We start from the raw sequence: 288358 nt of genomic DNA on the forward strand, positions 1-288358 counted from the left end.
CAGTGTGGTGTGCGCAATTGTGCGCCTTGGCTACAGGAAAGTTCCTCAGTAACTTGGCCAAGGTCCGGACACATCGTTACCTCCACCCAAAAATGTGTACGTGAAACATTCTGAGGAATGGAAATAAATAAATACACGATGAGGCTCTAAGCGCCAGGCAAAATTCCCCCCTCCCAAAAACAATTTTTTTTCATGTTTTAAAATTTTCTGCTGGGCCTTAAAAATCATTTAAAATACTTATTTCTATATTTATTTGATTGGTATTTCAAGCCGCTCTCAAGAACATTTCATTTCTACGGCCAGCCTTATTATGGAAGGAAACTCGGCAGAGCCCGAGAGGAACCCACAGCCATCCGCAGGTTGATAACAAATCTTATCACATATACCACCGGAGAGAAAGCCAGCATCAGCTGGACTTGAACTCCCAACAATAGCACACCAGGCCACTGTGATAAATAACAATGGCTTTTTCGGATCCCATGGGAAGTCACCTGATATATATTTATTCATTTACTTATTTATTTCATTGGTGTTTTAAGCCACACTCAAGAATATTTCACTTATACGACGGGAGCCAGTATCATGGTGGACGAAAAACGGGCAGAACCCGGGAGAAACCCACTGTCATCCGCATGTTGATGGAAGACCTTCCCACGTACGGTCGAAGAAGGAGCCAGCATGAGTTGGACTTGAACTCTCAGCGATCGTATTAATGAGAGGCTCGGGGGTCGCTGCGCCGCGCTGGCGTGCTACTCCTGCCCACGGAGGCCCCTAACACCTCATATAAGATTTTACTTTATTCGTCTATAGAGCATTTAGATAATAGTTAATTTTCTCTGATCTCACGTCTGAAGATATGATGACCACTTTCATTTCCTACTTATGTGTCAAAATAATTTAGAAAATCTTTCCCAAAATGACCTCAAATAACCACCTAAGAAGATAACGGGTGTTATATCGAGCAACATTTCAAGTGAACAGAAGCCGGTTTCAAGTTTCGTAAAAACACATTATTTTTGCTTCTGTGCTTTTCATTATAAGAAATATACATGTACAAAAATATAGCATTTCTGGACATTCCTGTGTGCAGTTTAATTGCACGCCTAACTCTTCTGATTCTGTCCTAATTTCGTTCTTTATATATTTTCATAGTTCTTTGGAGGTTTGTCTTGTACGTCGTTTTCGGAATTGGCCTTGCGATTAATGAACTCGAGCGTCCATATCGGTTGATGGCTGGTATACGAATGCAAAAATTTATGTCCTGTCAGCAACTATGTCTCTGTGATTGAATGCATATACAAAATGCATCCATAACGTGTCCCACTTTTCTCTTTGATGCTGCATAACCGAGATTTCGCAGTTCAAAGTAAGTAAAATCGCACACATTGAGAAAATCGCCACCATGTTATCAGGTTTAGCGAAGAAGGTGCGGGCTATCCCTGTAACCTGAGAACGCAGCTGTTTTCGCTTGCCTCACTCGAAACCTGGTTTGCCTTTTAACCATATGTGCGTGGAGTACGATCCCATGGCCTGGTAATAATTTCTGGCTAAAAACTGATTTACTGACTTACCAACGAGGTCGGAAAAAATATCTGTGGCGGTTTATGTGTGTTTCCACATTTCTTAGTGAATAACTCAGGTTATATTATTGAAAGTCTTTTCTTTTAAATGAAAGCCGCTGAAAAATGCTCATTGTAAACGGCCTAGAGCAAAACAACCCACGCAAATGCCATAATTATCAGAACTATGCAGACAGTGTACTCAACAGTTAGGCCTAAATAGGGTGGTTTGCATACGGCATTCACCAGCTTACAAAAATCTGGAGGGTGCGCAGAGGGGCTTATCTCCAAAATGTGTCCAAGTCTTTCAGGCCGAAATTTTACGTTAAGAATTACGTTGAAGAAGCGGACTGATACTCAGGCTGGCTTACGATATGGCAAGATGGTTTGAACTGTCGTATACGTAGCAATGGCAATACGTAGTCAACGGCTAGGCCTAAATAGTTTTTGTCTGGCCGGTCAGTTCCTGTTGGCTGATTTGACGCTGTCTTTTCAAACAAATAACAACGGAAATCAAATTTTCGAAAGAGAAGAGGTGTGTCTCTTTAGGTCAGTGACACTAGTTTTCTGCCACTCGAATTTCTGGTCGTAACAGTTTGAAATGACCGCATAACCAGATGCCGTTGAGCGCCAAGATTACCACAGAGAAAACTTGGGTCGTTTGCATACGGCACTCACAAAAATCTGGAGGGTGCACAGTGGAGCTTGTCTCCTAAATGTGTCTTTCAGGCCGTAATTTTACGTTGAAGAAGCGGACTGATACTCAGGTTAGCCTTCGATATGGCGAGATGGCTTGAACTATCGTATACGTAGCAATGACAGTCTTGTGGTTTGAACCTTGCTGACTCAGATGTGTAAAGCGCTAACATCGCTGCAACCAAATCTGTACTTCGGTCACCTGTGTTCGAATCCAGCTCTGGCTGGGTGAACTGTGAATTTTCGTCAGTGGGTTTATAATTCAATCGATTAACAGCCAATCACTGTGGAAGAACGTTCCAATTAATACCATGCACTAGTAGTCTAACAGTTAGTCATTGTGGAAGAGCATTCCAAATAATACCATACAAGAGTGGTCTAACGGACAATCAGTAAGCTAGACATGATGCACTGTTGTCTAACAAGCAAACACCATGACGGAACTTTACGGAAACATTATTGAAAGGGAGTTTAACATAAAACACAATGGCGAAACTTTCCCAAACACTGATGAATGCGGTAACTTTCTCAAAACGCTAATGAATTGGAGTGTAATAAAGACTATGACAGAATATCAGCACATAAATTTACACATAAGAGGCTAGGGCATAGAGAGTAAATCGAGAGCGGCCACGATCGTGTGATAAATAATCGCATAAATGGGTCAGCCTGTGATTTGCGGCCCCTTGTCAGTTTACCTCAGTCAGGGTTTTATTCTAACTGTTCATGCAAATACTTAAACAGCAGCAAATTACCCTACCCCTCTCGCAGCATGGAAAAAAAAATTAGTACGGTGAGACTTACAATGCAGCTTCCCGTGTACAGCCTTCAATCATTATGCTTGATAACGGTATTAATACCTATACCATAACGTGGCTCAGGGAATAAATAAAAGTCGTGAATTCCAGCCTGTGTTTAATTTATCTCAGGTAAGGTCACCTAAAATTCCTTAAATAAATCGTTATTAAGGGAAAGATTTTGTGTATGCCAAGAATCGTACAGAGAGACAAACGAACCGACACAGCTAGTTAGGTGTCACCGTCTTTCAGCGACCACTTGTCAGATATATCAATATAATTAAAAAGACGTATAGCATAGAGAGTAAAACCATAGCAGCGACGACAGTGTGATAGACGTACAGCATAGAGAGTAAAACCATAGCAGCGACGACAATGTGATATCCGGCAACTGGTCACAAGTAACCGATGAAATACGACCTCTTGTCAGTTTACCTCAGTCAGGGTTTTATTCTAACTGTTTATGTAAATTCATAAATAGTAGCAATTTGCTCCTCATAGCACTCCGAATAGAATTAGGTAAAAATGTTCACTGTAATTTACACACATATAAAATTCAGATTCATATCAGTGTACAGCTATATATCTCTCTCAGAGATATTCCATACACGGTTTCCATTGCAATGATAGGGTTAGTTGGTTTCGATAAACAAAAGAATTCAGTAGACCAAATTTATATATACATCGATAAAGTATCCCAGAGAACGTTTAAAAAGTATAACGTTTTTATTTTATTATTTTTTGTTTTTGGATTTCGCAAAATTGAGATATCACAGTATGGTCAGGGTTTTATTCTAACTGTTTATGTAAATGCATAAATAGTAGCAATTTGCTCCCCATAGCACTCCGAATAGAATTAGGTAAAAATGTTCACTGTAATTTACACACATATAAAATTCAGATTCATATCAGTGTACAGCTATATATCTCTCTCAGAGATATTCCATACACGGTTTCCATTGCAATGATAGGGTTAGTTGGTTTCGATAAACAAAAGAATTCAGTAGACCAAATTTATATATACATCGATAAAGTATCCCAGAGAACGTTTAAAAAGTATAACGTTTTTATTTTATTATTTTTTGTTTTTGGATTTCGCAAAATTGAGATATCACAGTATAAAACAAACAAAAGCGCGCACACTGCGACCATCGGAAGCGTCCCTGTGTGATCGCTTTTAACCATTCAGGTGCGAGAAATATCTACAACCCGACAACGCAGCCGTTTCCGCCTCCGTAGGTGGCCTCGGACCCCCATTAATTTTCCATAAGCGACAATGTTAACGTCTAGCGTTGTAGCTCAGTCCCAAACATTCCGTGGCTAATAAGCTTTGGTGCATACCTGGCCCAGCCTGTGATAAAGAAGCCATAAAAATCTTGACATAGGTTGACCGTCAAAATCTGGACCTTTCCATGCCGGCAGCTGGGAGGCGTGCCTAGCAACGCCAAGGGCACGTCACTCGCAGCCTCATCACTACCTCACGCCTTGTGTCCTCTCACCCAGAATTTCAAACTTTCATCAATAAAGCTCATACCTCCTCAAAGTTTAGACAGTTCCCAGCATTTTGATACCAAGCATGCACCTGTGCACCAAAAATGGACGCCTGGGAGCAAAAAAAGACTTTACACCCTAAAATTCACAGAACTTCAATCGTTCTTACCGAAAAACTGAAGTTGTAATGGGGGTCTGTGTCCAGGTGATCTGAGCCCTGCTTTGCATTTTAACTGTATGAATACGTGTGACGCGACATTGTTTCCGGTTGCTCTAGCATGGCGTATCCTATAACCGCGTAAGAATTCCTGATTAAATCTTGGTTTATAGAGTTTCCAAAAAGGGAAGAAAATAATGCCTGCGGCAGTTTCGATATCTTACCACCCTTCCCAATTATAACTCAGGCACCAATTCCACAGCGCCCTTTTTGATTCAAATCAAAATTTTAAAACTCTGTGATGTTTAGTTTTTGATACCGGATGTTGAAATTTAGATACATTTGTCTTAAGATAACATTGATCAAGGCGACAAACCTTTAACTGCTAAAGCCAAAATGTAAGATTTAAGATCATATTTCAAATTTTTGACTCAAGTCAAAAAAGGTTTTGTGGAATAGGTTCCATGTTATATTATTTGATGTCTTTTCTTTTCACAAAAACGGACCTGGATCAGTGGCTGATCCACACCGATAAACACACATAGCATGCATGTTAGCCAATATGCTTAATGAACTCTTCATGCCTTGGTTTATTAATCAACCTAAAGCGGAATCGAAGGCCAGAAATATTACATTTGTTGATCACAGTGAGGCGAATCAGGAGTGCAGCAGAATTACATTCACGTGTCACCAAGGTAAACATCATAACTTACGCCGGTGTCTGATAATGTGGTTATTGTTCACGGGTTGTGGAGCGGGCTGTTTCAGTCGCGATTCGTGTCAGGAGTCGCCTGAGGTCACGCGAGACTTGTAAAGGACTGGATCGAGACATACCAAGAAGGCGCGGCCGAAGAGGAGAATCTCGTGATTCACAGCGATCTGGATGAACGTAAAAGATGCAGAAAGTTTTCTTCTACCTGATGTCCTAAGAACAAACCTTACGTCACGGTATATATTGGGGTAGACATATGACGTATCGGATTAATGGTTTTGAATTATTCCTCGAGTGAATGATCTGATCACCGATTGGATGAGTACTTCAACCGACGTCTGTCGTGCTGTCATGGAGGTAAGTTGGAGTTTCTTTTAATGAGGAATGAACATGTAAGACTACAACATGGAGAGTAGAAACTGAGCATCGATGACAGTGCACGACGATAGTTGTCAAATGGTCACAGACATTTTTTTTTTTTTTTTTTTTTGAGACAAACGCATTTGTGGAACTTTCCAGAAACTCCAACGAGTGATGGTTAAATGAAGGCTGTAACAGAACATCACAAACATAGCACATCTGCACGTAAAAGACTACAGCGTGGAGATCCAGAGCGGCCTCGACAGTGTGATACTTGACAAATGGTCACGGATACAGGTCAACCTGTGATTTTCGGCCTCTTGTCAGTTTACCTCAGTCTGGGTTTTATCCTAACTGCTCGAGTAAATACTTAGGCAGCAGCAAATTACCCCCACCACCCTCACACCATGGTTTAACTAGAACTAGGTAAAAAAAAATTAGTGCAGTAAGACTTACATGGCAGCTTCCCGTGTACAGCCTTCCATCATTATGCTTGATAACGGTATTAGTAACTATACCGAAAAGTTGTGATCCATTTATCTGTTATGTTGACCAACTCAACTTCTAAATGACACTAGAAGAAGTCAGCCTCCCGTGGGTTACCAAAGGCAGTAAGCAGGATTGTGATATTCAGTGATATTTTATAAATTTCAATCATGATCGATATTGCAGGTAACAATTTTTAATTTAATATTCTTATTTTTTACTCTCGTAAAATACAAAACCAGCTCCGGTCGGACTGGTTGCTCCTTTGCTACAGAAATGTCGATAGATCTGAGGTGCTCGGATTTTCTCCAGGATCCAACCTCTCTCACAGACACGGCATAAAACACTAAACACACCCAACTTAAATGATAAGTTTTACCGCAGTAATAGTAATAAGTTAATTTAAGCGTCTTAAACGTACTCTGCCAATTGATCCGTATATCAACAGTAAGGGATTTATTAACGGGCTATTAACAAACCTGTCTTCAAAGCAAAAACAGTTTGTAATTTAAGTAGGACGTTAATTAACCGTATTACGTTACTCGTGATAAACAGTCAACAACTAGGCGTTGATTTCACGCCTGGGTTTGTCGGCCATTATTAACCGTTAGGGCTTGACTCAACACATATGGTTACCCACGTGTGTTTATAACGGTCTGTCATAAAGAAATGTAGAGCAAGAATATAATAGGAATTGCTGCTATTTGTGGTTTTGGTACAAACCCATTGAATGACCACAAGCTTTACTGCTCAGTTAACACGTCGCTCCATGCTTGCAAACATTCAAATTCACAAAATAAACAATAAAGCACATCAAGTAAACCAGGGGAGCGACAACAGTGTGACAGCTGGCAAATAGTCACACGTTACCAATGGAATCCGGCCTCTTGCAAATCTACTTCTGTTCCTGTAAATGCTCAAATTGTAGTAACTGACATGACCTTTCCAATCCACAGAGACGGCATGAAATGTTTCCCTGTTTTATCTCCTTCAGTGATATGAATAATTTGAACGGGAGGAATGCCCATCAGGAAGAACTGTGTAATTACCGATCTTCAGAGACGCCAGAGACAGTCACTGCGTCATGGCCAATGGATATCAATTAGCACATTATTTTTCAGTATACATGTATATAGACTATTGAAGCTGGGCATCAAAATGAAATTTTCATAGCCACAGCTTTTTTTCAAAAACCTGTGCTTACATAGTTTCTATATGTTACGCTTTTCTCAGTTTTTCCACTAACAGACAGTACGTTTTTGTTAGAGCACTTCTACATCTCAGCCTTATTTATTAATTGAATGTGCCTTTGCTGTAGTAATCAAACCATATATTCTTACTTCAACATACCAGCTATATTTATTAATTAAATACTTCTCTGTTAGACAGTTAGACCTGTTGGTACTGGCTGGGGTTGTGATTTGAAAGGAGTGTTACAATTATTAAAGTGAACTTTTGTTTTGGCTTGTTGAAATAGGACAAACAGATTTTCTCACTATTTTAAACTTTCATTCAAAGTTTGCAAGGTCATCTGTCCGAAAGTGTATGCAGTCTGATATTTCAATTTGCAACCCAAAGACAAGAATTTCACTCGTTACGAGTGACCATTTTGCCAGCTACCATAGTGTTGTCGCTGCTCTGGTCTTACTCTCTATTCTGTAGGTCTTTAATTACATGTAGACACATTGTTTTTGCTTATTCAGAACGTGTCTGATTATGATGACCAAATGGAGGTCGAAAGGTTAGATTTTCATCTTCACTCAATCAGTCTTCCGCAACATGGATTGTCCCCATCGATACATCAGAAGAACAATTTCCTTTCTGCTGAAGCTTGGCTGAATGTACGCGGTGAAGATCTTTCACATATGTCTGCAACTACACATCACCTTAAAGGCATAGAACATAGGACCTCTTCACTGCAGCATGGCAAAGCCATCCCATCGACGATGTCTTCTTCGCTACAACATGGTCAAGACATCCCATCAACAACGTCTTCTCCGCCACAACATGTTAAAGACATCCCATCAACATTGTCTTCGCCGCCAAGGCATGGTAAAGACATCCCATCAACAACGTCTTCTGTGCTACAACATGGTAAAGACATTCCATCCACAACGTCGTCTCCCCTACAACATGGTAAAGACGTCCCATCAACAACGTCTTGTCCGCAACAACATGGTACACACATCCTATTAACAAGGCCTTCAGCTCTAAGGCATGGTAAAGACATTTCATTAACAACGTCTTCGACGAGACTACATCACAAAGATAGGCTACCTAGAACATCTTCACCGATACACCATGAGACCACACACCAGTTCTCCTCAATGCGGAACCAAAGCCCTGAAGGTACACTTAGGACATCTCCAGGGCAAGGGAATGTAAAAGACGCTTCCTCCATTTGCTCACCTGATGGTTACGTAGATACGGCATTTCCGATGTGCTTTTATGACAACCAAAAGAACCCTATCTTCCATAAATCTGCTCCAAGTCTAGGTAATTCCGGTGCAGATGATGGCATCATTGAAAACACCCGGTCAAAATGTAGAAGTGCATGTAGGCTCACCTCTGCCAATAAGACAGTTAGAAATAAAATAAAGACCCGATTCACTGAAAGTGCAGTAGAAACTCGATCCAGATTGCTCTATCTACGAGAAAATGGGGTCTGTGCAAGGACGCCGTCTGTTGAAACGATCACTTACATTGATAATGACTCAAACACATCTCAGCACAACCAGGGTCAGCGCTTGTTCCAGCGGATCGTACGTAGTCCACATACGCACTCATCAACGAAAGACAGACTGAACAGAGCGGTGTCAGCTGGCGTCAACCAGTGGCCAGGCGAAGGAAAACCCCCGCTCAAAGCATCAGAGAACCGGAGGCAGAAATATTTGGATGAAATCCTTCAGGATTACATGGATCGACGGTCGTCCGGGACCCGAGGAATCGGCCGCATCCTCAGTAAGCCGCGATCTGCGCCACAGCTTCGCAATAACATCAACAACAGTAATACTGCTGACAAGGACAACACCTCGAAATCAGATCATCTAATAAAGCTGTTTGAGTGGAGCAAGATGGCGCACCTGAGGACACGTATCAGTGGTGAAATAACTCCGGCCATGCTCCAATTCAGAGACAAGGTATGTTTCAGTTATATATTAATCCTCGATTTAAAGCATTGCCAATCATTTCATTAAACTATTCTCATTATCATTTCTACGCACCTGCTGAGATACCCCCCCCCCCTCCCCACCCTCCCATGTAATGAAGCCTCACCAATTCAAGGGCTGTAAGTGTCTGTTCCATTCGTGTGGTGCCTATTATTAAGTGACAACAGAGGGATTAAGAAAATATTTCTGACTCAATTTTGCCGAATTACGATGGATTGTTTGTCGGTATATTTATAAGGCTTACGTAGGGCTTAGCCCTGTTCAGTATATCTTAAGCATCGCCATAAAAGTTTACACTATTTCTTATAAAGCTGAAAGAACTTGAAGATAATGTCATTATTTTCGTCCAATTTGTCACCCCTGGGATTTGAATCGATCTTAAGGTTAAACAGAAGACGAATCGTGCTAAGAGACTGCTGCTTGTTGTCACCCGAATTTTCCTGGCCATTCAGCACTGGAGTGCTATGAAGACGATCCGGACGGCAGCCGAGTTACAGTGGTTCACACTCAACAGCAGTACCGAGGCTAAAACACTGGCATTCAACAAAGAGCTCTTCACTAAGGACAGGGTATGGTCCAAAACTCTTTCCATTCTTTCCTAGGTATTACCCCCCACACCCCCCCCACCCTTCCTCACACCCACCCGTGCTAACAGCAATAGCTGTGGAGGCATTAGCTAAACTCCAATACTCAATGCCAACTTATGTGGGTACTTTTTATTTTCTGTGAAGACGATACCTTGCACAGGTGAGTTGTCGAAGGCAGACTATGCCTAGTAACAGCATGGTACGTATGACTGGACAAGTTATTTGGGAAATGGGTCTTGCGATTATGGACTAGGAATTCCCCTTCATGATTTACGAGTGGTATACGAATGTCGGTCTTTGATCCTTAAATTCAAGAAGACGCTCGCTAAGACAACATTGTAAAACACGCACATTCTGATTTCTGCGTGGTTGTAGATAAGGTCCTCCCTCCGCCTTGAACGATGCCATTGTAGCTTTTTAGAAACTTACATTTGTTGGTTTTGTTCATCGTTGCTCCATTCGTACAGTTGAATATTTGATAAATACTGAATACTGAAGAATATATAATCCATGGAAAAGTAGTTCCGTCTGCCTACTTGATTAAGAATACAACCTGTATGGGTAATTCCGATCACCTGCATTATTTTTTTTTATTGAAGCCACAGATGATCCCGATCGGTGATCAGGCAAAGATGTCTGGTGAAGTCTGAGAACTTCAGGTGTTATTAATTATCCAACAATAACTAATGCATATTTGGCTGCACGGTTTACAGGCGCAAGCCAAAGTTCCGGAGTGGGCTATTCGTGCGATGGGGAAGTTACCTGGAGAGCGCACAGAGTCAGAATGCCGCAGATTACACGCCCTGATGAGGGGACTGAAGAGCTTCGAGAAGTTCACAGAGAGGATACAGCTGGCCATGTGCCGTTCTCTCCGATATGAAAAGTAAGTTCAAACTTAATTTGTCCAATATTGCTCTGACGATAGGGTTGGCAAAAATTTTGTTCAGTCAAAAATTGCTTCAAGCCAACTTTAAAAATCTTAAGCAATTGTTGTGGCAATTTGATGCAAAAATTACCCATAATTACCACAGCCTTAAGTGTGCAGACACTTATATTCCTTACCTTTTCGTCTGTCGATTTATCGCAAGCACGACCTATGCCTACTGAAAGTCTTCTGTCTGATAAGACGCACGATCCTTCAGTGAGGTCTCTTAGTCTGCGATCGTAGCCATCGTTGCACACTACTGAGCTGAGGGAATATTGTGTAAGGAGGCGTTAAGATGTGAACGCCTTAGTGCATTACAAAAGGCTGATTCTTTACAACATTACAGGGATGCTAGCGTTTCGGTTTCCGTCACGCATAATGCTGACCGAGGCATCGAGGACTGCATTGTCTGAAGGTAGTGAGCCTGAGGTAACATTTTCAACCCAGAATGTGGATATATCTAAGGCTTCGAAGCTGACTTCTCCTTTATACTTTCTCCCTTCAAAACTGTTCGTAACTTAAGAAGCAATAATGGAAAAGACAATCAAAGGCTATGCTCGGAAATATTTCATTTATCTCTTTGGTAACGAAATAAATCTATCCAACATGGGCCCTATAGTCGTTTCGCCATCATTAACATATGACTATAAAATAGCTGAAAAATAGATAGGACATGGATGTGACATAATTTTACATAACACCACCAATATTTATTTTATTGAGTTCAAATGAGTGAAAGAGACCCGGCAAAATGAGAATAATAAATACATTAAAGCATACCTTCTAAAATAGTTTTTCATTGTCTTGCGTCTATAACTTCAGTACTGACTGGTCAGTCCAGTAAACGGTTAGACTTAGTACCAGTGTGTCCGATATCAGCATAATGTGGATGGGTGTATGTAATTTCTGTTCTGTTCTGTATGAAGACACGAAGGTCAGGCCATCTCCCAATCTGTAACTCCTCTTCCCATTTCTTTGCCAGAATCTTCCATATTTTCAACCATCAAACAGATACCATGCAAAGCCTTGACACGGAAACGTCAACCACTCACAACACCATAACTTTAAAGAAAACTTGATACCTTTGTATTCTTTTGTAGCATCGAATCTATGAGAATTATTTTACGAAAGGGACACATCGGTCTAAACTTTTATTTCATCTACTCCGGGTCTGTTTTTATCAATGTGGACGACGTCAACGCCAAAGGTGAAACATTTGTGAAAACCGAAGTAGTTCTTTCAAGAGGAGATGCCTTTGGGGTAAACTTATTCTCTTACTTATTATTATTTTTTATTATTATTCCAGTACGTACATCGATGACGTCATTTCCGAAAATTCCGACCATTGGCGGAAAATATGCATAAAGCAGAGGGATTATGTAAAGATATAAAATATGGGTCAAATAAGTTTTTTCATTTTTGTTGTTATAACTTTCCTCACTTCCCTTAAAACCATAATCTCTGTGAATCACTTACCACTTATTTTTAACCCATTCGTACAAAACACCCCAATCTGATTGGGAGAAAATTGATTGGTACTAGTACGTACGCAGTAAATTACTTGTCATGAACTGACCGGGCCTGTATTCCCATGTTCTACAGGAGTTGGCACTGTTGCAAGAGGTTGCCCGGACGGCCACGGTGAGCGCAAGAGAGACCTGTGAGCTACTTACTGTGGATAAAGAAGTTTTCTCTAAACTCTGTCCACAAATCTTTGACAAAGAACTAGAAGAAAAAATTGAATTTATGAAGTAAGTTCAAACGCAAGAATGTGTTTGTCGATAACTTCTCTCCACATGCAGAAGTTCGTAGCTGTCCCTCTTTTACCTCTGCTGAAAGAACGCTCAAATCTGATACAGGTGGCTGATTAAGATATTCCAGACTGACCAATGCAGCTACATACCATCGTAAGCCGCCACATGTTGTTGTTGTAAAGTTACTGTGACTGAACTAAAGGGGAAGGTGCACACAGGCAAAATTTTACCAAATTCTCCAATGAAGATCGGCTTTTAAGCATAGGAACTAATTATTCGTGAGCGATCGTGGCTGGTTTCGTTTTTCATTGTTACACAGTGCACGGCTGCCGTGCTGGCTGTGTCAGAGACCTTTTGACTTTTTTAATATTATATATGGGGACGTCTGAAAGATTCTGGAAATGAAGATATACAAAGCATCATATGGTTTTTGTAATGTCTTTTCAGGAGAGTCCCACTGTTTCAGAGTAGATGGTGGCCATCGGACGCTGTACGCAATATTTGTTTTCAAGCTCATATTCAAGAGGTGTTGCACTTTACTATGTTGGACGTGTTTGTAGATGTATTCCAGGTTTAAAATGGGTTTATTTGAAGTAAACCTAAAACGTACAAGTTAGTTTTCTACACATATATGTTTCAACAAATTGATTAGGAAGTGTCCTAAAAAAACTGCATGGTTTTTACCTGATTATGGTAAGCCCTGATGGTAGTATAAGTTTGCTATTATTTAAGGGCTTAGGTTATCATTTAGAATAAGACCTGAATTGAGGTCAGTTAAAAATATGCAGGATTCAATGGTTATGTGTTACATTTGCCAATTATCACACTGTCGTCACGCCATGCTCCGGCTTTACCCTCTGTATTCTATAATCTTTCGCGTATCATGAATAAGGCAATAAATCAAGAAAAATAAATAAAAACAATTATAAGGCACGAGGAAAAAGTTTTGAAAAAAAGTAATGATCAACCATGTTATGGAATGGTTTTTCGTGTTAAAGGTTAAAAAGCTTGTTTTTACACATTTGCCACGAACTGATCTGACCCAAATCTTTTATTTTCCCAACAGTACAAAACAAATCGGATAATTGTGTCAGACAGCACAAAAGACGACTGGATGTACATATGCATGACGGTGAGTGAATGCCTCGGGTTAGTGTGTTAAGTTATTTAGCGGTGGAATTCCTGTGTGTACCAAAGGATCATTTGTCAATTTAAAAGTTGCTCAGTTTAAAATCACGAATTTTAAATTTTGCACACTTTAAATTTGTCACTTTAAAATTTGCAATGCAATTTTCATTATTCCGTAAAGAACAGATGAGCAAGGGAGTTATTTATTGGTGACATTCCCGTCTTTGCCATCGTATCATTTGTCAATTTAAGATTTGCTAACTTTAAAATTACAAATATTTAATTTAGCAAACATAAAATTTGGGTAACTTTAAAGTTTGCAATCGCTATTTTTATTATTCTGTAAAGAACAGATGAGCGAGTGAGTTATTTATCGGTGACAATCCCGTCTTTACCGTCATTTGGCAATTTAAAATATGCAAACTTTAAAATTTAAAATTTGAATCGCTATTTTTATTATCCTGTAAAGAACAGATCAGTGAGTATACCCTATTAACTCGAACAGAGTGCAAATCGAATGCTGTAGTATTATCTTATGGGAATAACTAATAATAATATCTAATACTAGTATTGCAAGCCCTCATTGATCAGTCTGGTGGTGGACACTTCCCAGAATTCACAATAATTATTATACAGCGACTCAAAACCAACTATATAGGCGCAGAGAGACAGTGTTCGATCGTCGCAGACTAGTGTCGGATGACCGACGATATGAAGGGGACATCACTTTCAGGGCAAAAATCTAAGTCCCAACTAATACGCGCCATGTTCTGTCCGTTCAGATCATGAATATATGGCTATATGCGAGTTTCACCTAAACTAAATAAACTTTACCTTTTAGCATGTCTTCGTGGTTATTGCTTTAGGGCAAATGCAAGATAATACGCCATCTTCACTTGAGGTCAGCGGAGGATGACGTTGCAGAGGAAACGAGTGATGAAGACGATGTGAAGGAACAAATGCTGAGCTTGCTATCTGCTGATGACAGAGATGAAGGCAAATACAAAGGTTGGCTATTATCGATATCTTGAAACGCATTGAACTAGGCCATGCATATTAGGATGTTCTTTGTGAAGAATGTTAAGTGTGTAGGTTGATGAAGAGACAACTGAAAAAAGACATATGGCATTAAAACATGGATTGACTCCGACTGAGATAGGAGCTTGTGTTGCCGTGTTAACACGTTGTAACAGTAAAATTCAGAGGTGGCCTTATTCATTTGGTAATTTTAACAGTGAAATTCATAAGTGAATTTTGTTTGGAATGTTAATTCACCCTATGCGTCATCTTTAGAGTATCTCTTTTCCAAAGACACGGTGGCAGTCAGTTTCTGAGTGGGGAGAATCTAAGTGCCCGAGGTAAACCATCGACTTTGGACAAGCTACTGACGAGCATTGTCACATGTTAGATAGGTAAACCTCCCTTATTCAAGAAAGACAAGTGGTCTTCAGCGAATGTTACATCTTGCACTGCTGAAGTGCTGGCTGTTACAGAGATTGATGTGTAGCTTAGCTGTTTTGGTATCACTCATGGGTATGTCATGCGAATTCACCTCCGGACCCTTGTTCTGTAAACAACCAGTGGACACAGCATACGTAGGTTATCTGGGCTCATCGAGGAGATGGTTAAATGTTGTCTATAAATGATATAGTAACACGGATATTTTTCACTTTTGCCATTAGGATGAATATGCAAAAACGACTGCAACAGATCAGAGAACAGTTTAGTCACCTACGCACAGTTCTGCCTCATCATGCTTTCATCAATGCTAACATCATCCCGCTAGTCCTTCTATACAACAGCCAGCTTTTTTTTCTTTTTTACAAGAGTCAGTACTAATAATATTTTTTTTGTATACGGACATAATTCATTAGCCTAGAATTTTTCCTGTGCACTTCCCTCATCGCTGAAAAGTGTCGAATGCTTTGCATGAATCCGTCATAATTTCCTTCGTTTTATACCATCTTAGTTCCATGGTGGTTTGTACTGAACGTTGTGTCAAAAATTTGTTACGCGATTATTGACGGCTGGTAAAAGAATGTCTGCTTCGATGCCAAGATTCATAAGACTCCAAGGCAATCAAGGAACCAAAATACACAAAACAGTAAACGAGTTGACTATTAAACGAGACTACTCATTACGTAGTGACGTTTACCTCTTAACGTTTATACAACAGAAGCAAGCCTGTTACGTTATTGTGCATTATATTTTAAGATTCGCCCTTTGACCGACTTTTAAGTCTCTCTTTCATATTTTCCTGTATTTTTCAGGCAGCAGACGTGCATCTGTCATCCGCCGGAAGTCCTTACAGAAGGATAAGGTCAGACTCCTGCAGTCTATGAGTTTGGCCTATGTAGACTCCAAACAGGTAAATAAGGACCGACTATAGACTGACTGATTAAATGAAATTTCATTATCATAATAGATATTTAAATTATTTGATTGACGTTTTACGCCATACCCAAGAACTAAAAATCCCGACGGCGGCCAGCATTCTGGTGGGATCAAACTGGGAAGACCTGGTGGAAACCCACGATCATTCGCAGGTTGCTGATGGTTTTATTGCGGCTTAAAGGCAGGAGGTTCTCAGGTACCTGGCGAAAGGCTTCCCCCGTAAACCATCGAATAGGTACATATTCGATTTTGAAGGCTGACATTTCAGGGTTTCATAAAAATGCAGCTTTGTTAGTCTACAAAAATTAATGCACTCAAAGTATGCTTGAATAATGTCTAGAAAACATTAGAAATGTATGAAAAATTACAGTAACCATATGGATAAATAAATAAAGCATTCTGTATAAAAATAGCACACATTTTAACGGAGGTTCTCATCGGCCTCTGTTCTCTCCCTCCGTCAGCGCTCGTATGGAGAGAAACCCAGTGGTAAGGAAGAAGGCTCCGTGGGTGCCGTTCAGGCTCTGACCCTCAGTTCGTTGATATCACAGACAGAGAAACATGTCGGGGAGAATGAGACGGTTTTCCTGGACATCGGCACACTCAACAAGGGAGAGGTCTTTGTAAGTATACGAGCAGTTATAAACTGGTTGGTCATCTGGAGTTTCGTGTTTTACGGAGGTAACTCAGGCATAAGTTCACGAGCAGTAAGAAACTGGCTGGTCAACTGGAGTATCGTGTTTTACTGAGGTAACTCAGTCATAGGTTCGCGAGCAGTAAGAAACTGGTTGGTCAACTGGAGAATCGTGTTTTACTGAGGTAACTCAGTCATAAGTACACGAGCAGTAAGAAACTGGTTGGTCAACTTGAGTTTCGTGTTTTACGGAGGTAACTCAGTTATAAGCACACGAGCAGTAAGAAACTTGTTGGTCAACTGGAGTATCGTGTTTTACTGAGGTAACTCAGTCATAAGTTCGCGAGCAGTAAGAAACTGGTTGGTCAACTGGAGTTTCGTGTTTTACGGAGGTAACTCAGTTATAAGCACGCGAGCAGTAAGAAACTTGTTGGTCAACTGGAGTATCGTGTTTTACTGAGGTAACTCAGTCATAAGTACACGAGCAGTAAGAAACTGGTTGGTCAACTGGAGTTTCGTGTTTTACGGAAGTAACTCAGTTATAAGTACACGAGCAGTAAGAAACGTGTTGCTTAACTAGTATTCCGTGCTTTACTAAGGTAAGTCGGTCATAAGTACATGAGTGTGTTTTCCTTGACACCCTTTGCGTGTCCCTCAACAAAGGGCGTGGGTATGTGTGTGTGGGGGGGGGGGGGTGGCTTCGCATATATGGAAACACATAGGCGGTTCAAAATTGTTGTCGGTCAACTTGAGTGCCATGTGTCGATTTCTGTGGTAACTCTATCAATTACACGTTTTCCTGTACATCGACATACTTAACACTGAAATTGGGGGAAGGGGTGGAGGGGGCGGGGCTCTAAGTATATGCACATAGGTATTGAGAAAACAGTTGTTGGGAAATTATAGAAACTGTTGTTGATCAATAAGAAACTGATTTTGGCCAAGCAAACCGTCATAAGATCGCATGAATTTACACCGAATGCTGCCTTCACAACTCTCTTGTTTACATCAGACCTGTGGGTTTGAAAGTTCTGCTCAAAGCTTCCTTCCTTGGAGTAGACCTATGAGCCTAAGGTAGACCTATGGGTTTAAGGTTGAAATATAATATTATCAGTCACTACTGCAGAGCAGTCGTTGTCGTGCAACATGTTGTATACGTGTGATAAGCGGTATACGGGTGGTAAGCGGATAACTTAATTCTCGTTAAGGGCCCTGAATTAGGGTAACAATTCCACGAAGCAGCTTTGGTATCGGTGTATTTCACTTTTAGGTGTGGTAAGCAACTTCTAATGAGATGAGATGATTTGCACACAGTTTAACCTTGGTTGAAGATCACTTGTCCTCCACCAATACGGTGTTTATGTTTATAAGTGGGAAGGTTCAACTGTAACTTGCCAGAGGTGGGTAATTTCCCCAAGTTTCCTCAACCTATAAAAGTGACGGTCATTGTATAAGTGCAAAATTCTTGAGCATGGTGTTAAAAAACAATAAAAAATAGATTAAAAATATCTTGAATTCGTTCCCAGATACACCTACATGTCCATGCACGTTTCGTACGTTGTACATACTCAGTGGAACATCTGAAGACTACTCCACGAACACAATGTTCTTCTTTTTCGCAGGACTTGGAGTCAATCCTAGACCGGAAGTTGGTACAAACAAACAGCAAGCTAATCCTAGTGAGCGGAGGAGCGTCACTGATCCGGTTCAAGCGGAGCATGTTCTTCCAGAACGCCAACGAAGAGTGTCTGCAGCACGCTCACAACGTCGCCTCCAAGCTAAGGTAAGGTTCAGATTTTTTATTGTAGAAACACCGGTTTTCAAAATGAGTTACGATCGTGGTATTTTAAAACAAGCTCTCCAAACGTAGCCGTGTAGGACTGGAAGTCAATATCTTTTGTTTTACCGAGTACGCCTTGAAAAACTTTATTTATAATCAGTTGAAATTTATATATTTCAGTTGAAGTTCTGACAGTGTTAGCACCAAAACGTTGGAAATTGAACACGGGTTGTACATTCTTATAATTTCAGACACCATGGTGTCCTTGCAAAGAAAGATAGTACAGCTGAGATAAATATGTTCAGTTGGTTGTATTGTTTGGTTTGGAAGAATATCTGTTAATGCTGAAGTTAAAATCTGATGACCTCGCGGCATATAGTGGTTATACAGTGGAAATTAATCAATGGTAATCAGAAGGGCCATGAACAACTGTGTAGGCCTACTAATTTTAAGATCGTCTTTATTTTCACAAGCGAAGTGCAGAAAAGTGTACAGACCATGTGGTGGGCTTATCGGACTAATTTCAGTGTCAAAATTTGGAAGCGTTTTTTTCCACACATAAACTGCATTTTTTTTAAAAATCTATACATGTAAATGTAATATTATATGTAAGTAAACCTTACAACAGTTAATCTGAAATTATGTAAAAAAAAAACCGTGAAAAAAATAATGACTTAGAATGCATTGTATCAAAGTAAATATCACAATTAATAAAATCCATGACAAAATATGAACCTTTAGCTGAACGTTACTCGTTAAAAATACTAAAAATTAGCACAAAGGTTTCTGTATACACTTTTCCATGGTCATTCTGATGCTGTCATCGCCGTCAACAAACTATGACGTCATTTCCTCTTTAGGTATCCCTCCGACCATGCACTGTTGAGGTCATACAAGGAGAAGGCACTATGGGACCATTACAAACACCGCGTAGTCCGTGAGACTCTCGCCTCACGTCTGGACGGGGAAAGGGAGTCACTTGACCAAGCAACCGGGGACGGGCAGACTGAGGTAGAGCGGAGAACTAAACGTCTACTTCTGGCGTTCAGCCAACGGTCCTCTTCCGTCAGCGGACCGTCCGATTCCAGAAGGACGTGTGGGTTAGCAGTGGGCATTCACAAACTGGGTGCCTTTATCCTGGGTACGACTTCGTGGGGACACGCTCAGAATTCAGATTCGGCGGTAGCAGAAGGTCGCGGTTTAGCATCAAGTCAGTCGATTCCGACAATTACAATATCTTAGTTGTGCGTGTGTGTTCTCATGAGCCGACAATGTGTTATTGCATTCCGACTAAAGCAGTAATAAACGCTACAACGTTAAAACTGGCATGGCGTATCTCCACTGAGCCAGAAGATTTTGGAATTACCTTCGAAAAACATAAATTCACTCATTTTGATCATCTTTTTATTTACGTTTACGAAATCGTTTGTACCTGATATTTCCTCTCAAGCCTCCTCTCCCTTTCCTCTCCAAATAGTAGCTTAAGTTTTTGAAAGTTTCTGCTAAGTTTGGATTTACTTTGATATGTACAGTTATTGCAGATTTAACTTAAGAGTCGTGGAAATTAAACTTGGATTGAACCTATGCGATGTATGCGACGTGTTGTGTGACGTGTTGTGTGATGTGTTGTGTGACGTGTTGTGCGACGTGTTGTGTGACGTAAACTTGACAGATTTATGACAAGTAAAAGTACACGTTACGCCAGATGAAACCGGAAAAGCTTTTTTCGGCCTAAAAAGTTTGGAATGAACATATGACGACTTTGATTGTTTTTAATTCGTGTTTCAGTATGATAGGCTGCTTGTTTTAAAATCAAGTGCATAGCACGGGACTAGCTCTGCGCCTCCTATTCGGCCTTTTTCCTCCACAAAGTTGTTTGACAGCAATCTCTGTTGACGCCTCAAAACTGCAGGCTACTTTTTCCGAACTGATGACTAGGACACTACGGAAACTGTAACTTGTAGCTATTTTACTTACCTAAAGAAAGCTGAATTTTTTTTGTGCTTTGATATGTTTGGCCACATTCTAAATAATCATATTAAGAAATTAAACCTATACGTTTCATGTACCTTGTAATCCGTGCCATACATTAAGATGAAAAATGAATATTATGTGGAATTATGTTATGTGTGTAACAATCACTTAAAATCTCCACATTATGATTCACAACCAAACTTACAGCTTGTAAATTGACCACTTGGTTGGTGAATGGCATAAAAATGGCATATGTAACAACCATGACCGGTAATAAAATGCACTCTACAGATCCGACAATCAACACATGTGATCGGCCCTCCTTCATTCTGGAGGCATACTTCTTTATATCAGCAAAATATTCCCAATGCACTTTCAGGCAGTCTCTAAAGTATGTCTCTTGCTTACACATTGGCTGTAGCGGTCAGTGTAGGTGAAGGCCACAAACCATGACAACAGGTGTTATCGGTTCAAATCCAGCCCCTGTCTGCTTGGCTACAGCTTTAAGTGGGGCGAGGAGTAGTGTTTTTTTTTTTTAGACCAGCTTACTGTTGTATTTTATACCAATAACTCTGACCTCTATCATATAAATAATCCAGCCGAATAGCGTTGATACCAAAAGCAATTAACTAAAGAATGAAACCAATAAAGAAACAACAACCGAAAAACAATTAAAGATATCACATAGACTATCTCAGATATCTTAGAAAAAGGACATATAAAAATCTTATTTAGAGCGCCAACTATAACTCAGTTTAAATGTGATTTCGTAAATCATTTTTCTTTTTTGTTCATTTTTAAAGTGATTTCGACGAAAAGTTCAGACTTCCACGTAATTATATTTGTGTATTTCACAAAATGCCCATAAACGGTTTTGACCTCTGAACCTTCTTATACACACGTGGTTCACACCTAGGCTAGAGTCTTATAATTGAACATGGCTTGTCACGTGACTGGTAAAGAAAGAGAGGTTAATTCCTATTCATAGCCTGGGGTGTCATTCTATTTCTGCTTCTGATGTATCCATGTAGACAGTGCTATACTGTTTTATGCATGGGTGTAGAAGTACCCATGCATGTCGGTTTTACATGTAGTAAAACCCTACTACTTACCTGTTATAAGTATACCGTTATGAATCTAATGCTCGTCCCGAACAGCACACAGCTTTCTTCAACACATGTTTGTTTGTTTTTTTTTGTATAGCGAAAGACTCGTACATATTCTCACGTTTTGTAAAGTCTGGAGAGACGCATCTGAACTCATATCGTACAGAGTTCACACTCGAACGTAACATCTACATCGAAATATTGATTTTAGAAGCAAAATGAAAAAGCCTCTTTCATATCAAAAGACCATTAAAAGCGACGCATTATTTTAAAGTCAGACTTCAAACAATTAGAATGTTCCTTTTTTTATAAGCTCTGTATATGTTTAATTTCATTTCATGAGTGTTTTTATTTTTATTACCACACGTAACTGATTCCCTCCACTTATTGTTGGCATATACACATATGTCATCCGCATGTAATACCATTCTCACATCCGGTTGAGAGTAATGCGCATGTCGTGACTGTATAAACCCTATGTAGGCACTATGTTATCAACATGAACACCATGGTGTAAAACGGAAAAGCTGACCCCACACTTCTGTACTAGGACTTTCAAAGGGCTGCTCTCTGATTTACAAAAGCTGTAGCAGAGCTAACAAAACGAGGATGGCTTCCCAGGCCTTGCCTACGGCTTAAAAAGAACAACGTTGTAGCGGTCTATTACAGATCTGGGGGTCACTGATCGGAAGACTGTTCTGCCCTATAGGAATTGAAACAAACATCTATATACGGTAGTTATAATGAGGTGTTGCACTCTATGTGAATCGAGTAGCCTGCCGTTATAATTCGAATGTCCGCTGCACCTGTGAAACAACCATATGGTAATGATAACAGATTTATTAGACTCGTTATTCCTAAACTATCTGAATTTCCTAGGGAAGGTAAGGTCATTTATGTGACACGAACAAAAACTGCATAAGAAGATAATAGGAGAAAAAAAGATCGAACTTTAAGCCTTTTGTTTTTTAAACCCGCAGCCTAGATCACCACAGCCAGGGTCCGTCAAAGACAAATGACAGATGCAGCAAGGGCATATGTATACGCTGGCGGACATGTCCTCGTGTGTCCCAGGGGTTATGAACTATTCTGACTGTCACGTTTGAACAGCTGGCCCCGTGACATTAGTCTGGCGTGGCCACTATTGAGTAAGACCACAGAACACGGTGTTAAACTCTACGTAAAACAATTGATTTTACTGTGCACCTGTACAGGAGGCGCTGTTCATCTGATGCCAGCCAGTAGCCTGTACACTTTACGCTCTCGGCACAAGCGAATCAGGCTCACCGGTAGACGTGTTAAGGATAATCCACGTGGCGGTGAGGGCCTTGATCATACGGTTGGTGCGACACGCTGTCACAACCGCTATGGGACGAACAGAAGTAGACGGTTGATCATACTTGTATATATCAGGTACGTAATAAAACTATTTCATACAGTTTTCGGACTGATTAGCAAAACCATTATATATCAGAGGAACACTCTCACTTCATAACTACTACATCAATGAACATACTCCAGACGTACTCGATACCGATCGATCACTTCAGTACGGCTATGTGAATGCCTTAGCATAGAACAGTAGCCTTCATCACAGCTTCGTATAACAGCTGAAGGTTACTCCAAATATAACAAGTGAAGGTAAAATTTCACAGGTGCACTAAGGTAGGTTACCTCACAGGTCCACTAGGGTAGGTTACTTCACAGGCACACTGGGGTAGGTGACATCACAGGTAAACTACGGTACGTTACTTCCCAGGTACACTAAATTAGGTTACTTCACAGGTACACTCCGGTAGGTTACTTCACGGGTACACTCGGGTAGGTTATTTCACAGGTACACTCCGGTAGGTTACTCCACAGGTACGCTGGGGTAGATTACTTCACGGGTACACTCGGGTAGGTTACTTCACAGGTACCCTCCGGTAGGTTACTTCACAGGCACACTAAGGTAGGTTACTTCACAAGTACACTAAGGTAGGTTACTTCACAGGTACACTAGGGTAGTTTACTTCACAGGTGCACTACGAGAGGTTACTTCACAGGTACATTACGGTACGTTACTTCACAATAAAGGGCTCTAACAATTTATGTCAACGCCTATATTATAGCATCTTACACATAAAATCATGGCTTCAACAGAATTAGATAAAAAAAGATATATGCAGTAATGTGAATGGCAATTTATTAAACGGTACTCTTCTAGACCCGGTTGTTCAAAACTGATTTAAGACTTAATAGCAGATTTAACTTTAAACCAAGGCTTTAATTTTTGTATTTAGCAAAGGAATAATTGCATAACAGTATATTAAATATGATATGAACTAAAACTCATGCTGTTATACTTTGACTTTGGACAACTGCGCTAGCTGCTGAGTTTGGCTAAAATTTTGAATTTAAAATAAATACCGGTATTAGCTAATGCACTTTCCAACAACTGGGCCCTGGTGTTACTCAATATGTTGTTTTGTAGCATCAAAAGTTAATAAACAATCACACAAGGCAAATGGAATAAACCCTACTCTAGCAATGTCTCTCTTTAAAATGCTCAATAACATGGCTGTATTTGACAACAGAGTTTAAGCTCGCCGCCACAAAAGCCAAGAGACCAAAATGAACACATCTGCGGCATGCAATTGCAAATATTCTGCTTTAAAGTAAGATAATCTCTGGTTAAAATCCGCTGGCTGGGTAAAATTAGCATAATGAGTTAATACACTCTGTTTCATTATTCGTATGATAGCCTAACCTACCTACATGTTTGCTACAGTGTATACTATATAATTAAAAACTTGCAAAATAGACACTAAAACCAGAACATCGACCACAGTGCGATAATTGGCAATGATCACACGTAACCGGTGAAATACGGCCTCTTGTCAAATTACCTCAGCCAGGGGTTTGTGCTAACTATGCATGTAAATGCTTAAACAGTAGCAAATTATGGTCCCCTTACTGGCATGGCATTTTGGATGAGGGGTGCTGATAACTAATTAAACACATGTATATCCACAGAGTGCAGATTGTGGGTTTTCCCCGGTTCTGCCGGCTACCTCCCACCTTAATGCTGACCGCCGTCGTATAAGTGAAATATCCCTTGAGTGCGGTGTAAAACACCAGTTAATAAATAAACAGAGTGCAATTCCAGTCTTACATGCAACTTTTAGAGTAATTCCAGCGTTCCTGCACTTTGTACCTAACACTGACTAAGCCTTGGATCCAGGGAAGCTAATATTTTGAGGAGTGAAGAGTTATAATGAGACATAACAGATTTAAAGTGAAAAAAGGTTGAATTTGACCAGTTAAGTTCGGCCATTTGCCAACTATAATAATGTAGCCATTGATTTGGTTTTCCTAGCTATGCTGTTATCTTTTAAATTATAATTCATTTGAAAACTACATGTCCATCATATTTTCACGGCATTTAAGCTTATGACACCTACGCCATCCATAATCCCAGGTTTAGAGAGACAGGTACTTATGCCGCCTGCTTTTACTGCTGTTGCAGTAAAATGTACCGTAAGGAAGAGATCTGTGTCTTAAGTATATCCCAAGAAACATATTGTAATTCTGAAGGCAACCTTGATTTGATTTTTATACACAAATTATACACGGACGTATATATATTATTTATTTATTTATTTCACTGGTGGTGTTTAGTACCTCCTCAACCACAACCAAAGAAACACAAACATTTGCCAGCAAATCAGCGGGAGCGGGATTTGAACACACGACATTAGCCATAGGGCAGTTGTCCTTAAAGACAATAATTATGCAGGAAAGCCAACGTTTCTTATGCGTAGATAACAGACTTGCTTGTCACCATCGAGCTTAATGTCATAACGTCTTTCGTGACGAATAACAAATTGTAATTAACATCAATGCATTATTTATCTAATTTTGCTTCAGCCATCAGTTAGGCTACGGGACGTCAATAGAGTTGTTTTAATATTATTGTTTGCTAAATGTGATAAAAACAGCATTCTGCATATTTCTACACCAGTCATGTCCAGCAAATAACAAGTAACATCACTGCATTTTTTACCTAATTTTGTTTAAGCCATGGTTCTATGCGGTGTTTTATTTACATGAGCAGTTAAAATAAGGCTGACAACAGAACGGATTTCACCGTCATAATACGTGTGACAATTTGGAGACTATCACACATTCGCCACTGTTCTGGTTTCACTCTCTATGCTCTGTGTCTTTCACATGTTCACAAAGGTCCACATGAAAATACCTACTGCAGTTAGTGATTTTTCTGGTAGTTGGAAAATATGTCTGTTAGTAGAAATAGTCAACATTATCAACTGATGTCCCAAATACATATCTGTCACTGTGTTATTATACCTCAACAACAATGACGGCGACTCGGTACATCAGTGTCTCTTAAAACATCCCACTTTTTGGCTTTTAATATTAACGCCACACGTATAGGGCAGGTTTTTTGTCTTTTGTGCAACTTTATTATCACTTGCAATGCTGCTATCATGGTGATCAACAGCAATTTACCAAAACCTACAGTTGTATACCATCAAGCATTTGCCGATGAGGGGTTGGGGTGTCCTTCTTTAGTGTTATGCGAATGAGACGGAATATTTTTTGATAATTATTTTCGTTTATATAATCAGATTATTGAGAGATGCTCCTCCAAAAATGGAAAAGAAAATTTAGTTATTTGAAAGTTTCGTATCAAAGACTACTTTCCCACCTCCATTGTAGGAGGGCATGATCATTCTAACCTGCTGTGGTTGAGCCGTCTTCGCCAACAACCGTGATAATCCAGTGTCTATACAAGGGTATCGTGTCGCTAGCATATTGATCGAAGCTGTCAGCACTTCCACGCATTGGGAGAAAACATATTATAACAATTAAATGTAACATTATGCGATCTACATCCATTATTATCCGTCCAAATCAAGCGTATCGTTTTAAATCTTTCTCTTTGTGAGCCGTGGTGGGTGAGCTATCCTGACATATAAATTGCGCGATGAAATGTTTCGGTGTTACCAAGAATTAACGTGGCATTTACCCTTGACAAGCCTTCCGCCGAGGACATTGGATGAACAATGATTCTGCATTTATTTTTCTGACACCACCATGGAAGTAAGTGGAGGCAGATTTGATATAATAGGAACCTAATTGGAACGCTTAATCCCCTCGTCATGGCATGATGATGGCATACTTCTTACAGCGCATGTGCCTCTCTCTACGACCAGCTTGACCTTAACAGCCTGCGCGACTCACGCAGATTTGTTTAGACTTAACCTCATAGTGTCCTGGCGCTGAAGTATTTAATCAGCCTCTAAAATTGGTGTTGGTTAGAACCATGTTGCTCATACATTAGATAAAGAGAATTCATATGTATAAAATAGAATTTAAAAAAAAATTGTTAACACAAAGTCTTTGTGTTTTCTGTCCTCGCTTCCAGCCTCATCAGACCGGCACCGCTAGCTCAGTGGATAGAGCGTCAGCTTCGGGCGCGGTAGATCCAGGATTTATCCTGGGTCGGCTACCTTCCTCTCTTGACGTCCAGTATTAAGGGGATAGTGCAATGACTGGTTGACCCGTATCAGTATAATATCTCGGGTGGTACGACATACTTGCCTTGGGTAAGTGGTTTCAGTGAGCAGCAGTAAATAAAAGAATGGTGGAAATCTGTCCTGCAAAAATGGAGGTACATTACACGTACATGCACTCTATTGACTCCTTCGTCGTCATCTGACAGAAAAATTGTTATGAAAAAAGTATGACATTAAACCCTAAGCACTCACTCACTCACCCTCTGCCTCATTGTTGTGACCTCAATGACCTCGGCAATGTTTAAGGTTCGCTTTACATCACTGCCACCACTAGCAAATTTTAAACGGAAATCTTAAACAGCGGTAAGGTCACTGGTATCTCGGCGATGGGGCTTGAAGGAATAAAAGAAAACAAAAAAATGCGTTATATTTATCTAAAGAATCCAGTATAGTCCACGATTATGATTAACTTTACACGCTTATGTTGTTCCGTGTTGTCCCGACATCTTTGAAATCTTTAGACTGTTTCCATATGAGCGAACATACCGTCTTGGTCTTTTCGTTGTTTGTTTTGAAAATTACGCACTGCATACAGAAGCATAGTATTGACTTTTTCCGGGTAGTGAATAAAATATTTCAGATATAAAAGACAGCATATTATGTATATCCCAAATAGCAGTTGCAGTTATTGACTGTGGCGTAGTACAATGGTTTGTTCTGAGTTTAAAGAATAGAGAACAAATAATATAGCCTTAGTTATTTCGAAAGAGATTTAAGGGTAGTCAAGAAGATAATATTACAGACGTGTAATGTTGAATTTCAGTACGGCGGTGAGTGTAACATTACATAAAAATTTGTGTATTTTGCATTTTAGGACAGTTTTGTGTGAGACACTATATAAGAATAATATACATTCTGGTATTCTAGAGTAAAAATATTACAGAAGTACAGTGTTGGATATCCCGGGCTATTGTGAAAAAAACGTTTCTATAATCTGTGGCGTAGTTAAGGTAATTTCCGCAAATGACCTGTATAATTTCTAGTTGTTTTGTTTGATTTTCAATTGAATGAAATTATCTGTGCTTTCTGTTTTTAGGCCACAGTGTGTGTTAAGCGATGTGTGCAAGGATAGCCCTTGCTAAGTCTGAGGCGAGAAAGGCATTTCCATCATGAACAGAATGTCGCGAGGGTGGTGGATGCGGACTGTGTTCCTCGGGCTGCCAATCCTGTGGCTTGTCGTCGTCACGTTAATGCTTGTGAATTTGACTCTAGACAACATGTCGGGGACTTCAGGTAACGCCTATCAGGGCAATGGCCATCGCCATGGTTACCGGCGACCGGAAAGAGCCGACGAGGGCGTCAACACAAGAGTGGAACATCAAATTCAAGGAAATATTCCTGATGATAGCAAAATTGTTCACAAAATGAACAGCGTGAATTACAACCTTACAAATGTGAAAAGACCGCCGAAATTCCAACTGAAAGATGGCAGAATACAAACTATAGCCAAAGATGCTTTGGAAAACAAAGCCAATATAGGCCTACCATCTATTGTCTCTAAAAGCACCCAACCTAAATGGGGAAATAATTTCAAACAAAGCGAAACGGTAGTTGATGTAAGCGATTTGACGAACATACCAGAAATTAAGCGTCTCGCTGCCATATTGAAGCCAGCGAATAACAAGAGGGCACCGGGTACGTTTCTTTTTTATTGTTTTTTCTATTATACTAGTGGTTTGTGTACCAGCAGTGGATAAGTGTTTTATATTTTTCAAATATAGAACATGGCCAAGTCGTTCATGGCGTTGGTCTCGCTGCAACCACTAGGCATTTGATTGATTGATTTATTTATTTATTTACTTATTTGATTGGTGTTTTACGCCGTACTCAAGAATATTTCATGACGGCGGCCAGCATTATGTTGAGAGGAAACCGGGCAGATACCCGGGGAACCCACGACCATCCGAAGGTTGCTGGCAGACCTTCCCCTTTACGGCCGGAGAGAAAGACAGCATGAACTGGACTTGAACTTACAGCGACCGCACTGGTGAGACTCCTGAGTCACTACGCTGCGCTAGCGCGCAAACCGACTGAGCCACGGAGGCCCCGTTGACTATTGAAGTGGAGTGAACTGCATATGGTTCTTTGCAGCTTTAAGTAACATCAATTTACTTCAGGAACTCAGTTTCCTGCTTACAAAGACGATAAAAAGTTCAAATCAAATCCACAAATGCAAAAAAAAAACGGATTTCGGATTTTCCGGATTTTCTTGTGTGCGTGAAAATAATCATGGTTACGACTTTACGCAACAATGAATAAATCAGTAACAGTAAATGATACCAAAATTCTAAATTACTCACGCTAGACTGTGTATGTTAAAAAAGATGGTTTGTGTTGCTGCTTTCTCCTATATTATTATTATTATTATTATTAAGTGAGCCAAGTTTTACAATTTACGTTCCTTGATATCCCATACATTATCGGCTGATTGCAAGTCTCTTTAGACGCCTAGATTAGTGGAAATTCCAATTGATATCTATTTTGATCTATTGCAATACTTGCATCATGTTTTTTGATAATACGGTGCCAGTTTTTTTTAACCACCATGACAGTTTGTAATGATGCAGATAGTCATTTGTAATAAGGTGGCTGGTTCTCCTAATAAGGTGGCAAATTCTTGGTAATCAGCTCTCAGTGTCTGTGTCATAAGATACGAATTAGTTTTATAATAACCTGTTTCATGCTAGGTGAATATGGTCGAGGTTTGAACATCGAGAAAGAGAGCTTATCTCCGAAAGAACGTACCGAGTATGATCACGGTTGGAAACTGAATTCTTTCAATCAAATGGCCAGTGACAGGATTTCCGTACATCGGACATTGGCGGACTACCGAGAGGACGGGTAAGTGACGTCAGTTGCGGTGATAGATTCAAACAAAAAATTGAAAGCCTTTTTACAATTAATATTTCCATAATTCTTACAAATTTGACGCCACACAAATGCTATGGTAGCGCAGTCCCTTCAGGTCATTCAAGATTCCTTTAGTCAAAGATCGGCTGACATACATAATTTGATTATCGACAAAGTATCAACTAGCACAGCAAACGATTTGGATACTCAATTCATTTCTTCGTCTAGAACATTAACTGCGTGTTTTTTTTTTCAACATTATTGAAGACTGTCAACTGCTTTTCTTTGCATGAATCCAACAAGATTTCGTATTTTATATACTCTCTTAGTTCACTGAGTTAAGTCATTTCTGTTATTTTGTACGTCTTTAATTGTATTACGATGATTGACCCAATGTATCCGTTTTGATTAACGGCTGGTACACGAACTGTTTGCTTTCGACCTTATTCTGGGCGAGACTTCTAATTTTACACTTTATATTTTCTTGCAGGTGTGCGAAAATACAGTATCCGGAACTACCCGACACTTCCGTTATCATTTGTTTCCATAACGAGGCCATGTCAGTATTACTGCGCACAGTGCACAGTGTCCTGAACAGGTCGCCTGACAAACTGCTCACAGAGATAATCCTAGTGGACGACTTCTCAGACCAAGGTACCAGTGATCAGTTGAACTGATTCATTGCTAGCTCTTTCTGGAATAAACACTAAAAATAAACTGTGGCTTAAACAAATAATATATAAGTAGTTTTTGACGCAAACTTTTGATGAACATAGTTAAAATGAAGTTACCGAAGCTATTGTCTTATTAAAATCACTGTACAGTAGTCTCCTTTATGAATATTCCTGATTTGTACTATTTCAACCTGTGACATCGGTAAATATCACCATCTCATCCTCAATATGTGGACTGGCATTAAGTCTACAAACAACTTTGTCAATCAGTTCAATTTAACTGAAAAGTTAACTGGAAATCTTGTTCGTCGGTACATGAGAGTTTATTACCTTGCCCTGGCACATATGTGAAACCGAAGAAAGTAAAAGGGACATTAGCTTAGCTTTTGTTACAAGGAAGCAATACAGTTGCTTTATGCTTGATTCTGTTTTGTAATAAAATTAAACAGATAATTGACTATGGTTTCCTACATTACAAGACCACCTGAAGGCTCCCCTTGAGGCTTATATTGCTCGGCTTCCCAAGGTTAGGCTGGTGAGGACGGAGAAGAGAGAGGGGCTGGTCCGGGCGCGGCTCTTGGGGTACTCCTTGGCCAAGGGCACCGTGTTGACTTTCCTGGACTCTCATTGCGAATGTTCCGAAGGTGAGATTCCTAATGCTATCTGATGCTAGTATTATTGGGATGACTTAATTCGGTACATAAGAGCTTTTCATTTTGTACGAGGTTGGTCTGCTAAAGCATGTTTACTAATCAATCACTCGACCAGTCCAGTATTTTCAAATAATGAATTAACTACATTTTTTAAAATTAAAACTGAGCCCAGCCGGTTATTTTATTCTCATTTGTGTAATTCACTCACTCGCTTAAAAATCATTGAACGAACGTATATAGTAATTGGCGTATCGCCCGTAAAAACAATTATCGTGCCTTAGTCTTTAGGTCAGGTAATTGGGAATTCAAACCTGGTGTCTTCAACATAGAGGTTCACTAAGGCAGCACTATAAACATGGCTACAATACAACTCCCATAATTTGATGTATAAACCGTCAAATGACTTAATTCTGCTTAAACCATGGTGCTAGGGGGGCTGTAATTTGCTACTATTTATGCATTTACATTTTAACAATTAGAATAATTGTTTTAACTGAGGTAAACTGAAAAGAGGCCGTATTTCACCGGTTCGTGTGTTCATTTGCCAACAATCATACTATCGTCGGTGCTCTGGATTTACTCTCTATGCTGTACATCTTTTATAGTATTATATACTGCTGAGCGTAACGTTAAACTTCTAGTAATAAATTGTAAAACAGTCTAGAAACGTGTTTTTTTTTTCCCTTTTAGGTTGGCTGGAGCCACTGTTAGGCCCTATCGCTGAAGATCCCCAGACCGTCGTGGCTCCCATCATAGATTCTATCCTAGATAAAAGCATGGCTTACTTGAAAAGTGGCCGCTCTGCCGCTCACATCCCGATCGGTGTGTTCGACTGGAATCTTGTGTTCCACTGGGGTTATCTTCCTGAGAAAGACAAGAAACTCCGTAAAGACCCTCTAGAACCCGTCAAGTGAGAAACCATAGTTATTTTTGGGCTGCAACGTTATGGTGTCATGAATTCTATCATAAAAATAGAAAGTGCCATGTGAGTCGATTGACCACTACAACATGAATTTTTTTCTATTAGTGATCAAATAAATTTTATTATCAATGAGTAAGTTAATGAAGCTGGAAATAATGAGTTACGCATGTTTTTCGACTGAGAGATCAAACGTTAGTTAGTGCGTCAATTTTAAATAGTTCAGAATGTATCGTCTTAAAATTAAAATTCCAGGACTCCGACAATAGCTGGCGGTCTTTTCTCTATCGACCGTGAGTATTTCACGAAGATTGGGACGTACGACGCTGGAATGGACATCTGGGGTGGAGAAAACATAGAGATGTCGTTCAGAGTAGGTTATCTCCCTTGTTGATAGAATCTGGGTAAATGTCTTCCATTTAATCATTTTCAAGAAACCAGATCTTTAATAGACAAAACTTTTTTGAGTTAAATCTCAACATGGCATTGATGGTTTTTTTTCTCGGTTATTTAAGATGTTTTTTCCCCAGGAACTGAAACATCTGGACGAAAAAAATCGCGTGTTTGAATCAGGATCAGATGCTTTTTTTAAGGTCGGTAGTTTACCCCGGACATTTCAGCTTCTTCCACCTGTAAGTGAAAAATTGTTAAGTATGTCGTCGCATAAAAACGGAATTAATAAAGATTCAAATAAATCAAAAATGCTAAATTAGCCACATTGTTTTTGCTGTTGTAGGTATGGCTATGTGGAGGACGGTTGCTCATCGCTCCTTGTTCGCGTGTCGGTCATATTTTCCGGAAGACTTCACCGTATAACTCAATTCCGGGAAAAAACGTGTTTCAAAAAAATTCAATGCGAGCAGCAGAGGTTTGGCTTGATGAGTATAAACAGTATTACTACGAGAGATTCAACTATAGACTGGTAAGTTTGTACGACACAGCAGGGGACTTCACCGTCATTTTCGTGAAAAGTGCACCGATTAATGTTAATGGTCCTAGAGGAGTGTTAAAGTGAAAGACAACACTAATGTTTATGTCCCCTGAAAGTCCATTCAAAGTATCTTAAACGGCATTAAATATTTTTTTAGATTTTTTTCAACTCAGTGAAAGTTTAGTGAAACTTCATATTGTCACAGTTTCAGCACGTTTCCATTATCGACAGCAAGGTGACCTCACGTTTACTCTAGCTCTCTAACGTCGAAGGTATTTTCCGTATAATAGTCAAGTAGTAGCCTATATATGGCGGATAAAAGTTGTACACTTCGGCCGAAGGCAAGATAGCCGCCCCTCCCGAACCATTATACTGACACGGGTCAATCAATCGTTGCACTATCTCCCTCATGCTGAACGCCAAGCGAGGAATTTACTGTATTTATTTGATTGGTGTTTTACGCCGTACTCAACTGAAGGAGTTACAGCTTCCTCTTTTAAGGTCTTAGGTGTGAATCTACCCAGGATTAACCCTTGGTCTACTGCTCCCGTAGTTGGGGGGGGGGGGGGGGGGGGAGGAAAGCAACTCGGCTTGAACACGGCATTTCAGTAATTTCACGGTATTTTATAAAAGGAAATGGAAAAACATCATTCATATATGAGAAAGACGAAGGAGCAAACTTTAAATACTTCAGGTGTAATAAATTCAGAGAGAAAAAAATGTTACCATAAGATATAATTAATTTTCAGCGTTGTCCGGTGAGATGCCGTCTTCTCATTCCCATAAACCATCGGCACCCCTTATGAATATTGCACTGACTCTGACATTTGTTATTTAGAAACTGCTGCCTAAACGCTGACATGAACGACTAAAAATGTATTTGGGGAGATGAATACGGTTTGGGCCGAGAGAGTATGCTACTGTCTGACATAATTTTTTAAATCGTCGTAGGGATCCGTAAATGATACAGGTCTGCCCCACAACACTTTGTGAAATGACCCGTTGGCTACACGCAACTAAATCGTTATTCAGTGAAATCTCATTAAAATAATAAAGTATGATACTTTTAGAAAGCTTGAGTTTCCTGCTTTCGATTGAAATGTGTTTTAGCCAGGTGCTGTCCTGTTCTTTAATATGGTGACAATGGAACAGCAACATTGTACTTGTTTCCGTGAAAGTACTTTATTATACTTTTCGTATTAACAATTCACTTAAGTCTTTATATCAACAGACGCAATCAAAGTGCAACCGAGATACATATTTGGATTATTAACTACTTATATACTAGCATGGTACATGATTTGCATACTGATTTCCTTCACTCGTCCTAATTTACCACCTTGTATACTGGTGGCTTGTGTGATGATTTCCACAGGTAGTGCCTTTGTTGGTGCCTTTACCTGATTAACCTGGAATGAAGTGTTGTCCGTCTGGTCGGCTCAGAGTGTGCTTTGTACTATTTCTCCAGGTGGACTTCGGGGATGTATCAGAAAGGTTGGCGTTGAAGAAACGTCTCAAATGTCACCCGTTTGAGTGGTATCTGAACAATATTATTCCGGAGTTGTATGTGCCACGAGACACGACGGCCGGAGGAGAGGTAGTGGTTGTAATGAATCGATATAGGTTGAAGTGTGATACATGTACATATTTAATAATATGAAAGACAATAGCTTGGAGGGCCAAACCAGATCGGCGACGAAAATTTAATAGTTGTCACAAGTAACCGGATAAATCCAACCTCAGTTTATCCCAGTTAGGGTTTTATTATAACTGTTCATATAAATACTTATTTAAAAAAAAACTTTTTATTTTCAAATGCAGGACAAAGCTCCGTGGCTTAAGCATGGAAACAAAAACGTTAATGACAATATGGTAGATCTCACTGATCTACAGAATTATTCAAGTGTTATGTTGTCATTAAGTGCATTCTGTTTTTGCAAGAATTGCATTATGGTCTAGGAAGACCTCTCAACTTTGCTGGTGCAGAAGCCGACATATTATTTGACATAGACTTTTACTTTAGTGCCTGCTGGAGAGACCACATCCTTCAGATTTCTTCAAATCTAACTGAAATGATTCAGCGAGGCAATAAGGGAATTTCCAGTGATCTGAAAGATCTGCCAGACAATTATTTTATTGCATATACCATAGAAAATGTAAAAAGAAATGTGTGAAAAAAATTTTACAAAACGGTATTAAGAATATACAAAATTCGAGGAGCTGGGTGTTTGTGAATTTAGCAGGTTCACGGAGGATACGAGGTACTGTTTGTTCCTCCTAACAAGGACAAGACAAGTCATTGGTAACTTAAAGTCAACAAAAACTGTCTAACATCTTTGGAAAGTCACATGATACATTAGAACTTTTTACCTTGAGCTTCAAAAGAGAATGGTCTCAGAACTCCCGTATTGACAAACCAGACAAAGAGCTAGTTAAATAAAATAGTGATGTTTAGGACAAGGGAATATTCCAGGTGAAATCCTCAATCTTTCCTAAATCTTTGTATTTGCAGATCATCAACATGAAAGATGGAATATGCTTGGAGATCACGAGCAGGACTGTTCACGGTCCAGTGAATACGTACACTTGTCACGGACAAGGTGGAAACCAGGTGAGGAAACCTGAAGTTATCAGGTGAAAGGAGACAGTCGGTACGTACCCTGTAGACAAGTCAGGGTTGATGTGCGCCGAAATTGATCTTAACAGAAATCGTAGTCATTGCTTATTCCTCCTGTATATAGCTTAGATGCTAGTGCCGAAAATTGGCTTAGACCAGTCCGGGTTTCGAACCAACGACCTCAGTGTCAGGCACTTAATCGTCGGCAAAAGTACTGCTACAAAATCAGGGGGTATGTGGCAGGCAGACTTTACGTCCTAGTCAGTTTTCACCACAAGGATATGTGCTATATTCAGGTAGCATAATCCCTATTAAATGACAATAATACTGTAACTGAAAAATACTTTCTCACTGACAGGTACAAATCAAATAAAGCTTTAATTATGATTAAATGGAATACCAGCGGTGTTACAGATTTACAGTGCAATGCGACTAGTTTGTTTCATCACATTATCGAGGTGCCTTAATGACTTCTAAATAAAATGAAACATATAAATAAATGTAAAGTGAAATGTAGTGGCCATCCAATTTAAAAGACTTACATCATGGAGAGTAACAACAGATTAGAGACGATACACTTCGCGAATTGTTAGTAAATGGTCACTGAAAACGTTCTTATATTTACTTATTTATTTCATTGTTGATTTACGCAGTATTCAAGAATATTTCACTTACGCGACGACGGTCAGCATCATGGGGAGAGGAAGCCAGCATTAGCTGGACTTGAACTCACAGCGACGGTAAGAGGTAATATTAACCAAATTCGAACCGAGTGCGAAGTTCAAAGGCCGTATATCAGTGAGGATTCCTCATGTAACTCCCCAAATCAATCGTCTTTACTCTAAACACCTCTGAAATGACTTGTGTCAAATTAAATCCAACAAGAAAACTTTCTTTCAGTTCTGGTTGCTGACAACCGGCCATCAAATTCGCCGAGATGACCACTGCATGAGAGGAAACGGTAACGCAGTGGACGTCGAGCCGTGCGCTAAGAACAACACCGCGCAGCACTGGCTGTATCGAGAGGTGGTTATCTCCCTTGTTACTACCACTAACAGTATCTAAAATTACACACATTTTAGATACAATTTAGACATTTTAGTTGTCCTTGCGTTTATTAGAATTGGCATGAAAATGCTTCCTTCACTAAATCGCTGTGTTGTCATTACATTTGCTAAAGGCAAATGGAGAAACAGTTTCATGGTGTTTAAGTTATTGTAAAACCAGGGATGATTTAAACTAAACATACACCATCTCGGATGAGCTGTAAAAACTGGTAATAATATATGTGTCTGTCGATATCAACACTCTGTTCAACACGTTTTGCTACTTCGTCGCCACTTCACACTCCTAAAAAGTGCTTTGATTTATTTATTTACTTATTTGATTGGTGTTTTACGCCGTACTCAAGAATATTTCACTTATACGACGGCGGCCAGCATTATGGTGGGAGGAAACCGGACAGAGCCGAGGGAAAACCCACGACCATCCGCAGGTTGCTGAAAGACCTTCCCACGTACGGAAAAATGCTTTGAACTTATTAGTTAAATGGCAATGGAACAAGAATCTGAATTAGACAGGCACTTAGAATACAGTCAGTAGATATCCTACGAGAAGGTTATGGGGGTAAAAACATTGACTAATCAACCTTGTATTTCGCCCGTGTTGCTGTTGTATATGTCTTCCCAGAACTGTATACACACTGAGGTATAAACGAAGTTCGCGTCTGACATCAAATCATGCGCTAATCAAACCAGCATGTGCATTAAACATGAATATAATAAAAAACACTTGCATCATTTTTGCATCAGAATTTAAACAGAGCAGCGACGATTTAGAGAAAGCTGGCAAATGGTCACACATAACCGATGGAAAACGTCCTTTTGTCAGTTTACCTCAGGTAGGGTTTTATTCTAACTCTTCATGTAAATGCTTAAATAATGAAAAATTACACGCCCCCGGGGCCTAACACCATGGGTAAAGCAGAATTAAGTAAAAAAAAATGCAGCGATGTTAACTTCAATTTAGTAGACGTCACTACGTCTGCACGATGTGTTGTCTTCATATTTAACATCCATTAATATTAAAATGTTAACCTTCATTTCATTATTTCATTATTTCACAGGACGATACGCTATTCCACATCCAATCAGAATCGTGCATGGACCTACAGGACCGGAAGCCCGTACTGGCGAAATGTTCGGGGAACCGTAGTCAGAAATGGATGTGGAAAAGGCGGACACAGGCAGCTAATAGCGTCAAGGAGTCGTCCTTTCAACAAGCCATTTAGACAAAGTGTTCTTTTGGTGTCGGGTGAAGTCCAAGCGAAATGCCCCAAAGACACCCCAGACAGATGGCGTTAATTCTTAGCCAATCTAAACCCGAGCCAGAACTAGATCTTATAGGTGTGTTTCTGTCTGACGTCGGTTGTTGAGCAAGGGCAATTTGTTCCAAGGATGTTGGTGAATGTCGGAGTCGTCAAAGATGTGTGTAAGACTTGCCTGGGCTAGTAAAAACGGTTCAAACGACGAAGTCACGGGCTTTAACGTCCAAGTGCTTCTTGATTTCACCCTCCATAGCGTTGACCAGAATTTGATGATAACCACGCTTTCTTTGTACTGATGGTACTGATTGCTTTTCGGGCTAATGCTCAACACTGATGACAAAAACTTTCAAAGATTTACTTGGCAGGATCCGATAAAGTGACTTGGTGTGTTATAATGATGCTTCCGTGAGGAAAGACGGCTTTAACGTTTTCATGGATTATTTCTGTACAGGAAAAGAGTACAAAAAGGAAAACGTGACCTTATACAATGAATTTCACCAGAACGATGAAATGTTTAAACGCATAACTGTATTTAAAAAATTTAGAAAAAAAGTAAAAGTGTATATAAATACAGTTTTTCAGCCGACTTTTATAGTGACTTCTGTCTTTTTGTACACTTTCCAACCTATGATGTTTATATATGCACACCATGATGATAGATGACAGGTGAAACGTTACATATCGTGCAAGCGGCCACATGAGTCTAGTGTGTCAGCACTTCTCGCATCACCTTAATGAGCGCGTGACTTCCGTTGTCACAGAAATGTGATCAAATAATGGAGGCAAGTGTCTCAATAAATAATTGGTTTTGAATGCGGACAGATGTCTGTACATATGTGTATGTTTTAGGTTTTTAATCATATAACGGACGCTCTAGCCCGAACTGATCCAGGCATTTGTGACATAAATCATTACAACTAGTCATGTCATCGTACTGTGCACATGGGTTTGCACAGTGTGTGTTTTGTTTTTTCTTTTCTTCACGAAGTTCACCGATTCCCTCCCTCAAAGTTTTAATGGTATACTATAAATCAATTCGCTTTCACGGTACTTGTCTGTCGAGGCAACCGTTGTATTCGCCTAGAGAAAATAGGACTTGCGATTCTGGCGTTCAACACATCGATTCGTCTGAACACGGCTTATGAAATAGTTCCGTTTTTGTTCCACGTGTCTAATTGGATGAATAGATGCGGCAAATCGCATCCGTACAGAGACGCAGCTTTAAGCAGTCTTAAGGGCTTCACATATATCATTGCGCATAACATTTACATAGGACCGGCCCCGACAGTACAGTTGATAGAGCGTCCATTTGGGAGACGGTAGATCCAGGGTCAATCTTGGGTCCGGTCACACCTAAAATCTTAAAAGAGGAAGTTGTAACAGATCTACATTAAAGGGATAGCGCTCCCACTGGTTGACTGGTATCAGTATAGTGGCGCGGGCGGGGCGCCTTATTTGCCTTCGGTAAGGTCTTCTCAGTGAAGCAACACACTAAAAGCAACACAGCACATTACATGCACTCTAAGGACTACTTCATTGTCATATGACTGAAAAATTGTTCAGTACGGTGTTAAACTCCAGGTACTCAAATCATTCACATAGTCCCCTACTCGTGAAACATACAGACGTTGTAATTCCAGTATTTTAAACCGTTTTAAACCGTTCAGATTAAATTATGCGTGAAATAGGACATCCACTTTCTAATTCATTCTTTCACATCAATTTAGTGACGTAATTTGATATAATGGGTTACCCATTCTATATGCGTTATAAATATTACCAGGAGTGTAAAACTGAAGTTACTGACAACAATCAATTACCCAGTGGGAGGTAACTCGTACATATACTACATGATCATCTATACACTGAGCATCGCTATATATGTATGCATGCTTAGGGATACAACGTTGTACTCAACAAGTTTTCAGTCATAGGGCGACGAGGAGTCATTAGGTGTGTGTACATATAATGTGTCTTCTTGTGGCTTCTTTCAGTGTCGGCACAGAAGTATCATGCCGAAGACCAGATATGACCGCGTAATATTTAATCTCGTTTTTTTAAACCAGTTTCTGTCGTTTCTGTCGTTGGGATAATGTTTTTAATACTGCTGTTTTAAAACATCAGGTCTTAATATATTTTATACCGGTATTGACTAAGTTCACAGTTTTTGTTGAACATATTTTTGTTGTTCTCTTTTGAGGGAAATGGTTCGCATTGCACGGATATGAGCGTTGTTCTTGTACTGTTCAGGGAGGAGAATAATTTGTATTTTAACCCTATGGATGTTGTCTTCATTCTACATAATTAAAGAATGCTTTGTATTATACATGTATTGCCGACCTCTTGGATTAAACTATCGCTGTCTCTTTCTTAATCTGGACGAAGTGGCAAACTGAGTAACAGTTTTAATTACGGTTAATACACTAGCCAATTACTAGTCTCGCGATGCGCCACTCTTAGTTGCTACATCGATATGTTTGTGTATTGCTAAATATACAGGTTGAAGTAAACTGCCCTAAAAAAATACGGTGGTTTGCTCATCAAGTTTTATCTAATCCCCGAACACTTATCAACATAGTGATATGCAGTAAGCAAGTGCAAAGTGTGGACTTAAATCACATGAGTTAATCACATAAGACTTATATCACATGAGAAATTAAATTTCTTGTAACTGTAGGGTATGGGTCATGCCCCAGTAATAGCCGCGATAGCCGTGATAGCAACTGTAGCATATGTCCCTAAGTAAATATGTACACAAGCAGTTTGATCTGTTATCGCGAGTAACACTCTAGTACTCAACTTCCCTCGAAATCCGCATTGTGCAAATGGAACGTCCAAGAAAACCTTTCCGCTGAGATTTTGGTTAATCCGATTATGTGATTTTTCCGAATAAGGGCTTAACAGCAGCGGGCTCTAATCTGCTATACATGTCTGAAAACCTAGACACTCGGTCCAATGCTACGTACACAGTTTGTCAGTAGTATAGGCCTATAGGCGCAGAAGCCTTGCCTTTTCTTGGAGGTAGCGGTTCAAACCCGGCCTTGGAGAGGCAATTTTTAGACTGACCAGCTCTCACTGTCTGTGGGGTCATGCTGACAATAGAGGGTCGACGTCGACGAATGTGCGTGTGGTCGTGTGCGCAGCCTGGCGTGTGTTGAAGACCACGTGTCTTCCACCAATAGGGTAACTTACGCCGTTCACTCGGGTTTCCTCCAGTCGTACACGTGACTATCACGTCGAATTAAGTGAACAATTTCTGAGAGAGACATTAAACAACAATGGAATAAAATAAATAAACAAGGCGAATGTGTTCAGCTCAAACGTCCATGTATTTGCAAGCGGAGTTTCAATTCAATTCTAACTCTGTCGGTCTTAAATCGCTGTGTCTATAAAAAAACAAAGAAAAATGGCCCATTTGAGGTCATTTTTAGGTGTGTACATAATGAAGCTAAATTAGCATGACACCGTCAGAGATACGCAAAAGATTTTATTACACAATTTCAACTTAAATTGATACAGAATATTTCACTTATACAACATTATGGTGGGAGGAAACCGAGCAAAGGCTGGGGGAATCATACGCAGGTTGCTGGCAGGCTTTCCGTTGGATGATTAAAGAAATCAACAAACTGAAATTAGGTGATGTCTCATATTATGAAATTATGAAATTATATTTTGACCATTTTATACAAATATTTCAAAATATAAATTTATTTTAAACATTTACGTACAGACGACTCTTACACAGAGTCTGACGTTGTTAAGCAATTTCTACAAAATCACAGAAAATGACACTAAGTTGAAAAACCTAATACTGTAACTCTTCAACTTTTCGCATGTATGCAAGGCGTATATTCCAGCATATTCTGAAAGCATTATTCTGTGGAAACTGATAAAACTATACTTTTTGTGAAGCCCTGAAAATGGCCAATTTACCAACGTAGTTTAGTCCCCAAAATCAAATTAAAATGTGCATAAAATGCATTGAAAGTTGCTCTTTCACGTGCGAAATTGTGAAGGAATTAGTGTACACATTTTCATAAAATCAGTATCTCTTCGCTATAGACAAGCACAATACATTTAGCTAATAAGACAACCTAAATGAAGCTATCATACTATATTAAGTAGAACATCTTATCTTTCTGGGCAAAAATCACACAAATTCCTTTAATTTTTGGTTGCCCTCGGCTGACCACTTACTAACAATAATGTTTCTATTAAAAGCACATTCAACGGGAGTTAGTTGACTTTTATCCAAAGGGTGGTTTGTAACATTGGTGACACGCTCTGATTATGCATTCTTATACTATGCCGTGAAGATTTAACTATTGTTGATCTTCTACCACATAATTGTCCATAATTGACTTCAAATGATAAATCAAAATTTCCTTCTATTCTTCGGTGTCTATACAAAGCGAAACGCCTATATTTATTTATTTATTTATTTATTTATTTATTTGGTGTTTTACGCCGTACTCAAGAATGTTGCACTTAAACCGGACAGAGCCTGGGGGAAGCCCAAGACCATCCACGGGTTGCTGGAAGACCTTCCCACTTACGGCCGGAGGGGAAGCCCCCTCGAAACGCCTATACAATCGGACAAAGAGATAAGTATAGAATGTTTCATTGTTTGATATTATTTAAACTGATTATTGTTTAATGCCATTCTCTCCACTGTTTAGAAAGAATGAAAGCCCATTTAGATAATCGTACTTCAAAAATCCATGATTGCGGTATTGTGCACGTATATATTTCCAAGATTAGCATTGATTTTTTTTAAAGTGCAACAATGGAACTATGCCAGAAAATTTCTGTAGGTAAATCACATTCCTTCACATTCACCGGCAACTGTTGATGATAAACTCACCAGTATGAACATGGTAGTTCAAAAACTATTGTCATATATCCACCAATGGCAATACGCATACTTAAATTTAGACATATTTTCGCCGTTAGTACTATTAAGGCGTTATCGTTAAAATTATATTTTGACACTAAGGAAATATTAAAAATTATTTAAAATTAACTGCTTCCCTTTGCATCTTATTCGTATAGTTTTTGTTGTTGTTGTTGTTGTTGTTGTTGTTATTTTAAAGATTGTATGTGCTATTGATGAAACATCAATGTAATTCATTTGTGTTATTTTTTCAACTTTAGTAATGAGTTGTTGGAATGTATATCTCTGAATCTCCTTATTAGTAAACTACGGTTAACATGCAGCTATGCAGTGTGCAGATTAGCACCCTGTAAACACCCCTATGCCCAGCAGAGTGAAGCGCTTCAAAATTCAATACCCAAGAAAAATCCGTTTCTATGAGATAAGTGCTCTAATCATACGGACGAAAATTAAAATAGACCTGTTTATTGCAGGTCTATAGAGAAAATGTGCCCAGTTACATTAATTGAGGAGTCATTTCACGAAGTTTATAATTAAATTTTCAAATCTGCCAACTCCATTGCTTTCATTACACCGGAGTTTGCACCACCAATTACACCAGCAACTGCAGCTCCCAGTAGCAAGTCTGACACTGATTTTTCCTCAGTCTGCGAACAGAGAAAGAGCAGTGAGATTCATTCCATCAGCTGTCATCTTCAGCCAAGTTACAGAATGACAAAGTCAGAATATCAGTTATCACGAAGTAAACAACAGAGGCTCATTCTGCCATGCCACGAGGGGGCTGTTCATCGCAGCATCAGCTGTCATCACTGTGTACCGCGCGTTTCTATTCTGGGAGGGTATAGTTAGCCTCAAAACAAGGCCAGATTTTAAAAAAAAATGATGTAACATCATAATTTGATGACTTGACGCGTGCTGTTTACGAACTTTTAGGCCATGTGCTTAAATGGGGATATCTGCATCTTACCTTTCTGCCACCAGCCTGTTTTTTTGTTTCCTTGCTAAAAAGAAACAAAAGGCGAGCGAAACATTAGCGAAAGTTTACTTGTTCGACCGATTACACACAAAAAAATGTAACAATTCAGTCATATGAAGACGACGAGCCATTATGTGGGTGTACATAATATTATACTCTGTCCTCTTGTGGCAGAGTTTACGCCGCTAATGTACTGCCGCCACTGAAGTATTATGCCAAAGACACCAGACATGATACTTCGCTGAGTCACATTATATGGATACTGGAATAGGGATTTTTAGAAAACTTACCCAGATTGCAGGCCGTCTAAAATTTCCCGCAGAAAATATCCGCCCACACCAAGCGCAAAGCCTGTAGTGGCAGCCCCCATTATAGCGTTGAAGTCAGCATCGTCCTTCTGTAAAAAGAATTCATATATGTATGTATGTATGTATGTATGTATGTATGTATGTATGTATGTATGTAGTGAGTGAGTGAAAGTTTTAACGTCGCTTTCAACAATATTTCAGTTTTATCGCGACAATAAAACGTCAAGTAGTCGATCTACTACGGATAATTCATTTACTAGTCAGTCAAAAAAAGACATCAGAAGTCACATAACAAACACAGACGGTAGTTTAAAATCACAGCTTTCCTGCCATACCAATGGTAGAGAGAAAATCAAAAATGGTATCACTTTCTACAGAATTGAAAAGTTCTGCAAGAGGGCTCACGTGATAAAAGGAATCTCGTGCAGGAGCAAAGTCGCCAAAGTCAAGCAATATGTGCTTGACTGCGAACCTTTGATCACAAGCAAAACAATGAGGTGCATCTTCTCCTTTCAACAAATACCCATGCGTAGCACGTGTGTGACCGATACGACACCTCCTCAAAACGCAAGAGCGGTGACGATGCCGTGAAAGGGAAGGTGCTGGACCAACAAACTGACGAATATCGTGCAGTTTGTTGGTTGTCTGGTCATCCCATTGAGCCTGAAACAAGCGCTTGATATAGGAGCAAATAAGTGAACGCAAGTCCGAATATGGAACGTCATTTCCCCTTAGCGGCTTCATCTGCAGCAGTATTCCCTGGGATACCCGTATGCCCGGGCACCCAACAAAAGACAATGATAAAATCTTCATTAAGTCGTTTGAACATCTCCCTGATAGACAGAATGTCTGGATGTACAGGAGAACTAGCCCGAATTGCCTGGAGGCAGGAAAGGTGAATATACGGTGATAAAATGGATACTTTGAACACATACTACTAAACTCCTGTTGGTATACTAGAGGGTTGGTGGAAGATTTCTTCAGGGAGCAGAGCGAGGTATCAACCTGAGGCTCAGGACATAACCACGGTGGATCTTCCTGGATGTGTATGGGGGTTTCTATGAGATAAGTGCTCTGATCATACGGATGAAAATTAAAATAGACCTGTTTATTGCAGGTCTATAGAGAAAATGTGCCCAGTTACATTAACTGAGGAGTCATTTCACGAAGTTTATAATTAAATTTTCAAATCTGCCAACTCCATTGCTTTCATTACACCGCAGTTTGCACCACCGATTACACCAGCAACTGCAGCTCCCAGTAGCAAGTCTGACACTGATTTTTCTGACACTGATAGTATCCAGCCCAAGTCCAGCTGCTTGCACGTGTCCCTGGATGCGGACACCCAGTGGAGGAACAATGGATGGCCTCTGAGCATATAAGTCTTCAAATTCCGTATGGAAGACACAATCAAAGGCTGGATTGGATGGATTGGCTCTAAGCTTGGTGATATACTGTGAGGATAGTTTAGTTCTTCGAAGCCCCAGGGGAGGCTCGTTTGCCTCAACATACACTCTCCACAGGAGAGGTGCGGAAAGCACCTAAGCACAACCGTAGGGCCTGGGATGTACAGTATTGAGTTTCTCCAACTGGGAGCGTGACGCACCTCTATAAACACTGCAGGCATAGTCTAGCTTAGAACGAATCAGTGCTCGATAGAGCTGAAGTAGGGTTTCATGATCCCCTCCCCATCGAGCACTAGAGACAACCTTCAAAATATCAAGCGCCTTTAGGCATCTGGCTCTAAGATAATTAATGTGAGATGTAAATGTAAGGTGCTTATCGAAGATCACTCCGAGGAATTTTGCCTCCGGCACAACCTTGATGGGGGACCCATCTAAAAATACCTTGGGGTCTTCATGGGGGAAGTACTTCCGACAAAAGTGTACACAGTTAGTCTTCGACTTGGAGAACTTAAATCGTTCTCCAGTGCCCAGGCATGGATTTCGTTAAGGCAAATCTGCAGCTGTCTCTCAATAGTGTGCATACCTTTGCCTCGACAAGAGATACCAAGATCGTCCACAAAAAGGGACGCATTCATACTAGGAGATAAAACTCTGGCAAGGCTATTAAACTTAATGCTAAAGAGAGTAACTGATAAAATGTTGCCTCGAGGAACCCCCTGATCTTGTTCAAAGTAGTCAGATAGGATAGCCCAAACCCGAACTTGGAAGTGTCGATGGTCTAAGAATTTACGAATAAAGTCAGGAAGCCGACCTCTAAGTCCAAATCCATGCATGTCTTTCATAATACCATATTTCCAAGTAGTGTATTATGCCTTTTCCAGATCAAAGAAGACAGATACGACATGGTCGTGATTAGCGATACGTTCTTAATAAAGGATTCTAGACGAACAAGAGAATCAACAGTACTGCGATTCTCGAAATCCACATTGAATGTCGCTTGTTAACTCGTTAGTCTCCAAAAACCAGACTAAGCGATCGTTAATCACCCTCTCCATAGTCTTGCATACACAACTGGTTAAGGAAATAGGACGATAGTTATTTGGATCGGTAGAATCCTTTCCGGGCTTTGGGATGGGGACAATAATAGCGTTTTGCCATGAGACAGGAAAATTCCCGGAAATCCAAATGGTATTAAAAATTCCAAGAAGCACCCTCAAGGAAGATTCTGGAAGGTGGCGTGAAAGCTGATAGTGGATATCACCTGGCCCTGGAGTTGAGTCATGGGCCTTGCTCAGGGATACAGATAGTTCATGTAGAGAAAATGTAGCATTGTAGGATTCTTCATTTGAGGATGTAAAATCAAGACGACTTGCCTCGGCCCGTTCCTTGTTACGCTGGAACTGAGGCAAGTAATTATCTGAAGACGAATGGTGCGCAAAAGAAGCGCCCAACCTATTGGCTATGTCAAGTTTTTCTGTCAAAAGATTATTCCCGTCTTTAAGATGATTGACAGCGACATTGGATCCCTTGCCTTTGATGCGTTGGATCATATTCCAGACTTTTGACACAGGGGTACGATGACTAATCTTAGAAACATAACGTTTCCAAGAGTCACGTTTGGACTGTTTGATAGTCCTACGGGCTTTAGCTCGAGTACGCCTAACATCGTCTAAATTACCGGGAGATGGTCTACATCGGTACACGCGCTCAGCACGTTTCCTGAAACGCCTTGCTCGTTTACAGTCCTCCGTGAACCACGGTTTCTTAATACGGGGAACCGCACAAGATTTCGGGATACATTTGGAGGCTATATCGATTAGCTGATCCGAGAATAATTGGATAGGGTCAACTGCATCAAGAAAAAGGTCGCTAGTAAGTGTTTCACCACACAGAACAGCAAAGCGGGGCCAGTCTGCTTTATCATAATTAAAGCGTGGAAGCGGGGAAGAAACCGGCTCCTCAAGGGCAAGTATGGTGGGAAAGTGGTCGCTTCCGCACAGATCATCATGGACGCTCCAGCTGAATTCCGACCTTAGCCCTGCATCAGCCAGAGCCAAATCAAGGACCGAATAAGTGCCCTTTGCAGGATGAAGGTAAGTATGTGTGCCATCATTTAAGACGCAAAGAGAGTTATTAGATATGAAATCCTCCTTCTGGTTACGTTCATAGTCACCCCAGAGAATACTGTGGGCATTTAAGTCACCCAAAAAAGACACGGTTTAGGCAATTGATCGTAAAAATTTTGCAGCTCTTGTTGGTGAAGAGTAGAAGAAGGTGGTATATAAATACATGTAGAACAGATTGTTAATACTATACCCAGTGTGATAAGGACCGCCACCGCCTGCAAGTCGGTGTTCAGTGCCAGTTTATTGTGTATTACGCATTGCCTGATCAAAAGAGAAGAACCGCCTGATGCCTTCCCATTAGTAGACGTGGCAACAGCGTGATGCGATACATAACCTCAACATTGATAACTAGGATCAGTCATTAGAGTTTCCTGCAAGCTAAAAGCTATAGGATTGAGGTCTTGAGCTAACATCTGGAGCTCTGCGAGGTTACACCTCAATCCTCTACAGTTCCACTGTAAGATCTTTGTAGTAGCCATTATTAATTTTTTTTCCTGGACTTTTTATACATCGCTGCCCTACGCTCAGCAAAATCCTCCTGTGACAACGTTATCAACTTCCTCTGCTTTTTAACCTTGTCAACTTTAGAGTCGCGTCGCAATGTGCGATAATACGCACTGTTTGATAGTCCTACGGGCTTTAGCTCGAGTACGCCTAACGTCGTCTATCAAACATACGACCCCAGGGATGTTAAGACAGGTACCAAGACCTCACCCTTGCCATTGATATAGGCAGGCAAGTCTTCGGGTACATCCATTTACGAAAGAGATTCCTCCATGTTGGATTCCCCACCAGCCCTAGACATATTAGATTGCTGAGAGCTTCCCTGAGGATCAAGACAATCTGCTATATCTCTAGTGTTTAACTGTGACATTGTAGACGGGTCAGGGCTGAGCGTCCATAAGGACGGGCTCTTACCAAGTGCACCTTTGGAGGGCGTCACGCCACTGGATTGCGTCTCCTTATTGCAGGATGGCGTAGTATTCGAATTTCTGACGATCTAGGGAGTAAGGAGGTATTCGAGATTTGACTCATGCTGACAACCCACTCCGAGCTATTTAACGTCTGAGATGCCTTGCAAAGGCTCTGGGGCCCACCTACTACTGGCGATTCGCTTAACTTCCTGACCTTATTTGTAGCATCAATGCGCTTATTTCTAATCTTTGTGCTGGAGAACATGGAGTTGGTGACAACTTGCCATTCTCCAGCTTCCTCGTTGTCAGCAGTAGAGTTAAGCAAAGTCCCCTTATTTTGTTGACTGGAAGGAACAGACTCGCCAGAAACCCCAATTTACATATCATCCCCATTTCCTTCACTATAATTACCATCATCATCTCCTCGACCTTCATTCTCATCTTTATTGTCACCTTCAATTTCATAATCATTACTATGTTTATCATCATCATCATTATCATTTCAAGCGTTATCGTCATTATGGCCATTGTCATTTTCATTGCTCAACGGGCAGTCCTTTTGAAAGTGGCCTGCCTGTTTACACTTGAGGCATATATCCTTTAAAGGACAGTCGGCCTTGAAATGTTCTGTGCTATCACAGATGTGACAGGCAGGGACCTGACCTCTGTACCACAAAGGAATGTGTGTGTGTGTGTGTGTGTGTGTGTGTGTGTGTGTGTGTGTGTGTGTGTGTGTGTGTGTGTGTGTATGTATGTATGTATGTATGTATGTATGTATGTATGTATGTATGTATGTGTGTCTGTATGTGTGTCTGTGTATGTATGTATATATGTGTGTATGTGTGTCTGTATGTATATATGTGAGTCTGTATGCATTTATCTTTTTAGTACACCACAGCAATCTAGGCTGTGTGACATTGAGCACGATATAAGAATATACCTACGCCTACCGACAAGTCCAGTCTATAATGATGCGACTGTAACGTTACAACCGACAGATAGAGACATAAACCGACAATCTTAAAACAACTAACTCGGCATTTAAATGCGCACAACAATTTTGCCGTCCGGGATAATGACCAACACACCATTCCTTCACGAGTTCGACTCAAAATCATAGTGAGTCCCTTTCCTTTTACATCGTTCAAACTGTGTCAACACGAGACGAAGCTCTCTTGAATAGGGTTACGACATCAGCATGACTTTTAACGCCATCATGTTCAACAGCATAGCACCGATGCTTAGATATGGTATCGGTGCTGAGAAATATTTGTATTTGTTTATTTGTTGCTTGGCGCTATACTCAAGTTTTTTTTTTTTACTTAAACAGTGGCGATGAATTTTATGGGTGGAACAAAGGCCCAGATGTGAACATCTGATTGTGAGGTAATAAGGTGACAATAAGGTTTCTTTGATCTATATCGTTAGTGTTACTTAAACACGAATAAATGAACATGTCAAAACTGAATTTTACTAGAATCATCCACGGTTGGCTGACAGTGCGGACAGGGTTTAATGGAATAAACCCTGCACCTTTAGTCAGGTTTGAATAAATCATTACTCCTTACAGCGGAAATGTTAAGGCTGGAGACAATTTTGCGACAAACAAAAATACCTACATTGAGTTTTGCAACATTTTTTTCCGCTTTTTCCACACTATGAAAATACTAATTTGTTAAATTTTAGCAGAGTTAATTTTGTTAACGATTTTTTAACAAACTACTATGTTACTGGCCGTATTCTAGGAATAGGCAGCAAAGCCCTTTTGTTAAACTTAAACACATTTGAAATTTTGTAAGGCCTCCTTGTATCTTCCACTATATTGGTTGTATTTTCTAAAATTTTCTTTCGGTGTTTACAGATTACCCAAGACTGCCTGTCTTCCAGTTGGTGTGAACTATTGCTCCTGTTCAGTCATAGTTCCCAAAACATCTATACGCCGTCTCTACGGGAACCACAACCGGAAATACAGATAGTACGTGTTGACCTCCCTTCATACCTGGAAACTTAATAATTTCACTCCTGTCCTTTGTTGTTGTTTTTTTTGGCAAAATCAGCATTTTTGCTTTTATATTTTGAGAGGGCTATTAAATAATTGTTGTAAACTATCCACTTCTGAAGATGAAAACTAATTTGAAAATTAAATAGTCTAAAAGTATTTAGACGGAAATTCTGTTATTCTAGAATAGTTTTTACATGTAATAACCATAGAATCCCTTCTTCATGAAATAAAGCAACACAGCAAATTGAACAAAATGAACTGCATCGTTTTTCATTGCATCAGTGAAAAACATTCGTTCATTCATATATAATTGTGAGAACCATTATTTGGTGGTGAAGAGTTTGCAGTACAAGCATTATTCTATCATTTCCTGATAAAATCTATGAGTATATAAATGAATCAATAAATTTTTTGCTATGTCACACTCTTGTTTTGCGGCCAAGCCAACTGATAGATGACAGTACCGGAAAGATTCAGGTTCATATACAGTCACCCTTTAGCTTCACAAGGACTTCTAACCCAGTGGTTTCGTCAACTTCATAGGTCTGCTATTTGGTCAAATCCTCTTAGTGCCGTTACAGCAATTCGTGAAGTTCTGGACTAACTATTCAAGTTTAATTTTGTATTTCAAGTGACAAAACTTTCTGGGATATGAGTGCTGTACATGCTCTATTGAACAACTGTAGGCAATGATATGAATGTAAGTCTTTCAGAGTATATAGGAGATACAGGGTGTGATAGCTTGTAGCAGCCTTTCTTAATGATTCATTAGAATAGAAAAGAAATCCCAGAGAAATTCTTACTCAGACTGAAGTAATCAAGGGTAGGGCTTCAAGTCTTAAATATAGGCGTGGCGCTCCTTTAGGAGCCTAAAAAAAACGTATTTAGCCTGGTGACATCTTGTTTTATGAAATCTTTGATAACATGCATTACGAGCTTGAAAGGTAATTCACAGTTTTTCTCTGATTGGTTATATGCTATTCAATTGATAGTCGTTTATTAGACAACTGGTGGAGATATATTAGTCAAATAAATAAGCTACGAAATTTAATGTTTGCATTTGTAATTACTCGTCTTTTTCACATTAATAATTGCAATAACGTGTGCTTCTGTACAACACCAGGAATATTTCATTACCCACGGCCTGGCATTATGGTTAAATGGCATCTGGTTAGTTTCAGCCCAGTGGGTTAACAGATGGAGTTGTCCTTTGCATGGATGTGTTGATGTTAAAAGAGCAAACAGACTGTTCAAAGCTACTGGTTACACAGCTGTGCGTGACAGTTTTTACACGGCTGTGTGTCACTGGTCACAGGGTAGTGTGTCACTGGTGACATAGCACTGTGTTACTGGTTATTTGGGCAACTGGTTCTGGAGCAGAATGGTACTGGTTGTCGAGCAATGCAGTACTGGTTACAGAGCAGTGAGTTTAGGGACCAGTGCATTACTGCCTATGGATGAGAATGTTTCCGGTTAATGAGCTTTGTGTGTGAACTATCTTGAATTTAGCACATTTCTTTGCGATAGCAATAAACTGTTTTGCTGAAATAACAGATTAATTTGTATAGTTGCTACAAAGCATTTTATTAAAAGTCTTCTTTTTTAACAAGTTTTATTTCAAAAATAGTCAGCAGAACTAATGGATTTTTATTTCAATATGGGAACCTAATTCAAAAGTGGCCAATGTTTAAGTCAAAGCTGACCCATTTGAAAAGCAATAAAACTTCACGGGTATTAGCCTTCTTGAAGTGCGCTTACTTACCAGGGAGTCGTGTTTTTGCTCTGAACCGCATACTAACTGTTGGTCATTTTCAAAGGTAAACCCCCTGTCTCGTGTTCCATTACTCCCGGGTCTTTGGGTTCCATTTCTCCCAAGTCTTCGGGTTCCATTACTCCCGGGTCTTCGGGGTCCCATTACTTCCAAGTCTTCTTGGGATGTGTCCTCCTCGCTGAGATAAGGGTCAACCTCGCGGGTCATACCCCGCGTGAGTCTCCGCTCCTTGGTGGTCATGGCTACAGTACAAAAATGGTTAAGTTTTGATGCTTTCTATGTCAATAATGTTCATGTTCTGTTATAGTTTACGCTTTCCATACAAATCTATACATCGAAACAGACATTCGTATACCAGTCGACAACCAATATAGACGTCCCAGGTCAATAACCGCTAGACCAATTCTCAGAACGAAATGTAACACAAACTACAAACTGCAGAACTAAGTAAGTATATATAGCATGAAATTAGACCGGAATCGTGAAAAGAGAAGTGGTCAACAGTTTCTATTGATATTTGAAGGACAAGGTATGTTCTTGGCCGCTGAGTGAAATCAGTAGTGATGTTGTGTACCATGCTAGTGTGAGTGAGTGAGTGGGTGCTTGGGGTTTAACGTAGTGCTTATTCAGTTATATGACGAAGAAGGAATCCTTAGAATGCATGTAATGTGCCTCTTTTAAATCCGTCCTTGTTGCAGGACGAATTTCCACAAGCTCTGAGACGCCTTACCGAAGGCAAGTAAGCCATCCCACCCGAGCCATTATACTGATACGGGTCAACCAGTCGTTGCGCTATCCCCTTCATGCTGAACACCAAGCGAAGAAGTTAAAACCTCCTCTTTTAAGGTCTTAGGTGTGACGTGACCCAAGACTGCTAGCGGGGCCGGTTCTTGCTTCAAGTTGTCAATAATAAAACATGTAACCCAGTTGCGCTTTGATTTGCTACTGTTCATGCATCCAACGTGACGAGATAAATCAATTATGAAACCCACCACCATCCACAGGTTGCTGCCAGACCTTCCTAAGTACGGCCGGATGAAGCCTGCATGAGCCGGACTTGAACTCACTGCGACCGCATTGGTGAGAGGCTCCTGAGTCATTACGCTGGGCTAGAGCTCTAACCGACTGAGCCACAGAGGCCCCCAAACACTCATTTTAAAACTCATAGATCGTTGCCCAGTTTCCAACGTGTTGACATGGAGGAAAAGTCAGAATGGTGAACATCTATAATATAAAAGACTACATAATACGGTGGAGGGAGGGGTGGGGGGCGTTGGGGACAGGAAGCATCGAGGGAAAAGTTTGAATGGTTAATATTTAAACACTACATATAAAAGACTACATATAAAAGACTACACAGCATAGATAATAAAACCAGGTCAGTGATGACAGAGTGGCAGTAAACACATTTTCACAAGTATATAATCGGCCAAATGGGTTAAGACCTTCTGAAAACTCCGCAATCTGTACCATCCATTTCGAGTGCTATGTAGGTCTAAACAGAAATGTTATCTCTCTCAGAAATGACTATGCTCTTCTCGTCGAAGTAATCACCGAAAATGAAGTGTTCGAACAACACGGTCATGTTACATCGATCAGTACAGTAGGTCATGTGATGAATGTCTATGGCAAAACGCATTAGATGTCAGCCGAATTCGAACTAGTTTATGCTCGCACTGTCAATATGGACACAGAGCATAAAACTAGAGCGGCAAATCACAGTGTGATGGCTTGCAAATCCGGTCACCCGTCAGTTCAGCTCAGGTCTATTTTAACTGTTTGTAAAAGCAAGTAAAATGTAGTAACTTAGAGGCTCTCTAGCAATATGCATGATGAAGAACTAGGTAAAAAATGGAAAGTGCTGTTAACTGCAATTTATTAGACGTCATTGGTCTAGAACTACTCAAAATGCTGTGTTGTCATCATTTGAATAAACTTAATGAAAATGATGTGTACAGCTTTTTCATATTCCTCACACAGTTTTATTTATACCTCGTCGGATTTGCTAGTTCACTGCAACTACCAATCCCTTGATCGATGCGGTTGAGAATTCGAATCCAGTTTTCGCAGTAATGACTACTACTTAGTATCATGACGTTTTATCACGTATATGGCAAAGGTCGCTGGTTTTCTCCAGGCATTTACGTTTTTCCACCTGTGAAACCTGACGGCTGCTTAAGTGATATATTCTTAAATGTTGGTGTTAAACACGAACGAAATAAATAGTTGTAAACTAAAATATAATATTCTTTTCATTTGATTCACATAACTAGATGTTTAACTTGCGGCACAAGGTGAACACAACTCAACAGGGCCAAACCGTGTGATATATACATCCTTGTTAAATCGTAATAACTAAAATCTGTGCTTTCAACTTTCAGAGCACGCTTTGAATCAACGGTAAATTATATTTAGCTGCAAAAATCAGTATGTTAAGGTACATGAAGGTGGTATTACTGAACTCTTGCGCTTGAAAATTCAAACTTTCAAAATCGTTCAAACTATACCAGAGGAAACCGGACTGAGCATGGGGGAAACAAACGGCCTGCAGGTTGTTGCCAGACCTTGCGTCTTCTGGAGATGAAGTCAGGATTTGAACTCACGGCGACCGGATCCGATAGTTCCGTACCGTAATGAGAGTGTAAACTTGGTGCAAACTTTAGTATTTGAGATCAGTGTGACAGTAAATCTTTCGTATTGACTTTAACTGTATATATGGAGTCAAAATTCTGAGCATCTTTTGTCCTTCACGATGCTTACATCACATTACCCGAGGAATGCTGCAAACCTCTTGGAATCCTGATAATTATTCACTTAATATCCAGTATAGTAGCCTGCTTTATTACACCGAATTATAATTTCCTTAGGTTTTAACTTGTTCCTATTGATTGACTTTTGCAAACCGTCGTCACACCACACGTGTGTGTATGTTTAAAGTGGTACTTAACCATTTTTAAGTCATACGACGACGAGGAGTCATATACACCATGTTTTCATGTGGCACGGCGAGTCCATGCCGCCAAAGTGCTGCCGCCACTGAAGTATCATGCCGCAGACACCAGGCATGGCACCCTACCGAGTCACATTTTAGTGACATCGGACTTACTGGATTTAACTGATTGGTGTTTTACGTACCATTTTTGGTACTTGTGTTTGGTAAGACACGACCCGAGTTTGACAATTCAGACGGCGCGGATAGTTCCGTACCGTAATGTAAGAATGCCTGCGCAATGAATCTTACTTTACAAACACAACAGCCACAAAATGACTACATTCTGTTTACTGAGGGTTGTAGGGAATACTTGATCAACCTTCACTAAACTTAAAATTAAAAGGAACACGAGTGCCAAAGGGAACACAAGTCAACACAAGTGCCCGAAAGAACACATGTCAACACAAGTGCCAAAAGGAACACAGGTGCCAAAAGAACACAAGTGCCAAAAGGAACACAAGTGTCAAAAGGAACACAAGTCAACACAAGTGCCCGAAAGAACACATGTCAACACAAGTGCCAAAAGGAACACAGGTGCCAAAAGAACACAAGTGCCAAAAGGAACACAAGTGTCAAAAGGAACACAAGTCAACACAAGTGCCCGAAAGAACACATGTCAACACAAGTGCCAAAAGAAACACAGGTGCCAAAAGAACACAAGTGCTAAAAGGAACACAAGTGTCAAAAGGAACACAAGTGTCAAAAGGAACACAAGTCAACACAAGTGCGGAAAGAAACACAAGTGCGGAATGAAACACAAACGCCAAAAGGCACAATTGTAATATAGATAGGTGTTTAATGCCGTATACTCAAGATTCTCTCATTTATACGAAGGAGGTCAGGTCACCTATCTTCACCAGTTATTCGTAAAAATAACTGGCTGATTTAAAGTCGCAACCGAATAGACATAGCTGGATTCGAACATTCCTGAGAGTAGCAGTCATGAATCCAGCGATTTAACCACATGAACCAGCCAAACCCCCGCAAATGTAATAAAGACGGATGTCCATTCCTTATTGGAACCCTTAACATCAGAGACAAAAACAAATTTAGATTAAATCAATGACCACGTGGCGTCAACGCTGAATAAATAAAAAAATCAATCATTCCCGATAAATCCCCCGCTGTTACCGATACAAACCGGCAGATGGATGGCTAATCGTCTGCAGTCAGACAATCTGGAACATGACAAGTATTGTAAATCAGCACTAAAGCCCGTAAAAACTATTTTACAATACACGTTTGCACAGGTATTTCTCAGGGCCTCTATACTGCACTGTCTTGGGGGCAAATTCATTTTGTTAACGTTGTGCTTAACGACAAAACATTAAACACTCCCGAGAAAAACTCTACCAACATCATCCAACATTCAGCATTGTTATCCTGTGATAGCACTGAATGTCAGAACACATACACTTAAGCATCTCGTGGATCTATGGTTCCCACGACTTCTCCATAGTTATGGTGATTTCGTTTGAACTAATGCTTTATTCCTTGCATTGTGTTTGCAAGCTATAAAATGGATAGTAGTTTGGTGGATAACTTGCAGCGGCAGGCACGACTGAAAATGGAGTTAACGGAAAGGGGGTTTACTTGTCCTAGTTTATACTCCCAATACTGAGAACCAAACTGAAAAATACAACATAAAAGATATAGCTTTATTCATTAGACACTTCCATATTACCAAAATGTCAATGGGGTTCTGTGTATCGGAGACGGTATGACATGTGTGAATGGTAATTACAGGGCTAAAGTGAAAATGAAACTAAAAATTCACCTTTATCTTTAACTAATCTGCTGGACGCCCTTGGTCATTTTATAGAATGTAATAGCTATCTTCAGTGAGACTTGTAATTTTCCACACCATATTTGTCACTCTAGACACTTTCTGTTCTCTACCAAAGTCGACGTACAACTACCTGGAGGAAACACTATACCAGCGACATCAGAATGACAAACTATTCTTTCATAACACGTCCAACCAAGCTAAAACGCAGCTTCCAGCTATAAAGTCGTATTTATTTCGTGGCACTTATTTCGATAACTTTATAATGGAATTCTGTAAATGAGAGATTATATAACAATATGTGAGCGGAATTTATGGCTCTTTGCATTGTCTTCTTTTAAATATTTGCTCAGTATTATCACAACACTACACTTGAAGTATTTTCTAGAACAGTGCTGGCCACAGCTACTTACCTTTATAATCAAAATGAATACGTCAAACCAGGTGAACGGTGCAACCGTAATGGCGTAATGGCGTGAGGTTTACAGACCTATATATAGAATCGAAGCCATGTCCATAGTGCGCATGTGCACACAATCTATTAATAAACATTGAAAAGATAAACTGGCCACAGACCCCCATTAATTTCCCATAATCGATAATGTTAACATTTAGCACTGTAGCTCAGCCCCAACCATTTCGTGGCCAATTAGCTTTGGTGCATACCTGACCCAGCCTGTGAGAAGCCATAAAAATCTTGACACTGGTTGACTGTCAAAATCTGGACCTTTCTATGCCGGCAGCTGGCAGGTATCACAGTATCACAGGCAGAGACGAACACACAAAATGTTAGCAATGAATTTTATTCCTAGAGACTTGTATAGGTGAAGTCAACAGAATAATTACGGAGCGTAGGTTGTGCAACTTGTGCTAAAGTAGTTGAACTGGTGACGAATATCATTTGCGGTATATATGTGCCTCGCTGAATGATCTACGATATAAATATTACACACAAGTTTATGTACAAGACTAATTTTCGGCAAAATCCATAATTAGATTGATGTTCCAAAGAAATATGTCAAATAAATAGTAAGAGGTAGCCAACTAATTGAAAGAAGCCGTGGATGTGTCACATGCTATCAACCTTGATGTCATTACAATATAATTTCCTCTCCTGCCACCCCTGAGGGTTTTAAAGTGAACAAATACACCTGAGTTTGAATTGTTAAACTGCTGAAATCAAAGCTGAAAGCCGGGAGGTGAACCCTTAGACCACAACGGCGTCGAAATGAAGTGAGCAATCGCGGCATGCTCTAATATTTTACATCCACGATGCCCAGACCTTTTGGTTCTAATCTAATGAAACGTTCGCCGTAATTATCCAGTAAATACATGTACCGTTGAAGTTTGCTGTTTTTAACGTGGTAAATCCCTTTGCCGATCAACTCTTTTGAACTTTGAAAAACGAAAAAGTTGTAACAGGAATTCAGAAATTCCTGTCGCAGTCGAATGTGGTTCTAGTGTTGCAAATAGCTCTTCTCAAGCAATTCGTGGTTGCATAATATTATCATGCCAAGATATGTAGCTGTGGAGAAGATGATATGTGTTCCTTATAAGACTATTACTCACCTGAGCAATACGGTACCTCGTTTGTGGGACGCGCGGCTCCCTGGTGGCCGTATATTTAGCACAGACATCAATATTGGCACGGGCTTCAACCTCAGTGTCGTTTAAAATGGGCCAGCAATGTCACCTTTCCTCTATCAGCTGATTCTTGCTGTTATCGCCCACATCCTGCATGACGGACCCTCAAGTGTTCGGTGTCGACGAAGAAAACATTTAGCTGATCCATTTCCCGTACATTTAGATTAGTGACATTTAGATCTGAGATCTGTTTCATTCGTCCAAACTTAGCTTTCAGAATTACAGATTCGCTAAAGTGATCAGTCCTACGGACACAGCTATATATTATTAATATTATATTTGTCTTCATAATTTGTTACTATCAAATTTTTGTGGAGGACCGTGGCTCAGTCGGTTAGCGCGCTAGCGCAGCGTAATGACCCAGGAGTCTCTCACCAATGCGGTCGCTGTGAGTTCAAGTCCAGCTCATGCTGGCTGCCTCTCCGGCTGTACGTGGGAAGGTCTTTCAGCAACCTGCGGATAGTCGTGGGTTTCCCCAGGGCTCTGCCCGGTTTCCTCCACCGGCTGGCCGCCGTCGTATAAGTGAAATATTCTGGAGTACGGCGTTAAACACCAATCAAATAAATAAATAAATCAAATCTTGTGGAGGTGATAATTATCAGTGTAATAACTACGCCAGCATCAACGTATTCTATAACAACCTATACTCTGGAGGAACTATCAGGCCTTTCTCACTTAACAGAGGAGTATATCCGTACATTCTCGTCACATATGTACGGAATTGTACCGTATTCCAAAAATACATAAATCTCCATACAAAGCTCGCTTTATTGCGGGTCGAAAAACTGTACCACCAAATTCGTATCTACTGTCTGAACCAAGGCACTACAAGAAGTACAGCACCTTTGGAAAAAATACTGCTGTGCAATTACAAACAATTCAGCCGCCAATTGCATGTGTACTACCAAAAATTCCAAACGTTACACTGAGGAACTAGACCCTCAAATAGGCGTAACGTACAAGGATATGTGTATTTGGGAATTCTCTAGTCTCTATCCTACTACCCCTGACACAAATTTAATTGATAGAATTACATCAGAATTTGGTCACTGCTAACTGAACTTTAACGACAACAAAATCCTTCTTCAGTTCCACGTCTTAAAAAGGTGATATGGGATGTTCCGTTGTTCATCAATTTGCAAGAATTTATCATTTATAACGCAACTGCGAAATTCGATGAAACCATATATCAACAGTGTACAGGTATTCCGATGGGTACAAACTGTGGCCCCCGTTTGGCTGGCCTGCCCGTCTGCCCGTTGGATTTAAAGGACACTACAGAATCCCCAGTTGGTAGATCTTATCTGGACGAAAAGGTCCTACATATGTCGACTTGTAGCATTTGTTAGAGGCTGTGTTATTTGACGATTCCAATTAACATCACAAGTTATCACTTCAAGAACCTGTGTTAAGGTTATTTCATCAGACGCCCTCATTCTAAGTTTGCTAAGTTTTACAATGAGTATAATTTTCTTGTAAGTAAATAGGGAATAACGTCCAGAATCTCTGACACTCTTCTTCGTGATTGTGTTTAATTCCGGTTAATCCGGGGTTATAGGGGCAGTGTATTCATCGTGTTGAATTAGATCGTAACGTTGGATATATGAACAGTTGCAATCAAAGCGCAGTTGAGATACATTTTGATTATCGCCAACTTGTATACATGATTTGGATACTGATTTCATTCATTCGCGTGGAACATTCATCGCATCTTTCTAAAACCATTGACAACAGTTCACTGCTTCTCTTTGCACGATTCCGTCCTATTTTCGCACTTTATATACTTTATTACCATTTTGGTGGTTTGTGTCATACAACGTCTTGGTAACTTTCCTTGCAATTATTACCCGGAAGGACTATTTTGGTTGACGGCTGATATACGAATGTCTGTTGCGACCCATAGACGCATATAGTGATATTTGTCTCTACCCATGAAGAAGGGCTAAAAATAATTTCTATGCAAAGGGACATTATTAGTAGAAAATTCACATACAATAATAAAAGTTTGATCGGATTTGCGTAACCCGTTTTTGTTGAAATAGTGTCATCACTCAAGCATACTGCAAGATCTTATCCATGATAATTCCCAGACATGATATATTTTTGTCTGGCATTTCACGCCGCACTTAAGATATATTCCACCTATGTAACGGCGATCAAGTTCATGGAGGAAACCGAGACAAACCACTCCACTAAGAAAATATACATTCACAATACCCAGAACCCATGGCCTGTAGGTACAATTTTGGTTTCTTTTTGATCCTATAACAAAAGCCATCAAGCAAAAATGGAGAGGTATGTTGTGACAGGAGAGACATAGATGGCGCTGTAAAGTCACGTGACTTTGACAACAAAGTCTGAGGAGTGGGTGTGCCGGCAGACAAGGTCCACACGTCAATCAAGACCCAGGATATGCATGCTTTGCACAAGAGGACCTATACCTGGAAACTAGGCGTAAAACTTCAATATATACACTTGTCATGGTGAGTGCCGGACGCAAGTTTACACCAGTTAAGTGCTCAAACGTTGCCATTTATTGAATCCAACTCCTTTCATCTCAGATCTACACGCTGTTTATTGACTAAAAAAATTCACAACACAAGATTTCGCCAGTTATAGGCGCAGTTCACCAACTCCTGGCGTAGTCATAATCCGACATCACTTTCTGGCCAGGTGCTTTTCTCGTCCATTCCCAAAGCTGTTCGGGTTTCGCTGAGCACTTGGCCATATGCACTGTGGACTTGTCGGCTAGTATTTCCAAACACGAATCTGTCTCCGGGTGAAAAATCGTATTATCCTAGAATTTATCAAAAATAACAAGACGTCATTGACCAATGATTTGATCACAAACTTAACAACTAAAGCAGTGGCTAGGAAAGCCTTTAAGACTCCAAACCAACGTCATTATCTAATGGTTTGATAACAGAATTAACAACCAAAGTAGTGGCTAAGAAAGCACTTAAGACCCCAAACCAACGTCATTGACCGATGGTTTGATCACAGAATTAAAAACTAAAATAGTGGCTAAGAAAACACTTAAGACCCCAAACAAACGTGATTTGGGTTGTCGTTTCGATATTTAATTACAGCCTTATGAGACACGTACATACCTATAGTACATGCGTGTCATTATAATCAAAAGGTAAACGACTTTGGGGCAAGGGGGATAACCCTATGTCGTTGCAGCATATTAAGAGTTTTTACTCTTTGCCTAGCTGTCTTTGTCTAGCTGTCTACCATATACAAATGAACGCCCCTGTGTGCCTTTGGCTGAAGGATCTATAGCAAAAGCGTATTTGTTCTCGGTTAAATAATCTATAGCAATGCGTGTATCAAGCAATAGAAACTGTTTTAATAAATTACCCATAAAACACTGTTTCTAAATCGAAGACATTGGCTTTCTGGTTCCTTTGAAATATGAAATGAGACAAATACATGCAAGCCCTCTTTCAGTATCTTTTTAACTACAAACCACCATAAATGCACCTCCAATGAAAGTGGATAGTTGGTTTATAATTAAAACCAACTAACGCGCTGTTAGGCTTTATTCCCGATGATAGCATGCTTTACTTGTTTATTTTACTTTATTTGTTTATTTATTTACTTATATATTTATTTATAAATTGATAAGTGTTTTACGGCATACTCGAGAACACTTCATTTATACAACGTTGGCGAGCATTATCGTGGGACGAAACCGGGGAACCTGCGATCATCCGCAGGTTGCTGGCAGACTTTCTCAGGTACGACAGCAGAGGAAGCCAGGATAAGCTGGACTTGATCTCACAGCAACCGCACTGGCTAGACGCTCCTGGGTCAGTGCGCCGCGGGCTTTATCTTCCATTTACTGCATTTACTGTTGACTGCATAATAGCCCTTCTCACCGAATCAAAAGGTGGTCACCAATGAACTCCAAGAATCGCTTACACCATTTGGCCAGTCCAAGATAGCTCTACAACGTTAGGTTTTCAAATAGTTTTTCCGCCCTAGGTGAGTCACTATATACCGTTATCGAACTAGGACACAGGATCTGGGCTGTTGAGACATGTTGGACTGACATGGTGTTGAGGCATGTTGGACTGAGACATGGTGTTGAGGCATGTTGGACTGAGACATGGTGTTGAGGCATGTTGGACTGAGACATGGTGTTGAGGCATGTTGGACTGAGACAAGAGGTGCACACGCACCCATTTTTTCAAGATTACTATAATGTGACTAAGATTTACTAGCATTTAGATCTATATTAGATCGCACTTGTTACTTCCTGGTTCGCGGGGAATGTTATTTCTATCATTTTGAAATGAAGACCGATCCTTAGCTGAATAAAACAAGAAAACATCACTTTTATCAGGCTGCAACGTCAACACTCCTCTAGAGAGGACAAAGAACGGCAGAACGGAAGTACGTTAAAGCGCGAACCTAACTGTAAAACAAATAAGCTCGTAATATACAAGACTCTCTCTACCCCTCCGACACACAATCTTACCTCTCGGTATCTCCAATGCTGGTTGCCCTTCCCACCGTGACATCGGCTCCCACTTGGTGGGTTATCCTGGACGTAATGGAGACACTGCTCGTCTCGCCTGATCTCTTCGCCGTCGCTGTACACCCAGTACTTCACAGAAAGCCAAGGAAGAAAACAATTATTCATAATCGTGTGATATAATCGTGTACATTACATATGGGTTAACCGGAAGTCCTGGTGCTCATTTGCACCACCTAGCGGATTACTTTTACAGGGTCATCATTCTTGCGCCACTTTTCACAGATCTTCCTAAATTTGTCGAATCATCAATGATGTTGTCTGGGATACAGCGCCATAAGGCGGTGAGGTTCTTAAGAAAGGTTACCAAAAATCGATCTACGAGGTTTTGTGAAGGTGGGACCAAATAATGCATCTAGAATGTGAAAACTGAACAACATGCTGGGTAGGAAACCCAGTAAACACTCACCTGTATCTCGATGTTAGTGCAGGGGCTGAGGGTAAGGCTGTACCGAGAGGTGTCAGTATGAGGGGTGGGGCCTTGTAAGCAGAGTTCTGAAGACACAGACTTTATCTGCAAAAATATTATGTGCGTTCCGTGAATGATACAATAAAATGAAAAGAAAAACAGAAAGGAAATGAAACAGAAGGGAACATAACTATAGTTAGTTCCATAAACGAATATATGTGTTTGAAGGAATGCATATATGGAGAAAAAAGACACGTCTTCTGTACACACGATATATCTGATTCTTTCTATGTACACTTACATTTCTGTGATATGTGATGTGTGAACACTTACATTTCTGTGATATGTGATGTGTGAACACTTACATTTCTGTGATATATGATGTCTCTGAACACTTACATTTCTGTGATATGTGATGTCACTGAACACTTACATTTTATGATGTCTGAACACTTACATTTCTGTGATATGTGATGTCTCTGAACACTTACATTTCTGTGATATGTGATGTCTGCACATTTACATTTCTGTGATATGTGATGTCTCAAACACTTACATTTCTGTGATATATGATGTCTCTGAACACTTACATTATTGGATTCCTGAGACCGTTATACACACATATTAGCGTATGTGATGTGATATTCTTCCAAGCTTACAATGTGGGATATGAGACCGTTTTACACTTATATTAGGCTATGTGATATCATAGAACACGTATATATGATATACGAGACCGCTGCACACCTACGTTATACAGATAGTGCATACTGAGGGATGAGAAATGAAGAATGAGCCCAATCGGCGCTTCAAGGGTCTCACCAGTTCACACAGATATCGGCGAGACAGGTGGGGATCTTGCAAACGCCCGCTGTTAAAAGACGTGATTTTACGTCAGGTACCAACGGCGCCGTCGAGTCGACAGACAGATGTGTATTCAGTCTAGGAATTACTTTAAAATAACGTCTTTTACCTACGCCGATATATCTGCGTGAACTCGCGAGGCCCCTGAAACGATGATTGGGCTCAATGTCAGCTCGAGAGAAATGATATTCAACGAATGGGGAGCACGAGTTAAACATCACTTGTGGAGAGCTGACAATTCCTGATATACCATCCCTGCATGCACTATGTGCACGAAATCGTTGGCTATTCCCTCGTGAACGTGGGATATTACTTTGTGAGCGTGACGTTGCTTTGCGTGAGATCATTATACATTAAGTTTTGCGAAATATTGTGTGACCGTGTATTGGCCGATGGAAACCAAAAATAACGCTATGAAGTATAATAAATGACATCGTTGTACATTTACACTGGCCTAACATGTGACAGTTTGCGTACACCCTGGGATATGTGACGTGTGTCTACGTACACCCTGGGATATGTGACGTGTGTCTACGTACACCCTGGGATATGTGACGTGTGTCTATGTACACCATGGGATATGTGACGTGTGTCTACGTACACCATGGGATATGTGACGTGTGTCTACGTACACCCTGGGATATGTGACGTGTGTCTACGTACACCCTGGGATATGTGACGTGTGTCTATGTACACCATGGGATATGTGACGTGTGTCTACGTACACCATGGGATATGTGACGTGTGTCTACGTACACCATGGGATATGTGACGTGTGTCTACGTACACCATGGGATATGTGACGTGTGTCTACGTACATTACCAGAAGCCTTGACGTCTACGGGCACATACAGATGGGGATAGACGTTATCCAAGTACCACTGGAAAGATCGACACTGGAGCCGCTGACGGAGACGCTGGCGATCTGACACATCCCCATAATCCCCCTGTGACGGGCAAATAACAGTTCTCCTTAAGCATTGTGTACCATGTTTATTTATTTATTTATTTCATTCGTGCATGTTTCACGCCGTACTCAAGAATATTTCACTTATACGACGGCAGCCAGCATTATGGTGGTAGGAATTAAATAAAACCGGGTAGAGCCCACGGGAAGCCCACGACCATTCGCAAGTTGCTGGAAGACCTTTCCACGTACGGTCGGAGAGGAATCCAGCAGAAGCTGAACTTGAACTCACAGCGACCTCATTGATGAGAGGTTCCTGGGTCACTGTAACGCGTTAGTTTCCCATCCCCTCGGCAATGGAAGCCCCTTACATACTATTATATATGTACTTCTTAATTTGCGATTTCTGAGAAAGAGAAAATAGATTACCTTTCTTTTATTTGTTTTTTTTTCTCAATAATTCCAATGTTTCTTTGTATTAAATCGGGTTTTACCTTCGCTGTTCTTTCCATCAGTTGTAGAATTGAGCGTGCCCATTGGCATTATAGTTTAAGCAACATTAGATAGGAACGAAAAGAGCAAACTATCAATGTAAATTCTCCATAAAACTATTAATTTCTCACCAAATCATAGTGTATTCTATCGTAGTAATACTTCTTGTAGTCATCCAGCCAAACTTCCGCCAGACGCACGGAGTTCTTTTTGATGACGTCAACACCCTCCTTCCACGTGTAAGGAGTAGACCGTCGGAAAATATGGCCCACGTGCGAGCAAGGGATGGTTAAAATTCCTCCTCCACACATCCACACCTGAAAATAGTCCGTGAGAGGTATTACTTACAGATTAATAAAGGACTGTCAAAACACTGGTATTAGGTTAAGAAGTTTGTCAGCTTATCAAAAATATTTAGGATGGAGATATTTCGGTTACAGCTGATGTAATGTGTTACGACAATTATCAATAAATATTTGCAAATTATGCGCATCAGCATACAAGTATTCTGTAAGACGTGATCCACGTGATCTCCTCAGTAACAAAACAATGTCCCCCTAATGTCACAGCATAGGAAAATGCCTACGTTTGAAGCGCTGTGAGCGATAGTATATTTACTGGATTTGAATCATTTTCAGCTTTCCAGATAGTCTGAGTAATTCTGTAGAGCTTACGTGATGTTTTTAGCCTACGCCCAAGCTGGGACAGATCCCGTGATCTCTAACTTCCGGGATTTCTTGCAGAGTGACAAATATACATTGACTGAAGATATTGTGGGTGATTGATGGACAATGATCTTGTAATATGTCAATAACATTGAATAACTGTACTATTACAGGAACTACAGTACGTAGAGTATTCATATTTATTTATTTATTTGATTGGTGCTTTACTATGTAATATTTCACAAAGACGACAGCGCCCAGCATTATGGTGGGAGGAAACCTGGCAATCTGCTGGAAACACACGACCATCCGCAGGTTGCTGACAGACTTTCCAACGTACGATCCAAGAAGGTGTCAAAATAAATCTTACTTCTGTCATATAAACTACTGGCAAACTGTTGAGCACAGCGCTAAACATCAATGATTGAATGAATGAATGAATCACTCATTCAATGAATCAACCAATAAATCAATCACGGAATAAGTCAGTCAGTTGGAGTTCATACTGAATCGACTAACCCTTAAGGACGTCTCAATGTTCTCCCCTCCCCAGATCTCCATACCCGCGTCATATGTCCCTATGTGAGTGAAAAATTCACGATTGATGGCGAATATACCCCCGGGCATGGCCGGACTCCTACAACATAAGAGAAGAAAACAGTGCTAGGTCTATAGGCCGTCATTTTGTGATTTCAGAAATCTGGAACAACACTATCGATAAGGCCACGGAATTTATGTAGGAAATGATGTCCGAAAAACATACATATCTGTGTTTCAACCCTTTTATACTACTTATATTTGATAAACGTGCATTCTCTTTATGTACATGGCTTCAACATCACTTCACATGAATGCTCATTATATCTCCGCAACAGGACATCATTGATGAAGCTATTCCTAAACAAACCTGCGTTCGTCCCACAGAATGCTAATGTCAAATTTGTCTAGCAGTGGCATTGGTGGAAAGCTAGCGTAGAGTGCGGCAAATCCGCTGCAAGGAGTATAATCCGGACTGGCAGTATGATCTATAAAGCCTTCCAATTCTGTCTTTTATTACAGTGAAAAGTGAACATATTTTTAGAGACAGTTTTCAAGGGCGTTTCTGTTAATGCTCACTTCATTTTAATCGGTCTTTTCCTTTGATACATTCTGAAACAGCAAGGAGCCAATGAACAGAGGGGCAGAATATTAACTTTTACATCTCTTATAGGAATTAACAAATCAACAAATTTGGGCAACGTTACCTAGCAGGGTCAGTCAGCTTTTTCCTGCGATATCGTTCATTGGGTGACATCGGAGTCCAACGAAAGAGGAGCTGCCAATCAAAACCGCCGACTTGGAGGGAGGTTCTCTCGTTGCCATTGGTACCCACATATTCAAATGTGTTGTCGTAGATCGAGTCGATGATTGGACAAGTAATCAAGGTACTGTTTTCAGAGATCGGAGTGAGGAGAGGTTCGAGCCAACCTTCACGAAAAAACAACACTGTCAGTTTATTTGACTGATGAAGGGTGGTGGTTTACTCTATAGCTACGGCCAAGAGTATTAATCCAAAAATCAACTACAGATTTGCCAAAATCACACCACCTCCAGTTTTGCCTTACGATCCAAATTCCAATCAGGAATTATCTGTCCATATTGCAAGGAATACCTTCGCAGTTTTGGAGGATCCTTTCAGGATCCTTGGAACGCCTTCAGTTACAGGTTCCATGGGTCACCTTTCAAAGTTCCATGGAGCGGCCTTTCAGGTTCAATGGGGCAGCCTTGTAAGTTCAAAAGAGCGCCCTTTCAGGTTCCAAGGGGCAGCATGGATAACCATTTCAGGTTCCATGAGGCACCTTTAATGGATCCTAAAAAAGACCTTTCAAGGTCTCTTGGAATACACCTCCACGTTTTTTGCACCACTTTCTTCATGTGTATGTACCATAACATGTGTAACTTACCTGGTTGACATTCACAGTGCGAGTCCATAAAGATGAGCACCTTGCCCGTGGCAACTTGGTATCCTAGCAACCGCGCCCGTATAAGCCCCTCCCTCTGACTAGACCTAACTAATGTGACCTTGGGTATACCCGACAAATAATTCTCCAGTGGCTCCTTAAGGTGATCTGTAAACATAAACATCATCGTAAACAGAAAACAAAATAACATCATTACACATACTAACGATTCTAAATGGCTTTTTATCTAAGTTGGTCAAATTTCTGGTATCCAATCTTAAACTTAAATTTTTGTTCACAGGCATACAATAATGATGTTGTTGTTACTAGGAGTTACATCATGCCTACTTATCTTTGTTGGAGGTACGTTTTTATCATCTGAATAATGTTTTAGTTTACATAAGAAAATGAAGACATACAATGTTAGCAATCATTGTTTTTTTTTTTTTTTAATTTATCTGATGTAGTGTCCGGAGTTAGCTAAAGCATCGCTCTTTCACAGATACCCGACAAACCTCCTGACTTCAAACCACAGTCGAAACAGTGAGCGCTGGATTTGAAAATACGACCTCGTAAGTCTGGGCCCAATCCCTTGGGGCCAGAACAACGCTTCAGCCGGTTGAGCAACACAATCAAATCTGATTAGTTGGCATAATGGAAATGAGATCTTAGGTTAAGTCGCATATGTATGCAAAGGCTCATAACCCACTGATGAACCAAATAATCACCCAATAAACTCATCGCGATGTGTTTAGCCACGCCTACCTTCCGTGGAGAAGTCGTCCACCAGTATGATCTCCTTCAGCAGATCGGGAGGGGAGCGGTTTATGATGCTGTACACGGTGCGTAACAATGTCGACATGGCCTCGTTGTGAAAACAGATGATGACACTAGTGTCCGGTAACTCTCGTGGGTAACTGAGATCATTACATCTGAAACAACAACAACAACATGTCTTAAAGGTTTCGGAGAAATTGTATCTGTCCAAAAGTATACGATTAGAGTTAAACGCCACATTGGCAGTACTTCGTGGGATTGGTAAAAAAAGAAACAAAAAATCAGCAAAAATTGGAAAACCGTATTTTAATAAGTTTAAACATGGTAGGCTATTATATGAATTATATATATTAAAATCATAAGATACGGTATAGGTCGGTGTTCTATAAATGCTTAATTATAGCATTTCCATCGACGCTGTCAAATAACTGAAATATATTCGAAGTATATGAACAGTCCACGAAGATAACTTTACTGCCAAACTGGAAATCACGTGTAAAATATTCGGGAGCAGCACTCCCTCTTACGAAGAAAGGCAACCATTATCCAATGACAGCCAAACTAGCTACATATTTGAAGCCGCAGTTGTGAACTTTTGCCGCCTATTACTCTCTTTTAATAAACTTTATACTTCTTTTCACTTGATATATTTGACTGGTAATTGGCCCCCTTCGGAATGACGGAATCCACCTCTGAAGAAGAATACAACACTATCAAATATAGGTGAAGAAACTTCTGAAAAGTCATAAAAGGTTTATTTATTTTATTTATTTACTTTGGGTTTCCTCCCACCATATTACTGGGCGCCGCCTTTCAAGTGACATATTCTTGAGTACGGAGTAAAACACCAATCAAATAAATAATTATTTAATTTTTGTTTGAGGCCGTACTCTAGAGTTTTTACCGTATAATACGGCAGTCCGGGGCCTCTGTGGCTCAGTCGGTTAGCGCGCTAGCGCAGCGTAATGACCCAGGAGTCTCTCGCCAATGCGGTCGCTGTGGGTTGAAGTCCAGTTCATGCTGGCTTCCTCTCCGGCCGTAAGTGGGAAGGTCTGCAGCAACCTGCGGATGGTCGTGGGTTTCTCTGCCCGGTTTCCTCCCACCATAATGCTGGTCGCCGTCGTATAAGTGAAATATTCTTGAGTACGGCGTAAAACACCAATCAAATAAATAAATAAATAAAACGGCAGTCAGGTTTATGACTTGAGGCACCCACACGTCGCTAAGTACACCACCCCTATTTGCTAGACAGGCCTACCGGACAAACTTCCTAACGTAAAGCAGCAATCGAACTAGTCAGAGCTGGACTCGATCTTGCAACCTCATTGGTCAGAGATCCGGAACCATGGGATTGTTCTCAACGTGCTTTAACGGAAATTATGTTGGAAACTTCGTCATAAACTTGCCAAAGGCCGGTGGTTTACATCAGACAATCAGGTTTCTAAACTCATATGAATTACCTCCATTGTAATTAAAATCTTCGAACACAGCGTTAAGAAACAATTAAATAAAAAAATATCTGAAACTGTGGACTCACGTTAATAGCCGCACGTCATTCAGACGCCTCTGTAAAGATATCTTATCACTCAGATACTGGTTAAAGTTATTTTTCTTCCATCCAGCTTCGTATTGGGAGAGCTCTTCTGGACTGAGGGTATTTTTATCCACTTGCACGCCTAGGCCACCCTCTCCTATAAGGAGAATCACAGTGTCATGTTTTCATGGCATTTAGAAGTTGAGAATATAACAAGATAAAGTTATCTAAATAATAACATCGTATTTATTTCAGCGACGTTTCGGTATTGGTACTAATACTTACACCAAAATTTCGCTATTAAAGAATAGGTACTAGCAGTATAATTAATTTTCCTATTAAAGAATAGGTACTAGCACTGTAATTAATTTCGCTATTAAAGAATATTGAAATTATCATCCATACAGCTTCGTCATGTCAGGATCACTGTATGATAATGAACAAATAGGATTGCGATGAAGAGCGTTGTTACAGGTCAATATTCCAGCAAAACACGCGAACAAAGTGAAATTTAAGTTATACAGTTTGCGTGTAATCCTGTGAGAACCGATATGCGGGAAAACAGGAGTGTCTAAGTCTCCATCTCAGAATATACTACACACGCTTGTTTGCGGGGTTTGTTTTTCATGGAATAAATGCATTCAGGTATTTGTAACTGTAATTTCTGATGCAGTTATCAGTAGTTAGTTTCATAGAATTTACTTTGGTAATTTGGGTATATTTTCATTTAACTCAACGTTCAATGAAATGGTTTGGATACCTGGAGCGTCGGGATCTATTGGTCGCTCCATTACGAGTCCGAGGTCGTTCCTAACGCTTTCCCTGATTGGCTGAGTCTCCTCGTACACACCCGACCTCATCTCATTGGCACCTTTGTTGTCGACGACTGGAATGTTTTTTGTAACTCGAGTCTTTTTTCTTTTTTGGTCATTTTCCAAAGCTTGATGGATTTTTTCTTTTCGAAGAGCCTCTAGCTTTCCGTTCACATCAGACAGCGTCTCTGCCCGTTCCACCATATCCACATATGGCTCATGTGTCACGCGATGCTTGCGCGCATGCCTAATGTACGAGTCTTCAATATACGAAGAATCAAAACTGGAGACGAATATAATCACAGCTACCATAATTATGCATGTCACTGGTAATCCAATCAGAATGATTTCCCACAGCCAATCGGAATGCCGCATATTGACTCTCATCGTTTCAATTGGCCAATCTGCGCTTCACGTGATGATATCCGAGTAGAATAACCTAAAAACGGGATTCACCGCTGTATAAGATGTATACATCATCTGGGGAAGGAAGCAAAATCGAAAATGAGAATAAATGGATCATTTCATTTTGTCAAGCACACAAACAGTTATATTAGGTTGTTTTTTTCTCAATGGATAGTTATATACAATTTACCATCAGTAACATTCATGAAGGTGTGCAATTTTGAGCAATACTTGTGTTGTTAGGAATAGTAGAAACATACTTATATAGGGAACAAAGAATTGCAGGAATACTTGTGTCAGCAAACGTTGAGAATTTAAGAGAGCGTGTATATATAAACAGGTTTAAGAAATAACTGGCAGCGTAATGACACAGGAGTCTGTCACCAATGCGGTCGATGTGAGTTCAGCTCATGCTGGCTTCCTCTCCGGTCGTACGTGGGAAGGCCTGCGGATGGTCGTGGGTTTCCCCCGGGCTCTGCCCAGTTTCCACCCACTATAATGCTGGCCGCCGTCGTATAATATTCTTGAGTACGGCGTAAAACACCAATCAAATAAATAAATAAATAAATAAGAAATAATGAACGTATAGAATTCCAATTTGACAAAACACATTCACCGAGGTACTGTGTACAACAGGGATGGTAAAATGAAATCTGGCTTTTGGCCACGAGTTTAAAAATACAGGTATACATGTACATGTTTGGATCTCCGGATCACACCAGCGCTGTCAGCATGAATGTACATGTAATAAGATATAGTAAACGTATAACAAGAAATAAATTGCAAGTCTTGTTCAACTGTAGATCATATCTCAACGACCTTGACACGTCTATTGGTTTAGCCATGGAGGTATATATAGATAGTTCAGCGAACACTTCATGTACTAGTGCTTTGTTTATCGTACACTGAATATTTTCTCACCAATCGGAATACTAATATTTATATGCTGCCAAACTTTCGCTATCACCTCCACTCGAATTTTTATACATTTGTTTGTTGTTTAAATACATTATAGCTGCTATTCCATTTGTTTTTTTAATTCACATTCCGTCCCCTCTGTTTTGGCAATGTTCATTTCTAAAGCATTCAGCTACTTTATTAAGCAGATTTTCTATATGTAATGGCCTTTTAATTTTTTGTCTCGAAAATGCACTTTTTTGCTAGTATAAGTGGAGTATTTATTATTGTTTTTTCCTTGAATAAGCCTAGAATTAATGTAGCATTGTCGATTTTGCACGTAAAAACCACCTTTCAAATCTCAGCCAAACCATTTTAACTATTTCACACTTTATAATAAATGTCCAATGGTTTCCATTTCTTTGTTACAATGTTCACAAACGTCATCATCTTTTCTGCCAATTTTGTACAGATAAGAATTTGTAGGATATATCCGATTCGTCGTAATTTTATGTCTCTAGTATTTTCGAGTGAGTGAGCGCTTGCTTGGGATTTAACGTCATGTTTAACAATTTTTCAGTCTTAACAATTTTTCAGTCATATGGCGACGAATGGGTCTATGTAATGCGCCTCCTCGTTGCAGGACGGATTCTACCGCTCTTCAGTGAGACGACTTACCGAAGGCAAATAAGTGGCCCTACCCAAACCATTTTACCGATATGGGTCAACCAGTCAGTGCACTTCCCCTTCATGCTGAACGCCAAGCGAGGAAGTTATAACTTTCTCTTTTAAGGTCTTAGGTATGACTCAACTCAGGATTGACCCTGGATGTACCGCTCCCGAAGCAGACGCTCTACTAACTGAGTCATTGGGGCCCTTTCTAGTACTTTCGAAGAGAGATAAGAAAACACTTTTAGTATAATTTAGCTGCAGGATTTGCTCCCATTTACTTATAATATTTGTGTATCACAGTCACCATCGTTCAAACTATCATACAAAACACGTGTACCTTCTGCTTAAACATAGAGCTGTATTACACCGGATAGGCAGGTTAAAGCACGCCGTACTCGTAACGTACTTTGTAGTTCAATTAGCCACTCCTTTGGTATACTTCTTACTAATTGTAATCTAAAAACGTACCTTTTATTCTAAATTTGTCCTTAACGTCTTTAAAATTTGCAATATCACCATTAATATTTATAATGTCCTTAACATATAACATTTTATTTTTATACTAATTCTGAAAGAAGTACGATGGTTCTTGAAAATGTGGGTTGTGCCATAAGTGATCATCTAATATGTTTCTCAGTGTTCTTCCTCTGGTTTTTCCACACAAAAAAATTCACAAGGTTTCAGAGTTTCAATCCAAAAAGGGTTTTTTACTGTCTGTGCGATATCTTTGACGTATCTACCCCCAACGCTCTTCAACTTATCCAAGTATACAGGTGTAATCGAAATTGTTTGCCAGTTGTCTCTTCAAAAACCAACCGTTTCATCCTTCTTAGTTTTAAAGACAGGATAAAAAGCATAATGTTAATCATACTTGGACCGCCATAATCTTGTGTTATAGTTGACCTCTTTATCCCATCAGGCCAGTCATTCCAAAGAAATTTATATAGTAAACTGTTAATGTCTTTTAAAACCTATACAACGGAAGGGAAGGTAATGATAAGAAAAGATGAATCATTTTGAAAAGTGGGTCGTACGTGGGAAGGTCTATCAGCAAACTGCGGATGGTCGTGGGATTCCCCAGGGTTCTGTCCGGGTTCTGTCCGGTTTCCTCCCACCATAATGCTGGCCGCCGTCGTATAAGGGAATTATTCTTGAGTGCGGCGTAAAACACCAAACAAACAACTAACTAAATAAATAAAGAAAAGTGCCAAAGATTTGATAACCGTTATTTTACTCAGGAGGGTGAGCTTTCCTAATCTCCATTTTTGTGATTCTAGTTTTAATTCCTCTATTCTTGCAACATAATTAATTCTCCATATGCTGTTGAAATCCGTAGTTGAGTATTGTATACCTAATGTTGACTTCATTCACCCAGTCTATAAAGACCCAGATACAAAGAGCCTATATCCACACTGCTTTTACTTTTTCTGTATTAATTTTTAGCCCTGGTTATTTGTAATATAATTTTAGGCAGTTCAGTGTTGTACCAAGGTGTTCTGAGACCCATGTAGAATCAGTTGAGTGTCGTCAGAATATTGACTTATTTGATGTTCAGTCTCATTTATGGTTATAGCCCTTATTTTTTCATTCTTTCTTACTTATTTGATGTTCAGTCTCATTTATGGTTATAGCCCTTATTTTTTCATTCTTTCTTACTTATTTGATGTTCAGTCTCATTTATGGTTATAGCCCTTATTTTTTCATTCTTTCTTACTTATTTGATGTTCAGTCTCATTTATGGTTATAGCCCTTATTTTTTCATTCTTTCTTACTTATTTGATGTTCAGTCTCATTTACGGTTATAGCCCTTATTTTTTCATTCTTTCTTACTTATTTGATGTTCAGTCTCATTTACGGTTATAGCCCTTATTTTTTCATTCTTTCTTACTTATTTGATGTTCAGTCTCATTTACGGTTATAGCCCTTATTCTTTCATTCTTTCTTACTTATTTGATGTTCAGTCTCATTTACGGTTATAGCCCTTATTTTTTCATTCTTTCTTACTTATTTGATGTTCAGTCTCATTTACGGTTATAGCCCTTATTTTTTCATTCTTTCTTACTTATTTGATGTTCAGTCTCATTTATGGTTATAGCCCTTATTTTTTCATTCTTTCTTACTTATTTGATGTTCAGTCTCATTTATGGTTATAGCCCTTATTTTTTCATTCTTTCTTACTTATTTGATGTTCAGTCTCATTTATGGTTATAGCCCTTATTTTTTCATTCTTTCTTACTTATTTGATGTTCAGTCTCATTTACGGTTATAGCCCTTATTTTTTCATTCTTTCTTACTTATTTGATGTTCAGTCTCATTTACGGTTATAGCCCTTATTTTTTCATTCTTTCTTACTTATTTGATGTTCAGTCTCATTTATGGTTATAGCCCTTATTCTTTCATTCTTTCTTACATATTTGATGTTCAGTCTCATTTATGGTTATAGCCCTTATTTTTTCATTCTTTCTTACTTATTTGATGTTCAGTCTCATTTACGGTTATAGCCCTTATTTTTTCATTCTTTCTTACTTATTTGATGTTCAGTCTCATTTACGGTTATAGCCCTTATTTTTTCATTCTTTCTTACTTATTTGATGTTCAGTCTCATTTATGGTTATAGCCCTTATTTTTTCATTCTTTCTTACTCATTTGATGTTCAGTCTCATTTATGGTTATAGCCCTTATTTTTTCATTCTTTCTTACTTATTTGATGTTCAGTCTCATTTATGGTTATGGCCCTTATTTTTTCATTCTTTCTTACTTATTTGATGTTCAGTCTCATTTATGGTTATGGCCCTTATTTTTTCATTCTTTCTTACTTATTTGATGTTCAGTCTCATTTACGGTTATAGCCCTTATTCTTTCATTCTTTCTTACTTATTTGATGTTCAGTCTCATTTATGGTTATGGCCCTTATTTTTTCATTCTTTCTTACTTATTTGATGTTCAGTCTCATTTACGGTTATAGCCCTTATTCTTTCATTCTTTCTTACTTATTTGATGTTCAGTCTCATTTATGGTTATAGCCCTTATTTTTTCATTCTTTCTTACTTATTTGATGTTCAGTCTCATTTACGGTTATAGCCCTTATTTTTTCATTCTTTCTTACTTATTTGATGTTCAGTCTCATTTATGGTTATAGCCCTTATTTTTTCATTCTTTCTTACTCATTTGATGTTCAGTCTCATTTATGGTTATAGCCCTTATTTTTTCATTCTTTCTTACTTATTTGATGTTCAGTCTCATTTATGGTTATGGCCCTTATTTTTTCATTCTTTCTTACTTATTTGATGTTCAGTCTCATTTATGGTTATGGCCCTTATTTTTTCATTCTTTCTTACTTATTTGATGTTCAGTCTCATTTACGGTTATAGCCCTTATTCTTTCATTCTTTCTTACTTATTTGATGTTCAGTCTCATTTATGGTTATGGCCCTTATTTTTTCATTCTTTCTTATCATACTACCGAGAACCTACTAATTCAGAATCGAGAGGATATATTTCCATTTTGTAGAATACAAGCCGAAATATTTGTTTGAAAAACCTGTATCCATCTTTAGTGTCATTACCAAACCGCACTGATTCCAGTACTTGTTTAATAAACCTCCACATTGAACCTGACCAAACACGGAATCGAACTCACCACCTCGTTGCTGGAGTTGTTGTATACTTCAGATGTACCATGCGTTTGCATGTAGTCAAGTATACAGGTAATTAGGTGTGAAATTATAACACACAGGTGCATGGTCACCATACCTTAGAGCTCAATATTGATGTTATACCTGGAAATCACCTGTCCTGTTATTGATATTTACTGGGTACATATAAACGTCTATATACAGATGTTAAATATATGGGAGACTTAGAGCAAAATAGTTGTATTTGGTGTGATTAGGGAAGTATATACAGGCCTATGCCAAGCGCACGATAATGTCTTAGAAATTAAAATACTTTGTGTTCCCCCAGCGGGCTCTGCACGGGTGGAGTTTGTTAACTTTTAGTTTGCCTTGATCACCCCCACACCCTTTCCTTCTCTGACATATATCAAAGTCTGTATTTAGTTGTCTGTAAAATCAGTCGTATTCGCTCTCAAACTTGCCTTTAGTTAGTGTCACGTAACAACACAATCTCTACACATTGATGTTGGAAGTCCATATCCTTGCAAAGAAAATCAGACACATTTGGACCCCTATCTAATTCATAATGTTAAAGTCCATAAGCTCAGTTTCGACGCCAAGAACGCATTGCCTCGGATGACGTCATAATTATTCAAAACCCAGTGGCATGCTGGGGAATGGGCGTGGAGAGTAACTTGTTTTACAATAAGTGCACCAACATGCGGTTAGAACAAACTCCACGCAGTAACCCAGCCTACACTACACTTTCAACGAGTGAGTGAGTGAGTGAGTGCTTGGGGTTTAACGTCGTACCGGTACTCAACAATTTTTCAGTCATATGACGACGAAGGAATCCTTAGGGTGCATGCACGTGTAATGTGCCTCCTTGTTGCAGGACGGATTTCCACCGCTCTTTTATTTAGTGCTGCTTCACTGAGACGACTTACCGAAGGCAAGTAAGCTGCCCCGCCCGAGCCATTATACAGATACGGGTCAACCAGTCGTTGCACTATCCCCTTCATGCTGAACGCCAAGCGAGGAAGTTACAACTTCCTCTTTTAAAGTCTTAGGTGTGACTCGATCAAGGATTGATCCTGGATCTACCCGTCCCGAAGCGGACCACTTTCAACGAATATATTCCATTCATTTTTATAACAAAATCCAGCTTTACAACCAAACTGCCGTGAGATGCTATACTACAAGACATGAAATAAAATTCATTTATTAAGGTTATATTACACTAAAACGTGTAAACAATTTCAAATATGGCAGTGTCAGAAACAAGGTTTACAGTAAGATCAACAGCAGTTTAGGAAACTGGTGTCGCCCACAGTCAACAACATGATGAACTCCGCCCAATATCCAGCATGCCACTGGTTTCTGAATAATTATGACGCCACCCGAAGCAATGGGTTCTTGCCGTCGAAACCGAGCTCATGGCCGTTAACATTATGTATTAGAAAAGTTGTTCTAACTTCATTTTCTTTGCCACAATGTAAACTTCAAATATGTCTGTATCTAGAGCTTATGTTGTTACGTGTCACTGACTAAAGGCAATTTTGGTAGTGAGTATCACTGATTTTACAGACAGCTGAATATAGGCGACTCTCTAAAAGAAACAGACTATAGCTGTTTGTGTACGCACGCACAGACAGCCGTCATGGATGTGTGAGTCCGGCAGCTGAAGTTTGACCTAGTTATAACGCCGGTCTGTAGAGGCTGTTACGAGCCGCAAAAACATGATCTTATATTTAGACGCACAAGAAAACAAACTTATTCAGTGCTAACGTGTACACGTAGAAATCGGCCTCCGCTGAGAGCTGATATACACCTGTAGATCGTTATGTATATACAAGGAGCCCGTACGACTTAAGTCTGGCGACTGTGTGCATAGTGGCACATTTCATGTCCCTATCTCCCCCTGGCAGCTTATTCACTACGCATCATGGGAAGAGTAGGCCAATATGTACATGCCGGGCATGAGGCAGTATCCCGAGAGGTAAAGGTGGTTTCGCTCAGGCCCTGTGGGTTTCCGCCACCCCAAAAACATGACTGTTCAATTGTTGTATATTCCCTATATATTTAAAGCTTGTCTATAACAGTTTTATACACCGGTACACGTAAATGCGCTTCACAGGTCTCCATCTTATAGCGGTTATTAAAGCGACTCAAGTCAGGACGTGAATGCATTCATCGATACATATGAAAATAACCTACCTCTGGTACGTTTGAAATCTCTTCAGCCAGGCTCCGAAGCTACGTGTATGAAGACTATATGCTAGCTCTTCTTGCATAGTTTTAAACTGTTCTTTGGATGCAATATTACTGCCATCAACACCGGCAAAGCGTTCCGCATTTAAGAGCGCAGTGCATTGTCAACCGGCCGGCCATTCGCTGTTGTCGGGGTCCCCTCAGCTGGCTTCACGCTTCAAATTCTGTCCACTCCCAGTTGAGGAAGTTTATAGGCTACACAGAGCTGGGTTACGTCGACCTATACAAAACTGAACGCGCAGCGGCAATCGCGTGAAGTCGCCTCGGTTTTAATTGCGTTTTCAGTCAGATGCATACCGTTGAAAGCCATTCAGGTAAATATTCGAATACAAAAAAAAAAATAGAAATTCAATTCAGATACCGTCATATAACAACCACAACGCATGAGTTAATTATTCATACAGTCTAGGGCTAAGTTTGAGAAGTAGGTACAGCATATCAACACCAACAAAACAAAGTCTTTCAACAGGTAAAAGTGTTTTTAAAAACAGTTTACCTTCATGGCATGTCGATTGCTGTGTCTTTTGCAAGTTGCAGGCATATTACTTCAGCACGATCTTCTCTAAAGAATGCCTACATGAAAACGATGTCCCAGTGCTGACAGAACGTAATATATTTTTCTGTTTTTATTGTCAATGCCACAGGCACTGGTGTAAGGAACTCTCTTATTTAAAAATTGAGACATTTGCCCTGCTCTTAATTTTGCCAGACATTATAGCAAGGCTATTTTCATGATATTCCCAAACTTTACTCAGTACTGTGATAATTCCAGACGTTGATGATAATATGCATGATAATACGACAGGGGGGGATTCATGGTGAAAGTGAAGCAGTGAACAGTTATGAACGGTTTTAGAAAAGACGCGATGAATGTTCCACGCAAATGAATGAAATCAGTATCCAAATCATGTATATAAGTCGACGATAATCAAAATGTATCTCAGCTGCGCTTTGATTGCAACTGTTCATATACCGAACGTTACGATCTAATTCAACACGATGAATAGACTGTCCCTAGCCCCGGGTTGAGCGGAATTAAACACAACCATGACGCAGAGTGCCAGAGATTCTGGACGCCCTGTTCATATTTACTTACAAGAAAATTATACTCGCTGTAAAATTTAAGAAACTTGGAGTGAAGGCGTTTAATGGAATAACCTTGGCACACTAGTTTTTGCAGTAATAACTTGTGACGTTCATTGAAATCGTCAAAACTGACAGGATCTAACAAATGCTACAAGGCGAGATATGTACGCGCCATACACAGGACCCTTCGGTATATTGCCGTTCAAGTAAGGGTGGTTCACATTGTCTAAACTGAAGCTATCCCTCTTGTCGTAAATTCTGCAAGAAAGGAAACCTTCTGTGGTTTTCTTTTAAATCCAGCGAAGGTTGGAAAATAGTTCTCACAGCCTTTTCTGTATATGGATTGTTGAAAAGCCAGTAGTGGCATTCATATAACAGGTATAGGTTAGCCAAAAGGGGGCACAAATTGAACCCACCGGAGTACCTGTACACTGTTGATATATAGGTTTCCCCGAATTTCACACACCTTATTAATGAAAAACTCAAACAACTCAATGAACAGAGAAGCATACCATGGATGGTAACCCTTATAACGTAGTGGACCTGAAGAAGGCTTTGTAGGCTTTGACGTTAATGTAGCGCTGACCAGTTTTATTGAATACCGATGCAATTAGTGATGAAATTTTATCTATTAAATATATGTTAGGAATAGCAGTATAGAGAGTAGAGAAATCCCAAAAAGAGATATCCATTGTACGGTACGTGTATCTGAGCGTCTACTTCCTCTGTGAGATGTTTGGAGTGTTTAGGAATCCACACGCCTGCTTTTTTTAAAATTGCACAACAGTACCTTTTCCAAAATGACTGCACTTCTTGTAGTAGTGCCTTCGTTAAGACACTAGATACACGTTTGGAGGTACAGCTCCTCGACCCCGCAATAAAGCGCGCTTTGCGTGGGAATGTATGGTTTTTTGGGAATTGAATAAAGTTGTGACATCGGTGTAAGGGAAATGTACGGATTATACTCATCTGTATGAGCATGGACGACAATAGTTCCTCCAGAGTATAGGTCGTTATCGAATACGTTGATGTTGCCGCAGTTGCTGTAGTGACATTAAGCTCCTCTTCAAGAACCTGACTGTAATAATTCTCGCAGATAAATATATTATTAGGAGCTTTGTCTGCATAAACAATAACGAATTTTTTTCTGAAGGCCGTCAAGTACCCTTTGCACGGCAGGATCCTTCAGAATTAGCGGCTTAACTGTCACATGAGCATTAGTATTGATAAGGTATATTGCATAGCTCAAGCCAGGTGTCAAGTGAGTGAGTGAGTGAGTGCTTGGGGTTTAACGTCGTACTCAACAATTTTTCAGTCATATGACGACGAAGGAATCATTAGGGTGCATGTACGTATAATGTGCCTCCTTGTTGCAGGACGGATTTCCACCGCTCTTTTATTTAGTGCTGCTTCACTGAGACGACTTACCGAAGGCAAGTAAGGCGCCCCGCCCGAGCCATTATACTGATACGGGTCAACCAGTCGTTGCACTATCCCCTTCATGCTGAACGCCAAGCGAGGAAGTTACAACTTCCTCTTTTAAAGTCTTAGGTGTGACTCGATCAAGGATTGATCTTGGATCTACCGGTCCCGAAGCGGACGCTCTACCAACTGTGCTATCCGGGCCGGTCCAGGTGTCAAGGACTGGAGGTTATACCTTCTCCCATTTAGATCATTTCCTGCAAAGTTTCCAAGCGCCGCAAGGGCAACTTACTCTCAGATTGAGCTTTTACATTTCTGTTTCTTGGCTCTCTATACTCCGGACCCCTCGCAAGCAGACTTCGAAGGTCATCATCGTTTACAATATTACGGTTACCAGTGATGACATATTTACATATTTAATTGCAAGTAAAGTCCGACGATTCACAGTCCCATCTGTAACAACCAGAGGTTCAAACTCTAACTGCTTAAGTGTAAAAAAATATCTTTGGAAGCGATTGGTTTAGTATATTGGTAGGAAATAAATGGGTACTCTTATGTTGAAACAATTCAGCACGGCACTTTGAACCTCTAGGGCCGAATTAAAAACCCATTCACAATGCTCAGTTTTTGGTACCGGCAGTTGAATTTTAGACATATTTGTCTTGAGATAACATTGATAAGGTGGACAAAATTTCTAAAAGCGAAAAATAAGCTTAAAGACTGTATATTAAATTCTGACTTAAGTCAGAAATGGTTTTGTGGAATTGGCCTCTGGTTCATACTACCGCTGATTCTGGTTTAAATCACACTCTTTGTTTAATAGGCCCATTTCATGTATCATCTATGGCAGGTTATTATAAATGTTAAGGCATGATATTATAAATGTTAAGGCAGGTTATTATAAATGTTAAGGCAGGATATTATAAATGTTAAGGCAGGTTACAATAAATGTTAAGGCAGGTTATTATAAATGTTAAGGCAGGTTATTATAAATGTTAAGGCATGATATTATAAGTGTTAAGCCAGGTTATTACAAATGTTCAGGCAGGTTATTATAAATATTAAGGCAGGTTATTATAAATGTTAAGGCAGGATATTATAAATGTTAAGGCAGGTTGTTATAAATGTTAAGCCAGGTTATTATAAATGTTAAGCCAGGTTATTATAAATGTTATGGCAGGTTATTATAAATGTTAAGGCAGCATATTATAAATGTTCAGGCAGGTTGTTATAAATGTTAAGCCAGGCTATTATAAATGTTAAGGCAGGTTATTATAAATGTTAACGCAGGTTATTATAAATGTTAAGGCAGGTTGTTATAAATGTTAAGGCAGGTTGTTATAAATGTTAAGGCAGGTTATTTCAAGAGCCCACAAACAAGATTAAACCAAAAACAAGGCAAAATCCATGATTTATCCGTATAAAACTTTCTTCTCTTATTCAAAACACAAATTTCATTAAACATTTTTTTTTACAAACACTGTATACAATTTACAAAAGATATACAAAACCACAGATCCATAATTTACATAAAATACAAGGAGTTGTACAAATATTATATTCACAGAAACGCAATCACTATTATAGCTTTGACAAATAATTTATCAGGTAGCTGTGAATTCTTCACCCTATTCTTGAGAGATTCCAAACGCCAACAACAACAACATGTGTTCAGATAATACTTATACAGGCATATATTACAGGTTACATGTCCTGAACCAATCGTCAGTGTGTAAGTGGTTGGTCGTGTGCAGTGTTAATGAGCCCACAAACCCATGACGTAGTACACACCAATTGCAACGTCAGAACTAGAGACTTGCTACATGAAGACAGTTTATGGGGCTGCTTTTCTGCGTGGTCTGTGTTTTATTTCACTTCAAGAATATGCACAGAAGCTCAGATAAAAACTTCTTATGCTAAAAGAACAAAGTTCCAACCTGAGTACGAACATAACTTGAATATTTTCTGTAGTCAGTCCTTGAGGTTAGTGCTGTAAGATTAAACATGTGCATAGAGAAAACAACAGAGGAGACAGACTGGAATTGATTTTGTGTAAGTCCCCATGGAACATGGCATGTACACAGTTTACAATACAAGAACCCTGGTATCTCAGAATTACAGCTACATGCAAAGAACAAAACAGAACCTTTGTTTAAGTATCCATGGAACATGGTATGTACACAGTTTACAATGCAAGAACTCTGGCATCTCAGAATTACATTTACACACAAAGAACAAAACAGAACCTTTGTTTAAGTATCCATGGAACATGGTATGTACACAGTTTACAATACAAGAACTCTGGCATCTCAGAATTACAGCTACACACAAAGAACAAAACAGAACCTTTGTTTAAGTATTCATGGAACATGATATGTACACAGTTTACAATGCAAGAACCCTGGCATCTCAGAATTACAGCTACACGCAAAGAACAAAACCTTTGTTTAAGTATCCATGGAACATGGCATGTACACAGTTTACAACACAAGAACCCTGGCATCTCAGAATTAAAGGTACACGCAAAGAACAAAACAGAACCTCAAGAATATGAAAGCTTTACAGACCATTTATAAATTACAAGCCCTTGAGCTTAATTGCTTGGATAAAGAAAATCATAACATAAACATAAAAAATACCAAAAAAGGTTGAAAAAGTAGGCATAAGCCAACAATACAAAACAAACAGAAATAGATACATGGAAAAAAACACCCAATATGTACCGATCCACTAATAAAACAAGACATTCTGGCAAGACAATTTTAATTTTACATCTCAAATATAAGAAAAATCAAGAACTGGTAAATTAAAGTCATTATTACACATTACATGTATATAATCACACATAACTCCATCAAAAATATTACAAAACATTTTGGTACTATATATATACACATGTATACATACACATTTACACATCAAAATTAAACTACATACATCTATATACAAGTAACAGATACGTTTTGGATTTCGATGAGTACCAAATTCATCATACAAATAACATATGTCTTGAGCAGTCAATGATCGGGCATACCTAAAACACCTAAACATGACCGAAAGTCAGATTATAATGCAGAAATCTTTGTACGTGGCACAGCAAAATCTTTGTCCAAGAATTGAACAACAACAATGCTGCGCACAAAATATGTTTACTGTAACCCCTGATGAACATGTACACACAATGATCAGCTGGCTTCACTTGGAAAATGAAATCAAAAATATGGTTAACACAGTTAATAATTTATGGCATGGTGTGTGGGTACATTTGTTTTTAAAGACTGAAAGTTCCGCTGTAGGTAAAACCTGTTACTTCCTGCAACATTGTGCAAAAAATATTATTTATTTATCCTTTCTTTACTACTGACCATTTAAACATGGCCTTTCTCCTCATAAATGCTCCAAAAAGGGTGACTGCAAAATTATTTCAAATGAGTCATTGAAAGATATACATTAACTTTTAAATGGTACATACTGACACGCATCTTAACAATAGTTAATCATAAGTTTGCACTCATCTCCATTTGATCCTTATCCTATGGTCACTATAATTAACCCTTTTCTTTCTATTCAGGGGTTTCGTTAATTATTTTAACACTTTTTTTTTCCTCATTTTGATTTAATTTATGGCATGGTTCCGTATGATTCCTTCCCCTATGATGGCTATCATAAGTTATTTGAAGGTGGTTTGAACCCACATCTCATGAGAGGTTAGCACATTAATGACTCGGCCACAGCCCAGATGTATAAGATGGATGATAAATGCATTTGTTTGAATGAATATATTCCCTGATTAAAGAACAGGCGCCAGTTTAACGAAGCTCACTTAGCTAAGTGTGACCTTAACTACCACGACGACATATGTTGTAGAGATATAAAGTGTACTTAGACAAGGGCAACTTTATGCTAAGTCAGTTTCATGAAACCGGCCCCAGTATATTATGACTTTAATTATATTAATTACATTATTAAAGTATAACTGTACACAGATGGCAGCACATGTAGGATCAAGCTGTTCCTTGAGAGCAGAGGGGACAATCATATAACCTATTATCACGCCAGGGCTACTCTCATAGGCCCCAAAAATATTTAACTTTGACATAAATATCCCCAGTTATAGTATCAGATAGTCTATCAAACATTCTGGGTCGATATTTACAAATATTATTATATAATATAGAGTGCACTTGCTCCAATTACTATCATCAAGTACACATACTGATATTCTTTGATGAGACATATGTGCTAGCTTCACAAACACTAAGCATGAGGGGTCCACACTGTTAACTGCCTCATTGGGGTTCATGAACCAGGGGATTTACAATGAGGTCCACTTGTCCCCCTACACACAGCATGAGGTGTCCACTCTGACAACTGCTTCACTAGGGTACATGAACCAGGGGATTTACAGTGAGGTCCACTTGTCCCCCTACACACAGCATGAGGTGTCCACTCTGATAACTGCTTCACTAGGGTACATGCACCAGGGGATTTACAATGAGGTCCACTTGTCCCCCTACACACAGCATGAGGTGTCCACTCTGATAACTGCTTCACTAGGGTACATGCACCAGGGGATTTACACTGAGGTCCACTTGTCACCGCATGGACAGCACGAGGTGTCCACCCTGATAACAGCACTACTGGGGGTAACTCTGGTTATGTCTGGCCTCTGAGAATCCATTTTACACAGGCATGAGGTGATCAGACTCACACAGGGGCCCTTTGCAATCTCCCATCAGTACCGATAGGCAATGTTCACACTGATGAACATCTGACATCACCGATAGGGATTGATCCACAATGATATTTTCACTGGGGGGTCCGTTTTCCATCTTCATATAGGGGTTACAGGATAATGGGGTCTACATTTTCACGGAGGTCAATCTGATGTGAGAACGGCAATAGTAAGTTATATTCAGATTCTTTCAAACTGATATCAGCACTGAAAGTGTCCATGGGTGTTCACGTTGTCCCATACCTGTATCAGTTACCCAGACTCGCCCTGGACTTGCGTTTCTGGGACACTACGTGTGTGTTATTCAACGCATAGTAGACGCCCTTTCGCACCATCAGCTGCTGGTGAGATCCTTGCTCTACAATTCGACCTTGATTTATCACAGCTATACGATCCGCGTTTTGGATCGTCGAAAGTCGATGAGCTATCACAATACAAGTGCGACCTTCTCGGGCTTTGTCCAAAGCCTCCTGGACAACCTGAGGAGAGAAAAAAAGAAATTATCTTAAAAACCTTTCACATTTCTATTCAAGATTTCAACCTCAATCCAAGAAACTCTCATTCCACAGCCTAAATACCGGAACTCAAGCTCCATTATACAACAGGCAAATCAGAGCTTGTAATCCTGAAGTGATTAGTGTCAATGGTTAATTAAAAGTTTCACCCATAGTTTTTCAACTATTTATTTCAATGGACTTTTATGTTATACTTCAGAACATTTTGGTGGGAGGAAACTTTTTTCCAACATTATAAAATTTTCCCATTTGATACTGTGTGAGATACATGCACAATGAAGGCACCGAGCTTCCAATGCCCTTTATCAATTTGTGTGCATGTATGACCTGGAGTCTGCAGAAGACAGACTGTTCCAAGATTTTTTTTACCTTTCTATTTTATATTTCTTTATCCAAAAAATGATTCTGGTTTCACAAACTTACTCTCTCACTTTCCGAATCTAATGCTGAAGTTGCTTCATCTAGCAGTAAAATTTTGGGGTTTCGGACAAGAGCTCGAGCAATTGCCACTCGCTGCTTCTGTCCTCCACTGAGTTGTCCCCCTTTATCACCTGCCGGTGTATCATAACCCTGTAAAAATGTCCAGAATAAACAGATGAATGAATGAATGAATGAATGGCTTGCGGTTTAACGGCATACTTAACCATTTTTCACTGGTGTGTGTGTACATATACTGTGTCTTCTTGTGGCAGGATGACTCCATGCCGTTGAAGTACTTCCACCACTAAAGAACCATGCCGAAGACATTAGACATGACCTCCCACCTAGTAACATTAAGACACCCTGTCGATCCTGTTTCCTTGCTCTAACCTCTCAGTTCTGAGCGCCGAGTGAGACAGTAGTAAGCATCAATTTACAAGTCTATGGTACAAGTCGACCCAGCTTTGATCCCGGCTGTCCCACCTTTGAGGCAGACTCTCTAAGTATTAGAGTCCATGCAGTCCAAATAAACAGATGAGCAAGATGGAACTCAAAGCATTTGTAGGTGAACCTAAACTTAACATATAACCCATCAGAATTACACACCACTGATTCATTCTTCTCCTTTAGAAGTGTTTTAGGTGTCATGGATAGATTATCTCCCCTTAGTCCGTCTATGGTATCCCATAGGTTGTGAGTCACTTGTCTTCACTTAAATTCTCCCTTCTCTAAAACGATATCCATATTGATGCCGAATTTCGAAAGTGGAGATTTGATTTCAACCGCCCCAGAGGCCAAAAAAATAAATATTCCTCAGGCTCGCTACACTGGCTCTGTAACCAAACTGGTTCGATGAGGAGTTCGTGAAAGTTTGCGAAAGGGTTAGTGGGCAGCCATGGAGGTCTTGGAAGACAGGGTTTGTTTATTTGATTGTGTTTGATGCCATACTAAAGAAAATTTAAATTACACAACAGTGGCCAGCATTAAGGAAACCCACAACCATCAGCAGGTTGCTAACCGATGGAGATGGGATGGTTTAAGCCGAGATGTCAACACAACCAGCATCTCAGTATTTATATACTACACATATGCGTAGGAAATTTCCATTTAGCTCAGTTCTGGATCTCAATGGTTAACAATCAGAGCTGGTTGCTGAGATGTCCAAGGTATAAAATCTTCAGCTATCCTGGACATGACAAAGACATCTATACTTGATTACCATAGGCAGACTCTGGATGAAGGAGTGGATGTTGGCCGCTCTGGCCGCTGCGATGATCTCGCTCATGTCCACCTGCCGAGAGTTGTCCCCGTATGCGATGTTGTCTGCAATGCTTCGGTCAAACAGCACCGGCTCCTGCGAGACGATTCCAATCTGTGAGCGCAGCCAGTTCAAGTTTAGATCCGCGGCATCATGTCCGTCAAACAACTACAACAACAACAAAGTCATCAGAAGTCTTTCTAGAAAAGACAATGCATATGCAATCCAGTTTTAAGCCATACTCAAAACATTTTTACCTGTACATGGTGGACAGCAGTCAGCAGACTGAATGAATTATTGGGGCTTACAGATAAACCGATATGCAGTTAGAAAAGATTTTTTTTTTTTTTTTTTTTTTTTTGATTGGTGTTTTACGCCGTACTCAAGAATATTTCACTTATACGACGGCGGCCAGCATTATGGTGGGTGGAAACCGGGCAGAGCCCGGGGGAAACCCACGACCATCCGCAGGTTGCTGGCAGACCTTCCCACTTACGGCCGGAGAGGAAGCCAGCATGAACTGGACTTGAACTCACAGCGACCGCATTGGTGAGAGGCTCCTGGGCCATTACGCTGCGCTAGCGCGCTAACCGACTGAGCCAAGTTAGAAAAGATGCACTGCACCAAGTACTCCTCAGCTCTATAATGACTGTTGTAAGAGTTAGTAGGCTTACAAAGGTATTGGAGGTAAAGGACAAACAACTTTGAAAAAATATGTCACGGTCAATGAGTTACCCAAACAATCTTGAATAAAATGACCAAACAAAATGGATATAGCTCTTTCTACTAAAGTCCACAGGCATGTGTGTTGTATATTTGGTAAAACTGTCTTGCTACTAGCATTTAATACAGTGAGTGTTTACAAAGAAACGGATAGACAAACAGCAGATGGACATTTCCAACTATGACAACAAAAACTACCTTTTCACAAACTCTAATGACGGTCTAAACCAAGCAGTTCAGAGCTTTAGCCTAATGCTGACCACTCCAGTTTGTACTAATAAAAAAGTTGATCTATCTAAGTGCTGCTGCTGCTGCTACAAACAAAACTGATTTTTCTCATAATTTATCAACAAGGTTTGATTTGATTGGTGTTTTACTCTGTTCTCAAGAATGTTTCACTTATACGACAGCGGCAAGCATTATGGTGGGTGGCAACCAGGAAGAGCCCGGGGGAAACACACGACCATCCACAGGTTGTTGGCAGACCATCCGCAGGTTGCTGGCAGACCTTCCCATGTACGGCCCGAGAGAATAAGCCAGCATGAGCTGGACGTGAACTGACAGCGACGGCATTGTTGAGACTCCTGGGTCATTACGCTGTGCTAGCACGCTAACCAACTGAGCCACTGAGGCCGCGTTAACAAGGAAGTAAATAACCGTTTGCATATATGTCGGGTATTTTTCATATTATGTTCAGATGTAAAATTATTTTATACATGTAGTTGCTAAAAGGCAATGTCAATCAGAAGATGCTGTGCGGGCATTTATTAATAAATCATTACACACAAGAAAATGTGTGAAATACACAAGTTGTCTCCCCTTACTTTGCCTCAGACCTTGCTTCTGGGTTGTAGGATAACTACATTAATATCACAAGCCACGTCATGAGGTAAACATGGGAACAATGTCAGAGCACCAAAAATACACAGCCCTTCGCAAGTGGAAAAGACTGGTAAAAGGGGAAAAGACTGATAAAAGGGGAAAATACAGGTAAAAAATAACCACACTTGCTAAATATCTCAAACACTTGACATTATTTTATGACATAGCACAGCTGTATATCTCACCACACTGCCTTTGATTGGATCATAAAACCTCTCCACCAGCTGAACGCTGGTGCTCTTGCCACAACCACTTGATCCCACAAGGGCAACCGTCTGTCCAGGGGTCACCTCAAGGTCAAAGCCTCGCAGCACACGGACATCCGGGCGAGTAGGGTAGCGAAAACGAACATCTGAGAAGGACAGGCGGCCAGAAAAATTCTCCTGTGGAGTAAGAGTGAAAAAGTTTTATATCTAGTAAACTAACGCAAAGTGATCCTCAAAAATATTGAATACCAGGGGCATCCACCATTATGGTGGGAAGAAACCAGGCCAAATTCCAGAGAAACCTACGAGCATACGAGGGGCACCCACCATTATGGTGGGAAGAAACCAGGCCGAATTCCAGGGAAAGCCACGAGCATCCGCAAGTTGCGGTCAGACCGTACCACGTACGGCTGGAGAAGAAGACAACAACTTCCTTACCAGTGAGTTTCCTTCATCACTGTTGATATCAATCAGAGGTTGTCTGTCAAACAGACTGAAGAGTTTCCCCGCTGCCAGCTTTGCCTTGGTGAAGTCTGGTGCCAAAGAGTTGGTTCTTCCCACGGCCATGCCCGTGAAGATGATGGCGGCAAACACCCTGATAACACAAAAACACATAATGTTTAGTGCTTAACTATTCTTACTTCACATGCTAAACCACTCTGAAGAGCCTATAATAAAAACTGATTGAATTACGGATGCTTTATAGATCAGAGGTGAACTTGGGGTATAGTGCATATTAAAATAGATGATGTGTACACCTTATCTATATCTCATTAGGTCTACATGAGACATACCCCCACACATGCATATACCTCATGTGTACATCACACAAGGGTGTGAATAGGGCGTACACCCCATGGTCACATCATCTATACCTCATGCTGCGGTGTGCACGAGGGGTACACCTCACGGTCACATCATTTATACCTCACAGGGACTGAGGTGTGCATGAGGCATACACCCCATGGTCACATCATCTATACTTCACACTGAGGTGTGCACGAGGTGTACACCCCATGGTCACAGCATGTATACCTCACACTGCGGTGTGCACGAGGCGTACACCCTATGGTCACATCATGTATACCTCACATTGAGGTGAGCATGAGGCATACACCCCATGGTCACGCCATCCATACCTCACACTGAGGTGTGCATGAGGTGTACATCCCATGTACACCTCATCTATACCTCACATTGAGGTGTACCTCTCACTTGTAAAATGGTTCACGCAGTATAGTGCCACTTAATGGATACAACTGAAGTGTGCACTCAAACACAAAGCCTATGGTAGTTTCTGTACAATTTGTCTACGTGATACCGGAAGAAGACAAGCAGTAAGATATTACACTGTTTCCCATGAAATATCAGGGCTTTTATGATAATAATGGCATCTTTCTTTACAGGAGTGATAATTTCCATCAATTTCCAAAATCTACGGATTGAAAAAGTATCTTTTCCAGCAGCTATAATTTCTTTCACTATCCAAAATTATGGTTTGAAGAAGCACTTTTTTTTTCAAGAATCATGCATCATCTTTTAAATTTACAAATTGAAAAGCCAGTTTTTTCCAGACATTTTAATTACTATCATATTCCAAATTTACAGATCGAAAATTTTCCAGGTGTTTCACAAATTCATACTTTTTTGAAAACTGCCAATTTCAAAAATCATTTTTTTCCAGGAAGAACAGCCATTCCAATTACAGATGGAAATATAGGGGTTTTTTTTTTGTTTTTTTACAGCTGTGACAGCTTCCATTATTTTCCCCAACTAGAGATAATCCACATGTATACTACTATCACATGTGACATTACCTGAAAACATTAAAGAATTGCATCTCTCCATGCTGTACCAGATAGGCTCCATAGCTGAATGCTGCTGCATAGGCAAAGTACATGACGCTCTGGGTGAACCCATATGTAAGCCCATACAGCTGAGCTCGCTTCTGCGCTTTCCTGAAATACAAAAGTTATAAAAAGTACTGAAATGATATCAAATATGTAACTTAGATCAGAAGATCAAAAAGTATATTAGATGCCAATACATATATAAAATGAACCAGATGTTCTTTTTAGAGACATAAAGTAGTCTATGTTTACAGGCTGTCACTCCATTTTACTTTATTTGGAGGGAATTTCACATCCTAAATAATTCCCATAGTTCGACTTTTCCAATATTTATCACATCTGTAAGGTGTTAAAGCCTTATTCCTTCATTCATTCATTCCTTCAACATTTGTACATCATTAGCAGATTTCAATCAGAAGTTTCAGTCTATCATTTTTATAGCGTGGTCATGATGTTTCAAAGTTCGAAATTATACCTCCGTTATCTATACACATGACAAAAGATGTATGAAATTGGATGACAAGGCACAAACTAAATCAGACGATAACACACAAGTATATTCAATGCGCACAGACCTATCCAAACACTGCAAAGGTACTCACTTATACACTTTATTGAAGATAGCTGAATACTTGTCCACAAAAGCTTTCTCCTTAGTCAGAGAAGCAACTGTTCTGATATTGTCTATGGCTTCCAGTGAAATCTGGGGAAGAAGAATCGTCTCAAACATGACCATTCACAGACTTTTATAAATACCTGCACGCAACATTCATGAATCTCTCTTCATGAAGTCACATCATTCCTGGTATGCAATTCTACATGTTCTATTTACTTATTTATTTATATGAGTTTAACGCTGTAATCAAGAATATTTCACTTATCTGACGGCAGCGAGAATTAAGGTGGAAGGAAACAGGGCTCTGCCCGGGGAAAACACTTTCCCATTTATGACAGAAGAGGAAGCCAGCATGAGCTGGACTTGAACTCACAGTGACCACATTGGTAAGCGGCTCTCAATCCTGTGTCATTGCGCTGACATGCTAACAACTTGGGCTGTACATTCTATAACCATTGCTTTATTTCATATGTGTAGTGTTGAGTTGAAACCAGATCAACTAGGGAAATCTAACTGTGTCTGGCTTCAATATTTTTTCATTTATGATTTCAACTGTAGTCTTAGTTCTCAATAATAAAGAAATAAAACAAAGAATAATAAATAATACAAAGAGACTTTTCAAATAGGATTCCCACATTTGTTTATACTGATCAATAAAGAAATCAATCAATAAAAAAAAAACAAGAAAAAATAATAAATAAATAAATGAAAAAAGAAATAAAGAAAGACTGAAATTAATATTGAAGCCTTGCAGCTTTGCAGACCTGATACCTGCTCGTTTTGACTTACTTTAGACGCCTCCAGCTGAGAATTACGATCTCCTTTGGCAAATCCCAGCAACATTTTGCCCTGTACAATCCCTGAAAAAATCATTACAGGAAAGAAGGCAACCACAACGAATGCCAACTTCCACCCAAAGTAGAAGGCTATCGTCAAGGCGACGATGATACTGGCCAGGGATTCCATCAGCGTTCCCATCTTCACGCCAGTTGCCTAAAACACACAGAATACCACTCAAATTTAAATTTTTTTATTATTATTTAAGTTGACACCAATTTTATTTTTCATTTTAAGGGCTTTGAGCTTTCTTTATGGGCGCAGCTGTAAGCTGATGGAGGCCCTGTGATGTCATTGGCTGTTGTGACAGAAGAAGTAGAATTTGGAGGTGGGGCCTACTTTTGTTTTAAGTACTAAGAGTTGTCGTGGCAACCAGGCACAAATTGCCAGCAGCCGACGGCGTTATCTGTACACTTCTATTCTCATACTATTATCATATCTGACGACCAGGCCGAGCAATAGGTTCTAGAAAGTCTTAAGATAACAGAAGAAAGTTCTTAAATTCCTTAGTAAAGAAGGATTTAGTTCCATGGAAGCCAATAAGCTTCTGGATGCCAGCGATTTAAAAACTACCAAAATATCACGGGGCTAGAGGAAACTTGTTCTCAAAGCAGTATGAGAACTGCAACCCAGTGCTACATCCATGGAGCCAGCAGGACAGTGACCAGTCATCGCCTCTGGAAAATGAGGATCCATGTGTGGTCACAGTGCTGCGGTCTCATCAAACAAGCTGCTTATTCCGCAGATTTAGGGAATGCAAGTCTCAATTGAACCGCAGCAAGCGGTAAGGCTGATTCCCTTTATCTTAATGGTCCGCACAGTGTCCGATTGCATTAATCCAGCTGGACCAACCTGTAGATTTACTTAAACTTAAGCTGAAGTTAATTGGTACACCTATGACCAAAGCGCTCTTTTCAAGGGAAGAGTGGTACTGTTGTTCCTCACAAATCACTAGGTAGCCACCCAGGGCCTAAAACATCGAGTGGGTGAGAGATTTGCAAAAAATATTATTCCCATACAGGTTGCCAGTTCCCTTTCTGTAAATTTGTCCATTAATGCTCCATTACTGGTTGTAACCAACCTCATCCAGCCGCTCTTCTCAAGCAGTTAAAAAACTAACAATTCGTCTTGAGCCAAGCTTGTATTCCTTGGCCTGGGAAAAACTCCAAAATGATCGACACGGAGGCAGAAGATATTTTGCTGTCCATTAAGTATGGGTTTGATATCGTACCACCTGATGCAGACATCATAGTGGTGGAAGCAAATAATCATTTATCTGCCTTATCTTAACAGTTCAAACTTTGATAAACTCCATGCAGCTGTAGTGAACGAAATTCAGACTTTCCCACCTAGAGCTGTAAAGGAAGCCAGCATGAGCTGGACCTGAACTCAGACTTTGGTGAGAGGCTCCTGGGTCATTACTTATTCCCCTCCCCCTCGAACTTATTAACAGTACTTAATATTTACACACCCAATCAACAATGGAATAATCCCCTCATGTTATAGCGCTCTACATAGCGCTCTATGTGCAAACCCTGAGCTCAATACATTCAGTACTTTCACCATTCCTAACACTTTGTTCAACAATATGCACAAACCCAATCAATGATGGAATATCCCCCTCTTGCTACTGTGCTCTACATGTGAATAATACCTGAGCTCAATACATGCAGTACTTTTACAGGCACCATTCCTAACATTTTGTTCAACAATATGCACAAACCCAATCAATGATGGAATATCCCCCTCTTGCTACTGTGCTCTACATGTGAATAATACCTGAGCTTAATACATGCAGTACTTTTTGAGACACCATCCCTAATATTTTATTTAACAATATGTGCACACCCAATCAATGATGGAATATCACACGCTGACTCTGATGCCAATGCTCGGGGTACGACATAAGCTACACCTGTACTTCATACAGGTGAGCTAAAAACTACTTCAGCAAAACAAGGCACCACAGATTGTCCACATGTGAACAATAAATAGTTTCCATACTTAAAAATAGATCTCCATCAATGAGTTTGGTAAAATTTACCTGTGTTCACCTGCTTTTGTTTAATGACAGTAACTTTACAATAAAACGCTGGTTATACGGTCATTTCTACTCATCATTCCGGATTATGTTAATTAGTAATTTGTATCAGATTTGTCAGCTCCTTCAGCAGAGGTAGCAGGCCTAAGACTACAGGTGGCTACATGAGCAGAACAATGTACAATGAATCATAATTATGATGAGACAAGTAGGAGGAGTCTTACCCCTTCCACCTGTGCGGAATCATTGGCTAAGACAGCTGCCAAACTCCCCACCTGGTTCCTAGGTTCATCAAAAAATGATATATCCTGCAAAGTCAAAAGAGAACATAAGCTGGATGGGAAACCATGTTTTCATTTATTTATTTATTTACTCACTTATCATGCTCATGTATATTCTGTTCCTATTTGTTTAATTATTTAATATTCAATTATTTCATAGTTTACTATTTGTGAACATTTATTTATATTTTAATACTGTATCTCCCCACAAATTTACCTCAAAAAGTGCACATATAGAGGGGTATAAAAATCGTAAATTTCACTTTTTTCAGGATCCACCTTTGAAAGGACATAGCTCAAAACACCTTGACTAACATCAATAGATCTCAGAATCTCGTGGAGGAAATTTTCAGTGATATACAGTTATCTTTCTTTTATACATTGATTAGATTTATTTTGCTTCTTTTTTAGGTACTATTATAAATATTTCGCAGTTAAAAAACATAATCATTTCATTTAAAATTCTCGTGAAGAAAAGGACAGGTGAAACTTCATACCTGTCTCAGCATTGCCCTGAACGCCATATTCCGCACCCTCATCGTTAGATTGGCACCTGATTTTCCGAAACAGGAAAACTGAAACAAGATAACAGCAGAAGTTCAGACAAATGGAACACTGACTCTAAAAAACACACATGAAAAGTTTGCATAGTGGAGGAATTTCTAATGACAAACTCACAAGTAAAAGAGAGAAATATTACAAATGGTTTCACTGACATGACTGAAAAACAGCTTATCAGTGGAAAATATAGACAATGAAGAATGATACCTGTATAGTTTTGAAGAGCCAGACCCCTGCGCCTACACCGATGATCATTCCACTCATGAAGTACACCTGGGACCTCTGCTCCTCTGGGTCAGGATTAGCTAGCACCTGGAAATCATAAGCTCTGTGATAACCTGATTGATTGATTGACTCAATAAAGATGACTTCTCTGCTCCTCTGTGTCAGGAAAAGCTAACTGGTGAAAAATCTCACACACTGTATTTTTATGAACTGATTCATTAACAAATTCCATGTTCTATCATTATACACCCTGTGCATACACGAACACTGTACCACTGACCCCAATGTGGTGACTAACAAATTCCATGTTCTATCATTATACACCCTGTGCATACACGAACACTGTACCACTGACCCCAATGTGGTGACTAACAAATTCCATGTTCTATCATTCTACACCCTGTGCATACACGAACACTGTACCACTGACCCCAATGTGGTGACTAACAAATTCCATGTTCTATCATTATACACCCTGTGCATACACGAACACTGTACCACTGACCCCAATGTGGTGGCTAACAAATTCCATGTTCTATCATTATACACCCTGTGCATACACGAACACTGTACCACTGACCCCAATGTGGTGACTAACAAATTCCATGTTCTATCATTATACACCCTGTGCATACACGAACACTGTACCACTGACCCCAATGTGGTGACTAAACAATTATCTATTTCTATTATTTCATTTCATTCACCGTTTGCCCACCTATAATGATAACAGTCAGTTTTATGGCAGAAGGAAACCAGAATGTTCATGGCAAACCACTGATCTCTCGTGAAGTCACTGATGAACTTTCCCAGATGTAAGGTACAGATATGCAAACACATCCGCCCACTGACTACATGTAGTCATTTTATTTACCTTTCACACTTACTTTTAAAAGCTCACTGAATATGAGGGCAAACATGGGATGGATTCCTCCCACGACCGTAGCGGCGATGCAGCCCACAACGATGTAGAGCCACTCGGGGGAGTTGAGTCTCATGATGCGGGCCACTTCACCCTTCTGAGCCGTCTCCTCCTACAAAGACAAACCCATATTAAGAATCTGAATGTAGGGTGCTCACCTGATCTTGCGTTTGGAGTAAGTTCATTGACGACATCACATCGGAAATTCTCAATCCTTGCCGAAAAATATGCATAAAATAGAAGGGCTATTAAGAGATACAAAACATGACACAGAAATCTTTTTTTTTCTTTTGCTGTTTTCTAGGATTTTTTTGATTTTTTTTTGTAGGGGGGTGCGGGGGAATAGCTATCTTCATTTCCCACAAAACCTTAGTTTTTGTTCCTTTTTTCCTTTTTATGTAGATCTTAAATCCTGGCGTGACCTACGGAGTATACACTCTGGTGAGTAAATGAAACCTGATTAAACAGGTTTCAAGAAGCACGAGGCTCTAAATCTACAGAAGTGAGTTTGTCTGGATGGGGTGGGGTGGGGTGGGGTGGGGGGCCTGGGGGCGAGACTAAACGGGAAAGAGCGTAATGGGAGCGCCTTTCTGGTGCTTACACTAGCAGTGGCTGGTGGGATTTCCCTTTAGCTTAGCTGAAAAATTTCAGATGTGGAGTTCAAATCCCCACGAGACCCAGAAAAAAATACGCGTCCACCACAACACAAGTTCACACACAATGTAAATTAACTGGTATTTTGATAAAAATTGTAGACTGTAAAATCTGAGGCCATTTGTGGATTCTTTCCCAACATAGGTAGCTGGACATGTTACCTATTAAATGGACCTTGTTCCACAAAGTCATCATGGGTAAAGTTGACTGTAACTACCCTTACAACATACGTACATTTTATTTAACATGTATGGACAGGGTAGTTACAATAAATTTAGTCTACCATTGCTTTGTGGAACTGGGGTCGAATCCACAAAACTAAGTCGTAGTTTAAAATGCAATTTTAGACAAGATTTTTGGACTGTTGATATTAAAATTCGACCACGTCCTCAGTGTCAGTGTCAAAAACTAACCGCTGTGATGAGATTTAAAATTTTATACTTAAGTCAGAAATGACTTTGTGAAATCGGCCTCAGACCCTTGATGTACCTCTTCTTCTTGCGGTGGCAGCCCCTCTGAGAGCCCCGACAGGTTTCGTCTGAGGCTTGTACGTGACCCACCACTCCGCAGGCTGCCAGCGCGTCGCAGCTTGGGTGTCAGCAACAGCAACTGTTCCTCATCTGTCTCTTCATCTGTCATGCTGCTGTCATCATCTGTGTCACAACAACAACGTACGGTAAGAACAGTCTTATGAGATTTGAGCCAAAGGTTGCAGCCATGCAGTGCTATAACATGATCCAGCATGAACAATGAAATTATAATTCACTAAAAAAGAAAAAAATTTTTATTCAATTAAGTACAAGCATATTTCTTACTTAGCTTTGAGATAATTAACTTTGAGATAATTAAAAATTACAAATATTCACTAATAAGCTTATGATTATTAAAATGCTCCACATGAGACAGGCGAAAATTGCATTAAATCCCATGACAGCTAAAATATTTCATCTTTGTAGAATAAACTGTTTTTCATTTTATTTTGCTTTTATCTTTTCTGCACTGATAATGCAGAATTGAGAATATTTTACAATAATGGTGCATATTTTTTAATTTCATTGTGGTTTAACACCATATTCTGGAATATTTCACTTCTACAATGACATTCAGTACCACTGTACTACAACAGTTACATCTTACATCTATATCGGATTATATAACAAATTACAGAACAAACAAGAAAGGCTACAAAGACGGAGGCATTAAATAACAAAGCAGATAACTACTGAAACCACAGCAACAAATATCCACTTGGACAGATCAATGTGCTGGAAGTTCCTATAGACTTATACACAAGCATCACAGTCAGGCAAGCAATTAGCGTGTACATGTGTGACAATACCAGTTATCATAAGTTATCATGGTTATGGGTGATATATCCTCCCAGGGATTTGAAATCCTATTTCCACATATTGAGATGACCAAAATTAAGCTGCTTGGGCTGCATGACATAATTAATCAGTTAGAAGTGTGGCGTGTGAACTGACTCTTCCTTAACCAGCTGATTTGTAACATGGAATGTCCAACAGTTAAAAGTGTGGCGTGTGAACTGACTCTTCCTTAACCAGCTGATTTGTAACATGGAATGTCCAACAGTTAGAAGTGTGGCGTGTGAACTGACTCTTCCTTAACCAGCTGATTTGTAACATGGAATGTCCAACAGTTAGAAGTGTGGCGTGTGAACTGACTCTTCCTTAACCAGCTGTTTTGTAACATGGAATGTCCAACAGTTAGAAGTGTGGCGTGTGAACTGACTCTTCCTTAACCAGCTGATTTGTAACATGGAATGTCCAACAGTTAGAAGTGTGGCGTGTGAACTGACTCTTCCTTAACCAGCTGTTTTGTAACATGGAATGTCCAACAGTTAGAAGTGTGGCGTGTGAACTGACTCTTCCTTAACCAGCTGATTTGTAACATGGAATGTCCAACAGTTAGAAGTGTGGTGTGTGAACTGACTCTTCCTTAACCAGCTGATGGAATGTCCAAATTCACCCAAGGAAGCCGCTTATCGCTAAAAAAAAGGTGTTCAAATTGACTCTTTATCCAACTCTTTATTCAAACTGACTTTTTCTCAAACTTATTTGTACAGCCTGGTGTACAAAGTGACTCCTTCATCTTATCACTATTAAAAACAGGATGTCCAAACTAACTTTTCATCCAGCAGGTAAGTCAACAGAGAACAGACCGTCCAAACTGACACTTACTCCAGCCTCTCAGTAAGACAGAGTGTCCAAACTGTCTCTTCCTCCTTCTTATCCATAAGAAAGGATGTACAAACTGACACTTCCTATCAGTAAGATATACGGCCTCTGAACTGACTGTTCCTTCAGCTCATCCTGAAGTAAACAGGATGTCCAAATTTACCTTTTCTTCAGTTTATCAGTAAGGTGTCCAAGCTAACTCTTCAATTAGCTCATCATGCAGTAAATAGGGTGTCATATCTAACACTTCCTCCAGCCTATCTATCAGATGCATGTAGGGTGTCCAACCTGACTGTTCCTTCATCTTATCACGAAAACACGGTGACCAAGTCTTTATAACCTTATCATACAAAAAGAGTGCAGAAAATGATTTCTTTCTCCACTTTATCAGTAAAACAGGGTAAGCACTGAGGGTCTAACTCAGGTCGTCCTGTCCACCCACCACTCCTTCCAGTATGTACTACATGTATATGCCTGGGTGGGAACACTTGCGGATTTCAATAATGGGGCGAGGGTGGATGCAGACTGTTAAGAAAGCAGCACACTGAACTTACCGATCATTCGGATACATCTTCTCCAGATAGGTGAGTAATAGGATCCTGCTGATCACAAGCACAAGCAGAGAGTGCAAAGCAAAGAGAGGTTAGCTCGCAGTTCATAGCTGGTTAGTCATTTAAAGTCTTAGTTTTAGTGGTTATACAGTGATAATATGCAAATTAGATGATATATGCTACAGGAGAAAGCTGAGAAGCTTTTTTATACATTTTCACGTTAGGCCACATCGTATACTCCAAATTCAGAAACAAAAACCAAGAACTTCCCAAGATGAAAACCAAGATCTATCCTTTAAGTTCACTTTTGCAATGTTTATGAAAAACACAAGTAACACGTATTATACAGGGCCACAAGGGCCCCCTACTGGACCAAAGCTCAAACGGGCCCCCTACAGGGCCAAATTTCACAAGGACCCCCAACAGGGCCAAAGTTCACAAGGGCCCCCTACAGGGCCAAAGTTCACAAGGGCCCCAACAGGGCCATAGTTCACAAGGGCCATATTTCATAAGGGTAATTACATGTAACTGACATGGCCATGAAACTTGTAGGCAGGTCGTTGCTATGAAACATGGAAAGAGGCAACCACGAGCAGTCTATCAAAATGTAATATTTATTCCTGCCATCTTTGTTCCACTATGATTTATGAATATGAGGTCCATCTCAGAATTCAAAGGTTTGAATACAATTGAGGTATTTTCATTAATTGTTTGGATAGTCTGATGACATAAACTTCAATTCTTTCCACTACTGGATAAACACGAGAAAGCCATGACATATGTAAACTTGAAACAAAAGTACCCTTCAAACTTTAAAGGGCAATATGGCATTTAAGAACTATATGCCATCTATATGCCTAACTACAGCAGCTATAGAACATAGATAAGCAGATTGGTTGGAAATTTTAGGTTAGCATTGGCGATTCAATACGCCATGATCATGGATGGGTGAGCTAATCTGCTGGACAACCACAGCCATCCTGACAATCAGAATGATCCCGACAGATAAACACGAGAAAGCCATGACATATGTAAACTATGCCATCTATATGCCTAACTACAGCAGCTATAGAACATAGATAAGCAGATTGGTTGGAAAGCTTTGCATGTTTGGCCAATAAATTCCTTGTCATTGTGACCCATAACATGTAAATCATGTAATATGACATGAAACTCATTAGAATGATGGGAAGTTTGTCGTACCTTTTGCTGGATGGGGTTTTCCACTTGCCTGTCAAAAACAAATTTTTTTTCTTTTTATTAATTATATTTAATAATCTAAACTATAATGTAGTGACTAAAGAACTGGGTGCGGCCTGGGGATTGAAGTTCTTGTTACTGTGATACTGCATAAAGCCTTTAATCTCTTCGATATGACACCATCAATTCTTTATCGTTCAGTCTCCATGTGTTTAATATATAAGATCACGTTTCAGCAACCTGGAGCAAGTACCCTAAATGACCCTAAAAATTTCGTTCACAAAAATGCAAAAATGTACTTTCTAAAATGAATAGAGCTCTCAGAATCAGGAAAAATGGGCAAGTTATGGTCATTTAGGGTGCCTTATTTCTTCTAAAAGTTTGGACACCTGGTCTGCTCATTTTAGCCAATACACATACAATTCTAACAGGAATATTGAGTTTCTTTTTTCTAACCTTGTCAGACAATCTAATGAACATACTCATATCTCTCATTGCCATTTATGATGCAGTACAATCACAGAGCTCCTGAAAAACACAGCCATCCTGACAAGCACAGCCATTCTGACAACCACAGCCATCCTGACAAGCACAGCCATTCTGACAACCACAGGCATCCTGACAACCACAGCCATCCTGAAAATCACAACCACCCTGACAACCACAGTCATCCTGACAACCACAGCCATCCCGACAGTCACAGCCATCCTGACAACCACAGCCATCCTGAAAATCACAGCCATCCTGACAATCACAGCCATCCTGACAACCACAGCCACAGTGATCCTGACAATCACAGCCATCCTGACAACCACAGCCATAGTGATCTTGACAACCACAGCCATCCTGACAATCACAATGCTCCTGACAATCACAGCCATCCTGACAACCACAGCCATCCTGACAACCACAGCCACAGTGATCCTGACAATCACAGCCATCCTGACAACCACAGCCATAGTGATCCTGACAATCACAGCCATCCTGACAACCACAGCCATCCTGACAATCACAATGCTCCTGACAATCACAGCCACAGCCATCCTGACAACCACAGCGCTCCTGACAATGACAGTGCTCCTGACAACCACAGCGCTCCTGACAACCACAGCCATCCTGACAATCACAGTGCTCCTGACAATCACAGCAACAGCCATCCTGACAACCACAGCGCTCCTGACAATGACAGCGCTCCTGACAATGACAGCGCTCCTGACAATCACAGACATCCTGACAAACACAGCCATTCTGACAACCACAGCCATCCTGACAATCACAGCCATCCTGACAACCAGTCATCCTGACAACCACAGCCATCCTGACAACCAGTCATCCTGACAATCACAGCCATCCTGACAACCAGTCATCCTGACAATCACAGCCATCCTGACAATCACAGCCATCCTGACAATCACAGCCATCCTGACAATCACAGCCATCCTGACAACCACAGAGGCCCACACAATCACAGTGACCCACACAATCACAGTGACTCACAGTGACCCACACAATCACAGTGGCCCACACAATCACAGCGACCCACACAATCACAGCGGCCCACACAATCAAAGCGGCCCACACAATCACAGCGACCCACACAATCACAGTGACTCACCGTGACCCACACAATCACAGTGACCCACACAATCACAGCGACTCACAGCGATCCACACAATCACAGAGACCCACACAACCACAGCGGCCCACACAATCACAGTGACCCACACAATCACAGTGACCCACACAATCACAGTGACCCACACAATCACAGCGACTCACAGCGACCCACACAACCACAGCGACCCACACAACCACATTAATCTATCCAGTTAACTGTCAGTCCACTTAAATTTTAAAATTTCCTGAAGCAAAGATTTGGCTCTGAACATTTGATCTTAATACCAACAATTTTCACTATTTCTTTTTCATATTTTTCTTCACAATAATTTAACTAAACAGTCTGAAATGTCTAAAGTCTTCGCTAAAAGCGACTGACAGATGGATATATCACCTGGTATAGGCTGTGATAGACGGCCTGTTTCGCCATCAGCTCTGTGTGCGTGCCCTGTTCCACAACACAACCATGCTGTACCACAACAATGTTGTCAGCGTTGATGATTGTAGACAAGCGGTGAGCAATCACCAACGTGGTTCGTCCATGTTGAGCCTGTAACATGAACAATATACACAAACAGGAACAGATCATTCAGGTTATTTACATCCCATGCAAACTTTATATATATATGTATGCATGTGTATAGATCTGAAGGGCTGCAAAATTAATCTGCAGAAAAATTCATCAAAATACAAACGATCAGTTGAAGTAGCTGACTAACTAATGAGAATCATGGAATTCATTAAATAAGCAAAATTTACTGGAGCAGACTTTCAAAAACTTGAAAAAGTCAAGTTTATCAAAATCGGAAAATATTTGGAGTAGCAAGCACATAAAAACCAAAGCATGACAGTTGTCACAAATTTCTCCGCTTTCGTGGAAGAAAGATGGACAGAGTAAATGGTTAACTGTCACAGGTCATAATTATACTCACATCTACAAGACATTCAGGACTGTTTTCATACAGCAGGCAAGCTGGTCTACACTTTAAATAACATAATATCCCCTCACCTTGCTCAATTTATATAAGGACTTCACAAACAAAACAATCTGTAGTATTAAAGTTTTACAGTGACTAAGAGCAAATGTGACTGCCAACCTTTAACTGCTCTAGTCAGCATGTGAGACAGGGTAGTGGGAGACAGCCCATTACCAACCCCTTCCCGTCCTGTCTGTGGGCTGGAAACCACTACACATATGCACAAAGCACAAAATTAAACACATTAAACTGAGTCCCCATGGACAACTTCAGAGTGGCCTAAAGTTCCCTACATAACCGCTACATGGTCACTGCTGGTTAATGGCTTAAAACCAATCAAATAAAGAATTACTGTGTTTCACCTCAATGATACTTATAATGCCAACACTGAAGTTTTTCTGACAAGAAATTGATCAAACGTCACAAAAAAAACCCTTTCAAGTGTCCCTATAAGGTGTGTGAATCACTGCGAATCAAGCCAAATGTCTCACTTGATAAATGCCTAAGTGATATGCAGTAAGTGAAGAAATTTTCCCCTATGTATGAACTAGTAGAACTGACTGCTCATATCTGCATTTCCCGCTAACCTTTTCCAGTGCATCCTGCACAATGGCTTCACTCTCCGTATCCAAGGCCGACGTAGCCTCATCTAACAAGAGGATCTTGGGATTGCGGACAAGAGCACGTGCAATGGCTATTCTCTGTTTTTGGCCTCCACTGAGTTGTGCTCCCCTTTCACCAACCTGAGTCTCATATTTCTGGTTGGGAAAAGTGTGTTAATCATCATAAGCAAGTAATTTGAAGCAAGTAAACTATTAGCAAAATAAAAATGTCAATGCTATGAACAGACAATACATAGACATCACTATGAATGTGTCTTGGAACCAACTACTATCTTAAAATATCATATTTATATGACTGACTTGTGAGTGAGTGAGCGAGTGCTTGGGGCTTAACGTCATACTCAACAATTTTTCAGTCATATGACGACGGAGGAATCCTTAGTGTGCATGTAATGCGCCTCCTTGTTGCAGGATGGAATTTCCACCTCCCTTTTATCTAGTGTTGCTTCACTGAGACGACTTACTGAAGGCAAGTAAGCCGCCCCGCCCGAGCCATTATACTGATACGGGTCAACCAGTCGCTGCACTATCCTCTTCATGCTGAACGCCAAGCGAGGAAGTTACAACTTCTTCTTTTAAAGTCTTAGGTATGACCCAGGATTGATCTGGATCTACCAATCCCGAAGCGGACGCTCTACCCACTGTGCTACTGGAGCCGGTAACTGACTTTTGAAAATTTCTGGAGGGAAAACTTTGTTCAGTCAAGTTCGGATATCTACTTGTTAACTGTGAAATATTATTAAGACATTACCTAACCGAACAGTATGTCCTTTAAATTGCACTGTTCACATGCAGACACTGATGTGATCACAGTGTAATATTAACACTCTTTTCTACTGTATAGCTGCGTTCCCAAGACATTTGCATAATGACAGTCATAATAAATATTATACCCTCTGTCTGATAATTAGCTTCATGATAATTAGCTTCATGAGAGATCTTTCTGTTCCCAGTCCTCTTTTGGATAGCTTGGGCAATTGAAAGTTGCACACTGTAAGTTGACTATACGGATTCCAGATATTTGCACCTAATTATCACAGTGAGATTTTGGTTTTTTTGTCAGACGTACGACGCCACAAGCCACCACACAGAACATACCAGAGGGAGATCCATGATGAACTGGTGAGCGTTGGCTTCCTTCGCCGCAGCCTCGACCTCCTGCTGTGTGACACCGTCCTTCCCAAAGCGGATGTTTTCTGCGATGGTCGTGGCGAACAGGACGGGCTCCTGACTGACCACTCCAATCTGCTGTCTTAACCAGCTCACGTTCAGCTCACGCAGGTCATGGCCATCCAGTAACACCTGGTGTGATCAGGTAAACACTTATTTGTGATTTGATTTGATTTACTTCAGTAACAATGAATTGGGGCCTCTCTATACGCTTAGGCTGAGATTATTTTCAGTTGTGTGAAGTTTTGAAAAAAATAGTTGCTTTGGTTAGTCAGCAAGGTTCATAGTTTTCATGTACCATGCAGTACCACTAGTGTAGTAGGTATTTTCAAGCTACTGTATTTCACATAAAGTTTAGCATTTCTCAAGTGGCACACATTGCTTGATTCTGTTTAAATCAAATACCATGCAGTGCCAATTATGAGATTTTGTGAAATTTGATTATTTCTTATCAAAAATACCCGTTGCCATCAAAAGCAGCATTTTACAGCCTATATATGCTTTAGGTGAAATAAGGTATATATTTTCAAGATGACCATCAAGTAACACAATATGTATTTTCAAGATGATGAATGCCCAGTAACACAACATGTATTTTCAAGATGATGAATGCCCAGTAACACAATATGTATTTTCAACATGATGAATGCCCAGTAACACAATATGTATTTTCAAGATGATGAATGCCCAGTAACACAATCTGCATTTTCAAGATGATGAATGCCCAGTAACACAATATGTATTTTCAACATGATGAATGCCCAGTAACACAATATGTATTTTCAAGATGATGAATGCCCAGTAACACAATATGTATTTTCAACATGATGAATGCCCAGTAACACAATCTGCATTTTCAAGATGATGAATGCCCAGTAACACAATATGTATTTTCAAGATGATGAATGCCTAGTAACACAATATGTATTTTCAAGATGATGAATGCCCAGTAACACAATATGTATTTTCAAGATGATGAATGCCCAGTAACACAATATGTATTTTCAAGATGATGAATGCCCAGTAACACAATATGTATTTTCAAGATGATGAATGCCCAGTAACACAATATGTATTTTCAAGATGATGAATGCCCAGTAACACAATATGTATTGCCCAATAAAACAATATGTATTTTCAAGATGATGAATGCCCAGTAACACAATATGTATTTTCAACATGATGAATGCCCAGTAACACAATATGTATTTTCAACATGATGAATGCCCAGTAACACAATATGTATTGCCCAATAAAACAATATGTATTTTCAAGATGATGAATGCCCAGTAACACAATTAGTATTTTCAAGCTGATGAATGCCCAGTAACACCATATGTATTTTCATGTCATGCAATAAGACAGTATGAAAGTTTATGATGAACATTGCCTATTAAACTATTCCCAATACAACGGAATTTACCTGGCCCTGGTCTGGGTCGTAAAACCGCTGCAGTAGCTGTACTGTGGTACTTTTCCCACACCCACTTGCACCCACTAGGGCCACTGTCTGCCCCACATTGATGGTCAGGTCAAGGCCACTCAAAACCTGAAAATTTGAATACGCCACCAATGAGGAAAAAACTTACAGTTTTAAACACATTCACAGCCAGGAAACATTTATAGCTGGTTTCTCATTTCTCCACACCCAAGCAGGAAACAAAAAAAAACAAAAAACCACCATTGTATATATAAATGAAAACATTTTTAAAACAACTATAAAGTAACCAGATGACTTAATATTTGCCACATGAAGTTGTGGAAAAGTGTTACTCCATTGCGGAATGGTTAACACGCGAGCAAGGCACAATTACACGGAAGCCTCTCACCAACAGAGTCGATGTCAAGTTGAGTCCAAATTGAGCTCATGCTGGCTTCCTGTGAAGTTGTACATGGAAAGGTCTGTCAGCAATCTCAAAATGGTCTTGAGTTTCACCCTGGGGCTGCACAGTTTGTATAAGTGAAATATTCTTGAGTACGGCGTAAAACATCAACCAGCATGATGAAATAAATAATAGTCAAGAGAACTTAAACTGAATACTGTGCTTGTACCTTGACATCTGGTCTGGAGGGATAAGTAAATTCGATGCCCTTAAACTCTATATTGCCCTCTGTCTTCTCCGGTCTTTTTCCTTCTGCTGAGGAACTGTCTATCAAGGATTTCTACAAAAACAGAAATCACATTACCTCTGAATAAAAGGACAAAAGTTTCATGTTAAATTTCCTCTTCAGACGATGAATTTAAAGTTTGTTCCTAAGAGGGAGGGATAAAGAACATTGGCACAGAAACAGCTGTTAACCTTCAAGCTGGAGGCCATACAGCAAACGCCCTCTAAAATCCTTAAATACCAGGTATCACAGGACATAATTTCTGTCACATTTTGTTTAAATAACATGGTATTTTTATAGATTCCACATCTGTTCTACGTTTTTACCATGTTTTGTAACAATGTCCAGGTTGAATTTGTCACAGTATGTACATATGAGGCCAGATATCACCCTCTGTCACACTGTAGCTCATATAAACTGCACGGTATAAACTTTGGGTACGGACAAATGAACAGTCTGATGCTCTTTTTGTGTGATATTTTGTAACAGGTATGCTGAAATTGTCACAAAGGCTTAGCTTTTTTTTCACTTCTAACTGAATTTGTGTCAATCAAGCATGGCCTGTGACATGATGGAGACATACGTCTATCTTTGAGATAATAAGGCTTGTTTCACACAAAATTTTCCTCTATTTTAAAGTAGCTAAAAAAACTATTTTTCATTAACACTGGTTATTAAAGTGAGCTGTTTCTCACCCCAAGTGCTCATAATAAACCTTTTTATAAAGTTAAACCTCAATCTGACTACTTTTTCAAATATCTACCGTATATGCTCTATACTATATGTACTATTTGTGTTCCATACATAACCAAATAAAGGGAGATAACAATGATGGTGAGTCGACTATGGCCAAATGTTTGACAGTTTAATACAAGGATACAATCTTTAAAATAAGATTAAATCTGACAATGAATAAACACTTAATATGAAAATCCTGAATTAAAATTAATACAAGTAAACTATACCAAACTGAATTTTGGTATACTACATACCGTATATACTATACATTTAAGTTATGTCGAAACTGTTTCAATTTCGCCTTTTTGGAGTCATTCTGACTAACTGTATTTGACCTCAAATTTCAGTCATAACTATTTTGCTTGCATGGAGATTAAACTGCATTTGCCAGTGCTGTCCAGCTCTATAGATTTATTTATTAATCTGATTGGTGTTTTACGCCATACTCAAGAATATTTCACTTATATGACGGTGGCCAGCATTATGGTGGGAGGAAGCCGGGCAGAGGCCGGAAGAAACCCACAACCATCCGCAGGTTGCTGACAGCTCTATAGATATACACAGTGACTAAATGTGTTTGCAGGCACAACAAAACTGATGAGAACCTGAAGAGATTTACACTGATCAATGTTTAAACACAAGCAGCCAGAACTCAGTGAATTATACGGAGCTGGCCGCAAAGCCTGCCTTTTTCAGTCCGTCACACCTACGCTGGTGTAACTGCAGCTAATGCTCTGCCAACAGCTATGTAACTGTAACTTACTCTGTCTATGATGTCAAAAATGGTTGCTGCTGCTGCCCTAGCTAAGGCAAAGCTCTCCAGATTGGGGAAGGCATGACCCAACGACATGGAACCCATCAACACACCAAAAAACACCTGAAGATAAAAGTATGGGAATAAAAAAAACAACATTCAACAACTGAAAATGAAATAAATATATCTCAACCCAAATAGAATCAAACTTTAGTTAGTCTTAAACCATTTCTATAATCTGAAAGTCATGTTGGAAGGTACTTTACAAAGTTTACCACTAAAGAAAGCAACACCCAATCTCAAATAATCTGATCTTAGTCTTAAACTAGTCACGCAATACTCAAATAAATACAGATTAGTACAATTCTAAGAATAAATCAAATCTGCATAATTATCTCTGATATAAGAGCAATCACATTCCAGGAAAATACGGCCTCACCTGTAGAATAATACCTGGATGAATTTCACCCTGTTGGTACAGATGGACACCAAATATAAATGCGATGGCAAAGCCCCCAAATATGATGATCCAGAAACACCCTGTGCCAAAGCCGAAAATAAAACTTTTGCGAATTGCCAGCTTTCGTGCGTTGTGAAGATTACCATAATATCTGTTAAATAGAAAATAACAGAGTTAGATGGCTCCAGTGATATAAACAACAAATTCATCAAAAGATATGAAAACTTGTAAATCATAAGTTTTCGTGCGTATTATGTGTTAAGTAGAAAATAACTAGTTAAGAGGGTGTGGTATAGACCACTCTGCCAGACCAAGCCATATCTAATTTAGCTTACTCTGTTTAGACTGCTATCCGTTGCCATACTAAACAAATTGTTTACTTTATAGGATTATGGGAAGTTTTACACATAGAGAAAAGCCTGAGTGCCAAGTGTAAAGTTTCAATATGAGACGAGTTACTGGCGCACCGCCCTATATAATGGTTCAAATATGACTTTAGATGTTGTCCAATATAAGGCCAAGTGTTTGACACTGACTTTGCCTCTGTGCTTGGTAACTTGGCTACAGCTTCATATGTTGACCAGTACATGATCGACAGATGTTGTCCAATATAAGGCCAAGTGTTTGAATAGATAAATGATCATGGCTACCTATACCAATTCAGCGGTACATATACAGCAGCCATACTGTACCACGCCAAGATGTTTGACACTGACTTTGCTTCTGAGGTCGGTAATTTGGCTACAGCTTCATATGTTGAACAATACATGACCGAGATCAACAACAACATGTAGGCCTGGTTCAGCTCTCACCGTTCACTCTCCTTCTCCTGGCCGTGGAAGGCAGCGACAGTACGTATAGAGTATAACACCTCCTCCGCCACAGAGCCTGCTGCAGCGTAGGCCTTCATCTCCTTCTGAGAGTAGAACCTCATCACCTGTATTAATATGGACCAATATATAACAAGAATTTACATACATGTACATTATTTGTGGACTTTGTAAGTTTAAATTGAGTAAGTCTGACTACATATACACATATATATATATATACATGTTTAAGTTATATCAAAGTTGTTTCAAATTGAACATTCTGCGTCATTCTGATTTCAAATTTCATCCATAACCAAGTTTATCAATTTTGTCTGATGCTAATTAAGAGTTCTAAAGATCTTAACATCTGTTTTGATGTTTTTTTTGGAAGATGGGTTGATATGTCCTGCTAATCTTTCAGCATCAAACTTAATATTTTTTTCCCTTTATTTATAATTTTAGTCTGAAAAAATGCACTCATCCTTTTTTTTTTTCGGGCCAATTAAATTTACTCAAAGATCGCTTTGACGAATCACCCACAGTTAATACCACTTGAACAAATTTAAAGGCAGCTATAAACTGACGTACCTTTCCCACAAAACCAGATGCAAAAATTAATATGGGGCAGATGCTCATAACGGCGAGGGCCAGCTTCCACCCCTGGACCAGTGCCATGACGTATCCAGCAATGAAGATTGTAATCCACTGAATGAACATGCCCATTTTGTCCCCCATGGCATCCCCGATCTTAAGCAAATCACTGTCAACAAACACATGTATCAAGTAATGCTGTGAAGCACGAATCAGTACACCTTAAATACCACCTGTTGGAATCACCACCTGTCCACATCTACATGCTCGTTCTCATTTGTACCATACAGAATAATACACCATCAGCCAATTCCACATACGACAGTCTCTGTCCTGGCTATTACCACCTGGTAGAATCTGTCCACATCTATGTGCTCGTTCTCATATGTACCATACACAATAATACACCATCAGCCAATTCCACATACACCAGTCTCTGTCCTGGCTATTACCACCTGGTGGAATCTGTCCACATCTACGTGCTCGTTCTCATATGTACCATACAGAATAATACACCATCAGCCAATTCCACATATGCCAGTCTCTGTCCTGGCTATTACCACCTGTTGGAATCACCACCTGTCCACATCTACATGCTCGTTCTCATTTGTACCATACAGAATAATACACCATCAGCCAATTCCACATATGCCAGTCTCTGTCCTGGCTATTACCACCTGGTGGAATCTGTCCACATCTACGTGCTCGTTCTCATATGTACCATACAGAATAATACACCATCAGCCAATTCCACATATGCCAGTCTCTGTCCTGGCTATTACCACCTGGTGGAATCTGTCCACATCTATGTGCTCGTTCTCATATGTACCATACACAATAATACACCATCAGCCAATTCCACATACACCAGTCTCTGTCCTGGCTATTACCACCTGGTGGAATCTGTCCACATCTACGTGCTCGTTCTCATATGTACCATACACAATAATACACCATCAGCCAATTCCACATACACCAGTCTCTGTCCTGGCTATTACCACCTGGTGGAATCTGTCCACATCTATGTGCTCGTTCTCATATGTACCATACACAATAATACACCATCAGCCAATTCCACATATGCCAGTCTCTGTCCTGGCTATTACCACCTGGTAGAATCTGTCCACATCTATGTGCTCGTTCTCATATGTACCATACACAATAATACACCATCAGCCAATTCCACATACGACAGTCTCTGTCCAGGCTATTACCACCTGGTGGAATCTGTCCACATCTATGTGCTCGTTCTCATATGTACCATACACAATAATACACCATCAGCCAATTCCACATATGCCAGTCTCTGTCCTGGCTATTACCACCTGGTAGAATCTGTCCACATCTACGTGCTCGTTCTCATATGTACCATACAGAATAATACACCATCAGCCAATTCCACATATGCCAGTCTCTGTCCTGGCTATTACCACCTGGTGGAATCTGTCCACATCTACGTGCTCGTTCTCATATGTACCATACAGAATAATACACCATCAGCCAATTCCACATACACCAGTCTCTGTCCTGGCTATTACCACCTGGTAGAATCTGTCCACATCTATGTGCTCGTTCTCATATGTACCATACACAATAATACACCATCAGCCAATTCCACATATGCCAGTCTCTGTCCTGGCTATTACCACCTGGTGGAATCTGTCCACATCTATGTGCTCGTTCTCATATGTACCATACACAATAATACACCATCAGCCAATTCCACATATGCCAGTCTCTGTCCTGGCTATTACCACCTGGTGGAATCTGTCCACATCTACGTGCTCGTTCTCATATGTACCATACAGAATAATACACCATCAGCCAATTCCACATATGCCAGTCTCTGTCCTGGCTATTACCACCTGGTGGAATCTGTCCACATCTATGTGCTCGTTCTCATATGTACCATACAGAATAATACACCATCAGCCAATTCCACATACGACAGTCTCTGTCCTGGCTATTACCACCTGGTGGAATCTGTCCACATCTACGTGCTCGTTCTCATATGTACCATACACAATAATACACCATCAGCCAATTCCACATATGCCAGTCTCTGTCCTGGCTATTACCACCTGGTAGAATCTGTCCACATCTATGTGCTCGTTCTCATATGTACCATACAGAATAATACACCATCAGCCAATTCCACATACGACAGTCTCTGTCCTGGCTATTACCACCTGGTGGAATCTGTCCACATCTACGTGCTCGTTCTCATATGTACCATACACAATAATACACCATCAGCCAATTCCACATATGCCAGTCTCTGTCCTGGCTATTACCACCTGGTAGAATCTGTCCACATCTATGTGCTCGTTCTCATATGTACCATACACAATAACACACCATCAGCCAATTCCACATATGCCAGTCTCTGTCCTGGCTATTACCACCTGGTGGAATCTGTCCACATCTATGTGCTCGTTCTCATATGTACCATACACAATAATACACCATCAGCCAATTCCACATATGCCAGTCTCTGTCCTGGCTATTACCACCTGGTGGAATCTGTCCACATCTATGTGCTCGTTCTCATATGTACCATACAGAATAATACACCATCAGCCAATTCCACATATGCCAGTCTCTGTCCTGGCTATTACCACCTGGTGGAATCTGTCCACATCTACATGCTCGTTCTCATTTGTACCATACACAATAATACACCATCAGCCAATTCCACATATGCCAGTCTCTGTCCTGGCTATTACCACCTGGTGGAATCTGTCCACATCTATGTGCTCGTTCTCATATGTACCATACACAATAATACACCATCAGCCAATTCCACATATGCCAGTCTCTGTCCTGGCTATTACCACCTGGTGGAATCTGTCCACATCTATGTGCTCGTTCTCATATGTACCATACACAATAATACACCATCAGCCAATTCCACATATGCCAGTCTCTGTCCTGGCTATTACCACCTGGTGGAATCTGTCCACATCTATGTGCTCGTTCTCATATGTACCATACACAATAATACACCATCAGCCAATTCCACATATGCCAGTCTCTGTCCTGGCTATTACCACCTGGTGGAATCTGTCCACATCTACGTGCTCGTTCTCATATGTACCATACAGAATAATACACCATCAGCCAATTCCACATATGCCAGTCTCTGTCCTGGCTATTACCACCTGGTGGAATCTGTCCACATCTATGTGCTCGTTCTCATATGTACCATACACAATAATACACCATCAGCCAATTCCACATACGACAGTCTCTGTCCTGGCTATTACCACCTGGTGGAATCTGTCCACATCTATGTGCTCGTTCTCATATGTACCATACAGAATAATACACCATCAGCCAATTCCACATACGACAGTCTCTGTCCTGGCTATTACCACCTGGTGGAATCTGTCCACATCTATGTGCTCGTTCTCATATGTACCATACAGAATAATACACCATCAGCCAATTCCACATATGCCAGTCTCTGTCCTGGCTATTACCACCTGGTAGAATCTGTCCACATCTATGTGCTCGTTCTCATATGTACCATACACAATAATACACCATCAGCCAATTCCACATACGACAGTCTCTGTCCAGGCTATTACCACCTGGTGGAATCTGTCCACATCTATGTGCTCGTTCTCATATGTACCATACACAATAATACACCATCAGCCAATTCCACATATGCCAGTCTCTGTCCTGGCTATTACCACCTGGTGGAATCTGTCCACATCTATGTGCTCGTTCTCATATGTACCATACAGAATAATACACCATCAGCCAATTCCACATATGCCAGTCTCTGTCCTGGCTATTACCACCTGGTAGAATCTGTCCACATCTATGTGCTCGTTCTCATATGTACCATACACAATAATACACCATCAGCCAATTCCACATATGCCAGTCTCTGTCCTGGCTATTACCACCTGGTAGAATCTGTCCACATCTATGTGCTCGTTCTCATATGTACCATACACAATAATACACCATCAGCCAATTCCACATATGCCAGTCTCTGTCCTGGCTATTACCACCTGGTGGAATCTGTCCACATCTACGTGCTCGTTCTCATATGTACCATACACAATAATACACCATCAGCCAATTCCACATATGCCAGTCTCTGTCCTGGCTATTACCACCTGGTGGAATCTGTCCACATCTATGTGCTCGTTCTCATATGTACCATACAGAATAATACACCATCAGCCAATTCCACATATGCCAGTCTCTGTCCTGGCTATTACCACCTGGTGGAATCTGTCCACATCTATGTGCTCGTTCTCATATGTACCATACACAATAATACACCATCAGCCAATTCCACATATGCCAGTCTCTGTCCTGGCTATTACCACCTGGTGGAATCTGTCCACATCTATGTGCTCGTTCTCATATGTACCATACACAATAATACACCATCAGCCAATTCCACATATGCCAGTCTCTGTCCTGGCTATTACCACCTGGTGGAATCTGTCCACATCTATGTGCTCGTTCTCATTTGTACCATACACAATAATACACCATCAGCCAATTCCACATACGACAGTCTCTGTCCTGGCTATTACCACCTGGTGGAATCTGTCCACATCTACGTGCTCGTTCTCATATGTACCATACACAATAATACACCATCAGCCAATTCCACATATGCCAGTCTCTGTCCTGGCTATTACCACCTGGTGGAATCTGTCCACATCTATGTGCTCGTTCTCATATGTACCATACACAATAATACACCATCAGCCAATTCCACATACGACAGTCTCTGTCCTGGCTATTACCACCTGGTGGAATCTGTCCACATCTACGTGCTCGTTCTCATATGTACCATACAGAATAATACACCATCAGCCAATTCCACATATGCCAGTCTCTGTCCTGGCTATTACCACCTGGTGGAATCTGTCCACATCTATGTGCTCGTTCTCATATGTACCATACACAATAATACACCATCAGCCAATTCCACATATGCCAGTCTCTGTCCTGGCTATTACCACCTGGTGGAATCTGTCCACATCTACGTGCTCGTTCTCATATGTACCATACAGAATAATACACCATCAGCCAATTCCACATATGCCAGTCTCTGTCCTGGCTATTACCACCTGGTGGAATCTGTCCACATCTACATGCTCGTTCTCATTTGTACCATACAGAATAATACACCATCAGCCAATTCCACATACGACAGTCTCTGTCCTGGCTATTACCACCTGGTGGAATCTGTCCACATCTATGTGCTCGTTCTCATATGTACCATACACAATAATACACCATCAGCCAATTCCACATACACCAGTCTCTGTCCTGGCTATTACCACCTGGTGGAATCTGTCCACATCTATTTGCTCGTTCTCATATGTACCATACAGAATAATACACCATCAGCCAATTCCACATATGCCAGTCTCTGTCCTGGCTATTACCACCTGGTAGAACTTCTTCAGCCTTAATTAATCTACATGTCCTTAAAATATTGAAGTTTTAAATTCTGACCGCCATATATAAGCCAAATGTCACTCTGTTGAATAGACTTCATTAATATCTTCTGTTTTGTTCATTATATGCAGCGTGATGACGTCAGGAGGGTCGCGTTCACGATGTCACAATTCATATACGATGAAGTTACTCTCTTTGTGACATCACCTTGCGCCAACATTCCCATGCAATGAGATTTTGTGCAGGTGTGTATATTATTTGCGTACATTAATGGTGGTATTTATGTGCACTCTGCACAAAATATGACAAAAGCCAGAGTCTATAACAATGCCTATTTCAGTTTATCCTAAATTTCATTGACACTCAGCCTATTCTGATAAAACTATAAAAGCAGAAAAAGAGAGAGATGTACGAGATGAAAAAAATGGGGAACAAGACACGGTTTGACCCCTGAGGCAAAATCTGCCTTTTCCACAATCGTAGGAAGGGTGAAAGTCTTATAAATTACTATTCATTCTTGACTATAAATTAGCTGAACATTATTCATTTACTTATTTATTTGATTGATGTTTAAACAGAACATCACAGGTACATAAGGATGCAGTACCCCATTACAACTTCCGTAATTCTGTGTATTTTAGGGTGTAAAAGTATTCTTTCACTGCCAGCCTGCCTTTTTTGGTGAACAGGTGCATGCTGGGTATCAAAATGATGGAAATTGTCTAAGCTTTGGGCAGGTATAAGTTTTAATGATGACAACAGGACACAAGGAGACAGGTGGTGAGGCTGTGGGTGATGTCCCCTCAGCGTTGCAAGGCCTCCCTCCCAGCTGCCGGCATGGAAAGGTCCAGATTTTGACGGTCAACCTACATGTATGTCAAGATTTTTATGGCTTCTTTCTCACAGGCTGGGCCAGGTATACACCAAAGCTTACTGACCATGGAATGTTTGGGACTGAGCTACAGCACTAAATGTTAACATTGTCGCTTGTGGAAAATTAATGGGGGTCTGTGGCCATATGGTTACTGGCTTATGCACATGATTGTCTGCACTATAACTAAGGGAGCTTACTCTGCCATCCTCGATCCCAGCTCCCCGCTGTCATGTGTGTCAAACCAGCCGATCTCCTGTCTCAGCACCGAGCGGAAAAAAGTGTGGCGTATTTTGACCATCTGGCTTTCAGCAGCCATGGTCCAGAGCGAGACGCCGAGGTACATACAGAGCCAGACGGCCATGCCAACCAGGCAGAACTGGAGCGAGTAGCTGGATACATCAGAGAACAGGTCATCCATTGAGGTCTCGTTAGGAGCCCCACTTGTCACATTCCTGTGGTAAAACGAGAACACAAGAATAATGATTATCATTATTATAAAGATTAACAATTTGTAATATAGTTAATAGCAACATCACACAATGAATACTCAAAACATAAATCAAAACATTTCTTATCCTGCTAGTTTTATTTTTTTCTTTATCTATTTGAACAGGGTTTAAATTTAATGTCGTAATCTCAAAAATGTTTCCCCTCGGAAATGGCAGTCAGTTTTTGTTCAAAATTCAAAAGAGGTGGTTTAAAATAGCTGATTACATCATTATGTCAATATCTTTTATTCCTTATTTTCTTTCATGTTTTCCCATTTATTTTCTTTTCTTTACTTATTTGCATCAATATTTGGATGATTTCCTTTTTATATGTCTTTTTTCTTAATTAAAACTCCCATCATGATCCTTCCTTAGGTGTTAAAGTCATATACAGGCAGTAATCTTTCCCATATAGCACACTGCCACCTCAGTGCCTGGAACAGCCTCAATGACAACAATATGTATGGAGAAGAATTTCCATCTGGACTAAACTCCACTTCCATTTGACACAGAAAATAACACCATTCCCATCCGGACTAAACTCCACTCCCATTTGACACAGAAAATAACACCATTCCCATCTGGACTAAACTCCACTCCCATTTGACACAGAAAATAACACCATTCCCATCTGGACTAAACTCCACTCCCATCTAACACAGAAAATAACACCATTCCCATCTGGACTAAACTCCACTCCCATTTGACACAGAAAATAACACCATTCCCATCTGGACTAAACTCCACTCCCATTTGACACAGAAAATAACACCATTCCCATCTGGACTAAACTCCACTCCCATTTGACACAGAAAATAACACCATTCCCATCTGGACTAAACTCCACTCCCATTTGACACAGAAAATAACACCATTCCCATCTGGACTAAACTCCACTCCCATTTGACACAGAAAATAACACCATTCCCATCTGGACTGAAGTCCACTCCCATTTGACACAGAAAATAGCACCATTCCCATCTGGACTAAACTCCACTCCCATCTAACACAGAAAATAACACCATTCCCATCTGGACTAAACTCCACTCCCATTTGACACAGAAAATAACCCCATTCCCATCTGGACTAAACTCCACTCCCATCTAACACAGAAAATAACACCATTCCCATCTGGACTAAACTCCACTCCCATCTAACACAGAAAATAACGCCATTCCCATCTGGACTAAACTCCACTCCCATCTGACACAGAAAATAACACCATTCCCATCTGGACTAAACTCCACTTCCATTTGACACAGAAAATAACACCATACCCATCTGGACTAAACTCCACTCCCATTTGACACAGAAAATAACACCATTAGGCCCACTTACTGAAACCTGCCTAATGTTACAATATGATCCTGAGCAAAATCAACGATCACATTGATGATTTTATTTTTTCACTAGAAAAAAAATGTAGACTGAGGCTTCCCATCCGTATGTTCCTCCATCAATGTTTCAGGATATATGTAACTGAATACCTAAGAAGCTATGACAGCACACTCCCACTGGTACAGAAATCCCATCTCTACAGACAGATATCAAGTCAGTCATGCTGGTCATTTTTACTACAATCCAAATCTTCACAACTAATTAACATCTCAAAATCTGTTGAAACTCAACACAAATTATTTCACTATTATCCCATCAAAGCAAATGGGAGTAGTTTTCATAAGATCCTTATCTTCAATATCCAAGTTTCCTCGTTTCCAACAAAACATGGCATGAGGGGTTAAATTGCAAATTTCTGACATGAAAACCAACCATGAAACTGAGTTTGAGAGGTCACTTGGTTCCTGTGACCCTTTAAAAAAATTTTAAAAAATGCTCAATTCATAGGAATATTTTTTATCAAGAACATGTAGTATATCTGCCCGATAATTTTGAAATGTTACATCCGGAAAATATATGGTGACATCTTGTATTTGCTTACAATTGTTGAAATTTCTTAATTGTTGAAAGACCAAGACATACATTATTGCAGCACTATCTCACAGGAACTAAGAAGTTTTCAACGCTTAATTGTGGTTACACGGTGAAAAGAAAACTTTAAGTTGCTTTAAGTTCACAGAAATGATCCTGTGCATTTACATATATCTAATTCTGGTTTCCACCACCCATAAATTAACTGACCACCAACTTATAAGTAAGAACTTTCTGAGCGCGGTGTTATCAAATACCAATCAATGGTGTTATAGCAATTATCAAATTAATTCATCCATATAACATGCTTTCTTTTTTTTTTCTCTGTATTATTTTTTAAATCAATCAACCCATTAATCTAGCTGCATGAATGTGTACATGTGGCTTGACATTTTCCAAAAAAGCACCTATACATTTACATTTTATAACAGTTTTAGGTGTCAAAAGGGCTAGCAATTTACAAGGCAATATTGTACAGTAATTCACCCAATGGTGCTACAAACGTAGAATTCGTATCCACTAAATCAGAGAAATTATAGTTTTGTCCCGTGACATTGAGCGATCGTTCCATCAACACGGACAATGGGACCCACCCGGGCAGTACTGTGATAATAGAGGGGTTTACGGGTGGATGGGTTTTAATAAAGGGAGCACATCACGGCTTGTACCTGAGATGCTGACCTAAACGCTGGGGCTTTAATCAGGACATGTCAGGGAGAGGTGGCAAGGGCAGGCGGACGGAACAATTTGAACCGATATCGCTGTCCCAGACAAAAATTTAAGAGCCAGAGTGATCCGCAAATATTTTCACAGATTCTTACGGATTTGCTTTTGTCATGCTTCCTTTGAATCTCCAGACAAATCGAGCCGTGGCGGCCCTTTTTCCACAACCAATCATATTTCATGATTAATCTTGGCAGGGAAAGGCTTTGGAGTCAGCCCTCTTCAGCACCCTTTCATAGCTGCTTCCTCGTCTGACAATCTTGTAGCACGCAATCTGAGATCTTGCCTCCAGTCATTTTATTGAACTCTACAGGTCTTTGTAAAGCTTTGTGAACTCCATCCTTTGAGATGGAATTTAGCAACAATTACTGTATGTAAGAAATCTCACATGTTCAGAGATCACAGGGGGCCTTTAAATTTTTATGATACCTAATGAAGATGGTTTACAAAAGTAATATATGGACTAGCATGGACAGTGCTTATTTATTCCACATAATGGCTTTAGGTAATAATTAAAGGATTATTCTTTAAATGAAAAAAAAATTGAATTTCAAAATCAACTGTGTATTTAATTATTATTGACATCTTCATTATTCAGACTTCAATGGAGAATGATATATACTTAAGAAATCAAAGACATAAAAAAAATCAAATAAATTTTATGCTCCTTCTGTCATAGCAATGTGGGGAAAAAACGAACTGATAAAATGTCAATTAAATAATTACTACCGCCCCATTAATTCCTCTCTGCCTTAATTACCAGTACATGTATCCGACAATTTCATCATCTATACCTGAGGCAATTCACCCGAGCCATTAGGAAAAGTATATAGAATGGCATGACTAGCCAGGGACCAGTCCATCTCTAAGTACAATCAAGCAAAGATGCAAAGTATTAATCATGAATAGCTTTTAGCTGTATTATTAATAAACAAGCAGTAATGCTGACCACGAGTAAATGTAAGTTGCAATTAACCCACATATTTCAATGCTCCTACACACTTAATGTTGTAGTTTGATTAGAAATTCCATAATCACAAAATAAGAAATACACAGGTTTTGTACATATACATTAGGTACTGGCCACTCCCTCAACATCACAAAGAAAATAATTTAACAATTATTACATGTCAAGGATTACTGGACTGTATAATATACTATATAGAAAATGTAAATTTACTTTTGTTTTGTCACATTAGGTGGGATGAGTAGGTAGGGCAATGGCGAAATCAGCAAGCACATTTAGATAAGGAACCCAAACACTAGCCCCTATAAACTGTCATGGGCACCTGTCAAACGACCTCAGTTAACTGACATTAAATGTTCCTCTCCCAACTCTTCATGATGACAGAACAATGTTACATCAGAAACAATGTTACATGCTACATTGTAACATTGTAGCCATTGGGCTACAGTCAATTCCTGACCTGACAATGGTTTAAGTTCTTGCTTCACCCTAGCACCACCTCACAGGATCCAAAAATGTGCTGCCTTCCACTTACATCAGACCATAATATAGTTTATTACCTATGGCAATGAAAACCATTAAGTAGGGTAACAGCTTTCCATACATTATATAATCCTCTCCATTGGGATCCCGAGAATGGTGTAGGGAACAGATTGGGCATAACACACCAGTATCTTTATAGAAGACAAGATCCCAAGAATGGTGTAGGGAACACATTGGGCATATGTTGCCAGTATCTTTATAGAAGACAAGATCCCAAGAATGGTGTAGGGAACAGATTGGGCATAATGTCACCAGTATCTTTATAGAAGACAAGATCCCAAGAATGGTGTAGGGAACAGATTGGGCATAACGTCGCCAGTATCTTTATAGAAGACAAGATCCCAAGAATGGTGTAGGGAACAGATTGGGCATATGTTGCCAGTATCTTTATAGAAGGCAATATCCCAAGAATGGTGTAGGAAACAGATTGGGCATATGTCCCCAGTATCTTTATAGAAGACAAAGTCCCAAGAATGGTGTAGGGAACAGATTGGGCATATGTTGCCAGTATCTTTATAGAAGACAATATCCCAAGAATGGTGTAGGGAACAGATTGGGCATATGTGTGTGATTCAGCCATGGTACTGGATGGGCATTCAGTCTACAATGCTGAGGAGATTGCTATGGTATGGCTTCCCTGTGTACTTGGTACATCTACACTAATACGATCCAGTATTATGTCCAATATACAAGACTGGTAAGGGCCATCATTGTGTAACATATAATAATGACGAGAAAATAAGATTGTCTGACTAAAAAAACGGCAGAGGCATCAATCAAAGCAAATGGCAGCAATGTTACAACACGGAATGGAGATGCTGCCAAGAAAAACCCAGATGCAGACGCGAATTAGCAATTCAAAAGCGGTTCCTCGGCGAATATACATATGTAATGATAGAAAATTGGTGATGAAACATAACGGAGATCAAAACAGGGATGAGTGAGAGTCAAACACAGATATCAGAACGAATCCATCAGCTAGAAAAAATGACAAAGGCCAACTGCAATTAAGGCATAAGTTCACCAGGAAGCTTATAGACTTCCTTGTGTACACAGATAAACTGCTGCAATTCACATGGCTCTTCAGTTTATGTATGATTTATTTGCTTTATACTTCATATGTACAATGTGTGTTTATAAATGAAAACCATTATCGATGTTTATGCTTGTTACTGTACCTAGCACATAATACTTCTGTAATAATTGGGTTTTTTTCCCTTTTTTTCCCCACCCCCCAAAAACTGTTGATAAACACACTGGCCAACATTAACTACCTGGTCTTCTGTAACATATGGATACGGTATGTAATATAAGACGCACAGTATAGTGACAAAAAAACCAGGGCAGTGACGACAGTGTGATAGCTGGCAAACCGTCACACGTAACCAGTGAAATACACCCTCTTATCAATTTACCCCAGTTAGGGTTTTATTCAAACTGTTCATGTAAATGCATAAAAAGTAGCAAATTACACACCTTGTGATGTGACACCTTGTGACACCTAGCACCATGGCTTTAGCAGGATTAACTAAAAAATATGCAGTGACATCTCATTAAATTTATCAGATGTCACTGCTCAAGAATTACTTAAAATGCTTAGCTGTCAACACATTTAACATTTAACATCCAATCACATTAAAACAATGCAAAGGGACCATGCCTCGACGATTCTTATTTCACCAGCAGTAACAACTACCCTCTCTCAACCCCAACCCCCTACAGGACAAAAAAAAACACACACACACACACAATTTAAGTCATAATGTTAAGTTACCCGTTCACAGCATTGTGAGTTGTGAATTAGGAAAAACCGCCCAACCAAAGTAAAATGTCAAATGGCTGCACGTGTCTGGATCACCAGGTAATTGTCTTGCAGCCAGACGTAGATGTATTTATAAATATACCTGACAACTATTACACGGTCATCGCTGCTTTGGTTGAAATCATTTTGCCATTGCCTTCTTAGTATCTACTGTGCCTCAAGGTTGGCTTATAATCCCTTGTCAATTCACCTTAATCATGAAATTATTCATTTATTTATTTGTTTGATTGGTGATATACTTCGTACTTAAGAATATTTCACTTATACTACTGCGACAAGAATTATTGTGGGACAGCACCAGGCTCTTCCTGCTGGGGGAACCCACGACCATCTGCAGGTTAGACCTTCCCACGTACGGCAGGAGAGGAAGACAGCATGACTTGGGCTCACAGCGACACCATTGGTGAGAGGCTCCTGGGTCATATTGCACTGCACTGGTACGCTAACCACCTCGCCCACAGAGGCCGCAATCATAAAATTACATTTAGCCTTTACGTACATGTACTTATCAAGACATTATGTCATGCTTTCAGTATACATAATTCATAGGCTTCTTTAACTTTAAATCTGGATGGCAGTGGGATTTCCATCAGGCTCTGCTCATTTTCGTCCTATCATATGCTGGCCGCTGTTGTATAAGTGAAATATTCTAGAGTAAGGCATAAAACACCAATCAAATAAATTAATAAATAAAATAAAATAAATTTAACTTTAATTTCATTCAACATGTTCACTTAATAGTTTACTTTCAATAAACCTAGATGTATAACAAATACACATACAACTGTACATGTATCACAGACTGGTGATTTCCACAGGCAGAAAGATTTTATCAGAAATGAAGTTGGTCAATCTCAGACATTGGACATTCTCTCTCCCTGTGGCCTCCATATTTACAAAGATGTCTGGGTCTGCTGAGACTTGGACTTCAACACGCCCCGTGAAGCCTAACTAGGTTAGTTCAATAATTCACAAGGGTTAATTGGAAGAAAGAGCATCTTTTCCTGTTGCCTGGAGTCCCGTTGATGCGATAAGACTGGTCATCTAAGGCTGTAATTATCTAAAGTGGCCTCCCGGAGATGTGGTGCGAGGACTCTCCTAACTTAGCACTCACAGCCATTTTGCGGAAACATGCGAACCTTAATTCTTTAATTCAATTCTTGAAGTGATTTGTGTATTTTATAAAAAAAAACATATATTATTCAAACACCTGGGAAGGTTTGTTCAGAAGTGTCTTAGCAGGCAGGTTTACATCTTGATACCGGTCTTTGCCTAATATAAAACAAATGGGACTTAACCAGGCTTAACTGTTAATACACTTTTGAACCACTGTGCACTAGCTTTATCTTAAATTGATATCTGAGTTGAATGAAATTTGGATTGACCTGCTTAGGAACTGGACTTTCAATCAGTCAAATAATCTACCATCTCCTCTTAGAAACACTCTTACTGTTTCCAGAGGTGTTGGCATTCAGCAGTAAACATGGAGAAATATCTGATGAAGTGAAATGAATTATTTTAGTCACAACTTATGTTAGGTATAGGGAAAGTTTAATTTTTTGGTGTATTTATTGTATAAATTATTGTAGTATGTTAATTTTTTTCTGCATTCATGTACATGCTGCACCATTGGCTAAATGTGTGATACCCTACCACATGAATAATGATACCCTACCATTTGAAAGGTGATACCCTACCATATGAATGGTGATACCCTACCATATGAATGGCGATACCCTACCACATGAATGGTGATACCCTACCATATGAATGGTGATACCCTACCATTTGAATGGCGATACCCTACCATTTGAATGGTGATACCCTACCATATGAATGGTGATACCCTACCACATGAATGGCGATACCCTACCCTATGAATGGCGATACCCTACCACATGAATGGCGATACCCTACCATATGAATGGCGATACCTTACCAAATGAATGGCGATAAACTACCATATGAATGGTGATACCCTACCACATGAATGGTGATACCCTACCATATGAATGGTGATACCCTACCATTTGAATGGCCAAGCAGTTTTCTGCATATTTAAAAGTTACTTGATTTTCTAGCAAATCAATCAATCTAGCAGAACAGGTCAACTTGTTTTTGAAAATACGCCAAATGACCTAACATTTCGCCAACAAAAGAGGCAAATATATGTCACAAAATATTATTTTTGGTGCTGAAACTTACAATTTTCCAGCAGAATATCCCATGTTCTGAATGAATCTCAAAAACACCAAAATTTTATTATTATTATTTATTATTTGATTGGTGTTTTACGCCACTCTCAAGATTATTTCACTTATACGACGGTGGCCAGCATCATGATGGGAGGAAACCCGGCAGAGCCCGGAAGAAACCCACGACCATTCGCAGGTTGCTGGCACGTATGGCCAGAGAGGAAGCCATCATGGGCTGGACTTGAACTCACAGCGACTGCATTGGTGAGAGACTCCTGGGTCATTACGCTGTGCTAGCGCCTTTCCCAAATCAATACAACTCATAGAATCAGGAAAAATTGGCAGATAGTCCAGAACAAAAAGTGTGGTTATTTACAGTAGCTTGTCCTATTAAAGGGTAATTAACTCAAAGAGTTAAGTTCCAGCGCAGATAACGGCCTTGAGTGCACAGTACATATGACGGATTAGCATTCAAACTAAGGCCTCATCTTAATGTGTGTTTATTTAAAGTTTAAGACTTATCAACATGACCATTTCACTAGCACACCCTATCCCCCACAACACCCGGCTTCTGCTACCTTCTTCAGAACTCCACCTCTAGTGAATGAATAATCGCGCACATGTACCATGGTATGGTCAACCCTGACAGATGGCACGACCCGGACAGTAATGACTCAATAATGGCATGGCTTGCTCACAACAGGATGGTCTAATGGGCTCATGCATTGTGATTCAGACCTGTCATTATTTCCTGTAGCAGCTGTACTAAGATGAGCACAAGAGTAAATTAAGCACTCCCTTAGTCATGACTGCCCTACTGTGAGCAAAGATGTCGTAAACTAAAATGAACATCTAATATGTAATGCAATTCGAAGGGGTAGTGTTATACCCAAGAAAAGAAACTACCACCTTTCACCTAAAGTTTTTTTTTTTCAAGCACCACAGTTCCATTTATACTTATTGATTCATCCATCATAAAGGGCCACTTGGTCAAAAAAACCTGACCTATCGCTCAAAATATGAAGTCAAATTTTTTTCCAAACTGAGTTTTTCAAAGAAAATGGATGTGAATACAGATATGTTGATGTCGATACAGATTTGAGGATGTTGATATGCAAGTGGGTGGCCGTGGATAGATACATGTATATGGATGTTGATATACAAGTGGGTGGCCGTGGATAGATACATGTATATGGATGTTGATGTACAAGTGGGTGGCCGTGGATAGATACATGTATATGGATGTTGATATACAAGTGGGTGGCCGTGGATAGATACATGTATATGGATGTTGATGTACAAGTGGGTGGCCGTGGATAGATACATGTATATGGATGTTGATGTACAAGTGGGTGGCCATGGATAGATACATGTATATGGATGTTGACATACAAGTGGGTGGCCGTGGATAGATATATGTATATGGATGTTGATATACAAGTGGGTGGCCGTGGATAGATATATGTATATGGATGTTGATATACAAGTGGGTGGCCGTGGATAGATATATGTACATGGATGTTGATATACAAGTGGGTGGCCGTGGATAGATATATGGATGTTGATATACAAGTGGGTGGCCGTGGATAGATATATGTATATGGATGTTGATATACAAGTGGGTGGCCGTGGATAGATACATGTATATGGATGTTGATATACAAGTGGGTGGCCGTGGGTAGATATATGTATATGGATGTTGATATAAAAGTGGGTGGCCGTGGATAGATACATGTATATGGATGTTGACATACAAGTGGGTGGCCGTGGATAGATATATGTATATGGATGTTGATATAAAAGTGGGTGGCCGTGGATAGATATATGTATATGGATGTTGATATACAAGTGGGTGGCTGTGGATAGATACATGTATATGGATGTTGATATACAAGTGGGTGGCCGTGGGTAGATATATGTATATGGATGTTGATATAAAAGTGGGTGGCCGTGGATAGATACATGTATATGGATGTTGACATACAAGTGGGTGGCCGTGGATAGATATATGTATATGGATGTTGATATACAAGTGGGTGGCCGTGGATAGATATATGTATATGGATGTTGATATACAAGTGGGTGGCCTTGGATAGATACATGTATATGGATGTTGATATACAAGTGGGTGGCTGTGAATAGATACACGTATATGGATGTTGATATACAAGTGGGTGGCCGTGGATAGATATATGTATATGGATGTTGATATACAAGTGGGTGGCCGTGAATAGATACATGTATATGGATGTTGATATACAAGTGGGTGGCCGTGGATAGATACATGTATATGGATGTTGATATACAAGTGGGTGGCCGTGGATAGATATATGTATATGGATGTTGATATACAAGTGGGTGGCCGTGAATAGATACATGTATATGGATGTTGATATACAAGTGGGTCGCCGTGGATAGATACATGTATATGGATGTTGATATACAAGCGGGTCGCCGTGGATAGATATATGTATATGGATGTTGATATACAAGCGGGTGGCCGTGGATAGATACATGTATATGGATGTTGATATACAAGTGGGTGGCCGTGGATAGATACATGTATATGGATGTTGATATACAAGTGGGTGGCCGTGGATAGATACATGTATATGGATGTTGATATACAAGTGGGTGGCCATGGATAGATACATGTATATGGATGTTGATATACAAGTGGGTGGCCGTGGATAGATACATGTATATGGATGTTGATATACAAGTGGGTGGCCGTGGATAGATACATGTATATGGATGTACATACAGATGTATGTATAGATGTGTGGATGTGGATACATAGATGTGTGGATGTGGATACAGATGTGTGAATGTGGATACAGATGTGTGAATGTGGATACAGATGTGTGAATGTGGACACAGCTGTGAGGATGTGAATACAGATGTGTGGATGTGGATACACAGATGTGTGGATGTGGATACACAGATGTGTGGATGTGGCTACACAGATGTGTGGAGGTGGATACAGAGCTGTGTATGTGGACCCACGGGTCACATCAATAATTGATGGGGCCTCCGTGGCTCAGTTGGTCAGCTCATGCTGGCTTCCTCTCCGGCCATAAGTGGGAAGGTCTGCAGCAACCTGCGGATGGTCATGGGTTTCCCCCGGACTGTGCCCGGTTTCCACCCACCATAATGCTGGCCGCCGTCGTATAAGTGAAATATTCTTGAGTACGGCGTAAAACACCAATCAAATAAATAAATAAATAAATAAATCAATAATTGATACATCAGTTTTTGTAACTCACGGATTAGCCCCTTGTATGAAGGTCATTGCCACATTGCCGTAGATGATGAAGTTCACTGGTATGACACATCCTGCTCCTATAGCACCAAGTGTCCCCACAACCATCAGAAGCTTGTCCATCTTGCTGGAGAAGCGGAACTGTCGAGCAAAAACCATCAGAGATCTTGTGAATATTTGATAGCACTGCTGGAGTCCAGGAGCAGGCACGACATAAACTGGGCCTGTCCAAATTGATGAACTAAGAGTACATCACGTACACAGAATCCATCCTTACTCACACTAAAGAATTTGTACTGTGCACAGTACAGAACATTCAGTTCTTCTATCTCAGTGCCTATCTTGAACCCTCTATACAGGTAACAAAAAACTCAAGCTCAAATAAAGTTGTTATACTGCTGAAGTAGAACATTATTTTGAACCATGTGAACTTTACATTTCACTCACAGACCAACATTAACGGTACGTGAAAATGAACTCTAAAAAGAAGATTTACTTTAAGCGAATACGGTAGGACACATCCTAAACTGAGTACTGAGAAATACAAAGCAAATGTTTCCTTTACTTGTTTCCTTTAAAATTTTGTCTTTTCTGAACAGTTATGAGCACATGTTGCGACAAAATATTGGTTTAATATAAGCCAAATATTCTGACTATCAACTTTTTCTCTATCAAATCACTTATGCATAAAACTTTTTAATGCTAAAGGACTCTATTTCTTAAATCTCAACCAAGTTCTTATAACACAGATACTTAATTTGCCAGTAACTTCAAAGCAGGGGAAAATCCAACTCATCAGGTTGAAGAAAATGCAAATACTTGTTTTTCATTTGTTATAGGTGTATATATGTACATCAATATTCATGAATATGTAAATGTCACACATAAATTACTGAATTCAGCTCAAAAATGATGTATTCAGATTACAATGTGTGAAATGCATCCTACATGTGGTCCTTATTAACGAAAGCAAGGAAGTTTCCAAAAAATTTCCATGATTTGACTTGTTTCATTGGTAAACGCACACAATTTCACCCACAGCAGGAGTTTTAAGAGTAGGCCAAATTGGTGGAAGTCCCCAACAAGTGATCCCCAACAAGTGATCCCCAACAAATGACCCCAACAAGTGATCCCCAACAAATGATCCCCAACAAGTGATTCCCAACAAGTGATCCCCAACAAATGATCCCCAACAAATGACCCCAACAAGTGATCCCCAACAAATGATCCCCAACCAGTGATCCCCAACAAGTGATCCCCAACAAATGACCCCAACAAGTGATCCCCAACAAATGACCCCAACAAGTGATCCCCAACAAATGATCCCCAACAAGTGATCCCCAACACGTGATCCCCAACAAATGACCCCAACAAGTGATCCCCAACAAATGACACCAACAAGTGATCCCCAACAAGTGATCCCCAACAAGTGATCCCCACAAGTGATCCCCAACAAATGACCCCAACAAGTGATCCCCAACAAGTGATCCCCAACAAGTGATCCCAACAACCTGAATGATTACACAAGGTGATCGATTGCTATATCACAGCAGATATGAAAAGAATATTTCTATAAAATAAAGTTTAAATCTATCTGATTATTGTCTAGAGGATAAAGCTTATTGTGAAACAAACAATGTCCATAAAAATTTTTGCACGGACTTATGAAGAAAGACTGCATTACTGACAAATTTTTGAATATTTGCCATTTATACATACATGTACATGTATATCTGCCATTTTCGATCATTTCAGTAACACAGCATGCACACCATGAAAACAATGAATAAATGAGCATCTTACAAGCATGTTAATTATTTAAAATTATTCAACTGTACTTGTATCCATTTAAATTAACAATTTCTTTTCTTTAAACTTACCAGCTGGAAGAAGCCCACTCTTCTGACATCTGCTGATTTCTTCTTTTCTTTCTCTTTTTTATCCGTGCCTTTCTTCTTCATGTTATTCTTACTAAAGATCACCGCAGTCTCAGTATTTTCACCTGATCCATCTTTGGGAACTTTTGCACTGATGTGCGTCAAGCTTACATCAGGCGAAGTTATCCTGACTAGACGACAGGAATCCCCAACATCTTGCAGCAGGCTCCCATTCTTAGCATTGTCTCCTCCTCCTACATTTTGAATTTGTATCTTCCCGTTGCTATTGGCAACACTGTCCAAGATTTCATTTTCCATTTCGGGTGAAGAAGGCATGACTGAATCAATGTCGTCTGGCAAGTGAGTCTCTACTTCTCTCTGTTCACTGGGCGGTGTTGTTGGACTTCCCAGGGGCGAGTTTACGCCCTTGTCTAGCTCACTCACATTCACCATCGTTACTGGTCCCACACCATTTAACTCCCGACAAAAATCGATCCTCCTCTTAGTTTTTCTGCGAAGCTCTTCCAGGAGTTTCTTGAAAAATGTTTGCCTCTTTGATCATAAATCTTTGATGGTTTTTTCCGGTTGTTTTGTGGCGACTGCCAGAAGGAATCTGTTAAAGAGAGAAACAGAAAATTGTGGTCAACAGACACTGGTGGGTATCATCAAAGCTCCATTACACACTGTTAAAACCTGGATGCTCCACTGGATGTGAAGATCAAATCAATATCAGTGGGAGCTAGAACAAGGGGCGCCCATGTCGAGACAGATTATCCGCAAAATTGAGAGGTACATGAACCTACCAATGGGATCTGTTTGAGTGCTACTGCGACTCTGATTGGTCCACTGATCTGTGTGAGTGCTACTGTGACTCTGATTGGTCCACTGATCTGTGTGAGTGCTACTGCGACTCTGATTGGTCCACTGATCTGTGTGAGTGCTACTGTGACTCTGATTGGTCCACTGATCTGTGTGAGTGCTACTGTGACTCTGATTGGTCCACTGATCTGTGTGAGTGCTACTGTGACTCTGATTGGTCCACTGATCTGTGTGAGTGCTACTGTGACTCTGATTGGTCCACTGATCTGTGTGAGCGCTACTGCGACTCTGATTGGTCCACTGATCTGTGTGAGTGCTACTGTGACTCTGATTGGTCCACTGATCTGTGTGAGCGCTACTGTGACTCTGATTGGTCCACTGATCTGTGTGAGTGCTACTGCGACTCTGATTGGTCCACTGATCTGTGTGAGTGCTACTGTGACTCTGATTGGTCCACTGATCTGTGTGAGTGCTACTGCGACTCTGATTGGTCCACTGATCTGTGTGAGTGCTACTGCGACTCTGATTGGTCCACTGATCTGTGTGAGTGCTACTGCGACTCTGATCCACTGACTTGTGAAATAATGGTGTTAAGAAACCAAGACATGAACACTCATCCTGTACACAAAAGCGCTAAACACAATTTGAGTGTTGCACATTGCAGATTATAACTCTGAACATACGCATGCAGTCATCTTTTCTAAAAAGTTCTATTTGTACAAATACTTGACATTTAAATGCGATGAATCAAAACCGAAGTATGTCAGCAGGAGACTATTTACCAGAAACACTGACAAAGATGGATTTTATATTTGTTACCTACTTCATCCATTTATATGTTGTCACGTATCCATTTATATGTTGTGCTCTAGATTATAACAACTTGTCTCACAGTGTTTACAAAACAATACAACCATCTAGGCTACATGAAGATCTAGACTCATTCCATATCCTCATTCTCAGTCAAACAGTTAAATCAATCAATCAACAGACCTAAAACATTGTCCATGACCAAGCTGCACATTTTCCTTGACTCTAAAGAGTTCTTGGGATCTTCGAAAGGTGTTTGATGTTTGTTTGGAATATACATGAAAATCTGCTGCAAAAATGTAGGTTCAGTACCGAAAGTAATATTTTAGAGCATTTATTTCTCTCTAAACCATACCAGACACTGTTGCCCAACGTTTCAGCAACGCACATGAATTTTAAGTCTATAAAATGTCAACTCAAACTCAATTAAACTCTCTCAAATTCAACCTGATGTGTTTCCTCCGTCAACACTTCCATTTAATAATTGCCTCATGGACACCAGTTACATGCAGAGAGCTTTCGTGGCAATCAATACTGTTTTTTCCGGGAATATTTCCTGTAATAAACATCACACTTGTCACAACGAATAGCACGCTTGTCGTGCACGAACATGGCATTAAGAGCTTCACAGCTAGGCTTAACCTGTCACAGGGGCTGATTATCCAATTTCAAAATTACATTCACAAATATACACAGCCTCAGCCTGAGCTGTATAATACAGACTGAGCTGTACAATATACTGACACCTCAGGCCATCCTTAAAAAATCTTCGGACAACACAGGGAAATTAAGGTGGTAGGGAATTTTTGTTTATTCTGGCTAAAAAATAAAATTATTTTAAAATGGATTTTAAATAAAGAAATTCAACATAAAGCAATCACTATATGGTATAATAAATTGTCATAATTATTTCGCATAATTACATGTAATTTTAAGGCATACCTTGGAATGTATACCCAATATTCACAAGGTGATTTATATAAACTTAAACTAAATTTAAATAATGGCCTTATCTAAGTGTCCAATTATACAAGTGTGTACAAATTAACAGACTACAGACCAACAACATTAGAGCCACATTCCAGCTTCACCTCATTCAGAAGTTTAAAAAACTAGCACATACCTTTTTCACACAGGTGGACTCAAACACAATAGCCTTTCACAAAAACATAATACACCTTTGTTTTTCCATTCTCTTTTGTTCACAGCGATGTAAATAAAACAACAGATCTCTGTGCATACATGTACCAAACAAATTTTGAATTCGCCTCCCACAATCCTCTTTCACCTGACTGTCAAATAGCTCCCTTGCATTACGTTACTGACTATATCTCAATGTACATGTACATCTAAATACATGCACATGTAGATAGTGTGTGTGTGTGTGTGTGTATATATAGATATATATATATATATATATATATATTAAATAGAAAATCCTGCACGTTAAACTCTGGATTGCATCTCCACAATCGTAGATTCCAGGCAACTGTGAAGCAAACAGAAGAACCTTAAATATCATTGGCAGCCAGGTCAGAAAATAAATTGCTGCAAACTTTATACTGATGAATATACATTTGGTCTTAATAAATGACGCAAAAGTATGAGGCGTGATTGTGAGTGTCTTGTCCTCGGCAGTAAAGAGTGACACCTTTGACAGCCATGGACATCATTTTCTATACCTGACTATCAGTGTTGTACACATCTTAATTTACATGTAGGCTGATGGGATCCATAATTTATTTCCCAGGCACTATTAACAAACGTTAACAACAGCATCCGTTATTTATAACATATATACGGTGCCAGACTATTAGTGCTACAACAGCATCAGTTATTTATAATATATACGGTGCCAGATTATTAGTGCTACAACAGCATCAGTTATTTATAATATGTACGGTACCAGACTATTAGTGCTTCTACAGCATCAATTACTTATAATATGTACGGTACCAGACTATTAGTGCTACAACAGCATCAGTTATTTATAATATATATGGTACCAGACTATTAGTGCTACAACAGCATGAGTTATTTATAATATATACAGTACCAGACTATTAGTGCTACAACAGCATCAGTTATTTATAATATATACAGTGCCAGACTATTAGTGCTACAACAGCATCAGTTATTTATAATATATACGGTACCAGACTATTAGTGCTACAACAGCATCAGTTATTTATAATATATACAGTGCCAGACTATTAGTGCTACAACAGCATCAGTTATTTATAATACATACGGTACCAGACTATTAGTGCTACAACAGCATCAGTTATTTATAATATATACAGTGCCAGACTATTAGTGCTACAACAGCATCAGTTATTTATAATATATACCGTACCAGACTATTAGTGCTACAACAGCATCAGTTATTTATGATATATACAGTACCAGACTATTAGTGCTACAACAGCATCAGTTATTTATAATATATACAGTACCAGACTATTAGTGCTACAACAGCATCAGTTATTTATAATATATACAGTCCCAGAGTATTAGTGCTACAACAGCATCAGTTATTTATAATACATACGGTACCAGACTATTAGTGCTACAACAGCATCAGTTATTTATAATATATACAGTGCCAGACTATTAGTGCTACAACAGCATGAGTTATTTATAATACATACGGTACCAGACTATTAGTGCTACAACAGCATCAGTTATTTATAATACATACGATACCAGACTATTAGTGCTACAACAGCATCAGTTATTTATAATATATACGGTACCAGACTATTAGTGCTACAACAGCATCAGTTATTTATAATACATACGATACCAGACTATTAGTGCTACAACAGCATCAGTTATTTATAATATATACCGTACCAGACTATTAGTGCTACAACAGCATCAGTTATTTATAATATATACAGTGCCAGACTATTAGTGCTACAACAGCATCAGTTATTTATAATATATAAGGTACCAGACTATTAGTGCTACAACAGCATCAGTTATTTATAATATATACAGTGCCAGACTATTAGTGCTACAACAGCATGAGTCATTTATAATATATATGGTACCAGACTATTAATGCTACAACAGCATCAGTTATTTATAATATATACGGTACCAGACTATTAGTGCTACAACAGCATCAGTTATTTATAATACATACGGTACCAGACTATTAGTGCTAGAACAGTATCAGTTATTTATAATATATACGGTACCAGACTATTAGTGCTACAACAGCATCAGTTATTTATAATATATAAGGTACCAGACTATTAGTGCTAGAACAGTATCAGTTATTTATAATATATACGGTACCAGACTATTAATGCTACAACAGCATCAGTTATTTACAATATATACCGTACCAGACTATTAGTGCTACAACATCATTACCTATTTGCGATATTTACGGTACCAGGCCAGGGGTCTTGAGGACAGTAAAATCCCATTTTGTCCTGATCTGTTTGTTAATTATAAATGAGCTGAGCTCACTATCTAAGAGCTCAGCAGGATATAGAGAGGTATTTAGCACCTTCCAGACCTATTTTTCAGCAGCTATAAGAGAAGACAAACTCTTTGCCTGATACACTAAAGAGCTACATGTGGCTCACCCAGGCCACTCATAACACACTCTGTTTCACGTTGTATCAACGAACCCCTTCATAACACACTATGTTTCACGTTGTCTCCATGAATCCCTTCATAACACACTCTACGTTTCACATCGTCTCAACGAACCCCTTCATAGCACACTCTATGTTTCACGTTGTCTCACTGAACCCCTTCATAACACACTCTACATTGTATGTTTCACGTTGTCCTAATGAACCCTTTCATAACACACCTTTTCTTTCACATATTAAAGTTCAAGGCTTCATTTCCTTCCTTCATTACGAAATTTCACCTAAACTTAGTTTTAAAAAAAATTTGAACCAATTTGCTCCCTTTTCAAAAATACACTCAAACACTTCGAAAACACCTAACTGACAAAAAGGTGTTTATTATTACAGGAAAACAGGTTCATCAGCTGGCACTTACAGATGGATGTTGCCCTGGCCAGAACTCAGCTTTACTACTCACAAATGTTATGTTTGTCTCTATAGTTTGTTTTCCAGGTATTTTTCAAGGTGTGACAGTATAGAAATTGAATTCTATAAAAACCAAAATTTATATCACACGATCTGATTCTGGTGTATTAACCTTTCATTACACGTACAAACGTAAAAAATACTCACAGTGAACACATCAACTGCTTTAATGTACAAAAACTGCTAAATCTAATCAATTCACCACAGTTACTAAGTAAGAAGGTAATGTATGGAAACGATTTCAAATTTCAAACAATTGAGACAATGTCTTTATTAGCTAGCGCACACAGGAGATATACTCCACACATACCTGTATAGTCTGTGCTGAGGTAGTCATGAGAAGCTACCCCATGCACTCATTCACTCATGAGAAGCTATAAATTAAATTGCAGTGGCCTTCAGCAGTCATTACCTTCACTTTGGCATTATTTTGTGGCAATGTACGACCGCCAAAGACAGCTCCCCTGTTTCAAGTCGTGTTCAAGCTCATAAATGCAAAAGTTTGGACATTGAATTTGTAGATTCTGCTGCACATAGTGTACATATGGTTGTTAAACTGCGTTGATCATCATGCATGCATGCAATCATGTACATGTAAGTGTTCCATCAAATAAACACGGTTTGGCAAATCTGTTGGTCGCCTGTGGGAATTTACAGTTTGTCAGCACAGTACACGTAACTGTCAGCACAGTACACGTAACTGTCAGTACAGTACACGTAACTGTCAGTACAGCACACGTAACTGTCAGTACAGTACACGTAACTGTCAGTACAGTACACATAACTGTCTATTGGTTTCAGGTTTTTTGAGCACTCCAATTTCCTTGATAACGCATGAAACTGACCACCATTACAGAAGTGAAAAATACAGGTCAAATATGTTAAAAATTTGACGCATACATTAAAGTTTTTCTCCAAGGTTGCAGACTCACATACAGGAATTGTGGAAACCTGATCAAATTGACATTCATGTCATCATACATGAAGTAATTTTTAGGTCTATGTATCTTTACATATGCATGTACATGTATGTATTATCAAAATGTTAGTCTGTGTCTGCATCGCTACACATATCCACAGTTTGCCACCTAGGAATTAAGCTCAATTTTTAAAAAGATCTTCATTCTGGCACCCAGAATTCAACTTTCCAGACAATCGATTTGTTCATTTCTTTATACAGAAAACCAAATAAGCAGTAAATACGCAATCCAGACTGCATGCAGACAGATGAGCAATTGCCGTTTTACTCTTGCCTGAAGGTTTTTGCTCGCACACACTTGGGAGTGAAAGTATTGCATCTGAAATTAAGTTAATTAACAAAAGCTATACTTTCAAAATTGACATAAAAACCCATACTACTGTTGTAATTGTTGTTCAGAATTAATGTACATGTAATGAATGACTTGCTGCATAGAGGTAAAACCACAGCAGCAATGACCAAGTGTGATAATTAGCAAATGACCTCACATAACCAGTGAAGTACAGCCTCTAGTCAGTTTACATCAGTTTGTGATTACCTTGTGGCAGAAGCTGCAGTTCACTTTTCAAATGCTCTTTTTAATTTAATGCACTTATTCGATTAGTACCTTAAATTGTCCCATACTGAACACTATTCCACCTCAATGGACAGTCATCATATGTATAGGGCTGAAGTCAATTCCTGGCTACATACATAGCATGCAAACGCTGACAACAGCAGTGTACAGTGGACAACATACACGTATGTGTATATACATGCATGATGCATTCATGTTTACTGCTTTCCCTTAAGTAATCGCTATATGCATACCAGCTGACAACAACTCATGGGAGGCCTACAAAGTTTTATGCAGCAGTGTGTCAGGAAAACAAACAAACCTACCAGACAGTACGCAGGTACAAGGAATACATCGCTTTCATCTAGGTTAAAAAACAGCAGGTACACACTGAAAGTTTAAGGAACAAGAAACTCAATGTATAATTGTTCATAAATTTTCTATGTAAGTTTCAAGGAGTTTATGCTGCATGTAGAGTGAGTGAGTGCTTAGGGTTTAACGTGGTACTCAACAATTTTTCAGTCATATGGCAACGAAGGAATCCTTAGGGTTTATGTGATGTGCCTCCTTGTTGCAAGTCAGGTTTCCACAGCTCTTTTATCTAGTGCTGCTTCACTGAGACAACTTACTGAAGGCAAGTAAGCTGCCCCGCCTGAGCCATTACACTGATACGGGTCAACCAGTCGTTGCACCTTCATGCTGAACGCCAAGCAAGGAAGATACAACTTCCTCTTTTAAAGTCTTAGGTTTGACTTGACCCAGAATTGATCCTGGATCTACCGCTCCCGCAGCAGACGCTCTACCAACTATGCTATCCGGTTACTGCATGTAGACCCAGGAAGTCTGTTTACATGTGTTTGGATTTTACACCCAAAATGATGCTTATTAGCAGCTTTTAAGTGAGTTAATACTGCCTGGTATGTAACTTGAATGTTATTATATACTCGGAGGAAACTCTCAGGAGGTCCACAAGTTAACAGGCAATACAAGTATAGGTGTATACACACATCATTAATTCTGCCACTGTAATTCTTCCAAGCTTTGGTTTGTTTGCAAGCTGTTTAAGAATTAAAGTAGCGCCAAAGTTTAAAACACAATAACAGCCTATTAATGTATTCTTGAAAAAGTTGGCTGGTCCAGAAGAATTCATGTGTCCTTACTTTTCTTCTTCATTTACAATATATTTGTATGTTCAATAGTTCAACAACTGTTCTGTAAGGGACAATGTTTCATGACTTATGCGCACCCCGATTAACCTTCCTACCAAGATAATATCCCACCAAGTCACAGTAACACCAGACATGGTGTTCCACCCAGCATTCCGACACAAGATAAGACGTCCCACCTAGTAACAATATACTGTTACCAGATAAGATATCTCATCAAGTCATAGTATACCCTTCAACTCATCTCTTATACAGATATATGAATACTCTAAACTTTTTTCCACTTTGTAGCAAACACTTTCATTACAGGCCATCCAGATACAGACTACACTTCCATGAAGAAGGTCAGCCAGTATTAACCAATCACAAACTGGGTGATGGAATTAGGAATGTACCATAACCTGCGGTATATTCTACAAAGCCCTTTCAAGTCAAAATTTAAAACTCGATGCTTAGTTTTTGGTACTGAAAGTTGAAATGTGGACACATTTGTCTAAAGACAACATGAACAAAGGGGGCAAAATCTTAATCTCTGTAAAGCCCGAAAACAGCCTTTCTGATCATATTTCAAATTTGACTCAAGTCAGAAATGGCTTGGTAAAACCTTTGAACCACAGTGCTGCCAAATTTTCTGCTATAAGATGGAAGTTAAAAATCTGCCAGTACAATAGAATGTCTTAAGGTTTCTACAGCACAGTACATGCAGTATATCAAGTACTATCCATGTACATTTAGGTGTACACACATGCAGTATAGGAGGTACCATCCATGTACATTTAGGTGTAAACACATGCAGTATAGGAGGTACCATCCATGTACATTTAGGTGTACATGCATGCACTATAGGAGGTACCATCCATGTACATTTAGGTGTACACGCATGCAGTATAGGAGGTACCATCCAAGTACATTTAGGTGTACACACATGCAGTATAGGAGGTACCATCCATGTACATTTAGGTGTACACACATGCAGTATAGGAGGTACCATCCATGTACATTTAGGTGTACACACATGCACTATAGGAGGTACCATCCATGTACATTTAGGTGTACACGCATGCAGTATAGGAGGTACCATCCATGTACATTTAGGTGTACACGCATGCAGTATAGGAGGTACCATCCATGTACATTCAGGTGTACACACATGCAGTATAGGAGGTACCATCCATGTACATTTAGGTGTACACACATGCAGTATAGGAGGTGCCATCCATGTACATTTAGGTGTGCACACAGGCAGTATAGGAGGTACCATCCATGTACACTTAGGTGTACACACATGCAGTATAGGAGGTACCATCCAAGTACATTTAGGTGTACACACACGAATGTATTGTACATGTACGGCGAGGACAATCACCTTAAACCAATCGTAACATGATAAAGTGAGGCATGACAAATTGGTCACAGCAGATTGTATAAATACCCCTCCCCGTGCAGTAAAGGATCCCTACTAGTGGGGAAGCTTATACTGTCAAACAGGGTTAAAGTCACAGCTAATAACCATTAGCTACACATTTAACTGTCTGATAGCTGAAAATACAACTTCCAGTTTAAAAAGCTCAGCACTAGCAAGTTGACTGATCCATTGCTACATGTTCAATATAACAGAGTGTACATAAAATGGTTAAAGCATGACATGTTAATTTTCCTCAGGCCTTCAAGAATAGTGTAATATGACGGAAATAAAGTCGAAATATGGTCTGATGTAATACAACCCATATAAAGTTTTGGGATTGGTATTTTCCCTATTTGCTATATTAGGCCTCCAAGGCCTCTTAAGGCCAACCCAAATTGATGGAAGGCAAAAACATAAACATGTATGTACATGTACATGTTATGTTTATGGGTGATGCAGACTTCCAAGATTCATTTATTCTTTTTTTTTTTGGGGGGGGGGGAGGGGGGGTTGTTTTGTTTTGTTTTTTTTTTTCAAATAAAAGTTAAACCACTCAAATTTATCTACTCGATCATTAATCACCTAATTACATAATATTACATAACACATAATATTACATAACACATAATAGTACACACATTGTACGTATCTGTGTAAAAATATCCACTCCAACAAAACGCAGATACTCTTGTATCACAGTAAAACAGCTCCCCTCATTTCCATTTAATACATAATTGCACACACATGAATAGATGTGCAAATTAGGTTTTAAAAAAAAGTCAATTAACTTTCTGTGCAATGCATCATTTAAGCTTACTATCTGTTCGTACAGTGTACATGTTCCTGGCCAACAGCCAGCTTTTAGAATTTAGGAGATGAAGAGAGATAGAAGTACAAATGCAGCATGCCTGTGTGTTCTATGGAAGAATCAGCAACATGACTTTGATACTCCAGTATTCAACCAGATCGTCATATAAAATGAAAATACCTTCAAACAACCATGTTACCCAGGTAACCATCCTGAGAAATAAGGTGACACCAATTTTTGTGCGTGTGTGTTTTCACGGACGAGCTGACAAAGAAAAGTCCAAAAATGGAATAAACATAAAAATAAAAACCCACCCCTTAATTCTAACACAGCTAGGTCCAGCTAAGCTGAAATGTACTGGTATATACATGTATCCCTTCAACCATGTTAACGGGCTGCCAGAACTGAGACACCAAGCAACGGGCCAATTCTGATGGCCAGTTTGAAAGTATCAAAAGGGCACGTTGCTGACTCTGATGGTTAAAGTGCCCCCACTAGACCACTGAGATCACATGTATGCTCTTGACAAGCATTGGCTGCTGATTTAATTTTATTTATTTATTTTAAATTTTGACTTTATACATGTAAGTCACAAATGGCTTTGTGGAATACTCTCCTGGTGCAGTCTTTGTAGGCCACATGCACTGCATGGAAGCACCCTAGCCATCCATCCAAACTGGACCATCAAACCAGGACAATGTATTCTGGACAGTCTCAGAACAGACAACTAATATGGCATGATAACCTAAGCCCTGATGAATCATAACACACCATGATAAAAATCAGAAGTGTTATACTCGGTTAAATAACACTAATTTTTCTCTTGTTAAACAGCCCTATAGCAACAGATTGTCTCCTTATTGCCTCCACTGGGGGAAGGATGACTTCCACAAGCCTTTGCATTACTGGTTCGATGAATCAGAGATTATGTAATAAAGTGCGAAGAAAAATGAGCCTCTGAGACTTCTGGGCTGGGCAGAATGATGGAAGCCTCACATAATCAACACAGATTACTATAGTTACATGCAGTACAAGAGGCTTGGTCCATACTGTTATATTGTTCCCTCATAGTGCATGCAAACAGTTCAGCTCCAACTACTGCTAACCCGAAACCCCGGAGGGATCTGGATACCGCATCATTTCTTTACCTCACTTTTGGTCAAAGAAGCATTATTTTAGTGATATTGTTTTAGCATTATTGTAGTGATATTGTTTTTAGTGATATTGTCTTAGCATTATTTTAGTGATATTGTTTTAGCATTATTACAGTGATATTGTTTTAGCATTATTACAGTGATATTGTCTTAGCATTATTTTAGTGATATTGTTTTAGCATTATTACAGTGATATTGTTTTAGCATTATTACAGTGATATTGTTTTAGCATTATTTTAGTGATATTGTTTTAGCATTATTACAGTGATATTGTTTTAGCATTATTACAGTGATATCGTTTTAGCATTATTACAGTGATATTGTTTTAGCATTATTTTAGTGATATTGTTTTAGCATTATATTAGTGACATTGTTTTAGCACTATTTTAGTGATATTGTTTTAGCTTTATTTAGTGATATTGTTTTAGCATTATTTTATTCATATATATACACGCATCTAGTAATGGACATATGTTTGTAACACTCTTGAACAAGGAATTTGTAAACTCTCCTGTTTTCCATGTTTGTGGGGCCCTTCATGGTGACGATCCATGTGTGATGACGCCCTTAACACAGTCCAATGTTTGTTCCACTGAAGGCCACTTTTCCATAACCAATAAGGGGCCCATACCTCTGTACTCATAGGGAAAGTGTGTCAGTAACTCGCCAAATTCTTGAGTATGGCGTGCAACAAACTGAAATATACTGAACAATTCACCTGTACCATCAGTACCTTTAATTTATTTATTGTATTGGTGTTCAATGTTGTGTCAGGGATTTTTCGCTTAGAAAATGGCGATCGGTTTTAAGAGTGGACATGGTGCTGGAAAATGTGAGTGCCTGGATTAAACCACTGACCTTGGGCAGGTTATTCACAAACTCTCCCACATGTGACAAATTCTGTATTGGTTGTTAGGAAAATGATCTTGGTCCTATTAATCATGAATTAAATAGTCACAAATTAAATACTGCAGTCAGGCCATCAACAAATTAGTGGTGCAATTACGTTCCACTGGCTAAGACTTCTAAGGTATTCTAATGTCCATGATCCCTCTTACTGCCTAGAGAAATACAACATTCTTGAGAGCACATTAAACCCTGTAGAATCTTGTAAATTCCCCTGTTCAGGAAATCTCCACACATTTGATGTTGTGGGTGTGATGATCTCCATAACCATGGTAACCTCAGGGCAACAGAACACCTGTAATCATCTTTTTCACCTGTGTTTTCCTTCCACACCTTCAGGGTAAACACATGTAGCAGAACGTGTTAAGAATACACATGATAAATGATGTATATGTAGAGAGTTGTGCATGTACGCATCTTGGCTGAGACCAATTTTACAAAGACATTACTAACTTAAGTCAAAATTTAGAATGTTTTATTTTCGGTCAGTGAAGTTACAAGTTTGACATATTTTTGTTAAGATAACATTTACAAGGTGGTCAAAATATTAGTTTACTGAGCTCAAATTTAGAACTTAAATCAAAATCATAGATCATTCAAGGGTGTAACAATTTGAGCTATGTTTAGAATGAGAAGCAAGAAGAAGTTTCAGCACCAAAAGAAATATTTTAAGTGATTTCTTTCAGCCTCAAAACATGCACTTTTTATAAAAAAATAAAAAAATTTTAAAAAAATTTTAGGTCATTTTTAGGTCTAAATTTTAGATATCACAGATACTGTCCTCTGATTGTGAAAAGACAAAAAAAACAAGAAAAAGAAGAAAAATTCCAGGTCATCTAACAAGCATGCGTAACGTAGGATCTGTCCAAGTGGAACAGATCTATACATGTACATGTATATATTAGTCCTATCTGGACTGCCTGCTACTAGCACTTGATGAGATAGTTACCAGCAACATGGATGAGATTTGAAAAAAGTAATGTTGACACCCTGCTTAAACTATCATGGCCTCAATATAGGGCTGTTTGGACGCCTCATTTCACATTTCTGGCTATAGCCCCATGATATATAATGTATAAACACTATGTCTAATTCTATCAAAATTTTCAACTAATTTACTGCATCGGTTGGCAAAATCTCAGCATCTCAGATTTCAACGGCTTGATTTAATTCCACCACAGTTTCAATTCTGCCTACATTCACCACTGCACTTCACCTTTAATAAAGCTTTGGCAACTATATGTACGTTTCCACGACAACCTGAATTATCCCTCATGTCTTACATTACCTGACCTTACACAATGAAGAACACATGTTTGCACACTGCAGCTTCCTCGGGGATGCACAACAACCCAGAGAACCACACAGCAGCTCCCCTGTGGTTCAGATCAAGTCTTAAACCACACTGAACCTTTTGATGGTTGTACTGACATATCCTGTCAAGTCAAGGTATTGAGACAATTAGCCGGTTACATGGGAGTTTAAAGTTCATGTATGGAATAGGTTACTATGTCTCAGCTAATAAAGCCTTGGGTGGGTTGGGCCTGGAACTAGACACCCACAATTCATACCAAAAGTTAGCAGATCCCCACAAAAATAACCCTGCAGAAATGTAGAGTGTCCAGTTCAATAGTATACTTGTTTATTCATGTCATTCGTTTAACTGAGTTTTATGCCATAATCAAGAATATTTCATTTATACAACAGTAGCCAGTATTATGGCGGCAAGAAACTGGACAGAGCTCAGGGGTAACCCGTGACCATTTTCTGGTTGCTCTATTACACTGTACTTATAATTCTGTGTGAAACTGCTACAGTAAGCTACTTAAAAATTCACATCAAATGACATTTATAGTACCGCATATAATATCAATAGAAAGAATCTACGCTACACTAAATGTGGGCAGTGGCAATAAATTTCAACAAAATAATGCTATGTTATTTATCTGTTAAACAAGTAAGCACATTTAACAACTACATGTAAGCCAGCACGCATGACACAGGCTCATCAGCAAAGTTTGAAGGATTCACTGAACTTCAAAACTCAATATTATATTCAAATTCAAATTTCAATATGCTCTAGATGATCTATAAATTCCATCCATGACTATATACATGACCATTCTTCCTGATTCTGAGAGTTCAGCTGAGTTTAGAAAGGTGTTTTGAGGTTTGCTTGGAAACCTCAAAACACCATTTCTATTGGAAAATGTAAGTTTCAGAACATTTATTTGCCTCTGAAAATGCAGCTTTGGGGGGAATATTTTAGGTCATACATGTACAGGGTGTATGTTTTAACGTAACACTTAAGAAGATTCGAACTTTTAAGCATCAGAGCAAATCACATTTCAAATTCTGACCTTAGTCAAAGCTGACTTTGTCATCTGGAATCAGATTCCAAAATACCCATGTTTCTTGCACAAGGCTTGGTGACGTCACCAGTTTAATGGCTGCAGGAATCACTCCATGAGTGACACACTGGGAATGGAACTCTGATACTCGAGGTGGAACAGCACTGCTCCCTAACATCTGAGCTAAAGTTAAATTCTCACTATGACACTGACGCGTACTCCTAGTATTAATAAACACTGGAAATCCCCTGCATTAGTTCCCAATGACATCCTGAATAACATATATAGTATACAAAGGTGACATAGGTAGACCGTAATTCCTCAACTTTTTTTAGATATGACAGAGTAACTTTCAGTGCAAGTTATGCACATTTTAAATTTGTTTTTGGGAACACAACTACACTGGTTGGATTTGCCAATTTCAGGACTTCACAAAAAGTAGAATTTCATCGGTGAACACAGAATATTCCTGAATAAACACCTTGCAAACATGCGAGAAAGGCTGAGGAATTACCGTACACAAACAATTACCGTACACAAACAATTACGTACACAAACAATTACCGTACACAAACAATTACCGTACACAAACAATTACCGTATACAAACAATTACCGTACACAAACAATTACGTACACAAACAATTACCGTACACAAACAATTACGTACACAAACAATTACCGTACACAAACAATTACCGTACACAAACAATTACCGTACACAAACAATTACGTACACAAACAATTACCGTACACAAACAATTACCGTACACAAACAATTACCGTACACAAACAATTACGTACACAAACAATTACCGTACACAAACAATTACCGTACACAAACAATTACGTACACAAACAATTACCGTACACAAACAATTACCGTACACAAACAATTACCGTATACAAACAATTACCGTACACAAACAATTACCGTACACAAACAATTACCGTACACAAACAATTCACCTTATGACAACTTATATGTTACCATAAAGAGCAGCAGTATGCTGGTCATGGTGACATTAACATTATGCTGTCTAAAAAATACATGGCGCAGTTGGCAAACTCTTGACATCGGATCAATCCTCAAGAGGGGGTGTTATATCATAACGGCCTACAGTACATGTATGTATCATCAAGACATACCCATACCATGATTCCGTTTCCAAATTGAGGAAAAATGATTTTTCTCTCTTCAACACTTATTTCAAATTACCATGCCAAAATTACCCAGGATTCTAATCAGATCCGGCCTATAATGGGATGATCCATTCATGGATTATCTGCACACCGCCCCCTGGTTCATGAAGCTGTGTCTTAAAGTCCCATAGCAGATCATGATGGACAGAGATATATGTACTAAAGCAGATTACTTAACAGCAAACATTATTACTTAACTTAAAAACAGTTCACAGTAATGAATAAGTGAAGAATGGTCTTATGACTTTCTACACTGAAATTGAAAACCAGCCTTTCTTATCTAAGGTCAAGGATAATACCTGTACAAAGGCGCTAAGGCGCTGAAGTGAATTACATGTTAGCCTTAATTATCTGATCCCAGAGGTCAGGGATCTACAGAAATAATTAAACTACATGTGCACAAAGGTGTTTCATACAATATATCATATAAAAGAGTTCATCAGTATCTTGTCAAAGGTCAGTGGTTTATGCCTGACTCCAGTTTCCTCCACCAATGAAGTTGACAGAATTCATGCCGCATTTAAGTGAAAAACTCTTCAGCATGCCATTAAACAGCGATCAAATACATAGGGAAATAAATTAAATAATACGAAACAAACAGCACGGGGGTCGTGATAACCTTATGTAATGCCATCAGAAATACATCATGTATCTGGTGGAGATGGAGAACCTTCTGACACCCATTACGAGTCCCTCTGAGAGTATCATGTGAGTGTAAGTGAGTGTAATCATTATAAATGTACAAGCACCTATCCACACGTATTCAAAGCCTGTCAAGTCTAGTGACACAGGCTACACCGACATGTAAATTTATCAATTACATATCCTGACAGGGAGGCCAAGAGCCCACAATTAGCTTTCATCTACAGGGTTGAGAGTTCAAAACCACAAGCAGCTTACCTTCAAAATTTTAACTATCACAGGAATAATGTCTACTTTCACAGATGAATGTGGTAGAAGCTCAAAAACTACGTACGGTACATCTCGTCTTGTTGATCCACTGAATAGCTTAGCGTAACAGATAAGCAAAGTAACTCCCAAATTTCATCTTGACAGTCATAATATTTCGACTTTAATTGAGTTATCCTCAGGAGAATTGTGAGGATGACTTAACTGAAGTCAAAATACTGAGATCATCAAAATGAGATCTTCAAAAGGGTCTGCTCATTTACATATCATCTTCACATCAGAGAATCTATTTTGTGTTTTATTAACTGGGTGTCAGAGAATGGAACCTTCGAAAGTGGTGAAAACAAAGTTTAGAGATGCAACTGAAACCTTCCAATCTTCTGTCAGAGAGACTGGTACAACAGTTTAAAAGCAGTGCAATACTTGGTGCAACGTCTAACTTGCAATATCGCAAATGATTTGGCTGCAGTACTGCCATGGCATTTTAATAACCACAATTATTCATTCAAATGTGCAATTCCAGCTGAAAGAAAGATAAGGAGAACACACATGTAATATACAACATTGAGAAGAGTACAACATACCTTGAGCTCCCCTGTGGAATATGACTCCCTGTATAATATGTATTGAACGGGTTAACTGTTCAGTGTGAACTGGGTGGAAGCTAAGCCTTTACCAGCCAAACTTCCTCCACCCAGAAGAGAAGCTTAAGTACAGCACTAAACTTCAGACTGTCCATCCACAGCCATCTGTCATAGGACTAAGACACCAGCTGACCAGAAAACATCCAGCTCTGGGTCAAGACTGACCAACTGAGGACCTTCTGTCAGCAGGCATGAGTTTAATCCCAGCAGCTGACCAGCGCTCAAGTTAATCAATATTGGTCATCAGACAGACTTTAATCACAGCCCCAGTGACCAGCACTGACCACTCCTTTCCTATTGTTATCTTTCGGGCTGACCACTTAAGGGCTATCAAATGCTTCCTCATAAGGGATTAAGAAAGTCGCTCACTGCACGCTGAGGATGAGGAGACGACGAGGTACTGACCATCTCTAGCTGTCTGAGACGCTGTCGTGTAGGCCAATCAATAAAAGGGATGCTATTTAAGGGATCGGTATGAGGAGCCCCCTGGTTGAGGCATCACGCAGTCTGATGGCTACATAATCTGAAGTGTGATCAAACACTTGTATCAGATGCCGTAAAATGATCGGTGCAGCTGAGCTAGTGCTGTAAATGTACATGATCCAGCTGGATCAGTTCATGTGCATACATGTGTAATAATTAAACATGGAAATTAGTCATGATTGATTCTGTCAAGACAAGATACTGGCTGTCGGCATTACTCAACTGCATGCAATAAGACTTCACATCTAGATGCAATAAGACTTCACATCTAGATGCAATAAGAATTCACATCTAGATGCAATAAGACTTCACAACTGCATGCAATAAGATTTCACAACTAGATGCAATAAGATTTCACAACTGCATGCAATAAGATTTCACAACTAGATGCAATAAGATTTCACAACTGCATGCAATAAGACTTCACATCTAGATGCAATAAGACTTCACATCTAGATGCAATAAGACTTCACATCTAGATGCAATAAGATTTCACAACTGCATGCAATAAGACTTCACAACTGCATGCAATAAGACTTCACAATTATATGCAATAAGACTTCACAACCGCATGCAATAAGATTTCACAACTGCATGCAATAAGACTTCACAACTATATGCAATAAGACTTCACAACTGCATGCAATAATGCTTCACAACTGCATGCAATAATGCTTCACAAAAAGTAAAAATCTTACCAGTCTCAACACAATGTATAGGGCAAAATATATTTAAGAATTGATTGGTGTCTTAATCAACAGAAAATGTATAATGGTTAGGACTGTGGGCCATACTGGGATTTGAACTCTAAAATCCAGCATACTTTTAAATAAGCCCATTAAGACTCGTTCAGATTCACAGCCCACACCAGCACTTTTGGAACCTGTTTTGTAGCCACACTAATGTAAAAGCTAAACAATTTCCTTTGTTAGACACACCAGGATTTGAACTCACATTCATGCAGTTCTCCTCCAACTGAGCTAAAGGCAAATTCCCTTCATCTATAATTGTTTACAGGCAATACATTATTTGCACCGGAAAGCTGCTCTAGTCTGTTATAGTCTGGAGTGTGAGGCCTGCATGGTTAGCTAGGTGAGGACTCGGAAGATATTCTGACGAGTGAGATGGGTCACTAAGATATTGCATGAGAAATATTTGGCCGTGAGATTCATCTACTTGTGCAACATTACTCAGAAGTGTGGTAATTATCTACTAATTGCCTTATCACACGACAGGGGTGAGTCAACCCTTAATTGCCTTCCTCTTGGGGTGAGCCTCAACCAGTTTAATTCTCATTAGCTTTCCTCGTTCCATTATCGTTGGCCCAAGACAAAAATAAACAAAATTCAATATCAACATGGAGCTGCTGTAAAATTATTGTGGCTTAGATAGAGTTCAGCCAATCTAAACACACCACATACATTCAAGTACACAGTTTTATAAAAGAAGGTAAACCATTAGAAATGGTATACATGTAGCCCTCTTAAAAATTGACCCAGAAGTTTCAACCATACATATATGATATATACTACACATGTACATGTATTTCTAGGTGTAATCATGTGCATGTACAGTAGCATGTATGTTTAGAGAAATGGCAGATGAACGTACAGACAGACAGACAGACCTATGCCAATATACCTGCACATGCATTTAGTCTGAGAGTTAAAAGAATAAAAGTTTCCACCCACCATAATGCTGGCCACCGTCGTATAAGTGAAATATTCTTGGGTACGGCGTAAAACACCAATCAAATAAACAAATCAAATAAAAGAATAAAAAAAAATCTCCAGAAAATCTAGCCTCATAAAGCTAAAAGTTGAACTTTACAAATAATGTAGACCCCTTTCAAAAGAAAAACAAAAAATATTATTCAAACTGAAAAAAAAGTTCCATTTTTTTTTTGGGAAGATTTTTTAGGTCAATGTAGTCAAAATAAAATAAATTACCTTCAGTATTTCAGGTTGTATCAAGTATAACACAAAACTCTGTACCACTAAACGCTGTACCACTAAACGCTGTACCACTAAACACTGTCAGAGTATGTTCTTGAGTTCAACAGGAGATGGCCGAATTCCTACTACACCTCTACCCACAGTCTAAGTGACACTCAGAGATATCCTCCATGTAATTGTTTGTGTATGCATACTCATACCCGCACCTGGCTACAAATAACAAACTCATAATGTAAGATAACATAACACAATCGTTACAGTACTGCAACCAGTACACCAGTGGACTATCACAGGCGTGCGTATAAATATTTGTCTATTTTATTAATTGTGAATGCAAATGTTTTTTTTTTTTTGGTTTTTTTTTTTTCACTGCACAAAAGTGATCAGGTTTTCAGGTCCAGGAAAAGACTTACATGTACGAACGAAATAACTCAAAACTTTCTTCCTGCAATAGATTTATCTTAGCACTATATAACATGTACCTGCAAAGTACCTTAGTTTGCCAGTGTGCAAACTAACAATGGTATGTAAAACCTGCTGAACGGTAAGGGTAGGAGGGCAACTTTTTGTCATCTAAAGAGTGAAAATCAATCTAATATGCATCAAATATTTCACTTACTTTGTGAAGGGTTGTAGCATTACACAAATGTAAATTTACAGCAGTTTGTATCAAAATATGTCCAGGGTAACTAGAAAGTTTAATATCTTGAAAAGCAATTTTGAATTTATTTTTAGCTCCATGAACGGTTTTGGAATTATGATTTTGGTTAGACACGGAGACATAATATAAAGGTAACACAAAGTCCGGTAAACTGTAGAAACTGATCACATCGCAAAACTAAGCCAAATGTATCGGTACAACCTAAATCAGTACGTACAAAAGTTTCAGCACGAAGTGCTAACCAAACAATTTCCCTGGCAAATTACCAGGGTCAGAACCTGTTTGACTTTATAGACAGGCTATGCAGTAAACAACCATTCTATAGACACAAAATATTTCCAATTAAGTCTAGAGTGTTCAGACGCTGAAATTAAGCCGTTTTGCAGCTTTGAGGGACATCTTGGGAAAGTAATTTGGGTTGTGCATTTCAATAGATCTGCTCCAGCTAAATGTGATATTCAATGGTGCCGTCAGGAAAAAAAAAACGACAAATTGATGCGAATAAGCCCGAGAGGAAATTGGCCAGTGGCCGGGTAAAAGTTAATGAAGACCCTACCAGAGTGTAATAAAGTTTGTTGATATGACAAATTATTGAAATATACCACGGCAGACACGCTCAATTTGAACAAAGATTATTGATCATGAAGTTCTGAAGCTAACTTCGTAACAGGAGGACCCAGTTGTTCTATTTACTGCGACACTGTAACAATGAGATGGTGTAACAGATGAGAAAGACAACCCCTGACAGTCAGTTCCATTAAAATGTAACAATACCAGTGGGGTTTCCAAGTGGGGGGTATTAGTGCTTGGCCTTCAGATGTATAACAGATACTTTTGATTTGTGTAATGTGCAATTCAGTTTGTACGTTTGGAATGACATCTGTGGTGAGCCAAGAATTTGCAAAATTTGACCAAGAGTTTTTCCTCTTCTTTTAAACAATTAAACATTAAAACTCAACTTCAAGAACTACTAGTTTTTCTATACAAAGGAGGTTATATCATGCTTTGACAAGTGAACCACATACAAGGGCTCTCCAGGATGGGTTCCATTTCACTGACAAACATAACTTCAGTATTAAAGTTTTCCATATGAAGGACACCAGATTCAGCTATTGTCATTCAGAAATATGCCTCAACAAAACCAAAACAAACACTTCAAGCTAATATAAAAATAAAATGTCAGCAATGAACTATAAATATTAGTTTTTTACAAACAAAGAAGTTTTTTTAATATTTAATTTTTTTTTTTTACACTAATTTCCTAGGTGGGGTTGGCAGTAGTTTGTTTACCAATAACATGATATTTATACAAAAGCCGAAGGAATCAGCTGGTGAATGCACGCATGGAACTGACAGATAATACACTTCAAATCTTAAATACAATCTAACACAATATAAAAAGATAACAATAACATGTTTAAATGTGTAGTATTATGCATGTTTAGGGTGAAAAAAAATGAAGCCATTATGACACCGCTAAATCAGATAAAGTACCTTGATGCCATCAACCTAAGTGACAGCTTGTGGAATGTAATCAGAGCCTATGGGAACGGGGTTGGCAAGTCAGACACAGAGAAAGCTTGGTGTAGCTATTTGCTGCGACATTTTCTCGTGTGATGTAACGCTGACCTTATCGGTGACCTTTTAATTTGACGCAAATAGGGTGCAGTCCTGACAGTTATAATAGGTACTCAACTGTCAGAGAAATAAACAAAGCGATTATAGGTCTGTAGGGGGAAAAAACCAAACAATGTTATCTGTATGCAATGTAGAGCTGCTTTGCTCTTAATCAAAATATCACTATGCATGTGAAGGTATTTTTATAGCTGCAGCAACGTGTATTTGGGATGTAAAAACAAAATGTCAGGCACTAGTCATGCTTATGCTTAATAAAGCCCCATGATCTTTTCTTTCCACATCTCCCCCCCTTTTTTGGGGGGGTGGGGGGGATAGGTTTCAAACAAAAGAGCAAACTTCACAAACAGAAGAAAAATATAAATCTCTAAAATGGTATTTCAAGATGGTAATGAAACGTGTAGTGATGGTTAGTACTGAGGAGTGATGGATAGTACAAGACAAAGCCCATCATGTGTGTATGCTACTATGCTTACAGTTTTCTCTAAGCCCATCATGTGTGCAATGATACTATGCTTACAGTTTTATCTAAGCCCATCATGTGTGCAATGCTACAATACTTACAGTTTTATCTAAGCCCATCATGTTTGCATGCTGCTATGCTTACAGTCTTATCTAAGCCCATCATGTGTGCAATGATACTATGCTTACAGTTTTATCTAAGCCCATCATGTTTGCATGCCACTATGCTTATAGTTTTGTTCTAAGCCCATCATGTGTGCAATGCTACTTTGCTTACAGTTTAATCTAAGCCCATCATGTTTGCATGCTGCTATGCTCACAGTCTTATCTAAGCCCATCATGTGTGCAATGATACTATGCTTACAGTCTTATCTAAGCCCATCATGTGTGCAATGATACTATACTTACAGTTTTATCTAAGCCCATCATGTGTGCAGTGCTACTATGCTTACAGTTTTATCTAAGCCCATCATGTTTGCATGCCACTATGCTTACAGTTTTGTTCTAAGCCCATCATGTGTGCAATGCTACTTTGCTTACAGTTTTATCTAAGCCCATCATGTTTGCATGCTACTATGCTTACAGTTTTATCTAAGCCCATCATGTTTGCATGCTACAATACTTACAGTTTTATCTAAGCCCATCATGTGTGCAATGCTACTTTGCTTACAGTTTTATCTAAGCCCATCATGTGTGCAATGCTACTATGCTTACAGTTTTATCTAAGCCCATCATGTGTGCAATGCTACTATGCTTACAGTTTTGTTCTAAGCCCATCATGTGTGCAATGCTACTTTGCTTACAGTTTTATCTAAGCCCATCATGTTTGCATGCTACAATACTTACAGTTTTATCTAAGCCCATCATGTTTGCATGCTATTATGCTTACAGTTTTATCTAAGCCCATCGTGTGTGCAATGCTACTATGCTTACAGTTTTATCTAAGCCCATCATGTGTGCAATTCTACTATGCTTACAGTTTTATACAAACACAGTTCACACACCTTCATAATTTCTAATTTCCATGCTTTTTCCAGCCCCCATATTGACATTTTCCAGGCTACCAGGAATAAATATCCTAAAATTATACAAGCCAAATTTGCAACACAAAATGGTATTTTTAGTTGAAATTTCTAATAAACGCAGCAGTGCATCAAGAAATTTCAAAGATATGATAGGAAAGCGATTTCTCCAGGAGAATGTCCATGTTCTACATGAATATTTATATACAGTGTAAGCTCAGGACGGCTGTGACGCCTAACAATAGATCAGCCCACAATACAAATGCCAAGTCGGTTCTCAATCCCAAGGCTTTTCCAGGTTCCACCTAAAAAACCCTGATTTTTCAGGCTTTTTCAAATTTACTTTCAATTTTCTATCTTTTCAAAGCCCTGTACATAACGACCCATTTACATGGATGAACACACCTGAGTTTACATCAAAACAAAATCTGCCAGACACATAACCTTAAATACAGTTAGAACTAAAGGTACATTTATACAAAAAATCAATTAATTAATAATTTATTTGTTTTACGCTGAATTAATAAGTACGATATACACAAGAAACAATGTCTATCATGTCACTGGTTTGGGGGTGATTTTTTAAGAACTAAGTAATTATAAACACAAGAAAATCTTTTGTACAATTGTACTACAAGAACTTCATTTTTTACACTTTACACTTAACTCTTATAAATGTTGTTTAGACTGACCAAACCAGCCTTTCCTAAACATGAGGCTGGTGTAAAATGGTCTCATTAAGAGAAAGTAGGAATCAAGCCTTTGCCATTAACAAATTAACAAATACACACAGTTTTACAAGCACACAAACCTGATTGTCCTCTTTTCTGTTTAGTGGAAATAACTCGTTACACAATTCCACACATCAGTGTAATTCACAGTTTTCTGGCCGAAGATTTTCCCATTTTCCATTTGTTGTCACGTCTGTAATCCCCTATTGTGATAGAGCGATCATCATGAATGTATATGATTCAGGTGTGCAGAAAATCTTACTCCTGTGGCGTGAAGTTTGTGAGATAAAAAAGGCTTTTGTACATGAAAATTATAATTAAGACTTCCGGATACATGTAATTTAGTAAGTTGAAGAGTTGGCGGTCACATCTGGTCTTACAGTTTGCTACATGAATTTGTCACTGTATTTTTGTTCTCACTGTATAACTTTGTTTTAATTACATTTTAACTTAAATTCAAATGTGCCCAAACATAACTATCGTATGTGTGTTTGATGTGATATCAATCAAAGTTCATATACATTTGATGAGCACGCATACCCCGATAATTGTGACGTAATAAAAGGAAGAATTAATGAGTTCACAGCTTTGGACTGTCTTGATACAGGAGGGAAGCAGTTTTATGGGTTTCTCGTTTGTCACTGTGTGCTTTGTTTTGTGTCGTAAAAAAAAGAACATCAGTTTCATCTTAAAGTGACTGAGTTTGACTGATCAAGAGATCATACTGTATTACAGACATAAACATACAAGCACAAGGGCATGCATTTGTTTACAAGAAACAGTTTCAACCAGAGTATACTTGTACTGCTTTTACCTGTGCCTGCTTAATTAATCGTCATCGGAATTGACGATGTAGACAACATCGTATCGTACGTAGTAAACAATGGCCTTAACACAAAACAAGGACAAGATCAACATTCCTTCTCCATGTACATCTATGTAAATACACAATTAAATCCTTCCATTCACACACAGGCAGCCAGAGCCTAAACCACCAGGAGATAACTGTACACTGGCTCCTGGCATGTCAACCATACAGACAAACAGGCTTATTGGGTTGTAGATTTTTTTTTGGCTTTCCCTAAAAACTGTGGTAACAATCAAGCTTTAGCCCTTCCATTAACGGTGACAGCTTCTTTCCTCTCTTCCATCACGGTTAACAGCAACCAACACTTTAATTGTGTTTATCTTGCCCAGATACGATGAGGTCTGGACTATTTCAAGAAAACTCAATACAGTGGCAACAACTTAACACATTCCCTTCCATAATTACACATGCTCTTAGAACTCATGCAATAGAGTACACTTGTGGCTGCATGATGCTGTCAGTGGCACTATTAAATACCATGATTATGACAACTTAATTGAAATTAAACCACCCAGCAGAAATACATATTTTTCAACATCACTTGACAGTATTATAGTCTTCAATGGATCTAACAGAGTAATATGCCTTAAATACCAATATACATTGTGCCTTTAAAGCATTTTTGAAAACAACCATATTAAATGAACCTTTCCAGCATGCTGTATTGTTTAAAAAAAAAATAAGACAATATTGTTATTAGATCTTTCCGAATTACCGTATTTCACCTAAAAGTTTTGCATCTCTCAAGTGGCACATTTTGCTTGATTCTGGCTGATTCATCCACCTTACAGACGAAAGGGTGCTCTTTTTTGTGAAGTTCACTGATTAACATTTCTTACCACAAAAACTTCAGTTTGGGCACCAAAAGGATCATTTTAAGGTCTGCAATTTATAGGCTTCTGAATTTGAATCTGTTCGCCAAATTTCAGGCATAATTAGCAGTGCGTTTTAGTCTTCAACACAGCTTAATTTTGCCATTAGTCACACGTACACATGTAACTGCTGAAAGCTGTTGAAAGCAGTTTACATATAATTCCAGCCTGTTTAGATACCTGTACATGTACATGATGGTCTGTTAATTACTGTCATTGAATATTCACTTATACCACCTGGGATTTTTCATTCACTAATTGGCGCCTTTTTGTTTGTTTTTTTTTTTTTACACCGGCCTTTTGGTGCCTTGGAGAATTGTTCATGATCAGACTGCTGTTTAAGAACCAAATACAATACTGCTTGTATATATACACATGTACTACATTCAGGTTTATAGACAGAAATTGAATAAGATGCCCAGTTGTGGAAACCTCAGGGGGAAACCCCTTAGAAAAGTAGTGCATGTGACATGGTATAAATAAGCATGATGTGATGACCACCATGCATGCAGCTGAATAGCCCTGTTTAAAACATGTAGATAGTGAAAGTGAAACTCTAACCTGTCTTCAACTTTTTGCTACTTCAACGAGGTGTAAACTAAGTTAGTACTTACAGAAGTTTTTTTTGTTTCATTTTTTTTTTAAGGGGTGGGGATTGGGGTTCATTGGGCTGGGGCTCACGTGTATTGGCTGATAAAATACAATTTTCGTGAACTTAGTGATAATAATAAACCAAGTTTATGTCTTCTAAATTAATCTATGTAAGTACTAAATTATAAAGATATATATGGCCTTTCACAATGAACTTATATAGATCTACGTTTTATCTAAAATATTCATAATTTACATCAGCAAGACCCTGAGAAGCAACTTTTGACCCATGTTAAAACATCACAAATTGGTTATGACATTAGGACATTCTGTTTATGATACTGAAAATTTCAGTTAAAGGCGCATGTGCAACATTTACGTGTACCATGTATGTTGTCAGACATTTGAAAACATTTTCTCATGTATTTCACAAACGCCCCCTTACACCTTATTTTTTTCTTTTAAATGTAAGTTTGTTTGTTTCTTTCTTTGGGGTTTCACATTGCTCTAACCATTATTTTGGTCATACCCTCCAGCAGACTGGTCTCCAAGCTGACATTTTTTGACATACCATAGTTGTTTTTGGGAGAGTAATTTAATGCTTGTCAGCATCTGAAGTACTGACTTGTGTTTTACAACCGTTCCATACAGTCTGGACACTTCCCCTATATGCCCTAAGAAAATACTGGGGTAATAATTATGCCTTCCAATGGCATATCCAGACAGAGTAACCCTTCATGGCAGGGCAGCCCATGCAGTACTGTATTTTTATTACAATACTGATTCAATCAGGGCCCAGGAACTCACAGGGCATGGGTTGTAAGTCAGATACCCTAAACAACCACAAATTTCGTCCATGACTAACCAGCTCATTTTTCATGATTCTGAGAGCTCTACAGATTTTTAGAAAGGTGTTTTAAAGTTTCCTGAGAACATGGGATAATATTCTACTGGAAAATTGTGAGGGTGAGCACCAAAAATAATATTTTGTGATATTTATTTGGCTCTAAAAATGCACTTCTGAGCGCGAAAACTTTAGATCATTTAAGGTATATACTGAAAAAAGTGGGGCCTCTGATATTAATTACATGACAGGGATTTCATGCTAGACAGCAGTTTCTTTTGCTTGTATCAAAAGCAAAATTTGAGAAAGTCATACCACATACATGCAGTTCAATGTCACCGAAAATGAATACATGATTATGGCCTAACGCCACACTGGCAAATGTTTCACCCATATCGTGGACATAAAAAATGTCACTAAGGCGTAAATCATTCATGTACAGTACCCAGTATATTTTATTAAGTGTATTTGAGTATTCCAATACATGATTTAATTTGTAAAGTTGGTAAAATATACAAGTACCGGAGCATTTTGCAGAGTTTTCTTCATGCTTCACGCTTCACGCTCAGTGGCATGTCAGGCATAAATCTTACAAGTTCATTCTCCACAGCCAGATAAAAAAAAATGGATCACAAACATACATGTACCTATTCGACTAATGAAATAAACTTCTCATATTCCTAATATTTTGCTCCAAAATATTATGGTATCTCTACATGTATTTAATCTTAAGCTCCTGGATCTACATCTACATAATTACAGATTATAAGATGGGCTTTTATTTTTTATTTTTATTTTTTTTTTTTTTTTGGATTTCAACAAATTTAGCAAAAGATGAACCAATACAACACAAACCTATATCTATTTCACACATCACAGACTACCAATCAGATCTTAGCATTAAGTCAAAAAGACTTCCCAGTATAACTTCATGCTCAGTGGCACATGAATGTTTAATAGACATCAAAGTTTTAATTTTGGAGAAAAAAAATGGACTACAAACATCCTTATTTTAACAGTGAAGTATTCTTCCTGGATATGGCTTACTCTTCCACCAGCATTCACAATTTACCAACGCTTCCCTCTGTGTGTATCGTTCTGGTATATGGTGTCAAACTTGTGTGTATCGTTCTGGTATATGGTGTCAAACTTGTGTCTGGACTTGTTTATTGGTTAGAGTTTTTTCTGACCTTTCCTAGTCGAGTGATTTCCAACAGTAATACCCACGTCTCCATCTTGTGTATCTTTGTGTTAGTGGTTTTCAGCATTACATGTACTTCAGTCATTTCCCCTATTATCATCTCTCTCAACATAGACGTATTTATACAGTTTTTAACCCAATATTTTTCCCCAGAAAGTTAATTTTTATAGAGGAAACCTAAATTTATCCACTTGGATATAGTGATTCTATTTTTCAAACATACCTTCAACCACCTTTCAACCATACAGTGATCGTACTTCCTGTTGGTCTAATAGCGGTAATGTGTACTGAATGTGTACTAATGTGTACTGAATGTGTACTAATGTGTACTGAATGTGTACTAATGTGTAAGCACTAACAGCTTTCAGAAGCTCAAGTACTGGTACATCTACAAGCCATTTTTCATTATTATTTTCTTTTGGCTACTAGACAGCCAATTGAAATGTTTGTAACTTCAAGAAACTCTTCCCAATCTCATATAAACTAGTTCATAGATACGGGCATGCTATGTGCTGATCGAAGGCATATCAATTACCAGGTTTACTCCACTATATTAAATGTATACCCGACTACAATTCCAATATGTATGTACACATGTTTGTGTACAGTTTAACTGACTGCTGCAGCGCACTGAATACAGCGTCTGTCTCACAAATTTAGGGGAGACCCATGGTTCTATCTCAAATATTCATTTATTCGATTGGTGTTTTAAGCCCTACTCAAGGATATTTCACTCACACAATGGCAGCCAGCATTATGGTGTTGGAAAAACCATGACCATCCGCCAGAGAGGAAGCCAGTATGAGCTGGACTTGAACTCACAACGACCGCATTAGTGGGATGCCCCTGGGTTATGGCTCCCCGCTGGTATGCTCACACATACCCTATAAGTCATACATCAAACTTAACATCAGCAAATCTTGGCACTACCTCACCACAAGGAGGCACCCTCATGATATCAATGAAATTGGATAGTGATCAAAATTAAACCCCAATCAAACATGCAATATATATATATGTACATGCATTTTCTATACTATATAGTGTTATAGAGTTATACTATATAGTGTTATTTTCAACACTTAACAAACAAAAACACAGGACAAACTTATGTAAAGTTCTGTATACATGTTGGCCCCTATTACAAGTAGGTCCCTATTACAAGTATTACAAGTAGGCCCCTATTACAAGTATTACAAGTAGGCCCCAAACATACTGCCTGAAAATAATACAAAGTAATCACTGACGGTACCGTAATGCGGGGAAAAGCAGACGCCTCCGTAGTTCGTAGGGCTACTGTGGACAGCAACTTTCACACCAGCTTCGGTACAAAATCAATCAGCACAAAACAACAACTACGGCATGTTATAAAAAAAAAAACCAAGAGTACATATACTCACGATCACAAGTCATCTCTACTGTGTTACTAACCGCCAGACACTTGTCACCGTACACGACAGACTGATTCATACAAAGGAGTAGCTGCTACAGTTTATAAATGAACTGCCCATAGTAGGATTTTTATAAACTCAGCGAGAACAGGAAAGAAATTTGTCTCCGTCACGCCGTATCCACTTTCAACGCCCCGCGGTTGCTGAGCACAAACGCGCACTGACTGATGAGTGGCAATGTTCAGTAGCAACTGTGATGCACGAAATAGGGGGCGTCTTCAAATACCAGCAAACCACAAAAGTATGTGTGTATTTCCGTAATGACAAATATTTCGTTAATTTTTTGGCTTATTTATTTATTATATTTATTCGCGCATAATCACCAGTTTAGACATGACAAATATCCTAATACTAAATCCAAAATCAAGGAATTAGTTTAGCTCACACTTAGGAAGGCCTACGGGTATATTATTTTAAGTTCCTTTGCTTAAGCAACATAATACTAATGAGAAGTTTTGCCTGGAAACACAGCATCTTGGACTTGGCCAAAGGCAACTGACTTAAGCTATTTCCTAACCTCAGAAAAAAAAAAGAAAAAAAAATAGTGAACCCGGGCCAACATCACCTTTAAATAAAATACGCACAATCAAAAATTCCACTTTCTGCCGCTTCCGAAAGTGGTCTTCTTTCACATTTTAATTTTTACTGTGACTGAAATGCAAACAAGACCAAGGATATAGTTCTACGGTGGACTTTTTGGACCATATTGAACAAGATTAATCACAGTGACGTCAATGATTCCTTTTATACCTGCTGTTTAAAATCATATCATTTGGTTGCTATATTTCCTCGTTCAACATGAAAATATGTGCAATACCACATCCATATTTTTATTTAATGTGGAAATATAACGGAACGAACAAAAAGTAAAATGCGACAATGCATCTGCCTGTTCAAGATGGCCCAAAAAGTCCACCGTAAAACATTAATGTTTTTTTCTTGTAATTTATACTCGGTTAAAAAAAAAAACAAAAAAAAGCTATGAAAACCTTATTAGGAATCTGCATGAAATGGCCTTGTAGATTATGCGTACATTATTTAAATTTAGCCTCTTCCTTTAAAAGCTAGGTGTATGTACTGATACATGTAGCCAGTGTAGTTTACACTCTTAGAAATATGGCAAGGATCAAGGAAGGACAGTTATGAGCTGGACTTGAACACACATCAGCGACCGCATTGGCGAGAGTCTCCCGAGTCATTGCGGCACGCTGGCACGCCTATAAAAACTCGGTCACGCATTTGAACATTTCTATCTTGTATTGAAAAAAAAAAGGCCATGTGCTGAAAGAATTGAACACAAGATGTGTTGGATGTTATACACAATACTTGTGGCAAAATACGCAAGTTTTTCTTGCATTACATAAATTACCTCATTTTGATCAACCCAAGTTAGTGTTTTATTATTTTGTAACACAAACATGTGTACTTCACATTTATTTAACGCATGTATGTATTGGAGTAACGCATTCAGTGCTGAATGAAAACACCATGAGTTGTTGTGTTAGATTTCAACACGTGTTTCATGAGTGGATATTTACGACGTTATCACTGAGCGATAGCACTAACTTAACCTCGGACCATATATCCTACTCTATAATCGTTATGTACATGGATTTCGCATGGAGGAATAAGTTTAGGGAAGGTAGCTATCAAGGTCACGTTGGGGGGGACACGATGGTCACGTGATGCTGCTATTGTTGCCTATATATTTCCAAACACTCTTCTTAAGGTCATCTTAAGGTGCATGACTCTATATGTATGGTCACACTTCTCTGACCCAGTACAGTACTGTATCTCAACTTTCCGGTATGTGTGTTAAACTGAAAAACCCTTGCAATTGTGCCCAGAGCGTATGCTTGTTTGTTACCGGTATGCTGTATCTGTCCCATTTAACAATCCATTCATGCATAGATATAGACCTACATAGACATCGCGATCAGCACAGATCGGGTCATACCAAAGACTTCAAAACTGTCCTCTGCTTTGCTTGGCTCTCTGCACTAAAATGTTAGAGCATGCAAGGCAACATGACTGGGTGGCCCAGTGTCAGTATAATGTGACTGGGTGGGGTGTCCTGTCTGGTGTCTTCGGCACGACACTTCTGTGACGGTAGGACTTTGTCGACATTGGTTTGCAATGCCACAAGAATATACCGTATATGTTCACACCTATAATGCCTCTTAGTCGTCATATGACTGAAAAAATTGTTAAGTACACTAAAAAAATTACTCTGAAATTTCAACAGAAAGTCTGTTATTTGAGTGATGCTAGAATGTATTCTGTTATACAGCAGATTATTCTTTTAAACATAAGGCAAATATTCTGTGAATTCAACATGACCATTCTATTAGACTAACAGGATATTATGTTGAATGCGACTTAACATTATGTTATAATAACAGAATACATTCTTACATAAGACAAGAGACTTTCTGTTAAATTTAACAGATTATTTTTTTTTTCAGTGTACGACGTAAAACCCCCCAGTAATGTACCTACATACATATACGGTCGTGGCTAATATAGTATGTGGAAGACCGGAGAGGTCAGTAACTTGATCTGGAAGAGTTTAGGGACTTCGGAATGGCTAACATATTATCTTTGTGTGAATATGTTTATATGTATGTGGAGTTGTCGAATAAGCTCCAATAAAAAGTATATACCATAACATCCAGCCATGCAATGCGTATAGACATTTCTCCTACACGTATAAAACTGGGTCAAAGTTTGTACGACTTATTCTGTATTAAATACATGGTACATTCGATACATATTTAGCTGACAGTATCACACACTCTAGTCCACTGTCCTTTGATGTTTTGATCTATGTACTTTAATATTACTGTATATAACCTTTAAGTTTAGCAGTTTTCAAGTTGCAATTTTTGTTCGATCCTGATTCATTCACCCGCCTTGCGGGAGATTTTTGTAAAGTTTGATTATTTTGTCGTCAGAAATACTTAAGTGTTGACATCAAAATTAGCATTTAAGACTTTCATGTGCTGCAGAGAGTCCATTATTACATACCAAACTTATTGGTGAAATATATAATATCCTGCAGTCAATGGCAAATAACAAAATATTGAATCCAGGAGTATATGGTACCCGGTCTTTTCTTCAAGGACAATAAGATTCAGGTCGACTGTATAATTTCTACATTTTTGTGGACTGGGAGTTTTAATCCTGGCACACTGCGCATAACTTTGTCTATAGTCATTTAGACGGCAGATTGGCTCTGGGTAGGAGTTCTCAGCCAGTCACACAGTCTTTAGTTTCCAAGTACTTAGTCCTGTAGAAAGATCTTCACATCTTTCTGCGGGGCCAAGCAAACCGTTGCATACACTGATTGACGGACGCGGGAGACGTCAGCTTGAAATTAACACAATCAAACAACTGCAAGACCTCTAAACTTATAAATAAATCACTGTGGAGTAAAACGCGCGAGTAAAAGGGCGTGGCGTTATCCATAAGAGCCAATCACTCGCCTTAACTTCGCTCCGCCCCTTTATAATCGCGAAGCCGTTACGTAATGTACTCCTATACTTAGCTACGGGATCGATATGATGTTTGATTTGATCGACACATTAAATATATGAACAGTTGCAACCAAACCGCAACTGAGTTACATATTTTCATCATGGGCAACTTATAAACTAGCATGGCACACGATTTGGATACTGACATTGGACATTCCTTGCGTCTTTCTAACATCATTGAAAACCGCTGACTGTTTCCTCTGAGAATGAACCCGCTTTATTTCATACTTTATATATTCTCTTAATTCTTTAGTGGTTCGTGTTTAACGTTGTCTGGAGAATTTGCTTTGCGCGGATTATTGGTCTTGAACGACCATTTTGGTTGAGGGATGGTACATACACATATATGCGAATGTGTATCACAACGCCAAGATTACAAAAAGGCCATCGATGGCTCAGTTGTATAAAGCCCTGCTTTCGATCACCACAGCCGATTGCCCCCCTGACCGATGAGATCGCAGGCTCTCCGGTTGGGCAGTGGTTTGAATCAGGAATTTTGCCAAGTACAAATAGATATGGACGGTGATTGTCTCTGCCCGGTTCCATACACCTATCTACCTCATCTCCCATGTATCTTATAAATGAAACATTCACGAGAACGGCGTTAAACCCCAATAAATAAGTAAATAAACAAATAAAAACTTTAATTGTTTGATTAACCTTCTGGTTAGGTCAAGAGAATGGTATCCCGTGCGTGATAATGGTGTTCTGTCAAGATATATATGCTAAAAACTTGTCCTAAAACTTTAATGATACATCAAGTCGTTTGTATGCAGCGCGCTCTTATTAAGTCCCTTAACCAATGAGGTTGCGTGTTCGAACCCAGGTGTGGGCGGATTTTTCTTAGCGCGAGAATGTTCGACTGGAATCTGGCGAGGGCCGGTGGTATCTGAGCTCTGTCCCCTTTCTTCACTCGCACACATGCGCGTCAGTCCGGCGTCGTAAAAGTATGCACGAAGTTCATACACCTAGATGCATTATAAAATATGGAGCATGCTGGTTTTCGATTTTTATCAGGGGGGGTTCATGCAAAATGAATCTAATAACAAACTTCATCAAAATTGATGAATATTGAAACATTTTTACCGCACGGAAATCAACTCAAATCAAGGATTCACGTGTATGCTTAAATATCCAAATCCTTTATATATACAGATCCGGCTAAGTTTCGAACTCCATCCGATGTGACATAAAATCTACGTGCCCAAATATTTTATCAAATTTGGAAATATTCTGAGTAGTTATTGTACAGAAACACATGGAAGGACTGACAAATGGAGAGGCAGACGGACGAGCGCATATTAAATCCGCCCCTTTCGTTGGTTGATTGTTATTTTAGGCTCTTTTCAAGATTTTTATATTTGTCGCTTTCCATGATGGCGGGCAGTTTTATGGGTGTGGGAAACAGACTGGCTTCCACTGTAACTTAGAAAGAATAATGAACAGTACTGTTGTATTTTTCAGCACATTTCCTACTGAACGAATATTGTTTTTAAACAGTCTAGATATAGACCTAGAATAGTGATAATAGTCGGGTACTTTCTCTCTTATATTCTAGTAACCCCTGTATCACTATATAGACTTACATACTAGTAACCCCTGTATCACTATATAGAGTTATATACTAGTAACCTCTGTATCAGTATATAGAGTTTACATACTAGTAACCCCTGTATCACTATATAGACTTACATACTAGTAACCCCTGTATCACTATATGGAGTTATATACTAGTAACCCCTGTATCACTATATAGAGTTACATACTAGTAACCCCTGTATCACTATATAGAGTTATATACTAGTAACCCCTGTATCACTATATAGAGTTACATACTAGTAACCCCTGTATCACTATATAGGCTTACATACTAGTAACCCCTGTATCACTATATAGAGTTACATACTAGTAAACCCTGTATCACTATATAGACTTATATACTAGTAACCCCTGTATCACTGTAAAGACCTATATACTAGTAACACCTGTATCACTATATAGACTTATATACTAGTAACCCCTGTATCACTGTAAAGACTTATATACTAGTAACCCCTGTATCACTGTAAAGACCTATATACTAGTAACACCTGTATCACTATATAGACTTATATACTAGTAACCCCTGTATCACTGTAAAGACTTATATACTAGTAACACCTGTATCACTATATAGACTTATATACTAGTAACCCCTGTATCACTGTAAAGACTTATATACTAGTAACCCCTGTATCACTATATAAACTAACATTTGTACTTTCCACAATAAATGGAATTAGTCGTTATGATTGTACATACGCCTCTCATGATCTATATTTTGATTATAAAACATGCCAGTACGGAAACTGTTTAAAAAAATAAGATAATTAGAGTGAATAAAACTTTTTACAACTCTGAAACAAATCACAATTTCATAATCACATGTATCATATCTATATCACTTACTGTTAGTAGCTTCTGGGTTCTACCTGTAGCCTACAGTTTGTTACAGATGTGTATAGCGGTGTCATTATATGGTCCCTTTTGTCGATCTGTTGGCGTGATAAGAAAAGCCACACTTGCAGTCGCCAGGTGTTTACCGAATGAATGTCCAAACTATCGAAACACTGATATTGATAGGCGTATATGTTGCTTACAGCCACGTGCAATGTCTGGCTCATAAATATTCATGATTTTCAGCGCTTCGATCAGCTTACGTTAATGAAGAGCGTCCTAGCTTGTGAACCCAATCAACGTATACATACACAGTTTACCCGACGGTTTTATGCGTAGATAGGCTTATATGTCTTTTTTTAACCCCGTCCTGGTTCCAGACCTTTCTTGACCTAGTTAACCATCATATACAGGCTTATACTCATGATTTGACAGGATTTTAGGTTACTCTTAGTTCTAGTTCCGTATTTATAAGTAGATGCTTCCGCGCGGGCTCTACAAAAATGAGCATACATCGTGGTATGAAGAACACCGGGGTCAGAATATAGGCTAAGCACCAGTGTTATTAAACATATATACCCATATACATTAAAGCCATTAAATTGTAGCATTAACTTTATTAGACAGACTTTTAGGGCAAATATAGTTTCACTAAATTAGTCGTCAATGCTGAAGTGCCTCTTGAAACTGGTTCATGGCGATAGTTTAATCAAATGTCCCGTATTAAATTTGACATAAATTTCGGCACGCGGCACTTCGGAATACATCGTTTCGACAAGGCGAAATCTCGACACGAAGGGTAAACGCAGCACAAAATGAAAACGCAACACAAAGTGAAAACAAAGTGAAAACGCCAACACAAAGTGAAAACGCAACACAAAGTGAAAAAACAACACAGAGTGAAAACGCAAAATACAAATTAAACGTAACATTTCGTCACAGTTTGAAACAATCAGAATAAACTCATCTGGGATATCTAGATATTTCTACATATCCAGCTGAGTATATTCACATTGAGTTTGAAAACGCGATGTAAGAGGCACACGCGACCTTTGGGCACACGACATTTTGGCAACAGGTAACAGTTCAGCGCAAGACACTTCCTCGCCATAAACATAGGCCTATATAACGGTAAACCACCCAGCATTGCCACTGCTAATTTTTTTTTTTTTTTTTTTGATTGGTGTTTTTACGCCGTACTCAAGAATATTTCACTTATACGACGGCGGCCAGCATTATGGTGGGTGGAAACCGGGCAGAGCCTGGGGGAAACCCACGACCATCCGCAGGTTGCTGGAAGACCTTCCCATTTACGGCCAGCATGAGCTGGACTTGAACTCACAGCGACCGCATTGGTGAGAGACTCCTGGGTCATTACGCTGCGCTAGCGCTTTAACCGACTGAGCCACGGAGGCCCCGCCACTGCTATCTCATCTCATATATTTCGTTGATCACAGAATTTGTCTGTACCCTTGAAATATTTGGGAAATAGTGTGACTGCAACTGATTATATATTATGTGGTTATAATGGCGTTATATGTGGTACGTGTAAATTGTGTCCTTAATTGTGTGATACTTATGTAAGTGGTACTTGTGTAATTATACATGTATTAAGTACGTGTATATTATGTCCCTGTGTGGTACTTATGTAATGGCGTTATACATGTATGTGGTACGTGTAGGCCTATAATGTGTGGTACTTACGTAATGGCATTAGATATATATGTGGTACGTGTAGGCTATATCATGTCCCTGTGTGGTACTTATGTAATGACGTTATACATGCATGTGGAACGTGTAGGCCTATATCATGTCGTTGTGTGGTACTTATGCATGTAATGGCGTTATACATGTATGTGATGTGTGTAGGCCTATATTATGTGTGATACTTATGTAATGACGTAGACATGTATGTGGTACGTGTAGGCCTATATAATGTCCCTGATATGTGTAGGCCTATATTATGTGTGGTACTTATGTAATGACGTTAGACAGTATGTGGTACGTGTAGGCCTATAGTAATGTCCCTGATATGTGTAATGACGTTAGACATGTATGTGGTACGTGTAGGCCCTATATATGTCCCTGTGTGGTACTTATGTAATGGCGTTAGACATGTATGTGTACGTGTAGGTCTATATCATGTCGTTGTGTGGTACTTATGCATGTAATAGCGTTACACATGTATGTGGTACAGTAGGGCCCTATATTATGTCGTTGAGGTGATACTTAGGCATATGCATGTATGGCATTATACACGTACACATGTGGTAACGCGTAGGTCTATATTATGTTCCTGTGTGGTACATATGCATGTAATGGCGTCATACATGTAGTTGGTACACGTAGGGCCTGTATTATGTCTTTATGTGGTAAAGGATGTGACATTTGTACCAAAGCTGTTTTCAATATTTCCACCGGCCCGGATAGCACAGTTGGTAGAGCGTTGGTAGATAAAAGAGCGGTGGAAATCCGTTCTACAACAAGGAGGCACATTACACGATTCCTTGGTCGTCATATGGCTGAAAAATTGTTGAGCACGACGTTAAACCCCAAGCACGCACTCAATATTTCCAGATCAAGCACCTCAAAATTGATTAAACCCTGCTGTGTGTAAGTTAAAGCTGACAGTTCAACTGTTGCGTGCATTGCTACGGTACAATTTAGATGTCGATACCATTCAGTATTATTTCCCTCCACTCAGCTCCAAATTTACATGTTTATCCTAGACTATATGTAGGGAATTCTTAGGGCGAAGGAGAATAAAGGATTCGTAGGTCTAATTACGTAATTATTCTGTCAATTAAAAATTAAATTGTATATAATGGATTAAAATTACCAGTGGTGTCTGGCTCAGTGTATAGGATTCGCCGAATTTTTGACAACGGAACAGACGGGGGCGGAGTTTTCTAGCATACTTGTATCCCATAATCTAGGCGCACTGAGATGAAGCCAATCCTTACTTAATAATTACCCTTACTTTGGATATCGTCAGGTTATTTGCTTTTCGATGAGATAGCGTTGACCATAACATATATTCACGAACCTCAGAGCATCGTTAAGCAGTCAACGCAAGACCGTACTAGTTTCTGACCTTAACCAACCGCGTCACCTCCTCACATGGTTTTATTGGTTGAAAACAAGGTTTTTTCTAGGTCAAGAAATAAGACACTTGTAATGGGGATGGTAACATACTGTGGCAAATTGTTGCATAATTTCTCCATAACTTAGCAACTTTTGTCGAATCTCATAACTTGACCACGTTGTTTTGAAGTAGTGAGTGCTTACACAGTTTTTTATTTGTTTATTTATTTGATTGATTTGATTTTTAAAAAATTTTATTATATTTTTTACATACTATTTCTTTGTGACCCTCTATATTACGTTGTCAGCATTGGAAATGGGTTTTGAGGTTATCAGCTTGGAACGCCACTCAGGGCCTACGAATGGTAGGCCTATATGCAAATGTCCGCCCTCACGCCTAGATTCTGAACTTAAATGTTCACGTTTTCGGTTAAATGAACTGTTCTGGTTTTTGACTTTCTGCCCAAATTTTAATATCCAGCACGAGCACCGTTAGATACTGCCACTAATATATGTTATGAGCTGACACGCGTGTATAGTATATTGATGACGTATACAGTATAGTTGCTACCACAAGGGTTATGTATGCATATTTACTCGGGATTTAACGTCGTACTTAACAATTTTTCCGTCATATGACCATGAAATAGGTTTATGCAGTTATCTTTTACGTCGTGTATTACGTCGAATATCACACTGTACCCCTGTTGCTTTCAACATTTCTGTATCACGTAACAACTACATCAAAATGTCCACCTGTTCGAGTCATACCTAAGATTTTTGAAATACCATGTTAAAGTTTACAGTTGGGCCTTATAAATTAAAATTTTCACAAACTCATCGATGTGATCAAAAGAAAAAAATTTAAACTCCCGGTGCCAAAAACTAAGTTTTCTGGCGAAGTTTTAAATTTTTCGACTTAAGTCAGAAATGGCTTTGTGGAATCGGTCGCGTGTCTGGTTGGCCCGGTGTCATTCAAATGTAACTGATCCTCCCTGCCACAAAAAGACACAAAATATGTATACACGCGTAATGACTCATCGTCGTATCAAATAAAAGTTGCCAACTACGATGTACAAACGCAAGCATACATAAATCGTGAACGTTCTGCTTTTATAGGCCTACATATCAACGTGAACCAAGCACGTTCAGCACACCTTGAACAATCACCAAAACTGCTCCTCCATTACAAGATCTACGATTCCCGTACAGGTGACTTTCGTACCTCGAGTGTAACTCGATTTCAGTAAGTAATTATATATTACACCAAGACGTGGATATTTACAGACAGACGGGTAAAATGTGTACCATGTAAATTTCAGATTTGAAATCTTTTTTGGGGATAAAACTTTTTTAAATGTATTGTTTTGATAAAATATCGAGGGGTGTAGCAGCAGAACTGTAACGAGAAAATCTGGCTCTAAATGGCTCATTTCACTATATGGGGAAAAAACTGACTAAGCTTAAAAGTACAGACCACCGTTATTATTACATGATACCGTAAATTTCATCACACACTGATCATTTTGTATTACTCCCTTAAAACACAAATGAAGAACGCGCCGTAGTGGAGTGGTCAGAGAGATTTGGATTTCAATCACTATACACGAGACACGAGGTGCGGATTCAAAGCCCGGAATGACCGGAGATTTGTAGATTTCATCGCCCTCAATGCTTTTCGGACTTTGCATGGTAAATTCTTCGGTATCTTCTGGTTTCCTCTACCCATAAAACTGACCGAGATCGTACCACAAAGTGTGAAGTTCTTGAGTATAGCCCTGGCAACTTTTCTCTATGCAGAAAATAACGATAGAATCTGATAAGAGCTCCACCAGTGGTTTCATCTGCGTCGAAGTCGGAAGACCTGGGATCAAATCCGGGGCGTGTCAAAATGGTACTTGTTGATGCCACGCTTAGCGCTCAGCACTGAGAGGCGATAGCAAGTAAGTAAACAAGACTAGTAGGTCCGCTGTCTGTGTAATGTGACTGGGTCGGGTGTCATGTTTGGTATCTTCGGAGTGATACTCCAGTGGTAGTGTTTTATGTGTAAATTAAAACGAAGAATAAAAATAATTCTATCCAAGTCGGTTTATTTGCCACAGATCATAAATATGTACACTGATAAGAACATTTATGGTGAAATATAGAACAGTAGAAACAACTGTGTTTTTATTAAAATGCAGTTTGAAAAAAGATTGGAAGGTCACATCCACACCCATGGGTCACATCCACAACCATGAGTCACATCCACACCCATGAGTCATGTCCACACCCATGAGTCACATCCACAACCCTGAGTCACATCCACAACCCTGAGTCACATCCTCAACCATGGGGCACATCCATACCCATGGGTCACATCCACACCCATGGGTCACATCCACACCCATGAGTTACATCCTCAACCATGGGTCACATCCACATCCATGAGGCGTGTCCACACCCATGGGTCGCATCCACAACGATGGGTCACATCTACACCCATGGGTCACATCCATAATGATTAGGTGCTGTTACCATGGCTCACATATATATGCATCATGACTAGGCACTATTCGGATGTGTCACAAATCATGTATGATGAGTGCACGCTAGTCTCATGGACGATAACAGAAAATTGTTAATTTGATTCACAAAACACTGGACAGAGGAATTTAGAGGAACGCAATGAGAAGAACTATAAACAATACAAGAGGACACTGACACTGTAAAGCTGATACAACTGACCAATGATATCATGGATTACGACACAGAATGGCGAGGGGTTTCAAATATTAGTTGCGTCAGCAGCAGACGAAGATAAAGAAAATCTTAATTTAAACTTCAGGAAACTGTTCCCAAGATTGATGAAAGAAGGTTGACGTTGGAATTAGGGTGGCTATAGATTGAAAAGATGTAAAAATGTGCGGCAGATGGACTGTGGTGATTAAGGGCTTGTGGGTGACTGCAGAAACTCTTCCGTCTCAAGCTGTAATCCCCAGAAGGTCTCCACGTACGTCCTCTTGTGCCAGCCGTTCTCGTCCTCATCCCATGCTCCCAGGGAAATGCGGATGTCACCCTCAGGGGTTTGGTAGAACACGAAGGCTCTCTTGGCGCCCATCACCTGTAGCACAGCATGTCGATCCTGGCACTTGATTGAGGTGCGGACCGCGTGTGCGGGCACACCCAGTTCCTGGAAAAAGTCACTGACAATACGGCAGAAATCCTGCACCCTCTCGTCAACACTGCGGAGGGTGAACTGCCGGTAATCCCGCAGCCATTGGGGTACCTGAGGGAGAAGACAACACGTTGAATCAGTCAGAAACATTTCCTGTATCTATATGATGTGATGTTATGCCAAGGAGACATTTATTTCAAGGTTTGTCTCGTCAACTAGTATGACAACAGTTTAACAGACGTTGTAAGTGCTAAAATGAGCAGCAAAAGATTGGAAAATCTGCTCTTAAATATTAAGTCAGTGTTGAATCAAATTCAGAAATCTAAATGATAATGACCCACGTTAGTATCTTTAACATTCGACATATGTTCATCTTTCTGTATAATGCACAAGGCATGCCTAAAGACTTCTATGTCTGTTAAAACACGGGACCGATCTTTTCCATCGAAAAGGAGCCTTTGGGAAAATTTTGAGAAGCATACAGAATATTATCCTTTAGCAAACGTCTAATTTAAAAAACAAAAAGGTCAAAGACACCAGATCATTGATACAGCGTTGTGCACAAGTACTTACCCCGTCACCACGTGCATCGATGAATCCATCGATATTGTCGAAGTCTCGTGACTTTACAATGCCATGTATATCCCTCCTGTCCTGGCACAAGTTCTGCCACGTTAAGGGGTGCCTGTTATGAGAGTGAAGAGATGAAAAGCGGAGTGTATATAGTTGACCAGGTCTTGCAGTAAAGTTGAACGATGGCACAATATTAGATCGTGTATGAAAATAAATGAGTGTTCATCATAAGCCATTCAGTGTATGTGAATAGGCCATTGAGAAAAACATTCTGCAATACATGGATTACCTGGTATTTCAGCCTATGCCTATTTACATTACATACGTATTATGTATTCTAATGTATATAATGTAGGTTTGTGCTTACGGATACATGTATTCTATGTGTTTTACGTTTGCTGTGTTGCTTCACACACAGGTAAGCAACTTACTAATAGATGTGTTCTATGTATTTAAAGCTTATTGTGTTGCTTCACACACAGGTAAGCAACTTAGTAACAGATGTGTTCTATGTATTTAAAGCTTGCTGTGTTGCTTCACACACAGGTAAGCAACTTACTAATAGATGTGTTCTATGTATTTAAAGCTTGTTGTGTTGCTTCACACACAGGTAAGCAACTTAGTAACAGATGTGTTCTATGTATTAAAAGCTTGCTGTGTTGCTTCACACACAGGTAAGCAACTTAGTAACAGATGTGTTCTATGTATTTAAAGCTTGTTGTGTTGCCTCACACACAGGTAAGCCACTTAGTAATAGATGTGTTCTGTGTGTTTTAAGTTTGCTGTGTTGCTTCACACACAGGTAAGCAACTTATTAATACAGATAATACTTTAAGTCTTACCTGCTATTGTTTATCCTATTTGCTAAGTATTCCCGCCAGTTTTCCTCCATCTGAAAATGTTGATACAAATTACAACACTGGATATGTATTGCTAATCTTAAGCTTGCATTCAATATAATGTCAAAGGTATTTAACTTTCATACGTATTAAAGCTTATAGGATCACAACAATGCTCAGAGTAAGAATAAAGTTATACAGACTTTCAAAGTAATTTAACGTCATTTTAAGAGACTAGCTAAATAAAAATAACGCTCTCCATGGACAGAGGTTTTAATTAAAGTTGTTAATAAAATGAAAAGCCATTTCCTTAGAGAACTAAAATGACGCAGTGACTTAGATTTAGCAGACTGTCTTGCACAGAATTAGTTTTTACTTTAGTGAACCATAACTAAAGTGTAGTTATCATAGTTACTTAAACTACGTGAACAATAATTAACCGAAAACGTCTTCATTGTGATGAATTAAACTGACTTTCATTACCTGAGTGCCATACACCGGAAATCCATCGCCGGCTGCGCCGCGGCTGCAAATAGATACAACGATATTCTGAAATCTAGAGCAGAAAATTATTGATAGCTGTAACTAATAGATAATGTATTGATTTACCAATTTTCAGCTTTATGCCAAAAATTTCTATTAGGCCTATATAAATTACCATACACAATAGTCTCATATTCGCCAAACATTCTTTTAAAGCAAACTTATATCTAAACTATCTTTTATCTACTGTTATCAGCCTGTAGGTTCATTCTAAATACGATGCAAATTTGGTATGCTTGCGTACAAAACCTAACAGATACTTGGATTTGAACTCTCAGTCTATACATCCGTAAACTAACCTTGCTCTTTGTCTGAGGACCAGCTGGTTGTTTCCATCGTTTTTCTTGCAGCTTCTACGCCCTCTGCGACGCTAAACAAACAAAGTAACTGTCACTTGATCATCTGCCATGGAATTTTCCCACAGTTTTCAGTATATATTTGTTTATTTAATTGGTGTTTTACACCGTATTGAAGAATATTTCACTTATACAAGCATTATGGTGCTAGGAAACCGCGCAGAACCTGGTGGTAACCCACGACCATCCGCAGGTTGCTGACAGAACTTTCCACGTACGGGCGGAGAGGAAGCCAGAATGAGCTGGACCGCAGGTGTGAAACTCCTGGTCATTCTGCCGTGCTGGCGTGCTTCACCCCCCCCCCCCCCCCCCCCCCCGTCGGCCACGGAAGACCCCAGTTTTCAGTAAGTGGACCGAAATAACTAGCAGTGCGTATTCTCATTAAAGTTTGTTGTCAGTATGGGCTATATACATCCGTCTCCTGACTTCAAATCTACAACCATTTGTGTGGTTACATAAGCGAGGTGCTCTGAACGTAGACCTAAAACCTCTACCTCCATGACAGTATGGTATACCAATCGGACATCTGTAGGCCTGCATGTGTATGTATCAACTTAATGTAAATAGGTATTAATTAAATGAGTACACGTATGCATAATTTGATGGTAATTAGACACTTGGAGATATTTATACGGTCAGATTTGTAGATCTACTATATTTTATCCTTTAAACTACAGTTTATACCGTGTGGTCGTACGTAAAGTTCACTGGAGATCATTCTTCACAGTTTAATACAGTTCGTGAACAAACGTAGTGTCAAAACTCTCTTGGAATCATTTACATGTACTTCAGGAGTTTGTATTGATGTAGGCATCACAATATAGCCACAAAGCGGTTAGGCTCATCGCAATATGGTCACAACGTGGTTAGGCTCATCATAATATGGCCACAAAGCGGTTAGGCTCATCACAATATGGTCACAAAGCGGTTAGGCTCATCACAATGTGGCCACAAAGCGGTAGGGCTCATCACATTATAGCCACAAAGCCGTTTGGGCTCATCACAATATGGCTACAAAGCGCTTGAGCTCATCGCAATATACCCACAAAGCGGTTAGGCTCATCACAATGTGGCCACAAAGCGGTTGGGCTTATCTTATAATTCACCATCTTAATACGTGCGTTAGACAACAATATAACACACACTTCAATAAAATATAATTCATGGAATTGTGGAATGTATTCATTTTTAATTAATAAAAACAAATTAGGTGTGTTCTTATGTCGATGGTGAAAAAAGTATGCGTCTGTTTTGAAGTATTTTTATTGAGGATATATGTGGTTAATATAACTGTAGCCTGAGGGGAATTCTTCAGTGGTAAGTACCATATTATGCTATGAAATAGTTTTGATTGCCTTATGTATATATGTATACCAAATTTAACACATGATATTCTGTGAAAAAGTTTTAATGGACAGAAAAACATAACAAGTTGTATTGAACATCATTACTGCAATATACATAGGCTATATTTTCGGAGGCTTTACAGTGCCTAAATGAAAAAAATTTCCACTGGAAAGAAATGGTTTTAATTTTGCCAGACACCATATTGTTTACCTGTATATAATACATATAATAATTCCACATCATGCCAAAATGCAGAAGCAAAACATTTTAAAAGTTTGAAAATTTTACATGCAAGATGGAGGCCGTGCATATGGATAACTAATATTATTTATGCATAGTCACGCATTTAGCGCCCTGAAGCATTTAAGATGCGCTATTGGAGAGAATTAACTTACCCCGCAACAACTCAGAAAGCAGTCAACGAATCGACTGATCGCTCCACGACCTTTCTTGTTGGATTTAAGCTTTCCTTTAGCCATTGTAATCTTTCAAGTCTGAATACGGACGTAACGTCACTTGTATCAAGTCAAAGAACGTTTGAGTGCAACCATGACGACGGCCATTTGTGACGTCGTCAGCGAAAGATGCTGACGCATGCCTTAACGCATAATGATTCGATTGGGTTTTACGGGTTTTTCAATCAGTAGCTTTTCCCATTGTTTTTATGACGTAGTTACGTCAACTTCCTCGGTCTTATATACGCGCGGGAAAGTCTGCTGATGCATGACGGGAGGCTCATGCAACTTTGTACGGCGGTTGGTCAGTGTAAATACGTGCTGCGTTGTATATAACGGGTATATAACAGGTGAAGAAGGTAGTGTTTTGTAGTGAAAAATGACATTAAGGTTTTTTGTGACAGTAGAATCTCTGCACTATACCAGGGGGTGAAATGACAGCCCATTTTGAAATCAAAGATTTTTATTCATGAAGAAACCGGGCAATTCATCATTTGACCTTTTATCACGTGACACCTGGAATAGGTGTAGACAATTTAAAATTCTCACATTGCTTTTATTAAATGTTATAACAATGCAATTTTTTCACCTACTCCTTTCCTTGTTAAAATTGTTTTACATTAGCTTATATTTTAATCTAATTTAAATTCTATACAGTTGCTGGTCCACTGAGTTGCGGAAATCTTCAGTGAGGAAGGTGTGGAAGTTTGGCATGCGGTTCTTGTATCATTCCCCCACCAACATCGTGGAAGTGGAAAATTCTAGAAAAGTTCATTAATGGGGAAAACAAAATTTGAAACAAAACTACATTACGTTTTATCGGCTTTTTAATGCCAATGTTCAAATTTCTCTAGAGGCCTGTATGTAGGCTTGCTCACTTTTTTCAGATTTAAGATAAAACTGACAGTTACGGAAGTATAGGCCCTATATTGGTGTCTAGTCGTGCGAGTATACGCATTGCTCATACGGACAATAGGCCGCTAAATAATCCTGTTGTCAATAAATATTCATCCCATTTTTTGACATTAACCCTATACACCAGTCTTACAACAAACATTTATACAGATTATAGTCTTTGCGAACGTCGTAACGAACTCAGTCTTAAAACGTTTTCATTCAAATAGGCTCATGCTCCCCCCGGCTTTAAATCTTACTGGTGATTATATCGTCGTTTGTTTTTGATGGTGTGAGGTGGTTGGGAGGAATTCGGTGGGAGGAAATACGGCAGGGTCTGGGGGAAACCCACGATCATCCGCAGGTCGTTGCGGTCGTAAATAATAAGTAAACGAAATCTGTAAGAGCAGAGTCTTGTAATGAGAAGCAGTCAACAGTTTTCAACGATTCTTTAAGCACTGAAGGAAGGTTGTCGGCAATTGAATTTAACCAGTGTCTCAACTGAGAACCACGCAGAACCATTACATCTTCAAAAACACGTTTTCATTTTGCAAGAATATTTTCCCAATATGTATCCATGATCATGGGTAGATACCACTAATGAGGTCGCCATTATGACGACATCGAAGCAACCGTAACTCGGAGGTAATGATTGAAAGACTTACACTGCGGATCACTCCGGGATTTGAACTCTCCTCATCTGAATTTCAACGCTCTGCCAGTTGAGCGACACGTTATAGCTGCTCCCCTTGCCGCTGCTATATGTGCTTATATGGAATAGTGCAGATAAAAGATCATCCCTCCAGTTGGCAAGGATTTTTCTCAAAGTCACATTAAATGTAAGAAACTGTGAACGCAAACATGCCCCGTACACTATCTGTTCCTGGTCACATCAGAAACGAAACTCTCATCCCCAGGAGTTTTTCCGCGTTTAGTTTGTTACCCTCAGGTAACGGGGGAAACCCACGACCATCCAAACCTTCCCACTTACGATTTGAGAGAAAGCCAGCATGAGCTGGACTTGAACTCAAAGCGACCGCATTGGTGGGTCACTACGCTGCGCTAGCACGCTAACCAAATGAGTCACAGAGGCCTGTATGTATGTATGTATGTATGTATGTATGTATGTATGTATGTATGTATGTATGTATGTATGTATGTATGTATGTATGTATGTATGTATGTATGTTTGTATGCATGTGTGTGTGTGTGTGTGTGTGTGTGTGTGTGTGTGTGTGTGTGCGCGCGCGCGCGCGTGCGTGCGTGCGTGTGTGTGTGTGTGTGTGTGTGTGTGTGTGTGTGTGTGTGTGTGTGTGTGTGTGTGTGTGTGCAAGCTTGGGGTGTCACGTTGTACCTGAGGGCCAAGGGAGGCGAAGTACCATAGTTGTATGACCTAGGTCTCCCGGTTCGAGGGGGAAGCTCTAACAATTTGGCCACCGAAGGGATGAGGGGACTTACACGTCATACAAGTTAAGACAAGTGGTCTTCAACGAACACAACCCTGGCTAAACAGCCATAGTATCGTCGTCGATTGTTCGCTGTTATCAGTAATCCACAGAGGGTAATATACATAGAAGGGTGGAGTTAACAACATCCTTTTAATCCCTCGAGGCATTAATATAGTCACAGCCATTGTCCACAGAAATGAAGTCTTTTACAGTTTACCAGTATACCTTATATCCACCATCGCTCTATGTAACATGATTTATACAACGAACATTTATCGTATTTACGGGAAAGATGTCACACTTTTCCAAACGTCTTCATATTAACATTCGTACTGACATATAGACATCACGCAGCGTGAGATTGATAAGTGAGGAAGTTGTCTCCCATGTCATAGCTTGGCTGCTAAAGTTATTCCCCATGATCTTCAGGTGTACAGATATTTTCCGATCTGCTTCGAATACAGAAAGATTCAGCCTTTTTATCTATCAAAGACTTTGAAAATAGTACTTGCAGTTGTCTCGCTTGGTGCTCAGAAGAGAGAGGGTTAGATCACGGAAACATGAGTGGTTGATCCAGAGTCAGAATAATCTGTCTGGGCGAGGTGTCATATTTGGTGTCTTCGGTATGATACTTCAGTGGCGGCAACACGTTGGCGGCATGGACTCGCACTGCCTCAAGAAGATACAGTATATGTACACAGACCTAATGACTCCTCGCCGTATTATTACTGAAAAATTGTTAAGTACGACGTTAAACCACAAGTTTGGGCTTTGTGCTGTATTCAAGAATGTTTCATGTACATGTCGATTGTCACATGTAAAGTGGAAGAAAATTGCCTGTTGTCTACTGTAAGACAGGGTCTTTGGAATCAGTGAATGAATGCATGTTAACAGTTTAACGGCAGGTTGGCAGTATTTTGGCCATATCGTCGTGAGAACTTGTCAGAACCAGCTAACGGGTATGGTCCATGATATGAGAATGTTAATATGATAATACGCATGTGAACCTTCGTCGAATACCGACTGTCTACACAGTAGACCAAGAACACACTCTTGGAACACCCCCTCTCCTCAACAACCTCCCCCGACCTATTAGGCGCTTTAAAACATCGAGCCTGAGTGGCTCCGCTGACCAATAATGGCCTGTCGCCGTGTGTATCGCCCGCTGGATCGACTGAAATTGGTCAAGTACTTGGCAGTATTCGTAGTGGATGGCCGTCGTTGGTTCGACTGAGGTTGATCGGGTACTTGGCGGTATTCTTACTGGATCGCCGTCGTTTGAATGTTTTGTTCCTACACGAACTTTGGAAGACGGGCAAGCCAGAAAATGTAATTTTGAGTTATTTTATAGTACATTCTGCATCTAAATTGTAATATGTCTATATGTGTAGACAAATTGAGCAATGTGATGGCTTTTACCAGAATAAAGATTTTCTAAATATGATACAGTGATATTGTGGGATTTACATATAGGACCTCTTCGGTGATCTAATGGTTACAGCGTCCACCTTGAAGTCGAAATACCAGGGATCAATCTCACGTCAGGTCTTCCCAAAGATTTGTCACTGCCTCGCTTAGCTCTCAGCACTGGGAGTTTAAAGCATGGAAACAGAACTGGTTGGTCCAGTGTCAGAATAATGCGGGGTATGATGTCTGGAATCTTCGGCATGGTACTTCAGTGGCGGTATAATGTGTGTCTTCGGCATGATACTTCAGTGTGGCAGCTCTTTACCACAAGAAGACACAGTATATGTACACAAACCATATGACTCCTCGTCATCATATGACTGAAATAATGTTAAGTATGGCGAAAAACCCCAAGTAATACATACATTACTTATACACAATGTATTAAAGTAGTTTTGAAAAGATGACGTCAGGATAGATTGTCTTTTCATGTGTATAGTTTGTCTACATGTTCATAGAGTTCAATGTGATTTTAAAACTCCATGCATACAATGAAAAACACATCTGCTTACCAATCGATGACTGTGTATTCATTAACTCCTCATGTTCAGTAGCCTCCTATGGTGCTCAGCAGAGGCCAGCCTTTGATCATTCAGTGACCAGGTGAGAACCATTCAATAACTACAGCAAGACAGCACTGCTCAAAATGTCACCAGCCAAATAACCACGCCAAAAATACAAACTGGCGTTGCGCGATGTAATCCAAAACGCCTTGTCACATTCTGTAATACGCTATTGTTCTTATTGATCGAAAAACATCAACGCTTTTTAACTCACACTGGCTGTGTCATACTGTTCCAAAAGGCTGTTACCCAAAGCAAGAGGCATTTTAGCTAAACTTCAGTTGAACATCGTTTTGTTCGCATCGTTACTTTGAAGCTACATGAGCAACTGTGTTTGCAGAGAGCCAAATATTGGTATACCATCAACCCTTAGACTGAAAATATGGAACATGTTTGACGCAGTCGGAGAAAGATCGTAGTCACACGGCTGATACGGATATTATTCACGGCATGTGATAAAATGTAAGTATGGGCTATGTGTTAAATGCTTGTATATATAGCTAAGGCTTATAATTAGGGTTAATATCTATACCTGGCAATGTTCGATGGTTAATTCTCGTCCGCTTCGGTAGCGGTTAATCCTGGGTCGAGTCACACCTAAGACTTTAAAAGAGGAAGTTGTTACTTCCTCGCTTGGCGTTCAGCATGAAGGGGATAGTGCAATGACTGATCGACCCGCATCAGTATAATGGCTCGGGTGGGGCCGCTTACTTGCCTTCGGTAAGGCGTCTCAGTGAGGCAGCACTAGATAAAAGTGCGGTGGAAATCCGTCCTACAACAAGGAGGCACATTACATGCGCTCCAATATCTCCTTCGTCGTCATATGACTGAAATTGTTGAGTACGACGATAAGCCCAAATCACTCAATCACTCTATGGTTAATTCCAAACACACCACTTTCCTACAACCACAAACCCGATCACATCCATATAAATAAAAGAAATTAATTAATGAATAAGCATTATATTTAGAAATATAAAAGAAAATGTAATAGAAAAGCGATACTAGTTCTTTCAATTTTCTTCGCAAAACGGTTTCATTACATAGATCTGCCAACCACAGTTCTTGTTACATTATACAGTCATAGCGTTTCAGTTTTACGTGTTGCCGGATACGTTTGCTTGTATGTATGTATATTAACAGGCTATCTTCACAGTTTACAAGTACTTACCCGAAAAAGTTTTTCTTGAATGACGGTGTTTTTATTGTTCATTTCTCCAGGTGAATTCTTATCTGTTTGTGTCTTATTCACAATACTCTAACTGTAATATCAGTATTACCGTTATGAAGGATTACACACTTTCTGGATTGAGCTACATAATGTGGCGTCCCGGGTTCAACATTCCATACAAGTGTATAATGTGACGTTCTGTGTTCAACATTCCACACAAGAGTATAATGTGGCGTTCTGTGTTCAACATTCCGTCAAAGTGTATAATGTGGCGTACTGTGTTCAACATTCCACACAAGTGTATAATGTGGCGTTCTGTGTTCAACATTCCACACAAGTGTATAATGTGGCGTACTGTGTTCAACATTCTGTCAAAGTGTACAATGTGGCGTTCTCTGTTCAACATTCCATATAAGTGTATAATGTGGCGTTCTGTGTTCGACATTCCACACAAGTGTAGAATGTGGCGTTCTGTGTTCAACATTCCATACAAGCGTATAATGTGACGTTTTGTGTTCAACATTCCATACAGGTGTATGATGTGGCATTCTGTGTTCAACATTTCATACAAGTGTATAATGTGGCGTTGTGTTCAACATTCCAACGAAGTCTATAATGTGGGGTTGTGGGTTCAACATTCCATACAAGTGTATAATGTGGCGTTCAGTGTTCAACATTCCATACAAGTGTATAATGTGGCGTTCCGTGTTCAACATTCCATACAAGTGTATAAAGCGGTGTTGTGGGTTCAATATTCCAACGAAGTCTATAATGTGGCGTTCTGTGTTCAACATTCCATACAAGTGTATAATGTGACGTTCTGTGTTCAACATTCCATACAAGTGTATAACGTGGTGTACTGTGTTCAACATTCCACACAAGTGTATAATGTGGCGTTCTGTGTTCAACATTCCATACAACCGAATAATGTGGCGTTCTGTGTTCAAGATTCCATACAAGTGTATAATGTGGCGTTCTGTGTTCAACATTCCAACGAAGTCTATAATGTGGCGTTCTGTGTTCAACATTCCATCCAACCGTATAATGTGGCGTTCTGTGTTCTACATTCCATACAAGTGTATAAAGCGGTGTTGTGGGTTCAACATTCCAACGAAGTCTATAATGTGGCGTTTTGTGTTCAACATTCTGTCCAAGTGTATAATGTGACGTTCTGTGTTCAACATTCCAACGAAGTCAATAATGTGACGTTCTGTGTTCAACATTCCACACAAGTGTATAATGTGGCGTTTTGTGTTCAACATTCCGTACAAGTGTATAATGTGACGTTCTGTGTTCAACATTCCATACAAGTGTATAATGTGGCGTTCTGTGTTCAGCATTCTGTCCAAGTGTATAATGTGCCGTTCTGTGTTCAACATTCCATACAAGTGTATAATGTGGCGTTCTGTGTTCAACATTCCATACAAGTGTATAATGTGGCGTTCAGTGCTCAACATTCCATACAAGTGTATAATGTGACGTTCTGTGTTCAACATTCCGTACAAGTGTATAATGTGGCGTTCTGTGTTCAACATTCTATCCAACCGTATAACGTAGTGTACTGTGTTCAACATTCCACCCAACCGAATAATGTGGCGTTCTGTGTTCAACATTCCATACAAGTGTATAATGTGGCGTTCTGTGTTCAACATTCCATCCAACCGTATAATGTGGCGTTCTGTGTTCTACATTCCATACAAGTGTATAAAGCGGTGTTGTGGGTTCAACATTTCAACGAAGTCTATAATGTGGCGTTTTGTGTTCAACATTCTGTCCAAGTGTATAATGTGACGTTCTGTGTTCAACATTCCAACGAAGTCAATAATGTGACGTTCTGTGTTCAACATTCCACACAAGTGTATAATGTGGCGTTTTGTGTTCAACATATATACAAGTGTATAATGTGACGTTCTATGTTCAACATTCCACACAAGTGTATAATGTGGCGTTCTGTGTTCAACATTCCATACAAGTGTATAATGTGGCGTTCTGTGTTCAACATTCCATACAAGTCTATAATGTGGCGTTCTGTGTTCAACATTCCATACAAGTGTATCATGTGGCGTTCTGTGTTCAACATTCCATACAAGTGTATAATGTGACGTTCTGTGTTCAACATTCCATACAAGTGTATAATATGGCGTACTGTGTTCAACATTCCATACAAGTGTATAATGTGGCGTTCTGTGTTCAACATTCCATACAAGTGTATAATGTGGCGTACTGTGTTCAACATTCCATCCAACCGTATAATGTGACGTTTTGTGTTCAACATTCCGTACAAGTATATAATGTGGCGTACTGTGTTCAACATTTTATCCAACCGTATAATGTGGCATTCTGTGTTCAACATTCCAAACAAGCGTATAATGTGGCATTCTGTGTTCAACATTCCATACAAGTGTATAATGCAGTGTTGTGCGTTCAACATTCCAACGAAATCTATAATGTGGCGCTCTGTGTTCAACATTCCGTTCAAGTGTATAATGTGGCGTTCTGTGTTCAACATTCCATGCAAGTGTATAATCTGACGTTCTGTGTTCAACATTCCATACAAGTGTATAATATGGCGTTCTGTGTTCAACATTCCATACAAGTGTATAATGTGGCGTTCTGTGTTCAACATTCCATGCAAGTGTATAATCTGACGTTCTGTGTTCAACATTCCATACAAGTGTATAATGTGGCGTTCTGTGTTCAACATTCCATACAAGTGTATAATGTGGTGTTCTCTGTTCAACATTCCATACAAGTATATAATGTGACGTTCTGTTTTCAACATTCCATACAAGTTTATAATGTGACGTTCTGTGTTCAACATTCCATACAAGTGTATAATGTGGCGTTTTGTGTTCAACATTCAATACAAGTGTATAATGTGGCGTTCTGTGTTCAACATTCCATACAAGTGTATAATGTGGCGTTCTGTGTTCTACATTCTGTCCAAGTGTATAATGTGACGTTCTGTGTTGAACATTCCATACAAGTGTATAATGTGGCGTTCTGTGTTCAACATTCCATACAAGTGTATAATGTGCCGTTCTGTGTTCAACATTCCATACAAGTGTATAATGTGGCGTTCAGTGTTCAACATTCCATACAAGTGTATAATGTGGCGTTCAGTGTTCAACATTCCATACAAGTGTATAATGTGACGTTCTGTGTTCAACATTCCACACAAGTGTATAATGTGGCGTTCAGTGTTCAACATTCCATCCAACCGTATAACGTAGTGTACTGTGTTCAACATTCCACCCAACCGAATAATGTGGCGTTTTGTGTTCAACATTCCATAGAAGTGTATAATGTGGCGTTCAGTATTCAACATTTCATCCAACCGAATAATGTGGCGTCCTGTGTTCAACATATATACAAGTGTATAATTTGACGTTCTATGTTCAACATTCCATACAAGTGTATAATGTGGCGTTCTGTGTTCAACATTCCATACAAGTGTATAATGTGGCGTTCTGTGTTCGACATTCCATATAAGTGTATAATGTGGCGTTTTGTGTTCAACATTCTGTCCAAGTGTATAATGTGACGTTCTGTGTTCAACATTCCAACGAAGTCAATAATGTGACGTTCTGTGTTCAACATTCCACACAAGTGTATAATGTGGCGTTTTGTGTTCAACATTCCATACAAGTGTATAATGTGACGTTCTGTGTTCAACATTCCATACAAGTGTATAATGTGGCGTTCTGTGTTCAACATTCTGTTCAAGTGTATAATGTGCCGTTCTGTGTTCAACATTCCATACAAGTGTATAATGTGGCGTTCTGTGTTCAACATTCCATACAAGTGTATAATGTGGCGTTCAGTGCTCAACATTCCATACAAGTGTATAATGTGGCGTTCTGTGTTCAACATTCCATACAAGTGTATAATGTGGCGTTCTGTGTTCAACATTCCATCCAACCGTATAACGTAGTGTACTGTGTTCAACATTCCACCCAACCGAATAATGTGGCGTTCTGTGTTCAACATTCCATACAAGTGTATAATGTGGTGTTCAGTATTCATCATTCCATCCAACCGAATAATGTGGCGTTCTGTGTTCAACATATATACAAGTGTATAATGTGACGTTCTATGTTCAACATTCCACACAAGTGTATAATGTGGCGTTCTGTGTTCAACATTCCATACAAGTGTATAATGTGACGTTCTGTGTTCAACATTCCATACAAGTCTATAATGTGGCGTTCTGTGTTCAACATTCCATACAAGTGTATCATGTGGTGCTCTGTGTTCAACATTCCATACAAGTGTATAATGTGACGTTCCGTGTTCAACATTCCATACAAGTGTATAATATGGCGTACTGTGTTCAACATTCCATAGAAGTGTATAATGTGGCGTTCTGTGTTCAACATTCCATACAAGTGTATAATGTGGCGTACTGTGTTCAACATTCCATCCAACCGTATAATGTGACGTTCTGTGTTCAACATTCCGTACAAGTATATAATGTGGCGTACTGTGTTCAACATTCTATCCAACCGTATAATGTGGCATTCTGTGTTCAACATTCCAACGAAGTCTATAATGTGGCGCTCTGTGTTCAACATTCCGTTCAAGTGTATAATCTGGCGTTCTGTGTTCAACATTCCATACAAGTGTATAATCTGACGTTCTGTGTTCAACATTCCATACAAGTGTATAATGTGGCGTTTTGTGTTCAACATTCAATACAAGTGTATAATGTGGCGTTCAGTGTTCAACATTCCATACAAGTGTATAATGTGGCGTTCTGTGTTCTACATTCTGTCCAAGTGTATAATGTGACGTTCTGTGTTGAACATTCCATACAAGTGTATAATGTGGCGTTCTGTGTTCAACATTCCATACAAGTGTATAATGTGGCGTTCTGTGTTCAACATTCCATACAAGTGTATAATGTGGCGTTCCGGGTTCAACATTCCATACAAGTGTATAATGTGACGTTCTGTGTTCAACATTCCACACAAGTGTATAATGTGGCGTTCTGTGTTCAACATTCCATCCAACCGTATAACGTAGTGTACTGTGTTCAACATCCCACCCAACCGAATAATGTGGCGTTTTGTGTTCAACATTCCATACAAGTGTATAATGTGGCGTTCAGTATTCAACATTCCATCCAACCGAATAATGTGGCGTTCTGTGTTCAACATATATACAAGTGTATAATGTGACGTTCTATGTTCAACATTCCACACAAGTGTATAATGTGGCGTACTGTGTTCAACATTCCATACAAGTGTATAATGTGGCGTTCTGTGTTCAACATTCCATACAAGTCTATAATGTGGCGTTCTGTGTTCAACATTCCATACAAGTGTATCATGTGGCGTTCTGTGTTCAACATTCCATACAAGTGTATAATGTGACGTTCCGTGTTCAACAATCCATACAAGTGTATAATATGGCGTACTGTGTTCAACATTCCATAGAAGTGTATAATGTGGCGTTCTGTGTTCAACATTCCATACAAGTGTATAATGTGGCGTACTGTGTTCAACATTCCATCCAACCGTATAATGTGACGTTCTGTGTTCAACACTCCGTACAAGTATATAATGTGGCGTACTGTGTTCAACATTCTATCCAACCGTATAATGTGGCATTCTGTGTTCAACATTCCAAACAAGCGGATAATGTGGCGTTTTGTGTTTAACATTCCGTACAAGTGTATAATGTTATTACCAGTCACATTTCATTTCGATAATCGCAGTTACATAGATTACACAAAACCGTGTGAGCAGCATAAAATATACATATATAGAGAGATAAGTATAGAAAGGCTACTATTCTACACCATTGGAAGAAAGATGGAGTTTGAAAGACAATGCGACAAAAGTACTACAACAATAGTAGGTTATAAATCTGGAGTTTAAAATTGCGGAGAATATTTCGGATACACTTATCGGCCGGCCACAAAGAATAGCACCACACACGAAAATGTAAGGAAAACAGAAAACTGAAGAAGGCATTAGTAAAAACACATTAAAAAAAACCCTTTATTTCTAAATGACTTTACTTAGACTTATTCAAGACCAGAGCTTTCGCTAGCTGAACAGTTATAAGGTTCGTCTTACAAACCTTAGACCTGGATTCAATCCCGACAGGCCTTTCGCTTGCTGAACCCTTATAGGGTTCGTCTTACAAATTGGAGACCTGGATTCAATCCCGACAGGGCTTTCGCTAGCTGAACCTCTATAGGGTTCGTCTTACAAACTGGAGACCTGGATTCAATCCCGACAGGGCTTTCGCTAGCTGAACCGTTATAGGGTTCGTCTAACGAACTGGAGACCTGGACTCAATCTCGACAGGGCTTTCGCTAGCTGAACTGTTATAGGGTTCGTCTTACAAGCTGGAGACCTGAATCCAATCCCGACAGGGCTTTCGCTAGCTGAACCGTTACAGAGTTCGTCTTACAAACTGGAGACCTGGATTTAATCCCGACAGAGCTTTCGCTAGCTGAACCGTTATAGGGTTCGTCTTACAAACTGGAGACCTGGATTCAATCCCGATGTGGCTTTTGCTGTCGAGTCGTCTAACAGGCTCTCCCGAAAGTTGAACATGTAGCCACTGAACAATCGGATCGCGTGATGAAATCTCGTGAGATTTATAACAACATAGCATTTCAGTTTACATCAATGCATTTTTACTACTTAAATCTCTGTAAGCCATGGTGCTTTAGGGATCTATAATTTGTTACTAGTCATATAAACATTTAAATGAACAACTGGAATAAAACCCCAACAGGTAAATTGACAAGAGGTCGGATTTCGCCGGTTACGTGTGACCATTTGCCAACTGTCACACTGTCACGGTGGATCTGATTTTACTCTTTATGCTGTAAGTCTTTTATGTGTTATCAGAACACACCGTCTCACCTTAGTGAAATGTCTTTGGGTAATCTTCGCCCTAATACTCCTATCAAATAAAATAAATTAAAAATCGATCTCGTGCCCGGTGAGGCTAAGACTGAAAAATTGGCAGTTTTGCTATACTTAGTCTCTCGGCGCCTATAGCATTTATCAGGATGTCAGCTAAGCACTGGTAGGTTAAGTACTGATAGACTCAGTATAGGTATTAACTTCTTAAATATGTATCCAATGAAACCGACCGTTTACTACATTTAGGGACCGTTGACGTGAATTGACCTAAATGTTAAAAACATCTAAGCTGGCATTATCTATGTCAATATGGACAAAGTTCTCTTAATCATAGGCATTTTAATGGAAAAAAGATATATATTGTTCTATTTAACTGATCTATTTTTTAACGTAATTCTATTTTTCCGTCTGACACATAGATACATCCAAAGCTGAATGTACGTTCCGGACCGGTGATCGTGAGACTGTGCTCAATTCCAAATGTATAGGCCTACATTCCGCTCAAGTCCAGAGAGAACAGAGAAAGAAAACATATTATTCAACCATGATCTCTGGCAAAGACACAATCGATATACATTTTAACATATATACATATGTTAACCAATATAACACCATTCAGACAAATGAAAATGTGCGTCTTCTTTGATATTCTATATGTGGGACTCGTAAAAAGTCGTCTTGCTATTAACAAAGATGTTTAAAGCTGATGTTTATGTACTCTTTCGTAATTTCCTTAGTATGTATACGTCACTCTTTCCGGTGTATTTGTTCGAATCAAACACATTGCTGTAGTGTATACATACACTGTTGCATTACAGAAAAACATGTGTTTGATTGGGATTGGGACCCCTCGAATATAAGTGAAAAATTCTTGGATAGCATGTACGTTTTGTTGACCAATCAAGTAAATAATTATTTAAGCATTCTAGACATAAATGTGAAAGTAACACCTGTCCACTATATGCCATGCAGTTACAGCTGCCAGACTAATAATGAGATTTGTAAGGTGCACAACAAAACAAAAAGTACCATAATTTTGTTGAAAATGGACGGAACTGCCCAAAACTCAAACTTTGTCTATAGCTTGTCATGGTAAGAGTATATGTAGTAAGAATTAATTCAATGATAAAACGTTTAGAAAAAAGTCCAGAAAACTGATTCGTGACAGACAGATAAACTGATGGGTGAGGTGCAAACATACCGTCTCCTCCTGTGTCTGTACATAGGGAACACATGAACTGAAAAGTGAGGTCTAAACATATAGTCCCTTCCTGTACCTGTATATAGGGAACACATAAACTAATGGGCCAGGTGTAAACATACGGTCTCCTCCTGTATCTATACATAGGGAACAGGTAAACTGATGGTTGAGGTGTAAACATACAGTCCCCTCCTGTACCTGTACTTAGGGAACAGATAAACTGATGGGTGAGGGGTAAACACACAGTCCCCTCCTGCACCTGTAAACAGATAAGCTGATGGGTGAGGTGTAAACATACAGTCCTCTCCTCTCCTCTACCTGTACATGGGGAACAGACAAACTGATGGGTGAGACGTAAACATTTACAGTACATCTTTGGTATTACCCGACCAGGGTTTGATCCTTGGTCTCACGACTTCGACTTCGACGACACTCTAACCATTAGGCCATCGAAGCGTTCATGACACATAGGCTTTGTGTTATTTTTATCTGTATATATGACAGGATCGTTTATAATGGAAAACACACGATTTTAATATATTTTGCTTGAAGAGTATAGTGTTTTTGAAGAAAAAACAGAAAGAAACAACATCTACGAGGGCAATTACGACGCTTTTTAGTGGGCCTTTCCCCGATGAATTTATACTAGATATTATCAAATCTATATACATACACACTAACTACCATGACGCCTGTGTAAGGATTGTCACTAATTAAGTAATGGGTAATTTACATTCAAGCCTGGTGTGAAATACTGAATATTGTAGTTTTGTATGAAATGCCAATACCACAAAACATCGATACAGCGTGTCATTAATACAAAAATGTTGAAATGTTTAATATCAAGTTATATATGAACATTTGGTGCAAAATATGTAAATCTACAGTATGCACAGTATTACCTGCCACCTATATGCGTTCTGTGTATTCTACACACGATTTTGGCTGTTCTTTTGGACTTATCATTTCATCGTTTACTTAAACTCTAAGGGCCATTTGTTTTTGTTTTTTATTTTTATTTGTTTTTTTTTTTATTTTATAATTTTTTTTCAACCCATGAAAATAACCCCGTATAGTGTGTAAGTGAATCAGTCTGGATATATATATTATGCCAGCGAAACTAATCCGTTTATGCGAAGAATCACGTGCTTATAATAAAGTTCTGATCACGTGCATGCCAACAAATATGTCTGACTATTTGACTAATTATTTAATTTGAGCATTTCTCTAGAGCCCATGTATACCCCTCCACGCTGGTCTCGGTTCTAGCACAAAACGCCATGGTAAGCTATTAAGGTGAGATATACAAAGAACCTCTCATTTTGCTATACACAGTACTACAGTAGATGTTTAACAAGATGACCTAGACGACCGTTACACCCAGTTAAGTCCGCACAGAACGTATATGCTATACTCTGAATAGACGTTACAATGACATATACAGTAGCATAAAACCAGCCTTCACTTTATAGTACATACAGGTACAGATATAGTACACGTCTGCAGTTATGCACACGATCCAAAGGGTTAAGTCTACAGCCGTTTTACTCCATTTTAGCATTCATATAAGCATGCGCCTCTAGGGTAATATATATTCGCCAAATACGACATAACATAAGGTATTTCTCAAATAGAGTAACATACAACCAGCCTTCAGTTTATGATATACAGCTACATATATAGTACACGTCTGAAGTTATGCACGATCAAAGGGTTATGTCTATAGTTATTTTACTCCATGTTAGCCTTCATGTAAGCCTGCGCCACTAGGGTAAAATGTATTCATCCTTTACGACATAACATAAGGCACTACTAAACGAAATAAACCCGTGAGTGACTAAGTGTTTATAGCTTTGATGTATCGTGTTTATACACACACACACATCAACACATGCAATCTGAGCATTTACAGGCGTGCAAATTCCGTATCAGGTTCTAGACCTTCATGTGATATTTTACCTGGACATATAAAGGAGTTAATTATAGGACCTTTTATCACAAGCGTATAAAAATGTAACGTGTAATCAGACGTTTTGCAAAGGAGGCTAATTGAGAGATATCGAGCTTTCCTGTACAGGTGAAATAAATGTTAAGTCGCATTGTGCATGATAGGCCGGGCCGTGCGTGCTTGCGGATGTTACACGTAAATTTGCGTGCATGTGTATATATAGCCTAATTCTATTGACTGAACTGGGAAGTGGACGTTAAATCGGGCCGTAGTCAAATATAGACGGGTGCTAAGTACACGTGGGCTGATACAACATCTCGACTGAAATGCATCGATTTTCCCCTGTTCTATAACCGGCAAAATCCAGAACTGTTACCGGCTTTTACACACCGAAGGTGAGCGGAATACACTGCTGGGTTACTGTGACTCGGGCAAATAGGCTACTCTGTACATGTTGCCAACTTGGAACTGACCGGACTGAACCCTATTTTGAACCCTATACCACTGAACAGTGTTTTAAGGTAGCCTGTATTTCAGCTGTATATTCAAGCAAACCGCGAGGACATGCCACTGGTATACATGAGTTAAACACATGAAGACGGATTTGCTGGAAACCCCTGTTAAAACTGTGTTGTTGAGTGCAGGCCCAATATATGGAACATTTCTGCTGCCCATGGAGTGATTATATGCGACAGAAACTTACATGACCCTATATTGACCTTCGTGGAGGCACCGGGGGAAGATATGAATCCTTGGCCTATATCCAAGAAAGTGGATTTCTTAACACACGTGCTGTTGTTGCGTTGATTATACACACAGTACAGATCATTTCTAGTGTTTACAGTTTACGGGATATACAAAGGTATATTTGGACCGATATCGGCCTATCGCGGAAGTATATAGGCCTGCAAGGGGATACTGTGGTAGACCTCTCCAGGAAGACGGATTTCTTAATACACATGTTTTTATTGGTTTCATTATAGGCCTATACACGATGTTGAACATTCCTAATGTGTAGTGTTCACGGAATATACGCTATAAAGATGTATCACCTATACAGTAAGATACCGTGTCATGTAATGGGAAAGCAAGACGACGTATACACCAGCTAGTGTGTGTTGTTGTTGGTCTGTTAGTCACATGCAGCATGGAACAGTGCTGGTATACCACAACTGATTTATACCACAAGGTGACCCAATATCCGCGTGCTTAAAGAAGGTGTAAAATCACACTGTATTACGTAATGGACTGGCATGAAAGAGTTTTAGATGAATGTGGACTTCTCTATAACCTACGTGTGTTGTCCGCGATTTCCGGCGTTGACATGCAGGGTGGGAAACATTACACTCGATTCCAATCAATGCATTTATAGTGCCTAAAGCCGATCTTTCTGAAAACAAGTCGATTTATTCATAGTCGTCTATTTAGTATTCATAGTCGTTTATTTACATTTTGACCGGTTTGGTCATGTATTACAGGAGTGTAAAATGGATAGCTGGGCATATAGGCTATAATATTGAAAGCTCAGCAGTAACAAGATTCTGATGAAATAGCAATTACAGTACCGTAATCTGACACTTGAGTTATATATACAGTCGTAACCACCAAAGTTTTGCCGTGTTATGTTCAACAGACTTAAGGTCTGCAGATACCTATCTATTCTACCAACATTCCTGTAACCCATATAAAGCATGAGTCCTATACAGCTTAGGTCCTATAAAAGGAATAACTCCTATGAAGTCAAAGTCCCATATAAGGACTTACTCCTATAATAGGAAAATTCATGTAAGGCATCTCCCCTTTAAGGCCTATCACATATAGCCTAAGATCTAACTGCTGTATATAAGGAAGCGGATGGAAGATTCAACCGATAGGCCTATACTTGTCCTTCCAGTCACAATTTTTTTGTAGAAACATTTACATGATTTACAAACATAGATCACAAAAAAACATACAAATCACAGCATATATATATACATATATATATCTTTGGTTTATAGTGGCTATTAGACTCTACACACTCGGTAAGGCATACATATATAGTGGGCAAGGAGTAAGTAAGCAGTGATCGAAAGGAACATTTCTAAATAACAGCGAGCATATGTTTTCCTATAGCGTGGGAGTCTACCTTCAGACTGACCGTCCAGTATGTACATGCCGATGAAATCCATCAGGCCAAATTTTCAGTTTCGTGGCATCCGCTCCCGCTTAACACGATTGATTTTTCCCCTGGAACAGGAATAATGACTATAAAGGGAAACCCTAGAAAGCTCTCACACACTGCTGCGGAGCAGCTTTACGTAACATTCAGGTCTGTGACACGCCAGATGACCAGTACTACAATGGATTTCATCTCTGATGTTAAATTTTCTCCAAGGTCTGTCGAAGACACTTCAAGGTCCTGCTGTCCTAAAAGCTGGTCATTTTGTGAACGGAGAGACCACGAGTCGCCGCCCCTGAAAGAAGATGGCGACGATGACAAAGAGCAGCCACAAGGGGGCAGTATGGCAGAAATCTCCTTCAACTTCATCAACTCAATTATTGGGTCAGGATTAATAGGTGAGTTTGTGTTAATCATCTTCACACAAATATCTTTAAACCTATATAAAAAGAACACACACATCAAAATGCTATGTGCAAAATTTGTTACAAATAAAAGTTCAGAATATCTTTGACACTCCCCTCCAAAAAATTGGCCTCGAAAGATTTTGGCTTTAAAATACATATATCTAATAATATAAATGTATAATGACTAGCGTGTCATTTCATCCTTTCTGATTTTACTCACCCGGAAATGGGTTAGAATTCTCCTTATGTCATCTATACGGGACCTGCTTTCCGGTGTCTGTAGCTAGGAGGCCCTGGTTCCCAACGCACCCAAATAAAATAAGACAAAAAAGGCCATTCTAACAAGCGATTTTTCATGAGTGAGAAATGTAAAATGTGCGTATATAAAAAAGAAATAATAGCAAACAGGGTCGAGGAAAACAGGGTCAGGTTTCAACAGGAACACGGCCTCATTGCAAATCAAACGAACTGTCGACTTGGACAGGCAATGATGGTCTCCGATTTTTATCCTTGGTTTACCCTTTGTGTCTGATTGACAGGAATGCCGTTCGCAATCCGTCAAGCTGGATTAGGCGTGGGAATTTTGCTTTTCCTTGTTGTGGGATTAGCTGCTGGTGAGTGGTCTGACTATATGTAAAGGCGCATTAAAACAGGTGTCAATTCACAAAAGCGGCAATATTCTGCCAAAACTGGACTTCTACTCAAACATCAGGTTAAATGAATGCCCCCGAGGCTGTTAAAAGACAGAATACCAAAACTCTGACCGACCAATGGACTGACAGACAAACGGACGGACGGATAGATAGGAAGACGGATAGACAAAAGGACAGAAAGACACACAGACAGGGGGGCAGTCCGACAGACAGACAAAGCGTCAAACGGATAGACAGGAGAGCATAAAGACAGACAGACAGACAGACAGAGAGGCAGACAGACAGAGAGGCAGACAGACAGACAGACAGACAGACAGACAGACAGACAGACAGACAGACAGACAGGCAGGCAGGCAGGCAGGCAGGCAGGCAGATACACAAAGTGTCAGACGGACAGTCGGATAGACAGGAGGGCATAAAGACAGGCAGACAAACTGTCAGACGGACAGAAGCACACACAAGAGGACGGACAGTCAAGAGGCCTAAGAGACAGGGGGGCAGACAGACAGACAGATAGAACGACCCACAACACAGCTCCTTTGAAGGTTTGTTTGATTGGCGTGAATGCTTCCCGTCTGGGCTCTTCGGTTTCCTACACCCATACATAAACTTGACCGCCGAAAGTGAAAACATTCACCTACCAACCTATAAATCAATCAATCAATCAGTCAGACAATCAAAGGGTTCATTGCAAGGGGCCCTTAATGGCGCATTCTCTGTCTGTCATCGATTAGTTACAAATAGCAAAGAGAGAAGTAGTATAGGAATGACATGTAGTTTAAAGTAATGTCGTACTTTTTGTTTTTATCAAGTTTTCTCTTGAACTATTTTCGACTTTGATAATTACCTGCAGTCATTCAGTTCAATGCAAGTACTGCCATCCGTCATGTCCGGACTGATTAAGTGACATATGTCGCGTGAAGGCTGTGATCTTTATAACAAACACGTAGACTTCTTACTCTGCAATTCTTCTTATTTTAGACATATATTAATATAGTACCTAAAGATAAACATTCCCTTTTTTCTGAAATGTATATATGTTGTTCAGGAGAATGATTAATCATACCACGAAATGGAAACGGTGTAGCCCTATCCGTGGCTCTTAGCATTATATGCACATATATATAAACTAAACGAAGAAAACCAGGTGTCTAAAAAATTAGAAGAATTAGAGTGCTTCTAAACACTCATTTTCCGCGTATATGCATGCACATTGACATTTGTGGATAGTGCACATGCCTGTCACAAACATCTCTTGAACAACAGATTTTACATTCAATGGCCTGAAAAAGCTCTATCCAGCTGTTACAATGGCATGTCGATAGTTTGAGTAAGCTTTGATACTGGACACAATGGCTGCTTAAAGGAACATATGGCGAAGAGATTATGATAGTGCATTTCTTGTGGAGTGCAGGGAATATATACTGATTGACTGACTAGATGACAGACAGACAGGCAGGCAGACAAACCGACTGACTGGATGGCAGACAGACAGACAGGCAGACAGACAGATTCAATGGATGACAGACTGACCGAATGATGGACAGACTGACACACTGACTGCCACCCTGATTGACACTCCGACTGACTGACTGACTGGATGACAGACAGACAAACAGGCAGACAGACAGATTCAATGGATGACAGAGTGACTGACCGAATGAGGGACAGACTGACACACTGACTGACACCCTGATTGACACACTGACTGAATGACTGACTGACTGGATGACAGACAGGCAGATTGACTGGATGACAGACTGACTGACTGGATGACAGACAGACAGACAGACAGACAGACAGACAGGCAGATTGACTGGATGACAGACAGACTGACACACTGACGGACACCCTGATCGACACACTGACTGACTGACTGATGTAACCGCAAGAAGTTTGATTAGTTTAAGGCCACATCAGTTTTAATTCTTGTTTTACGGCCAGAAAAAATCTTTTTTTCGCCGAAGGAGAGTATGAAAGTAATAATAAAACATGAAAATCATCTAATTTGTGGAAAATGCGAACTGTCTCGGCAATTTTTCTCTTTGGGTGCATATTTACATAATTTACATGATCGGAAAGCCTTGAAAAACGAGAAAAGCTTTATTTTTATTGCATTTTGGGGTTTCTAATGTCAGCTAGCACGTCAAACACAAAATAAGATTTGTGTCCTCTATGAAGAAACATGCAAATAAGAGTGACGGATTGGCTCTTGGATAATCAATGTTCATATATCCCACTGACTTGACTGAATAGCTTCTAAGCTAAGCACAGATGCACATTTCTATGGCTGATTAACACATTAGTGGCATGCATGATGCATGTGTTTGAGATGATAGACGCTTTTTTAATGATGAGCTCGAAGGACACTGTAGTGACCGGAGTGAAGCTTCGCTCCTTGCCTGGTGCGAGACGACATATCCTAAAACAACAATCATGTCATCCAGCAAAACTTGAATTGTAGTCTGCGATCTCAGACTGCGATCTCAGACTGCGATCTCAGACTGCGAATTCTCCAAAAAATATTCTGTTGAATTTAACAGAAAGTCTATTGGCTGTGTGATGCTAGAATATAATCAGCTATTGCAACAGATTCTTCTGTCCTCGCAGTAGATTATTCTTTGAATAAGGCGCACATTTTCTTTGTAATATCATAATCCAACATAAAGATTGTGTTGGACTAACAACATATTTTGTGTTGGACTAACAACATATTGTTTTGGACTAACAACATATTGTTTTGAACTAACAATATATATTGTGTTGGACTAACAGTATATTTTGTGTTGAACTAACAACATATTTTGTGTTGGACTAACAACATATTTTGTTGGACTAACAACATATTTTGTGTTGGACTAACAACATATTTTGTGTTGGACGAACAACATACTTTGTGTTGGACTAACAACATATTGTTTTGAACTAACAACATATTTTGTGTTGGACAAACAACATATTTTGTGTTGGACTAACAACATACTTTGTGTTGGACTATCAACATATTGTTTTGGATTAACAACATATCTTGTGTTGGACCAACAATACATTTTGTGTTGGGCTAACAACATATTGTTTTGGACAAACAACATATTTTGTGTTGAACTAACAACATATTGTATTGAACTAACAACATATTGTTTTGAACTAACAATATATATTGTGTTGGACTAACAGTATATTTTGTGTTGAACTAACAACATATTTTGTGTTGGACTAACAACATATTTTGTTGGACTAACAACATATTTTGTTTTGGACTAACAACATATTTTGTGTTGGACTAACAACATATTTTGTTGGACTAACAACATATTATTTTGAACTAACAATATATATTGTGTTGGACTAACAGTATATTTTATGTTGAACTAACAACATATTTTGTGTTGGACTAACTACATATTTTGTTGGACTAACAACATAGTTTGTTTTGGACTAACAACATATTTTGTGTTGGACTAACAACATATTATGCTAAATATGACAGATTGTTATGTTACGGTAACAGAAAATAAAATCAAGCATCACTCAGACAACAGATTCTCTGTTGGTGTGTGAGTAGCCATGCTTGTACCAACTGAGGCAACAAGGACACTATATACATTATACCTGCATTGTTTTTGTATGCTGCACTATTTCTTTTGAGAGATTTAATCAGGATTCCGCTGTCATATTCGGTATCAAATTTCTGTATATGCCAGATTCCAGTTTGTATCATCGGCAGATATATATATGTACGCGATCAGAAGTTCTTGAAGATATTGGATAAATGATACCCAAAAGTGGAAACTTTTCTTATGTTTCAGATTACTCTGTTTTACTCTTAATTAGGGCTGGTAATTTGTCACGGACTCTTTCGTATCAGGTAAGAAAACGTATCTTTTTTGTGCCTTTAGTGGTTATGTGAAAACCTTCTCTCCAATCTTACAAACCTGGTATACGCATGTGTACCCGTACCCAAGTCGAGACGCAGTATACTCCGTCCGAATCCCCGTTGGGGTGTGGGTAATCAAAACCAACTGTGCCCATAACGTCGTTAATCACGTAGGTGACACGCAGATCTTAGACCTGTTTCAGAAATACGGACCTGGGTTGTCTTGCGCAAAGCCATCGTACGGTGTGCTGATTGTAACTACAATGTCAGCCTATGTTGGCGGTGATAACGTATGTCGCTATGGTAGCTCCTATCAATTTAACCTACAATTAATAAATGATCTACTAATTTTAACAAAAAGTCTGTTGTCTGAGTGATGCCATGAATATATTCTGTTATCATAAAACAATACGGTGTTATATTCAAGAGATCATCATGTTTGTTTAATATAATGCTCATACAAAGTGTGTGCTACGTTTAACCGAATAATCCCACCACAATAACAGAACAAATTCTAGCTTCACTCAAACAACAGACATTCGGTAATCGCTTTTGCCAGCGGGACCTGCACTCGCTAACCTGAAAGTTCAATGTTATTTCGACTGTGCTGTTCTCAATAAGTCCAAGCTATTCTCTACAGATGCAGGGTTCCTTTAATCCTGAAGTATATCGCCTAAATGAATAATAAAGACAATACAAATGTACCTGGCGCATCGTCAGCGGCCTAACTTCATTAGTCGCCATTTTACAATAGAGTCGGCTGCACTCGGTAACATTCGGAAAAATATAAACCTGATGTGGAGGGTTTGGTATATATGTCAAGGAGATGTACACTCGTTAATGGGCTACAAACAGCACGTTTTTTTAATAAATTTGAACTTTTTTTTTTTAATAATGAACAGACGCAACTAACTTTTTTAATATATTTGAGAACTTTTTTTTTTTTTAATAATGAACAGACGCAACTAACTACAGTGAAAATAGAAAATGCTGTTAATGCGGGAAGAGCAGCCGAGTTCTGTCTAGCAAGGCATTCAAATGATTCGAAATCGCAGCATTTAGACGAAACGGCCGAGATTCAGGTTATAAGTGTAACGTTTCGATGCGGTTTATATAGAAACAGAGCAGCTCAGTAAATGGCCTAATCCCTCAGTACTATGTCTGTCAAACATCACCTATAGGCCTTATATAGGTCTATCTCAAGGGAACATAGGACGATTTCTTGGCAGCCTGACGATCTGGACTACATGCCTTAGTTCAAGTCAGCGGAGCTAGTCCTTGAGCGCCCCAAGCTGGACGAGACTGCTAATGGTTTCAGTCGGAAACAGGCCTTTTCCAGCCCTTGGGCAATGGGGCTGTGTATTCAACTTCAACTTCTGACCTTTAAAACGGGTATTTAAGTTTGCTCGGTAGCTTTTGCTCGGGCTCTTGGGGGTTAAACGATATGAAGCGGTAGCACCTACGAAGAGTAGGGTCCTAAAGGGATACAGAATGGGCACTAATTGCCTGACAGAGGAGATAGGGTTTCCTTGCAGCTTTGGTCACGCTTAAAGAATCTAACATTCAGCTTAGGCAAGGCATAGTCTGGACTTCTCTCACACCAGCCAATCAGGAACGATATTCTGTATCCCTTTAAGGAAAATGAAGATATGCCAGAAAAAATAGATTTTGTTTTCATTCTTGAGGTGTATTTTCTATATCAAATGACTCCTCTATTTCATGCATACTTTCCGTCAATTGTCAGGAACTATTCGGAAATGACACTATCGATGGACGCGGGACTAGCCTGGCGCCCTCAATTCGGTCTTTCATCATTGACCACAGCAGCCAACTTAATTTCCGGGCATACCGCTTGGGCCTTACGAGAACTGTAGTTTAAAGTCTTTTTTACGCCCAAAGAAGAAAGCCGAGAAGTTTTTTGTACTTCTGTGTGTAAGAATTCATCCTATGCTCCGTAATAAGAAATGAAAACCAAGCGTTTAAATGAAACGTTTACAGATTTCAACCCGTATTGTGGAGCTTATCGGGACCGGGTGCTTAAAGATGCTTATGTTTTAATTGCTAGGACACACGCTGTAAAAACTAATCTGTTAAATTTTGTGTACACAATATTGTGCTTGATGAGGGATTGCTTATTCCACACCACGCAGCAATTTGAGTAATTCTAGACCAGTGACGTCTGTAAATCACAAGTAACATCAGCTTTAATTTTAAACATATACATGAACTGTTGGAATAAACCCTAACTGAGGTAAAGTGACCAGAGGCCGTGTTTCATTGGTTGCGTGTGACCATTTGCCAACTATCACACTGTCGTCCCTGCTCTGGTTTGAGCTCGTAGCTGCCCTATACGATGACGTTGTAACTGTCCTATACGATGACGTTGTAGCTGTCCTATACGATGACGTTGTAGCTGTCCTATACGATGACCTAGTAGCTGTCCTATATGATGACGTTGTAGCTGTCCTATACGATGACGTTGTAGCTGTCCTATACGATGTCCTTGTAGCTGTCCAATACGATGACGTTATGGCTATCCTATACGATGACCTTGTAGCTGTCCTATACGACGACGTTGTAGCTCTGTCTTTCAATTACCTTGTAGCCGCACCATACAATGGTATTGTAGCTATATCATGTAGTGACTCTTTAGCTCTCCTGTACGACAACCTTGTAGGTGTGCCACATGTATAATGATACACTCACAATTGTTTCACAGGAGATGATGTTCAAGGTATTCGGACGGGCGGGTTTTGTATTGGCCACACTGTTACAGTTTCTGTTACCGTTTTTAAGTAAGTCAGGATTCTCAACACGTTTGTTTACTTACATTTTAAGAACGTTATCTTCATTCAGCAGTGAATCTGGAAAATAACCTTCTAAGTTCGAAATGGAGCATCCCAGTACATAATGATAAAACTTTATACAGTATTATTAAAACATGCAACCTTTAAAGATAAGCGTCATGTCTACATGTAGACAGGTTCTTCATTCCTCACGGGTACTCATGGTATTAGTAAATGCTCGACGTGCATGTAGTTCTGTCTTGTATGGTTTTGCATGAGGTTCTCAGCAGACCAGTTGCCTCCCACCTTCACAATATATGTCACCCATCAGAAGGTTGCCAAAGGTCGATGGTTTACTCCAGCATTGCGGTTTACATCATTCATAAAAGTGGCCGCCACTGTAGACCGTATTGAAAAAATGTTAACCATGGCGACAAACAACAACCATATAAAGAAAGAAATAAAAGTCATGCCCAAACTCCAGCCAGCCAGTAAACTAGAAATATGTGTTTTTGAAGGAAACCCTTTCGGACCAGCTTTGTGTGCTGAAAGCGAATTACTACTTGTAGGCTTATAACTGAAGAAAAGGTGGCAAACAAAATATTTTCCTTATTGCCTGGAATTTTCATTCTGTTGCAGCAATGGTTAGTTACAACGTTGTTATAGGAGACACAATAACAAAAGTTTTAACGAGATTTGCCGGTGGTAAGTATATGTGTAACTTGCTTCGTACGTATATGTTTATATTTTTCCATACACAGGATGGCTTCATCTCCGACCGTACATTGGGAGGTCTTTCAGCAACCTGCGGATGGTTGCCCGTTTCCTCCGGGATGTGTCCGGTTTCTTCCAACCATAATGCTGGCCTCCGTAGTATAAGTGAAATATTCTTGAGTACGGAGTAAAACACCAATCAAACAAGCATATACAGGAATGTATTTAAAAGAATCTATGTATCTATAGATCTTTGTTATGTATAAGCCTCGGGCAAGGTATTTTCATCCTATACCCTCGCTGGCTTATTTAGCCATAGCTTTGGTCCCACCACCTCCAATGGGCATCTAACCATTACAAGGTCGCAGGTTCGAATCCAGTTCTCGCTTGTTCGGTGGCGGCTTCTTAGTCAGGACGTTTGACATTGTCTTGGTGACGGTTGGTGGTTTACTCCAGACACTCCAGCGCCCTCCGCCTATATACCCCTAATCGGGGTCGCACAAGTGAAAACATTTTGAAGTACGGCATGAAACACTTATCGAATGAGTAAATGAATAATGAATTAATGAATGAATTATGGCATTCTTGTATATATAGGCCTGCGTATAAATATGTACTTACATGTATATTAAGAAGCAAAATATATAAAACTGTGATGTCGTTGAAGCAATCAATACATAATGATCGATATTTGACGAAGTCCCCAATGCAAGGCCAAGTTGTACCAAAATCACTGTTGGCAGAAACCAAACGAAATATTGAAAATATTAATTTCACCCAAAATACGTTAATGTTTTATCGCTTTTCTTTCTGTCCTCTATCAGTGACTGTTCATCGTGACATCATCATTTTGGCCGTGACGGCTCTCGTCACGTTACCACTGTCACTCTACAGGAATATCGACAAACTCGGCAAGGTAAAAAGCTAAAGCTATATGTCTAGAACCTAAACTCTATGATACCACCTGTTCTGCTTCACTGCTTTTGTGTCCTTAAGTAAAAAATAATCTGAACCAATTGATCGGCGCCTGAACCTTTCTGCATGTTGTGGTAATCAGCACTTCTCGAATGAGGGGAAACACGCCCCGCTGACTAAATTTAACTGGCCATCGTGAAAAAAAAAAAAAAACACAGCTGACTAAATTCAATTGTTCATTGCTCATCGTATACAGACATCATCTACAACTCTTGTAACCCTTGAGATAATGCTTGAATGTGAGCGTATGTTTCCCCTGGACGCTCTGTAGAGAGTTATTGACCTTACTATGCCTCTGAAGAAAGGCGTGGGAATTTTGACATTCTGCCAATCTTGCAGTGTATAAAACACCCATCGGGATTGCGGGGATCAGTTCGAAATAGTGCACTCAGACAAAATTGTTCTGCAAATGTGTGGATCGATTCGACTGCATCTGGCCCTCCTGTAATTTTTGCATCTCTTTTGTGGGCAGGAGATCCGAGGTTCGATCCCTAGTCGGGTCAAACCTATATAAAAGACGTTAAAATCGGCCATATTCGTACTTAAGAGACTAATTTGTTGAGTATATAATGTGACAGAGTGTGGTGTCCTACCAGCTGGGTAAAGTATTTCAGTGACAGCGCTATAAATATGTCCACATTTGTTCATTCTTTCGGTAAAAAAAGGCACAACGGTGGAGTGACCGAATTGATGGTGAAAGAAACGTTAAACCCCAGCCTTCCAATTATATACCAAATGGAGGAACCAATGCCCTTGTTTGTATTTCTCGTTTCAGTGGTCTGGACTATCCATTTTGCTGACTTTTTTCAATATTGTCGTGGTCTATACAAGACTTGCCACCTCCCCTTCAGTGTACGTATATATGCATGTTCGAATATGACTGATTATCTGATACGACAAAGTCAGTGTGAGGAAGACAGGGAGTGACGTTCGTTCCCGGTTTCACAATACGTGCTCTTTGATGGAATATGTCCTATTATATCCCATACTGATCATCCCACGGAACGGATTATCCAGCGCCACTCCCGCTGAGCAAATTTATATCTCCATCAAAGCTTTCGCCTCTAACAAACGCGCACGCATTTCAGCTAATCTTGGACATCAAAGACCTCATTTACTGATTTATCAGCTTTGGAATTTCAAAGGAGCTTATCTCTTCCTTTTTATATTCTTTCAAATAATACATTTGTTTATAGCGACCAACCATAGAGCTGTTCCATGAGGAAATCTTTGGTTTTTGTTCATTGCAACTGTTAGGACAATGTGTTTCTTTAACATGCGGCGTCTTAGTTAATGTATTATGTATGGTGCACAGTAAATAGTTTGCAAAAAAAAAAAACGTCAGAAAAATAAAGAATATGATCAAGAAAGACCTAAACATACCCTAAAATGGCAGAACACCAGAAGTTAAGACTCTGGTCCACTTCCCTGAAAAATCGATAGTAAGCTATACAAGGTAAATGGGGTTAATTTAATAATAATTTGAACGTGACCGCAGCCAGTGGTTGGTTTAAAAGTATGGAAAATTGGAAGAAATCGTATTGCCATTATTGACAATTTGTCTTTCACATCGACCATGTTAATTACCCTTTCCCCCCGTCCGACCCCCTCATACATGTGCGGTGGTGCAGGATACAGCCACGTCTGTACGTCTGTACTTATACATACAACACAAAAGAGATAACCCCGTAAGCTTACGATCGGACACGCCAAGCTTACTGATCGCCCTGGTGTTGGTATATTGTGACTGAGTGAGGTGTCATGTCTGGTGTCTTCGGCGTGGTACTTATCCAGTGAGGAAGCATCATAAATATGGCGGCACTATAGAACCGATCTGTCATATAAATCCACACTCCATCATAACATAGCCAAAAATGAAGTAAAACTGAAAGCTACAATAAAAAAAATATAAAAAAAAACGGAGATGGGGTACCACTGATTTATTTTTCTCAATTTCCAGGCCTACAACCGCAGATGCTTACCAGCTTTACAATAACAACATTCCACAGGGACTTGGATTAGTGGGTATAGGTAAGCGCCCAAGAGAAGATAAAAACTTAAAGTGGAACTGATACAGCTATACCGTGACTGGATGGGGCAACACGTCTGGTGTCTTCGGAATAACGTTCTTCTGACACATCGTTAACGTGACGTTCCTGCGAGACACTGATAACGTGACGCTCCTCTGACACATTGCTAACGTGACGTTCCTCTGACACATTGCTAACCTGAAGCTCCTCTGACACATTGCTAACCTGACTTTCCTCTGAGACACTGATAACGTGACACTCCTCTGACACATTGCTAACCTGAGGTTACTCTGAGAAAACTGATAACATGACATTCCTCTGACACATTGCTATCCTGACGTTCATGTAACACATTCATATCGTGAAGTTTCTGTGACACATTGTTAACCTGACGTCCTCGGACACATTGTTAACCTGACGTCCTCGGACACATTGCTGAGGGTAAAAATGTAACAGTATTTGAATGCACAGGAAGGCACAGATATATCAGGCGTATAATTTATTTATGGCCAACATTACGGTGGGAGGAAATCGGGCAGAGCGCTGGGGAAACCCACGACCATCCGCAGTTTGTGCCGGGGTTAACCCAGTTGTGACCACCAAGCTTAGCCTCAGGTACCAGAGTGAGGTTCAAGCTAAACTTCATTTCGTTTCACAGTATTAACGGTATTATCGTTAACAGGGATTACACTTTCTGAATATAGCACAGATTCTAGTGCTGAAATTTGGCTGAGACCACTGCCGGTTTCGAACCAGCGACCTCAGAGTCAGGTACCAAATCGCCAGCAATACATGTCAACGGACTATATCACTCGACCAACAGGCCTTCCATAAAAAATAGAAGGTAGTTGACCGGTAGACTTTACAGCGAACATGCATTACCTCTCTGATGATCACAAATGACGTCACTCCCTTAGGAGAATAGATCAGATAGGTACAGACGTCATTTTAGAAAGTGGATTAAATAACAGTATTGTTGTTAATAAGGATTACACTTTCTGAATTCGTTTGTCCTTGTTGTCCATGTTTTTTTTTAAGCATGTATAATCGGGTAGATGTCTTTCATTCATAAAAACCTATATTTTAGTGTGATACACTAAAATCCACAATCATGAAAGTAAGAGAATTAGTGCTACCCCGGACATATCAGGTTTTCTACCCTGGTAAACCTTACCCATAAACCTTACCACATAAACCTTACCTATCTTAGGATGATTTTATGACTCGCATCCATTGAAAATATATTACAGCATACACTTCTCGCATAATTACAATATATATGGCGTAAAACACCAAGCAAATAAATAAATAAAATAAACATAACACGGTACATGTCCTAACCCAAATTTATCCATATCTCATTTTGTTTTTAGCGATTGTTTGTCACCACAACAGTTTCGTGCTGTACTCCTCCCTATCGCGGCCCACCTCCCGGCGATGGCGAACCGTTACCCACGTCAGCGTCTTTACTGCCACTGCCATTCTCCTGACGTTCGCCTTAGGGGGCTATCTCACATTTACCGGAAATACTCAAGGTAAGCGTATATGGCCGTTCTGCGATTGAGTCGTACAACTGCACAGTAGGCCTACAGATAGAGGTTTTAGATGTCCAGACAGTGAAAGGCTAAAACTGTGTTAACGTGCCTGTGCCACTACCAGCATGACAGTCACTAACTCAGTCAATCGACAGAATTTAGTCAGGTGCATTATTTATTATTGACGTAAGTAATACATTTTTTCATTAAATCGACATATGGACGTGGCCTTGAATGGGGGACCTATTAATTACGTAATAAATCATTCTCTCGGGCAGTCAGTTATTTAATACGTACATACACACATTTAGTAGGAGATTCAAATAGACTATTAGCCAATCAGTCAGTCAGTCAAGCAAGCAATCAATCAATCAGTCTGTTAGTGAATCAATTACTCAATCAGTCAATCAATTAGACAATCAGTCGATCAATCTATACAAATTAGGCAAATGGGAATCTTAATCGCTAACTCACTGAACTATTAGTCTATCAATCAATACATCAGTCATTCAATCAATCAATATTCAGTTTATTAATTATCTCAGGTGACATTTTGGAGAACTTCTGTCTGGATGATGACCTTGCCAATGTTGCCCGCTTAGCCTTTGCTGTGATCGTAATGATGACATACCCACTTGATTGTTTTGTGGCAAGGGAGGTAAGTAATGGCCATGATTTAATCTGAATTCTACTCCGCTGTTAGTTGCGGGCCGTGTGCAAATATACACATTAAATAGAGATGACCTTTCAAACAACATCGAGTGTGTCACGCAACACACCGTCCGGTATGTTTACCTCCCCGCGTAATACGATTTCATGCTGTTTATGTCTACAAATAATCGAATTTGAGCCTGTTTGCTTGTTAGATTTGCTTCGTGATGTGTATAAAGGTGAACTATCAGAATTTCCTTCAGTGATAAAAGTGTTATTTCGCACAGCTTATAGATATCGCTTTTGTTTTTACATTTTTTTTATATTTTACACTCAGACTCCATGATGTTGAAAAAGAAACATTTCTTTCAAGACGTTCCAATGTGAGCTCCGCAGTAATACACGTACAGTAAACGTATCTAGGTCAGCTGCTATGGCCTATGCTTGCTGTTGATTGGTCTAAAATGCATGAGCTCTGTGGAGAGAGTAAAACAGAAGTGAAGCATGAAATATGCCGTTTTTGCCACATTTTCTTCATTTTAGGGAATAGAATAGACTTTAACACCTTCGTCTTGGTGTTTGTTGCGTAACCCGATACCGCTGAACCTTGTTTCGTACCGAGTCAAATAACGCATTCGAGGGACGAGACACGGTTCACAGGTATCAGGTTACGCAACGAACACCAAGACGAAGGTGTTAAATCCTAAACTCCAAAATGTCAAGAATAAAATATTCAGAGAACATTTTATTTTACTTTTATCTACTTTTCAACACAGCGATAAAAAAGAATAATTTGTTTTTCGAGTGGACATTCTCCTTGTTACAACGCTCGTGCATCCTCCGCAAAATGGTTACAGAGGCTATATACCGGAGATCGTTTGGCTGTTATAAAATTATCTCAAAACATCGCTGATGATTGTTTTGCTAAAACATCTCCGCTATTGCTTTTATAATATTAGAGTATTTGCACTCACAAATGAAGGTCTAATTATAACAGATTATATCCCTTTGCCTCCATGTTTTAAAGTGCTGCCTCACTGAATCAGGGAGCTGCAGATACCAGATATAACACCCCGCAGTCTACTAAACAGCGACACTGACACCATATACCCATCAACTGTCCTCGTGTGGTCGAGAAATGGTTGTAACCAGATTGAATAGATACTTTTGCTTGACCGAACTCTTGTCCATATCTATAATCAGTCCATCCTGTAACTTTTACAGGTGGTCGAGAATGTCATCAGCACAGAGGACAAAGGTCCTTTCTGGCGGCACGCGCTACTTACTGTCACCATTGCCGCCGCCATCACGGGTGTCTCCATGATAACCGACTGCGTAGGAATTGTCATGGAGCTCAACGTAAGTAAAGTGTACCGATACAACATATTTTTTTCATCAGTTTTATAGAAACTCACGCGATCATGATGAAAATATTTTTTTTTTGTTTTGCTTGTTTTCCGAACATAAAAGACAACCGGTTACTGTTTGTATCAAATATTGTGAAAGTTTATTGTACATTGCATTACGCTACTTCTGAAGCGTTGCATGGCACCAGTTTGCAAAGACAAATATGTTTAAACGTCGTTCTTCACTTTGGATACACAAACAGATAGTCAAAGATTTTCTCCTAATCTCATTGAAGGGGCAGACATAGTGTCATATATTGGTAGCCTCTTTCTCGTTTGGTGATGTTTGATTGGAGCACACAAAATCCGCTGCATCTCTTTTTCTCTGATTTTCCTAAACACATAAAAATCAACGCACCTTGCATTCTCAGGCTCCAGCCTTACACACGCAGAAACCATTGCAACTCACATTCCCCGCTTCTCCACCTTGAACACGCAGAAACCATCGCAACTCACATTCCCCGCTTCTCCACCTTGAACACGCAGAAACCATCGCAACTCGCATTCTCCACTTCTCCACCTTGAACACTCAGAAACCATCGCAACTCGCATTCTCCACTTCTCCACCTTCAACACGCAGAAACCATCGCAACTCACATTCCCCGCTTCTCCACCTTGAACACGCAGAAACCATCGCAACTCGCATTCTCCACTTCTCCACCTTGAACACTCAGAAACCATCGCAACTTACAATCTCCACTTCTCCCCTTGAATACTCAGAAATCATCGCAACTTACATTCTCCACTTCGCCCCTTGAACTCACAGAAACCAGCGTATCTGCGTTCACGCCATGTTGGATTCTAACCATGCACCTGAACCGTATGGATGTAAACAATCTCAGCAATACGCCGTGAAGAAAATACATAAGCCTCTTGAAAAGTTTGAATTCTGTGAATCTACATACTATTTGATCACAATTTACATGTGTCATGACTTTCTACGCCTTTCTTTCTCAGGGAGTCCTGGTGGCGTCACCTTTAGCGTTTATCATCCCCGCTGTATGTGTTATTCAGCTGCGCACAGATCCGATTCTCAGCAAAGCGAATATTGGACCCTTGATGGTGCTATTCTTCGGTCTCCTGTTAACAATGATTGGACTTTCTACGGTTGTCATGGAAATTTATCATGGTGTTTCTTGTAACCATGGTGAAGAAATGGCCTACTGTAAAGCTTCCAATAACATCCATTCTGTGACTCAACATATAACAAAGCGAGGTGTCAGCTAGCGGAAACGACATGATAATGTTTAGCTGTTGAAATTAAGTGTCTGTAATTTGGTGTGTGGTAACGAAATATCTGACACAGTCTGTTGATTATGATGTAATTGCATTTCGTGTTGAAATCGGTTTTTGCAAACGGCAGATTGCATGTGAAATGTAGGCTGGGCATAAACAGGTTTCTGCGCGCCGTCGAGAAAGGAGAAGTTATAAAGGAGTGACAGTTACGCTACTCCTACTGATCCACAAAACGCCAAAAGGTGTTATACTCCATTCGAGGGTGATGTTGCCAGAATGTAGTACCCAGAAGCAAATAAAGTTAAATCAGAGGTTTCATTTACTTTATACCAGAAAATTCTAAAACACCAGACATCTTGTTTTCTTTGCTTATCTGCAAATAGTCTGACAAGGCAAGAATTAGCGGCAGATCTGAATGACCAGCTGTACAATTACCCCAGTAATATGCCCTTTTCCTGAGGCATTGCCCAGTTCTCTCTTCTAGCATTCAGCTATCATAGGGTAACGCATTGCCCCAATAACGAGTTGCTTCTAGTTTCGTATCTGGTATACATTCTCTGCGGCACTGCTACAGCAATGAGTAACTTTCCGTATCACAGCGTCGGTGAAGGTACGTTTACCACAGGTATGGTATGCTGAATTATTGAGGTTCCTCCTGTAGCACAACCCCTGTAAAGATACATGCACATGCATTTCTGCGGTATTCCTAAAGAGATAAGCCATCTCCGCAGCACTGACTTAGTGAAGGTACATTGTTCTGTGCTTACAGGTATTGCATGCTACTTAAATGAGCCTTCTTCTGTTGTATTGTCCTTGTAAATGGACTTTTTCTGCTGCATTCCTGCAGAAATGAACCATCTCCGTAGCACTGACTTAGTCAAGGTACATTGTACGTTTTCTGGAGGTATTGCATGCCATATAAATGAGCCGTCTTCCGTAGCATTGACTCGGTGAAGATACGTGTGCACTTTCTGTGGAACTGCTACAGCATTGAAGCATCTTTTGTTGTACAGTGAAGATGGGTTTCCTTCGGACCTGTCCCACTGTAGGAACCACCATCCGTAGAATTAAAATCACGGATGAGCAGGCCATATACACATTCTATACTTCAGACATTCAATATATTTCCATTTATAGAAATCACATACTGTGCTTCCACAACCAATTAATCAACGACTGAAGAACAGTGAACAATTTCCTGTCAGATTCAGCGCTAAAAAACAACACGTCTTTTGTACTTTCAGCCTCATGGATTTGTGAACAGAGGAGTTTTGAGTTCGAACTCCCAAATGTTAGGTAAATTCCATTGACATTAATATACCGATCACCTGTCGCGATATGTTCTTGATACTCAAATGACATCCGTTTCCTTCAGGAAATTCTTTAATTTCACAGAATGGTTCGTCTTATCTAAATAACTTTTTGTGAAACATTTCCAGGCGCACATGTTATAACAAACATATTCAAAAATAGTTGCCCAACATTTCCGACAGGTCACATGGTACAGCGGGATGCTTTGTACCTTCAAAAAGAAAAGAGTGCCAACTCGAAACTTTCCAGTTGTATTCAAACCATTATCTGTATGGAGTGTATTGTATAGGCGTTGTGTGATTTTCAAATATATTTATTTCGTTTGTTTATTTATTTATTTATTCCCTTGGTTTTTACGTCACACTAACGAAACATTTATTTAAACGACTGCAGTGGGATTTTATCCGTGGCAGAAATCAGGTGACACCCGAATGGAGGATACCACCGCGCCTTGCCAAGAATATGAAAAGCTTTATGACGTACGCAGCAGTAGTACCAGCGCGCGTTGGATTCGAACTTTCAAACCAATAGACCCACGGTTGCTAGACTTCCGAGGGGACCCATCCAACTTCTCCATGTCAGCTTATATCATGTATATATATAATTTTACATTTGTTTTTCCTGTGAACAAAAACTCTCAAAAAACGGTTAACATTTCCATTGGCTTAAATTTATAAATGTACCAAAGCAATAACCGTTGATGACGTGCATTGGATATTCATTATAACTACTCGCTTAAAGTTTAACATTGGGCTCTCGAGATATAATAATAATTAAAAACGCCACGTATTTTTTCCAGTACAAGCGAAAAATGCATGAAGCATATTGGAAAGAAAAGGAAGCATAGCAAGCGGAAGGAGGTATTGCAGTAAGACGACTAAACAACCTATTGCTGGCATGGCACGGTCACTTTCAGACAGAGAGCAATTGTGACAACTGTCAGTCATCGGTAAATCGCAAACTGGGTCATCTTACATAAAGTTATTCCGACAGAAAGAAGACAACTTAGTGATATTCACCAACCCGGATATTGGTATACAAAGTCATCATGGTGGTTATGCAGTCCGGACAGTGTTGACTCCTGATATAGTTACACATAGAAACATTACATTTACGATTAATGAATTTCTTCATGATTTCTGAATTATTTTGTACTTGGCACAGAAATGACAGACCCTGACTCAAACTCCCGATCTCCCCGTCCCAAAACATTGACCTCACAGTCATCTACAATGCATGTACTTCAAATGCAATACTTCAAATGACAAAGTTATTGTTTGAACAATGAGGGAAGTCGTGTCCCAAAAAGACCATTTAGGGAAAGGGAGTCCTGTTTTAATCAATTCTTTGGCACAATTTTATTCATTTCTAAACCATGAGTTGAAGGGGTTCACACCTGCATCAGATGGACCGAAATGATCATGGATCATTTCCCGTTACATGCTGTGACTGAAGCATTAATAACGATACTAAACTTGACAATTTCAAACATAAACACTCATAAAAATGTCCCAGTAAAATATAACCTAACGCAAGATGGCCCAATATGACAAGAACAATACGACAAGGTCTGGACACATACTCCGTAACAGCGCATGTGCCTCTCTCTACGCTCATTTCACGTCATTGCCACCATGCGCTAGACAAGCTTGGCCTTTGAAGCCTGTGTGATGCACGTAGGCTTGTTAAGGCTTATCTTCACCGCTCCTTCCCTCGCGCGGAATTACCTAATCAGTATAAAAGCGTGCCAGATGTTGGTTAGAATGATATTGTGCATACTTGAGATAAAGGGAATGACAGTGTATAACGTATTATTACACAGGTTGAGACAAACACGATGTGTTTTCTGATATCACTTCCTGCCTCATCACCGTGACCCCAGTGACCTCGGCGGTGTTCAAGATTTCTGTACAAAATTTGCCAGTGATGGCAGTGATGTAAAGCGAACGTAGAGAGCAGCATATACCCTATAAGGAGTATGCTCTCGACATCGTGAAACGTTGACATTCCAACTTAACACTAGTACGTTTCATTATATACAGTTTCGTATGTTCTCCCATTCACAAACCTCTATAATGTTTGTGAAATTGTCAAATTATATCACATCCCCAGTTAAAATTCTGTCGATCCGGAATATATATGTATGCTTGGGGTTGAACGTCGCGCTTAACAATTTTTCAGTGATATGACGACGAAGTCATTAAGTGTGTGAATATATACCGTGTTTTAATATAAGCGATTAATTAATTCCTGTCTAAAACAGAAGCTATATGATGTATGTAGGCAGTGCAATAACAACATAATACTGATGTCAGGCGATAAGACACTGCTGTGTTGTAGCTATTTGCCACATTAGGCCTATATATGCATACCTCATATCGAAACACTATATAATTGCTAATTTACACATCTGAATGAACGTCTAAGATAAAAGTTTGCAAGGTAAAAGTCTAAAAGTTAGTTTTTGGCACCGGAACTTAAGATTTTTATTTGCCTTCAGGTTACACTGATGAGGTGGTTTTAAATTTTGACTAAATCAGAAATAGTAATCGGCCCCTGAAGTTTAGCATTGTCGTAAACAACTCTGAAACACGGTTTCCATTCTTAATCAGAAATAAAGCTTGTTCATCCCTTCATATATGTAACAGGTGATTTCACCTACGTAATTTAATTCCAGGTGAAGCCATTTAAAAGATTGAAACCCCTCGCAACTAACTTTAATCCTTGAGGGATCAAAGTGGCCGTGCACATGAACACACAACAAAGTTAACTAATCAGCTTAATCTTCAATTAACCTTACCGCGTTCAGGAAACGCCAAGAAACGCCATCATTCTGGGAAACATTGATCAGTAAAGTTAAAAGAGGAATAATTTTGTCACGGTGTCTGGTGCCAGGCAATTCTCCTGTGAATTTTTTTCTCTTGTCTAACTAGGTCGAACTTTGTATAGTTCTATATCTTTATACAGTAGCTTAACGGACAGGTTATTAGCAACATCACTCAACAAATGCTTCACAAGAAATATGTTCATTACAAAGAAAATGTTCATTAGAAAGAAAATGTTTTCAGCAAAAAAAACCCGTCATTTTATTGTCAGCTAGGAAATTTTATTCGAAAATATTTCAACTACAATGAAAAAAATTCCGATGAAACGTTTTTAAAAAGAAATATCACCCCTCCCCCCCCAAAAAAAACAACTGCAATAATGTTGTCAAAAATGGACGTAATCGACCGAAACAAACTTAAATCCAACAAACCAAGAACATAACCCAACTAAAATCGCTGTAATGACACACTCTACTGCCTTACGGAATATATTAGTCAATTTTACACTACTTTCGATTTATTTATTTGACTGGTGTTCTACGCCGTACTCAAAAATATTTCACATACACAACAATGGGGGGAAACCGGGCAGCGACCTGAGGAAACCGGAGACCTTCCGCAGACTTTAAATTTGAAAAAAAAAAAACCGACTCAACGGTGTAAAACCATTTCTTATTTTTGGTTCAATTTAGGGGGAATACATATAGTCAATATGACTATATCACATGTACTATAGCTCATGAAATACTGCTTTTTTGGCATGACTTGGCGTATTCACCAAACATAACAAAATCCCACACAAAACACGAATTTCTTAAAAAATTCAACAATGAGGAGTTTATTAAATGTTGTATAATACAGATGCTGACATGGAGATACGATTACCTGGTATGTGCTTATACTGTACAAAGGATTACAATCGGCTCCCATGAAAACACGTGCCGTCTACATTATGTAACACAGTATTACACTGGCCGATTTATATGTACAGCGCCATCTACAGTCAACGTCAAGAACAGCAGACCTATTTACAATAATAATAATAATAATAGACCTATTTACAATAATAATAATAATAATAATAGACTTATCTCAGTTGCACAAAGGGTAACACTGTACACAGAAAAACAAAAACAAGAAATCATACAACTATCGACATATTATATCGATAAAAACAGGGATGCTGCGCTTGAAGGACTATATTATCCTGAACAGTATTTCATATGACTGACAAATACTTCATGACGTTGCTGAAGAGAGCAAAGGAGCTATCGGCGGAACTTCGCCATATGGGAAAGTGCAAATGATGAGTGAATGTGACCATCCCCCCTCCCCCTCCAGGAGAACACATACTGTGTCGTGAATTTAAACACAGCAGATATACAAAATATATACGCTGTGCTGAAATCGAGTTTCCTGGACTGATTGTGCGACACCACGCGTAAAAGGGTAAACAGTCGCCCATAGTAAAAACAGTTTTCCGTAACAATTATTCTCAGTTTTAAAAACGAAACCGAAAGTTAACTGCAAGTTCGTGATAAGCTTTACCTATAGTTTCGCCATTCCGGGACTATTAGAGTACATCCGTTGGCGTGATTAATGAGAGATTGAACACTTCTTCAGCTTACAACATTATTATGGGTTCCGGGCCTCATCAGCAGAATAAAAGGTTCAGTGAGATTAGCTGGCAAAAGATCAAAAGAACTAATCAGTTACTGTAAGATTTCGACCACAGACGGACGATTCATTGATAAGGATAGTCGGAATATCGTCTAGGATTTGCCGTGCAACAGTACTGACCAATCAGCAACTGATATACTTGTAAAAAAAAAAACAGAAAAAAAAAATTTGCCGACTGTTCAGTTTCGCTTTGCTAAACCTATAAACCCCGAATAAATTACTTCAATCAAATCATACACAAAGATATATAACGAAACACACAAATAATATTTAATTAAAAACGTGTATAAAAAACACAGAGCCGCTATAGGTTTTGTATCCTAGATACATTTTGATAAATAGTTACCGTCACTAAAATAAAACATCTAGCGGTTTCTGTGGAGCAAATCATGTTACCAAGTACTTCCACGATCGTACGCAGCTTCAGTTATTTAGTATCTTTAGTTGGAAACCGTAAAATTTAAAAGTAAAAAAAATATTCAGCTTCCAAGAGATGTCAGGTAGTAGAACACTTGCAACGTGTCCTACATCTGTAATTTCACGAACGCAGGGACGCATCTTCCATTATTATACAATACATAAGAAAGTATTAAGCCCACCATTACATTTATTTATTTGTTTGTTTGTTTGGAGTTTAACGCCCTACTCAAGTATATTTCTGCACCATTAAAGTGTATCGGGCCAGGATCCTTATCTGCGCTGCATTCTACATTGTTGGTGAAACTTACTATTCCACATTACTTAACCATTTAAAATCGATTACTGGAGAATGTTATTGGAATTATTGTTGTTGTTGTTGAAGATGGCGTACTCCCTGATCGCTTGATGGAGTTTTGAAATTAATGGTTAGCCGTGGCGGCTATTGTTTATCTTGGAAACGATTCTTGATGACTAAAAAAATATTAATAAACCGTCTGGATAGACATACTATCTCTCTCTCTCTCTTGCAATTGAGAGCACGTTGTTGAGCTCAGCCCACTTCAGAAGTAAAAAACAAAATTCTCAAAATTGCGAGCATGTCAAAACTGTTACACGATCATAAAAAATCCATCCTGAAATTCGTTATGGTTTAAAACATTTTCCGACGTACGGAAATACGAACTTCTTGAAAGAAGAAACACCTTTGTTTATAGAAAATAACTGCTAAAAGGTAATTTTCTGCAAAGAATAGCCAATGCAGCGATGCTGACACATTTCAAAATTTCATTTCATGGCACGTGAATTAAACGTCCAGTATACACAACAATCACCATATGATGTATACCTCATACACAGAACGCCCACGGTTCCACGGAACATAAACGTGACAACAATGGCTGACAGTAATTATAGGCAACTGTCATGTAGTTTCGACATAACATTAAAATGAAACTTAATACATTTTGGTTGCATTGAAAGATATGTAAGACGAAACATGGTGATAAAGTCAGCAGTAGATAATGTAACTGAAAATAAAACAAAGTACAGGAAAACTAAAGGCATGTTTCCTTCAACTTAAAACATGCTGAGGTAAACATAAGAGATAAAAGTTAACAGCAGTTAAGAGAAAACGCTCACAAAAAAATATTTCTATATGCTTAATTGTTGAAATTTTAATACGCTGGTCTCATCATAGCACTTACGTGTTGAAGACTTAAACAACATGGGTTTAAATTTCTACACAAATGGGCTTGTTGTATCGGCCCCTGAAGTATTACAATAATACACTTAGTCTTCACTTAATATCGCGAACAACAAAACCATTCAAGACGCATTTCTGAAGATAACCGCACGCGGTATTGCAAAATGGAATCGTCCAGAGAGTTGGCTAACACAGCCAGAGCACTCAGCAATGCTAATATTAGTCACCCAATGTGCAGAATCCTGGAGGCATTTCCACAAATTCATTCTGACTCAAGCCAAAATTTGAAATACGATTTTTGATCATTCTGTTGGGCCCTATAGAAACTAACATTTTCAAATCCTCATACATATTTATATCAAGGCAAATGTGTGTAAAAATTTTCCAGCACCAAAAATGTAAGAATTATTGTAAGCTTTACAATTCTGAGTGGCGTCAGAAATGCCATGTTGGAGTCGGCTACACAGGCTTATTTCTCTGCGGATCGTAAATGATGAAATCCTTCATAAATAATTTCCCTGACAACTGATTGAGCTATAGGTTTTTCAAAATCTGGGCTCGTTTCACAAAATTTCGTAAATCGTTATGTCGTAAATGACCTCTAAACCATGTGGCTCGTGTAACGTAGGCAAGATGATTTATGGGAAGCAAGTTAGGAAAAAATGGCAACACGGATATACCCATTACTTATCCTGCCATTCTCACTCTATAAAGCAGTTCGAATATTACAATGTTCACATCCACTTTTCAACTAGGTTTAAAATTTTGAAACACTGATATTGTGAACTGTCAAATTTTTGAAGCAACTGAACATATGAAATTTAAAACTGAGGAAATGCTGCATGAACAACGGTGACGTGGAAATGTAAGGAGACTTTACGGCTGGGATTTTATCAAGCCTGCTTCACAGCTTGTTTTTGCCTTGAAACAAACAGCCGATAAAGATTTAAAATTTAAAAAACGATGGCGGTCATGTTTATCTGTGGGCAAAGCCACAGTGGTTTTGAGTCCACAACATCCCTGGTCAAGGGTTAACGTATGTCCAACATAAGCTACAAAATGTAAAACGCAGTCCACACGTTGTCTGGGGATGCTCGTCTTTTCACATAAAATTTTATGAACCCTGCACTTTATATTTTATACAACATAAGACAAAATCATTGATTTTTGCACTGAATTTGGCAGCAAAATCCATGGTTAAACAGAAACATTCATGATCAGATTCAGGTTTGGTAAGCGAGTGATAAAATTTATCAGCATTGCATTTCATCACTTCGATCGAACTAGGTTTCATGAAAAATGACATAAATAAGCGATATACTGATCCCGATTCACTGTGGTTGTTAACAGACTTTTGTCAAAGAAATCTCTTTGTCCAACTGCACTTTTAAGTTCCTTGTTCTTGTACAAAATTAAAATGGGTTACTTTCCTACTGTCTTTCATAGTCTCTCTTATTGGGAATTTAAAATTTACATTAAACCTAACATTTAGTCAACTGTCGTTTAGTAAAATTTCGATTTGTTTTACTTAGGTAAAAAAACACAACTGACCACACTTTTTCACCTGTAAGAGCGCCGTCTCAAACCACACTCTCCCTTTTTCCTTAGGATATTTTAGTTTGTGAACGTCATTTTGCTTGGTTACTTGATTAGTATTTTCACTATACTCAATATTTGACTTGAATTATGGCGGCCATTTTCATCCCTGTAGAAAATCGACATCCATCTTGACGTCCGAGTCAGCACGGAGCGAAGTTCCAGCACGTAACTTTACTGGTATAGAGCTCGTCGTCTAAACTGCGGCAGTGGAGTTTGCAGTCAGCCATGACAGTTGCTCTCCTGCTAGTACCCCACTGAGCTCAGGTATTGTGGAGTAAAATTAACTATCACTTGGGTTTCGTGGATTTGAACGAATGTATTACTGGCGGGTAAAACAGGATGCTATGAGCTTAAACTAAATCACCAAGACACCATCAGTGTTTCATATAATAAATACTGCTGCCACGCGATTCGTCAAAACAATGGAGATAACTTAGCTGGTGTGTGTGTGTGTGTGTATGTATATATATATATATATATATATATATATATATATATATATATATTGTAGACGAAATCATTAGCCAAAGTGCAAAATCGAACGGTATTCCGGGTGTCTAAATATTAATATAACTACGGAAATATGCTCGAATTATAGTAAATTTTTTTTTACAAATAAGGGGCAAAATATTACATGACGCATACACTTTCATACCCACACTTCAAAATTCGTGGAGCGATATGACAGACACTTTTATATGGCTTGTGACCGTGCGTGTTGGACAGCAGCGCCCACATTGATTATACTGAACACAGAGACCAAAGCTGTGCACACAGAGAATAAAAGTTCCTGTACACTATACCCACAGAAGCCCTTATCAACTGCCCATTCCTAGCACCACGTCATCCATGAGGTCGTCGTCTATTTCCACTGGTGAAGGTGCCACTGAGCCTGGGTTGGATGGGGCCTTAATCACTGGAGATGGTGTTGGAGAGCGCCGGTGTAGCTTAGGTGAGGGCCCTGGCGAAACTTTCGTCACCGGGGAGGTGGTTTTGTCTCTTGGCACCGGCTGTGGAGGGACCGGTTCTGGTTTGGGTAGTGAAGGAGGGGAGGTGACACTCAGAGAGTTACCTGTTGGTGTGGATGGGCAGTCTATCACTAACCCATTACCGGGACTGCTAGCGTCACTATGAGGACTTGGCACGGGCTGACTATTGCAGTTACTAGACGACGATGACCTTGGTTTCTTAGACTTTGGCGATGGTTGGTCGGCACCGTTCGGGTCAGGCCGTGATGGATCCGGTGGTTGCGCTAGCACAGGTGTTGGAGAGCGAAAAGACTCGCTGAGGGTGTCTTTAGTTAAGACAGTAGCACTATGAGAGTCTGATGAGAGTTCGGTCTCTCCATTCACCCTGGCACACCTGGTGGCCTTTAGCACGTTAGTCCTTTGGGGAGACACTTCCAACTCTGCAGACTTTCTATCACTTACCTCGTTCTCCACCACCTTCCTCCCTTCCTGGTCAAGTAAGCCAGCCAAGGAAGTTCTGTGGCGACCCTTTTCCTGCGGCTCTGGCCGCCCAGGTCCTTTACTTTTTGGCGAATTACTGGATTCTTGTGTATATTCTAACTGTAGTCTCTCCAGCACGGGTATTTTGGCGGTTTCCTCCGCAGATCTATGTTCCTTCTCCTCGGTAGGTGAGGCCGGAGTATCAACTTCGACCCTTCTCTCACACTTAGCTTCCTGAGAAACAATGTCCTGTGAACCTTTAGAACTTGCACATATCGAAGACGTCGCGTGTTTATCCTCCAGCAGCTTCCCTGTATCGTCCTCCCTAGGAGAATGTTTGTCGCCGCTCGCACTGCTAGCCGCAGTACTTTTCGTAGCACTTTTACTAATGTGCTGTCTATCACCAGATTTGTGTACTTTAGAATTTTTCTCAGAGCTTTCGGGAATTTTGTCTTTCGCTGTTCCTCCTAAACACGTTGGAGAAGCTCCCAATGGAGATGATCTATGGCTACCCCCTACATTGCTCTCTCCGTTTCCCACAGAGCTGCTTTGCGAATTTCCAGAGGCCGATAAAGCGCTGCCACCGCCAGTTGCTCCAAGGCTATTTCCTGAGCTACTACTGAGTAAGTTCCCAGGACTTGAGCTAGAGCCACTTCCGGAAGAACCACTGTGGCTTTTCCGGCTACTCCAGTTATCTCCTTTACGACCGTCTTCTTTTCCACTTCTACACGACGAGTTCACCGGATTCGAACATGGCTTTTGTCTGTCTCTGTCCCTGTCCTGTGAACCGGAAGATTTTCGGGGACTATTTTTTTCCATGACTGAATCGGATTTCGATCTCTGAGGAGAATAGTCAGCTTTGTCTTTTCTGGGGCTTGATTCTTTCAACAAAGACGACATACTATTGTAAAGAGTTTTTACTTTTTCTACGTCAGAACCACCTCGGTCATTCGAACTCCCACTGACCTGCTTACTCGGAGACTTGTGCTCTCGACACAATGAGTTATTCGAAATATTCGAATTTGAACTCTTCACTTGGTTTGATTGTTGGGACACAACTGCAGCAAGAACTTTAACTCTGGACAAAGACTCTTCGCCACCTTCAGATTTTGGACCTGACGTGATCGCACTAGATTTGGTCAACTTGTCGATGACAGCTGACAACGAACCCTTCCGTAATCTACCAGGAGATTTTATCTTGTTGGTATTTTGCGATGTGCCGGATGCGGATGAGGGCGCCGTGGCGATGGACACTCCGTTCTTATTTCCAATGGGTGGTGTTGTGGGAGTGGTTCCAGGAGACAGAAGCCCCGTGGGTGTGACCGATGTAGGAGTAGCTGACCGAGGTGAAGAATGCGCGGGTGATGCGTACGGTGACTGGCTGTTGCTTTTGCTTAGCGTTGTACTCACCGGCGCGGACTGAGGGGATGATTGCACATTAGACCCCGGCCCACGAGGGGCGCCCACTGTCACTGAGGCCCCCGCTGTAGGAATCACAATAGGTTTCAGCTTAATCGTGGGCGTTTTAGTCATAAGTTTGGAATCTGCCTTGCTCACAGTGATGTTCTTTGAGGTAGATCTCTGCGAAGACTTATGGGAGGATTTCTGAGAACTCGAAGACGATTTTTCCACACTATTGGAAGATTTCCCGCTGCTGGGATGAGACAAACGAGACTGTGACAACTTGCGACTCAATTCTTCCTTTTCTAATCCTTCTGAACCAGAAAATGAAAAAGCATCATCCTCTGCGTAACTGGCCTGTGATGATTTGCGAGGCGCCGTCACCGTCTTAAAGATCGACCCGCTGCTCTTGGAAGAAGAAGTTACAGTTACCTTGTCACCCCGTTTCGTAATCTTTAATTTTGGCATTTGTTTCTTATCATTAACTCCCGGATAGTTCACTTGGGTGGACTGGTAAAAAGTATCATCTCGCACAGAAGGTTGATAATGTAATTCCTCTAGTCTCTTTTTCTTCTTTTCCCTTCTGTACTCCTCTTTGTCTCGTTTTCGTTTCGAAGACTCACTACTACTGGAGTGTTTAGTTTTCTTGGATCGCTCCATCTTGCTGCTGCGATTGTTCTTCTCTATGTGGTGCGAACTAGGAGATTTAGTGGAGTGGGACAATGTTGAGGTCTTTGATGGAGAAATGGAAGAGTTAATCAGAGGGGATTTGCTGCCACTCAAGGCTGGCGAGCTGTACGCCACGGATGTCACAGCCATGGCCAGCCCGCCTTTGTTATTATCTAAAGAACCATCTTTGCTACTTTTGGAATTATTTTTACTGTTCTTTGACAAATCCAGCACTTGTAAAGGAGACGACACGCTCCTGCCTTCATACTGACGTGAAATTTTCATCTTAATGCCAGCCTGTTTGCTGGGAGACGTACCTCCAGGATCCACGCCGGTTTCCTCGGACGTTTTCCTAGCAGACATAGATCCATCGACTTCAGACCTTCTTTTTGAAGAATTACACAAGTCACTGTCTAATTTTCTCCTCATTGGCGAGACACCCTCGCCTTCTGCTCTCTCCCTTGAGGAAGAGGAACTATCACTGTCAGTTTTTTTCTTGTTGGCACTGGGACTTTCATTTTCAAACCTCTTCTTCACAGAAACACCTTCAGACTCCTTTTTCTTGCTGCTATGAGAGGATTCTGAGCTGTGTCCATCAGGTTTTTTCTTGCTGACACTGGGCGAGTCAGACTCCGTTCTTTTCTTACTTGACACATCATTATCAGCCTTCTTCACACCTGAACTTTCAGTGTCCACAGAAAGTTTTTTATTCACAATATCACTCTCTGATTTTTTCCTGTACAAACAGCTATCGCTATCAGATTTGCGAGGGAACACTAAGTCATTCTCCACCTTTCTGCGTGGGATATTTGACACATCACATTCAGAATTCTTCCGAGCATTTAAGAGATCACTATCCGGCTTTTTCCAAGTCTGGCTGGATGCATCCAGCTCAAATTTCACTTTGCCAGCCAGCCACTCTGTGGTCTCGCCACTGTCACTGACTCTTCTTTTCAGACCCGCTTTAGAAGAGGCCGACGTAAATTTTGAATTAGTCCCATCACAGGCGACAGCTTTTGATGTGGCAGATTTAGTACTGGCTGATGAACTGGCCAGTTTTGAAGCCATCTCTACCACTGGGTTAATGCCGACCCCAAATGCAGAAGCATCACAGGCATCTAATCCCATCCCCTCTGAACTGTTATCAATGAGACTGTCAGAAAAGTTTGGGTCTGCATTCAACAACTCAGTGTCAAACTCCATTCTGTCTGACTGCTGTGAAGCAGAGGATTGCCGACTTGTGGAACGCTTTATTTTCATGGGCATGCTGCTGCTGCTTTTGTTTGTAAACAGATCTGGGTCAACAGGTCCATCTGAATCCATTGAGTCACCCCAGAGTTCTGACAAGGATGTCCGCTTTATCCCATGCTCCTTGGACTCCTGCCAGACAGCAACTGATTCCGTTTTCTGTTCAATGTTATTCACAATGTTTGCCATCTCTGGAGAAGCAGCCGGTTCAGTCAAATGTAAAGAATCACTCTTGGTGCTGTCAACAATGATCTTGTTGACCGTGTGCGCTAATTTACTCACATGGGACTCTCCAATAAAAGCTGATTCGGTCCCTGTGAGGTCAATCACTGTTGCTGAAGGATTACCAGGTAATGGGCCCGGTAGTTTCACGTCCAAAGGGGATGGAGTTTCCAGCTCCAATGAACGATCACTCATGCCATCCTCACTGGCACGATGCTTTGGACTGCTGCCAAACAGTGGATCAGGCTTCCTTTTTCTATTTTTTCGGGGTTTACCTGGCCTCGATGGTGGCAATGATGTTACAGTTGGGGCCTGGTCATCCAACAGTTTTGACAACATAGGACTGTCAGATTCCTGAACACCTGGCTCCTGATCAAGAAGGCTGGCAAGCATTGGGTTCTTTGCCACCTTCTCTGCTTTTATCGAGTCCAGAAGCTCAGGGGAAGCACTTGATGGGTCTAGCAAGTCACTGAGTGTACGGGACTGATATGGGTGAGGTAAAGGGGCACTGTTCTGGTGCTGTAACACAGGCCCTGAAATACCCTTCTGAGCAATGTCCATCCCATATGGAGTAGGAATCATTAGCGGCGTAATGTGGCGACTCGCCTTCTGCTTCTCTCTCTGAGATGACCTGAGCTTGTCCTCTGCCATCTGCTTCCTTAGCTGACCGAGCACCTTCATCAAGATGGCCCGCATCGTCACCGGCACAGAGAGGCATCTGAAGTGAGGAAGAAATCATGAGCTCTCTTGTGTACTTGATTTAAGTGAACATGTGATACTCACAAAAGATTTTGAGGGAGCTTTTTAACAACTCCCTGTTGAAAACCTTCGGTAAAAATCGCAATGCTGGTTTGACCAATATGTCATTCTAGAAGTCCAGATTTGTAGTTACTCTGTTAACCTGATTTACAACAATTCTGTCTATATGATGTGAAAAGCTATGTTGCCCTTGGACAGAAGCATAACATTATTAACTGCCTTTGTAATGGGCTTTACCACAGGCCTTGTACATCCTGGCCCTGTCACCATTTAAGACTTTTATGGCATTGTTACATCTACCACCAACTTGATCAGTCTACAGCAAAGACTGATTCAGTCTTTCTCTCAGATATACTGCTGGCAAGTGACCACACCTTAATGGTTTTATTTTGTTTTTATTGGGGTTTTTTATTGATGGATTACACTTTTTTACTTTAAAGTTAAGGTACATCACCATATTGGATAGCTGTGAAAATCAAGATGGTGGAGAAACTGAGCTCAGTGCTGGGCAGAATTATTGCAACAGACCCACTGTCCACTTACACATTTAGCCAGTAATAGCCTTCTTTTATCTTATCAATTCTTTTCTTCAATAAATTCGTTTTTACAGGCATGGTTGCTTTTTTTTTACCTAGAAAATATGCCCACATTACCTCTGAAACACCTTTGTGGCATGGTCGTCTGACACAAAAGGCTCTGTTTCCCCAACACAAAGTACTCTGCACTTCACACTGGTGATGTCAGACAGGTCCAGCTCAACTATAACAGACACGCATTTAATGTTCAAAAATGTTCGAAGTAAATGTAGCAATTCAAAATTGTTGCCTAAAACAGCATGCAGAAAATGAAAAAAACTTCAAAATGGGCAAACCTGGTAAATCATGCAAACACTTACTCTCTACTCTAAATTCAATCTTGACTCTGGGGTTTTTCAAAATTGCTTTCATGAGTTTTTTTGGTGACATCACAACAGCATTTCCTTGCAACAGACAAATCCTAATATTCACATATTTCTAGTGCTGCTTCACTTAAAAACCATGTTGAAAACACCAGGCATGACACAAGGTACCGTCACTGTATACCAATACCAGGCCAAACATGCTACCTTGCCTATTCTTTTATGTTGACTAACCAAAGAAACTCTGACTGTTAAATCTGGGACCCTAGACCTTGTGTGTGACCAAATTATTTCTTTCTTTATTTGATTGTTTAAAGCCATGTTCAAGAATTTTTGCCCATTGCAGGAATCTGGAGTAAAGCTATTCACAGTTTACCAGACATCAAACTGCCAGAACTGCATTTGAACCTCAACCTTCCCTTACCTGTAGCCATGGCCTCTTGCAGGGGGTGCTCAAAAGTAACACAGACATGTTGTAAAGACAGAGCTGTCACCTCAAACACCATACTGTCACAGTCTTCTGTAACATAAACACAACTCAAAACTATAGCCAGTCAATGCAAAAGCTACAGTCTAAATGGGAGGACGATCTACAAGGAAGTTCCAAATGACAGTACAATGCATCATTTTCTTCTGTGACTTTGCAGTGCGTGTGTACTTCATGTATGTTTTATGAGCACACTTACACCCATAACTGTGACGTAATAAAGGAAAGAACAAATGAGTTTTGGAGCTCTGGACCGTCTTGATATAGGCAGAAGGAGTTTTACAAGTTCCCCATTATAAAACAAGACTGATTGTTTACATAATAGGCCGTTGTCAGATTTCTATCATTTATATGATGGCAGTCAAGAGTATGTACTAACTCAGACTAAGAAAATGAATGAAACTTGTCAGACCTGTATACCTAAACTCAAGGGAGACAAGCAGTCAATCCTTGTAGTCAAATAATCCTCAACAACACAGTGGTCTGGTGCGTGATCTTTAGCAGAATATGGGGATTAAGACAGATTTGTTAATCAACGGCTGGATTAAACACTCATCTTTAATCCCCTACTCTCTGAGTAGTTCGGACACATTCATTCACTTCTGAAAAGCATACTCTTTGTGCTTGGACTCCTTCTTCTCTTCAGAAAATGGTTACAAGGTGCATGTAGAACTTAAAGTTTCTAACCTGATAATCAAAGTAACAGTGTTTGTCCGTTTCTAAAATACTGATCAATGAATATTAAATTTGTGATTTTGTTTAATGTTTCCCAAAGTTAAACAAAACATTGTCAAGCATGAGCCTCCACTTATAGAAATCTGATTCAGTTTTAGATGTTTTTTCATTTTCAACCAGTTTGTTTGCATTAGATAAGAACATGCATGTACACATCTTCACACCTTACCAATGTTGGCTCTGATGACCTAGCAATAGACTAGCATTCTTTGTGTGAAAATTTGGAGGCGGTGTCAATCTACAACTGACCGAGTGTTTCAAATTTAAACAGCCGAGTGGTACTGATAAGCTCCCAACTTCACTCAATTCCAGCATAGTCTGCAGTGTACGTCCATCACAGAAAGAGATCCAATCTGACCACCTATTGTTTTGCCCAAGTGTGTTAAGCTTTGGGAACATCATTATAATACACCTACCAGTACGGGACTTTATGATGGTTTTACTGAAATGGTTAAGTATTCAAGCCAAGCTCGTAGTCGTAGTTAAAATATCTACATCTGACACTCAACATTGTCCTGTGGCCTGTATCATACTCAACTACTGATTGACATACCGCACATCACGGAGGGAATTTTGGGAAATTTCATAAAATTGTGTATTTAACTGGGTAAGTGTGGAGTTTTTAGGTTTAGTCACAGGGCTTTGCACGAAACCAGGTAGAATTAAGGGCCTACGACACAAGTCTATAGCCCTACAAGACTTGTCTATATCCACACCACTCGTCGCATGGTCTGCCGGCAAGTGATAATTGGTATGAAAACAAGTTAGTCCCCTTACTTGCGGTATGGGCATTGATGTTCACATAGGTCGGGGCAATGTTGTAGAGTTGTGACGTCACGCAGCAAGCTGAAATGGTCTCCACTCCTTGAGAACAGGTTTTGGAAATACGGGTATTCATTGTTAATCATTTTGGACCATGTAGTCAGCTCTGTACCCTAAGACACACAATCTCGAAGCTGAACAGCAAGCAGAGCTGATACATAACACACAAACCTGACTGGCAGGAAAGTGAGATTATTAACCAATCAGGATGCTCAGTCTTACCTTTCTTGGCAGAGGGCCTGACACAGGAGCCAATGAGAGCGTTGAAGAGAAGCTGCTGTCTGAGGTGTACCAGGATCTGTGGGACATGGGTGGGGTGAGTGAAGTGGATCTTACTGACCATCACCCCCTGCTGCTCACCCAGACCACACCCCTCCTGTAGGTAGTACCGGTGCTGCTGGTCAGGTAATGTCTGAAGTTAATTAAAAAAAAACTTACCCGACCGATTCATTTGACCAGATTTACTGTTTTCACCTCAAAAGTTCAGGTGGAATACAGTATTTCATTTTAGATGTACAACTTATTCAAACTCATGACTTCTTTACAAGGCGGATTTCACAAAATCTGCTTTGTTCCAAGTCAATACTTTAAAGACAACTGCTAAGTGATTCTGTACCGGTACCTATTTATTTGTTTAACTGTTGTTTTACACCGTACTCAAGAATACTTCACTTATCAATGGCAGCGAGCATATTCTGTACCAATGATTTAAAGTAAGAGATCTAATAATGTATCAGCAGAATTAATACATTGGAACGAACCGGATACATCTCTTTTCGGGCCCTAGAGCCCTAACAGTGACAGTTTTTGAGTTGGGATAAACCTGGACTTTCTGTTGTTGTTACTGCCATTGTAGGCCTACTCACCACAAACAGCTCCTGCACACTGGTTATCTCCCCACCTGACATGTCCTCCACAATAAGTGACAGCAGTGATCGGCTCTCCATGCCCTGGCGCATGTCCACATCTGCACACAACACACAAAGCAGTCAATACCTCACACCCGACATTCTTCCCTGACTGGCTTTAATGGGGAAGTCGCATCACATGCAAAATGCGCTTCATCTGTTATTCGATTTTTTTTTTTTTTTTTTTGATTGGTGTTTTACGCCGTACACAAGAATATTTCACTTATACGACGGCGGCCAGCATTATGGTGGGTGGAAACCGGGCAGAGCCCGGGGGAAACCCACGACCATCCGCAGGTTGCTGGCAGACCTTCTCACGTACGGCCGCCAGCATGAGCTGGACTTGAACTCAGAGCGACCGCATTGGTGAGAGACTCCTGGGTCATTACGCTGCGCTAGCGCTTTAACCGACTGAGCCACGGAGGCCCCTCTGTTATTCGAGGCCTGGGGCCAATTCCCCCCAACCCAGTTTGGACTTAAGTCAAATTTGAGAAGTGATTTGAGTCCTAATTTGGACAAAATTGATTAAAATTTTGCATATTTAACTAAGACAAATATATAAAAATTCAAACTTCCAGGACCATAAACCATATATTTTATTTGTTTAATGGTTTGACGATTCAAAAATCGCTTTGCTGCTGTTTAACAGTACTAACTTGTGAGAGAGCAGATCTTCTTGACAACAGACAGAGCCAGTGGGATGGCCTTGGGTAAGCGCAGGACAAAACACGCCGGCAGTGTGCAGCTGTTCATGTTGGACAAGGCAGAGAACGAGGGGAGGCTGCAACAGACACACATGCACACATTGTTCACATACCTTTTATGAAATGGTTCTTATCTCCCCTTCATATTCCCAACTCTTCCCAGGGGCAGTATAATATACACGTATGTATGTGCAATGTCCCAATCTACAGAAGACAGCTCTTTCCAAATCTTCTGAAATACAGTCTCTGACATAGTCTTTAACAGCGGACATTTGCAAAGACTCTCTGACTCCCACACACCAATTTTCAATCCTGTGCCTAAATCTGCTGACTCCATTACACCACGCTTTTGGCAGTGCATGTTGCTTTATTGTTAAAAACCTTTATTTGTTTATTTATTTATTTGATTCATGTTTTATATCAAGAATATTTCACTTATACAATGGCGGGCACATTCTGGTGGGAGGAAACCGAGCAGAGCCCAGCAGAAACCCAAGGCCATCTATAAAAAATAAGACCTAATAATCTCAATAAGGCCACACAAATTTAAACATTTTCTTTCTTCCGGCAGAATAAATCTTTTTCAATGTCTTAGAAACTATGAAAAACCATGCAAACCACAAGATCAGGCAAAATGAAAAGGTGGATTTTCAAGATTATTTCCACATCATTTTTCAGTTTTTCAACGCAAAACACCAAATAAACTAGATAATGCCTAATGCAAGGCATATGGTGACAAAGCTGTGCTTATTCCATGAGCTCCAAATACCTTTTGCCTTCCTGTAGAGTGTTGACGGTCATCAGAGGCATGGTCTGTAGCTTAGTGTTAGAGAAGCTGTCTAGACACACTGTGACGCTGTGGCCCAATTCATGCTCCATTATTGCTGCCGTTCACAAGGACACAAAAAATAACGTTAGAATACCGTCAGCAAAAATTCTGAATCAGGCTCAAGTATTGTATATGCCCTAAACACTGACCATGACCTACAGAAGTCCTGATTACAAGCAAACAAAAGATGGATCTTTGAAACAAGTTACTGTAATTCTTCAACCTTGTCTCATGTTTGAAAGGTGTTTATTCCAGCACAGTCTGTCTCCAAAATCAAATCACAAATGTACAAAAGTTGACCTGAAATTTGGTCTTTCATATCCTAAAAGGTTGAGTAACTAAGGTATATCACGCAGCATTTGGTGGCAGAAATTATGACAGTATATTAGTATAACCTAAAGAAAGGTTTGCATAAAGGGAAAACATGCCATGGCCTCTGGGCATAACGTTCCAGGCTAACAAGACACCAGACAGAAGAATGTGAGTGTGACAATTCTTTGCGTGGCAGCATGCCGATAGCCCTATTTATGTATGAGGGCGAAAAGTCCTCGGCCTGAGGTACATAGACAAGATTGGTATAAAGACCTGGTGATATTTCTCACGTAATGATGTTAACGACCTGTAACTGTCTTCATACGTTGATAACAACTGGACAGGATGGCTCATAGTACCTCACGCTGAGAACCTTTCAGCCTTCCATTGTATTGTCATGCATTAAATTTTACACTCAGAGACAAACTGATTGGATGGACATTAAAACAGCAGTAAACAAGAGGGGTTCACAATATTTCACCTTCCACTGTCATTGGATGAGCTGCCTTGGTGGTCTTGTTCAGCAAATCATACGGAGAAACAAAATATATGAGCTTCATCGGAAGTCCTGTAAAAAAGAAAGAAACATATATTATCAGTAATTTCTAACAAAGTGGGCATAAATCAACTAACAAACGTTCCTACAAGTGACGTATAAACAAGCACACTATTTGTATTTGTCCTCCAGTCCAAGAATAAGGACAGAGGGAGAATCCAGAGCTGGGTTTATGAACCCTATTACAAGTGGCAGACTACCTTGCCTTAGGGACTGCACATCCACTTTTGTTCATAACCAGTTAAAATAAACGACTCTGAACTGGGGCTACACAGGCAAGACAGCAGAGTTGATTGGATGGATGCCCGATGACACTTACCCCCATTCCTAGGTATGAGAATACCCAACGGAGACTTATGGATGTAGTTACCCACACCGTTTATGGAGCTGCAAAAACAAAACCACATAAACGTGTTCAGTCTTATAGTTGAATGAAAAAAAATATTTTTATTAAGTTTACTGGAGTTTTCCAATGTATCATTCTGTAGAACATGCTACAGTTTCCAGGTTTGTGAGCTGACAGTTCTGAAGAGAACAAGAGTAAAGCCCCTCTCATTAGCACGTACCAGACAAGCCTTACAATGTTAAACTGAGCCAGCATAAGCTGGATTTGCTGTGATGCTATCGGTGAAGATCTGAAAACCTAGCATATGTTTCCATCATGTCATCGCATACTATATGAAAGTGAAAGAAGAGCTTATTAAAGTCTTATCACAATTATTTTAGAAATACATGTATCTTTTTATACCTCTTAATACATATGCTTACAACAATAAAATGGACATGTATGTACCTAATGAGCTGCTGTTTATCTAAATGTGTAGGTTACCAGTGAAAATATATTTTTCAGTACTTAAAGGCTAACACTACTAGATGAAAAATTTTAATCATAACAATGAGTTGTGTTTGAAAGTCTTGAAGAGTTGGTATACTCTGATCAATTCGTTTAATTCCTCCTGCAAGCTCCTTACAAACGTAAACATGCAAACAAGGGGGAAAGCTTGACCACTCTAAAGTTACACAATGATATTTATTTTATTTATCTAGCCCAATACTAAAAACATTTTTCATTTATATGATGGCCACAAGTTTCCTGGATGAACGTATAAATAATTGCCTGTGGTAATCCACCAACCTTTGGCAAGTTACTGGCCGTCTTTTTCAAGTGTGATAGGTCACATGGGTGAGAGGCAAATGGTCTCCAGTAAACTTCATCTATGACCACACAGAGCACCGTAGACTACTTACTGCAGGAACAGAAATATTGAAAAATTTCTGTCCAATGTTGGGACTGAACCTACATGTACGTCTTGTGTGACCTTGTAATTAAAACGCAAGCACCGTAACCATGCAGTGACAACATGCTCCCCAGAGCTGAAAATAAATTCTCACCTTTGTAACTGAGCCAACAGATTGAGGTCAGTCTCCAGGGATTGCAAAGCATGGAAAGCCTTGGTGCGCTGTTTTCTGAAACAAACATGAACAATAGTGATTCAAATTCATGTAACAATACAAAATTTAATACAATCTTGACAAAGAAACTTAAATATTTCCCCTGAACTGGTTATACATGCCATTTCATACACCACAGTATAAAAGCTAATGCACTTTTGACAGTTGTCTCCCTTGTCGATAGAGTATCCACAGTATTAAAGTAATCAAATGAGGTGCAGTCATAAAGTGGAAACTGTTGAGGAGGAGATCTTTACATAAACTGTAGAGAGTGTCTACAGTATGAAGAGAGGATCAGTAATACAGTACCACTTGGAACTGATACTTTATGTTCATTGTACCATACCTGCTTTGCAGAAAACACACATGCACATGTACATGTTCTGACACATTCACTTCTCTCCCTAGCTGACAAAGTGTCCACAATAAGCTAAAGAGGATCAGTAAAACATAGTGTCCCTTCTACCATACCTGCTTCAGACAATCACATGCACTGTCAGACTTGCTTATCTCCCTTGTTGATAGCGTCTCCACAGTAATGAAGAGCAGATAAGCAAAACTTTGTGCTCACCACTCCAAACGGGAACCGTTTTAGACATATATGGACATGTAATGCCACACTTACTTATCTCCCTTGTTGATAGAGTCTCCACAGTAATTAAGACATTACAAGCAAAACTTTGTGCTCACCACTCCAAACGGGAACTGTTTTAGACATATATGGACATGTAATGCCACACTTACTTATCTCCAACAATCTGGTAACTCATGGACAGGCCTTCCAAGTGTTTAGTGAACTGAGTGAACTCCCCTGCACTGGTAAGACAAGAAAAAAAAAGAACACATATACTTACTCCTCCCCTAATATTTATTACTTACTTTAGTTGGGTTTCAACTTGATCAAAGAAAACTTATTGGGCAGAACGGACCATTTAAACTCTTAGCAAATCTCTAACATTCAATCCTACCATGTTCACCAAAATTTCCCTAAAATGACATCATTATCAAACCTGGGTATAAACAGTAATACATGTTGCATTATAGTTCACCGAGTACATACAACTTGGCAAAAATACTTTAAATCGTCAGATATCCACATGGCAATAAAAAATTCAGAAAAAATTTCAGCCAAAATCTTTTTTAACAAAATGAAGAGTGATGGACTGGTTTTATAGTTAATCAGTTTTACAGCGCACATCATCACAGATCCTTCTGTTCAGTCATGTATAACAATTACACTCTACTTGGCCTAAATTCATTTCGTTTTCATATTTATTGCCGTGTACAGTCACACTCATATTTTTTCCTTATACGATGACAATGAGAAAACAGAGCGCAGGGCGTAAAACTCAGATCGACATCAGCATGTGATACTGTAAAGTACTTATTATTCGCTGGAATTTATTTTCTGGGATTTTCTCCACAAAAATGTTTGTGGGAATTTTTTTTCACGTATTTAAGAGAATACTGAAAAACAAATCTTAAAATGATCCAAGATATAATATGGTCTAAAATTATTCGAGCTCGTCACACAAGTATCATCATGGGTGGTTTTAACCCTCCTTTGTTTCCTACGGTGTCGCTAATCCTCGTGATCTGAAATTTTGGCCTTAGCACCAGAGTTCGTATATATTTAAACCACAATTTGCCTTCCCTGCTGTTAAAAAATTTAGCTGGCCCATCAGGCTTTCTTAGCGCAACTCCCGCAGCCTGGCAAAGGTTTCACTTCATCATTTCAATTCAATATTGGATATTTTTCGCTGTAAATTATTGACCACGAAATCTGCGAAAATTAAGTACTTGACAGTATGCAGATAGGGCAGAAGATAAATGGTCTCTAAGAAAGGTTAGATTATGTACACAGTCACACACGTCTACATTCCCTCATTGTACGACCGCGTCCATGTAACTAACCATGCACCTTCCTTACCTGAGCAGACGCAACAACTCTGGACAACTCTGTGGATGAAAAACAAATTTCATCTATTTAATCGAGGTGAGCCCTGAAAAAACAACTGACATTGTTGGAAAAACTAAACCATGAAATCTCAGCATGACAATTTTGAATGCCACAGTGGGTCGTGGTTGCACTGAAACAAAGGAATCCCCTGTTCTCTAGATGACATTTGTACCCGTTAGCTGAATTCAAATCTCACGTTATATTAGAGTCATGACATTTATTTAATTAATTTATCTGACTACTGTTTAATGCCATTGTCAACAATATTCCACTTATAAGATGGAAGCCAGCTTTATGGGTAGAAGAAACCGGGGTGCCTGAAATAAACCACCGCCCTTTGGAATATAATTGGCAAACATGTGTCATGTTGGCAGAAGGCAAACGGCTTCCAACAAACTTTGTACAAAAGCACATAATAGAGTACCATCCACCATTTATTCCACCAATGACTTGAAAACAATTGAAGCAAAGGGATGTGGGAATTCCCAGTACAAACTTAGTATTGTACCCAAATTTTCTATATTTATTTAGTTGATTGGTGTTTTACACCATACTCAACAATATTTCACTTATATGACAGCAGCCAGTATTATGGTGGGAGGAAACCTTGCAGAGTCCGGGGATACCAACGACCATCAGGTTGCTGCCGGACCTTTCTACATACGGGCTGGTCTTGAACTCACAGCGACTGCATTGGTGACAGGCTCCTTGATCATTGCGCCATGCTGACACTCTAACCACAACAGCCACGGAGGCACCCAAACTCACATCTCTTGCTATCTCGCAAATGAAAAGCAAGCACCTCAACCTCTCGGACATGTTGTCCTGACATCGGCTTTAGGACTACTACTGTTAGAATTCTACCCGAGTTGGATACTCACAGTAGCCTCCCCTTGGTGAGCTATCCTCACATCTCGGACAGCCTTCTCAGGGTCCAGGTACACCTCCACATAGAACATGTCTGAGCTCAGGACAGCACTGTTTGGCAGCTTCTCAGAGAAATTCAGTCCTGTCTGCCTCGATATACAGCGTAAACGAGCCAGCATTGACTGCTGGGTAAAAACTGAAACAACAACAACAGGCACATATGTCAGCACATTTTAATGGTCAGGGTTGACGCGAGATGCCAGCTTCAAAAATAGCATTGACTGCTGGGTAAGAACTGAAACAAAAACAACAATCACATATGTCAGCACATTTGAACCGCCGGGGTTGATACCAGATGTCAGATTCAAACACAGCATTGACTGCTGGGTGAGAACTGAAACAACAACAGCAGGCACATATCAGCACATTTAATCTGTCAATGTTGCAGACACAAAATGTTTTCACACAATTTCCTAACTCACATATCTCACAAGTTTTTGTATATGATATTGTTTTAGGGGTTATAGTGCAATGAGGAGATGGGACTTATGAAGAAAGTAATAAAAAAATGATTTACAAACATGTGTGAAAGAGGACAGAGATGTTAATTCTGATCTACCAGGGTTTGTACTGGTATATGAAAATGAAATTTGAAATGAGTTTTCAAAGAGTTTTCAAGGAGTTTTCCAGGGTTTTTTTTCTCATTTTCAAGGTTAGTTTAAACATACCATGGTGTAAACTATAGACTATATTTTAAGTCTGAATTATAGATGCTTTAATTTGCATGCATGTATATTGAATAGTATGCTTGCTTTTGCAAGAAATATCTGCCCTTCACCTCTGTAATGCGACACATTCTTTGACCCGGCCTTGGTTCAGTTAAAAAATTAACATCATATGTCATTATGCAGGGCTTTCCCTGGGTCAGATTTTTTTTTAGCCAGTCACTTTAGCCACTCATCAGATTTTGTAGTAAATTGAAATTATGAAATTGTTATTTCTTATGTAACAACATCACAATATTGGTTGGAAACGTAAATTCTGGTTCAGTTAATGTCAAACAAATTCCTGCTAAAATAATAGAACTAACTTTCTGTATGTTTAGTGAATTAAATATTTATTTAAGTCTAAGATCGCTTTGTGATCCAAGGGCCTGATGTTGAGTGTCATCTCACCTTTGATGGCAGACTGAAGGGTGTCCAGACATCTCTGTATGTGAATTCTGTCCAGTGTCTCTGCCAAGTGCCGCTTCTCCTGCTGTCAACACAAATCACTGAAGTCATATATGTTAATCACCACTGTATGCATTCAGGATACAGTTAAAACTTTCTTAATTGGGAGTTACACCCAAACCGATAAGAGACAATGGGATTGGCCAATTGGGAATTTTACTTTTATTTCTTGATTCTAATAAGTGAAAAAGATAGGGATCTTAAAAGTAACCATGGTCATGGGGTTTCCCCCGGGTTTTGCCTAGTTTCCTCCAACCATAATGCTGACCGCTGTAATATAAGTTAAATATTCTTGTGTACAGCGTAAAACATTAATCAAATCAAATAAATAAAAGCAACTAATACTGACAGAAAAAAAAAAAAACCTGCCAAATTTTATCGTAGGGCCTTTTTTTTTTGAGGATCCGTCTGGTTATGCCCTATTAAGATACATGTATTTTTAACGATGACCTCGGTCACAGTATTTGATTAGTGGTTTTAGCCATACTCTCAAGGATATTTCACTTGCATATGCAAGAAAACAGTCAGGAAAATTCTGCCTCTGTAGAAGAAAAGACAACACATAACATAACCGTAATTATTTCGGAAGATGGAAACAGACCTTAAAAGCCACGCCCAATTTTTCTCATAACAATGTTTATGGTTATTTTTCGCTTTGCTACAGTGAGGCGACACCTGGACAGTATTGAATACTGCAGCTAGTTCCACTCAGATGTTAGTCTTACTTCTGTAATTATTCAACCCATTCCGATGTGTGCCAGGTATTTCTTTAAGTATATTCTGAAGGCATTATTCTGTTTAGACTGATAACATTACATTTTCTGTGAAGCCCTGAAATTAGCCCCTCCAACCAATGGAGTTTTGTCTCCAAAATCTAATTATAAATGTGCATAAATTGCACTGAAAGTTTCATATGCGAAAAGGTTGAGGATTTACAGTAGGTCACCCAAAAGAAATTTGTCAATGCATAATTTTAGTGACATGTTGTTTCTGACGTGCCATTTTGTGATGAGACCTTGTAGTCTGCCTTGTACACCGGCACTCTGAACACATTTGCACACCTAGACGGAATACCATTTGATCTGAATGACCGGTGTCCAATGCCATAACACACCTTTAGCCGGAAGTTAAAAGTTCAACTTGTAAATTCTAACTAAAGGTCTCTAATGCAGAAGATTTCACATTTACTACTAGCCCAGAATAAACTACAGGGCCCAGCTGTTCAAAACTGTTAAGATTTAATACTAGGTTTAATTTTAAGCTAAGTCTTCACTTTCGCATTTGGCCCCACAAATAATTGTGTAGCAGTATATTAAATATGAGCTAAAATCTGCTGCTTCTGGGCAAAGGTAATATCTGCTGAATTTGGCTAAAACCTTTAATACAAAATATGACTTAATAGCAGTATTAGCTAATACACTTTTGAACAACTGGGCCCTGGCCTTTCAAACAGGAAACTGATGAAGCCTTCTACAAATATATGAAACACAGGTTTTCACCTGCTGAGTGAGCTTTGTGCATAGAGCATAATGGTGGAAGGCTACAGATCTCCCACAACCTGAACACTGCCTGAACACCTTCCAGTCTGCAACCTAACTGACCAGGTAATAACTTGATCCACAGAGCAAAACTTTCTCCAAAACACATGTATTACCGCAGATCTTCCAACCTTTTCAACCACTAAATCACTTTTTTCCAGTGGTTTTGTACGCATACAATTGTCAGGCTAATGATGCTAAAAATGATTTGCTGGTGTCATCAAAGATACAAGCTTCACAAAACTGTGCAAACTATTTTTCTACTCATATACTTCTCTCAGAATGTTCCAAAATATTGGTTGCAGAGGCCTTTGAAATAGTTCAGAATTGAGGTAAACCAAGTCTTCACACAATTAGTGATAAAAGTAACAACCATTTTTTCAAAATATATCTGACAGCAACATGCTTACAAGAGGTGTACCTAAATGGTAGATTGCCATGCAATTGTCTCGGCTGATGTCTTTTTTTTTTATCCAATCATATCGCCCTTATTTTCAATCTTCAGCCCGACACCGTGGTTAGCTGTTTTACGTATGCTGGTCCTAACTGTTTGATTTACCAATTATCTGATAAATTTCCAAGGCTTGCAGTTTAACTTTTTGGGTATGTAAACATCACCCTCGTTCAATACACGAGCATTAACAAGACCCAAGGTTCTATGGTTAACTTACAGTGACTACAGAACGCAGCGCTTTGATGCTGTCGGCCCAGGATCTCTGCTCCACACACTTCCCCCTCAGCCTCTCCATCAAGGCAGACAACTCCTGCTCCTCAGCCATCCCTGCACAACTAAGAGTTAACAACATTCATGTACACGTAATCAACAAAAAAAAATTTTAATAAAAACTTAAAATAAAATTTGAAAAAAATTCTTGTCTCATTATTAATGCATCATTATGTGAGTTTAGAGCACAAACTTACATGGCCACAGAATGTCATCCATTGTAACAGTCCATGTAATTATGCTCCCAGCTGAATGCATTTTGTGAAAAACAGCCAAGAAGTTTATTATATACCCTAAATGAGCTCAAATTTAGCCCTCAAAAGTGCATTTTTAGGGGAAAATAAATGTCATAACATATCATTTTTGGTGATGAAATGTAGAGAATTACTGTTTCACTATAAATATGTCTGGTGTCTGAGGATTTTCTACTACTATGACAGTCCCTGCCACAGACCTCAATAAAATATAAAGCTAAAGAAGCCATAGATGGATTCAACCTGGTTACATTGTCCAAGCTGACAATTTCAGGTAAAAGTAGCTTTCGTAAGTACAAGTAAGTGTTGAACATAAGAGCCACTCTCCACAGATTTCACTGACATAAGCCGACTTCTGGATATCTGGATGCGTGTCCATCTATTTACGGTTACAAACCTCAACAACAATTATTCTGAAATGACCAAAAGTGTGTTTAAACTTACCGAGAGGTGGGCTCCTACTCTAGGGCAGAGAGTTCTGCTTCTACTGGGCAGTCCCCCCACTGCCAATACAGGGGGTGTGGCTGAAACACACAATTCATACACAGATTATAAATACATGTATAGTCAGCATGTCCGTTTGACTGGTGAAGGTTTGACATGCTTAAATATCAAATACATACAGACTTCATATTACTCTTGCTTTTGTACTGCAAACCCACTGAAAGTGCTTTTTTGTAAGATTTAGTTATATATCTGATTGGTGTTTTACGTTGTGCTCAAGACTATTTCACTTAAACGATGGCGGCCATGGAAAATGGGCAGAGCCAGTGGGGAACTCAAGACCATCCGCAGGTTGCTGGAAAACTTTTCCACGCCCGTCCGGAGAGGACGCCAGCATGAGCTGGACTAACAGCAAAAGCATTGGTGATTTGTTGTAAGAACATATGAAACTGGGCTTGAAATTAACACCTGTCTGCATGTTTCGGGCAGCCACAGGCGCAGGAAAAGCTGTACTGGGACCGGTGCTTTTGTGAAGCACATTTTTCTATTTCTAATATTTTGGATCGGGAAGAGGATTCTGCTGGATGGAACATTTAACCTGAATGTATCATTACTATCTGTAAGTGAAATAAGAAACGAAGCACTGTAAGAAACCCCTAAACCATATTTTGACTTTCTGCCAAAACTACATTGGTTGGATTCACCAATTTCTGGGCTTTACAAAAAGTATAATTTCATCTCTATACGGAATAATAAATTTAGAATATGCACACTTGAATAAACAATCTGCAAACATGTGAAAAGTTTGAAGAATTACAGTTAGTAATTATTGGTCAGCTACAAGTAATGTTGTACTGTAACAAACAAATTAATCATCGGTCTCCGTTAAATATAATAAGTCATCCCTGACATGCAGCACCGTAACATTGCTAACACAAACGATAACCAAATAATAAAGGTATTAAAAGTGCATGTTATAAGATGTACATGAATATAAAATGTGTACAGATTTATCAGCTTGGATTTAATAAAAGAAATAAATACATGTACATGATGTGCATTGAAATACATCTAACTTTACTCTTGTTCTAAGTTTGGGGACAGATATTGGTAGTGCTGAAAGCAGAATATTACATTTCTTTTCCAGCTCTTTTCAAAAGGTATGAATATGTTGTTCATTAGATGGTCTCACCATGTGAGAAAAAAAGAAAGTAAATATTCCTGCTACAATTACATGCATACTGGCAGAAAAGAGCAGACCAGGGGTTCCAAAAATTGGAAGAAATAGGGTACAGAGACTATCGAGGAAATGAGAACCGAATGAATTTGTCACTGTAATATTTCTCTGCCAGCTCCTCCGGAACAGGATTTTCTGAGGACCAGTTATAATGTCACAATCCTTGTTTGTTCATTTATTTATTTATTTCATTGGGGCTTTACACCAGAGCTACATTACAATAGAACATTTCACTTATATGACGGTGGCCAGCATTATGGTGAGAGGAAACCAAGCTCTGCTCAGGGGAAACCCACGTGACGGCTATTGCTGGTAGATCTTCTCACATACGGCTGCAGAGGAAGTCAGCATGAGCTGGACTTGAACTCACAGCGACCGTTTTGGTGAGAGGCACCTACACGTAGGTCATTGCACCGCGGTTATTTGAAATAAAGGTAAATAACTGTGTATGTAAACAGTCATGTCTATGTTCACATTATATTTTTGGCTGATCACCTGCCCTAATTTTCGATCTTTTGGATGTCAGTTTCATTTGGCAGTTTCCAATTTTCAGTATACCAATGATTTGAAACATGCATGTACCAGAAACAATTGTGAGTTACAGTCTATCAGAGATAACTTGCATCATAACCATGATCCTCATTTTACCCCACACCATACAGCAATAATTTGCATCATAACCATCATCCTCGTTTTACCCTATACCATACAGCAATAATCTGCATCATAACCATCATCCTTGTTTACCCCACATCATATGGCAATACCCCAAATCATACAGCAATAACATGCATCATACCCATCATCCTCTTTTTACGCTTTGAAAATCTTCAAAACAGGCAATGGTGTAAATATTACTTCCTTTTCTTTTATAAAATACAAGCAGAACAGGTTAAATGATAGGACTGGTTACACGCTGTTACTACATGAGATAAAAAAGGCCTCATTAACTTGATACTCTCATAAACATAATTGCTACTGGGTGAACATGCAAAAAAAAGCCCCCAAACTATCATACATTCAGTATTGATTTGTAGGCACTTACGGTGTGTTGCATGTAGTGTGAACAAAAGTGTCACAACGCAATTATGTACCTGCATAAGCTTACAGCCCACGGCTACTGCAACATGTGCGATGTGCAGCTTTTTTACCTTTAGAAATTTCATAGCTTCATCACTACTCTGCGCTCTGCGTACATGTACATGTGCATGTACACATACTGCATGTTACAATTGCAGTACAGCAGCCTACACAATACTCTACTCTGTGAAAAATCTATCCACAATCCATGACATCAGTTTTTCAAACTTTAGCACAAGTATTTTAAGTCTTCTTTCTATATCTCAATTATCTCCGAGTACCTGTACATCTTCGTGAGAGGAAATCACTCATGCCTATAAAAGCACGTAACTCATACAAGAATGGGCATCAATATACAGCACGTGATACCGTCCTTCAGATAACTTTATTTGATTGGGTTGATTAATCACAATGTGATATTTCTTTCTTCAGAAACAGACAGTTCAGTATATAGTGTACCATTAAAGCATATTTCGACATTCCTAAACAGACGTATCTTGTACGGACACATGTATATGTACATGTAATAAACTCCGGCAACTTTGAAAGTACGTTGTAATCATGTGAACTTTATCTCCCAGGATTTCATTTATATTTGTACAGTGTACATGAAGTTCTGCAAATTGCGATAACATTTGTGTCAGTGCACAACTATCTGCATATACATGTGGTAGCATTTTCTCACTCTGTTGATTATTTGTGACATTTAATACGGGTTATAACACTTGTGCATCAACTACAGAAAAATCTTCAATCTTCTCACAAGATAAAAAATTATTGTTGCCAAAAGGATAACATGAAAAAGTTGAGTAAATGTCAATCATATCAAAGTTATTGCAAACCACTTCATGTGTATCATGAAAATAATAAAACAACAACAAATAGCACTGTGTACCTGTACATGTATACTTTCATGTGACTGCTGGCATGCAATATTTTGAGCCTCTTCCCATGATATGTCAGTTAAAAGAGAGTAATGCCATAAAAAAGGGTTAAAATATGCATTACCTAAAACAAAAAAAAAAGCTAAAGCAACAAAAAATTAAGTACTTGAACATTGTTCAATTTTAGCACTTTTTCAGTCCTTGAAGCAGCTTGTCCTTAAGTTACAACAAAGGCCTTAATAACACATTTTTGTTAGAACATTCATCATCATCACCATCAGTTCTATAATTCCCACACTGACTGTGATACATACACATACTCTATCAGGCTTCCATAAATTACAAGCCTGCCTCATTCTCATTCACTTACAGATTTCACAAATGAGTTCAGCTGGAATTCTCCATTAAATATCATGATTATATCAGAATGTCACGTGACAAAAAAACAGAAACCTTGATTGCCACACAGAATGTAACCTAGTGTTCACCTTGCACAGACATATGGTTGGTACACTTAATGTCAAGCTATGCACTGATAGGGAATTGAGCAATGTTTTAAAACTCTGGTCACTACGTCCTTCATTTTACTCTCCAAATCTTCACTACTGCATTAAACACCAAGCAAATAAATGAGATTAATAAATCATATAGGGACTAACCCTGCATACACACATGTATATGTACAAAAAAACACATGCTTTTAGCCAGTTTCCTTCAGTATCGATAAATATGCGCAAAAATCATTGCTGTTGTTTTATCAGCATTCTGGGCTGTGATACAGGTCAAAAACAGTCGTTTTAACGGCTTCACTAAACATGCAAGACCATGAAACAAAAATTGACCTATATAATATGAAATTCTTTCAAGCTGGAAACAGAACTTTTTAAATGAACAAAAATATATTGAAGTATTTTCTAAAAATATTTTCATTAACATTTATACATTAATATAAATGTAGAAAAGAGATCACAATGTATTACCCACCAGAGTGTGTTGCTATCTTTTTACAGGATTGAATTGCAATTCTACAGAGTATAACTCACCAATGTTGACTGCAAGTGCCTAGTGCTCTGAGACCCTTTTGAATCACTTTACTTAATATATTTACACTTAAACACTTTATCTCAATTTCTGCAATACGCTTAAAGTGAACATAAAGTCAGCCAATAATGTTGAATTAACTAATGAAGTAGTGCTCCAGAAATGTTCTAAAATTATTTTAAAAATTCTACACGACTTATCAACAAAATAAATAGCAAACAATCGTCAGTACCTAGCCACTCATTTGGTGACGCCAGGTTGTAGCTATCTAGTGGGATGTCACAAAACCTGAAGCTCTCGTGTACCACCAGTATTAAACAATGTGACAATGAGAAAATACAAACAAAAACACCTGGTACTCAACCAAGGAGTATCAGCTCTGTTCTGTGTTCAAAGGGCCGATGTTTCTTTTACTTTGGCGCTCTGTCAGGGCAATGTTCATGTACCGATTTCAGGGAATTCAACACAACACAACACAACACAACACAACAGGACTTTCTGACTGATAACAGAGCCTTTCATTCAGATTTTGAGAACATATTTTCATAATAAATCTGACTTTGCTAAGGAAAAATAATGACAAAGTCACATTATTTTTCTTCAAGTAATGACTTTCACGAGGCATTTTTCTTGCCAGCTCACCCTGACAAGTTACTGCAGTGTCCTGGCCAACAAGTAGGCTACACACTGTGACATGGGCAGCTGTTCTCAGTTCCCTGCTCATAAATATGTAGCTCAAAATACATCAGTTTAACACTTAAGCTAACTGCAAAATCCAATTTATTGCATTTCAATATGCCTGTCCTATATAAGATTCAAGAATATTATTTCACTTCTACTGCAGTGACCATCTTTGCTGGGGGTGGGTGGGCGGGGGGGGAGGAGCGCATGACCATTCACAGGTTGTTCAAAGACCTCCCATAAAACAGGAGACAAGGCCAGCAGGAGCTGGATTTGAACAAAACAGAGACCGCATTGGTTAGAGGCTCCTGGGTCATTGTACTACACACTAACCACTAGGCAAACCCCCTGCCAATAACCCTAGCCCTTTGCAAAGACATTGACAGCTAACTTACAGACGACATTAAACCCAAACATACATCCGTAAATTAAAGAGCAGCCAAACCAGCAGCAGCTGGAGGTGAGCAAAAAACCAACATCAATCGTTCAACTTCTCTGACATGTATATCAGCATGAACTAGGTCAATTCTCAGTAATACAATTAGATCCTTTTCTTACTTTAAAAACAAATGGTTGCAGTTTGCTAATGGATTGGCCCAAGACCTCAGTCTAAGGGTGGCTTACATATACTAATATGCAGGGACCCCTTGCCACCCTTAGCTCTAGACCTATGTGGACCCGATTCTGGTATAAAGAGCTCATTTAATTCCGATACATGCGCGTTAGATTCGTCCTGAGTACACATAAAGTACGGCAATTCTAAAAGCTGAAATATTTACACACATTTTGCCACAATCGTTATTTGCCTTTACATCACCATTCTCCAGTAAATTTTACAGGAGTCCAATATTGGCTCATATTTAGCAGGTCGCTGCCATGTTTTTAAAATCTGGGTCAGTGAAGTCCCTTCCATGAAATTAAATGGAACAGATGCCGAAGATAAACCCCCGTTGTCACTCCAAACTTAATTTGAGAGTTCTCACAAACTGTGCGGTCTGTCATTCTGCTCCATACCCTTCACTCGATTGCAAATTCGTGTCTCTGCAGTCACATGGCTTTCTGTCTGTCAAAACTGACAGCCAGCTGATCAAAACACAGTGACGTCGTGAAAGGTCAATCACGCATTCACATGGAGCAACAACCCAGTAGGTGAAGAATGTCGACATGGTTAATGCATGTATTCGTTCACTTTGTAACGAATTTTGTTGCGCACAGCTTCTCTGCGCTAAACTGTTCTTAAATACCACTATCTTAACCTGGATGACTCCTCTCCTGTGATCTACGCCTAACCCCATATTAAAAGATCACAGCCAAGATCCTTGGCTGCTAATACATCATTTTTCAATTTAAAATGTTTCACCATTAAAGCAACTTTAGATGGGTTTTAAACTGTGCCTTCTGGTTGCTGAACAGTACCACTTACCTAATTTCTAAAAATGTATATTCATATTCTTTTAGATACTAGCATGACAAATTTGGAAAATGACAAATTATGAAAACTCAGAAGAAAATAAAACTGAAAATATCTGACAAACAATCACAAACTCATGTCGGTGGAAACAGCACTTCATATGATTAAGCACAACATATAATGACTGTCAAAAAGACCAACAAGCCACATTTCAGACAGCTATTATTTTTCAGTTGTAATGTCCCCATATCTTGCAGTACACGGGAGATGAATACTAATTTTCAATTGACAGTCTGCGCTTTAACCCAGCAGCAGTAAGCTTACTGCCTTAAATATCACTGAAATTCTACATCCAAAATCAAAATCTGCATTCCAAGTCACACAGTAATATCAATGGAAAAACTGAGAATGGCAAGTAGACAGGGTTTCTCTGAAATGTTGCCCCTTTATTGGCCATGGAAAGCAGCTGCAACCTTTGACTTCAAAGGCCCTGTCTGTGACAGGGTGCTAATTTAACTACGGCTGCTATGCTGTGGAGGGTGTAGTAGCACGGAATGCAAATCTGGCTTTACCGCTTACTAGAAAAAAATGACAGTTACGTACAGCAATTTAACACAATGCATGCATGTATTCTTTAGCAGAAAAAATATAGTTTTGCAGAATCAGAAACTTGCAGCACAAAACATGGACAGAAAATCTACAAACAACATGTCTGTCTGTGTGCATACATGGTAGGAAATGTACAGGTTAAAGTGTAAACACTATGTGCTTATGGAATGAACCAGAGCTTCACAATGAGGACTCACCTTTCAGTTTATATCTACATGTGAACAAACAAATTAGGAAAAACAACGACTGTACTCTGAACACCTGAGCTTTCCTGTGTTGACAGTTGTGTAGTAGTAGATGGCAAGTGGTGTAGCTAAAAGGAGGGCACTGAGTGCAACTTTTCTATAGAAATTAGGCCAAATCAAATTTATGTACTGACTGCCCCGAAGCACATAAATTACATACTTATCAGTTGAGAATGTCAATATGGAAAATATGTTGGTTTCAGGACCTGCCCGTTCCTGCTTGTTGACAATACACATACCGTTCCATACGTGAAGAAAATCTGATCGCAAAACCTTCTCTACTCTCAGACGCGCAAAATTTACCCCACAGTCCGCTGTAACCGACTTACATGTTTCTGTGCAAAACCAAAACAAAGGCCATTCCTGCGTCAAAATCTATGCTTTTTTTGCACATCAAACGCTAGATAACATGCACTTCAGACATCTCTGATGCACCATATTCAATAAGTACGACATCCAGAAGGAAACACGGTTAGACATTACCTGGGTTTTGTATCGTCGGGTTGTCTCAGCTCAGGGTATATCCCTGGCTTGGCTGCCATCTTTGATTTCTTTTTGCAGTCTAGCGCCCTCTGGTGACGACTCCATCAACTAAATCTGGCATTTTGGTAAAATTTACATTTTTGCTGCAGCGTGTATTGCGATGCGATAAAATATACCGATTGCACTGCAATCAGTGTTCATCATATCCTGCCATTCACGAGTATTGAAATGGTAATAATTTCCCCCATAGATCCACAGATTCCTGCGCCAAAACAACAGCCCGGCCCATCCATATGAGCGTGTGACGTCATTTTATCAGTGTTCGGCTATACATCGGGCATGTTCGGGGAATTCCGGAGGTTAATCTGGCCCTCCCAGGAGCCTTTGCGGCCGGCATATCGCCATTTGTCAGAGCAGGGAAGGCGGCTTCACTGTGTGATCGCTCGCCTCACATTCTAACTCACAAACGGGATTTCTTTTACGTGGATCGTGATTGTTCCCGAGTTTACCAGCAGTTTGGATCTGTACCTGGTCTCAACTAGAATCATCGACGAAATCGGTGAGTTATGCTTCTTAAACTACTCGATCGAAAATAGTTTCACTTACTTTTTGACTTATAATTTTTAAGGGCGCAACCAGCCTAAAGTAAGGCGAAGAGAGAGCGCTTGACTTGGGCTGTGTCTTTGGAAATGTTTGAATCTAGACAGATTGTGTGTGTCTTGGCAACTCGGGGAGGAATAATGAAACTGTCCTTCTTTATGCCTTTAATAAAACACCCAGCACTTCCCCACTGCATCGTATGAATGTCAGACTCAAAAGTTTATTATTTTTGTGCAGCTTTTGCTGAAATGTTCAGCGATTTGTTTCAAAGCAGCCTCTTCTCTGCAATCTCTGATCTCATGTGTTTGGGCTTGGGATGACGGATTTTCCTGAGAAATGGGTACTGGAGGGAAGGGTTTTTTTGGGGGGGTTATTGTGTGCGGAGGTGATGTGTTATTTGTATGTTCTGTTGATTCATATTTATTTTTAATACCAGTGTGTTAATTTCATACTTTTTTCGAAAACTACTTTCACCACATATAACTAAGCTTACATGTAAAATTTATTCTATTAGTCAGTCGCTGTAAAACATATCAGTTTCATAAAAGGCCTCAAATTTTTGCTCTGTACTCTGTGAAAGAGCTGTAGACTCACATGTGTAAGCAGTATATGTATAGTATATATGAGGCTGGGAACAATTGCTCATTGTTTACATACACATCCGTGACTAATGACTGGATCAAAATGTGAGCTGTTTGTACTGAGCGACATTCCAACATGTAAAGGACACTCCACAGTTTCTAACATGATGGAAGTGGTGGGTGTGGCCATCCCACTTACACATGTATGTATGTTGTGTGTGCAGGAAATGTCACTAATGTCAGACGAAAAGATTATACTAAATCCCAAGGTAGTGTGTTCAAATCCAGCTCTCGTCGGTTTGGCTGTTGTCTGACAATGAGGTGTTTTGTCAGGTACCAGCTGAGCAGTGGTACTTGTTTGAGCTCTTAGTTGATTTGTGTAACTTCATATTGTGCTTAACAAATTTTACTTCTATCCTAACTGAGTTACCTGTCCTTGTTAAATATGTTGAGGCTTGTCAGTAGAGAGCATCACATAGAGCATCATCAGGGAATCTTGTTCTTCAGGGTGCAGTCCCCTACTTAACGAACAGCCCTTAGATCCAGTGTCATGGAATATTTCATTTGAATGTTACTTTTCAAAAGAGCATTTAACAGGTAATATGCCAGGTGTCCTCATAAACCGTGACATTTCATGAAGCAAGGGTTTTAGGAGTCATTTAGAACGCTCTTACTCTTGCATGTGGATAGAACTAAAATGCTTTGAGTGCACAGATTGTGATCAAATTTGAGGAAGTTTACAGTGTTAAATTTGTAAATTTGAGACACTTTTGAGTCTGTCATATTTTCTGGCCTTCTAAATAAGGTGCTTAACACCCTTGAGATTTTGTTGTCACATGGCTTTCAGAACTTATCACATGGTTCACCTAACTCCACATTTAATAGGATCCAGGTGAATTTTTATGAAGTCCTCTTAGTTATACTCTTGGATGCAGTAATGCTGCATGTCTATGTAATAGACATAGACATGTAGCATGCCCTGAGAAATCCTGAAAAATCTTCTAAATCAATTTTCACTTGTCTCATGTGTTCATGCACTTTGCATTTTGTGAACCTTTGCATGTATTTCTGTTTTACAGTTCCCAGATATTCATGTAAAATGTTCAGCTGACATAATGTGTACTGTATTTAAATGTATCTTACTTCTACATTTACACGCATGAATTAAAAATTACCAGCTTTTAGGATTATGTACATGAGAAGCAATTAAAACGTTAAAGCTACATGTATTTCATTGATCCTACATTTATGACATATACAGATGTACAAACAGATAACATGCATTTATTTCTTTTGTTGTTCCATACTTGAGAAGGTCTTTCAGCAACCTGCGGATAGTCATGAGTTTCCGTTGGACTCTTCCCCGGTTCCCTCCCACCATAATGCTAGCTGCCGTCATAGATGTGAAATATTTTTGAGTACGGCTTTAAACACCAGTCAAATAAATAAATAAATATTCAATTCAGTGCCGCATTCCAGGATTGTTTATCTTATAGTGTGGGTGTCAGTTTTATGGGTGTAGAAAACTGAAATGCACAGGATAAACACTCGGCCTGTGTAAAAATTTGCATACTGACTTGTACGTCATATTGGTGGACCATCAGTCATCTTCAACGAAAGTATTGCTAGTTCACAGCCCCGAGAACTAATTACAAATGACGCCCGTGAAAAACTAGAGCACAAGAATCTAGAAGTTCACTGTCACAAACCAGGCGTGCATATTCGAAGGACGTGAACTGTTCTTGTGTCCACAGACAGGTAAAATGTGTGATGGGTTGAATAAAATCTTACCTGTAATTGGTGAGCTCATGTCAGCAAGTCTCTCATCAGGGGAAATAAATAAAATCCATGTCAGAATTATCTTTTTTTTTTTTTTTTTTGGCGTAATGGCAGTGGGAAGCTGAACCTACTGTACATATTGTATCATCAAAACCTGCGAGTCATAACCGTCTGATCCTGTTGTTAAAAGTATAGAAAATGCTTGCCAGCCTTATTGATGAAAACATTGATTTTTATTAAGGATACAAATGCAGATTATTACAATGCCGCTTTTTCAGTGTTGATTTTCAATTCTTTTGAAATTTAAACCAAGCAATCACACAATAAATTTGTGAATAATCAATAGATACGTGCTAAAAACTGGCACAGGTAAAATTCTGGTAGGATCAAATAACAAAAATCAGTACCTGTTGCATGTGATAGGTCAAACCAAAAGACATTTCACCCCCTGATCAGTGATTATGGCACAGTGAAAATGCTCTACAAGTACTGTGTATGTGAATGCTGGTTCATAAAGGTGATAGGGGGATACACCTGTAGCTGACAAATGTTCACACTTAAGACTTCAATAAAACAAACAAGAGATAGATTTGAGCCAACAAACTGTCCTACATGTACCTCAGGCTTGAGAACAACACTTCAGCTGAGGGCCCTCAGTACTGAATGTACCCAGAGCAATTACATTATAACCTACAGGTAGTGCTACAGGGTTAAATTGTCACATGCCTTTGACAAATGAGGTCGTCGGTTCAAATCCAACTCTTGCTGCTTAGGCTGCGACTTAAGGTCAGGAGGTTTATTAGGTGTACACATGTACAAGAGTGGCGGATTATTGTGGTCTCACGATTTTCCGCCACCCTTAAAACCAGACGTAAGTGAAAAATTAATTTTTGTTTTCAGCAGTTTGTCGTTTCGAATTGAATCTTGTCACATGTCTTTGAGGTTAAGTTTGAGTGTCAGGCTGTTTGGCTCATTTTAGACACCCATGACTGTTTTTGCTGTCTTTTGGACAGTTCTCCAGGCTTTCTTTCAAAATGATTTGCCTTATTGAATTGAAACATAGTATGCAGCTTTGTTAGGACAAGTCACGTTTCAAGTTTGAGTTTTGGTCTGGTTTGTAGGGGGGGTTTTTTGTATTTTTTTTACAAATTTTGGGTGTTTTTCTCCTGCTGTAGATTGAAACATATAGGAACAAGTAGCTATTATTCTGACATCCCAAATGGATAGGGTCATGTACCAGTATTGCAAAACGTCCATAATGCTTGTTTTTCTGTCTGTGTCAAAATATTAAAACTTGTTACCATCGAGACTATAGGCAAAGGACTTTCGTTTCCGGTATAACTGATCGGTGAGAGTTTTGTTGACTTTTAAAGTTCAGTCAGTCAGTCAATCTAAATTAGGCAGCACAGACCCTGTTAACTGCCAGTACTTGGGTCATCAATGAACATAGACATGTACATGTAAATGTATTAAAATATACATCAACACATAAGAGCACTGTTAAGATGACTGGTAAGATAACAGTCTAGTTGAATACCCTAAATGTGGTCCTGTTTCAGAGGATTCAGTGACCTGATAAAACATGGCTACTTTTAAGCCCAGTCAGCACAATTCACACTCACACTGCTAAAGAAAAAAGCCCTAAATCTCTTCATCTCTCCCTGCCTCAGCCAAAATTGTTAACACTTCTCAGAATTTCCAATTACCAAAATTGAATTTCCATGTATTTTCTTTGTCATAAGGACTGGCCATTAAGTGCGATAATTGCTGTTCTAAGGAGCAGAGAATTGTCATGGTAACTGTTTGCACACATCAGGACATTAGTAATACACAAATGTTGGCCTTAGCGTTAATGTGTGAAAGATTGAATTAATTTACATGTAGATGCCTAATAAGTAAACAGTATACACAGTACATTTCATGTGATGTCACTGTTCACTACAGTTTTACTAAATGGAAGAAGTGTGTTTTAGGATGGAAAAAAGAAAAAATTTAGTAGATGGATGGGTGAAGAGTTGATGATAAATTTCCTATCCCTATCTCTGGTTTCTGAGGCTGACGGGGTGGGGGGGGGGGGGTGATACCAATTTGGGACCTCTTAATTTTGATTTCCCCCCTTCAGAATCCCTGTGTTTACAATACTCTAGCCACTCAGGGGAATGAACACAGTTATCAGCCCTGGGTCATCTTTATTATTGATCACTGTGTGTGTATATAAGCTCTGCCCTCCCCCTCCCCACCTTTTCAGCTAGACTGTCCCTGATAGGAGCATCCCCAGTATATGACTGTCAGCCTTTCACCCATGCTATCCCCAAGTGATGTGTAACACAGCTGCCAGCAACTTCATTCATGCTTCAGGGGAAGGCATGGGCAATCTCTAGGGGGCATCTTCAAATTACCTCATCACAGTAGGCACTGACCTGTACATGCCCAGGATTTGTCCATGTGGTTATATACTTAAGGTCTAGTGCATAGTGTAGAGTCCATGCCAAAGTGTACATGTTAGATTTACAGGTACATGCATGTGACATGCACCATGGTTATGGTTAGAAGCTCAGATAGATATTCCCCAAAGAAACACCCTTAAACGATAAAAATTGTCAGTATGTATAGATGTACATGTACAGTGTACTAACAACAACAACAAAACAGAACAAAGAAAAATAAATGTTACATTAAATGATTTATGTGCATAGTCATTAAATATTTAATATACGTGAACATGCTGTAAATAGGTACTAGGTACAAGTAATACATGTAGTAGATACATAAGTAGTACATAATTAAATGCTAGCACAGAAGTCTTTACAATCTCTGTTAAAGATCTAGAAGTTGGTGGCTGATAACTTCTACTGGAGGTCCACTAGCCCTTGACCATTAAGGTTGCTAGTTTAAATCCAGCTCTGGCTCATAAGCCATTTGCGATTTATCTGGCAAGGGGTAGTGGTTTTACAAGGCAAGTTTCCTCCGCTATATGCCAGACTGCTGTTGTTCTTGTGTATAAAGTGGAGTGTAATTGTTTTCATACAACATATATGTAAAACAACTAAACAAAATAAATAAATACTATCAGTGATCAGATGATAGGAATTCAAACTGTTCACTATGCAGTAAAGCACCATGACTAATTACATGTCCTATTTTTTTCTGTAGGAACTGCAATCACATACAAGAAGGGAAGGTTTACATAATGTACAAAAAGATCTCTATACAGTAAAGCAGTAACCAGTATAATTTCCTGATCACACTTGTGTTAAAAGCCTAGATATTTCCTTCAAAGCCAAACTTTTTATGTGGCTGGCATGTTAAATTCAAGATCTAAAGACACAGGGTAAGAGTTACACCGAACAGGGGTCGTCAGTCAGGGTGTTGTCTGTACTGTGCTTGGGGCCGGGGCCATGTGTAGCTCCTCACCATGTAGATTTAACCCTCCCTGTTTTCCTACCCATCAACACTCTAGAGGCCTCTGTACACCATAATTTCTGTCTACATGTACCAGCAGCATGTGAAATCAGCTACAAGCCCATTTGAATGTAATTGTAAGGCAGCTAGCTGTTAATTGTTTGTTGGTCGTATTTTAAATTTGCTTAAAATCAAGTACGATACACATGTTCATGTATAAAATGACTTGACCAAGCAGACTACCTGTACGTGTATATAAACCGTTCACTCCATCAACTCACAACCGTCGCTTGTAAGTTTTATCTACAAATATGTCAATATGTTTAATCCATATACTGTCAAACATACATGTAGTATGATATCAAATATATGCACATGTAACTGAATTGATTCCGTGTAACAACTGTTTCAAGGCAGTCAGATATATGCTTACAGTACATGTGTGAAACATTTCTTCCTTAAGATTCACATGTATATACTACACACATGTAATTGTAGGTTTAATTGAGGTCAGAATTTCTATAGTGACAGGTCTAGAAACCTTCAGGCAATGTTGTCATGTAAGTTGTAGTACTGGTCACTTAACCTTACATTCCACAGTGGCCAGGTAGGTCTAGTCTCTGTACCTTCTATTCTCATATTACCTGTATTTATACCTTTTGGCTTCAGGCAAGTCTGGGCCCACTTTCATAAAACTCTGTAAGTCATATTTCCTGTATTTATTTAGTATTTATTTGATCGGTGTTTTTATTGCTGTACACAAGAATATTTCACCCATACGACGGCGGCCAGCAATATGATGGAAGGAAACCAGGAAGAGCCCAGGGTGAAACCCTTGACCATCCGCATTTCCAACGAACGGCTGAAGAGGAAACAAGCATGAGCTCCGGACTTTAACTCACAGTGACGGCATTCTCGTAACTTTTTGTCATAAAAGTCGTTAGGTTATAGTGAATTAATTCCATGTTGGCTTACATTCCACAGTGGCCAGGTAGGTCTGGTCTGTGCAGCTTCCATTCTCATATTACATGTCTTTATACCTTCTGGCTTCAGGCAAGTCTGAGTCAAATTTCACAAAACTTCGCAGGTCATATTTCCTGTATTCATTTATTATTTATTTATTTAATTAGTGTTTAACGCTGTACACAAGAATACTTCACTTATACGGCGGCTAGCATTATGTTGGAAGGAAACCAGGAAGAGCCAGGGGAGAAACCCATTACCATCTGCACTTTCCCACGAACAGCTGAAGAGGAAGCAAGCATGAGCTGACTCACAAGAAAATTTACAAGAAAAGTCACAAAAAATTTATTTACAAAGTTTTGTGAAAGTAGCCTCTGGTCACTACAGTTTCCATCCTCACATCACATGTATTTGTACATTTGTATCCTTGACAGGAAACTAATGTTTGACAGAAACTTGACAGAAAAATGTACATGTACTTTTTTGTTTTTTTGTTTTTTTTTTGTTTGATCCAATGAATATATATATTTGGAAGCAGTGTCTAATTTAAACTGGATAGGGGATCATTTGATCGCAGTCAACCAAAAAGCAAGCTCATTTAGGCCTACTTGTGCTGTAATACTAGAACGAAATAGCATGTACATGGACATGTACAGTATATGTACTATTTAACATTAGTGTATTGTTGTTTGGAGCTCTATTGCTCTATTGCATGCGAAACATGACCAGTGTGGAATATGGTGACCCTAGGGAATATGTCATACATGTAAAATGGGAGTGGTTATAGCCGAGCATGTAACTGTTACAGCGGAAGAGTAGCATGCGTGGGAGACTGACAGCACTGTACTAGATGGATTTTGAATGTATTCATATAGGATTGGACCCATGCTGTTTATGCAATATTCAGTATTTGTACATGTAGACATGTACATGCTCATGTGGTTTGGTTTGTGATCAAGGAATCTGTACATGTATGTCCTCTATGCCTGACAAACCCCAGCTTGAACTAGCCAGAGTTGATTCCATATTGCCTTTGGGAATGTACAATGACTGCAGATCCAATAACACTGCCCTCATTACTCAACCTTTGTGCGTGACTGCAATTGCAGTAGAGTAAACTTTGTCACAAGCTGACACCCTATAGCACGTGCGTCACTGTGATTGCTATAGAGTTACCTTTGTCACAGGCTCACACCCTGTAGTACATGTGTGTGTGATTGCAGTAGAGTATCGTTTGTCACAGGCTCACGCCCTGTAGTACATGTGGATGACTGCGATTGCAGTAGAGTAAACTTTGTCACAGGCTCACACCCTATAGTAGATGTGCTTGACTGTGATTGCTATAGAGTAACCTTTGTCACAGGCTCACACCGTATAGCACATGTGCTTGACTGTGATTGCTATAGAGTAACCTTTGTCACAGGCTCACACCCTGTAGTGCATGTGCGTTACTGTGATTGCAGTAGAGTATCGTTTGTCACAGGCTCACACCCTGTAGTAAATGTTCGTGACTGCGATTGCTGTAAAGTAACGTTTGTCACAAGCTCACACCCTATAGTACATGTGCGTTACTGCGATTGCAGTAGAGTATCGTTTGTCACAGGCTCACGCCCTGTAGTACATGTTCGTGACTGCGATTGCAGTAGAGTATCGTTTGTCACAGGCTCACGCCTTGTAGTACATGTGCGTTACTGCGATTACTGTGGAGTAACGATTGTCACAGACTCACACTTTATAGTACATGTGTGTGACTGTGATTGCAGTAGAGTAACCTTTGTCACAGGCTCACACCCTTTAGTACATGTTCGTGACTGCGATTGCAGTAGAGTAACTTTTGTCACAGGCTCACACCCTATTGTAGATGTGCATGACTGTGATTGCTGTAGAGTAACCTTTGTCACAGGCTCACACCCTATAGTAGATGTGCGTGACTGCGATTGCTGTAGAGTAAACTTTGTCACAGGCTCACACCCTATAGTAGATGTGCGTGACTGTGATTGCAGTAGAGTAACTTTTGTCACAGGCTCACACCCTATTGTAGATGTGCATGACTGTGATTGCTGTAGAGTAACCTTTGTCACAGGCTCACACCCTATACTACATGTGCGTGACTGCGATTGCAGTAGAGTAACGATTGTCACAGGCTCACACCCTGTAGTACATGTGTGTGACTGCGATTGCTGTTGAGTAAACTTTGTCACAGGCTCACACCCTATAGTAGATGTGCGTGACTGTGATTGCTGTAGAGTAACCTTTGTCACAGGCTCACACCCTATAGTAGATGTGCGTGACTGCGATTGCAGTAGAGTAACGTTTTTCACAGGCTCCATTGTGATTGTAGTAGAGTAAACTTGTCACAGGCTCACACCCTGTAGTACATGTGCGTTACTGTGATTGCAGTAGAGTATCGTTTGTCACAGGCTCACACCCTATAGTACATGTGCGTTACTGTGATTGCTGTAGAGTAACCTTTGTCACAGGCTCACGCCCTGTAGTACATGTGTGTGACTGTGATTGCAGTAGAGTAACCTTTGTCACAGGCTCACACCCTTTAGTACATGTTCGTGACTGTGATTGCTGTAGAGTAACCTTTGTCACAGGCTCACACCCTATAGTAGATGTGCGTGACTGCGATTGCAGTAGAGTAACGTTTTTCACAGGCTCCATTGTGATTGTAGTAGAGTAAACTTGTCACAGGCTCACACCCTGTAGTACATGTGCGTTACTGTGATTGCAGTAGAGTATCGTTTGTCACAGGCTCACACCCTATAGTACATGTGCGTTACTGTGATTGCTGTAGAGTAACCTTTGTCACAGGCTCACGCCCTGTAGTACATGTGTGTGACTGTGATTGCAGTAGAGTAACCTTTGTCACAGGCTCACACCCTGTAGTACATGTGCGTTACTGTGATTGCTGTAGAGTAACCTTTGTCACAGGCTCACACCCTATAGTAGATGTGCGTGACTGTGATTGCTGTAGAGTAACCTTTGTCACAGGCTCACACCCTATAGTAGATGTGCATGACTGTGATTGCTGTAGAGTAATCTTTGTCACAGGCTCACACCCTGTAGTACATGTGTGTGACTGCGATTGCTGTTGAGTAAACTTTGTCACAGGCTCACACCCTGTAGTAAATGTTCGTGACTGCGATTGCTGTAAAGTAACGTTTGTCACAAGCTCACACCCTATAGTACATGTGCGTTACTGCGATTGCAGTAGAGTATCGTTTGTCACAGGCTCACACCCTGTAGTACATGTGGATGACTGCAATTACAGTAGAGTAAACTTTGTCACAAGCTGACGCCCTATAGCACGTGCGTCACTGTGATTGCTATAGAGTTACCTTTGTCACAGGCTCACACCCTGTAGTACATGTGTGTGTGATTGCAGTAGAGTATCGTTTGTCACAGGCTCACGCCCTGTAGTACATGTGGATGACTGCGATTGCAGTAGAGTAAACTTTGTCACAGGCTCACACCCTATAGTAGATGTGCTTGACTGTGATTGCTATAGAGTAACCTTTGTCACAGGCTCACACCGTATAGCACATGTGCTTGACTGTGATTGCTATAGAGTAACCTTTGTCACAGGCTCACACCCTGTAGTGCATGTGCGTTACTGTGATTGCAGTAGAGTATCGTTTGTCACAGGCTCACACCCTGTAGTAAATGTTCGTGACTGCGATTGCTGTAAAGTAACGTTTGTCACAAGCTCACACCCTATAGTACATGTGCGTTACTGCGATTGCAGTAGAGTATCGTTTGTCACAGGCTCACGCCCTGTAGTACATGTTCGTGACTGCGATTGCAGTAGAGTAACTTTTGTCACAGGCTCACACCCTATTGTAGATGTGCATGACTGTGATTGCTGTAGAGTAACCTTTGTCACAGGCTCACACCCTATAGTAGATGTGCGTGACTGCGATTGCTGTAGAGTAAACTTTGTCACAGGCTCACACCCTATAGTAGATGTGCGTGACTGTGATTGCAGTAGAGTAACGTTTGTCACAGGCTCCATTGTGATTGTAGTAGAGTTAACTTGTCACAGGCTCACACCCTGTAGTACATGTGCGTTACTGTGATTGCTGTAGAGTAACCTTTGTCACAGGCTCACACCCTATTGTAGATGTGCATGACTGTGATTGCTGTAGAGTAATCTTTGTCACAGGCTCACACACTGTAGTACATGTGTGTGACTGTGATTGCAGTAGAGTAACCTTTGTCACAGGCTCACACCCTGTAGTACATGTGTGTGTGTGATTGCAGTAGAGTAACTTTTGTTACAGGCTCACATCCTGTAGTACATGTCCATTAAGAGCACCATAACAATGATGGACTGTGCTAATTATATAGCCAGGGGTTTTCCTGTTTTTTCCACCCTGTTCAGCCAGGCCTGTGTGAGGCACTGTGGCAGGCTGTACTCTCTGCTGACTGACTCACTGGGTCAGCTTAGTCACACTACAATGCCCCTGAGGGTCAAGTGTGAGGGGTCAGTGTTTGTGGTCAATGGACCACCAGCCATTGTTAAGGAGCTGACCTGGCAGCTCAGGAATGTTGGTCAAGCGAAATCATAATGATGGAGTCTCATTGGACCAAACTGTATAGATCGGTATTGAGGATATTTACTGGGCATGGCGTGAACATTTTGATCAGTTTTCAGTAATGAACACAAAACAATTCTGTCAAATATATTTGTTTTGACTATAGATGACAAAATGGTAAATGAAGTGCAAACATTCAATCTCACTGCGAGATACTGATGAAACAAAATGGTCCTAAAATCTGTAATATTAAATTTTTGTAAGTGAACTAAAGTTTCATCTTTCACACATTTACTCATGTTGCATTCTCTGAGCTCCGTCTTAATCTTGGAAATGTGTTTAGAAGTTTGTTTGGAAGGTAGGAGGATATAGTTCAGGCATACTCTGAAGGCATTTGATTCATTTTGTGAAGGCATTATTCTTTTTGTGAAGGCATTATTCTTTTTGTGAAGCTTTGAAACTGGCTGATCCCACCAGTGTAGTTTTGTTTCCAAAATCAAATTAAAAATGTGCATAAACATCTCTGAAATTTGCTCTTTCATATGCGAAAAGGTTGAGGAATTAGGTTACCAATATATGTTCCACCTTTCCGTCTGAAAAAAGGACATTTAAATGCACTTTTCGTTGTAAAAGCAGTTGGTAAAATTAACCCACATATTTGTAGATACAGTTTTTGCTGATGATGTTTTGTTGGTGGTGCTTTGTTGTTTTGTTTGTTTGTTTTCTCCTCTAATAATCACATGTACCTACACATCTATATATATGTAGTCACCAGTAATGGGTGGAGGACTTCAGATAACAGTCAGAGTTTGAACCAATCCCTGGACCTCCCACTGAGATATACATACATGTACACAAGGATACACAAGTACAATGTACAATGTACAATGTCATGGATGGAGGTGTGGAACGGTCTACAGATTTTCACACTAATCTTGTAAACTTGGACAGCTTGAATCCTTATTAACTGTTCTTTGACAGGATATGTATGTTAATCAGTGGTTTTATGTTGTACGAAGGGCACTGCCATGAAAATGCACATGGGTAATTAGTATTATTATGATTACCTGTCATAGGCTGTGTAATTTGATCTTTAATTCACTTTTAGTGACTTACATACCTGTGCCCTAATATCCCTGTCACTCCCCCCACATATCCAGGCTATGCACATATCTAAATCTGGCACAGGCCAGGTGAAGCTAATAGATAATAAAATGACATCATGACATGTTCATGTTTATAAATACACCCACATTCTACACGTTTTATGTGAGTTGCGCCCAGTTCACTTCACACAAAAATCTGAACTCTGTTGTACAAGATTTACAGATACATAAGCTAACATATTGTACATTGTAACAAGGGCATTGTCACAGACAACAAGGTGACAAACACAATTACAGTAAATGACCTAAAATTTTGCCCCAAAAAGTGCATTTGTAGAGGCAAATAAATGCCATTAAAGGTTAACTTTTGAAGATGAAACTTACATTTTCATTGCAGGATGTTGTCCTACTTTTTAAACAAACCTCAGAACACCTTTCTAAGATCGATGGAACCCTCAGAATCAGGCAAAATGTGTAACTCAGTTATGGATGAAACTTTCTTTCATTTACCACATTTACCGTTTAATATGGTTGGTTTTTGAAAATCCTCTAAGGTTCTTGACTTTGTCTAGTTTTAGTTTGGTTGTTCCTACCCAGCATTTGGCAATTAGGCTGCTGTTTTGTCAGTAGGTTTATGGGTCAGTTTGACGGTTTGTGTAGGGTTCTGCCCAGTTTTCCTCTGCCCAGTTTTCCTCTGCCCAATTTCCTCTACCCATAAGCCTAACCACCAGCATGTATAAATATATATGCTCATGTACTTGTATGTAAGTGCGAAATTGTGGAGTACATTGTTGGGTGAAATACAGCTTTTTAGTTTGGGCACCTTTGGGCGCCATAATTTGGGCAGAGATTGATTGATTTTGACTGAGTATGAAGTATCATCCATGTTCACCATTGAGTTAATTAAACTCATTTTCAAATTTCCACCTCCTCTCATTTTGGTTAAGGGTATTAAAAATTGCCTGCTTTTGATCCGCCATAGATACAGATTTATTTATTTATTTAAGTGGTGTTATAGGCCGAGCGCATAATTACAACAATTCATAATGTACTGGAACATGTACATGATTGGAGCACACCTCATTTTAACTCCAGTCTGTACATGTACATGTCCAGTACACCGCATCAGTGACCTAATGGGTAGAGCGTCTGCCCCGAAGATGAGAGATCCGGGATCAAAGCTGGGTAGGGTCATACAAGAAGATTGGTACTTATTGCTGCTCGCTCGATGTTCAGCACTAAGTTTTGCATTTTGGCATGATACATCAGTGACGGCAACATTTTGGGGGCATGAACCCTCCCTACCACAAGAAGTTACAGTATATCACTATATGTCACACACCTAATGACTCCTCCTCGTCATGTGAATGAGAAATTGTTGTACGATGTTAAACCCCATGCACACATACATGTACATACATACATGTCCAGCATACACTGTAAGTACAGTGGTGAGCACTACAGTGGTGAGCACTACAGCGGTGAGCATGACAGTGGTGAGTACTACAGTGCTGAGTACTACAGTGCTGCGCACTACAGCGGTGAGCACTACAGTGGTGAGTACATGTACGTTTAATGTACCTACATGTACACTAACAGAATTAAAGCGGCGAGTTGTTGTTCAGTACTCGGCTCCAAAGTCACACAATGAAACATATTACAACAGTGCTGTGGCTGCTTGGGTCAAGTTGACATTATTAATAAATATTCATTTGGCTATGAAGTACATGACCAAACTACATGTACATGTGTAGCTACATGCACATTTAACATGTCCTAGCATACACTGTATGTGTAACATGAAACATGATGTTCCTTGTCCTACTTAAATTAATAATGGTACAAACATACATTTATATGCAACATGTGAATTAGTGTAAAATTGTGAGATTTTTTTTGGATCGTTATAAAAATGCAAACAAGGATTGTGAGCATGGATAATAGTGTAACCTAACATTGCATTCCTGTAGAGTATTGACACAGTACGATAATATTTATGTATGAGGTACTTCTACACTGTGTACTGTTCCATACTTTATGCACACGTGAACACTGTGCGTGTAAATTGAAGATGTAAAATGTGAAAAACTAAATAAAGGGAGGTGCAGTTTCCATTTGTTTCGGGGTATCAGGATATTTTGACTGGAATGAACTGATGATAAACTGGAACTAAGCATATGTCTGTACACACATGAATGTTTTTGTCCGTGTATGTGGCTGAGTGTCTTAGTTTTATTAATCAATAACGCAGTCAGTCTTGCACACATGTGATAGCATTTGCACATGTGAACTGACTGTTGCGTAACATCGTGGAGACTGTAAGTAGTGATGTAAATCACCCTTCCTGTTTGTTGGGTTCAAGACCTGTGAGTTCAGCTATCGACCACATGACGAGAGGACGCAATTCTCGCTGCATTGGTTAGCCTCACATGACCCCACAGCAGACACCTCCATTACTGTAACAATCTGGCTGAGTCAGCAGCGATCATAATGAGGGTGGCTGCACGGAGGACAGAACAGCAGATTACATGTACCTGCTAGTTGATTTAAACCGTCGACATGAATTGACAGCTGGGCTTCGTAATATTTATGTTTAGCTGTGATGGATTAATGATTTCAGCTAGTATTGCTCATGGAAGGCCACGTTTGAGATGTACAGATTATGAGCATTTATAATGAGCCTCTCTGTGTTCTTTAATGGAGTGTACACTCATGTACTTGTGTTGTCAGGAAGTAGACTGGGTCTGATTTCATTCTGACAGGCGGCCGGGCAAAATCCACTTGAATATCATGATATTTCCTCTGTCTGTGTCTGCCATTGACCACCAGACACATGTGCTGGCTGGCTTAATCTGGTGAATGTTTTCGGGAGGCTGCTCTGCTATATACAGTAGCATAGCAGTACGTTACCAAGGATGGAATATAGGTGTATACCAGTATACTACATGATCTGTACTTGTACTGCTATATGGATGTGACTGTCTCAGAGAGGGTTGAACTGATCTACATGAGAGTGTATCAGTGTACTGTATCTCTGTCTGTCATCTCATGAAAGCCTTCCTGTACACATATGCCCCTTCGAAAGAGACACGCTATCTTCCTTAATACCCCCAAACAGCGATGATGACCGATCAGCTGGGTATTGGAAGGAACCCACCAATCTCTAGGAGTTCTTGATGCTGTTCTACATCTATAACTTCATGTGCAACTTTGTTAACAATCGATAGGATCATCTTCACTAAGACTGAGAATCTGACAGTAACTCTTCGTCATATATTTTTTTCCCTGCATGTGCTATGTTTTGACAGAGACTAACCCTGCGTCTAACCACGTTACCTTCCATTGCGAGTTCATGGATGCTGAATGTATCCTGTACACTTCCATTTACATCCATAAATCTTGTGAGCTAGGGCTTTCCTTCTGCAGACTGGCGTGATAATAGTTGCACACATTTTCTACGTCAGCGTTCGCAACAGGAGATTCGGCATCTGACTACGAGTGAAAACGTCCAGATTGACTGTCTGGTGAAGCTGGTATCTTGTGCGTCCATGGACATCCCTGTACAGTTACCTGTACTACTGTTAAGCTATCACATTTTTCTTGTGCAACCATTTTTGCATTCGTGCAGTATAAAGCAAACTATACATTTATTATCTCTCGTTGACATTTTAGTTGAGTGGTCTCCTTCAGTCGTGTGTCGTTTGACAGAGACTAACCCTGCGTCTAACCACGTTACCTTCCATTGCGAGTTCATGGATGCTGAATGTATCCTGTACACTTCCATTTACATCCATAAATCTTGTGAGCTAGGGCTTTCCTTCTGCAGACTGGCGTGATAATAGTTGCACACATTTTCTACGTCAGCGTTCGCAACAGGAGATTCGGCATCTGACTACGAGTGAAAACGTCCAGATTGACTGTCTGGTGAAGCTGGTATCTTGTGCGTCCATGGACATCCCTGTACAGTTACCTGTACTACTGTTAAGCTATCAAAGCTAAAGAACACTACTTGTACAAAGAGTTGTTGAAACCAGTTTTAACGACCACCTTTTGTTTTTGTCACGATGTTTAGGTGCTGGCGTTACCAACGGACAAGCCACTCTGTGACCATGTCGAAGACCAAGGCGCCACAGCCAGCTGTGATCCACAAAGTGATCATGGTTGGCAGTGGAGGGGTGGGCAAGTCAGCTCTCACCCTGCAGTTTATGTACGATGAGGTAAGTCAGCAGTGTTAATGTTACATACAGAAGGTATAGCTTAAAGGTGAGCTGCAAAGCCTTAAATTTTTGTAAATTGGCCTCTCCTGTTATATCATAAAGGCTGTGTGGTCGTGCTAACAATTTTCACATTTTTCTTGTGCAACCATTTTTGCATTCGTGCAGTATAAAGCAAACTATACATTTATTATCTCTCGTTGACATTTTAGTTGAGTGGTCTCCTTCAGTCGTGTGTTATAAAAAGTAACAGTTTGAATGATATCCTGGATTGCCAGGTGTATGAGCAAGCTTGTTCCATTTCAGAACCAAGGGGAGATAAGCCCTGCTGTTTTTAAATTTCGCCTGTCCAGATTTATGCTGATTGTCTGACATCTTATCACTAAATGACTCATAACCGATACAAAATAATAGAATAATATGTGACTATTGTTTACGTAGCTATTGATACAGAAGGCCTTTCCATCCCTAACTGCTGACTGCCTAATACAGAAGCCACCTCTGTCCCTAACCACTGACTGTCTGATACAGGTCCCTTCATCCGTAATTACTGGCTGACTGCCTGTTATGAAAGGCTTCTCCATCCCTAATTACCGACTGCCTGATACAGAAGTCACCTCTGTCCTTAACCACTGACTGTCTGATACAGGTTCCTCCATCCGTAATTCCTGACTGCCTGGTATGAAAGTCTTCTCCATCCCTAACTGCTGACTCCCTGATGCTCAGTCACCTCTGTCTTTAACCACTGACTGTCTGATAATCCCTCCGTCCGTAATTCCTGACTGCCTGGTATGAAAGTCTTCTCCATCCCTAACTGCTGACTCCCTGATGCTCAGTCACCTCTGTCTTTAACCACTGACTGTCTGATAATCCCTCTGTCCGTAATTGCTGACTGCCTGGTATGAAAGGCTTCTCCATCCCTAATTACCGACTGCCTGATACAGAAGCCACCTCTGTCCCTAACCACTGACTGTCTGATACAGGTCCCTTCATCCGTAATTGCTGGCTGACTGCCTGTTATGAAAGGCTTCTCCATCCCTAATTACCGACTGCCTGATACAGAAGTCACCTCTGTCCCTAACCACTGACTGTCTGATACAGGTTCCTCTGTCCGCAATTGCTGACTGCCTAGTATGGAAGGCTTCTCCATCCCTCACTGCTGACTGCTTGATACAGAAGGCTCCTCTGTCCATACCTGCCGACTGCCTCCTTCAGAACGCACCTCCATTCCTAACTTCTGACTCTCTGATACAGAAGGTCCCACCATGCCAAACCACTGACTGTCTGATACAGGTTCCTCTGACGGTAATTGCTGACCGCCTATTATGGAAGGCTTCTCCATCCCTGACTGCTGACTGCCAGATACAGAAGGTCCCTCTGTCCCTAACCACTCACTGTCTGATACAGCCTTCCCCCCATCCCTAACTGCAGACTGCCTGATACAGAAGACCCCTCTGTCCCTAACTGCCCTAGCAGAAGGCACCTCCAGTCTTAACAGCCGACTGCCTGATACAGAAGGCCCCTCGTCCCCTGATTGCCGACTGCCTGATACAGAAGGCCTCTCCGTCCCTGACTGCCCGATACAGAAGGCCTCACCATCCCCAAATGCTGACTGCCTGAGACAGAACGCACCTCCATCCCTGACTGCTGACTGCCAAAAGCAGGAGACTTCCCTGTCCCCTAACTCCTGACTGCCTGATACAGAAGGCACCTCCATCCCTAACTGCAGACTGCCTGATACAGAAGGCACCTACATCCCTAACTGCAGACTGCCTGATACAGAAGGCACCTCTGTCCCTAACCACTGACTGTCTGGTAAGGCTCCCCTATCCCTAACTGCTGACTGCCTGATACAGAAGGCCCCTTCAAAATTAACTGCTGCCTGCCTGATACAGAAGGCACCTCCATCCCTATTTGCTGACTACCTGATACAGAAGGCGCCTCCATCCCTAATTGCTGACTGCCTGATACAGAAGGCCCCTTCACCCCTAACTGCTGACTGCCTGATACAGAAGGCCCCTTCACCCCTAACTGCTGACTGCCTGATACAGAAGGCACCTTCAACCTTAACTGCTCACTGTCTGATACAGAAGGCCCCTCCATTTCTAATTGCTGACTACCTGATACAGAAGGCCCCTTTGTCCCTAACTTCTGACTGCCTGATACAGAAGGCCCCTTCACCCCTAATTGCTGACTACCTGATACAGAAGGCCCTTTCACCCCTAACTGCTGACTGCCTGATACAGAAGGCCCCTTCAACCTTAACTGCTGACTGCCTGATACAGAAGGCCCCTTCAACCTTAACTGCTGACTGCCTGATACAGAAGGCCCCTTCAACCTTAACTGCTGACTGCCTGATGCAGAAGGCCCCTTCGTCCCTAATTGCTGATTACCTGATACAGAAGGCCCCTTTGTCCCTAACTGCTGACTGCCTGATACAGAAGGCACCTTCAACCTTAACTGCTGACTGTCTGATACAGAAGGCCCCTCCATTTCTAATTGCTGACTACCTGATACAGAAGGCCCCTTTGTCCCTAACTTCTGACTGCCTGATACAGAAGGCCCCTTCGTCCCTAACTGCTGACTGCCTGATACAGAAGGCCCCTTCGTCCCTAACAGCGCCCTCTGCCTCCCCTGTACAAGAGTCCACAGATTCCAGATGGCCTTCTCTCTAAACTTGCAGGAGTTATTTTAGCAGAGTTTATCGAGCCACATCAGAAGCTGTCTGTCAGATCTGGCGATAGGCCTCGATCTAGTAGCCCAGTGCCATAGGGTCAGGTCTATTTGCCAATCTGAAACATTCCAGCTTCATTCAACCTTGCGGTTGGCGATTCTTAGGTATTTGGTGTGATAAAGCCGCTAGTCTGAGGGATGTTTGGTGTAGGATGACATGTGCAGTGTTTATCAGCTGTAGCTATTCACGTTTATGATAGATATGTACACTGTACCTGAACATGAAGACATACTCATGACACCCAAGTATTTATGTATGCATTTATGAATATGCATACATGAATACTTGTACATGGTATGTGAAAGTAGTTCTGCACTATAGCAAATATAATATTTGTTGCTTTTTTTCAAGCCAGTGCAAAATATTTTATTTCAGAATTTAATGTCAGCTTTTTTTCCCCAATTCGCTTTCAGGTTTTACGATATTGTATAAAGAACAATGATAATGACATGTACGTGTGTGCCAAACAAATTAGTCACATGTACCAAGAAATTCATTTAAAGGGTTTGTGAATCTTTCCCAGGGAGTTGACCAGATTTTCTGCTGCTACCCTAATTTTTCAACCTTTTCAACTGCCCCTGCAACCAATATTTTCAAATATTCTGAGAGAACAGTGAGGTGTAGAAAAATGATTTGCACAGGTTTGTTAGGCTTGCATCTTTAACGGCACAAAATACACTTTCATGATAATTGTATGCATAAATTCCACTGAATAAAGTACTTTAGTGGTTGAAAATGTTGAAGATTTACAGTATTATGAAAGAAATAAACAGACCAATCAGTGTTTCTGTTTCATTTTACAATCAGCCATCAGCTAATCAATTCATGTTTTTACCATGAGCCAATGGTTGTGTCTGTTACATTTTGTAAATAATGTTTATTCAATCATTAAGTGTCTACATGTACATGTATCTGATGGCCCTATTGAAGTCAGCCAATCCCATTGTCCTTTTAGGAAACTCCCACCACCAATCAGTGTTTCTGTTTCATTCTACAATCATCAGCGAATCTGCAATCAACTAATCAGCCAATGGCTGTGTCTGTTACAGTTTGTGGAGGACTACGAGCCAACCAAAGCGGACTCATACAGGAAGAAAGTCGTGCTCGATGGAGAAGAAGTTCAGATTGATATACTGGACACCGCTGGTCAAGAGGACTATGCGGCCATCAGGGATAATTATTTCCGGAGTGGCGAGGGATTTCTATGTGTCTTCTCAATCACAGAACAGGAGTCCTTTCAAACTACTGCAGAACTTAGGTGAGTCCAGATCAAACACTGACTGCAGAACTTAGGTGAATCCAGATAAACACTGACTGCAGAACTTAGGTGAGTCCAGATCAAACACTGACTGCAGAACTTAGGTGAGTCCAGATAAACACTAACTGCAGAACTTAGGTGAGTCCTGAATCAAACACTGATACTCAATCCCCCCCCCCCCCAGTCCTTCCTCTATACATTTTTTTACAATTGTGTCAAGGACACACAAGATTTTAATTGAAAGTGTTCATAGGGCCTTAATTTTATTTATTTCATTTGGTGGGGAGGGACTTAAATGAAGGTTAATGATTTTACAATGTGTACATTGTTGCCGCATTTCCTCATACCTGTACGCTTCTAATGTCATTTATTGAAAACCAGCCTTTTTTGCTTCCTTTAAAAGGGAGGTATGTGAATATACAACCATCATTCAGGAAATGCCCACCCACAAATATGTCGAGGAGATAAAGTCAGTTTAACTTTCACTTCCTGTGGGGGCTACACGAGCAAGTGTGAACTTCACTCAAGAATTTAAAGTGCTGTATTGACCTAAAATTTTGATCATGGCTAAGTCATTTTGTTTGTTACTTAGTGTTCTGCTCAGTTTGGAAAGTTGTTTTAACCACTGTGAAACTGGTGAGTTTTAACACAAAAGTAATATTTTATGGGCTGTATTTACAGCTAAAAAGGCATTTTTCACAGGTGAATTTTTAGGTTTAGTAGATGTAGAACAGTGGAAGAGGAATAAGGAAATGTTCATGGTTGATGTTGTAAACTGTGATAGGGGGGAGTCCACTTCCCGTGGATTTCACTCTGAAGTTGTGTTAGTTATGTACGCTTATCCGTCTCCACTCCAAGCACCTAGCAGCAAAGGATTGCATGTTTATCTGCCACGGGTTGTTTATCAGCAGTAACCGTAGCAATGGGAAGCCCAGACTCCCTCAGATTTCCCAGGTGGCAGGTATGGCCACTTGTAAGCCGCTTCAGGTACACTCCAAGGGGTCATGACCTTCCGGCTACAGAAGAGTCATGGTCATGATCTCCCTAGCAGAGGTGTCCATCAGACCCAAAGCTTTACTGTCTCTACGCACATTCCCCCTTTTACCTTACCTTTACTTTCTGTAATTTTCCAGCGTCAGGCTCGCCAGCCTTCTAATTTCCCCCGGTGCTTTTCACTCATCCAGACAGATAAGTTTGAGAGCAGGTGTTGATCATACAGGTTGCTGAGCACATGTAACTTTTGTACATGTGTACTTAAAACAGTTGGCTATATTGCATGTCTCTGTAACATGGGTCAGAATGCCTGAGACTCTTGCTTTTGCATGTGTGGAATAAGCTGACTCAGCATTTCAGAAGTCTTGGTAGTTCATGTACATGTAGGCCTTGGAGGGACAAGGTGGGGATTTGGCAAGCCAAGGCCGTGATTTTAACAGTAATAGCTGACATATCGGATTGTGCAAGATATATATACTCAACCTAGCAACTACATTAAGATGTCTTTTAGCCATGTTACATGTAGTTTGCAAGAGCTCCCACCTTGCCTGGCTTGAACTAGTGTAACCTTATGAGACTGATTTGTCGTAAAGAAAGTAGTTCAACATACATGTGAATAGTTTCATCTTGTGTGGGTTTATGTGACATGCAGCAGTTGCTTGGAGAAGTGGGGATTACAAGTACTGAAAGTGCTGAAATGCCATAGAACTGAAGGTACATGTAGGATTTACAAGTTGTAGTGCTGGAATGCCATAGTACTGAAGGCACATGTAGGATTTACAAGTCTTAGTGCTGAAATGCCATAGTACTGAAGGCACATGTAGGTTTTACAAGTAGTAGTGCTGAAATGCCACAGGACTGGAGGCACATGTAGGATTTACATGGCGTAGTGCTGAAATGCCATAGTACTGAAGGTACATGTAGGATTTACAAGCAGTAGTGCTGAAATGCCATAGTACTGAAGGTACATGGAGGTTTTACAAGTTGTAGTGCTGAAATGCCACAGTAATGAAGGCACATGTAGGATTTACAAGTAGTTGTGCTGATATGCCATAGTACTGAAGGTACATCCAGGATTTACAAGTAGTAGTGCTGATGTAACGTACTGAAGGTACATGTAGGATTTACAAGTAGTTGTGCTGATATGCCGTAGTACTGAAGGTACATTGTACATCCAGGATTTACAAGCAGTAGTGCTGAAATGACGTACTTAAGGTAGGATTTATAAGTAGTTGTGGTGATATGCTGTGGTACTGAAGTTATGTGAAGTTTTAACGTCTCTATATTTCTAACAAGGTCTCTGTGCTACACTTACCAACTGTACCACAGTACCTGTACAGTATGTCAGTTGGCCAGTACAGCCAGGCCTCTGGCTTTCTCCTCTACCTCTTACCCGCCACATCCCCACAGAGGGACTGTCAAGTAGCTCCAGGAACAGGTGTATTTATAGCCTGCTGTATATATAGGGGTGGGAAGTCCTAGGCGGACAGCTCCCCCCATTGATGAGGAAGCCAGTGTTTACCTCCTGGTACATTCCAGTCCTGAGCTAGTCAGTGCAACTGTTGCCATCAGCAAGCCTGCAAACCTGACGACTGGGCTAGACATGGACCAGTCTGAATGAGGTGTTGCCGTGTAGGTGTGTGTGTATGTGGGGAGGGTGGGATAGTGATGGGTCTGCCAGAGACAAATTTATATCATTATACATGTACATATATACACATCAACCCCAAGATTGGACTAAAAATGGACTAGCCTGCAGGAGGTGTTGGGGATGCCAGAGACAAGTTTATGTTATTACTAGTGCACACCTCAAAGTTTAGACCCTGAGTACATGTATTTCTTGGGCCTTAACTGTGCCCCCTTCGACACCATTCAGAAGGGTCTATAACCTGAAAACCCACAGGGCAGTGCTGTATCATGTGGCAGCTGGTTAGGGCTTTGTGCTTGGGTCCTGGGTCTTCCAGTACTGATTGGCTGTTTCATGGTTAACTTAGAGGTACACAGGTCCAATATCATACTGGACATTGTTCTTGGGGCAGTGTTGACAAGAAAGGTTAGACATTGCTCCCTCTGCTTTTGTTTGTGGGACCATGTCGACAAAAAGTGTTAGACATTGCTCCCTCTGCTTTTGTTTGTGGGACCATGTCGACAAAAAGTGTCAGACATTGCGCCCTCTGCTTTTGTTTGTGGGACCATGTTGACAAAAAGTGTTAGACATTGCTTCCTCTGCCTTTGTTTGTGAGACAATGCTGACAAAAAGTGTTAGACATGGCTCCCTCTGCTTTTTGTTTGTGGGACCATGTCGACAAAAAGTGTCAGACATTGCGCCCTCTGCTTTTGTTTGTGGGACCATGTTGACAAAAAGTGTTACACATGGCTCCCTCTGCTTTTGTTTGTGGGACCATGTTGGCAAAAAGTGTTAGACATGGCTCCCTCTGCTTTTGTTTGTGGGACTATGTTGACAAAAAGTGTCAGACATTGCGCCCTCTGCTTTTGTTTATGGGACCATGTTGACAAAAAGTGTTACACATGGCTCCCTCTGCTTTTGTTTGTGGGACCATGTTGACAAAAAGTGTTACACATGGCTCCCTTTGCTTTTGTTTGTGGGACCATGTTGGCAAAAATGTTAGACATTGCTCCCTCTGCTTTTGTTTGTGGGACCATGTTATCAAAAGGTGTTAGACATTGCTTCCTCTGCTTTTGTTTGTGGGACCATGTTGACAAAAAGTGTTAGTCATTGCTCCCTCTGCTTTTGGTTGTGGGACCATGTTATCAAAAGGTGTTAGACATTGCTTCCTCTGCTTTTGTTTGTGGGACCATGTTGACAAAAAGTGCTAGACATTACTCCCTCTGCTTTTGTTTGTGGGACCATGTTGACAAAAAGTGTTACACATGGCTCCCTCTGCTTTTGTTTGTGGGACCATGTTGGCAAAAAGTGTTAGACATTACTCCCTCTGCTTTTGTTTGTGGGACCATGTTATGAAAAAGTGTTAGACATTGCTCCCTCTGCTTTTGTTTGTGGGACCATGTTGACAAAAAGTGCTAGACATTACTCCCTCTGCTTTTGTTTGTGGGACCATGTTGACAAAAAGTGTTAGACATTGCTCCCTCTGCCTTTGTTTGTGAGACAATGTTGACAAAAAGTGTTAGACATGGCTCCCTCTGCTTTTGTTTGTGGGACCATGTCGACAAAAAGTGTCAGACATTGCGCCCTCTGCTTTTGTGTGTGGGACCATGTTGACAAAAAGTGTTAGACATTGCTCCCTCTGCTTTTGTTTGTGGGACCATGTTGACAAAAAGTGTTAGACATTACTCCCTCTGCTTTTGTTTGTGGGACAGTGTTGACAAAAAGTGTTTAGATATTACTCCCTCTGCTTTTGGCCATGTTGACAAGAAGTGTTAGACATTGCTTCCTGTGCTTTTGGCCATGTTGACAACAAGTATTGGACATTGCTTCCTGTGCTTTTGACCATGTTGACAAGAAGTGTTAGACATTGCTTCCCCTGCTTTTGGCCATGTTGACAAGAAGTGTTAGACATTGCTTCCTGTGCTTTTGGCCATGTTGACAAGAAGTGTTGGACCTCAAGCGGTCGTGCAGACAGTTGACGAGACCATTTGCCATTATGAATACACCAAAAAAAGGATTGCCAGTTTAAGGCCATTCGTTTCCCCCACCCATAACATGATATAAAAAAATTAAAAAGAAAATGTCATGTACAGAGTTTCTACCAGATCTGACATTAGGGAGATTGGCAATGGTCATGTCAAATACTGAATCGTGACATTTGAGCCTAGAGAAAATAGTTACAAAAAAAATGTGTGGCAAAAGTGCTATAAAAGTTAGCCTTTGACATTTATGATGAATTAAATAGGCAGAGTATAGTAACATGTATTTTTTGATCATTTTGATCGTGATGTTGCAGAGAACAAATCTTACGAGTGAAGAGCGATGAGCACATTCCATTTCTATTGGTCGGGAACAAGGCAGATTTGGAAGAGCGGCGTCAGGTGACCGCAGAAGAGGCGCAGCAACGAGCGCAACAGTGGAACGTTCCCTATGTGGAGACCTCCGCCAAAACAAGGGCCAATGTTGATAAGGTAAGCGGGACACACAGGGTTTTGTCAGGTCTGTCCCATGATGTAAATTGAGCTTATAAATTGTTACCATGCAACCATGGTCATTTTTTTCTGTGTTATTGATTGTTACTTGTATTAAGCACAGGACAACTGCAATTTTATAGGTACATTTCACAAATCCTTTAAATGTCTTGACTGATACTTCCAGGCTTTTTATGATTTGCTGAAATCGATGAAGACAAGTAAACGGTCTCATCCGTCGGGCGGTAGTGGGCGGCGATCAGCCCCTAGACCAAAATCCAGCCGAGAGACAACTAAGGCCAAGAGCTCACACTCCAAACATGGCCATCATTGCATACTGCTCTGATGCAGCAGAGGGCAACGTAAAGTAGATTTCACTTATCCTTCCACTTCCCAGAAAATAAGCCCATTAACTTAACTTGTGACGCCTTGACGCTTATCCTGTAATTTGCTGGGCGTATACTGACCAAAGATATTTCCCTCCAAACCTGCAAGCATTGTCCCTACGACACAACAGAAAGGTGATGTATATTGACCAGCCCCTCAGTTAATGTCACCTCAGTGCCACCCTTTGACTCAAAATCCAAGAGCAATGATATGTATGTTCATGCTTATTTCCCAGCCTTACAGTGTCATGCACACTCCAATGATGCCAGTCTTTCAACTGCCCTTAACAGTTCCTTAAAACCATCCTGTTGGACATCACATATAGACCTATAGATTTTCCTCCCTGCCCTCCTGTGTATTGCCCCTCCCACACCATTGTTTGGCAATGCACCCCAAACAGTGATGATTCTTATGCTGTACTGTATATGTCAGTTGCCCATCCTTTGACTGACCCATGTGCACTGACGATACCAGCCCTTTAACTACCTAGTAGTGTTAACCCTGGCAGTAATGTAAGATACAACATACAGAACTAGGGTGAGGTTCTGTGTTTCCTACAGCCATGGTCCAGCATCGTGCTGCCTAGCAGCTGTTTCCCTGAAGCATATCCTCAGTTTCAAACCTTCAACCATGATGACGCCTTATCTTAATCCAAACTCCATCTCCAAACTCCATCTCCAAACTCCATCTCCATACTCCATCGCACACACCAATGATTCCCTCTCAACTGCTTCCAAAATGTGTTTTTTTTTTTGTCATATATATCACATACATATCACATATACATGTATATCAAGATACATAGATATTTGTGAAAGCGACGCCAGTCCTGTTATTTTACTGTTTCATTGAATTTTGTCACAGACTATTGCATTTACTTCTATGTATTAAGAGATTGCTGATGTCATGTAGAAAGTGGTTTTAGTTGTACAATTATAATTCTTTGGACATATACATGTACCTTGGAAACGTCTGCCAGCAACCTGCGGATAGGCGTGGATTCCCCCAGATTCTGCCCGGTTTCCTCGCACCATAATGCTGGTCCCCGTCGTATAAGTAAAATATTCTTAAATAAGGCATAAAACACGAATCAAATACATAAGTGTAATTATTTGGGGCTATACGTACAATTGTTGGCCAGATAGTCTCTGCTGGTGTCTGATTATGAAGTCACTCATTCAAAACAGAGATAGGCCTCGGCCAATCATCATTACCGGAATGAGTGATATATGTGTATCGTGAAATGTAGTCCTGAATAACAATAACAGTGTTATTGTTATTATGCTTTATATGTATTCAGAAAAACATGTTAAAGTCACTTCACTCCTTTAAAGGAGGTCTTAATCTTGTTTTGGTGTAGCCAGAATAATAAAATAAAAATGCGTACACGTGTAGAACAGGAAATCTTGGAAGGCTCTACCGAAAGGTATGGATTGGAAGCTCTCATATTAAAACACTCTGAAGTAAAATGGGGCAGAACTTTACAGCTATTTTTTTCTCTTTTTTTTAAAAATATTTTTAATGAACTTTGTATAGCTCCATGGTTTCTTGTCGGTAAGGAGTACAATCTGTGTTATGAATAGAACACTAAGTTTGTTCACACAACCTCCCTGCCGTTTAACTGGTAAACATGAACATTCATTCTTCAGCCATTCGTGATCAGTCTTCATGAATTGAGGACTAGAATACTGTCATTTGAAGTTCTTCGATACAATATTTACTTGAAAGGTTATACTATGTACATGTAACTTATAGTCAGCCTTCCTCTGTTTTACTCTTATGGTCTGTGGGAGGAACATTCTTTCAAAGGTTATGCCAGTGATGTTTTTGCTTCTTATATTAAGGGGAAAAAATCTCCAAAAATCGAAGCAGACATTGCTAAATAGACCACTTAAACCTATGCATAAATATACTTTCATTTCTTTTTTTATGATTTTTGTGAAAAGAGTTAAAGGCCATCTGAATTCTAAGGTGGGCTTTATGGACTATGCTATCCGAAGTTAGGAACTCTGATGTCGCAGGCAGTTTATCCAACTCTAATCATGACACCGAATGTTGGAATGACATAAGATTACTGAGATGATGTGACGTCAGAGTCCCTAGATACCGTTAGTATGGCTCATAAAGCCCACTATAGTTTTCAAATATTTAAACTCCTTTCAACACCCTTAAAAAAATGCGAAAAAATAAATTAAAGTTTTGGGGGCCAAGAAGATGAAGTTAAGCATTGGAGATATGGCACTGACGTACAATTCACTCTAAGTAGCCATGTTGTAGAACCCCTTATGAACTTGGCCAGTCACTAGCACTGAAAGCGTCATGTGATAATTGGCTATCATGTCAAAAAACCCATTAGCTCTTGATTCTCAGGGTGGTTTCTTATAGTGGATAGACAGATATTGATGCAATAAATTGGATTTTGTGTTTAGTTTAAGTGTTGAACACTTTTATGAGCAGGGAACTGAGAACGTCTGCCCGTGTCAAAATGCGTACATATTGGGCAGGATACTGCATTAACTTGTCAGGGTGATCTGGCAAGAAAACCGCCTCGGAAGAGTTATAGCTTGAAGAAAAATATAGTGACTGCATTATTTTTCAGTCAGCTTTATTGGCTGAGTTTGTTTTCACTTTAAGTGAAGAGTATCTGGATTCATTAGGGTGAGGGTTTCTGACTGACTGATGGGTTATCAGATAACGTTTAATGCATTGTGACAGCTTTTTACCAGTGACAAGATGCAAAAGAGATGAATAATCATGGTTTCTAATATGTTTTCTTGCAGGTATTTTATGACTTAATGAGAGAGATTCGCTCCCGAAAGGTTGACCGATCACAAAGCAATGGAAAGAATAAGAAGAAAAAAGAAAAAGGGAAGAGAAAGTGCATCATTTTGTAACACTGTGGACCCTATTCATACCTGTAATTAATATGTTAGTTAATCAATCTGACCTTTGACCCAGGATCCTGTGGTGATGAGATCTTTGCACAGGCTGGATTGTGACAAGTCCACTTGGTGAAGATCCAGCAGTTGCTTGTCAGGGTTCCACAGGGCCATTTGATAAGAATTCAACAGCTAACATGTATATGTACCTGACAAGGACCTGCAGTACATTGATCAGGACATGGGTGCTTGAAAAGATCTTCAAATCTGCTTGACATGTGTGATCCTGATGCAAGCAGGCCACTCTGTTGATGTTAAGCATGGTTTTGGTGGCACTACATGTACATATTCTGGTGATGTATCTGCTGGATGGGATCTTAGTGCCTGCTTACATTGTAGACTACACAGTGTAATTCTAACACTTGGCACTATGGTGGTGTTGCCTGCTTGATTTAAAGTTGTTGGTAGTTCATGTTAAGCAGACAACATAAAGTTCATCAACGTCAGATGTAAACTTCATATGTTCTGCTTGATGTAAACTTCTTTTGGTCTGCTTGATATGAATTTCACATTGTCTGCTTGACATGAGCTTCATGTTGTGTGTTTGACATGAACATCATGTCATCTGTTCTCATGAAGTTCATGTCTACATGTACTTGACAAACTCCATGTTTTGTCTGCTTCACATGAACTTCATGTCTTATTCATGTTGTCAACTTCATGTTGCCTGCTTCACATGAACTTCATGCCATCAGTTCACATGAACTTTGTCATCTGTTCACATGAACTTTGTCATCTGTTCACATGAACTTTGTCGTCTGTTCACATGAACTTTGTCATCTGTTCACATGAAGTTTGTCGTCTGTTCACATGAACTTTGTCATCTGTTCACATGAACTTTGTCATCTGTTCACATGAACTTTGGTCGTCTGTTCACATGAACTTTGTCGTCTGTTCACATGAACTTTGTCGCCTGTTCACATGAACTTTGTCGTCTGTTCACATGACCTTCGTGTCTTATTCTCATGAACTTCATGATGTCTGCTTGATGTGAGCTTCATGTCTATTCACACAAACTTCTTGCCGTCTGTTTACATGGACTTAACGTTTTCTGTTCACATGAACTTAATTTTGTCTGCTTGACATGAACTTTATGTAGTCAGTTTCACATAAACTTCACGTCTGCTTGACACAAATTTCACATTGTCTACTCGACATGAACTTCACATTGTTTGCACAACATGAATTTCATGTCATCTGCCCAACATGAACTTCTCTGCTTGACATGGTCATGACGATTGATCTCAGGAGCCTGATCCTGAAAATTCAATGAAAGATTGTGTTCTGATTTGGTCAGTTTCATAACATTGTGGTGAAAGTAAATAGGAAGTATCTTAATGTTTGCTTTTAAAGACCCTTGGTGTTGTCAGCAGGACAAGATCTTGATGTATTGGACAGGATCTCGGTGGCATCAACAAATTTCCCATTTTGTAACTAGTCAACAGTTTAGGGATATTAACACAGTTTTTGAGATGTATGGTATATTCATTGCAGCAGAAGTGTAATGGCAGTATGCTACTACCAAGTTATAACGCCCTGTTAACAGAGTTATGTCCCTTTCCACAGTTGCTTTCACACTTTTCATTCGGGTTATTCATGTGGGAAATCTGCAAGCAGAATTTCTTCTATTTTGTGTGTGTTTTTGAGGTATGTTGTGGCATATACAAAATTCAAACCACTGAAACAGATATTCCTGTTTTCTGTATTTCAGCATTTTACTTCATTGATGCTATTGTTCTTGTATGACAACGGAACCGTTCAAACATCACGAAGGGAGATAACTCTGATGTTGCAATGTTATTCTTGGAATTAGCTCCTTGCTTGAGTCTACCCAAAGTGTACATGTCATCTGTATAAACCCCAGAAATGTCTGTCAAAGAAGACCTGTACTATGAAACATCAAGTGAACAAACTATAATATGTATCTGTAGGCATAGTAGTGTGTATTGCTGTCCCATGTATGTGGTAGACCGTGGCCAGTAGTCTCCCTTGTGATTGACAATTGCAGCTCTTTGGAAGTGAAGATAGTAAAGGCTGTTTTGTGTGAATTGACACTTATGGAAGTGAAAGGTTTTATGTGACCTACTTTTAACTGTTGGGAATGCTATAAGTCAGAAAAGTAATTCACAATAGTTTTATTATTATGCAAATGAAATAGAAAATGAATTTGAATCTGATTCAGATATGTTTGTCAGACATTATGTTTGTAATGTTCTGAAAGATACTGGAAAGAATTGAGAAACTATTTAACTAGCATCTGTTTTGCCTTCAGTTGAAAAAAAAAACATAATTCTCTAAGATCAGATGAATATTATTATGCCATTATTGCGAACCTTATACATGTAGCTCACCCTTTTTGTTCCTTCCACCTCCAACCACTATCCCTGAGTGGATTGGAATTTTCGCGTGGTGCAGAAGGTGGTTGTACACGCAAATGCAACTACTGTTATATCCACATTTTCTTTTGACCAAGTTGTTCACAAGTGATACTGAGAGAAGTATGATTTTCCTTTTCATCACAGTGAAGATATGGCTGCCTTTCTAAGGACCACTTTTCTGAGATTCTGGTTTGTTTAGTCAGAAATGCTTTTTCGGAAATGATTTTGCCTTGTGCTAAATGCTGTAAAGAAAAGTGCTGTACAAGAAGTTTGATGAAATGTGTCAACAGCAATACTTACATACCCAGTAGATTTCCATTTCTAAATACACCTGATTTTAACATATTCATGACCGTATTTGATGGGGTTTTTTGTTTTTTGTTTTTTTTGTAAGGCCTTGAAATTCTGTAACTGAACAACATTCAGAATGTACATGTACAACCCATCAGGCACAATGCCTCAAGTGCTCACTTGATATTGTTTCTTTTTTCTTTTTTTTTCTAATGTTTTTAACGTGAATAGCTTCTTTTTTTCTTCATGATCCACGTTAATGTTGCTGTAATAAAGAGGTACATTTGTAAAGTAAATTTTTGGGCGTAAGACTTGTAGCTACTGTCAGGGAGCTTGCTTGGAAATTGCATCCCAATTTACCAACCCTCCCTAAATGTTAAAAAGCCTTTTTTTTTTCAGTGGTTTCAGTTTGCGAATGGTTGTGGGTTTCCCGCGGGCTCTGCCTGGTTTCCTCCCACCATAATGCTGGCCGCCGTCGTATAAGTGAAATATTCTTGAGTAAGGCGTAAAACACCAAACAAATAAATAAATAAACAAATGCATGCTTTGTGATATTTTCTGTTGGTTTTAGGTATTTGTTGCACAAGGGAAGATTTTGCAGTCCATAGAAAAAAGTACCTGGTAACATTGTAGTTGTCCAACTCAGTTTTAACTTTAATTTTAATAGGCAGCTGTCCAGGTGTTTTTCTAGACATCTTAAAATTGGAGTAAAACATGTAATAGGCTTAGATTGCTGTACTGAATGTCAGTGTTGGTAAATCTTTAGTTTCATCAATGCATGTTAGTTTTCTTTCAGAATTTCAAGGAAACAGACATTATTTGCTGTGGGGTTTTGTTCGTCTTTTTTATAACTTATGAGTGTACATTGATACATGACCATCAGGCGCCTCTTAACATTTGAGTGTGTCTGGATGCTGTAGGAATTGACATCAGCTGTAAAGCATTTGTCTTTGATCACACTGTCAGACGGGAACCCACAATGTGTGTTTCATGAACTTGCAAGTATCCAGTGTGTATGCCTGAAATGCTGAGTGTTCTAAATTGACTATGCAGGCTTTACTATCGTGTCTGAAATATTTAGTGTTCAAGAATTAGACAGGCTTGACATGTCTTTTTATTTTGTTATCACAGCTTTTTTGCTCATAGTGTCAGTCAATCACTGTATCACTCAGTAAAGTAACCACAACATTGTGTGCAAGCCATGTTCTATTCTATGACACATGTATTCACTGAATAATGACACCTACTGCCCCTTTGATGTCCACATTTCTTTCCAGGAGGAAGTGTTAACTTTGTTGTATAGAAAGAAAATACGTTGTACACTGTCAGAAAGGGTAGCCATTATTATGACTCTAAAAATGACTTGAGGGTACAATTGCTGATTTCTGTAGTGCAAAAAGAAAAAAATGGAAATAAATTAAAAGCAAAGTTGTTAAAAGGAAATATTTGTAAGCCTAGTACAGTATTTTTGTCACTGTAAGCATCATGATGTACCGCAGCTATAGTAGGCTCATCTAAGGGGAGTATCAAGTAGTGCATGAAAGCAAGGAAGGGGGGATAACTCTGGTGGGAAGGGTTTATTCACAGTTGTGTACATGAGACTATATTCATGTTATTGTAAAAATGTGTCCAATTTTAAATGTCATACTCTTGTTCAGACTTTTTACCACGTACTTGTAAGTAATAATAAATGTATTCATTTTACATTCACTTTATGTCTGTTATGCTTGGACAACCATTTTTTCCTCCGAGACTCGCTGGTGTCAGGTGGTGTTCCCTCTGCTCACCGCCAGGCAGCTTTGACCGTCCTGTCGTGAGAGTTCTTCTGTATTGAAGCTCTTCACTGATGGTTGTAATCTTATCATACTACATACATGGCACTGAAGTGTTGTCAACTTGTCGTTTCTTCCTGATTCTGCACTCATAACATTTGACTGCCATTCAGCGGTCAATGCACTTGTCAAGGACTGTGGCTCATAGTGGGTACTCCCATTTCCTCCACCCTTAAAACTTGCCTGCCATTCATTGCTATCTGTCACGGACTGTGGCTTACACTAGGCACACTGATTTCCACCACCCATAAAACTTGCCCGTAATTCAGTGGTACCTGCTATAAGCGGTGCTGGCTTACACCCGGGAGTCTGATCTTCTCCACCCATAAAAATTCCCTGTAATTCAGTGGTACGTGCCAAGGGTGGTGCTGGCTTACACCGAGGAGTCTGGTCTTCTCCACCCATAAAACTTCCCTGTAATTCAATGGTACCTGCCAAGGGTGGTGCCGGCTTACACCGGGGAGGCTGATCTTCTCCACCCATAAAACTTCCCTGTAATTCAGTGGTACCTGCCAAGGGTGGTGCCGGCTTACACCGGGGAGTCTGATCTTCTCCACCCATAAAACTTCCCTGTAATTCAGTGGTACCTGCCAAGGGTGGTGCCGGCTTACACCGGGGAGTCTGATCTTCTCCACCCATAAAACTTCCCTGTAATTCAGTGGTACCTGCCAAGAGTGGTGCCGGCTTACACCGGGAGGTCTGATCTTCTCCACCCATAAAACTCCCCTGTAATTCAGTGGTACCTGCCAAGAGTGGTGCCGGCTTACACCGGGAGGTCTGATCTTCTCCACCCATAAAACTCACCTGTAATTCAATAGTACCTGCCAAGGGTGGTGCTGGCTTACACCGGGGAGGCTGATCTTCTCCACCCATAAAACTCCCCTGTAATTCAGTGGTACCTGCCAAGAGTGGTGCCGGCTTACACCGGGAGGTCTGATCTTCTCCACCCATAAAACTCACCTGTAATTCAATAGTACCTGCCAAGGGTGGTGCTGGCTTACACCAGGGAGTCTGATCTTCTCCGCCCATAAAACTTCCCTGTAATTCAGTGGTACCTGCCAAGAGTGGTGCCGGCTTACACCGGGAGGTCTGATCTTCTCCACCCATAAAACTCCCCTGTAATTCAGTGGTACCTGCCAAGAGTGGTGCCGGCTTACACCAGGGAGTCTGATCTTCTCCACCCATAAAACTTCCCTGTAATTCAGTGGTACGTGCCAAGGGTGGTGCCGGCTTACACCGGGGAGTCTGATCTTCTCCACCCATAAAACTTCCCTGTAATTCAATGGTACCTGCCAAGGGCGGTGCCGGCTTACACCAGGGAGTCTGATCTTCTCCACCCATAAAACTTCCCTGTAATTCAGTGGTACCTGCCAAGAGTGGTGCCGGCTTACACCGGGGAGTCTGATCTTCTCCACCCATAAAACTTCCCTGTAATTCAGTGGTACCTGCCAAGAGTGGTGCCGGCTTACACCGGGAGGTCTGATCTTCTCCACCCATAAAACTCACCTGTAATTCAATAGTACCTGCCAAGGGTGGTGCTGGCTTACACCGGGGAGGCTGATCTTCTCCACCCATAAAACTCCCCTGTAATTCAGTGGTACCTGCCAAGAGTGGTGCCGGCTTACACCGGGAGGTCTGATCTTCTCCACCCATAAAACTCACCTGTAATTCAATAGTACCTGCCAAGGGTGGTGCTGGCTTACACCAGGGAGTCTGATCTTCTCCACCCATAAAACTTCCCTGTAATTCAGTGGTACCTGCCAAGAGTGGTGCCGGCTTACACCGGGAGATCTGATCTTCTCCACCCATAAAACTGGCCTGTAATTCAATGGTACCTGCCAAGGGCGGTGCTGGCTTACATCGGGGACTCTGATCTTCTCCACCCATAAAACTCCCCTGTAATTCAGTGGTACCTGCCAAGGGTGGTGCTGGCTTACAACGGGGAATCCGATCTTCTCCACCCATAAAACTGGCCTGTAATTCAATGGTACCTGCCAAGGGTGGTGCTGGCTTACACCAGGGAGTCTGATCTTCTCCACCCATAAAACTTCCCTGTAATTCAATGGTACCTGCCAAGGGTGGTGCCGGCTTACACCGGGGAGTCTGATCTTCTCCACCCATAAAACTTCCCTGTAATTCAATGGTACCTGCCAAGGGCGGTGCCGGCTTACACCAGGGAGTCTGATCTTCTCCACCCATAAAACTTCCCTGTAATTCAGTGGTACCTGCCAAGAGTGGTGCCGGCTTACACCGGGAGGTCTGATCTTCTCCACCCATAAAACTCCCCTGTAATTCAGTGGTACCTGCCAAGAGTGGTGCCGGCTTACACCGGGAGGTCTGATCTTCTCCACCCATAAAACTCACCTGTAATTCAATAGTACCTGCCAAGGGTGGTGCTGGCTTACACCGGGGAGGCTGATCTTCTCCACCCATAAAACTTCCCTGTAATTCAGTGGTACCTGCCAAGAGTGGTGGCGGCTTACACCGGGAGGTCTGATCTTCTCCACCCATAAAACTTCCCTGTAATTCAGTGGTACCTGCCAAGAGTGGTGCCGGCTTACACCGAGGAGTCTGATCTTCTCCACCCATAAAACTCCCCTGTAATTCAGTGGTACCTGCCAAGAGTGGTGCCGGCTTACACCGGGGAGTCTGATCTTCTCCACCCATAAAAACTTCCCTGTAATTCAGTGGTACCTGCCAAGAGTGGTGCCGGCTTACACCGGGGAGTCAGACCATACCAAGTCCTTTTTGAATCAAAACGGAAATATTCTCTCGTAAGGTCTTGATTTTAAATAGAGAATAATTGGTAGATCTAAAATAATGCATTACACAATTGTGACATTTTAAATATTAAAATCTTTATTGCAAAATGTTTGTTGTAGGAAGAGTGGCATGACACTGTAAGTTACATCAGCACAGTAAGATGTCTATGTGAATATAATATTAGGTGGTGTGGGTACCTTGATGAAGGGGAGGCAACTGTGCTCGTGCAAGGCATAAATATAAAAAAAATGAACAGTCTGCTCAACACTACAGAACAAAAGATTTAACATTCTTCATGATACCATTAACACACCCTCCATAAAATGCAATGTAAAAGATTAATGGATCGTCAGCTATCCCCAACATGATTTTTGGTGGATATTTG

At 39.8% G+C, this 288358-nt stretch overlaps 8 protein-coding genes across 11 annotated transcripts; 3 read left to right on the forward strand and 5 right to left on the reverse strand.

The window, feature by feature from the left end:
• The first annotated feature begins 30006 nt into the window (after positions 1-30006).
• On the forward strand, positions 30007-38746 carry LOC135477881 (polypeptide N-acetylgalactosaminyltransferase 5-like). The gene is made up of 10 exons (XM_064758091.1): positions 30007-30133; positions 30633-30796; positions 31296-31460; positions 32160-32379; positions 32644-32761; positions 33125-33310; positions 34788-34916; positions 35832-35930; positions 36837-36962; positions 38062-38746. The coding sequence occupies exons 1-10, from the start codon at positions 30078-30080 to the stop codon at positions 38224-38226; spliced, it is 1428 nt and encodes a 475-aa protein (XP_064614161.1). The 5' UTR covers positions 30007-30077; the 3' UTR covers positions 38227-38746.
• Positions 38747-43344: 4598 nt separating this feature from the next.
• Positions 43345-59150, reverse strand: LOC135477903 (uncharacterized). Of its 3 annotated transcripts, none has more exons than XM_064758116.1 (5): positions 59010-59150; positions 52654-52904; positions 44426-44532; positions 44127-44160; positions 43345-43806 (listed from the first exon to the last, which is right to left on the reverse strand). In XM_064758116.1, exons 2-5 carry the CDS (start codon positions 52900-52902, stop codon positions 43693-43695), a joined length of 504 nt encoding a protein of 167 aa, XP_064614186.1. In that variant the 5' UTR covers positions 52903-52904; positions 59010-59150; the 3' UTR covers positions 43345-43692. The 3 variants fall into 3 exon arrangements, with proteins under 3 accessions (XP_064614186.1, XP_064614187.1, XP_064614188.1); XM_064758117.1 differs by lacking the exon at positions 59010-59150 and adding an exon at positions 57854-57913; XM_064758118.1 differs by lacking the exon at positions 44127-44160.
• Positions 59151-61636: 2486 nt separating this feature from the next.
• On the reverse strand, positions 61637-80004 carry LOC135477675 (polypeptide N-acetylgalactosaminyltransferase 5-like). 2 transcript variants are annotated; one of them, XM_064757860.1, is made up of 13 exons: positions 79832-80004; positions 71976-72507; positions 71219-71372; positions 69670-69836; positions 68908-69072; positions 68209-68431; positions 68081-68113; positions 67484-67601; positions 66431-66616; positions 65719-65847; positions 64037-64141; positions 63571-63699; positions 61637-61881 (listed from the first exon to the last, which is right to left on the reverse strand). In XM_064757860.1, exons 2-13 carry the CDS (start codon positions 72412-72414, stop codon positions 61711-61713), a joined length of 2019 nt encoding a protein of 672 aa, XP_064613930.1. In that variant the 5' UTR covers positions 72415-72507; positions 79832-80004; the 3' UTR covers positions 61637-61710. The 2 variants fall into 2 exon arrangements, with proteins under 2 accessions (XP_064613930.1, XP_064613931.1); XM_064757861.1 differs by lacking the exon at positions 68081-68113.
• A 5399-nt stretch (positions 80005-85403) lies between these two features.
• Positions 85404-163728, reverse strand: LOC135477408 (ATP-dependent translocase ABCB1-like). The gene is made up of 28 exons (XM_064757485.1): positions 163552-163728; positions 133042-133651; positions 131166-131302; positions 119430-119684; positions 112917-113088; positions 112329-112453; positions 111496-111667; positions 111066-111179; positions 109508-109618; positions 108879-109004; positions 107384-107587; positions 106250-106420; positions 105080-105235; positions 103072-103099; positions 101872-101916; positions 99609-99772; positions 98431-98577; positions 97526-97630; positions 97255-97332; positions 96701-96784; positions 94388-94591; positions 93585-93685; positions 92950-93090; positions 91571-91727; positions 91112-91309; positions 89283-89489; positions 88067-88213; positions 85404-87607 (listed from the first exon to the last, which is right to left on the reverse strand). Exons 2-28 carry the CDS (start codon positions 133489-133491, stop codon positions 87377-87379), a joined length of 4230 nt encoding a protein of 1409 aa, XP_064613555.1. The 5' UTR covers positions 133492-133651; positions 163552-163728; the 3' UTR covers positions 85404-87376.
• LOC135478294 (bifunctional endo-1,4-beta-xylanase XylA-like) lies at positions 133512-134689 on the reverse strand. The gene is made up of 3 exons (XM_064758568.1): positions 134681-134689; positions 133842-134430; positions 133512-133651 (listed from the first exon to the last, which is right to left on the reverse strand). The coding sequence occupies exons 1-3, from the start codon at positions 134687-134689 to the stop codon at positions 133512-133514; spliced, it is 738 nt and encodes a 245-aa protein (XP_064614638.1).
• A 33983-nt stretch (positions 163729-197711) lies between the features above and the next one.
• LOC135477894 (putative sodium-coupled neutral amino acid transporter 11) lies at positions 197712-214715 on the forward strand. Its single transcript, XM_064758105.1, has 12 exons — positions 197712-198066; positions 198615-198689; positions 202538-202596; positions 205325-205400; positions 206031-206096; positions 206930-207021; positions 207856-207932; positions 209041-209111; positions 210484-210645; positions 211191-211303; positions 212521-212655; positions 213660-214715. Exons 1-12 carry the CDS (start codon positions 197751-197753, stop codon positions 213927-213929), a joined length of 1512 nt encoding a protein of 503 aa, XP_064614175.1. The 5' UTR covers positions 197712-197750; the 3' UTR covers positions 213930-214715.
• Positions 214716-223554: 8839 nt separating this feature from the next.
• LOC135477738 (mediator of RNA polymerase II transcription subunit 1-like) lies at positions 223555-251337 on the reverse strand. The gene is made up of 17 exons (XM_064757932.1): positions 251115-251337; positions 243444-243523; positions 242693-242810; positions 240427-240508; positions 239266-239447; positions 238355-238383; positions 237169-237240; positions 236365-236439; positions 235292-235359; positions 234898-234984; positions 234045-234159; positions 233228-233352; positions 232530-232630; positions 231886-232075; positions 230044-230139; positions 229375-229480; positions 223555-228680 (listed from the first exon to the last, which is right to left on the reverse strand). Exons 3-17 carry the CDS (start codon positions 242798-242800, stop codon positions 223793-223795), a joined length of 6324 nt encoding a protein of 2107 aa, XP_064614002.1. The 5' UTR covers positions 242801-242810; positions 243444-243523; positions 251115-251337; the 3' UTR covers positions 223555-223792.
• Positions 251338-251536: 199 nt separating this feature from the next.
• Positions 251537-281404, forward strand: LOC135477595 (ras-related protein Ral-A-like). Its single transcript, XM_064757759.1, has 5 exons — positions 251537-251673; positions 268159-268303; positions 272084-272292; positions 277209-277383; positions 280551-281404. Exons 2-5 carry the CDS (start codon positions 268196-268198, stop codon positions 280662-280664), a joined length of 606 nt encoding a protein of 201 aa, XP_064613829.1. The 5' UTR covers positions 251537-251673; positions 268159-268195; the 3' UTR covers positions 280665-281404.
• The last annotated feature ends 6954 nt before the right edge of the window (positions 281405-288358 follow it).

The sequence above is a fragment of the Liolophura sinensis genome, chromosome 11 (genome assembly GCF_032854445.1).
Source record: "Liolophura sinensis isolate JHLJ2023 chromosome 11, CUHK_Ljap_v2, whole genome shotgun sequence".
Taxonomy (NCBI): domain Eukaryota; kingdom Metazoa; phylum Mollusca; class Polyplacophora; order Chitonida; family Chitonidae; genus Liolophura; species Liolophura sinensis.

What these genes read in the sequence shown, in the direction of transcription:
- LOC135478294 (XM_064758568.1), bottom strand. An exon ending in CACTCAAACAGATCCCATTG is followed by an intron (nt 133,652 to 133,841) that starts GTAGGTTCATGT and finishes TCTCTTTAACAG; the next exon opens with ATTCCTTCTGGCAGTCGCCA.
- LOC135477675 (XM_064757860.1), bottom strand. Translation starts at nt 72,414, where the DNA reads ATGAGAGTCAATATGCGGCATTCCGATTGGCTGTGGGAAATCATTCTG. An exon ending in AATGACGTGCGGCTATTAAC is followed by an intron (nt 69,837 to 71,218) that starts GTGAGTCCACAG and finishes TTGTTGTTTCAG; the next exon opens with ATGTAATGATCTCAGTTACC. An exon ending in ACGTCAAGGCTTCTGGTAAT is followed by an intron (nt 64,142 to 65,718) that starts GTACGTAGACAC and finishes ATATTTTTGCAG; the next exon opens with ATAAAGTCTGTGTCTTCAGA.
- LOC135477894 (XM_064758105.1), top strand. Translation starts at nt 197,751, where the DNA reads ATGACTATAAAGGGAAACCCTAGAAAGCTCTCACACACTGCTGCGGAG. An exon ending in CTTGCCACCTCCCCTTCAGT is followed by an intron (nt 207,933 to 209,040) that starts GTACGTATATAT and finishes CTCAATTTCCAG; the next exon opens with GCCTACAACCGCAGATGCTT. An exon ending in GAATTGTCATGGAGCTCAAC is followed by an intron (nt 212,656 to 213,659) that starts GTAAGTAAAGTG and finishes TTTCTTTCTCAG; the next exon opens with GGAGTCCTGGTGGCGTCACC.
- LOC135477408 (XM_064757485.1), bottom strand. Translation starts at nt 133,491, where the DNA reads ATGGTGAATGTGAGTGAGCTAGACAAGGGCGTAAACTCGCCCCTGGGA. An exon ending in ATCTTCAATAAAGTGTATAA is followed by an intron (nt 93,091 to 93,584) that starts GTGAGTACCTTT and finishes TTTGTATTTCAG; the next exon opens with GAAAGCGCAGAAGCGAGCTC. An exon ending in GTGATGAAGGAAACTCACTG is followed by an intron (nt 91,310 to 91,570) that starts GTAAGGAAGTTG and finishes CTTACTCCACAG; the next exon opens with GAGAATTTTTCTGGCCGCCT.
- LOC135477903 (XM_064758116.1), bottom strand. Translation starts at nt 52,902, where the DNA reads ATGACCACCAAGGAGCGGAGACTCACGCGGGGTATGACCCGCGAGGTT. An exon ending in AGCAAAAACACGACTCCCTG is followed by an intron (nt 44,533 to 52,653) that starts GTAAGTAAGCGC and finishes TTCTTTTTACAG; the next exon opens with AAGGACGATGCTGACTTCAA. An exon ending in AACAGGCTGGTGGCAGAAAG is followed by an intron (nt 43,807 to 44,126) that starts GTAAGATGCAGA and finishes CTCTGTTCGCAG; the next exon opens with ACTGAGGAAAAATCAGTGTC.
- LOC135477595 (XM_064757759.1), top strand. Translation starts at nt 268,196, where the DNA reads ATGTCGAAGACCAAGGCGCCACAGCCAGCTGTGATCCACAAAGTGATC. An exon ending in CAAACTACTGCAGAACTTAG is followed by an intron (nt 272,293 to 277,208) that starts GTGAGTCCAGAT and finishes GTGATGTTGCAG; the next exon opens with AGAACAAATCTTACGAGTGA. An exon ending in CAAGGGCCAATGTTGATAAG is followed by an intron (nt 277,384 to 280,550) that starts GTAAGCGGGACA and finishes GTTTTCTTGCAG; the next exon opens with GTATTTTATGACTTAATGAG.
- LOC135477738 (XM_064757932.1), bottom strand. Translation starts at nt 242,800, where the DNA reads ATGGCTGAGGAGCAGGAGTTGTCTGCCTTGATGGAGAGGCTGAGGGGG. An exon ending in CTGTTGGCTCAGTTACAAAG is followed by an intron (nt 235,360 to 236,364) that starts GTGAGAATTTAT and finishes TTGTTTTTGCAG; the next exon opens with CTCCATAAACGGTGTGGGTA. An exon ending in GAAGATCTGCTCTCTCACAA is followed by an intron (nt 232,631 to 233,227) that starts GTTAGTACTGTT and finishes TGTTGTGTGCAG; the next exon opens with ATGTGGACATGCGCCAGGGC.
- LOC135477881 (XM_064758091.1), top strand. Translation starts at nt 30,078, where the DNA reads ATGGCCAGTGACAGGATTTCCGTACATCGGACATTGGCGGACTACCGA. An exon ending in GCGGACTACCGAGAGGACGG is followed by an intron (nt 30,134 to 30,632) that starts GTAAGTGACGTC and finishes ATTTTCTTGCAG; the next exon opens with GTGTGCGAAAATACAGTATC. An exon ending in ACATAGAGATGTCGTTCAGA is followed by an intron (nt 32,762 to 33,124) that starts GTAGGTTATCTC and finishes TTGCTGTTGTAG; the next exon opens with GTATGGCTATGTGGAGGACG.